Consider the following 283621-nt stretch of genomic DNA (forward strand, 5'->3'; position numbering starts at 1 on the left):
TCGACTGTAGGGCATATAACAACAAGCCTATACGAGAAGCTGCAGGGCCCGAGAAGAGTCCGAGATCAGGCACCGTTCACGAGCTGAAGACCAGGAGGAGCGAGAGGAGGAGCAGCAGGAGCGGTGGGAAGGTAGGGTTTCTAGAAGGGACCTGTTGGAAAAGAATTGACCACTGCGTTTAAAACATGTCACCGGCGCACCGCTCCCCGCTGCTCCTTAGACCGGCGGCAACACCCGGGGGGTCCTGAGGCTTGCTAACCCCGACTGCTGGAGTTTCGATTCCATAGGTCTGGACGGGGCTCGAGAACTTGCACTTCCAACAAGTTCCCGGAGGCGCCCGTTTCCCGGAGGAGCCTGGCGCCGAGAGGGCTCTCAGGCCCCTCCAGCCCGGCCCCCAGTCTCACGTTGCCGGGCAGAGCCGGGCCACGCGTGCTCCCATTGGCCGCAGGTGGGGCCGCGCCCCGCCCGACAGGTAGTTCGTCCTGCGCCGCGGCGATTGGGCCGCGGCCGCGGAATCCCCCGAGGATTGGCTCAGGTGGCCGCCCGCCGGCGCCCTCATTGGCCGCAGGTGCCACCGCCCCCGCCCCGGGACGACCGCGCCCCGCCGATTGGCCGCCGGCTCGGCCTCGGGTCGGCCATGTTCGGACCCCCGCCCCCGTGGGCCCCTGACGCCCGCACTTCGTGCGCGCCGCCGCTCGGCCGCGCGCCTCCGCCCGGCCGCGCCCCCATCCCCGCCCCGCGCCCAAGTTCCAGCAGAGTTGGCTGGGCCAGCGTCCGTCGGCGGCGCGTCCCTTCGCCCCGCGCCGCGCACTCCCTTCCGCGTTCCGCCGCTGGCCACACCTGGCACTGCTGCGCCCCCGGCCAGGTGCGCCCCCAGCCATGGCCCGAGCGCCCGCACCACCCGAGGCGCGGCCCTGACGGCCGTCGGGAGCGCCATGCCGAGCCGGACCGGCGCCAACATGGACGGGAGCGGCTGCCGTGTCCGCCTGAAGGCGCACTATAGCGGGTGAGTTCGCGCCCCGACGGCTGGAGGAGTCGGAGCGCGAGCGGGCGGCGGTCGGGGCGCGGAGACCGCCGGAGAAGCCCCTGCGGACCCCGGGCCGGGAGCTGCGGCCGCGATGCGGGAGGACAGCGAGGCCCTTCGGTCCCAGGTGCATCCCGGGAGGTCCCGACGGGCAGCGCCGAGAGGCGGCCCCGGGAGCTCTGGAATGTCACCCGCGGGAGCCTAGCGGACAGGGCGGGGTTGGCCTGGCTCCGGATGGCGGAGCCCGGCTAGAGAGCGCTGCTGGGCGAAGGCGGGTCCCTGGCCGCTCCGGGTCCGCGCCGTGCCGGCGCCGCGCTCCAGCACTTGGGCTTTACCGACTCGTACTGGCCGGAGGACCCCGCGGGGCGAGTGCAGGGGCGGGGGAAGCTGGCGTTGCTGGGAGTCTGGCAACCTGGCCACATTGCTGTTGACATTTCCAGTGGAAATTTGGCTATGGACATTAGCCTACAAACCTTTAAGGGCTAAAATTTGCATAGAATTGTGAACACTTCTGGAAGTTTAAAAAAGATCGCGATTTTCTAAACTTCTCCATAGTTTACGGGACAGCTCAGTTAAAAAAAAAAAAGTGTAATACGGCCGGTGAAGACAGGTGCAGCGAGCGCGCAGATGAGTGCGAGAACCGAGGGACCCTGCCGGGCCGAGGCGCGGTCTGTTGGGGGCCTTTCCAGCAGACAAGACTTTCGCGTCTTCGTCCGCCTGGGACGGCCTGGACTCGACCTGGGTCTCTGAAATGGGACTAGTGGGCGCCTCACAGAGGTCGGTGACCGAGCGCGGGTCAAAGGGCTGCCCCTGGCGCTGGGCAACCCCTGGCGGAGTGAAGAGGCATTGTGCCCAGATTGCCGGGCTCCGTGGCATGGCAAATGGATCCCACCGCCGCCTTCCGCGCGGCGGGGACACCGGGTGAGGGAGGAGTGGGCGCGTTGGATCTGTCTCCAGGAGCCCGGAGCTCGAACCTGGGAGCTCCCGGAGGTGCTTCTCCATGTCGGGAGGGAAGTGGAGCCAAGCCGAGGGCCGGCCTTGCCCAAGTCGGTGAACCTGGTAGTCCGGCTTTAGCAGCTTCCCTTTGCTTCAGGGCGGTGGCAGCAGGTTCAGGCCATGGAGGCCTGGGAGCGAGGGGTGGCTTTTTCCCGAGGCCGGGCCCCGTCCTGGGCAGCCCTTTGGGGGTCCGTGATTCCCGCACCTGGAGAAGGGCCTGCCGACTCCTGACCTTGAGCGCAGCCTCTTCTGGTCTCTAGTCAGGTCCCGAGGGCGAGTTGGCCCCAGGTTTGCTGTCCAGACTCCGTGGTCTTCATCTCTTCTCTGAGGCCACTTGCTAACCCCCGTCTCTTCTGCTGGCCTCAGCCTGGGCACCTGAAAGTTTGTGGGAGGGGCGTTGGTGGCTACAGAGCAAGAAGGAAGTTTTCTTGGGGAGGGCCTGGCCCAGTAGCTCCCTGAGAGGTCAGAAGGTGCCGTCATCTGACCCCAGAGAGTGGGGGCTGATTAAAATGTCGAAGTTCTGGCCCTGGGACTTGTCCAGCGTCCTGGCTCTCCTGGTTCTTAAGCTCTCTGTTGAATGTCTCATCAGAGGTCCGAGAGGCTGCCCCTTCCCAGCGAGAAAACCAAACCCAGCATGGAGTAGATTCTGACTCATAATGACCCTATAGAAGGACACAGACAGAAGGATCCTGCAGATCTAGCAACAAGTAACATTTTTAAAAATTAGCGGGAGCAGAGGGTTGACCCAGCGCACCATGATGAGAACACATCCACTCCGGAGCTGCCCCTCCACCATGGGGCATGCAAGACCTTGAGTCTTTCGTCAGGACCAGTTCAGCTGGCACAGAGATGAGACACAGGCACCCAAGTAGTCCTGGGCAGAGTTGGAGGGCAGTGCCCCAGGGATTTCTCAGCTGAGTGCTGCAGCAGCTCCTGCCCACCCCATCCCAGCGCTTCAGGCCCCTGGGGAGCGCTTTGGTTTCTAAGCACCCTGTAATGAGACCTGCTGACTCCAGTTTCAAGGCTGAGAAGGCCACGCCCCCTTCCTCTTCCTTCACCCCGTCCCCTCCCCCTCCCCTCCCCAGCCCCTTCTAGTTCCTCTCTCTCTCCACTCTCAAGCCCCCTTCCTTCTCTCCTCTTCCCTCTCCTCTTCCTCATCCCCCCTTCATCTCCCTAAGTCCTCTCCTCCCTTCTCCCCTCTCTCCCTTTTCCCATTCTTCCTCTCGACTATCCTCCAGGTTCCCCCTCTCCCTTCCCTGTCCCTTTCTACCCACTTTCTTCTCCCTTCTCCTTTCTGCCTGAGGCCTTCCCCAATCCCAGCCACTTCAGCCCTCCCAGCACCTGCTTCTCCTAAAGCTTCTGCCTTGGTGTCTCTTTCTGGGGACTGGAAACTCTGAGACCTGGGGCACTGGGGATGGGGAGACCCGGTACCAGAGCTCAGCTACTGCAGTGTTCTGGAAAGTGCCCACCAAGATGAGGTGGCCACCAGGTGAGAGGCTGCCACTGGGATGGAGGTGTCCTGGGGACACTGCTGTGGGGCTCCACAGTCAGGAGCTGAGGATGGTACACCTCAGAGACGCTGGTCTTAAAAAAGGGAGTGTTTTTCAGCCATCCGCATGGTGATGGCCCCCCTGGGTACCCTCCAGAAGCTTGACCCCCCCTCCCCAGTTCCTTCAGCAGGGGGGTCCAGCAGTACCTGAAAGCTCAGAGAGTTTCCAGGTGATTATAGGCGCTTGCTGAGTTTAGGCCCTGCTCTGTTGGTTGGAGTTCCAGATCAAACTTGTTGGCTGTCGAGCAGATTCTGACTCATGGTGACCACCTGTGTTACAGAGTTGAACGTAGGGTTTTCTTGGCTGTAATCTTAATGGAAGCAGATTGTCAGCCCTTTCTTCCGTGGTATTTGTGTGTTCCAGAGGCCTATTTTTTTCTTGTTGTTTGCCATTTAGTCAATTTCAGCTCGTGGTGACCCCATGTGACAGAGTTGAACTGCCCTAAAGGGTTTCCTAGGTTGTAATCTTTACGGAAGTGGATCTTCAGGCCTTTCTCCTGCTAAAACCCAACCCAATCCCATTGCCGTCAAGTCTGACCCATAGCGACCCCATAGGACAGAGTAGAACCACCCCACAGGGTTTCCAAGGAGTGCTGATGGATTCAAACTGCTGACTTTTGGTTAGCAGCCGTAGTCTAAGTAGTATAGGGTCATAGAGATGCTTGGTTGCTGGCTCTCTCCGGCTCAGGCTTTTATTCTAGAGCTTTTACTGAGACCCTCCTATGTATACAGCTCAGAGCTTGGTGCCCAGGCTGTTTGGGGCCTCGTCCTTCTCAGGGCCTGGGGGAGCCATGTGACCACGGACCCTTGGAGGGGCATGAGTGGGGGTTGTTGGCCATTGGACAGAAGCATTGGGCTTGGGGGGCAGTGGAAGTTGGAATTACCCCCAACTTGCCCTTGGTTGGTGTGGGGTAATGCCCCTTGGGGCTGGAAGGCAGAGCTGCTGCGCTGGGTGAGCAGGTTTGGGGGTGGAGGGAGTTAGCAGCCATGATGAACTTGAGAGGACCTTCTGACATCCCTGGAGAGATGTCCCAAGGTTACCAGAGAAGAAGGGGTCAGAGCAGGGGCCCCTTCAATTCTGGGGATCTGGGGCTGGGAGGTCTGGGGGGCAATCAACGGCTGCAGACATTCTAACGAGAAATGGGAGTGGTAGCTGCAGAGTGATGGGCTGGGGTTGGAATTTCCTTCCTGGAGAGGGTATGTGAGCAGGTGTGGGACTGCTGAGGGAGATGCTGATGGTCTGGGGAGGAGCTGCTGAGAGAGAAGCAGATGGTCTGGGGAGGGGGCTGCTGAGGAGAAGCTGATGGCTTGGGGAGGGGATTGCTGAGGAGAAGCTGATGGTCTGGGAAGGGGACTGCAGAGGAGAAGCTCATGCTAGAAGCCAGGCCCTAGGGGGTCCTCAGTGACCAGACCATGCCAAGAGGCCCTGTTGCATGCTTTTTGGGTATCAGTACTCTCCTAAGCAGTCTCGGAATTCCAGAACAGCTCCCCAGAGGTAAGTGACCTGCCCTGGCCTCCCGGCCAGGGGGTGTGGAGAAGCTGGCCAGGGGGTGTGGAGAAGCTGGCCAGGGGGTGTGGAGAAGCTGGCCAGGGGGTGTGGAGAAGCCAGTGGAGGGTGTGTCAATGTGGACTTGGACTGTGAGGAAGTTCCCACAATGCTTTGGAGGACGAAAGTGACAGCTGGGAGGTGGTCAGGGTTTGGCCGAGGGAAGTTCTGTTATTGTCTATCTGGGCATGGGAAGTGGACTCACGTGGGCATGAGTCATACTGTGTACTCCTTTGCACTCTGTGGCCATGGTTTTAGGGTGAAATCGGGTGTGGTTGTTTTCTGGGAACAGTTGGGCATCTTGGTCACAGCACCATAGGTGGACAGTCAGGCTCAGTCAGGGTGGTGTGTTGTTGGGTAAGTGCAGTGGACAAATGGTGCCGGGGGAGCTGAGGGCATGTTGACAGATATAGAAAGGACAGCCCTAGGTGTAGGCTGGAGGAAGGGGGTGTGAGGATGGGAGGGGGTGAGGAAGTGGGAGGGTCAGTGGACTGGACATGGTAATGTGGCCGGAGCGTGCTTCCAGAAGGAAGGGCCAGAGGGTTGGTCATGTGCCCCGCTGATTGGATTCAGAGTTTGGATGTGATTGAGAGTGGTGATGGAGGTGTGGGGGGTGGGCAGGATGGATCCCAAATCATCAGGATTGGGTGACAGAGGAGTGGGCGGTGGTACAGGTTGGTGTCACGGACCCCCAAAGTGCCAGGGTTTTTACCAGAGCCATCCACCTGAGGAATTAGGGGAAGACAACACCTTTCACTGGGGCTGAGGGCTGTGAGGGAGGGGAGGTGGGGGGACCATTGCTGAGGATGACTGGCCTTAACTCCCAGAGGTTACAGAGGTAGGAGGCCTGGCTGACCTCAGGGTGACCCTCTCTGTGCCTTGGTTTCTTCATCTGTCCCTATTGTGAGGATTAGCTGAGTTAATCTCTGTAATGAGCTTAGAGCAGATGCTGGGGTCCCTGAGCAGAGGGTTGCTGGTTCTGGTGGGCAGAATTGGGCAGTGGGAGGACCCCCTCTCCTGGTGACGATGAGTGAGATCTCTGCCCTGGGCTGCTGTGCTGGGGCCTGTGGTAGGCGCTAGGCTGGCCACAATCGTGGCTGTCCTAGTCTGTGGTCTCCTGAATGAAGACTTTCTTTATAAGCACTTGTTGGGAGCCATAAAGTTGGTTCTGACTCGTAGTGACCCTGTGTACAGCAGAACGAAACACTGCCGGGTCCTGAGCCAACCTCACAGTCATTGTTGTTTACAGGCACTGGTGGGATGGAATACAGATAACCTCGATCAGAAAATCAGCCATGTTACCCTCAAGCAGAATTTGTGCTTGTGGAGTTTGGGGTGACTGGGAATCACTGTGCCGTCCCCAGCGTGTTAATTTCCTAGGACTGCCAGAACAAAGGACCACAACTGGGTGGGTTATGAGAATAGAAATATATTGTCTCACAGCTCTGGAGACTGGGAGTCTGAGATGTGGTGTCTGCCTTGTCCATTCCTTCTGAGGCTCTGAAGGGAAATCTGTTCCTAGCTCTGTCCGAGCTCCTGGTGGCTCCAGGCATTGTAGCTGCATCTCCACATGGGGTCCTTCCTCTGTGTCTCGCCTCTCTTATAAGAACACCACTCAGATAGGATTGGGACCCACCCTGCTCCAGTACCCACCTCATGTTAACTGAAAACATCTACGAAGACCTTATTTCCAAGCAGGGCCACATTCACAGGTCAGGACTTCAACATATTTCTTTGGGGGATACAGTTCAGTCCCTAACACCCAGCTGTTGAGGTTCGGTATCCCATGTTTGGGTGAAAAGCTATGTGATTACATCCTGTGACTGAGTTTCCAAAAAAGTGCCTGAAATTGTGTGGTTGCCACTTGGAGGGAGTGTGAGCAATCCCTCCAGAGTTTTAAAAAACCCAGCCTTCCATGATTGAATTCCTCAACTCCTCCCCCCAGTTTCCACTTCCTGTTCCTCCTCGAATTTCTCGCTCGCACAGATGACGCCTCATGTCACTGTTTGCAGTAGTGAGGTATGGGGCGGCTTTCATCATGTTTTTTTAAATCGATAATGCAGATGGTCTTGAACACTACCTGGCCCTTCTCCCCGGCTCCCTTTGGTGTAGAACTTGAATCTGATGCCTGGGCAGACGCCACTGCCCAGCTCTCCACTGGAGGGAGGGGCTTTCTGACCCAAGGATTTCCCTCTAGGAAACCCTGGTGGCATAGTGGTTAAGTGCTGCTGGCTGCTAACCAAGAGGTTGGCAGTTCAAATCTGCCAGGTGCTCCCTGGAAACTGTATCTGGCAGTTCTACTCTGTCCTATAGGGTCGCTGTGAGTCAGAATCGACTCGACGGCAGTGGGTTGGCAACACAGAATTTTCTGTGCAATCTACACGTATTAATGCGGTGGATAGATATTTCATGTCTGTACAAGGAAATACAGAGTGGTAATTTTAAAAAACCATGGTCAGTGGTTTTATTTTGTAACATGCTCTTTGGGGGAAAAATTTCATTTCATTTATTTAATCCATAAAAAAAATTACCGGTTGCTGTTGAGTTGATTCCAACTCATGACAACCCCATGTGTGTCAGAGCAGAATTGTGCTCCACAGGGTTTTCAATAGCTGATTTTTCAGAAGTAGGTTGTCAGGCCTTTCTTCCAAAGCACCTCTGTGTGGATGCGAACCTCCAACCTTTCGGTTAGCAGCTGACCTCATTCACCATTTGCACCACCCAGTTCTTTGATCAATAACCTGATCAATCCATAATGAGTATTGCACTTGGTTTAGTTCTCCCTGTGGTGAAACGTATGGCGTCCTTTCTGCCCAGGGACATTCTGATCACCAGCCTGGATGCAGCTACCACCTTCGAAGAGCTCTGTGAGGACGTACGGGAGATGTGCCGCCTGCACCAGGGCCAGCCGCTCACCCTCAAGTGGGTCGACGATGAAGGTAGCCCTGCAGCTGCCCCCTCCCTTCCCATCCCCCACCATCGTCAGCCTTCATCAGAGTGGCTGTCCGTGCGGAGTTTGAAAACCATGGAGTTTGACTTGTGCGGACAGCTTCTCCCCAGCAGGGACCATTGGAAATGATTTCCTGGAGGGAGATGGGTTGCTGGTGATTACATTGAAGCTGGGTGTTGGGGCAGGGTTGTGCTGATGGGGTGTCCATCGGCCTGGGGGACCTTGGTCCTGAGCACCAGGAAGAGGGCTACAGGGGTCTCCCAGCCCCACCTGGGTGGATCCTTTCCCTCCTCACCTGACCTTCCTTCCTCATATTCTGTTTTTTTCCAGTGGGTGATTGGGAAGCGGGGGCTCTTCATTTTCTCAGGAAACATGGGGAGGGAGGGCGAGCACAGCCAGGGCCCAGTGAGGTCTCCCTCCCTTGCCCTCTGTCTCTCTCTCTGCCCTCCTCTGTCTTTCTCTTTTTCTCTCCCTTTCTCCTGGCTCGGTGTTTCTTTTTTTTTTTCTCTCTCTCTCTCCCCTTTTCTCTCTTATCCTCACTATCCCTCTGTCTTGATCTCTTTCCTTCCCTCTCTCTCCCTCCCTCTCTTGCTCATTCACACACACAGACACACACACACACACTCTCTCTCTCTCACACACACACACACGGACACACTACTATAGTTGGAAAGGTGGTGGCTCCAGGGCCTGGGAGAGACATCTGTGGTGCTGGCTTATTTATTGGGACTGGTTCAGCAAGATGCTGGTGCTCTGTGGCCCAGAGGCCCACAGAATACCTCACTGCTGTCATGTCATTTTAACCCATGTACCCTCTGGCAGGCTGCAGAGACTTGGTTTTGAAATCAGAGCCTTTCATTTCTTTCCCTTCCAAAAGCTACATTGATATGTATTTTTAATAGGATAAGAACTGGCCCCATCCATCTTCAAAGAAAAAAAGTATTTCCTTCTTTCTCACATAGAGCACTGCTGTCCTCTTATGGTGAATGTCTGCCCTGGCAGGAACGCCCATCCCCCAGGGCAGGGGGTGGGTGTCTGCATTTCACAGGCTGACAGGGGACTGGGGGTGGGGGTGGGGGTGTGGCCTCTTGGGAATGTCGTCCTGGGCAGTCAGAGCTCCTGTCACCCTAGAACATGAACTTTGCTGATCTAAATGGGATTCCTGAGGCTGAGATGTTGACATAGGGCTGGAGGGGCTCAGGGTCAGGGATGGAGGTTCGTGTTCTCCGAGCAGGGCTGGCAAACAAACGTCCTAGGCAGCCAGGTGCTGGAGCAAGTCCAGCAGGGACCCCCTCTCCCACACAGCTGTGGCTGGTAGTCAAAGACATGCTGGAGCCTCAGTGCTTCTCGGGGAGGATGGACAGACTGGCCTGGCATTTTCCTCATGGTGAGCAGGTGGGGTGGGCATCATAGCCATCACACAGAGCCACTCTCCACACAGGGGTGCTTCTTCTCCAGCTGTATGTTGCATGGCTCCATATCTGTAAATAGGCACAGGAGCGTACATTTACATAAATTGATATAAAGTAATGGTCTTCTCGATATCCATCTTTCAACAAAGTGTCAGGCACCTCAGCCCCTCCTGCCTCCTCTTTCTGTTGCAAGTAGACACCTGTGGTGTTGTTTCTAGACACTTTGACCTTCCTGTCTAGTGAGAGAGCCCTTTTTCTCCTGTCTAAGACTGATTGGAGGAGAATGTTCTAGTATTGTTGGCTATGTGGGCCAGCAACACAGCATTTCTGGGCCCCCCATGGCAGTATTCCCAGGGTCCTGGGTGGACTCACCTCCCTCTTGGGGCCGACTGCCTGTGATAGGGACCTCAGGCTGGGTGACATGCGGGGCTGGACGGGCTGCTCTAGGACCTGCCTGTAAACTCTGGGTGGCTGGCCTGAGCCGGGAGACTTTGCCCGCCTGAGCTCACTGTGATGCAACAGCATGGCGGCGCTTCTTGGCAGCCTCAGCGATGTCTCCTGCCCCGCCCAGGTGACCCCTGCACTGTGTCCTCCCAGATGGAGCTGGAGGAGGCCTTCCGCCTGTCCTGTCAGCGCAGGGACGAAGGGCTCATCATTCATGGTGAGTGACCGCCTGGCAGGGAAGGGTCACCCATGTCTGCCCCCTGTGGCCTGTGGAGGTGGGAGCCTGGGTGGGCAGGGGGCAGAGGGACCCTCCATGGCCATAGATGGGCAGCTTTGTCGGGGCACCTGGGGCCTGGAGGCCACACAGAGGAGATCGTGGTTTAAAATGTTGTGAAGCCAGAGAATTTGAACATGTTCACTCCAGTGCCATTTGGTTTTGTTTTTTCTCTAAGATTTTATTGACCTAAATAAAAATTACTCTTACTGGGAAAGAGTCCATATGATTGGGTACAGCAGAGGTGGCTTCTCACAGGACGCAGAAGCATACCCTTCGTTCTGATCCTGGCTCCTCATGGCTATCCTCTTTGGGAGCTGGGACCTGCTTGGGTTGGCAGGATCAGCCTCTCTGTACCTTTCACTGGCTCACAGCTCATCTGTTTGGCACATGTGCTGGTGGGTGGGGGAGCGATGGGCAGCCCAAAGGAGTTTGTGTCCCATCCTGATTCCCCTCCGGGCTTTCTTCAGGTCTACGGTGTTCGTTGGTTTTTTAAGCTCTGAGTTGGTTTATAAAATGGATGATGGGAAAGGTAAGCCGTGATCCCAGGTGGAATCTTCAAACTGTGGTTTTCAAACTGGGTCCCCAAATGCTTTTCGGTTCTACAGGGTGTCTTGGGGCCTGACAGAGTCTGGTTCTGGTGGCGTCGGCTCTTTGCCAGGGCTGGACTCAGACCACCACCCAGCAGCAAACCATCCCATTTCCTGTCAAATCAGTCACTGTCCCTGACACTGGGCCAGTGGTTAAAATACAAAATTTTTGGCATGCTTAATGAAAATGAGGTTTTTTTCCCTTATTTTCTTTTTTATCGTAGTAAGTATATATGTAACAGATCATTTACCGTATCAACATTTTTCATGTGTACAATTCAGCGACACGATCTGTTTCTCATATTCGTCAACCATTGCCATTATCCATTACCAAATCTTCCCATCACCCTTACCAGAAGCTCAGTGGTAAAATGAAGTTTTTAAAGTAAAGCCGGCCACAGTGTGCTGTATTTACTGTGACGATCAGCACACTGGTTTTGCCTCTCCATTTTGAAGGCTCTGATGCTTTAAAAATCCCCTTTATTTTCTAGACTAAGAAAAAATTTGTTGTAGCTAAAAGTTTTAATATTTTTGTAGCTTCTATTTTACTAATTTATTGTGGAAGCTCAGGGTATATTTTATAACATTTAATTTTGAACTTGGTCTTGAGTCTAAAGAAATTGAATCTAATGTGGCTTTTAAAAATTCTTTTTTCAACGTAATTGCAGTTCTTTCCTGATTTTTGTATTCATTTATTCTTAGTACAAGTCAGTTTGATAACTTTGTTATCGTGACTCCTCCAGTTGCTTTTCCCCTGAAGTTTTTAGTGTATTTTGGAGTCTTATAAAATGCAATTTGGCATGCACAGATGATCTGCTTGGGTTTCTGACACACTACCTTAGTGAGTATCTCCCAAGAGTGGTTCTCACTGGCACCATAGAGCTTCATATGAACGTGTTTCTGGTCGACCTCACGGAAAGTGGGCTTGTGATGAGAGACTGGGCGCCCACCGGCCACTGCACTGGTACTAACTCCCTTCCTTTGTGCGCAGTGTTCCCGAGCATCCCTGAGGAGCCCGGCATGCCCTGCCCAGGAGAAGACAGTGAGTACCTCGGCGTTCCTACCCTCGTATGTTGTGTGCTGTGGGATTGGGCTAGCCGCTGCTTGTGTTGAGGAGATGAGATGGTGCTTCCTGCAGAACGTGACTTGGGGGCCTGGGCCCTGTGGGAAGTCAGAGTCTTTGAGTGGATAGGCCCTCAGTGGGGTTCCCTGGGCCAGGGCCCTGGTCCTTTTCCTGTGCATGTCTGTTCTGGTTGCTGAGCCCCTGCATCGGGGGAGGGGACTGGCTTGGTTAGTTGGTGGCTGTCTTAGTCATCTAGTGCGCTGTAACAGAAATACCACAGGTAGATGGGTTTAACAAAGAGAAGTTTATTTCCTCACAGTAAAAAAAAAGTAGGCTAAAAGTCCAAATTCAGGGCCTAAGCTCCAGGGGTGGGCTCTCTTTCTGTCGGCCTTCTCATCAGCCTTCCCCTGGTCTAGGAGCCTCTCTGCGCAGGGACCCTGGGGCCAAAGGAGGTGCTCTGGTCCCAGCACTGCATCCTTGGTGGCGTGAGGTCTCCCTGTCTCTCTACTGGCTTCTGTCTTTTATATCTCAAAAGGGCTTGCCTCAAGACACAATCCAATCCTGCCTAACACAGCCGCTGCCCATCCCCCCTTATTAACATCCAAGAGGCAGGATTTACAACATATAGGAAAATCACGCAATACCCAGAATTGCGGCCCAGTCAAATTGATACATACATTTTTAGGGGGACATAATTCAATCCATGACAGTGGCATAACGAAAACCCAGGAAATGCCCTGATCCCTCTCCTCCAGAACAAAAGGCCCAGGCTGGAGGTGCTGGATGCCCCTCGAGTCATCCTGCCCCAGCTTCTGGTCCCCCCCAGACCTGGTCGTCTGTAGTCAGTGACCACAGCCCTTTCCTCAGTCCATACAGGTGCCCCCAGGGTGGGGTGGGATGATAGTGTCTTTTCTGTTTCTATGGTGGTCCCTTGGCGAGAGATGGAGCGAAATGAGTCCAGCCAGGTGCAGTGGGGTCAGAAGCTTTGAAGTCAGAGAATTTCTGACCTGGCTTCTGACTGTATCCCAGAGGCCCCTGGATCATGGGCTTTTGGTGGGGAGAGCAGTTGTGCCCCGTGCCATCCTCCAGGGCAGAGCACCGAGCCTCACATCAACCAGCCAGACACTGCTTGGCCTCTGACCTCGGTGCTGTAAGGCTCCATCTGGTGGGCAGGGAGTCCTGGGACTGTGATGGCCACTTGCTTGGTACGGGGACTTGGCTCGGTCCCTCTTCTCAGCAGGAGCTCCCTAACTTGGCTCTCGGGTGGGCTTTTGGCTCCTAGTCTGCCCCTCTGCCCGGCTGAGGTGCTGCCACTGGAAGCCAGGTTTGGGGCAGAAGGAGCCTGAACCGCTCACTGGACGCCTGGTGAAGATGCTGCGTGGGCAGATGGGTGTGGGTCTTGGATTTGGGGGAGAAGTTGGGGCTGAAGATGTTGCTTCGGTAGCCCTTGGCATAGAGGTGGCCGTCGAAGCCCCGAGATTTTACATACTCTTGCAGAAAGAGTACCTGATGATCAGTGGCCCGGCCTAGGGTCCCCATAGTGAATGGGCAACCAGGACGGAGTGTTCAGTGAGGCCACAGAACTATCTGGAGAACGTGGAATCCTGGGTGGGAGCAGTGGGGGTGCCCTGGGGCTGCGGGGAGGAGATGTAGAGGTGGCTGTGATGAGGGTGGGAGAGGGATTAGGTGCAGGGGAGAACTAACCCTTTGGCCCTGGTGTGCCTTCTCAGTGCCAGGGGCTGCCGGGGAGGGGGGAGGGGGCGCAGCAGGAGCCCCAGTCCTGGTGGGAAGACTGATCGCATGCAGGATAGATAAGTAAAACACGCACCATCAGTGATGACAGATACGGCCTTGGGGGAAGGGTTGGATTTGGTGCCAGGAAGGTGCGTTGGGAAGGCTCAAAGGGGGGGGGGGGTAAGAACTTTCTGGATCAGGCATGTCCAAGCTGCCCCAGGCGCTTGGGTGTGAGTTGTGCTTTGAATGCAGGTGGCTTGGGAATGTCAGGATTTGGGGCTGGGGGGGTGTTTATAAGGTGGGTCCTACAGGGGGTGCCATGGAGAGGTGGGTGGGGCCAGGCAGGTGCTGGGCTGGAGGGGAAGCTGATCCCTGTCCCAGGGAGCATGCAGGTGCCCCCAGGCAGCAGAGAGGAGCTGGATGGGGACGGCCTCAAAGTCAGTTGGGTTTCAGGGTCCTCATCCCTCCAGGGCTGCCCCTTCCAGTGACATTCCTGTGTGAGGAGCTGCCTGGGTTTGCAGAGCCGAGGTAGGGGACATGCCTGCTGTTCTAGGAGCCGCCCTCGAGATCCCCGAGTCCCAAGGAGAGGGACGGGCCCCTAGAAGGGCATTGCTGTGCTCTGACAGCTCACATGTCCTTGTGGACACGGAAGGAGATGAGACAATCTCCCCGGTAAGTGTGGTGCCCCTCTACTGCACTCTGTGTCCCTGACATGCTGAGGTCATGGAGGGACACCTGGACAGCTCTTTGGCTGCAGTGACCCCATGTCTGTGTCTCTTTGCCTCACCTTGCACCTGGAACTGCATACCCCAGAAATGTTGCCTGCCAGCCACGCAACCAGTGGCTTCTGAGCCTCAATCTCTGGTGCCGGCATCCAGGGCTGGGCGCTCACTGCCATCTGCTTGGCCGGGCCTGGCTGTGTCACCTAGTGTCCCAGTTTGCACTCACTGTCTGCAATCTCCCTCCTCCTGCTCTGTGCCTGTGGGTTGGTGGCCACGCCTACCTGTGGCTCAGACCCACACCCAACCTCACATGCAGCTGGCCACCTATGAGGTTCAGACTCTGCAGAGAAGGAGGTGGGCCATGAGAGATCACAGGATGCCCCATGAGGGGTCTCTGCCAGAGGGCAAGCACCAAACGTGTGGGTGAGGCATCTGGGTGAGGTGAAAGCACCGGGCAGGAATTCGAAGAATGTGGGTGGGCCTGGAGAAGGATTGTCTGTCCTGGAGTGACCACTCAATGTTGTGGAGAACATTCCACCAGACGGTAAGAGACGGGGGTTGGGGGTGCTTGGCAGGTGTTTCTCTACCTGCTCCTCATGGGGGTCCCCGCCATGAACTAACGTGCTAGGCAGGATGGTGCTCGAGGGTGAGGGAGGGTGCATGAGTGTCCCTGGGCTGCGGCAGCAAAGTGCCACAAAGCAAGCTGCTTAAAATGACAGAAATTTATCGTCAATACATTTGCAGGTTGTGAGTTCGAATTCAGGGTGTTGGCAGGGCTGTGCTCTCTCCAAGGCTCTGGGGAAAGTCCTTTCTCTTCTCTGCAGGCTCTGGTAGTCCCAGGCCTTCCTTGGCTTGCAGCTGCAGCGTAACCCCATCATCACATGGCTGTCTTCCCTCTGTCTGTCTCTTCTCCCCTTTCATAGGACACCACTCAGATGGGATTAGGACCCACCCTCTTCCAGTGTGACCTCATCTTAAGTAATAACGTCTGCCAAGATCTAATTTTCAAACAAGGTCACAGAGATTAGGAATTCAACATTGAATTTTTGGGAGACATGATTTCCCCGATACCAGTTGGTCTCACTGAGCTGGAATCTCTTGTGCAACTCTTGCAGGGCTGGCCAAGCTCCTGGGGCTGCTTCTCTGATAGTTTATGTTTTTGTTTTATTGTAATGCTAATTGTAGACACGTTAATTAGAATGACGGTCTTCTGGCCTCTTCTGGGACTGGGTGGGCCTCTGTGTTTATGACTCCTATGGCCTCATCAGTACTGCCCATTGTGCAGGGCTGGGGCAGGGGTAGAAACTGGCAGCGCGTACTTGGCACAGGGTGGTTGAGATGGGACTCAGTGGTGAGTTGTTAATGAGACATCGTTTTTGAGGGCGCTTACCTGCTGGCCCTGTATTGGTGCCTGAGGGGCTGGGCCTGGCCTGGCAGCGTGTGCTGGGAGCGGGCAAGGAGGAGCACAGAGGGCCTTTGTGGCCGGTGAGCTCATGGGTGCCCAGCCCTCGGGCCTTACTGGCTGCTGTGTCTCTCCTCTGTGCATTGTCCATTCATGGCCTGGCTGTCCGAGCTGGCCGCTCTTCACCCCGCTCCGATAGTGCTGCGAGATTGTCTCTCAGGCTGCTCCTCTTTCACGAGGCTACTTGTGCCTCTTGTTACATAGAGATGCTAACGTTTAATTTTTGCATGTTCAAATCCATAGGTATTTTCTTTCCTGCTCCCCAAATGGTGACATTGCTTTGTCCACCTGGAGCCTCCAGCTGTGCTGGGGTGATTTTGACCCTGGCTGGCTGCACCCCATCACGGGGTCTGTGCTGGCCATGGCTCCTTCCTCGGTCTCAGGTGGACACAGTGAGGCCCCAATATCTAGCAAATCCGTCTCCTGGCTCTGTTTCCTTGGCCGTGAGCCCTCTCAGTCAGAGCAGTTTCACCTGTGAAATGTGTGAATGTCATACCTGGGCAGGGGGAGGTAGAGGCAGGGTCCATGCTGCATGCGGGTCTCCACACCTCAGACAGCAGCCCTTCCAGCAGATGTTCCTGGTGACCAACGCAGATGAGTGAGAAAGGGCACAGATCTTACTGCCCAGCATGACTACTGCTGACCATGACAATGGGGCCCCACCTTGGGCCATCTCTGGGGCCATGTAGGCTGATTGCCCTCAAGGACTGATTCTGTCTTTGACCTCCCCTCACCAGGTGGCCCCACTGCTGCCATCCCCACCCCACAGACAGGAGCTAGGGTGGGCTTCTGTGAGCACTGAGCCCAGGGCGAGGGCAGAAGTCCCTGAGCCTTCCCCCTCCTTGGGCTCAATTGTCCCCTGGTACTCAGGGGTCTCAAGAGGCACCCAGCTGAGGAGAGGAGGCCTGGGGAGGCTGGTGACTAGGCAGGGACTAGGTAGGTCATCGGGGAGTGGAGTCTGTACCCCGACCTGGGCTGGTGGCCCTTCTCAGCAAGTCTCTTATGCATAATCTCCTGAGAGGAGTGGTTTGGCTCCTCTGGTACTTTTTGTGGAATCTGTCCCAGGAAATGCTCTCTGGGTGGGGTCCCTGTGGCTCTCTTGTGGGGAAGCCTCATGTGGGGGGCTGTGGAGCTGTGTGCAGGGCTGGGGTGGTGAGGGACTCTGGTGGGAGGGGGGTTCCTTGGGTCCCACTTGGGTGCTACACAGCCCTGGGGGGCTGCCCTCTCCTGATGAGGGTTGCTGGGGGAGTATGGGGAAGGAGCAAGGAGGCCCTGCCCTGTTGGAGGCTGACAGTGGGCCCTGGTTGGCTGGGCTGTGGTCGCTCTTACCTGCCTGTCTGGAGCTCCCCCTCCTTTGGGTCTCCAAGCTCTCTTACTCTCCAGGAATGTTAGGTGTGGGGAAAAGCTCTTTTCTCTGTTGTCACCCCTGCATCTATACTCTGGGACAATCTTCTCTTAGACTCTAGCAGAGAGAGACTTTCCATGGCCTAGGATGGCTCTCTGGGCCTGGCTGTGACAAACAAGCACTGGCCTTTGAGGGAGGGGGGAGGGGAAGACTGGTGCTCTGTCGCCTGGGGCAGACACTCCGAGGGCCTGTACCCATGTTGGGAGGGAGACTGCAGTGACACAGGGGAGCCGGAGTTGGAGGAGCCCCAGTAAGTTCCCCGAAAAGCAGGGACTGAGTTGGGGCTGGTGGGAGAGAATCATTGGCTATAGGGGCCAACATGGTTGGAGGAGAAGGGGTATCCTGGGCCTGGGGCCATGGGGAGGAGAGAGGGGCCTTGGAGCCGCGGGGCCATCTGGCCACAGAGTCTCACGTTGAACAATAGCAAGATGCCCAGGCTCATCCCCCGGCAAACCCATTTCTTGGCCCCCCAGACTGCTTGTCACCCTGCCCACCTGTCCCCACCTCCCCAAGCTTCACACTCACACCCACACCTGTCTGCCTGCTGGCTTGAGGTCTGTCCCCTCTGTTTCTAAGCTGAAGCTTTGTGCACACCCCTGCCATTGACTGGAGCATGGTTCAGAGCAGAGCCTGGTGGAAGCGGCCCTGCCCGGGACGGCTCTCAGGCACCTCCACATGGCTGCACTGTGGGTCCGGTGTTCCATGGGGCCCTGGCCTCCTAGATGGCCTTGTGTAGACACGTGTGTGTTAGTGAGACGGCAGGAGTGGGGAGAGTGAGATGGCAGAGGGCCCTGGGTGCACCAGGCTGCTCATCCAGATCTCAGCTGCATGACTTTGGGCAGGTGGGGAAGCACCTCGTACACTAGTTTCCCCCTTGTAAAAAGGAGCTCTGGTAGTACCCACCTCATGGAACTGCTGAGGAGTGGTGGAGATTAGTGGGCTTCTGGGTTGCGCTGAGGGCCAGGTAAGCCCAGCTTGCCAGCTCCCCTGCCAGCCAGCCAGCTGTCCGCTGTGGGACAGGGAAGCCAGCTTCGCTCAGGCTGCGTGGTGAACTCTGGGCCCATGAGTCCAGCTGGGCCCTTGGCGGTTGAGGAGTGTTGGGGAATGGCCCCTAGGCATGTGAGGGGTCCCTTCAACCACCAATCCCATCATAGGCTTCTTCTTTGGTATTCGTAGGTATGTCTATTGTTTTATTAAACATGGGTTTTATTCAGCTTTGTTTCAAATTATTTGTAACAAACTGGAAGATCTAGTTTCCTGGCTAAAGTAGACTTCCAGTCAGTTAGCATCTGCCTGTTCAGCTTGCATTTTCTGCTTCTGCAGAACGGGATGTTTTGGAGTGGACTGGAAGACAGGAGCTGGCCGAAGGACAATGTCCTGATGTAAGCAAAATGTGTCTGGATTTTTGCTTGAATCCAGGGCAAATTCGCGTTTCTCATTGAAGCCCAGCATAGATATGGTGGTCCAGTTATTTTCTGAATTTACAGTCTTTTTCAGGAGCTGGCAAATACTTTTTGAAAAGGGCCTGGTAGTAAAAGTTTTTAACTTTGCAGGCTATGTGGTCTCTGTTGAAATTGCCCAGCTCTGCCACTGTAACACGAGGGCAGCCGTGGACAGTATGTAAAGGAACTTGTGTGGCTGTGTGCCAATAAAACTTTATTCATGGGCACTGAAATTTGATTTTCGTGTCCTTTCCACGTGTCATGAGATATTGTTCTTTAATTTTACTCTGCCATCTTAAAAATGTAACTTCCATCCTTAGCTGGCTGCCCAGTGGCATGGAAGCAAGTGGTGGGCTGACTTGGTCAAATGCTGTGGTGCGTCCGCCCCCGTGTCCAGGAGATTTTGGAGGACCTTCTATAGGAATGATGAGTTTGGGTGTTACGTTGAAATGTTTTCTGCTTGTGAACTGCCTTCGGGTGGTCTATGGGCAGCCTTGGGGGAGACCCACTGCCCTGGGAGAATGGAACTTTGGCCACATGGCCAGTGAGAGAAGGACCCAGAATCTGAACCTACGCCCTCGCACCCATGCCCTGAATGTGAATAAATAGAGGTTAGAGAACCTGGTGCTGTTTATAACTGACGAAGGAGGGAGGCCTTTCTCCTGCGTCTGCCCCCCAGTGTGGTGATTATTGATCAGAGCATGTTTGTTGGAGGAGTCGGGGATAGATGTTTCCTGTAACTTCTGATTCCAGATCCGACCCCTTGCGCTTGCCCGTGCTGGGTAGGGTCAGGCCCAGCCCCCAGGGACCCCCAGAGAATTCTGCAGAAGGAACAGGCTCAGGCCGGGCAGCTGTGTTCTCCCATGTTTTTCAGAATTTGAGGAAAGTGTCCAACTCTTCTTTCAGCTGACAATTCTTGGGTGCCTGGGTCTGGTGGAGGCTCCAGGTGAGGTTGGGGGATCAACCTGGGCCTACTTGGAAGACCAGCCTCACTGCACCGCATGGGACAGTGGACAGTAGCGAGGCCTGCGCATTGGGGTTGGTGGACGCTTCTTCTCTCATTGGAGATACCATGCATGGGGTGGGTCCTGAGTTAATTGAGCTCCCCATGAGTTGAAACCCTTCCAGCAAGCTTAGTTTTCTCTATTCCTGCCCTTCCTTGTGCCGTTTGTGTGACTGATGGGGCAAGGCCCTGAAGGGGCCACCTGGTCAAGGGGTGGCTGATTCTGTGACCTGGCCCTCCATTCCCACAGTCTCCTTCTTTTCTCTTCCCTTCTCTACCCACTCTCAGCCCCCGGTAGACACAGGCAGGGCCCCTTGCCCATGTGGTGGTCCTGTGCCCCTGCCTCCAGCCCTGGGGGTGGGCTGGGTTTCCCTGACTTAGCTTGGCTGTGTGTGGAATTTGCATGTCAAAGCCTGGCTGAGGCTGGGGCTCTTGGCTGCTGTTCCTGGTCCTCCTTTAATGCGGAGATGCTTGTTTTTGTGTGACGTCAGCTCCTCACATCCATGCCGTGTTTTCGTTTGTGCCTCAGCTGCCGGCTGCACTTCCCTGGGGAGCCGGGTACCACCCGAGCCTGGAGACATGCGGAGGCAGGGGTGTGAGAGGCGGGGGACCGGCCGGCCAGCCTGCCAGTAGACCCGCTCCCATTGTGGGGCCCGGCGCGGACGGCATCAGCGCGGTCGCGGGAGGAAGATGCCGCCCCGCGCGCCCCCTGCTCCGTGAGCATAAAGGGCTCTGAGCTGAGCAGGAGGCAGGAAGGGAAAACCCGGTGAGTAGCTGCCTAGATGGATCTCCTGCGCCTGGAGGGCCGCCCGTGTCCACCGGGTCGTGTGCAGGCGGCAGCGCGAGTCGCATCTGGCTCTGCCCGTGGATGCTGCAGCGCAGACGCCGCCGCCAGCGGCCAGGGACACGGCCTGGCGCCCAGCAGTGCCGAGAGGCACGGAGCAGGCGTTGTGTCCACTGGGGGCAGGTTTTTGGGAAGAGACACCGGGAGCATGCTGAGGGAGTGAGGTGGCCGGTGCAGTGGATTCAGGGGGGCCATGTACCCCCCCAAAACGGACGGTATGTGTGGGGCCTGCAGGGGTGCGGCATAATGTGGCCCAGAGAGGGCCTCCTGCCCTCCTTGATACCAGGCCTCCGAGAGCCTGTGGTGGTCGGCTGCTATGGCTGATGTCCTCACGGGGGCCGCTGAGAGTGCGCGTGCATATTGCATCTTGCTTTTCAGCCTGCATTGCTGCAGGTGGGCGCCGTGGTCTTGGACACGGCTGGCTCTTGGGCACCTGCCGTGACAGCTGGTACCTGTTCCCATAGACTGAGCCCGTCTGGAGGTGTTGCTCCGCCTTTGTAGCCTGGGGATCGAAGGGGCTTTTCATCCTACCCCATTGGCCCTGTTTTTGCATGGGCGACTGTGTCACGTTGGAGCTTGGCCGGCAGGGTGATGTGCAAGGCTCCTGCCATTGCAGCCTCTCCCAGCCGTCAGAACCAAGCACGGCCCTGGAGCTCCATGTTCTGCTCTGAAATGGGACAGCATTTGACGGGGACACTGGAATGTGGGTGCTCTCCTGACGTCCATTTTGCACGGCCTTTTTATAAATACAAAAACAAAAACAAGCAGGTCCCATGACGGCGGGCCGGCGGGGGCTGTGCGGCCTGGCGGCAGGATTCTCCTCGTTGGTATGGGATTGGTGGTGATGGTGGGGCCCTTCTGAGCAAGAGCAGCCCCTCCCCCAGGAGTGGAAGGAGCCATCACAGCTACAGGGACCGCTCTGTGAACTCAGCACTGGTCGTAGGGGTAGCTTACTTGTATGGGATCCTTGAATTAGCAAAATGATGTACGAGTGGACAAGGAGGAATGGAGCCCAAGGTGCCTGTCCACATATGTGTGCTCACAAGGAGAAATTAGCTGTGTCATAGTTTCTTTGGAAGGTCTGGGCACCAGGGCCTCTGTCTTTTCCTGGGGCCATGTGCTGGGGGGGCATGGCTGATGCCAAGCTCCCAAATGCAAAGAGGCTGCCTGGGAGCCTGCATTGTGATCAGGACCAGGACTTGGGCATCTGCTGGTAGATTCCAGCCCTGTCCTCAGTAGGGCTTGAGCAGAGTCATGAATAGAGAGCAGATTGGAGGAGCGAACCCCTCCTCCCCCCTGCAAAAAAATCCAGTAGTGATTCCAGATGGGGCTGAGGCTGTGCTTCACTCGTGTTTGTCTTTTGGTCTAGCCTACATTGATTCGCCATACCTGGGTCTCAGCTGCATCAGCTGCCACTGAGGTGCCCTTCCCTGGCGCCTTCACAAAGTTCAGATCTGCTCACAGTTATGTAAGGGGTCGTGCGTGCTGTTTGCCAAAAATCGCTTCATCAGTTCCGACCTCCCAGACCCCTGGACCCTAAGGCCCCCGGGCTGGCCCCCTCCGTCAGAGTCCGCAGGCGTCCTAGGGCTTGGTGGGTCCAACTGAGCATGCCCCATGGGAGCTCCCTTGGGCTCTGAACTGCCTGCCGCCGTGGGCACTTATGGTTAAGAACCCACCAGCCAATGCCTGTGATTGGGTGGGGGTCGTCAAGGCTGCCTGGCTCAGTGGAGGGAGACACCCTGTTTCTGAAGCATCCCTCGTTTTCACTTCTTGTCCCCTTGAGCGCTTCTTGTCCAGGCGAGCGCTGTGTCTGGTCGGCTGAGTGTTTCTGATCCCCAAGAATAGCTGAGCATGTCAGCAAGGACCATTCTTCCCAAAGCTCGTCCGGTCGGTGCTGTGAGTCAGACTGTAGACTCCACTGTATGTTAGTAGAAGTGGGGTAGTGGTTGTTTCCTTTACTGATTTGAGCTGTCCTGAGGAGGCAGTGAGTGGGGAGGGTGGCCCTAGTCCCAGTAGGGAGAAACCTTCTTTACAAAGATTTGACGTCTCCTTGGTGTTCACATCTGAGGAACAGAGGAAGTCCCTTTCTGTGCCTCCCTCTCATCTCTTGAGTTTAGAGTCTTGGGCCCTCATTGTGCCCTCACTGACTCCCTGCGTTCTGCTCCATCTTGCTCCACCTCCTGCCACAGGTGTTAGCCCATGTCTTAGTCACTTAGTGCTGCTGTAACAGAAGTACCACACATGGGGGCCTTTAAAGAACAGACATTTATTTTCTCGCAGTTCTTAGAGGCTAAAAGTCTAAATTCAGGGCACCAGCTTTAGGGGAAGGCTCTCCCTGGCTCTGGGGGGAAGGTCCTTGTGTCTTTCAGCTTCTGTGCTTCTATAGCCCGGGTGTTCCTTGGTTCCCTGGTGATCTTCATGTGACGTGTATCTTTCCTCATTTGTGCTTGGTTCTGTGTCTAATCTGCTCTTTTTGCAACTCAAAAGGGATTAGATTTAGGACCCACACCCCACTAATATGGCCTTATTAACATAAAGAAAGCCCTACTTCCAAGTTGATGTTTTTAGGTGCCCTAGAGTCATTTCCCGTTCATAGTGACCCTATGTACAACAGAAGAAACACTGCCTGGTCCTGCACTATCCACAGCAATCATTGCTGTACTTGAGCTCATCGTTGCAACCATTGTGTCAGTCCTTCTCATTGAGGATCTTCCTCTCTTCTGCTGACCCTCTACTTTACCAAGCATGATGTCCTTTTCCAGGGACTGGTCCCTCCTGGTAACATGCCCAAAGTATATAGGATTATATAAACAGGTATTAGGTTTTAACCATTTAGGGGTTAGGGAACCTTGTGGTGCAAGCAGTTTTTGATCAGCTGTTAACTGAAAGGTTGGTGGTTGGAACCCATCCAGTAGCCCTGTGGAAGAAAAGCTTGGTGATCTGCTTCTGTGAAGATAACAGCCAAGAAAATCCTATGGTAAAGTTTACTCTGAGTCGGGATGACTCGACAGCAGCTAACAACGGGTTAGGATTTTAACACCTATTCTTGGAGGACACAGTCTGTGCTGTTCTTGTTGCTCCTGGTAGGGTAGGCTGGTGGCAGTCAAGGCCACCCTGTCCCTCAGGCTCTGAGGTGGCCTCACACTCCCACTGCACCTCCCTGAGCTGCTCACCAGCTGCCCCTCACACCACTGTGACCCAGCTCCCAGCCCAGGGGCCTGGCACGAAGCACGCCCTTTACAACGTTTGTTGCTTCTTATTGAAGGGGCAGAAAAGGCTCTGTCTAGATAAGCCATTGAGCCAATTATCCGTCCAGTGTTTCATTTGTTTTTGGTAATAAAGTTATGGCTGTTATTCATGCGGAAACAGCACAGTGGAACCCCCACGGCAAACTTGAACATGGTGTTTATTTTTAGGACTATCCTACATACGTAGAGTAGGGCACCTCGTTTGTGGTCGGCTGCTTCTTCTGCTCACATCTCGGAGAACTCCAGGCTGCCCTGGCCCAGTTCTGGCCCTCTGCCCCCAAGGCAGCCCAGCTTTTGAGCCGGTGGCTGTGTCAGCCCCAAGAAAGCTTCCAAATCAGAAGAGGTGGGAAGGTCAAGTTGATGACGAACAAAATTCTTTCTTAGTAGTTATTCTAAAGGTGTCACAACCGTGGGCTGGTGTGGTGATACAGGGGAGGGGGGATGTCTTGTCTTCATTTTAACCAGTTGTCGAGCTGACCTGACTCATGGTGATCCCATGCGTGTCAGAATAGAACTGTGCTCCATAGGGTTTTCAATGGCAGATCTTTTGGAAATGGATCACCAGAATTTTCTTTTGATGGGCCTCTGAGTGGGTTCCAACCTCCAGCCTTTCAGTTAGCAGCCAAACGTGTTCAGCATATGCACACCCAGCATATGCACACCCACTCCGGCTTCATTTAAGCCCAGGCTAATTTATTAGGTGCACAAGAGAGTTTACACGCAATGCCAGAGGGCAGAGGGGTTCCTGGCTGTACATTTTATTGTTTAATTTGGTGGTCTGAATGAGTCTGATCTTTTGAAAGTTTGTTGTTTCAATGTCTTTTTTTGTGCGAAGTTAGAAAAAAGTTGATTTTGAAGCAGGAGGAATAGCCCTGCATCTGGGGAGGTGGTAGAGGGTCCTCCAGGCTGTAGAGCTAGGCTGGCCGGCACCCTCCGCGGTCCTGGACGCGAGGTTCTGGACTATTCCCTTAATGCTGTACTTCCGTTTACTCCCCTGCCTAATGGGACAGTTATAAGAATCAAGTGAGACAGTATTGAGCATAGACAGGCTGGGCCTGGTGCCTTGTCTGTGGTCACAAAGTCACGTTGCTATTACTGCTAAGGGCTTGTTTATAACATTTGCATTTTATATTATTTTTATGTCTTAGATTTAATTTCGAGTTTTATTTCTAATTTAAAGCACTGAATAAATAGCTGCATGCCCTCATCCCTACTCACGTTCCCTGGAGAGCCTCATTTTCAACTTTTAGCGATTTCTTCTTGTACTTATTTCCAAAGTTCCAAATAATACATTTATACTGTTTAGGAGATTACCTGTTCACCTCTTTCTCTGGAGCTTTACCAGTTCATCTCATTTCCCTCTTTCATTCTCCATAGGGTTATATCACCGTTTATTGTTGGATCATTGAGTCTTTACATCATCATGGATTAGATAAGTTGTCATGTATTTCTTTTCTTGTGGAACTTTTGGTTTTCCTTGGAGTTAATACTTGTCTTGATTTTCTTTCTCAGAGTTTTCTAGCAGCTCTGTCTCAAATTCACCCTGCTTTTTCTACCAGAGGGGCAGCCCTCTCTTTGGTGCCTGCAGCCATAGCCCTCCTAGTGTACCCTAGGCCAGTTGCACAACATGTTTTGGGACCTTACTTTGCCTGTATTCTCTGCCCGGTTTCCCTGTCTTCCTCTTCCTTGGCTTATCCCCTGGTTAAGATCTCCTCCAGAGGCTTTCTGAGAAAGAGGACTTACGAGGTAAATGTCTTGAGATCTTGTTTGAAAATGTTTTTACTCTAGCATCACATTCAGTGATAGTTTAGCTAGGTATAGAATTCTGTATTAGAAATAATTTTCCCATCGTATTTTGAAGGAAATGCTCCATTGTCTTCCGGCTCCCAGTGTGATTGAGAAGTTGGATGTTATTTTGATTTAGTTTGTGGGTTTTGGTGTATGTGTTTCTCTTAAAATTTTTCGGGATCTCTTTTTAAGTGTTCTTCAGCGTTCTCAAAGTTTCATGATGATGTGAGACCTTTTTTGTCTGTCGTGTGGGGCACATTCAATGTGAAAACGGAAGGCATTCTGGTGTCAGAATCAGTTATTAAGTTATTTCTTTGAGAATTTACTCTTTTATCTTTCTCTAGAGCTACCGTTGATAATTTGTTGGATCTCTTGATTGATCCATTAGATTTTTGTTTTTCTATTTTCCATTTCTTTTAATTTTATTTTAATTTCCAAGAGATTTTTTTCTTTTAAAATATTTTAAGTTTGAAGTAATGTCATGCTTACAGAACAGTTGCAAAAGTAGTACAAAGAACATTTTTCCTGAACTTGAATACTTTAGTGTGTAATTCCTACAAACAAGGACATTCACCTACATAATCGTAATACGATCATTAAAATAAGGGAACTAACATTGATACATTACTACCATCTAACTCTCAGATGCCATTCAACTTTTGACAATCAAATGTTTGTTATTGCAAAAAGAATTGGATCACCTTTTGGATTTAGTTGTCACATCTCTCTAGTTTCCTTCACTCAAAACAGCTCCTCAGTGTTTTCTTTGATTTTCATAACTTTGACACTTTTGAATATTACAGGCTGATTATTTTGTAGAATGTTCCTCAATTTGGGTTTTTTTGATGTCTCCTTTTGATTAGATTCAGGTTATGCATTTTTGGCAGGAATACCACAGGAGCGATTCCCTCTTCTTCTCCTTGTATCCAGTCACATAGTATAAGATTTCAATTTGACCCATTATTGGTGATGTTCACTTTGAACACTGAATGAGGTAGCATCTATCAGGATTTTCCATTGTAAAATGACTTTTTTTCCTTTTGTAATAAATAAGCATTTTGTGTGGAGATACTCTGAAACTATATACACTTCTCATTCCTTTTCAAACCTTCTCCCACTAGCTTTAACATCTATTGATTTTTTTTCCTTTACTAAAAGGCAAGAACTTTGTCTTTTAAAAAAAATTTTTTTTTTTGTACTTTAGATGAAGGTTTACAGAGCAAGCTAGTTTCTCGTTAGACAATACACCTATTGTTTTGTGACATTGGTTGCCTACCCCACAACATGCCAAAAACTCTTTTTTGTTACCTGAAGCTTTCTTTTTAAAATATAGCATCTTTCTCTCATTTCATAGGTATACTGTTACACCATTTCTGTGCTGTTATTTATTAATCGTGGTTGAGAAGCACTTTCGGGTAATAAGTTATTGATCACTTTTATGGTTTTAAGGCTTTGTGTATGTTAACTCATTTTAATCCTGATAGCACCCTGTGAGGAACATACTATTATTTTCTCCATTTTGTGGATGAGGTACCTGAGGTACAGAGAGGTCAAGTAGTTTTCCCAGATCACACAGCTTGTACGTGGTAGAGCCAGGACTCAGACCCAGCAGGCTGACCCCAGAGTCTATGCTTTTTGCCGCAATGCAAGGCAGCAGACCACAGGATGAGCTAGGGCTAGAAGCCACAATTCCTTGATTGGACCCCAGCTCTGCCACTTACCTGCTTAGCAACCTTGGACTCTCATCTACCCTGTACCTCCATCCCTGATAAATTGGGAGTGATGACGATAGACTTGACTGCTTGGGTTGTTGTGAGGGCTAAATAAGTAAACAAAGCACTTAGACCCAGCACCCAGAGTTAGCTAGTGGTGATAGCAGGCATATTGTAAGATAATTGATACAACGATATTGTTGATAGGTGATTGTTTCTTCTCCTTCCTTCCTTCTTCCTTCTTCCTTTTCTCGTCCATCTTCTTTCTTCTGTTTTCTTCTTTCCTCCTCCTCCTCCCCCTTGTGCCTCCCCTCCTCTTTTTCTTTTCCTCCCTCCTTTCTCCTCATCTTCCTGTTGCTCTTTCCGCCGAGTTTCTTTTTTCCAGTTTGTTTTGACCTCGGAGGCTTTTCTAGCCACCCAGTGACCCTTGGTTGTCCGCCCACATTGATGTGTGAGGTACCACGGAGTTGGTGGTAGACATCACAGTGTGGTGGTCTTTTCCCTGGGATCCCCCAGTGGGGTGGGGGTGTCTCATCATTGGGTAACTAGATGACTGCCTTCTCTCCCATCCCAGCCCGTTCTTCTGCCAGTTGCTTTGGGCGAGGGGGGGGTCCTGGAGGTTGACCCGTCCTTCAGAGATTTGGAGATAACGCCAAGCGTACCCACTTCCCTGGCATGTGGAGCCTCCATCTCCTGGGCCTTTTCAGGGTTCCGCCTTGCTTGGTTGACTGGAGGCCTCTGGGCCTCCTGCTTTCCAGCTTCCAGCATGTGTTGCTTCCCCCTGCTCCCTTTTCTCTCCTGCTGTGGGCTTATCCATGGTTTTTCTTCCTCTTACTGTGACCTTGGGAGAGACTGTAGGTGAATAGTAGTGTCAATGGTGCTGTGTTTACCTGGGAGCCATCTAGGTTATATTCTCCTGAGGCTACATCATGCAGGCAAACTGGTATCTGGAAAGGTCTTTGGGGATGGACATGGGCATTCATGGATGCCATGTGAATCAGCCCATTCACAGACCCTGATCATGAGGGGACAGCGGGGGGCAGCCTGAGGGGACAGGGCTGAGGGAGATGGAACCACAGGAGATGGAGCAGTGGTTTAAAGGTGATGGGCCTGGCTTTTTTTTTCTTTTGTTCTTGCTCTTCTCATCTCTCTGCGTGACTCACCCACAGCTGGTAGTCAATTTTGAAGGCATATGGTCACACATAGCTGTTGGTTCCCTTACTTTCCTGATTTCAGTGGTGTTTTAAGAAGAAACGTCACCAGTAAAGCCAGGTTGGGCCAGCTCTGCTGCTTCTTAGGTTTACTAGGCGGAGATTTTTTTTTTTAATAGACTTTATTTTTTAAGGATAGTTTTAGATTTATAGAAGAGTTGAGAAGATAGTACAGAGAGTTCCTATTAACGCAGTGCTCAACTTCTCCTGTTATTAGCATCTTACCTTACTATGGTACATTTGTTAAAATTAATGGACCAATGCTAATATGTTATTATTATTATTATTTATTTTTTGCTGCTGTTGAGAATATATACAGCGGAATATACACCAATTCAGTAGTTTCTATGTGTATGATTCAGTGACATTGATTACATTCTTCAAGCTGTGCAGCCATTCTCACCCTCCTTTTCTGAGTTGTTCCTTCCCCCATTAACATAAATTCACTGCCCCCTAAGTTTCCTGTTAATCCTTCAAGTTGCTGTTCTCAATTTGATCCCGTACAGATAGCTCTTAAAAGAGCACACTGCTCAAGGCAGACATTCTGTATTGGCTAAACTATACTATTGTTTGGTTTTAAGAAGACTTCAAGGGATATTTTTGGTTTAAGGTTTAAAGATTATCTCAGGGCAGTAGTTTCAGGGATTTATCCAGCCTCTATGGCTCCAGAAAGTCTGGATTTCATGAGAATTTGAAATCTGTTCTGCATTTTCCCTCTTTTGATCAGGATTCTTCTATAGACTCTTTGATCAAAATGTTAAGTATTGGTAGTGGGGCACCATCAAGTTCTTCCGATCTCATGGCAAAAGAGGTAGTTGTTCATGAAGGCAATTAGACACACATTATATTTTCACCTCCTATTCCTAACGTGCTTCCTCTGTTGCTCAGGTGAATAGAAACCAATTATTGTGGTTTGGTGGCTGCTTGCAAACTTTTAAGACCCCAGGCACTTCTCAGTGAAATAGGAGTTAAAACAGAAGCACTAAACACATTATCAGGCCAATTAACTGGGATGTCCCATGAAACCATGGCCCTAAACCTCCAAACCAAGGAACCAAATCCCGTGAAGTGTTTGTGCATAAGCAGCCTCAGCAGCTACTTTTGTTGTTGTAAATATATCTATCACACAATTTTTGCCAATTCAGCTTTTTACAGGTATATAATTTATTGACAACAATTACATTAATTGGCTGTGCAACCCCGCCCTTAATGCGATTTTTCCATCACTTATTAAAAAAAAAAAAATTTTTTTTTTTTTTTTATAAACCAAAACTCAGTACTCCATAAGCAACAACCTTCCCCTTCTCCCCTCCCACCCACTCCTGGTAGCCAGAAGAAATTTTGGTCTTTATACAGTTGCCTATTCTTGTCTTTTTATATAGGTGAGATCATGCAATATTTGTCCTTTTTTGATTGACTTATTTCACTCATCATAATTTCTCCAAGCTCCATCCACATGGTAGCATGTATCAAGACTTCGTTTCTCTTTTTGGCTGAGTAGTAATCCATTGTATGTTTGTACCACATTTTGTTTATCTGATTATCCGTTGATGGGGATTTAAGTTGTTTCTACCTTTTGGCTATTGTGAATAGTGCTGCACTTAACATTGGTGTACATATGTCTGTTCGTGTCGCTGCTTTCAAGCCTTTTGGGTGGATACCAAGGAGTAGAATTGCTGGGTCACTGATACGTTATTATTAACTAAAGTCTGTACTTTATTCACATTTCTTTCATTTTCTCCCAATATTTTTTTTCTGCCCCAGAATCCCATCTAGGGTGGTACATGACATTTAGTCATCATGTGTCCTTGTTGTTAGCTACTGTCCGAGTAGGCCCGTATGCACAATGGAATGAAACACTGCCTGCACCATCCCCATGACTGGTTGTCGATTGGACCATTGTGATCCATAGGGTTTTTGTAGGTGATTTTTGGAAGCAGATGACCAGACCTTTCTTCCTTGCATGTGTGCCTAGGTTTCTATTCCTCAGACTTGCCTTGTTTTGTTGATCTTGACAGTTTTGAAGAGGACTGGTCAGGCATTTTGTAGAATGTCCCTCAATTGGGTTGTGTCTGATATTTTTCTCATGGTTAGACTGGGATTGTGGGTTTTTAGGAGGAATTCCACAGAGGTGAAGTGCCCTTTTCGTCATATCATATCATGGGTACATACTGTCAACATGACTTATCACTGCTGATGTTGACCTTGGTCACCTGGCTATTTGTCAGGTTTCTCAATTGTAAAGTTGCTCTTTTCTCTCCCCTTTCCACAGTATGCTTTTTGGAAGGAAGTCATTGTACGCCACCCACACACACCATTGTGCAGAATGATGTTTCACATCCTCGAGGGCGGAATATCTACATAAATTATTTGGAATTTTTCTGCTTGGGAGGTTTGTCTCCCATTTGTTTATTCAATCTTTTTTTTTTTTTTTAATGTCAATATAGACTCATTGATATTTATTCTATAGTTTGGGTTATAATCCAGTATTGTTCATTTTGTTGGTCAAGTTGTTTGACCATTGGAAGCCCTTTCAGTTGGCTCCTGTGTCCCTTTGCTGTACCCCTATTGTTGTGTTTATATATTTATACTTTTTTTTTTTGAGCACTTTCTCATTCTCTGACACTACAAGCTGTGCCAGGCTCATCTCGTACTTCCCAGCCCAGCCCCAGCACCATATTTCTCCAGTAAACCTGGTTTCTGTGACTGGAGAAGGTGTTAGAAGCCAATATCTGGGTTCCAGGTGTACTCGTTGCTACTGGGGTATTGGGTCAGAGTTTTGCTGTTTACTTTGAAAAACCGTAAGGGCTTTGGGTTAGTATTGGATTTTTTTTTTTAAATCTTAGAAAGAACATCATTTTGCCTTATAGAATCAGAGTCACAAAGCCTGGTCAGAGGTCTCCAGTACCAGAAGCCCCTGAGTCTTTTTCCTTCCAGGCATTGTCGTCGTCATCGTCATTGTAGACTACACTAGGCCAGGCATCTGCTCACGCCTCTCCCTGAGATGCTGCCGTCTCTGGGACCTCCAGTCCCCTCTACCTCCTGTCAGTTCCTCTCTCCCTAGCCCACCTCTAAACACGCCAGGACCCCAGCTCCATCCTCAGCCAGCATCCCAGGAGACCCCGTCCTATCCCAAGTGCTGGCTCTAAGTTTATACTTCAGCTCAGACGTCTCCTCCAACTTCACTTCATTCACACAGGGCTCTTGACCCCCACTCCACCCACACCTGCCCATTCTCATGATGCCCCATGTCAGTAAAGGCTCCCTGGCCCACCAGCTGCTCAGTGGGGAACTGGGGAGCCATCCCTGAACCCCGTCTTCTTTCTACTCACGTCCGTCTTGTTGAGGCTGACCCTTTATCACTCCTGCTGAAACTTGAGAGCCCTCACCGTGCCTCAGCTGGTGTCTGACTGAACACCTGCCCCCTTCTGCCACCCAGCCCTCATGGCCAGCACTCCAGAAAGCAGTCAGTGGTGTAAATCAGTCACGTGAGGCCCCTGCCTAAGCCCCCTACTACACTCAGGCCAGATCAGAGCTCCATGCTCAGCCCTGTCTCCTGGGCTACAGCACTGGCTGCCTCTCCTTCCCCCCACACCAGGCTTGTCCCAGCTCAGGGTTGGTCTCATTTGCTGCCTCATGCCTGCAAAAGAGATGCCTGAAAAACATGTGTCACTTGCATCAGACAAGCATGGACTGGTGCACAGAGGCCAAGAGGGGTGGTGTGCGACCAAGGCCCAAGGATGCTGCTGTGTTGGTGGAGGCGAGGAGGGACTTGAAGGTGTGACTGGGGTCAGGGAGCGGGTCCCTGACTTTGGGAGGCTCAGAAGCACAGAGGCCACAGTGACGATGGCTTCTCCCCTGCGTGCTGAATTGCTGGAAACAGAGCCTCAAGTGGGAGGGGCTGGGGGTGGCAGGTGCTAATGCGTCAGTCGGAGGCATCCTGGGAGTGGGTGGTGGCAGAAGTCAGCCCCATTCAGGGCATGGGTAGGCCCCACTGTCTGAGTATGGCAGCTCTTCCTATAAGGCCGGGAGGGTGTTTAGCCGCTCAGTCGCTCATCTGGAAGCATTTACTGGCATCTTTGGCATGCCAGGCCCTGAGTGTGGCAGGGGGGCTCTAGAGTCAGGGGGCACCCTTGTTCATAGGGAGCTGGGTGGTAAGAAGAGTTACAGGGGAGCTGGGGGGATGTAGTACAGGTGGGACTAGGGAAAAATGAGCAGGATGGAGGCTGGGCCTGGAATGGTATCCAGGCAGGGAACAGCGTATCTTAGTGCAGAGGTCAGGAAGCATCGAGGTGCAGGCTCTGCAGGGGATTTTCCTTCAGCTGGAGTGGAGGGCTTGGGGATAGTCAGCAGGGTAGAAGAGGCAGCAGGCCTCCTGGTCCAACTGGGTTGGTCCAATGGGGACAGTGGCCTGAGGTACCAGGCAGAGTGGGTGCCCTGGTCACTTACCCCAGGAGTAGAGGAAGATTTGCTCAGGAGTGGTATGGTCAGATGTGTGTGTATAGGGGGTAGTGCTGTGGGATGGCAGAAGCGAAGTGGATGTGGTCAGGTAGCGTGAGGTGGACGGGCTTTTGCTGTATCCTGGAGCAGGAATGAGGGCCAGACCCCAGCAGGCAGGGGTGGTGCTGAGGATCACAGGTGGGAGGGCGGGGCAGGAGGTATTAGAAACTTGGAGGGAAGAGGAAGGGTGGAAGGAAGTAGGAGAAGGGGCATGTCCCACCTGTGCTGTGTGTCCCTTCCCTGCCCTAGAGACATGTGTCTGAGGAGACAGAGGAGAGCCCCTGCTCCACCATGGAACCCTGCTTGGAACTTCATGAGGTGTGGAGGGGCTAGAGGCCACCTGAGAGGCCATTCCAGGTGTACTTGGTCAATTGCGTTTTTCAGACTGCTCTTCAATGTCTGGCTGAGCAAAAAGGAATAAATCTAGTAATAATTCACTTACCTTGGCCAATAAAGAAAATAGATTCATCTGAAAACTATAATTAATCACTTTGTGAACGTAAGATTAATTAAGACTCCTTAGAGACTGGGTCTGTGGTATACACAGTGGTGTGCTGATAAATCGTCAACACCTGGCTCTCTGAGGCAGGAAAGCTCTTAACTTGTAGCTTTTGCCTATTCCCCTGGTGTAAATACTCCCACCATGGCCAATTCCAGCTACTTGCATAACAGCACTGAAGGCAGAGTTAGATGGAGTCACACACAGCTGGCTCTTGCAACGGGTACTAACCACCTCCATGCCCCTGGAGATGAAGTTCTTCCATTGGAGAAGGAAGCCAGGGAGGGTCGTGAGGCTGGGCTCTGTTTGATTGATGCCTGAGTGTCTGTGCTCGTGTCTGTCACACCTGCACAGAAATTATCTTTCCCTTATCAGCTGTGCTATGCATCCATGAAGTGTGATAGCAGTAAGCAGGTGAGCAGCAGTCAGCAGTGATGAGTCAAGTGATGGGCAGCCGTTAGGACAAAGCCTGTGGAAGGGCCAGCGATGGCATGTCCACCTTCTTGTGGGTGGTTCCCTTTTCTGCCTGCTCCCTTTGCTTCTGCAGTAGCCCTCCTTCCCTTCTCAGTCTTTGCTTTCCTCTCTTCTCCTCATATCTTAATATGAAGTTACATTTGAAGGTTGTCATACTATTGAGATAAGTTGTGAACTCCTTATTCCTGATTCTCAAAGACATGCATCTAACCTTTTACATCTTTTGTTATTGTTCCAACACATAGCGACCTTATGATTAACAGAGTGAAACACTGCCTGATCCACGCCATCCTCACAATCGTGATTTGAGCCCATAGTTGCAGCCACTGTGTCAGTCCATCTCATGGAGGGTCTCCCTCTTTTTCACTGATCTTTCCTGGTGACATGTCGAAAGTAACTGAGCTGAAGTCTCACCTTCCTTGTGTCTAAAGAGCATTCTGGCTGTACTTCCTCCAGGACTGGTTTGTTTTTCTGGCAGTCTGTGGTGTATTCAGTATTCTTGGACAACACCACAATTCAAATGCATTAATTCTTCTTCAGTCTTCCTTTTTCATTGCCCAGCTTTTGCATACATATGAAGCAACTGAAAAGACCATACTTTGGGTCTAGCTTGCCTAAAAGCCTTTGGGTCTTGGTGTGGACTGTGTGTGTGCTGCTCCTTTGAAAGTGGAGTGATGTTAAGGAGGAAAGTGGGGTGGTGGTGGGGAAAGGTGTTGCCTGGATGGTGCAGACCAGTAACTCTCTCAGTCCATCTCCCAAGTCCACTGGAGGCCCTAGACTGGCTGGCTGAATCAGTCTCAGGACCCCCTTACACTAGTAAAAATTATTGAGGGCCTCAAAGAGCTTTTGTGTATGTGGGCTAGCTCAACCAATATTTACTGTGTTTGATATTAAAAATGAGAATAACTAATAGTTAAATACAGTAATAAGCCCATTACATGTTGACATAAATAACACATTTTAAAATAAAATATTTAAAAAAACTAAGACAATAAAGAGGTTTTTGCAAATCTCTTTATTGTCTGGCTTAATATAAGACAACTGGATCCTCACATCTGCTTTTGTGTCCCATCTGCTGAGTATGTTGTGTTTTGGTTGAAGTATATGAAATGCATTTGACATCACTTGAATATGTATTTGGAGAAGAGAGGAGTATTTTAATAGCCTTTCCAGATAAACATTACTATTCTTCTTTGATACTACACCAAAACTCAACAAGTGAAGGTTTCCTAAAGGGCAGGGGCAATGTGGCATTGGAAAACATCAGTGAAATTTTCATGCTTTTACATTAAAATCTGTTGGTCTGTTTGGCTTTTTTTCTTTTTTAATTTTTGTTGTGCTTTAAGTAAGTGAAAGTTTACAAATCAAGTCAGTCTCTCATACAAAAATTTATGTACACCTTGATATATACTCCTAGTTGCTCTCTCCCTAATGAGACAGCACACTCCTTCCCTCCACTCTCTATTTTCATGTCCATTTGGCCAGCTTCTGACCCCCTCTGCCCTCTCATCTCCCATCCAGACAGGAGCTGCCCACATAGTCTCATCTGTCTACTTGATCCAAGAAGCTCACTTTTTCTGTCCCAAAGTTCAGCCCAATCCCTGTCTGAAGAGTTGGCTTTGGGAACGGTTCCTGTCTTGGGCTAACAGAAGGCCTGGGGACCATGACCTACCGGGTCCTTCTAGTCTCAGTCAGACCATTAAGTCTGGTCTTTTTACAAGAATTTGAGGTCTGCATCCCACTGCTCTCCTGCTCCCTCAAGGGTTCTCTGTTGTGTTCCCTGTCAGGGCAGTCATCAGTTGTACTCCGGTGCCAACTAGTTCTTCTGGTCTCAGGCTGATGTAGTCTCTGCTTTATGTGGTCCTTTCTGTCTCTTCGGCCCATAATTACCTTGTGTCTTTGGTGTTCTTCATTCTGTCTGGCTTTTGAATAGACCTGTTTTGTGATGTGATTTTGTAACATCACACGTTGGTCATTTGGAAAATATCTATTCACTGAGTTATGCCGACCTTTCAAAAGTACAGTGGAAATTCCCCAGCACCGTTATGGAGAGTGAGAGTGAGGAAAGCAAACACCGTCTCATTATGATTAGGAAAAATAGTTTATACTGTACTTGGCTTTCCTGCAGAGGACCTCCATGGTCTTAGCCAGTTACCTCCACCCCATCCTAGGACAGACACATTCATGGCAACACACTCAGGGTCCTGTCCGTGGTCACCCCTGCCCTGCTGGATGGGGCGCTTAGGGCAGCCCACCTCATGACTGCCTTAGGCGTTGTCTCTTCTCCCAGTTCGTCAAACGATGCCCCCTAATGTGGTCTTTAAACCACCTATAACAGCAAGCACTCCTGTGCTCCCCCATAGGGACACAGCCTGAAGTCACCCAAGCTCCTGCATCCTAGATCTGTCAGGAGGATGCTTAAAATTACTTATCATTCTGAACCCACAGTCTCCAGGTGCCATGCCAGTCAAGCTACTGAGAGTTGGGCATGCCATACTCCGTTGCCACGTAGAGGTCAGATGTAGGATCAGGTAGGTGCTAAAGGCTGGACAAGTTTCATAGGTAAGCTCTTTGCACCCCAAAAGAACTGGCATGAGTCTGCTGCCAGCTCTCTCCCCACCCTCCCCTGTGGTTCCATGGGGTAGGGGTGGTGTGGGGTTCCTCTCTCAGGTGGGCAGGGGGGTTGAGTGTTCAGAAGGTTCTTGGTGTGTTGGAGCGAGTTTTGAGGGTAGGCATCTGTGGCATGGTAAGGAACAGCGTGGCAGGAGGGTAGGAACAGACTCACAGAGAGTCATCAGAGAGGTGTGAAGGACAGGAGGGCTTTGGAAGAGGCACCCTGAGGCCCACCACATTATTTCCTGTTCCTTATTTTTGGCTGCCCATTGCTCACAGATCTGCCACGATTCCATGCCATTAAATTATCCTTCACCGGATGATGTTTTGTTCTAACAAATTTATCAGTAGCATTTCCAAAAATTCTCTATGTTTATTTCAAGGCAAGACAGGGACATGGAATGGTATTCAATATCACAGCTTCAGTGACTTTTATGAGCTGTATCACACAGTCACTGCATGGAGTGTGGAATGAAGCAGGTGATACATAGAAAGCCCAATAATAGGCAGCAAGGCACCTCTTGCAGCAGGGACTTGGCACGATGTATTTTCAAATCTTCGTAACAGCCTTCCTGATACACCCTCTGAAGAGCTGGCCATCTTACTTGTGGCCTAGCTGACCAGAGATGAACTGGACAGTAAACTCAGGCCGTTCTGGTGCCAAAGCCCAAACGCTTTGTGACTGAACCCTATGACCTCTTCTTTGCCAAACTGTAGTTTTATTTACGTATTTTCAAAATCCTTTGTTACCTGGAGATGCCTGCTCTAAGCCAACGCTGCACGATAAAATCGGAGGGATTTGCAGATCCACAGAACGCAAGTGAGCACTGCTGGAGGAGGTTCCCAGTCCAGCTCCCTCCCTTTAAGGTGATCTGAATATTCAGTGATGCTGTTTGCCAGACTTGAGTATTACTATCGTGGTGATAAAGCAGTGTATTCCTTTCCTAGTGCTGCCCTAACAAATTACCACACGTTGGGTGGCTTAAAAACAACAGAATTTTATTTCTCTCACAGTTCTGTAGTCTGGAAGTCTGAAATCAAGGTGTCGGCAGGGCCATGCTCCCCCTGAAGGCTGTAGGGGAGGATCGTTCCTTGCCTCTTCTGGCTTCTGATGGTTGCTCGGGATCCTTGACCTGTGGCTGCATCACTTTAATCTCTCCCTTTGTCATCTGTCTTCTTTTGTATCTAAGGACACTTGTCATAGGATTTTAGGCTAATATGCTCAGCTGCTAACCAAAGGGCTTGGAGATTCGGCCCCCACCCCCACCCCCGCCCAGTGTCATCGTGGAAGAAAGCCTTGACGATCTACTTCTTAAAGATCAGTTATGGAAAACCCTAAGGAGCACAGTTCTGTTCTCACACGTGTGGGATTGCCATGTGGTGGAGGTAATTCCATGGCAACTGGTTTTTCATTGGGTAATTCATGATGATCTCATCTCAGGATCCTTAACTTACGTTTGCAAAGACCTTTTTTTTCTTTTTTTTTAACAGATAAGGTCACATTCACAGGCTCTAGGGATTGGAATGTGGACACCTTTTTTTTGTGGAGGGAAAGGGCACCATCCAGCCCACTATAAGTGGTAAATCCTGTTTCTTTCATTCCCTTTACATCTGTCATCCTGCGTAGTCCTTCTCCCTACCCCCTTAAAAAAAATTTTTTAATACCAATGTAGACTCGAGGATTTCCTAAAAATTGAGTTTGTTATAATCTATTTCTGTCATGATTCATTTTATGGGTCAAATTCTTTCAAATTTGTCCAGTAGGAGCCTCTTTACTCTGATTCCTGTGTAGTTTTGATATTTTCCTGCTAGAATTGGAACATTTCCTTATTTTTTGGCACATTAGATTCCATGATCATCCCCGTTCAGCCTGAAATGGGCATTTCTCCAAGGAACCTTGCTTCCTTTTGGTGGTGAAGGGTCTTTAGAAACCAAGATCTGGGTGCTGGATGTGCCCACTGCTCCTAGGATGTCATTGCTGTAGGCCCTTTGGTGAACAGAGCTGGAAAATGTGTGGGGTTTTGAATCTTCGTTTGTGCTGATGACTCTGATTTCTAACCCAAGACGTCAAGGCTGTCTGCTTCTTCCCCTGCTTCTTATTTGCACCTCCTTTCTCACATTGAGCATCTGGGCTCCCCCAGCATCAGTCTATCTACGAATTTGTACTGACCTAGAAGGCAGGCAAGACAGTTTCAGGACTGCTGCATCAGTAACCAAATCAATTAAATACAGATGGAGATTTCTTTGTGTTTCCTTTGTCCTTAGAATATACCCAACAGTGGTTGTGTGGTCGGAGTGTGGTTTTCAAAAGTTCCTTGGATTTACTTGTTGTCTTCTGCCTGGTTATGTTATCAATGCCCTATTTAGTTAGGTTTTTTTATCTCTGTTTGCATTCCTTGTTTTATTTTTGGATTGTGTAAAACCGTAACATGATTCAAAAATAAAAACTGCCTGAAAAGACTCCTGTCTGTATCCTTTCGATGGGGTTGCCATGAGTCAGAATTGATTCCATGACAATTAGCAACAACAACACTTTCAATCCCATATATTCAATTAAGTTAATATTTTGGTTTATATTTCCTGTGTTTCATTTTGTAAAAATAGTGATGTGTGTATGTGTGCATTCTTGATCTTTTTTGTTGTGCATAGGGTTAGCCTGTCATATGTACTCTCCCATGCCTTACTTCCTTACTCTCATCTACTTTTAAACATAAAGGTTTCTGTAAGGAACAGGAAATGAAAGATGGATTTGGAACATCTCCCTGATGCCTTATAGAGTCTAAGCATGTTGACAGCTGAGAAAGTAGCCTTAACCATAGAGAGGACCACTGCATCATTCGTTGCCTTCGGTGTCTTGAGATACCAGTTGGTTCTTGGGGCTTATGTACCATGAACTGAACCTTGCTTGGAAGGATTTTTAATGATATCCTTAAGTTTGCATTAATTATTTTGATCATACCCCACGATGCAGAAAATGTTGGTGCCTTATTACCAAACAGAATGTAACAAGATAGTGGAGCAAGGTGTGTTATGGCATCTGTGATGGTTTGAATTGTGTCTTACAAAAAAGTGAGTTGAAGTTCTAACCCCTGTGCCTCTGAATGTGATCTTGTCTATGAATAGGGCTTCTCTTTTGTTGTCAGTTAATAGGTCGTATTGAAGTAGGGTAGTCCTAGCTGTAGTCTGTTCTGAGTGGTGTCTTATAAAAGGGAGAACAGACAGGGACACAGAGACACACACGGGGACGACACCATGTGAAGATGCATGTGTAAGCAGCAAAGCAACGCCAAGGATCACCGGCAGCCACCAGAAGCTGGGAGAGAGGCAGGGAAGAGTTCCTCTCTCAGAGCCCTCAGAAGGAATCAACCCGGCTTAGACCCTGATTTGGACTCCCAGCCTCCAGAACTGTGAGAAGATAAATTTCTGTTCCTGAAAGCCACCCCTTTGTGGTATTTTGTTGTGGCAGCCCCAGGAGACTAAGACAGCATCAACAAGATTTATTGTGAAAAGAATCCATGAGTAACTCAAAGGCAATGTTGTTTCCTTCTAAAACCAGTGTTTTGTTTCGTTTTTATGCAATTTTTTGCTCCTGTCTTTAGAGAGGAGTAGTTGTTTGGAATGACCTACTAATGAAAATCACCTGACTCCTAAAAACAGTGCCGGGAGCCCCTTTTCCATCAAGGCTACTCACAAGAGCTGACATTTGGTGCTGGTACTGGCCTTAGATGGCTGGCCAGTTCTCTCCCCTGCCAGGTGTCTGTGTCCCAGGGAGGCCTGGGCCACCCTGAGCAGGGTAGCTCGACCCCAGCCAGACAGGCATGAGGGCCACTGCTTGGTGACTGGCACGTGCTGGGGGCCCAGAGACCCTTAAAATCATCCTTTGTTCTAACAATTGCGGGGCCAGTTCTGAATAGCAGCTTTCTCCTTCTGCCGCAGTGGATGGCGGGATGGCCCTGGGTGAGGCGGCATCCTGAGCCCAGCACTGGTTCTGTGCTTCACACTGTCTCAGCTTAGACAGGTCCCTTCGCAGGTCCTGGCCTGGGCTCCACCTCTCACCTAGATGACACTCTCCCCCACTGCAGCCAGAAAGAACCTGCAGACATGAGCCACATCAAGACTCTGCAGTGGCCCCCGACCTCTTCCCTGTCCCTCACCCACTCTGCTCCCGCACATTCACCTTCTCTGTGGTCATCGGTCAAGGTAAACAGGCCCCTCACTGCCCTCAGCCTCCCTCTCCTGGACATCTCAGGCCAGAGGCTATGTAGTGTCGTCCCTATCCTCCCTCATCCTCTGCCCCCCTCCTGTTCATTCCACTCCCCCCATCCTCCCCTGGAGTCTGTACTCAAAGGCCCCCCATTATGGCTATTGGGAATTGAATTGGGCTCCCCCAAAGTGGGTGTCAACTTAACTAGGCCATGATTACCAGTATTGTGTGGTTGTCTTCCATTTTGTGGTCTGATGTAATTATCCTATGTGTTGTAAATCCTAACCTCTATGATGTTAATGTGGCAGGATTAGAGGCAGTTATGTTAATGAGGCAGGATTCAACCTACAGGATTAGGTTATATCTTGAGTCAATCTCTTTTGAGATATAAAAGAGAAAAGAGAGCAGAGAGGAGAGGGACCTCATACCACCAAGAAAGAAGAGCCAGGAGTGGAGCATGTCTTTTGGACCTATGGTTCCTGCACTGAGAAACTCCTAGACCAGGGGACAATTGATGACAAGGACCTTCCCTTAGAGCCAGCAGAGAGAGGAAGCCTCCCGCTGGAGGTGACACCCTGAATTTGGACTTCCAGCCTCCTAGACTGTGAGAGAGTAAATTTCTGTTTGTTAAAGCTATCCACTTGTGGTATTTCTGTTATAGCAGCACTAGATAACTAAGACAATGGCTCACCTCCGTTTATTCTCTTCTTCTGGCACTCATGCCTTTGTCCCCTACCCTGAGTGTGGCCCCACAAGGGTGGGATATCTGCTTGGCTTTAGGTGTGTCCCTTGGCCTTAGGTGTATGGATTCAGTTCCAGGAACACAGTGGGTGCCCCCCTGCCCATCTGCTTTGGTCTTGGGCGATCCTCAGGGATAAAATTGTGCCAGGGACTCAGTGGGTGCTTCCTGCCCATCTCTTTTGTTCTTATTGCTTCTCTGGGCTGGAATTGGTGCCAGGACCTGGTGAGCATTCCCTGTCCATCTGCTGGCCTTGCTGGAGTGAAGGAGCGTGATACATGGACGCCACATGGGGAGGCGAGTACCCCCTCCTCGTGTCACGGGATGACCCATCGTTCCAAGGTCCTGAATTCTCTGGACTCCCATCAGGGGTGGATGGAGGAACACCTCCCAGTGTCCTGTGGGCCCTTCCACCCTGTGTGGGATGTCGCATCCCCTGTCAGGTTGGGCTTTGAGCCTCAGGCCAGCCAGAGGCCAAGGTCACATGTGTGTGCTCGGTGCCTGGGGGAAGAGGGTCAAGGTCTTGAGAAGAGACTTGGGGGCTTGGGAAGGAGTTTAGGTGTCAGGAGACTCAAGGTGTTGGAGAGGGCCTTGGGGGCTCAGGAAGGGGCTTGGGAGCTCAGGAAGAATGTTGGGTCACTATGACTAGACTTGATGACAACATCACAGTGAAAACACTGACATTTGGTATTTAGAGTCGTTCTTCTGATTGTAAAAGCAATGCATGTTGAATACAGAAAACTGGAAACACACCAAAAAAGCTAGAAGGGAAAAATCGCTATTCATTGTTCTCCCTGTAGAGCATAGCAGTTTTAGTGTTGTGCTGATCTCAAGTGCTTATTAATTTCTTAGCGCACGTTAGGACAGTAGTAGTGACCTAGATGAGTTACAGTACAGTCCCTCCTGGTCACCGCCCAGTGGGTGGTGGCTCCATCATGTGGAGGTTCTGCCATCGGGTCACATTCACTACGGACTGGTCACCTGGGCCTCGGTTTCACTGTTGCTCACCATGCTGGAGGAAGGTCCTGTGTGCCAGTCACGGTCTGCATTTTGTTTCCTAGTACACATTCCCAGAGCGGCAGTTACTCTGTCAGAGACTAAAAATGCCTTTTAATCATTTAAAAAATGTACAGTGAAATGAATCTCCAGAGGGAGCTTGCCCTCTGGAAAGCAAAATATCACAGGAGCCCCGAACCCACCACTCAGTTTAGGTGAACATGATGGGGGGACAGTGGCCCCTAGGTGCCCCACCCTGATCCTTCCTCTTGTCTTTATCTCCCCCGCCCCCGTTGCCCTAGAGAAAATGTTAGTCAGCTTCGACTCAAGGCGACCTTTTTATATAACAGAATGAAATGTTGCCTGGTCCTGTACCATCTTTGTGATCGTTGGTGAGTTTGAGTCCATTGTTGTGGCTGTTGTGTTAATTCATCTCATGGAGGGTCTCCCTGGTTTTTGCTGACCCCCTACTTTATAAACCATGATGTCCTTCTCCAGTGATTGGTCTTTCCTGATGACGTGTCCATAGTGAGAAGCCAAAGTCTCGCTGTCCTTGTTTCTAAGGAGCATTCTGGTTGTATTTCTTTTAAGATGCAAGAAATTTCCATTGTGAAGTTTGTGCTCTTGTGTGAATTTTTTAACAGTGGCGTCGTAAGGCATTTGTTTCTCAGCCCTTGCGTTTTCCTTAAGGATCGTGGTTTCAGACTCTCCATGTCAGCGGTGGGACTGTGGCTGGGTTCCTGCAGTCTTCATCACCCCATGGCCTCCCCAGGTCCCGCCTGGCTCTCTGCTAAAGGACTTCTGAGTTACAGACCAGTGCAAGTGAGGCCGGTACAGTGCTCAACTTCTGCACCTGGCTCTGCCACCAGCCAGGGGACGGATTTAGCAAATTTGTCCGGACCTTTCTGAGACTGTTTCTTGATGCGTGTGTTTTGGGTTGGGAGGAGGGCTTAGGAGGAGGTGGTAGACAGAAGGGTTAGATATTAAAGGGTTAATTACTTACAGAATTTATTGTTGTTGTTGTTAGTTGCCATGGAGTGAATTTTGACTCATGGCAGTCCCGTGTGTGCAGAGAACTGCTCCATAGGGTTTTCAAGGCCATGACCTATTGGAAGCAGGTTGTCAGGCCTGTCTTCTGAGGCACTAAGTGAGTTTGAACCACCAACCTTTCAGCTAGTAGTAAAGGATGTAACTGTGCCACCCAGGGACTCCAATTACAGAATACACTTGGCGTTAATAGTGGGGAGGGCGGCGGGGGGAGGTCGGAAGGCTGGTATGTGGGGAGGGGAGGCTAGGTCCAGGTTTAGAGCTCTGATCCCAAAGGCCCATGGGCGCTGTGTTCCACCGGGTGGACAGACTGGGAGGAGGGGCTATGGAGAGCACTGAGGGAGTGAACAGGGACGCCCAGCAGGTGGAGGGGGCAGGGACAGGTTTGAGGTGGTGATGGTGTCGGGGAAGTTGTTTAGGATAGATTTCGGAGATGGCAGCAGGAAGTTGAGAGACCTATGTGGAAGTGTCGTGGGAGGATAGTGCATGGCTGAGAAACGGAGGAGTCGTGGAGCTTCTCTTTGCAAAACTGGAGTCTGGGCCTGGGCTGTGAGTGGGTGGGCAGGCAGGGACCTGGCCTTTGAGCTGGCAGGTGGGCAGGGGTGGGACCTCTGGGTGGCGGCTGTGTGGTTGAAGGTGATGTGGGGGAGAATGGAGGCAGCCCAGAAAGGTGTCACTTGGGCCTTGTGGCTCTGAGGTGTGTGGTGAAGCTGGGGGACTTGGACACTGTCCTTCTGAGGGAGGACTTGCGTTCCCTGGGCTTCAAGGTTGGTTGAAGAATATGCTTGTCTGTGGGAAATCGCCTGGAGGCCCTGCCAGCCTGCTGTCCTCCCTCACGTGGTCAGCAGAGGATCCATGTTAAGAACGCAGTTCTCCTGGCTGCATCACGGGGTGACCGTGGACACCTCCAGCCACAGACCCCAGCCTGGCACGTCTGTGGCCTGGGCCTTGATGATTCTTTTGATCCACGTAGGGTGTGGAGTCGGTTGTGGGCAGGGCTGTGCTGCTGAGAGCAGGGCTGCCCACTCTGTGTCTCGGGGTTGAGAGTCACCGACTGCAAAGCAACACCAGTTCTACCACTGCTGCTGCCAGAGGGGCCACAGGGGGACTGGGCAGGGCAGGCAGAGGGGGTCCCAGCAGCTGAGATTTGAGTACCACTGGCCTCGCGTGGCTTCTGTCTCAAGTGGATGTTCAGTATTCATGCCTGATTGTGGCGATGCCGGAGGTTGGCCCACCAAGCAGTGGCCACTCTGATGAGACACCTGGGGCTCTTGGCTCAAGTTGGGCAGAATGTATAGAAGACCCTTGCATCTGTGTAGCCTGCGCTATCCAGACAGAGGCCCTGCTACCTGTGATGTCCAGTTTACTGCGGGCTAGAGTAGTAACATGAATGAGATTTAGTTTTGTTCTGAATTTATAGTTCTTTAAAATACTGGAGCTCACAAGGTAGAATGTTCTTGAAAAACAAAAACGAAAAGCCTGTACACCAATGTTTGTTGCAGCGCTTTCCACGATAGCTAAAAGGTGTAAGCAACTGAAATGTCCATCCGTAGATGAATGGATAAACATAATGTGGTATATACACACAATGGAATATTACTCAGCTGTGAAGAGAGCCACAGTGGTCTCAAACAGAACAACAATTGTGAGGATGGTGCGGGACCAGGCAGTGTTTCGCTCTGTTTTACGTAGATAGGGTCACTGTGAATTGGAACCGACTCAACGGCACGTATCAACAACAAAGAGAAATGAAGCCCTGTTGGCGTGCCACAACGTGGGTGAACCTTGAAAATCTGCGGAGCTAAATAAGTCAGACACAAAAGGACAAATATTATATGGTCTTATTTATACGAAAGCAGCAGATATATAGAAACCAAAGATTATTAGTGGTTACCAGCGATGGGAAAGAAGCGGGAAGGGGAAGCTTTCGCTTAGGGGCTGTGACTTTGTGTTCATGGTGGCAGCATGATTTGGAAAAGGATAGCAAGAGTGGTTGTACAACTTGAAGACTGTAATCAGTGTTACTGAGTTGTACATGTAGAAATTATTCAGATGGTGTCTGATCTGTTATATATATTTTCACCACAATAAATAAATAAATTAAGTTGCTATGGAGCTGGTTCTGACTCACAGCAACCCCACGTGTGTCAGGGTAGAACTGTGCTCCACAGGATTTTCCATGGCTGCTTTTTGGATGTAGATCTCCAGGCCTGTCTTCCGAGATGCCCCTGGGTCGACTTGAACTGCTAACCTTTTAGTTAGTGGCTGGGCTTGTTAACTATTTGCACTACCCAGGGACTCCAGATTGTTCTTAACCAGCATCAGTCCTGTTCCCCATGGTCCCTGGGACAGTCTTGCCCGTGGTAATGACAGAAGCAGTGAGAGACAACCCGGCCATTGCTTTCCAAGAGTGCATTTGGTACAAGCACTGGAACGGAGACTTGCGGGGAGGATGCTCAGAACTGTGAAAACCATGCCAACCTTGGACAGTTGAAACCAAGACTTCACTCTCTTCTCTCCTGGGCCCCTCCTGCTCAAAGAGGGGGACTGAATTGGTGAAGGGCCCTGCGGGGTCATGTTCTGGCAGGTCTGTGGTCTTCATGGGCACCTGCCCCTTGATCTCCTCTCTTAGAGACTCAAACACCAGAAAACCACTGCGGCCACCCCAGTACTCACTGGTTTGTAGTGGACACTATATGATTCACCGTGGGAATACGCTGAATAGGAAGGCTCGGGCAGGGCACTGTGTGGCAAGCCACGTGGGGGCCCGTCGATGCAGCTAGTGTCCCCCACAGGTGTTGCCAACCAGGAGGCGGCTCATCTGTGACGGGGCTGTCCCCACCACTGCTGGCTCCTCCCAGGACCCTGAGGGCCTGGGAATTGACTCCGGTCACTGGGGCAGAGCCCCATCCTGGGTGGTCTTGAAGAAAGAGAGCGTGCTTCCCGAGGAGGTCTTTGTGCCCTTGGGAACAAAGCCTGTGTCTCCATCGTCTCTTCTTCCGCGCCCGAGCTCCAGGTGTGTTTGGGTTCATCAAAGCGCCCGAGCTCCAGGTGTGTTTGGGTTCATCGGAGCCAGTGCCGCCTGGCTTTTGAGGATTGCTTTAATCATCCCTGAAACAGAAACCAGCCCAGAGCAGACCTCGCGACTCAGGATTCTGGGGTCCCTGGCTGGTTTGGTTAATGCCAGGCTGCATGCCACGCTAACTGATTTTCAGCTTTCCCATTCGAGCCCGTTGATTACTGTGAGATAAGCAGGAGGCATCAGAAGGTGGCCGGTGGAGGGGCTTCATACAGACGCGCACAGGGATGGAGGCGATGGGGTTGTGGACGGTCATTTCCTCCTTTGTTACTTTTTTTCATGTCCTTAACCAGATTATTTTTATTCCATAAAAATTTCATTGAGAAAGAAAGATACTTGTGTAGAGTCCAGGCCGTTGTACCATACGGTACTTGATAGCTTGCAAGAATGACCCCATGAGGCAGTTGTGGTTCAGTGGTAGACTTCTCACCTTTCATGCAGGAGACCCAGGTTCAGTTCCCAGCCAGTGCCCCTCATGCACAGCCACCACCTGTCTGTCAGTGAAGGTTTACGTGTTGCTATGGTGCTGAGCAGGTTTCAGTGGAGCCTCCAGACTAAGACAGACTAGGAAGAAAGGCCTGGTGAATCTACTCCTGAAAATCAGCCACTAAAAACCGTATGAATCACAGTGGTCCAGTTCTCAACCAATCATGGTGCTGGCACAGGACCGGACAGCATTTTGTTCCCTTGTGCGTGGGTCACTATGAGTTGTGGGGGGACCAGCAATAACAACAACAGAAGGTAATGGATTAACTTCTTCCTTACTGACAGCGACGTAAATGCAGCATAAGCAAGACAGAAGGGAGTGGCAGAAATTTTATTTTTACCCCAAAATGTTTTTTTCTTCTGTAGGACCTGGTTGGTGACACACTGCCCTGGGGACCCTGCTCCCTCTGGTGTCCAGCCTTTTTTGCATGTGCTTGGTCATTTCAAACATATCCTACTTCCCCCCACCCCCATGTTTCCTTTCGCGAGATGGGTCTCTTATGGGGATCAAGTGAGGCTGGGGGACCCTGGCTCTCTAGCTCTCTGTGTGCAGGGAGACAGCATGGCCCTGCAGATTTGTAGGAAAGTCTGTGCAAGAGAAGACCAAGTTCAGCACTAGGGAGGGAGGCAGTCAGGACCCACCCAGGCTCTCCCCTGTGCCCAGGGAAGGGACTGGAACCCTGCACAACCGGGAACACAGCTCAGCAAGGCCGTTCTGAAGGGGCTCCTTCTCCACTTGGCTCTGACCCCTCTTGGGACGTCACTGGGGATACAGCAAGCATAGGTCACAGGTATATTCAAAGGGTGTTCGTTTTCTTAGCTTTTTGATTCAGAAGAAAGTGTGGGGCCCAGTGGACGTGAGCTGTGTGGCACGTTTGGGAGGGAAACTTCACAGAGCTTGTGGTGTTCTTGGAAATGAGCAAAACAAGTATGATTTATTCATGAAGTTTAGCTCGTCAGTGTCTGTGCACAGGGAGCTTTTAAATTTAATTATTTTTAAGCATTAAAGGACAGTTTATCCCAGGCAGCTGGAGGCCCCAGTTTTTAAAACCAGCAGACTGAGTCTGAGGGAGGACTCAGGGCAGGGTCCAGCCACCCGCGTGCCTGAGGGAGGGCCCCAAGGGGCTGAGTAGGGACCCCGTGGGGTGTGTGAGGCTGAGGAGACTGTGAGGAGGCACCACCATGGGTGGGGTGGGAGGCAGGAGTCTGAATTTCAGCCCTTGCTAAAGGACTGAAAAAACACATTCCATATATTCCAGCGGTGAGCTCGGGGTTCTGCACCTGACCTGCCTGCCTCACACGGGCTTGTGGAGAAAGACCACGTCCGATTGCCGGGGGTGAGAACCGGGGTCGGTGCTACCTCCATGACTCTGATTGTAGGAGCCGCACCTGGAGACCGAGGAGTGGAAACTGCATGCGCGGGAGTGATAGCAGTCTTTTGTTTGATGGGTTATTTTTATCAGATGTGCAAGAGAAAATGCAGTGCCTATTGGGGTGGGGGGGCGCATCAGGAGAGGCTGCAGTTCCAGCCAAGGGACCATGCACTGCGGACAGGCTGTGGACAGGGTGTGCTTCCTGGCGCTCCATGTCCTCTAGCCGCCCCTTGGGTGCTTGCTTGGCCTGGCCTTGTTCACTGTATAGAGGAGCCGGCCCCTCCTGGAGCCTCCTGTGGGCCCAGGCGGATCAGACTACAATGGTGTAGGGATGAGACCCAGCTTTAGGGGATCCATGCCTTTTGTCTGGGGCTGGACCTTTCAGGGCTGACTGGCACCTACTCCACCCCTGCCCTGGCCGTGGGGACTGTCCCTAGAGTTCAGTGTCCCCATCATAGGCCAAAAGGGCTGATGCCTGGGAGCCCAAGTGGTCCAGTGGCATCAGAGGCGGATTCATTATCCGATGCAGCTGCTGTGGGCTGAGGGTTTGGGTGTCAGTGTCATCAAATAGACACCCTTCTTGCTCCATGACCCCAGAATGAGTCGCCTTTCTTCTCCTGGCCTCAGTTTCCTCCGATAGAAGATGTGGGTGCTTGGAGAACTTAATGAGCCCTGGGTGTTCAGGAGTATTAAATGCGACAACGCGTCAAAGCGCTGACACTATGCCTTACATGGCTGAGCGGGTAGACGGCGTCCCTGCAGAGAGAATGTGAACCTGTAGCTACTATGAACACAAGGGTCCTGTGTGGCTCCCTCAAGGTGATTCCTGAAGCCAGAAACGGCTCCTGGACCGCATTAGGACTCAGTGAACGAAGCACGACTCAGCAAGTGTGTCATGACTCAGTGAATGTTGATCCAGGCGTCTTCACGCTTCCAGATGTGATTCACTTGCTTGTCTCAAAAACTGTCCTCAGATCCTGGCTTCTCTGACAGAGACCACAGGGCCAGTCGGGGGTCTGCTTTGGGATGTTGGCCCAAGTCCCCTTGGACCTGCCCTCATCTCGGCATCCCATGTGGTGCTTGGGGAGGGGGCTGGGGGTGTGGCCCCCGTGAAGCTGAGTTCTCTCCCATGGCCCGTGAGATCAGGCTGCTTGCAGGGACAGGTGTGGCTGTGGTCAGCACAGGCATGGCATGCCAGGGGCCCTCCACACGAGGAATCCTCCATGCCATTACTTGCACTTGTGTTGTATTTCGCAGTGTGGGAAGGAATAATTGAACATTAATTAGTGGGTGTGTACGCAGCACTGGCCTGTGTAAGTTGTCACAACAGGCATGCCCAACAGGGCTGTACTGGGCATGACCTTTGGTGTCACCCAGTGGCATCTCAATTGTGATGGGCACCAGTGCTGCCTTGAAGAGTTCGGGGCAGTTGATGGTTCTGGATAGAGTTGCCTCTGATGCTCAGGCTGCCAGTTCTGAGTTCACGTTTCAGACCATTCCCTGTAGGGGCTGGGCCTTTGCCATGTGGGAACAGTCATCAGGACGCTGTGGACCACCAGGGCAGACCCTGGTTCTAGCTGAGTGACATTGGGAGGACTGACCTAGGACACGGGCGCCTGCACTGCTCAAGTTTGTGGCTCTGCTTGTCCGTCGCCGGTCGCTTTGCTCACGTCCAGGAGAGAGCAGCTTCTCTTCCTGCATATTCACTAAGGTCAGGACTCTGCCTGGTGCCTCCTTGCTCCTCCTCATGGCCCCTGAGCCCACTGACTCTTTGCTGTAGAAGGGGGTGTGATTCCCTGACTAGCCTTGACCCCTGGTGCTGGGGTGGCCTCATACCTCCTCCCCCACTGCTGCTGGGCTGGGGCGGAGCATCAGGTAGATATTGGTGCAGAGGCGCAGAGCCCACCCAGTCAGGCAGAACCCCCATCTCACCCCCATTCAGGAGCCTGGTGGTCTTGGGAAAGAACCTGAACCCCAACCCATACATGAGAGAGGGGTTGGGGTTTCTGCCTCACGGGATCATGGAGACGACTCCCCGAGATTCTAGGTATAAAATCTCCATGTACCAAGCATGTAGTTGCCCAGGAAGGGCTGTGTTATTGTTACATTCTAGGGGTGACCCCAGGGAGCTGGGGACCAAAGCATCTTCCTGATTGTCTCTAGGGGACTTTGAGGTGCCCAGAATAGACAGAACTGATGGAAAACGTGTGTGGGGGGGGGTCCTCCTTTCTGCTCCCAGAAGCAGGGTCCCAGGTGAGCCAGCGGGCTCAGCTCTGTGTGATGCAGGCCTCAGACCATCTCTCCAAACGTAGGGGATGCTTCTGTTGAAGACATACCTTTTTTTTTTTTAATTTTTATTGTCCTTTAAGTGAAAGTTTACAAATCAAGTCAGTCTCTCATACAAAAACTTATATACACCTTGCTATATACCCCTAATTGCTCTCCCCCTGATGAAACAGCACACTCCTTCCCTCTACTCTCTCTTTTCGTGTCCATTCGGGCAGCTTCTGACTGCCTCTGCCCTCTCATCTTCCCTCCAGACAGGAGATGCCAACATAGTCTCATGTGTCTACTTGATCCAAGAAGCTCACTCTTTACTAGTATCATTGTATCATTTTCTATCCCATCATCCAGTCCAGTCCCTGTCTGAAGAGTTGGCTTTGGTAATGGTTCCTGTCTTGGGCTAACAGAAGTCTGGGAACCATGACCTCCAGGGTCCTTCTAGTGTCAGTCAGACCATTAAGACTGGTCTTTTTACGAGAATTTCAGGTCTGCATTCCACTGCTCTCCTGCTCCCTCAGGGATTCTCTGTTGTGTTCCTTGTCAGGGCAGCCACCAGTTGTAGCCTGGCACCATGTAGTTCTTCTGGTCTCAGGCTGATATAGTCTCTGGTTTATGTGGTCCTTTCTGTCTCTTGGGCTCATAATTACCTTGTGAAGATACATTTTTCAACTTAAAGAAACAACAAACTCCTGGAAAATGTGAACGCCTGACATGCCGATTTTAACTTGGGCTACAACCCAGATGCAGCTTTGAGCTGGCCTCAGAACAGAGCAGCCCCAGAATCTTCTCCGAATGCATCTTTGAGCCCCAGGGCCCTGGCGGGATGGGTGTCGCAGGCCCTGATCTGTGTTTGCCAGGTAGACACGGTGTAACTACGTGGGACCTGGGCTTCTGGAGGCTGTGAGGTCTCCCATGTGGGTACGATTGTGCTGGGTGGTGCTGCCTATCCCGGCCTCCATCAGGAGAGGCAGTGATGCAGCTTTGAAACCAACTCCCCAGCCCTGTGCTTTCCAGTTTCGTGTCACTTTAATTGAGGAATGTCTCAGAATTGCAGCAGGACCTATGGCAGACACAAAGATCTGGACTCCTGGCTGCAGCCTCTTCTCCATGGGAACCAGGGTTTTCACCTCTGCATCATCCAAGCAAAACGGGGAGGAGTGGTGCTGGGCCAGGATAGAAGCTGTAGCCACAGCTGCTGCTCCCTGTCTGGTTTTACCTTCCTTATGCACATGGCTTCCTCGCCTCACACATGGGCCAAATTGTCAAGCTTTTACTGCATTAAACCTGACAGCATAGTGCACTGACCTGTGTTGTGATTTTGGGACTCGTGTGCAGTTCTGTTGGAGAAGTTTACTTCTGGGCTCTGCAGCCACACAGATCTAAGTTTCTTCATACCTGTCATAGGCTGGGCAATGACACCCCCTCCTGAGTTGCTGGAGTATTAAATTTAGTGATAAATGTAACATGTGTAGTGTGATGCAGCTAGTGAGGGGTTTGTATTTTAGTGTTAAGATGACATTCTGAAAAGTGTCCCTCCCAGAACCGTGTCATTCATTCATTCACTCATCCATTGCACCCGCTCACCCACCTGCCCACCCACTCACCTACCCACCGACCCACCTACCCACCCACCCACCCCCCCATGCATCCACCCACCCCCCCTATCCATCCACCTGTATACATCAGTGGTGCCCCCTGGCTGTGGGACCTGGGCTGGATGTTGGGAGAACAGCAATGCCTGAACCACACACCCTTCATCTCCCTTGTGAACCAGCAAACAGACAAAAACTCACGTGTACACAGATGGATCATTAGAGAAGTTCACATTGTGATTAATGTAAGCGCCACCCCTGGGGAGCCCAGACAGGAACACTGGCTGGTTAGGAGGCCACCCAGAGGGGTAACCTGTGAGGCAAGGCTCAGAGAACACGGTGGATGGCACCACGTGGTGGGTGGGCTTTGGAGGGAGTCACATCCCCTGCATAGGTGTGGAGGGGGAGGGGATGGTGGCCTTTTGGAGGGACAGGAAAACCTGTGGGGGTGGGGGACGAATGTGGGGATAGAGGGTGCTTGGGAGGCTCTGGTCAGGACTAGTTGTGTATTTTGTGAGCGTTTACGGGGTTAATCCAATGAAACCTGGGTATGCCCTGTCTCCTGTTCCAGTTAAGTTGAACGTTTGGCTAAATCAGATCACTTCCAAGGAACAGAAAAACCTTGAAACATATTGTCAAATTAATGTGAGTCAGATGAGAGCACCTCTTTGGGGGAAAAGACAGATCAGGACACTGAGTGCTGTAGTCAGGAGCTGTATCCATTAGTCTGTAGCCTGAGGACCCCCTTGGAACCAGTGTCTTAAAACACTGAGTTATTTCTTGTTTTCTGAACCTTCACTTCCCATTGACTATTCACTGTCGTCAGCGTCTTCCACACATGTGCACTCCTGCCTGAAGGCAAATGGGGGATGTGGCTGACCCTTTACCCACAAATCCCTGCTGCCACCTTTCCCTTGGTTCAGTGCTGTTTTGCACTGGTGAGGTTGTTTTGCTAAAATTATTTCCAAAGCTACCATGTGGAAGAAACTCTACCACGTGGAAGAAACTCCACACAGGTGGCCATCTCCTGTAGCCAAGGATTCCGCGGACATGGCAAATTTTATGCTGGGTGGCATGCTTTGTCACCTGCTTGGTAGACAGTCACCAGCTGCAGATCAGACCCCTCATCTGTCCCCACCCCCTGACCTGGCCGTCCTGTCCTCCTGGTCACATCCCTAGTCTCCCAAGGCTGTGGGTCTGGTTTTGCTCCATGGCTCTGGCATTTAAGTGCCTTGTTGTCCCTGGGGACAACCTCATCAGGAGGCAGCTCCTTGTGGACAATGATGTCGGAGATGTGGGAGTCAGGTCCAACTCTGTCTCAGTCTCCTGGGGCTGCCTTAACAAAGTACCACAGAGGAGTGGCTTTAAAGACTGAAATGTATTGTCTCACAGTTCTGGACGCTAAAAGTCCAAGTCAGGGTGTCAGTCATGTTGCCTACACAGTGGCCACACTGGATAGTGGGCCAGAGAACTGGATTCTGCAGAGGCCTCCTGGGGGGTAGGGGTTTATGTGGAGGGAGTTTTGGTCTTGCTAGAAATCCTGTTGAAGAAAGGTCCACGCTGTTGTTCGACAGTTATGCGTACAGGACTTTATAGCTTTCCTTTCTGGGGCGTGAGGGACCCGGCGCCATTTACCTCCTGAAGTCTGACCTCCTGTTGTTTTAGAAATGAGCAGTGCAGGCAGGGAGTAGTTACTTCATTTTGTGCAAAGAGGTTAAAGTGGTTCCACTTGGTTGGAAAATTAGAGGGAGCATACAGAGACGTCCCTTGGCTGGGACCCCTCTGCTGCCCTCTCTGCTCCCTGGGCTTTCTCCCTGACCTTGGGAAGGTCCCTCGATTGATACACAACACCCCCCCATCTGATTTAGTTGTAAGAACTCGGGGCTTTTACCCCAGTAAATCCTTAAACCCATTTAAAAGGCTTAATTTCAAGAAACAAGACCCTTTTGTGTGTTTAATTACTAAAGCTGTTAGAATCTCAAACATGATTTAAGAAATCTAAAAAATGAACCTGGGGGAGACCAGGTGGGTATCTTCCCTCCTCTGTCCTTCTAGTGGGACTGTGAATTCGGTGGTCCCCCTTCCTCCGCCTTCTCCCCTTTCTTGTTCTCAAATTCTGGGGATGACTTCCAGTGGGGAAAGTCCTGCTGCTAATGTTTGTTCTGTTGTTAGTCTGTATGTTTGTTTGATTCGTTCATTCATTCTAATTCTAGCTGAGCTACTGAGACCACGAGCCAGGCTAACTTCAGCCAAGTTTGGGCTGGGCCATTCACCGACCGTGGTGCCACTGCAAAGGATGGCATGCTCCCCATGCCTCAGTTTCCTTTTCCTGTAAAATGCAGGTGGTGTGAGCACCTGCCCTGTGGGGCTGGTATGAGGGTCTGGCGCCTGGCACTCATACTTTGGACCCCTCCCCTGCTGTGTACTCTTCCTTCCCTCTACTCTTCCTTCCCTCAGTACAGGTCACTGCTGCCTACCTGCTTATTGACTGTGTGTATTCCTGGTCTCTTGGCTCCACTGAAATGGAAGCTCCAGGAAGGGAGACTTGTGCCTAGGGATGCAAGTCCAAACCTCAGCCCGGCCTGGGGATGCCTGCTGGAGAGATGGCTGGCTAATGTGAATGTGCGTGGTGCCTGTTTCCTATCAGCATTATCCTCGTGCCTGTTACGTTGTTACTCAGAGTTCAAGGATCCCATGGGGCTTAGAAACACAGGGCTGGCCTAGATTCCAGACTCGGCTGCTCTTTTGCCAGCCTGGGGCCCTGTGTGTAAAATGGGGATGTAAACTCCTGCCTTCTAGGGGGCTTGTGAGTGAATGATTCAGTGTGTCCTCCAGCCTGGAGCAGCCTCCCTTACATTGTAGATACATAGTAGATATGTAGTAGAGATACATGGTTGACATCATAGATACATAGTAGAGTTATGTAGTTGACACATGGTATAGGCTCAGCATAGATACGTAGCAAATACACAGAGGTACGTAGTATCAATATGGCATAGATACATAGCAGATACACAGTAGAGATACGTAAAGCCTTTGCCATTGAATAGATTCCAACTTAGAGAGACCCTGTAGGACAGAGTAGAACTGCCCCATAGCGTTTCCAAGGAGCAGCTAGTAGATTTGAACTGCTGATCTTTGGGCTAGCAGCCAAGCTCTTAACTATTGCTCCACCAGGGTTCCATGTGTGGGATACTGGGGCCCTTTTTAAAAGGGAGGATTTTGAATGAGGCTTTGAGAAAATAGTCCAGTTTCCTTTCCCTTCTCCCCTTTTTCCGTCTTACCACTCATGGAACAGTCACTTTTTATATTTGGTAGGTTGAGTATTATAACTTCTTGGGGGGTGAACCGTAATGTCAGGAGGGGCAGCCCAAGTGGGGAGAAGGGGAGGAGCCCAGCATTGGGAGAGATTTGACAGGGCTGGGTGAGGGGAGGGGTTCGGGAAGGATGAGGCTGGCTGGAGGATGGCTCCCACATGAACAGGTGATGGTGGTGTCACCGTCCCAGAGGGAGAAGCCTCCTCTTGGATTAGAAATGTCTACTGTTCACATAAGGCCCCTGGGTGGCACATACAGGTAAACACTCAGATACTAACCAAAAGGTTGGAGGTTCAAGCCCACTCAGTGGTGCCTCGAAAGAAAGGCCTGGCTGTCTACTTCCAAAAAAACAGACATTGAAAACCCCATGGAGCATAGTTCTCTGACACACATGGAGTCACCATGAATCAGAGTTGACTCGGTGGCAAGTGGTTCGGGTTTTGTTTTTCTGGTACCCTTTGCACGCAATCCCTGTGTGTCGTTCAGTAGCACCCAGTAATTTTTATTCGGTAGAGAGATGACTAGTCTTGCTAACAACAGCCCTGTGGTTCACCTCCGGCTTATTTGCACTAATCTGTGAAAGCCTCCAGTGTGAATTTCAGCTTCACAAGGCTGTTGCCACAGGGGTGCTCGGATGTACAACGTTCACAAGAAAAAGAACCTGTTCTCACCATGCCAGTTTATTATGAAATAAAACCATTTCTTATCAAAATGACATCGGATGTGTTTGCCATTGCATCCACACTGGCTGTCGTCATGGGCTTTGGCAAAGGTGCTCACAGGCAGAAGAGAGACCCCCCCCTTGCATCCTAGCTGGCCCCTGGCCAGGGACTTGGGGCCTGCAGAGCACCAACACAGACATGACTCCCTAAGAGGAGCTGAGGATGTGGGTGAGCAGTGATGAGGGGCCTGGGGCTCACCTTCAGTAAGTCACAGGTGTCTCATTCTGGGCAGTCTGGGAACAGAAATAACTAGTTGCCATTCGGTCAAATCCCAGTTAGATCATTGTTTACAGACCCCCAAAAATGGATGGGGTGAGGCTGTCAGGAGGCTCCTGTGAGGGGGAGCAGGGCTGGCTGGGTCCCTCCAGGTTGTGCCTGGGAGCTGCTCAGGTGGGCAGTGACAGGTGATTTGGGAAGTTTGTATCTGGAGGTTTTGTCAGTCACAGGTTGAGGAACACCCGTGGGTTCCTGCTGGGTGGTCAGGGCCACCCATTGGGACAAGGCGGAGTCCCGATTGCTGGGGCAAGCCCCTCCCCAGCCTTGAGCATCCTTGGTGACCCCCTGGAATATACGTGATTTACAGCAGTCTCAGGACCAGAGCAGGGTCTGGAATAAAGGCTCTTTGTGAATCACTCCGCACGTGGGCGGCTCCTGTTCTGCATTGGCTTTATTTGCATTTGGTTTGTTCTTGAGGCTTCATTACCTTTTCCTCCCACCTGTGCTTGAAGGGGAGCTCTGATGGCACAGTGGTTAAGAGCTATGGCTGCTAACTAAAAGGTTGGAGGTTCAAATCCACCAGCTGCTCCTTAGAAACTCTGTGAGACAGTTCTACTCTGTCCTATAGGGTTGCTTTGAGTCGGAATCGACTTGATGGCAATGGGTTTGGTTTTGGTGCTTGAAGGGTGGTGGGAGATGGAGTGTGGTTGGGGGGCAGGTACTTCAGACCGCAATGGGGCATGAGTCCTCCTGGCTGATGGGATGTAAATGCAAGGCCCCCTACCCCTAAAGCTGGCACTACAGAAAGCAGGCTCGGAAACAAGAGGAGAGTGTGGCCCCAGCTCAGGTTTGAGGTCAGAGGGTAGAGATGAGTTCCTTGTGTGTGTTTTTTTTTTTCCTTAACTTTTTATTATGGAAAATTCTAAGGATCTATAAAAGTAGAGAGAATGGGTGTGTTGAAGCCTCATGTCCCTCTCCAGCTCTAGCAAAGGTCAGCTCCTGGCTGATCTGTACCTCAGCCCCTCATCCCCAAATCTCAGACGTCTTACTATCCAGAAACACTCCACCAAGTATCTCCAAAACACAAGGTACCACTGTCCCATCACAATAATAGTAATAATAACAATAATTCAACACTAATTCCTTAATAGCACTAAATCGTTGTTAGTTTCTGTCACTTGGCTAAGACTCACGGCAATCCCATGTGTAGCAGAATGAAACAATGCCCAGTCCTGCTCCATCTTCACAATCATTGGTAGACTTAAGTTCATTGTTGCGGCCACTGTGTTTCTGAGTGCCTTCCAGCCTTGGGGGCTCACCTTCCAGCGCTATATCAGACAGTATCTCTTGTGCTCCATAGGGATTCCATTGACTAATTTTTGGAAGTAGATGGCCAGGTCTTTCTTCCTAGTCTGTCTTAGTCTGGAAGCTCCCCAGAAACCTGTCTACCATAGGTGACCCTGCTGGTATTTGAAATATTGGTGGCATAGCTTCCAGCATCATAGCAACACGCGAGCCACCAAAGTACGGCAAACTGACAGATGGGGATGGACTGAGCACCAGATAGGCAGCCAGTATTACAATTTCCCCAACTGTCTCAATTAAAAATATAGTTTATGCTTTTGAATCAGAATTAAAGTAACGCCCAAACCTTACAATCGCTCATCTTTTTTTTTTTTTTTCCCTGAAATAATGGTAGAGTCACAGGAAGCTGCAAGAATAGTGTGGAGTTCCCTGTCTCTTTCACCCAGGTTCCCCGATGGTTACATCTGTGTAACTAGCACAGTATCAAAACCAGAAGCTGGCATCGTGCATGCACAGTTCTGTCATTTTATCGTAGAAATAAGTTCCTGTGACCATCACCACAGTCAAGACACAGTATTCCACTGGCACCAAGCTCTCCCTTGTACCACCCCTTATAATCACACCTGGCCCTCCGCTCCCACCCTGCCCTGTCCACCCTTGATCTGCTCACCCATCTCCGTAATGTCGTTTTGAGAACTTTATATAAGTGGAATCGTGCAGTCGTGTGACCTTTGGGGTTGGCTTTTTTCCACACAGCATATTTCCCCGGAGATTCACAGGATGTTGTGCGTACCAGTAGTTCCTTCCTTTTCCTCGCTGAGTGCTATCCTGTGGTAGGGGGGCACAACTGGGGTAACACTTGCTGTGGAGGGACACTGGATTGTAGAGACGCCCCCCGCCCCATGCCCTGTCCATGAAGGCGTGCACCGGTGCTTCTCTCCATCGGGCTCTTTTAGCCTACCAACACCTTGCAGACCACCCGAGCAGTGCGCTCCTTCACGGGCTAGGGTCTGGGTGGTCCCCAGGCTTTCCTGATGCAAAGAGTGCATGCCTGGGTCCCGTCCTGGAGTTCGTCCTCATCTCTGGGTCCCCCGGTTTTGTCATAATGCACTTTGCGTTGTCCACGTTCATAACAGAGTCCCTGAGCGGTGCAAATGTTTAATGTGCTTGGCTGCTAACCAAAAGGTTGGCGGTTCGCGTCCACGCAGAGGCCCCTTGGAAGAAAATCCTGGCGAACTGCTTCCAAAAAACCAGCCATGGAAAGGCCTATGGAGCACAATTCTACTCGGACACATGTGGGGCTGCCATGAGTCAGAGTCGGCTCGATGGCAACTGGTCCTTGGTTTACATTCACAACGGTTTGAATGGACAGAGCCACATTGTTACTGGGGGAGCAGCGAGAGATGAGGCATGGGGTGAGGACACTCAGGGTAGGACGGGGTGTCCACAGATGTGAGGGCCCACCTGGGCAAGACCCTGTGCTGAACTCTCTGGGACCTCTGCAGCTGTTCTAACGAGGCACCAAGGGCTGCAGGTGAGTGAAGGACACACACACCACACATACTCTGCCCCCATCCACGTGGTGCAGTGTAGCATGTGCCGTGGAGGTCTTAGGATGTTCCCATGCCTCTCACGTGAGCAAGAATGGTCCTGGGTCCTGGTCTACCTGAATCTGCTGTCCTGATGAGGTGGGCTTGCTGCAGATCGCGGGAATGACTGCAGAGGAATCTCCCAGCCTTGTGTCCATGGATGGCTGTGAACTTCTCTGGAGCCATGTCACCAGGCCTCTAGATTAGTTTGTATGTTGGGCTAAGGAGGAAGCAGGCCTGGAGTCCCCAGGTAACAGTGAATGACAACTAGAGGTGTGCACCTGAGAGTCACAGCTACCATCACATTCGCTTGGAGGTGCACACCTGAGACATCACACCTGCCATGTGCTTCCCTTCGGAGGTGGGCACCTGCGACATCACACCTGCCACCCTCCTCCCTTCGTGGGCATGCACCTTAGATGTCACACCCGCCTGGCTGCCTCCCTTGGGGCTGTGTACCTGAGACATCACACCTGGCACCCACCTCCCCTTGAGGTTGCAGGGTCGTGTTTTCGGTGGCTGCGGTGACAAATTACTACAAGCTTGATGGCTTCAAACCACACAGATTTGTTATCTTACAGCCTGGAGGCTCAAACGTCCAAAATGGGTCAGCAGGGCTAGTTCTTGCTGGAGGTTCTAGCGGATAATGTTTCCTGCACTTCCCAGCTTCCAGAGGCTGCCTGCATTCCTGGGCTCGTGGCCTCATCACTCCGACCTCTGCCTCCATGACCACATCTCCTCTGACCCTTGCCCCATGTGTATCAGAGTAGAACTGTGTTCTGTAGGGCTTTCAATGGCTGATTTTTCAGAAGTAAATCACCAGGTCTTTCTTCTGAGGTACCTCTGGGTGGACTCAAACTGCCAACCTTTTGGTTAGCAGCCAAGCGTATTAACTGTTTGCACCTCCAGGGACTCCTCTGTCTTATAAGGACCTGGATCACCTACCGGCTTAAGGTTCTGACATTAATTGCATCTGCGAAGTCCCTTTGGCCTTGTAGGGTGATCCATTCACAGGTCCCAGGATTGGGACATTGACATCTGGGGGCCGTTGTCCAGCCTCCCACAGGGTACCTCCAGGCTCATTGGTGTTGAGGTTCATGGTCCTTGCCCATGGGATCCTGCTTTCAGGGCAAGCAAGGGGATGCAGATGGGTAGTACAACCAAGAGCCCCTTGACCTTGTGGCTTCAGTTTCTCCCTCTGTAAAGTGGAGCCATGATACCAGCCTCTTTCTCTTTATTAGATTGTTTTGATGGTCAAATGTGATGATGTGAGCATTAAAGCATGTTGATTATAACCCTGGCCTCTGTAGACAACAGGCTGACATGCAATCCCAGGATGAATCACTTGGGTAGCTGAATGATGCACCTCCCTCCCCACAGCCTGGGCTGCAGCCAGCACACTGAGGGCGTCCTGGAAGAAATAGGTCAGGAGCTGACCCCTGAAGCAGGGTTGTTTATCCAGGAAAGCAACAATTTTCCCCCTCACTGCTGTCACTTGGGCTGCCACTGCCCTGGATTCTGGGAACCCTCACTCTTCTCTTCCTATCACCTCCCAGAAGTCACCCTGCACCCCCATCCTGCATCTGGACCTTGTCCTGCCCCAGGCACTGTTGACTCACCCCCGTGGGTACCTCCTTCTGGACCACAGCCAGGGCACCTGAGCAGGTGGCCCCTGCCCTGCACGCACTTCAGCTCTGATACAAATGGGGTTGGAGCCCAAGGGGTCCCCAGAGCTTGGAGTCTGATGTGGTCTTCGTGCTAATGAGCAAACCGCTTGTCTTACTTACTTCATGCTGCTGTAACAGAAATGCCACAAGTGGGTGGTTTTAACGAACAAATTTATATTATCACAGTTTATGAGGCTAGAAGTCCGAATTCAGGGTGCTGGCTCTAGAAGAAGGCTTTCTTTTTTTCGATTCTGGGGGAAGGTCCTTGTCTCTTTTCAGCTTCTGTTCCTTGGCTCCTTGGTGATCTCCATGTGGCATCTACCTTCCCCCATCTCTGCCTGCTTGCTTCCTTGCTTAATCTGCTCTTTTTATATCTCAAAAGAGTCGACTTTGATTTGACACCCTACATGAATACTGTCTCATTAACATAACAAAGGTAGCCCATTTCAAATGGGATTATAACTGCAGGTATAGGGGTTACGGTTTATAACACGTATTTTGGGGGGACACAATTCAGTTCATAACATCCCTCCATCTGAGCATGTGCTTTGTAATGTGACCTGCAAGGATTTCCCTTCTTGTTCCCGTCTACCTCCCTGTCCCTAAATAACATGCTTCTCCTGTGGTTTCTGGATTTTCCAGTTGCCATCCCCACTGTTTTGGGGCTTTAGAGGGGAGGCTCACACACCATTCCCACGTACCCCACCTTGTCTTTCCATTTGAGGACCAGACAGAAAAACAGGAGGTGAGGATGAGGTGTGGTTTGATAGTGGGGACGTGCCCACCTGCAGCGTTGAGCAGGCCCAGTCGCACAGAGGGATCAGAGGGAGTGGAGCATGAAGGTGGCAGGGCCAGGTAGCCTGAGACCTGGGGATCCCAGGACAAGCTTCCTCTCAGTCCTAAGTCTCTGAAGTTGGGGTACACCTTGCAGTTCCGTGTGTCCCAGTTTAACTGCTAGCACTTTTTTTTCTTCCTTACCAGTTGCCGTCCAATTGGCTCTGACTCACAGCGTTCCTCTATGTGTCAGAATAGAACTGTGCTCCATAGCTTCTTCGGTGGCTGATTTTGGGGAAGTAGATTGTCAGGCCTTTCTTCCAGGGTGCTTCTGGGTGGACTTCAGCTTCCAACCTTTCAGTTAAATGATGGTATTTCTGACAGTTGATGGCATCTTAGACTCAATGAAGAATGTCAGGGAGGTGGGCTGGGGTCAGAGGGCAGAGGGGATGGCCAGGTGTGGGCGCAGGATTTAGACATGAAGATGGGGTGATTCTAAGGGTCCGTGATGTGGCCATAGAAGAAGGTCATCAATGTTGAGATAAAGAGAGAAGGGGACCCAGTGCCCCACGTCCTTGAGGAAGGGAAATGGTGGTGGAGTATGGCTGGAGGGGAGTGGGGAGGGTGGCCCACTGATCATCTGTGGCCTGGCAGTGGGGTGTCAGCAGGTGAGGGCTGCCCTGGGCTGGCTGTGGGGTGGAGGTGCGGCGCCATGTTGCATAATCGGGTTGTAAAAGGCCTGCAGGGAGGCTCCTGAACAGGGCTTTGCAGGGTGTGGTTCTGTTTGTCCGCGTGTGGGAGATGCTCAGAAGATAGCACTGTGCAGGGAACTATGTGTGAGCCGTCCTCAGCCTTCCACGAGGGGGACATTTAGTACTTGGAGCGGCGTGGGAGGGTACAGAAACATAACACTCCGGGGCCACCTTGCCAGGGCTTTCTGAGAAAGGTAAGTTTGAAAGACGAGGGTGCCAGGATTGAGTTATTTATATTTTGTTGAGTGTGTACTTCCTGGGAATCTCTGTTGGATAAAAAAACATGATTAAAGCATCTGGTGAGTGAAGTGCTTGAGACAATGAAGTGCCTTATTTTGTTGGACAAAAAAAGAACCTGATGGAAGCTACCCTGGTGTCCATCAGCAGGTGAATGGAGAAACACAACACGGTCTGTCTATACCGTGGAGGATTATTCTCCCATAGAAAGGAATGACGTTCTGACACGTGCTACGACATGGATGAACCTCGAAAACACACTGAGTGAAAGACGCCAGACACAAAAGGACAAATATTGCAGGATCCCACTTATATGAAATATCTAGATGAGGTAAATACAGAGACAGAAGGTCGATTAGTGGTTACTAGGGGCTGAGGGGAGGGGAGAAATAGGGAGTTACTGCTTACTGGGTACAGAGTTTCTGTTTGGGATGATGAAAATTATTTTGGAAATAGTGGTGATGGTTGTATATCATTGTGAATGTCGTTAGTGCCACTGAATTGTACATTTAAAAATGGTTAAACGGTAAATTCTGTCTGATGTGTATTTTGTCACAGTAAAAAAGAAAATATGAGGGGTATTCTTTTTAAAAGTAGATTTATTTGAAATGATTTACAAAATCAATATGTTTCAAAAGCAGGTTAACTGTTGAGTTTGGGCCACAAACGTTAAGCATGTAAAGCAAATAAAGAAAACAAAACAAAACAAAAAAATGTCGAGAATGTGATCCATGAAACCCTTGTTGGCCTGCCTTCTGGGAGGCTTTAGTTTCTGTTTACCGAGGGGATAGTAAGATCTGGTGTCTCCGTTTTCAGATGCCTTTTTCTTTCTTCACTTTTTTTTTTTTTTAATTGAGGTAAAATACATGTTGTAAAATGTAGTCTGGGACATTCAACACGATGACATTTTATAAAGCAGGCAAACACCCCGTGTCTCCTCCTAGTTGATCAAAGAATAGGATGTCACCTAACCCCAGAGTCACCTTCACACCCCAGCTTGCCCTTCAGAGGTCAGTGCTCTTCAGCTCCTGTCACCACAGATGAGTTCTACCTGCTTCTGAACTTCATGTCTGGAACTTCTCGGGCGCTATGGGGCTCCCGTGGTGCCGATGTGGTCCCGGCTCAGTGGTTCCCACTGCTGTGTCCTGTTCTACTGTGAATTCACGGCTCTCTTATCTGCTCTCCTGGTGAGGGGCGTTGGTTGGGGCTGTTTCCAGGTTTGGACTTTTGTAAATGGTGGCTGCTGTGAGCAACTACATGGGTGTTTTTTGGTGCAGACGTACTTCCTTTGGATCTACACCTGGGAGTGGGATGTGGGGCCATCGGGTACACGCAGCTTTGTATGTAAATCCGAAACCAAACCTGTTGGCATCGAGTTGACTCCAACTCTTAGTGACCTTATAGAACAGAGTAGAACTGCCCCGTAAGGTTTCCAAGGCTGTAACCTTCACGGAAGCAGAATGCCACATCTTTCTGCCATGGAGCAGCTGGTAGGTTTGAACTGCCCATCTTTCGAGTAGTAGCCAGTCACTTAACCACTGAGCAACCGGCCTCCTTGCTTTATGTGTACATGCAGCTTTATTGGGTTCTGCCAAGCACTTTTCCACAGGACTGGTACCAGTTTACACGGTGTCCAGCGTGTGAGAGGGGGCTTCTCGTTCACGTCTGGCCAGCACACAGCATTATCAGAAGTTCTTAATTTTTGCAGAGTAGCAGATACAACATGGTCTCAAATTATGGTCTTGATTTGTGTTTCCCTCATTACCTATAAGGTTGGGGCATCTTCTCATGCTTATTGACTATTTAGGTACTCTCTTATGAAGTGCCTGTTCAGGTCTTCTGCCCGTTTTAAGAATTGGGTGGTTGAAAAACAAAATACTTAATTGGGCTCTTCACCTTTCTTTTTATTGGTTTGTTGCAGTCTAGTGTGTATTTTGGATGCTAGTCCTTTGATTATATATTACAGATATCTTCTCTCAGTGGCTTGCCTTTTCAGTCTTTTATGGTACTTTTGACAAACAGAAAATGCTCATTTTAATAAAATCTTGTTTTATAATTAGTCCTTTTTGTACCTGTTGAAGAAATTTTCCCTAACTCAGATCCTAGACATACTCCGTTATGCCGCATTCTGCATGTGGGAGGCCATTTTATGTATGGTGTGGGGTAGAGGTCTAGGTCATTATTTCCATATGTGTAAAGATCCAATTGGTCCAAGACTTTTTATTGAAAAGTCCGTGCTTCCCAACTGCATTTCAGGGGCACCCTTGTCATAAATGAGCTGGGCCCGTTTCTGGGCTCTCTTCTATTCCGTTGGTCCATGGTACCAATGTCACACACTCTCAGTTACTTCAGTTTTACAATAACTGTTAATAGCTTTTCCTCTAACTTTGTTCTTCTTCAAGATTATTTTGGCTATTCTTTTAATTTTTAAAAGTGAAAGTTTACAAATCAAGTCAATCTCTTATACAAAAATTTGTGTACACATTGCCATATACTCCTAGTTGCTCTCTCCCTAATGAGGCAGCACACTCCTTCACTCCACCCTGTATTCCCCGTGTGAGATGAGAAGGCCAGCTTCTGTGCCTTCTCATCTCACCTCCAGATAGGAGCTGCCCACATAGTTTCATGTGTCTACTTGAGCCAAGAAGCTTACTCCTCACCAGTATCATTTTCTATCTTATAGTCCAGTCCAGTCCCTATCTGAAGAGTTGGCTTTGGGAATGGTTCCAGTTTTGGGCTAACAGAAGGTCTGGGGACCATGACCTCTGGGGTCCTTCTAGTCTCAATCAGACCGTTAAGTCTGGTCTTTTATAAGAATTTGAGGTCTGCATCCCACTGCTCTCCTGCTCCATCAGGTATTCTCTGTTGTGTTCCTTGTCAGGGCAGTCATTGGTTGTAGCTGGGCACCATCTAGTTCTTCTGGTCTCAGGCTGATGTAGTCTCTGCTTTATGTGGCCCTTTCTGCCTCTCGGGATCATAATTACCTTGTGTCTTTGGTGTTCTTCATTCTCCTTTGCTCCAGGTAGCTTGAGACCAATTGATGCATCTTAGATGGCCACTTGCTAGCATTTAAGATCCCAGACGTATCTTGGCTATTCTTGACCCTTTATAGGCCTGTAAAAATTTTACAATTGGCTTATTAATTTCCAAAAACACTTGTTACAGTTGATGAGCCCCTGTTGTTGTTGTTGGTTGTCATTGAGTCACTTCGACTCGCCGGTACCCCACGTAACAGACTAGAACTGCTCCATAGTGTTATCTTGGCTGTGATCTTTATGGAAGCAGATTGCCAGGTCTTTCTCCTATGGAGCTGCTGGGTGGATTCAAACTACCAGCCTTTCTGGTGCATTATTATTAACTTGAGTTCACAGTTTACATTAGGGTTTATTACTCTTTGTGTTATACAGTCCTGTGGGTTTTGATAAATATATATAATGTCATGTGTCCACCATTATAGTATCATACAGAATAGTTTCACTGCCCTAAAAATGCCCTGTGCTCCGCCTATTCATCACTTTCACTCCCCCAAGCCCCTGGCAGCCATTAATCTTTTCACTGTCCCTAGAGTTTTGCCTTTTCTAGAATGTCGTATAGTTGGAATCACCCCCAAAACCAAACCCATTGCTGCTGAGTCCATCCTGACTCAAAGCAACCTTATAAGACAGAATAAAACTGCCCGGTAGGGTTTCCAAGGAGCAGCTGGTGGATTCAAACTTCCAACATTTATTTTGGTTAGTAGCCATAGCTCTTGACCACTATGCCACCATGGCTCCTGGAATCACCCAATACGTAGCTTTTTTCAACTGGCTTCTTTTCCCTTGTTTCTGTCGTTGTGTACCGTCCAGTCGGTCTGACTCATAGTGACCCTATAGGACAGAATAGAACTACCCCATATGGTTTCCAAGGTGGTAATCTTTATGGAAGCAAACTGCCACATCTTTCTCCCGTGGAACGGCTGGTGGGTTCTAACCGCTGACCTTTTGGTCTAGCAGCCGAGTGTTTAACCACTGCGCTACCAGTACTCCTTTTTTTCATTTAGCAATTTGCATTTAAGGTTCCTCCAGGTCTTTGGGTGGTTGACAGCTCGTTACTTTTTATCACTGAATAATACTGCATTGTATGGATGTATCAGTTTGTTTATACATTCACCTACTGGAGAATATCTTAACTGCTTCCAGTTTTGGCAGTTATGAATAAAGCGGCTATAAACACTCATATGCAGGTTTTGGTGTAGATGTAAATTTTCGACTCAGTTGCATGAGTACCTAGGAATGCAGTTGCTGGATCGTATGGTAAGACTATGTTTAGCTTTGTAAGAAACTGCCAGACTGTCTTTCAAAGTGTCCGTCCAGTCTGCGTTTCCACCAACAGTGAATGAGAGTTCCTGTTGCTCCATATCCTTGCCAGCGTTTGGTGTTGTCATTGTTACAGATTTTAGTCATCTTAATATGTGTGTCGGAGAAAGACCCGGCAATCTGCTCCTGTAAAGATTTCAGCCTGGGAAACCCTATGGTGCAGTTCTGGTCTGTCACATGAGGTGTCTGTGAGTTGGAATTGACTCAATGGCACACAGTAACAATTGGTGTGTAGTGGTAGCTCTTTGTTGTTTTAATTGCAATTCTCTAATGACATATAATATTGAGCATCTTTTTATATGCTTATTTGTCATTTTCTCGGCTGCTAACTGAAAGGTCAGTGATTCAAACCCATCTGCCTCAAAGACCTGGCGATCTCTTCCTTTAAAGATTACAGCATAGGAAGCCCCATGGGGCAGTTCTACTCTGTCTTTAAAGGTCACTATGAGTCAGAATAGACTTGATGGCACACAACAGCAACATAAGTCAGAATCCACTCAGTGGCATACAATCACACTATTCCGTTGTATGTGTATACCACATTTTGTTTATCTATCTGACAATGGACATTATGGTTGTTTCTCCCTTTTGGCTCTTGTGAATAGTGCCACAGCGAACATTGGTATACAAGTTTCTGTTTGTGTCCCTGCTTTCACTTCTTCTGGGTATATAACTAGAAGTGGAATTGCTGGGTCATATGGTAGTCTGTCAGTTTGTTGTACTGTGGAGGCTTGCGTGTTGTTGTGATGCTGGAAGGTATGCCACCAATATTCAGGTACCAGCAGGGTCACCCATGGAGGATAGGTTTCAACTGAACTTCCAGAATAAGACAGACTAGGAAGAAGGACCCAGAAGTCTACTTCTGAAAAGCATTAACCAGTGAAAACCTTGTGAATAGCAGCAGAACATTGATATAGTGCTGGAAGATGAGCCCCCCACGTTGGAAGGCACTCAAAAGACGACTGGGGAAGAGCTGCTTTCTCAGAGTCAACCTTAATGACATGGATGGAGTAAAGCTTTCAGGACCTTCATTTGCTGGTGTGGCACTACTAAAAATGAGAAGAAACAGCTGCAAACATCTATTAATAGTTGGAACCTGGAATGTAGGAAGTATGAATCTAGGAAAATTGGAAATCATCAGAAATGAAATGGGACACATAAACATTGATATCCTAGGCATTAGTGAGCTGAAATGGACTGGTATTGGCCATTTTGAATCAGGCAATCACATAGTCTACTATGCTGGGAGTGACAACTCGAAGAGGAATGGTGTTGCGTTCATTGTCAAAAAAGAACATTTCAAGATCTATCCTGAAGTACAACGCTGTCAGTAATAGGATAATATCCATAGGCCTACAAGGAAGACCAGTTAATAGGACTGTTATTCAAATTTGTGTACCAACCACTAAGGCCACAGATGAAGAAATAGAAGATTTTTATCAGCTGCTGCAGTCTGAAATTGATCGAACATGCAATCAGGATGCATTGATAATTATTGGCGTTTGGAACGCGAAAGTTGGAAACAAGAAGGATCAGTAGTTGGAAAATATGGCCTTGGTGATAGTCTACTATGCTGGGAATGACAACTCGAAGAGAAATGGTGTTGCATTCATTGTGAAAAAGAATGTTTCAAGATCAATCCTGAAGTACAACGCTGTCAGTGATAGGATAATATCCATACGCCTACAACGAAGACCAGTTAATATGACTGTTATTCAAATTTACGCACCAACCACTAGGGCCAAAGATGAAGAAATAGAAGACTGATAATTACTGGCGATTGGAATGCGAAAGTTGGAAACAAAGAAGAAGGATCAGTAGCTGGAAAATACGGTCTTGGTGATAGAAATAATGCTGGAGATCAAATGATAGAATTTTGCAAGACCAACGACTTCTTCATTGCAAATACCTTCTTTCACCAGCATAAACGGTGACTGTACACATGGACCTCACCAGATGGAATGCACGGAATCAAATTGACTACATCTGTGGAAGGAGACGGTGGAAAAGCTCAATATCAACAGTCAGAACAAGGTCAGGGGCCAGCTGTGAAACAGACCATCAATTGCTCATATGCAAGTTCAAGCTGAAACTGAGGAAAATCAGAGCAAGTCCACAAAAGCCAAAATATGACCTTGAGTGTATCCCACCTGAATTTAGAGACCATCTCAAGAATAGATTTGATGCTTTGAACACTAGAGACCAAAGACTAGACGAGTTGTGGAATGACATCAAGGACATCATACACGAGGAAAGCAAGAGGTCATTGAAAAGACAGGAAAGAAAGAAAAGACCAAGATGGGTGTCAGAGGAGACTCTGAAACTTGCTCATGAATGTTGAGCAGCTAAAGCAAAAGGAAGAAATAATGAAGTAAAAGAACTGAAGATTTCAAAGGGCGACTTGAGAAGACAACGTAAAGTATTATAATGACATGTGAAAAGAGCTGGAGATAGAAAACCAAAGGGGAAGAACACCCGTGGCATTTCTCAAGCTGGAAGAACTGAAGAAAAAATTCAAGCCTTGAGTTGCAATAGTGAAGGATTCTATGGGGAAAATATTAAGCGATACAGGAAGTATCAAAAGAAGATGGAAGGAGTACATGGAGTCATTATACTGAAAAGAATTAGTCAATGGTCAACCATTTCAAGAGGTGGCGTATGATCAGGAACCGATGGTACGGGAAGAAGAAGGCCAAGCTGCTCTGAATGCATTGGTGAAAAACAAGGCCCCAGGAATTGATGGAGTATCAACAGACGTTTCGACAACTGGATGCAGCGCTGGAGGCGCTCACTCCTCTATGCCAAGAAATATGGAAAACACATCTTGGCCAACTGATTGGAAGAGATCCATATTTATGCCTATTCCCAAGGAAGGCGATTCAACCAAATGTGAAAATTATAGAACAATATCATTAATATCACACACAAGTACAATTTTGCTGAAGATAATTCAAAAATGGCTGCAGGAGTATATCGACAGGGAACTGCCAGAAATTCAGGCCAGTTTCAGAAGAGGACCTGGAACAAGGGATATCATTGCTGATGTCAGATGGATCCTGGTTGAAAGCAGAGAATACCAGAAGGATGTTTACCTGTTTTTCGTTGACTATGCAAAGGCATTCAACTGTGTGAATTGTAACAAATTATGGATAACATTGCAAAGAATGGGAATTCCAGAACACTTAATTGTGCTCATGAGGAACCTTTACGTAGATCAAGAGGCAGTTGTTCAGACAACAAGGGGATAGTGATTGGTTTAAAGTCAGGAAAGGTGTGCGTCAGGGTTGTATTCTTTCACTATACCTATTCAATCTGTATGCTGAGCAAATAGTCCGAGAAGCTGGACTATATGAAGAAGAACAGGGCATCAGGATTGGAGGAAGACTCATTAACAACCTGCGTTATGCAGATGACACAACCTTGCTTGCTGAAAGTGAAGAGGACTTGAAGCACTTACTAATGAAGATCAGAGACCACAGCCTTCAGTATGGATTACACCTCAACATAAAGAAAACAAAAATCCTCACAACTGGACCAATGAGCAACATCATGATAAACGGAGAAAAGACTGAAGTTGTCAAGGATTTCGTTTTACTTGGATCCACAGTCAACAGCCATGGAAGCGGCAGTCCAGAAATCAAATTACACATTGCTTTGGGTAAATCTGCTGCAAAGGACCTCTTTCAAGTGTTGAGGGGCAAAGATGTCACTTTGAAGGCTAAGGTTCCCCTGACCCAAACCATGGTATTTTCAATCACGTCATATGCGTGTGAAAGCTGGACAACGAATAAGGAAGACTGAAGAGGAATTGATGCCTTTGAATTGTGTCGGCGAAGAATACTGAATATACCATGGACTGACTGCCAAAAGAACAAACAGAATCTGTCTTGGAAGAAGTGCAGCCAGAATGCTCCTTAGACGCAAGGACGGCGAGACTGCGTCTTATTTACTTTGGGTATGTTGTCAGGAAGGATCAGTCCCTGGAGAAGGACATCATGCTTGGCAAAGTACAGGTTCAGCAGAAAAGAGGAAGACCCTCAGGGGGGTGAATTGACTCAGTGGCTGCAACAATGAGCTCAAGCATAACGTTTGTGAGGATGGAGCAGGATCGGGCAGTGTTTTGTTCTGTTGTGCGCAGGGTTGCTGTGGGCTGGAACCGACTCGACGGCACCTAACAACAAAAACATGGTAGTTCTATGTGCAACCTTTTGAGGAACCACCGAACTATTTTCCACAGTAACTGTACCGTTTTACATTTCTACCGGCAGTGAAGAGGGTTCCAGTTTCTCCATAACCTCGCTAATACCTGTTTTTCTCCATGTCTTTGATCATTGCCATTCTGATGGGTTGAGGTAGTCTCTCACTGTGGTTTTGATTTACCTCTCTGTTTTTTTTTTAACGGCTGGGTGGCGTGAGTGGTTTATGATCGGCTGCTTAGTTATCTAGTGTTGCTGTAACAGAAATACCACAAGTGGTGACTTGAATAAACAAATTTATTTTTGCACCGTTTAGGAGGCTAGAAGTCTGAATTCAGAGTGTCGACTCTAGGGGAAGGTTTTCTTCTCTCTGTCAGGTCTGGAGGAAGGTCCTTGTCTCTTTGAGCTTCTGTTCCTGAATGATCTTCACAGGGCTTGGCATCTCTCTTTCCCTGTCTCTGCTTCTCATGCTTGTTTAATCTCTCTTCTGTCTCAAAAGAGATTAACTCAAGACACACCGTACACTAATAATCCTGCCTCATTAACATAACAAAGTCAGCCCATGGGATTATAACCCTAGAGGACAGAGTAGAACTGCCTCATAGAGTTTCTATGAGATTATAATTACAGGTATAAAAACCAAAAAACCAAACCCGCTGCTCTCAAGTCAATTCCAACTCACAGTGACCCTGTAGGACAGTAGAACTGCCCCATAGAGTTTCTAAGGAGCACCTGTGTGGATTTCAGCTGCCAGCCTTTTGGTTAGCAGCCGTAGCACTTAAACCACTATGCCACCAGGGTTTCCAACCCCAAGTTTAGAGGTTAGGATTTACAACACTTATTTTGGGGGCACATAATTCAGTCCATAACAGCTGTTAACCTAAAGGTTGGATGTTTGAAGCCACCCAGCAGCTCTGCAGAAGAAACACCTGGCAAACTGCTTCCAGAAAGATAACAGCCAAGTAAACACCCTGGAGCAGTTCTGCTTTGTAACACATAGGGTCAGAATTGACTCGATTGCAAGGGGTTTGGGTTTTTTTTTTTTTGAAGATCTAGTGACACTGAGCATCTTGTGCTTATTGGCCATTTGAATATCCTCTTTGGTAAAATGTCTCTAAGTCGTTTGTCTATTTTTTAAAAATTGTCTTTGTGTCGTTAAGTTTTTTTTAATATACACTGAAACTTGTAAGAGCCGGAACTCAATGAGACTGCCTTGTTTTTCCAGGTATTGCAAGTTTTCTATCTTTGACAGGGTGCAGTCTCACCACTTTTCTATCACCCGTTTTAGTGGAAAATATTTGAGTTTTCCTTCTCTGACAGGTTTCCGCCTTACACAGGTTTCAGCTTTCGCAGGTTTACTGAATTTTGGATATTAGATCCTTATCAGATGTATGGTTCCCAAAATTGTCTCCCAACCTGTAGGTTGTTTTTTCACTTTTTTGATCAAGTACTTTGATGAACAAAAATATTTAATTTTTTTGAGGTCCTATTTATCTATTTGGAAGCCCTGGCCGCATAGTGGTTAAGTGCTATGGCTGCTAACCAGCATGTCTGCAGTTCAGATCCACCAGGCACGCCTTGCAAACTCTATGGGGCAGTTCTACTCTGTTCTATAGCATCACTATGAGTTGGGATTGACTCGACAGCAACAAGTTTGGTTTTGGTTTTTATTTGTCTTTTTTGCCTTTTGCTGCTTGTGCTTTTGTTGTCATATCTGATAATCAGTGAAAACTAGGCTCCAAAGTCATGCTCCTAAATTTTTTTCTAAGAATTTTATGGTTTTAGTTTTCACATTTTGGTCCTGGATCCATTTGGAATTGGTTTTTGTGTATGGTGTGAGTCATGGATCCTGATTCATTCTTCTGAATGTGGAGATCCAGTTTTCCCAAGACCCATTTTTGAAGAGACTGTTCCGTCCCCATTGAATGGTCTTAATATCTTTGTAGAAAATCAGTTGGTCGTAGATGTATGGATTTATTTCTGGACTCTCAATTATATTCCATTGGTCTATATGTCTATCATTATACCAGTACCAGGTTGTTTTGATTACTGTGACTTCATAGTATGTTTTGAAATCAGGAAGTGTGAGTCGTCCTGTTTTATTCTTCTTCTTCAAGATTGCTTTAGCTGTTTGGGATCCCTTGCCTTTCCACATAAATTTGAGGATTGGCTTTTCCATTTCTGCACAGAAGGCTGTTGGAATTTTGAACTTATAGATTGCTTTGGGCAGTATTGACATCTTAACTGTATTAAGCCTTCCATGAACACTGAAGGTTCTTCCATTTATTTAGACTTCTTTGACTTAGTAATGTTTTATAATTTTCTGTGTACAAGTCTTTCTCCTTCCTGGTTATATTTGTTCCTGGGTACTTTGTTCTTTTAGATGCTATTATAAATGGTAACGTTTCCTTAATTTCCATTTTAGCTTGCTCATTGCTCATGTATAAAAATCCAACTGATCCATGTGTGTTGTCATTATAAATTGCCACTTTGCCTGAGTTTATTTAATGGTTCTAATAGCTTTCTTGTGAATTTGTTGCAATTTTCTATGTATAGAATCATGTCATCTGCAAAAAGGGATTTTTACTTCTTCCTTCCCAATTTGGGTACCTTTTATTATTCTTTTTTCCTAGTCTTATTGCTTTGCTAGGACTTCCAGAACGATGCTGAATAGCAGTGGTGAGAGTGGGCATCCCTGTCTTGTTCCTGATCTTAATGGAAATGTTTTCTCCATTGAGTATGATCTTAGCTATGAATTTTTCATAAATGCCCTTTATTGAGGATTTTCGTCTATCTCGTTGAGTGTTAAAGCGTGTCAAGTTTTGTCAAATGCCTTTTCTGCATCGATTGAGATGATCATGTGGTTCTTTTCCTTTGGTCTATTAATGCGGTGTATTATCATGGTTGATTTTCTCATGTTGAACCACCTTTGCATTTATGGGATAAATCTCCTCTTGATCATGAGGTATAATCCTTTTAATATGCTTTTTTATCCCGATTACTAGTATTCTGTTGAGTATTTTTGTGTCTACACACATTAGACATAATGGCCTGTAGTTTTCTGGTAGTGCCTTTGTCTGGCTTTGGTATCAGGGTAATGCTTGCCTCATAGAATGAGTTAGGAAGTGTTTCCTCCTCTTCTATTTCTTGGAAAAGTTTAAGTACGATTGGAGTCACTTTTTCTATGAATGTTTGGTAGAATTCCTCAGTGATGCCATGTGGTCCAAGACTTTTCTTTGTTGAGAGGTTTTTAATACTGATTCAATCTCTTCGCTTGGTATGGGTCTGTTGAGATCCACTGCTTCTTCTTGAGTCATTGTAGGGAATTTATGTGTTTCAAAGAATTTGTCCATTTACTTTAAGTTATCTAATTTGTTGGCATACAGCTGTTCGTAGTATTCCCTTACAATCCTTTTTATTTCTGTAGGGTCAGTTGTAATGTCCCCACTTTTGTTACTAATTTTAGATACTTGCATCTTCTCTTTTATTTTGTAAGTTTAGCCAAAGGTTTGTCAATTTTATTGATCTTTTCAAGAAAAAACAACTTCTGGTTTCACTGAATCTCTCTGTTGCTCTATTCTATTCTCTATTTCATCTTGATCTTTATTATGTCCTTTCTCTGGTAGCTTTGTGCTTAGTTTGCTCTTCCTTTTCTAGGTCCTCAAGTTGTAGAGTTAGGCTGTTGATTTGGGATATTTCTTCCTTTTTAAATGTAGGTATTTATTGCTATAAATTTCCCTCTGAGTACTGCCTTTGGTCCATCCCATAGGTTTTGGTGTGTTGTGTTTTCGTTCTCGTTTGACTCTTTAAGTATTTTTTTAAATTTCTCCCTTGATAGCTTCTTTGACCCATTGGTTGCTTAAACTCGTTGCTGTTGAGTTGATTCCGATTCATAGTGACCCTGTAGGACAGAGTAGAGCTGCCCCGTAGGATTTCCAAGGAGCAGCTGGTGGATTTGAACTGCCAACCTTTTGGTTAGCAGCTGAGATCTTAACCGTGCCACCAGGGCTCACATTATTTGCTTAGTGGTGTGTCGTTTAGTTTCCACATACTTGTGTATTTACCAGTTTTCTTCCTGCAGTTAATTTCTAATTTCACTGCATTGTGATTGGAAAAGATACTTTGTGTGATTTCAGTCTTTTTAAATTTATTGAGACTTGCTTTGAGTCCTAAAATATGGTCTATCCTACGTAATGATTCATGTACACTGGAGGAGAATTCTATTGTGCTGTTGTTGGGTTGAGTGTTCTATATGTCTGTTAGATCTACTTGGCTGTTGTTGTTGTTAGGTGCCATCAAGTCAGTTCCGACTCATAGCCGCCCTTTGTACAACAGAACGAAACACTGCCCGGTCTAGTGCGATGCTCACAGTTGCTGTTATGCTTGAGTGCATTGTTGCAGCCACCGTGTCAATCCATCTTCTTGGGGATCTTCCTCTTTTTACCGACCGTCTACTTTACAAAGCATGATGTCCTTCTCCAGAGGCTCATCGTTCCTGATAACACGTCTAAAGTATGTGAGATGTAGTCTCACCATCCTTCCTTCTAAGGAGCATTCTGGTTGTACTTCTTCCAAGACAGATTTGTTTATTCTTTTGGCAGTCCCTGGTATATTCGATATTCTTCACCAACGCCATAATTCAAAGGCATCAGTTCTTCTTCAGTCTTCCTTATTTATTATCCAACTTTCGCATGCATATAAGGCAATTGAAAACACCGTGGCGTGGGTCAGACACACCTTAGTCTTCAAAGTGACATCTTTGCTTTTTAACAGTTTAAAGAGGTCTTTTGCAGGAGATTTGCCCAATGCAATGCATCTTTTGATTTCTTCACTGCTGCTTCCATGGTGTTGATTGTGGATCCAAGTAAAATGAAATTCTTGACAACATCAATCTTTTCTCCATTTATCATGATGTTGCTTTTTGGTCTAGTTGTGAGGATTTTTGTTTTCTTTATGTTGAGGCGTAATCCATACTTTCCGCAAGTAAGGTTGTGTCATCTGTATAATGCAGGTTGTTAATGAGTCTTCCTCCAATCCTGATGCCCCGTTCTTCTCCATATAGTGCAGCTTCTTGAATTATTTGCACAGCATACAGAATGAATAAGTATGGCAAAAGGATATGACCCTGATGCACACCTTTCCTGACTTGAAACCACGCAGTATCCCCTTGTTCTGTTTGAACAACTGCCTCTTGATCCATGTACAGGTTCCTCATGAGCACAACCAAGTGTTCTGGAATTCCCAATCTTTGCAATGTTATCAAGCATTTGTTATGGTACACACAGTCAAATGCCTTAGCATAGTCAATAAAACACAGGTAAACATCCTTCTGGTATTCTCTGCTTTCAGCCAGGACCCATCTGACATCAGAAACCAGGAATCCCTGGTTCCATGTCCTTTTCTGAATCTGGCTTGAATTTCTGGCAGTTCCCAGTTGATATACTGCTACAGCCACTGTTGAATGATCTTGAGTAAAATTTTACTTACATTTGATGTTAATGATATTGTTCGATAATTTATGCATTCGGCTGGATAGCCTTACTTTGAAATAGGCGTAAGTATGGATCTCTTCCAGTCTGTTAGCCAAGTAACTCTCTTCCAAATTTCTTGGCATAGATGAGTGAGCACTACCAGCTTTGCATCCATTTGTTGAAACATCTCAATTGGTATTCCATTAATTTCTGGAACCTTGTTTTTCACCAGTGCCTTTAGTGCAGCTTGGACTTCTTCCTTCAGTACCATTGGTTCCTAATCATATGCTACCTCCTGAAATGGTTGAACATCAACCAATTCTTTTTGGTATAGTGACTCTGTGTATTTCTTCCATCTTCTTTTGATGCTTCCTTCATAATTTAATATTTTCTTCATAGAATCCTTCAGTATTACAACTCAAGTCTTGATTTTTTTCTTCAGTTCTTCCAACTTGAGAAATGCCAAGCATATTCTTCCTTTTTTGGTTTTATATCTCCAAGTCTTTGCACATGTTATTATAATACTTTACTTTGTCTTCTTGAGCTGCTTTGAAATCTTCTGTTCAGCTCTTTTACTTCATTATTTATTCCATTTGCTATAGCTACTTGATGTTCAAGAGCAAGTTTCAGAGTCTCTTCTGACATCCGTTTTGGTCTTTCTTTCCTGTCTTTTTGCTTCCTTCATGTACGATGTCCTTGATGTCATTCCACAACTCGTCTAGTCTTCAGTCATTAGTGTTCAATATGTCAAATCTATGTTTGAGATGGTCTCTAAATTCAGGTGGGATATACCCAAGGTTGTACTTTGGCTCTCGTGGACTTGTAATTTTCTTCAGCTTCGACTCGAACCTGCATATGAGCAATTGATGGTCTGTTCTCAAATTGGCCCATAGCCTTGTTCTAACTGATGATATCGACTTGGTTGATAGTGTCTCATTCAAATGCCTGATTGTGTTTTTGATATCTATAGAATCTGTAGTGATTTTTATTTCTGCTTGTTTGTATTTTTCACTCCTTTTATCAGTCTTGCTAGGTATTTACCAATTTTATTTATTTTTTCAAATTGTTTTGTCTTTGTTGATTTTCTTTATTATATATTTGTTTCCTCTATCAGTGGTTTCTGCTCCTATCATTATTATTTTCTCCATCTGTACTCTCTGAGTTTAGTTTGCTCCTCTTTTTCTAGTCCCTGGAGATGTATTCTTAGATCATTCATTGTTCAGTCTTTCCTATCATGTATCTCTTTAAGCCTGTAATTCTCCCTATAAGCCCAAATTTAGCTGTATCCTACGCATTTAGATCTGTCGTATCATTTGGTTGAAAATATTTTAGTTTCCCTTACTTTCCTGCTCTGACCTATGGGTTCTTTAGAAGTATATTGTTTAATCTTCAAACGTTTGGAGATTATCTGGTTATCTTTTTTTTTTTTTACCTTAATTATACTGTAGTCAGAGAATATACTCTATAAGTTTCAATCTTCTTTTGAAATTGTGGAGACTTGTTTTATGGTCCAGTATATGACCTATTTTCATAAATGTTGCATGGGCACTCAAGAACAATGTATTTTACAGTTGTTGGTTGCAAGTATTCTGATTTAGGTAAGTCATGTTCAAATATTTTATATTCTTTTTTTTTTTTTTTTTCCTGCTGTTCTTCAGTTTTTGAGAGATGTGTTAAATATTTCCAAGTTTAATTGGAGATTTGTCTATTTCTGCTTTTAGTTTTGCTAGTTTTTCTTCATATATTTTGTGCTATATTAGGTGCATACAAATTCAGGATTATTATCTTTTTTTTATTGTGTTTTAAGTGAAAGTTTATAATTCAAGTCAGCCTCTCATACAAAAACTTATACACACCTTGCTATGTAACACTAGCTGCTCTCCCCCTAATGTGACAGCGCACTCCCCCTCTCCACCCTGTATTTCCCGTGTCCATTCAACCAGTTCCTATTCCCCCACTGCCTTCTCATCTCTCCTCCAGACAGGAACTGCCCACATAGTCTCATGTGTCTACTTGAGCCAAGAAGCTCACTCCTTACCAGTATCATTTTCTGTCTTGCAGTCCAGTCCAATTCCTGTCTGAAGAGTTGGCTTTGGGAATGGTTCCAATCTTTGGCTGAGGGCCCCAGGGGCCATTACCTCTGGGGTCCCTCCAGTCTCAGTCAGACCGTTAAGACTGGTCTTTTTACGAGAATTTGAGGTCTGCATCCCATTGTTCTCCTGCTTCCTCAGGGATTCTCTGTTGTGTTCCCTGTCAGGGCAGTCATCAGTGGTGTCTCTTCCTATTGAATTGACACTTTCATCTTTATTATCATGGAATGTTGCTCTTAAGGATGAAAAGTATTATTAGCAATAAAGGCTGCTTTGTTTGATGTTAGTATAAGTATACCAACTTTTTGAGGGTTGAGGGGCCTTAGTATTTACAAGGTATTTTTTCCCATTATTTTACTTCTAACTTTTCTGTATCATAATTTGGAAATGGCTCCTTATAAGCAGAAATTAGTTTTTGTTATTTTAATGTAGTCTGACAATCTGGGTCTTTTAATTGAAGCATTTAGTCCATTTACATTTAATGTTGTACTGATGTAATACAGTTTAAATCTGTCATCTTAACTGTTGTTTTATACTTGTCCTGTCTCTTCTTTACTTTTTTCACCTTCCTTTCTTGCTTTCTTTTGGTTTAATAAAGTGTTAATTATCCATTTTCCCCTCCTTTTATTAGCTTATTAAGTAGTGCTTCTTTAAAAATATCATCTTGATGCTACCTTAAAAATTATAAGACACATCCTTGGAATGCACCTTAAATTAATACTTTTGCCATTTCCCAGATAAGGCAAGATCCTTACAACACGTTAGTTCTATTTATCCATCTCAGCAATTTTATGCTATTGTTACCGTGTATTTCAATCCTACGTATATTTTAAACCCCACAAATCATTATTATGAGTATAGTCTTAAATTGTATTCATTCAGATTTACCCAAATATTTACCCTTTGATGTTTTTCATTTCATCCTGCATTTTCATGCTTGCATCTGAGGTCATTTTCCTTCTGCCTGAAATGTTCCCTTTAGTATTTCTTCTAGTGCAGATTTGCTGACAACTAATTATCTGGTTTTTGTGTGTGTGAAAATGTCTTTTACCTTCATTTTTGAAGGACATTTTAACTGGGTGTAGAATGCCAGGTATGTAGTAATTTTCTTTCAGCACTTTTAGTACATTGTCTTCTGATTTTGTCATTTTCTGTTGGAAAGTCACCTGTCAATCTCATTGTTATTCCCTTTAGGGTAATGTTTCTCCTTTTTTCTCCTGGCTGCTTTTAAAATGATCTGTCCTTCAATTCAGCAATTTTTGTGCAAGAAGAGGGGAAATATTAAGTTATTAGCAGGTTTTAGAGCTTTTTAAATCTGGGTCTTGATATCTTTTGGAAAATATCAGCCCATATCTTTTCAAGTATTACCCTATTCTCTCTCTTTCTTTTTCCCAGGACTCTAAATCTCATACCTTTTCACAGTATCTTTATGTCCTTTTATGCTTTTTCCTGTATTTTCTCATCCTTCTGTGCTTCAGTCCAGATCTTTTCTACTGATGTACCTTTTGTCCAATCTACTCTTGAATCTATCTTGTGAATTACTAATTTCAATTACTAGCATTAATTTCACTTCTGGAATTTCTATTTGATTCTTTTTACAGATCCAGTTTACTACTGAAGTTATTAATCCATCAATCTTTTTAAACATATTTTGAACATCTGAATTGCCTGTGAGTCTATTTCTATTGACTGTTCAACCGTATGGTCCTGTCTCTTGGCCTGTCTGGTAATTTCTGATTGAATGTCATATATTGCGTTTGAAAAAAGTATATGAGCTCTGAATGATATTATCTTCCTATGAAAGGATTTAATTTTATTCTGGCAGGTGGAGTGTGGCTGTGATGGTTAAGGCTGTGTGTCAGCTTAGCTGGGCCATGATTCTCAGTGGTTTAGCAGTTATATAATAACGTAGTTTGGCAATTACGTAGTTTGGCATTTATATAATGATACAGTTGTCTTCCGTTTGCAATCTGATGTAATCATCCTCCATTTTGTGATTTGATGTGAACAGCCAGTCAGTTGAAAAGGGAGTATCCTTGAGGGGTGGTGGTGGCATGCACCCAGTATATATGGTTGTTCTGGCAAAGCTCATTCACTTGCTCAGGTTCCCGCATGCAGCTCATTATCATCTGACCTCCAATTCTTGGGACTTGAGCTGGCGGCCTGCCATATTACCTGCCGATCTTGGGTTTGTTGGCCCCCGCAGCTACGTGAGTCAGGAAGAGCCTCTAGCCTGATGCCCGACCCATGAACTTGGGACTTGGCAGCTTCTACAACTGCATGAGCCATTTCCTTGAGGTAAATTTCTCTCTCTCGTCCTAATATATATGTATATGTGTATATGTGTATATGTGTATATGTGTATATGTGTATATGTGTATATGTGTATATGTGTATATGTGTATATGTGTATATGTGTATATGTGTATATGTGTATATGTATATATGTATACTTTACCCTGGTTTGCTTCTCTAGAGAACCCAGCCTAAGACAGTGACCAAATCATCTTGATTCAGTCAAGGCTGGTCTATTTCTCATTTTCCCTTAATTCTAGGGTATATTTCTTTCAGTGGTCTTAACTGGGAAAGCCTGGGGGGTCTACCAGGATCTCAGTCCCCAGTTTTTGTCACCCCAGCGCCATGAGATGGTGAAAATCTCTGCTTAGCTGTTTTCTGCTTTTAGCAGCTACTTTCTGCTTGGTTTCTTGGCCTCTTGCCTCTACTATGTGCAGTTTAGGATTCAGCAAATGCCTCAAACAGAAGTTACACACTGATTGTCAGGTTCGTTTCATCACAGTTTCTTTTCCTTCTTGATTTCTTAGGTCTTGATAGTCCTGAACTTCAATTTTTGTCTCTCCAGCTTAGCATGATATGTATAACCTCCATGCACCCAAGGAATGAACAGTTGCTCTGAGAATAGGAGGAGGCTCTGATAAGGCCCTTACTTGTACGTACTAGCTTCTCATCTCCTGACTTGCTTGGCTATTCTTTAGTGCCTCCAGAGCTGGTTTTGTTTTCCAGCTTTTATTGATCGTTCTTAGAAGGAAGGTGTCTTATTTTGCTAGAGCTTCCGTAAGAGAGATACCACATGTGAGTGGCTTTAAAGAACAGGAATTTATTTTCTAACAGTTGTAGAGGCTAAAAAGGAGCCTGGTGGCACAGTGGGTAAGTGCTCAGCTGCTAACTGAAAGATTGATCGTCGAACACACCAGTCTCTTCACTGAAGAAAGATGTGGCAGCCTGCTTCCATAAAGATTACAGTCTTGGAAACTCCATGGGGCAGTTCTACTCTGTCCTATAAGGTTGCTCTGAGTCAGCATCAACTCGACAGCAATGGATTTGGTTTGGTTTGAGGGTAGAGGCTAAAAGTCCAATCAGGGTCTCAGCTGTGCCAGTTCCTTCTGTGGGCCTCTCTGCCAGTTTCTGCTGTCCTTTGGCAATCCTTTGTGTTCCTTTGCTTAAAGATTGCTCCTCACATGGCACCTGTCTTCCCCTGTGTATGTGTCTATGTGTATTCAGCTCTTTTTATGTCTCAGAAATGATTAGGTTTAGGACCCACCTTACACTGGCATCACCTCATTAACACAACAAAAGAAAAGCCGTATTTCCAAACAGGGTCATATTTGCAGGTATAGGGATTAGGACCTCAACACATATTTTGGAGGATACAGTTCAGTCCATAACAGAGGGTTAGACTGATACTACCTCCTCCTTAATCCCCCCTGGTCATCTTTTCCTCCCATTTTGCATTGTGGGGCACCTTTCCCTGGTTCTGAGCTGCTGCTTACCTCAGCAGCACCCCACTTAGTGCTCTGGATGCCTCCCAGTCACTGGCCTCCATCTGTGGCTATGGAATTTGGGATTCCCGGATCCCAGCTGAGGCCTTTGGGTCTGTTGGAGAGATTATTTCAGCAGCTTGGGGATGGTTTCTGAGGGTGGTTCTGTCACAACACAGAGGCGGGCCGTGAGGAGCTCAGAGCACTTTTCCCCCCATTGAATCCATAAAGGAAACTTCCTACGTAGAAATGGCACCTGCTCAGTATTAATTTATTTGTAGCTGATTGTTTGGAAGTTGGCACATATTTTTCCATAGAAACAGTGTGAAAATACCAGTTATCTTCTCAACCATTTCATAAAAATGTCATTCATATCATGACAAATGGGTATCTTTGTAAGAAAAATTATTAGAAAGCAGAGCTTTTATAATGTAACCCTTCCCCCCTCAAAACATCTCAAGATTAATTTTCTTAATGGTTACTGGTAGTATTTGTGAAGGAGAAGGTTTGGGAATGAAGGGATGGCTTCTGACAGGCTTTGAGGTACCTGTGCTTCCTAGAAACCAGTGGCTGTGACCCTCATATCCCCGCTTTGGGCCCTGCCTGTGTGCTCAGCTGTGGTCATCACCATTCCCAATGGCTCCCAAGAAGCAGAAGACCTTCTTTTGTTTAAGCACTTTCTCATTGAAAGCATTCAGTAACCTGATTCTCAATATGTCCTTACTAGATGCTTGTTCATCTTCCATTGTATTCTTTGTGAAAGTAAATAAACTTCTGTGAACACAGGAGGAGGACAGATCATTTGAAAGAGGCTAAAACATGGGTAAAGCCACTGGCAGAGTTTTCGAGGCCTCCCATGGGGCCTGCCCTGTGAGCTGTGGGACCCTTTTCTCAGAGCCTCCTCCTGTAGGTCATGTCATACCACATCTGTCCACCAGAGGGCTGCAGGCCCTGGCACAGCCCCAGCTCCACACAGGATTTGTCCCTCCTAAATGAGACACTGAACTCACTCCACACACACAGGAAGTGCTTCCTCATTCCTTGGTTTCTTACCATTGTGTGGTTCCAACCCCACACCCTGCCCCAGGCTGCCATTTCCCACTCCACCCCTTGCTTTGCCCCCACCCCAGCTCACTCTACTCAGGTGGTTCCATGAGGTTCCCTGCAGCTCCAAGGTTCCACGTGAAGCGCCTTCCTCCCCAGTATGCACCCATCCACCCCGTATCGCCTCCCCAGGACAGTCTGTATGGTCTCTGGCCCTAAATCCATTGTTTCTCTCCCCGGCCTAATCACCTCCTCCCATTTTGTTCTGCGCTTTGACCACCTGATTGGGACGTCAGTGTGTGATACAGGGACACTGCCTGCTCTGTCCTTGCCAACTCCCTTTTTTCCAGAGTGCTCTCCAGTTTAAACACTCACCGTGCTGATTGTCGTGATTGGTCTGATCCCTGGACAGGATCCTTTCTGCTCTCCGTGGTACCCAGTGCCGGGAGCAGCACCATGGGAGAAGCCCTGCAGCATCCAGAACCAAGTAAATGACTGGGCAGCGCAGGTCTACGTGAGGACCCGCGGCCGTGACTGAAACCAGAGCCTCGTGTCCCATTCTGGCCAGTTCAGAGCATGCTCGTCTTATCTTTTCTTTTTACTTATCTAATATGTTTGTGGTGTGATTGTGGCAAGAGCACATTTCCTGTGCACTGAGTGGTTGTGGGGAGAAGCCTCGGGAAAGCTCGCTGCCCCATGTGACCCAGAGCTGTGGTGGACACTGTCCCCCAGAGTCCACTTCCTTCTCAGCCACCCACTCCACCAGGGCTCTGATCCCACTGCATGGGGTCCCTGTGTCTTTTTTAAGGCCCGCCCTTGGTGTTTTATGTTACTTTTCACTTATCTTTAAAAAAGCATAACGTATTTTAAATCACATTTTAAACCAGGAAATAGATCAGTGGTTAAAATCAGAAGTCTGAGTTGGAGCCTAGTGGCTGGGACAGAGACCCCAGATGAGGGGGGGCTGTACCTCCAGCAGCCTGCCTTGGAGGCCTCAGAAGAGCTGCCCGCCCCCCAACTCTCATATCCCAGCCAAGGTGCCTGTCCCATCCCATCCTGCTCTTCGCTGCCACAGCCCCTCAGATGTGCCTCATGTGGGGGTGACGCAGTGGACAGTCTCATCCTGACAGCTCTCCTGGGCGCCCAGGTCTTCCCAATGCTCAACAAAGTCACTCTGAGGTGTCTGTGAGGTCAGAGGATGCACCTGGATGACACAGACAGTCGGTGCACTTTGGGGTATGCTTGAGGTCCCTCCAGGATCTCAGAGGGTTTCTTGTGACCATATGGGGACATCCCGCCCATCGCTGTGGGGCACTGCTCATGGTTGAGGGACAGGCTGGTCCATGCCCTAGGGCTCACCCAGGCCCCCCAGCAACAGCAAGCATATAACCCGGGAGCAAACTCCGCTTTTAGGAAGGTCATGTATTGGCTTGTAGTAGCATGGGAGCCTTTGGATGGAAGGCGCAGTTGGTATGGACAGGGATTCCTAGAATAAGTGTGCCGTGGACTGAACCGGCCCAGCTCCCGGACCGGCTGGACACCCACAAGGCAACAAGACAGATGAGATGTGTTGTGCCTCTGGTCACTCACCCCCACCCACCACACCTGTAATGCGTGCACGCACGCATACGTGTATATACACATGCACACATGTGCAGACATAAAACACTGTGTGCACACGCACATATTATGTACATGTGTACACACGTAGGTGCATACTACATACATGCACAACTTTCACATATGCATACATGCTCACGTACACACAGATGCACATTTACACACACCCCTGTGTGCAGACCTGGACATCAGATGACAGGACATCCCAGCCCTGGAAGCACAGCGCTCTCCACTGTTGCTGTTCTTGGGTCAGATATCTGAGTGTCTGGAATGAGCGGCTGCCAAATGCATACAAGGGAGACCTGGGTGAGGGTGGCAGGTGGCCCTGCCTTCCAAGAGCTCAGTGGGGATCCCACCCTGGAGGCTGCACAGCCTGGAGATGACCACTGTCCACCCTCTTCTGCCTCGGGGGTGGCTGTACACCAGCTCTGCAACCAAGGGCCCCTCTCTGGCTGGCCTTTGAATAACTGCCCTGGAGACGGCATGGGGTGGGGGGTGGTCAGCTGCCACCCTCACCTGCTAGAAATTCTGCAACACCATAATTGTGTCCCAAGCCGGAGCTGAAAGCAGGGAGCCTAGTCCCTTTGTCTCATAGCCTTGTTGCTCTAAGCTTAGTTCTTTAACATGTGTTTCCTTGGCCTTGTCAGGGCTCTCAGGCACTCAATTGCCATGGAGACGGAGCTTGTTAGCATTCACATGGCTGTCTAATTATAGAATTTCAAAGCAGAACAGAGAACTTCTCTGAAGGTTGTCTGCACTCAGGTTGAAAGAGGGAAGAGAAGCGACCACACTTGGTGGGTGCTAATGGTTCCGTGTGTGTCCAACTGCTCCTGGGGGTCCCCCTGTGTCCCCCCTGGAGGGATGCACAGAACAGTGCCAGGGGTGATAAAAAGTGCTTGCATCTACCCCGTGGGTAAGTGGGCATCAAACCCATGCTGACCCTGGAGCCCACGCCATCTACTTGGTGGGAGCCCGTCCTCAAACAGCAGTGGCCACACTGCCCACAGGTACATGAGAGTAGCTTTGAGGCCAGGTCCCAGGGCAGACTTAGCCAGCACCAGTGCTCTTGGGGACTTTCCCCAGGACTCTGCTTCCACCAGGCCCTGGTGGTGATCATGAATGACATTACACACAGTATCAGGTGCAGGGGCTTCCCCTGACCAGCCAGCGGAGAGAGGGCTAGGCCTCTGCCTGCTCCTGCTCTCTGAGGACGGCCCTTTCCCCTCTCTCTAATCCAGACTTGGCACTTCAGGTCAGGGCAGAGTCTGTTACCTCTCAGGCTGAATCCCAAATCGAAGATGTCCAGAAGCTGGTGGCCAGTGGCCTGTTTGGGGAGGGGCTCCCTGGGTCCTGGCTGCAGACTCAGAAAGCCCCAGTGTGGCCCCAGAGCAGCCCCACACTCAGGGAACCTTCTCATGAAGTGTCCCAGGTATGGAAGTTTTCGGATTTGGGGTAGTTGCCATTGTGGGAATGTTTTTGATTTTCAAAGAGGGTGCCAGCAGATGATTCAAAAGTAAAGGAGGCCACAACCCAAGCCTAATCGTGAGGAAAACACCAGACAGTCCCATTGAGGGGATCCTACAAACGCTCAACCAGACTTTAAAACTGTCATGGCCATCTGTCTTAGTTATCTAGAATTGCTGTAACAGAAATACAAGTGGGAGGCTTTAAAGAACAGAAAGGTATTTTCTCACAGTCCAGGAGGCTAGAAGTCTAAATTCAGGGCACTGGCTCTAGGGAAAGGCTCTCTCTCTGTTGACTCTGGGAGATGATGTTTGTGTCAGCTTCTCTAGCCCCTGTGTTCCTCGGTTCCTTGGTGATCTCCACATGGCATCTGTCTTCCCATTGGCGCTTCTTGTCTGTGTCTATGGTGCTCTTTATGTCACTCACAAGTGATTAGGCTTAGGGCACATCTACACTGGTATGGCCTCGTAAACATAACAAAAAACCTTTGTTGCAGTCCAGTCAATTCTGACTCATAGCAGCCCTATAGGATAGAGTAGAACTGCACCATAGGGTTTCCAAGGAGCGGCTGGTGGATTCGAACTGCTGACCTTTTAGTTAGTAGCTATGTTCTTAACTGCTCTGCCACCAGGGCTCCAACATGACAAAGAAAACCGTATTTCTAAATTATAGGGTCTGGATTCCAGTACATACTTTGAGGGGGCACAGTTCAATCCGTAACACCATCCAAGACAAGAAAAGTCTGAGAAAACCTCACAGCCCAGAGGAGCCTAAGGAGACAGGACAACTAAAAGTCACCTGGGCTCCTGTGACAGAAAAGGACATTAGGGAAAAGTAAGGGATTTTACAGTATAGACTTTAGTTGATGATAACATTGCTTCTCTAAGTGTAACTAATGTAGCATACTAATGTAAGATGCTAATAATAGGGGAACCAGGGCATGCGGACGTGGGAACTCTCTGTAGTATATTCTCCATTTTTCTATAAATCTAAAACTGTCCTAAGAAGTAAAGTCTATTAAAGAAAACTCAAGGAGAGCTATGACTTGTCTGGAATTCAGTTAATAGTATTGTCATCGTTGTGTCACTCACAGTGACCCCATGTGACAGAGTAGAAGTGCCCCATCAAGTTTTCTTGACTGTAATCTTTATAGAAGTAGATCACCACATCTTTCTCCTGCACAGCCGCTGAGTGGGTTCGAACTACCAACCTTTCAGTTAGCAACCGAATGCTTAACCATTGGGCCACCAGGGTGCTCTCAGTTGTGACAGACACATGTAGTTATATAAGATGGTAACACTAGGGGAACTGGGGTATATGGGAACTCTCTTTGCAAATTCCCTGTGAATCTAAAATTCCTCCAAAATAAAAAGTTTATTTCAAAAAAAAAAAAAAGTTCAGGGTACCCTGCTGTGTCCCCTCACCCCATGGTTCCTGGGGTTCTCCTGGCCACTTTTCTCAGGCAGTGATGCGGGTGTGGGTCAGAAGTCCCAGGGCCCCCACCCTCCCATGCAGTCTCCCCTGGGACAAGGTCAGGGCTCACTGAAGGGCAGGCAGCTTGGGGTGCCAAGGTCCTATCCGGTGTTCCCACCTCCGGGGGGGTGGGGTTATCAGGTTATCAGTTGCCATCAAGTCAACTCCAACTCATGGCCACCCCATGAATGTCAGAGTAGAACTGTGCTCCATGGGAGTTTCGTTTTAATTATTATTTTATGTTTTGGTGAAAACATACTCAGCAAAACATAACACCAACAAGTTCTGCATGTACAATTCTGTGACATGGATTTCATTCCCCAAGTTATGCAACCATTCTCGATACCCTTTTCCAAATTATTCTACCACCTTTAAGATAGAACTCGCTGCCCCCTAAGCTTGTGATCTAACCTTTCCAGTTGCTGTTGTCAGTTTCATCCCATATAGATAGTTCTTTGAAAGGGCACCGTGCTCAAGGCAGACATTCTCTATACAGATCCACTGGCTGAGTTTTCAGAAGTAGATTGCCAGGCCTTTCCTTTGAGGCATCTCTGGATTGACTCAGAAACACCATGCCACCCAGAACTCCCTGTGTTGGGCCAGCTGGGTGAGACACGTCCTTCAGGCTCAGCTGCTTGTCCCTCAGGGCCCAGGGGCTGACGGGCCTTGCTGACATGGCCTCTCTCCTTGGACTTGCTACCACCTTAGTTCTTCTCTCTCCCTTCTTGCCCTTCCATGCCTGGGAGCAGTGCTGGCTCTATCCCCAAGACTCTGACTGGCCTCAGATGAGACACATGTTCTAGCTGCTGCAGTGAGACGGTGGGTGGGTGGCCAAAAGGGTGAGGGCGCTGCCTCTGAGCCACATAGGGAGCAGGGGGACTCCTTGGAGACTCAGAGCACTTGCGTTTCATTTTCTAAAGTTTGATATGTTTTATTTGAAACAAAAATTTACCACCTGCGCCTTACCCCCTCGTACAAGAAAAATAATTTCACATTGAATCCTTAAAGTCATCAAAAATGTTCTTGCTTAAAGCAAAGAGGACTTGAAACACTTACTGATGAAGATCAAAGACTACAACCTTCAGTATGGATTACCCCCCAACATAAAGAAAACAAAAATCCCCACACCTGGACCAGTAAGCAACGTCATGATAAACGGAGAAAAGACTGAAGTTGTCAAAGGTTTCATTTTACTTGGATCCACAGTCAACACCCGTGGAAGCAACGGTCAGGAAATCAATATGACAAACTGCATTGGGCAAACCTGCCCTTTAAAGACCTCTTTAAAGTGTTAAAAAAAAAAGTGACACTTTGAGGACCCAGGTGTGCCGAACCCAAGCTGTGGTATTTTCAGTCGCCTCATATGCATGAGAAAGCTGGACAGTGAATAAAGAAGACCAAAGAAGAATTGATGCCTTTGAATTATGGCATTGGCAAAAAATATTGAATATACCACGGACCGCCCAAAGAACAAACAAATCTGTCTTGGAAGAAGTACAACCAGAATGCTCCTTAAAGCAAGGATGGCGAGATTTCATCTCCCTTACTTTGGACATGATATCAGGAGGGACTAATCCCTGGAGAAGGACATCATGCTTGGTAAAGTAGAGGGTCAGCAAAAAAAAGGAAGAACCTTAATGAGATGGATTGGCACAGAGGCTACAACAGTGGGCTCAAACATAAAGATTGTGAGGATGGCGCAGGACCAGGCAGTGTTTCGTTGTGTTGTATGTGGGTCACTATGAGTCTGAACCACCTCCGTGGCACCTAACAACAACGCCAAAAATGCGACAGGATTATCTGGAGATGAGTCTAAGGAAACTATTTGAAATTAGTTTGTAACCATATCCAGCTTTGTGGAACTCTGCTTTCTTCCTCTATGGTTTTGAATTGTTTGTTTCTTGCAGCATTTGTTACATACCAAGAACAGGTAACTTTAATACATTATAGAACATCTTGATACAGTGGACCTGCGGTGCCTGCGTCAGTCTCCGAATTGTACATGTAAAAATGGTTGAAAATGGTAAATGTATAATAGATGTAGCACAACGACTAAAAAACAGTAAATTCACCCGTTGCTGCCCTCACCCACCCACCCTGAATCTGAGATTGAGCATTCACTTATTAAAAAATGTCATCACATAGAAGGCTCCTGTGTGGCACAGTTTGCACTCAGCTGCTAACCAAGAGGTTGATGGTTTGAATCCACCCAGAGGCACCACGGAAGAAACAGGCCTAGCGACCTGCTTCCGTAAAGATTGTTGTTAGGTGCTGTTGAGTTGGTGCCAACTCTTAGCAACCCTGTGTACAACAGAACAAAATGTTGCCCAGTCTTGCGCCATTCTCACAATCATTGCTGTGTTTGAAGCCATTGTGGCAGCCGTTGTGTCAATCCACCTTGTTGAGGGTCTTCCTCTCTTTCGTTGACCTTCTACTTTACCAAGCATGATGTCCTTCTCCAGGAACTGGTCCCTCCTGGTAACATGTCCAAAATAAGTGAGACAAAGTCTTGCCATCTTTGCTTCTAAGGAGCATTCTGGCTGTACTTCTTCCAGGACAGATTTGTTTGTTCTTCTGGCAATCTATGGCGTAGTCAATCCATAATACAAATGCATCAGTTCTTCTTACCCAATGTAGCGATTCTACTCTGTGACACCTGGGTCTCGTAAGTCACAAATCAACAACTGAAAACAAAAACGAATGTGATCACGTAAGTGTGTATTTTAAAATAATCTATATTGCTTATCTTTTAGCTTTGTAAAAATAACAATTTTATATCATCCTGGGATTTGTTTTCTGATGTTTCAAAGATGTGTTAGTGCTTCCGAGTGTAGCTGAAGCTGGTATTTACAGCTGATTAATGTTCCGTTGTGTGGTCACACACCATGGTTTATTTATCCATTCTCTTGTCAACGGGCCTTGGGGTCTTTTTGAACATCTCGAATGTTCCCCAAGCCCATGTGGGAGACCTTCTCTTGGGCCTTGACATAGGAGCAGTGGAATGGTTGGTGTACAGAGGAAGCAAATGCTTCTTCTTACGAATACTTCTTGTACCAATGCGGACCCTTCCAGGAGGATGAGTGATTTCCAGTTGCTCCGTATCCTTGACGATCTTTCTCAGAGATCCCTTTGTGCTGCTCCTGTGAGTGTAAAAGTATACCACAAGTGGTCTTGAAATTCTCTGGTAACTCACAAGGTTGAGCCTCATTTCAGATTTTCATTCACCGTCGTTATTTCTTCTGTGAAGGTCTGTTCTTACTTTTGTTCATATTTTCTTTGCTGTTTCCTTGTTGACTTACAGAAGTTATGTACATATCCTGAATTACACAGATGTCTTGACTAGCGTGCAGCTTGTTCTTCTCTCGTAATGGTCTCTGTTGATGGACATTAGGCCTGCCTTCAGTGAAGTCAGGTGAAATCATCTCCTCCTTTTTGGCTAGTGCTTTTTATGTCTTCAGATTTTTTTTTTAACCCTGAGATTATTAAGATCGTCTATATTTTCTTATCGTTTTGCTCCTCATATTTAAGTACTTCCTTTTTGAAGGAGCCAGGTTTTTGTATGGTATGAGGCAGGGGTTGGTTTTTCTCACTATGGATAACCTTCCTGGTCACCTGTGAGGCCCCTCTGTCACATCGGTGCTTCACACCTGTGGGGGCTATGGTGGACTCTCTGTTTATCCCATTGGGTAGTGTCTTAGTTACCTAGTGCTGCTGTAACAAAAACCAAGTGAGTGGCTTTCAAGAACAAGGATTTATTGTTTCACAGTTTTGGACACCAGAAGCACAAATTAGGGCAATGGCTCTAGGGGAGAGTCCTTCCTTATTGGTAGCCCAGGAGTTCCTTGGCATTCTTGGAATCGATCTTCCCCTGTGTGTGTCTGTGTCTATTCTGCTCTTTTTGTAAGACACTTCTCAAAAGTGATTAGGTTTAGGGCCCACCCTACTCCAGTATGACCTCATTCACATAACAAAAGAAAACCCCTATTCCCAAACAGGATCACATTCACAGGTACCAGGGTTAGAACTTCCACATAATTTTTTAGGAGAGAAAATTCACCCACAACTGTCCATTTGTCCATCCTGCTGCGGGCTCCCCATGAGTGAGGACCAGTTAGTGGAGGGTAGCCCTGTGCTTTGTGATATAGCCGATGGCTAGTAAGAGTGCATGGAGGATTGGACAGAGGGGGGGTTGCCATGTGTGTGCAGCACATCCACTTTAGCGGCCTGATGTGGCTACAGTCAAGCATTGATTCTGTCAACTGGTCTCAGTTTTGGCTCGTCCTGCTAGCTGTTGTCTCCGGTTGTAAATGCAGGAAGGTCAATTTAATGCCTCCTGAGGGAGGATCTTCCCTCCCATGCAGTAAAGATAAAGCAGCCCAGTGCATCCTCAGGTCACTGACAGCCCCAGCCAGAAGCCCGAGCTTCCTGGGGTGGTCGGGCAGGGGCGTCACACATGGGGTTGGCCAGGCAGGGACACGGGGGCCACATTAGCGCACAGTTAGGTAGGGGTGAGGGGACCACGTGAGGGGACGGTCAGTGTTGTGAATGTTGGGAGAAGGGGCCTAAAGTGGGCTGGATGTCGGGCAGGCAGGGGTGGCAAAAAGCTCCTGTGGTCACAGGCAGGTCTGCGTGGTGGGGGCTGCATGTGCTGCCCCTCCCAGGAGTGTTTGGATCCTACAGACCCCAGGCCCAAATTCGAAGCTGTGAACTTCTGAGGTTGGAGTGGGGGGAGATTGGGCTGCAGCCCACCTTGCATTTCTTGGGGCTCCTGCTTCTGGAAGGATCCGGTCAGCTTGGTCTCTTGTTTTGTAATAGCTGTGGCCTGCTCTCGGGCAGGTTCCAACCAGAGCTGGTAATTTGCTTGTTTTAAAAACATTTCGTTACAATTTCCACACTCGTGTACTCATGGCGCGTTCATTTCGCCCATGAAAGTGGCTTTTACAGCAGCGTTTTGTAAGAGCACAAAGCTTCCCTTTGTGTATTAGACCTCTACAGATTTTATTTTTACATGCCTCTGTCTCAGAGTGTTTGCAAGGAGCGAAGTGAGAAGCATGTTTAAGGGAGAAGAAAACCACAACTCTCGCCGTCAACGTCGTGCTGACATTTTTAATAAAAGGTATTCTTCCCTTCAAGTTGGAATTATTTAATGCATGTTGTGGAAATGACATCTTTGGTACCTTGCGACTTGAATGTTTGACTCGGCTCGTTTGCTTTACTTCTGCCCAAAGGTTTGTGAAATTAAAGGAAACTCGGCTGGGGTGTGCAGCCCGAAACCTGCCAGTGTCTTTGGTGCAGTGGCGTTGGTCAGCTCTGCGTTTTAACCTGACCATGGTCTCAGCACCGCACCCCTAATGGCCTCCTCGCACAGGCCTGTGTACATAGTCCCTAGCTTGCAGCTCAGTTGAAGTGTGTCCCTGTGTGGGAAAAGGGTCTGGTTTTCCTACAGCGGTCCAGAGGGAAGGCACATGGAAAGCAAAACAAACTGGAGGACAGGCAGGGCTGTGAGCGCGCTGGCCGAGCGCCGTCTTTCCCGGCAGACACTGAGCGGCCCGCAGAGAGAGGCGTCCCTGGCCAGTCAGGGCCGTGTGGCTCTCCACCTCCGTCCCCGCACCTGGGCTGTGTCTCCGTGTCACACCTCTGTGACAAGATAATCGTGTGAGGAGAGGGAGTGGGTGCAGCCAGCTTGGAACACCATCCTCCTGGCCCTAAACCCACTAGGCTCCCACAACCTGACCGTGGCCAGCTCTGGATGGAATAGCCTGTCCTCAGCGCACCTGGCCTGGTGGCCAAAATGCTATTTCTTTACACCTTTTTCATCTCCTTTCTAGAGTCCATCTACCGCCGCGGAGCCAGAAGATGGAGGAAGCTCTACCGCGCCAACGGCCATCTCTTCCAAGCCAAGCGCTTTAACAGGGTGAGTGTTGTGGGGACATCATCGTGGGGTTGCCACCATGGATGCAGTGCCACGATGGTGCTGCATGGCTGTTATTGTGGCTCTTATACTGCTTTTTACAAGCTGGGGAGATAGTGCCTGCCTGAGCCACAGGCTCCTTTCCCTACGTACACATGGGGGTGGGGGGCAGAGGGGTGCTAGGCCTGGGTGGGCAGGGTCCCTGGCAGGGGGGTGGGAATGCTTTCTCCAACAGTGTGTGAGAGCCTTGCCCAGAGAGTTTGACTCCATTAAGTTTCCAGCCCAGATTGTTTTCAGGATTGGGGCCATGTGATGAAAGCTGTTGCTGCATCTCGGGAGCCCCCCTTTCATGCTGCACCATCAGGGCTCCCCACCTGCCTGCACCCAGGGGGGCTGCCCACTCAGCAAGTGATAGCAGATGCATGTTCTCAGCTGCAGGGAGGGTCCCTACAGCTGAGGGTCTCTGTGGACCAGGAAGCTCCAGACAGCCCTCCCACCCATGCCGCGGCCTGCACCCCTAGCCATCCCTCGCACACACACCCACCACCCTATCGCCCACTTAGTCTGTAGACACGTTAACTCAGTCCTGTCACCTCCTTATGATGGTTTTACGTTTTCTAGAAATCAGGTGATTTAGTAGATTTCCGATGACTCCATTTCAAAACGCAGGGTCGGGGGAGGGGCGGAGTTTGATACCTGGAGGTACTATAACTGTTGGGCCTGTCCCACAGTGCAGGGATGACACAGTGGACATGTCTGAGTGGGCCAGCCTGTCCTTGCCGCAGGACCGCATGGAACCTTGGCACTCCACTCCCCACCCTGTCCCCACGCCAGGGCAGGTGCTCCCTGGCCCAGTGGCTGAGACATACCCAGGGAGCCGTGTGTTCAAATCCCAGCCCTGCCTGTACTGGCCCTGTGCCTTGGGTATGGCCCTGCTTTATGCCCCAGTGTCCTTACCAGCAGAGTGGGGGTGACGGTGACATAATGGTCATGAGGAGTACATATCATGGCACCTGGGCCGTGTCCCCCAGGGCCATCCTGTGCCAAGCACAGTGGCCACTCTTATGGTGTTTGCATCCACCACGCCCTCCCTGCCATAAGGTCCTCAAGTGGGTCCTCTGTCAGCCTGGAGTAGATGTTGTCCCTCCCTCATCCTGGCCTCAGGGCCATGCTGGACAGGTCTCAGGGCGCTGAGCACCCTCCAGGGCTGGCCAGTGTGTTCTGTCCTGGCCTGCAGTGCGGACATGCCAGTGAGGCCCAGGGCATGCTCCTGAGTGACCATGAGGGATGTGGACAGCACTGGGCTCCTGGGCTCAGCGGACAATGCTCAGAAGGGCAAGTGTGGCCTGTGCCAGGAAGCCTGGAGGACTTCCTGGAGGAGATGGTGTCTTCATGCCCCACCTGGGAAGTCAGCATGAAGGAGGAGTGGGAGCCCCCAGGATACGGCCGAGCAGATGGGGCACAGAGGCTGTCAGAGCTCAGCTCCTCACTTCCCACCGCAGGGCTCCCCCATCTTTTGAAGAGATACACCTGCCCCGGCCTGGGCCCAGCACACAGCCTCCTGCTCTCAGATATATTCTAGATATTTCGTATCAGTGGGATTGTATGACATTTGGCCTTTTGTGCCTGGCTTCTGTCACTTGGCATCACGTTTCCAAGGATCATCTGTGTCGTAGCATGTATTGGGACTTCATTTCCCTTTATGGTGGAATAATATCCCATTGTATGGAGAGACCACATTTTACTCATCTGTTTATCCTTCGATGGACATTTGGGTTGTTGCCACCCTTTGGCTGTTGTGAGTAGTGCTGCAGTGAACATTGGTGGACACCTGTCTGTTTGGGTCCCTGCTCTCAATTCTTTGGGGTATATACCCAAGAGTAGAATTGTTAGGTCATGTGATTATTCAATGTTGAATTTTTTGAGGAAGCACCAAACTGTTTTCCATGGTGGCTGTACCATTTTACCTTCCCACCAGCAATGGATGAGGGTTCCAGTTTCTCCCCAACCTTGCCAAAACTTGTTTTCTGTTTTTCTGGTAATAGCCGTATTAGTGGGGGTGAAGTGGTATCTCATTGTAGTTTTAATTTTCATTTTCCTAATGATTAAGAGGGTCACTATGTGTTGGAAACCCTGGTGGCATAGTGGTTAAGTGTTAGGACTGCTAACCAAAGGGTCGGCAGTTTGAATCCTCCAGGCGCTCCTTGGAAACTCTATGGGGCAGTTCTACTCTGTCCTATAGGGTCGCTATGAGTTGGAATTGACTCGACGGCACTGGGTTTGGTTTTTTTTTTTGGTATGTGTTGGAACCGATTCCACGGCGCTTAACAACAACACAACAATGGCTAATAGGGAGCCCTGGTGACGCAGTGGTTAAAAGTTTGCTAACCAAAAGGTCGGCAGTTTGAATCCACCTGCCGCTCCTTGGAAACCCTATGGGACAGTTCTGCTCATTTAGCCATTTGTGTATCTTTTTGGTGCAATGTCTCTTAAGTCCTTTGCCCATTTTTTGATTGGGCTGTTTGTCTTTTTGTGGTTGAGTTGTATTTCTTTATGTATCCAGATATTAAATACTTATCACATATCTCATTGTTGTTGTTAGGTGCCATCGAGTCAGTTCTGACTCATAGCAATCCTATATACAACAGAACTAAACGCTTCCCAGTTCTGCGCCTGTGCCATCCTCACAATCGTGGCTATGCTTGAGACCATTGTTCCAGCCACTGTGTAAATCCATCTTGTTGAGGGTTTTCCTCTTTTTCACTGACCCTCTACTTTACCAAGCATGATGTCGTTCTCCAAGGATTGATCCCTCCTGATAACACATCCAAAGTATGTAAGATGGTTCCCAAATATTTTCTTCCATTCTGTAGGTTGTCTTCTTCACCAGTTGTGTTCCTTGTTCTTCTTCAAGAGTAATTTAGGACTCTCTTAAAAGAAAGAAATGTTTTAAAGATGTTTTTTAAAAGGCAAAAGCGGGCTAAACATGTAAATAAATTATGCCAGGAAAAATCCTAAAAGGGAAAGCCAGGCCGCTGGTGCCTTGCCCAGATGCAGGACGTGGCTGTTGAGGTGGCGCTGGACACACAGGTCACGACCCACAGTGGCGTCTGAAGACGTTCACCTTCATGCATTGTAAAAAATTGAAAAATTCATGAAAATTTGAAGCAATGTGATCATTGCCACTGATTTCAAATTGATTAGAATAAAATTTTAAAAAGATCGATCGTTTTAAATCTTGAAAAATAATGGTTTAAAAAAAAAAAAAAACCATATACTTGAAACCTGCCCTCTAGCAATTCAGAATCATCACAAGTCAGAATGCCTGACAGAGACCATCGTTTTCTCCATGGTTGTCACTCAGATGAGATAGTCTGTATTGGCAGGGTTGGGTGAGGGTCTTTTCCCACGCTTTTCTCAACCAGACCTCACTCCACCCTGCACAAGACCCTGTGCTACTCAAAAGGCTGACAGGCAGAACCATGAGGGCAGGCTTCCCTGTCCCTGTATGCAAGGGGGCCTTGTCCACATGGGGCCTCAAGTGGCCCTGCCCCACAGGGCCTCCTCTGTGCCCTCAGAACAGGGTCCCAGCTCCCTGGTGCTGCCCCCTGAGTGGAGCCAAGAGGGGGCTCCTGAGCTGGTCTGGCCCTGGTGCTGGTATGACGAAGGGACAGTGCCAACTCTGACCCAGCTCTGTCATCTTTTGAGAAAATCGGTAGCTGGGTCCTTCAGGAAGTGTGGGCTCCCAGAGGGCAGGGCAGGGTGTGACGCTGCCCTTCTTGTATCTAGAGAGCATACTGCGGCCAGTGCAGCGAAAGGATATGGGGTCTCGGAAGGCAAGGCTACAAGTGTATCAACTGCAAACTCTTGGTCCATAAACGCTGCCACATCCTTGTCCCGCTGACCTGTGAAAAGCATATGGTGAGTCCTGCGGCCAGGGAGGGCAGTGCCTCACAAGGGGAATAGGAGGTCCTGACGGGAGAAATGGGATGTATCAGGGCACCTGGAGGGGGGTGGATGGGCGAGTGGAGAGTCCTGGCCAAGGGACGCGTTGGGGGTGCAGGTGCCTGAGGAAGTGGGTCAGGTGGGGAGTCCTGCCTCAAGCCCAGGGTCTGCAGGGCACCCCCGACCCCTCACCCTTTGTCCATGCTAACCCTGTGATCCTCAGTTCCTGCGTCTGTCAGAGAGGGGTCGTGGCATCCCCCTGCCACCAGGAACCTTGGGCAGGTCAGATAAGGGGAGGGGGAGCCTCTAAGCTGGAGAGTAAATAACCCAGGGTGGGGATCAGGGCAGTGGGCATCCCAGACTGGACCTTCTACTGAGCCCTGGTGCCCTGTGGGGGCCGTGAGTGTACCCCACTGTGCGGGAGTGTGGAGGACGCTTGCTGTGTCCCAGTCAGGAAGCAGCCCTGTGGCAGCCATCACAGAGGCAAAGCCGGGCTAGCTCTCCTGCTGTTGGGGTACCCCCCGACCCTGGTGCTTTCCCGCCTGAGCATCCCTGGGAAGCCAGTGTGTGCTCCTCATGGCAAGCCCATGGTAGTGGCAACAATACCTTCCACCCCCTGCCACCCCGGGTGTTTGGGGCACTGACAGACTTTCCTCACTGAGGGCTTAGGCTGCCCCCCACCTGCCTTTGCCCCCATCTGGCTATGTCACTGTAAACCCTGGCAGGAGGGCCCTGGGATGTAGTTTGAATTTTTACTGAGCTTCTAAGCCCTGCAGCCGCACCAGTGTGTGGTCAGCAGCTAAGGTTTGGGGTTCTGGGCTGCCGGGTGCAGTGGGGGTGTCAGGAGGGCTGATATGTCTGTGTCCTGCAGCAGTGAGGAGGAACAGCCCGTGGGGGTGTTGGGTGCCCTCTCTCCAATAGTGCAGGGCACAGGGACACAGTCCTGACACACATGGGGCTGGGGTGAATTGCTGGGCCCTTCTGGGAGGCTTTCCAGCCACGTGTACCAGACACCATGATGACGCATGCACCCTTTGACCCTGCATGGCCTTTAGCCCCAGAAAGTAAGAGCAGCCCCAAAGCTCAGGGAGTCCCAGGGCTGTGTAAGGGCTGCATCTAGAACCCGGTCCTATACCAGCAGAGTGTCTGCATTGTGATGTCAGCATGGGGGTGGCCCTGGGTGGTGCTCAGTGTGTGGTTATTGACAAGACACATGATGTGGGTGGTGGGGGGAGCGGGGGCTATGCAGTACTTGTGAAAGATTTCATTTTATAAAGCACCTTCCGGGAGGCCACCGCCCAAGGACTGAGTGGGCATCTGCCCAGAGCCACAGGTGACTTCCGTGACCTTTCTTTCGTACACAGTGCAGTGACAATGTGGTTATAGAAAAGGTGCGTGTACATGGGATGTGTACAGGGAAGACCATACAGTGTGGTTATAGAAAAGATGTGTGTATATGGGACATGTACAGGGAGACCATGCAGAGTAGTTATAGAAAAGATGTGTGTACATGGGACGTATACAGGGGAGACCATACAGTGTGGGTATAGAAAAGATGTGTGTACACGGGATGTGTATGGGGGAGACCGTGCAGTGTGGTCATAGAAATGATGTGTGTACATGGGATGTGTATAGGGGAGACCGTGCAGAATGGTTGTAGAAATGATGTGTGTACCCGGGATGTGTACAGGGGAGACCGTGCAGAGTGGTTGTAGAAATGATGTGATTACATGGGATGTGTACAGGGTGACTGTGCAGTGTGCTTATAGAAATGGTATGTGGGATGTGTACGGAGGTGACTATGACGTGTGGTTATAGAATGGTATGTTTTCACAGGATATGTATCGTGCGGGGTGGTGTTAGAAATGGTGTGTTTACATGGGATGTGTACAGGGGTGACCGTGCAGCGTGGTATTAGAAATGGTGTGTTTTCACAGGATGCGTATGAGATGACCACGCAGTGTGGTGTTAGAAATGGTATGTTTTCATGGGATGTGTATGGGATGACCATGCAGTGTGGTGTTAGAAACGGTATGTTTTCATGGGATGTGTACGGGATGACCATGCAGTGTGGTGTTAGAAATGGTATGTTTTCATGGGATGTGTATGGGATGACAATGCAGTGTGGTGTTAGAAATAGCATATTTTCACAGGATGTGTACAGGAGTGACCATGCTGTGTGGTTATAGAATGGTATGTTTTCACGGGTTGTGTACAGGGGTAACTGTGTGGTGCGGTGTTAGACATGGTAGGTTTACATGGGATATGTACGGGGTGACCGTGCCGTGTGGTTATAGAGTGGTATGTTTACATGGGGTGTGTACGGGGTGACCGTGCCATGTGGTTATAGAATGGTAGGTTTACATGGGGTGTGTACGGGGTGACCGTGCCGTGTGGTTATAGAATGGTATGTTTACTTGGGGTGTGTACGGGGTGACCGTGCCGTGTGGTTATAGAATGGTAGGTTTACACGGGGTGTGTACGGGGTGACCGTGCCGTGTGGTTATAGAATGGTATGTTTACATGGGGTGTGTACGGGGTGACCGTGCCATGTGGTTATAGAATGGTAGGTTTACATGGGGTGTGTACGGGGTGACCGTGCCATGTGGTTATAGAATGGTAGGTTTACACGGGGTGTGTACGGGGTGACCGTGCCATGTGGTTATAGAATGGTATGTTTACATGGGGTGTGTACGGGGTGACCATGCCGTGTGGTTATAGAATGGTAGGTTTACATGGGATGTGTACGGGGTGACCGTGCCATGTGGTTATAGAATGGTATGTTTACATGGGGTGTGTACGGGGTGACCGTGCCATGTGGTTATAGAATGGTATGTTTACATGGGGTGTGTACGGGGTGACCATGCCGTGTGGTTATAGAATGGTAGGTTTACATGGGATGTGTACGGGGTGACCGTGCCATGTGGTTATAGAATGGTATGTTTACATGGGGTGTGTACGGGGTGACCGTGCCGTGTGGTTATAGAATGGTAGGTTTACATGGGGTGTGTACGGGGTGACCGTGCCGTGTGGTTATAGAATGGTATGTTTACTTGGGGTGTGTACGGGGTGACCGTGCCGTGTGGTTATAGAATGGTAGGTTTACACGGGGTGTGTACGGGGTGACCGTGCCGTGTGGTTATAGAATGGTATGTTTACATGGGGTGTGTACGGGGTGACCGTGCCATGTGGTTATAGAATGGTAGGTTTACATGGGGTGTGTACGGGGTGACCGTGCCATGTGGTTATAGAATGGTAGGTTTACACGGGGTGTGTACGGGGTGACCGTGCCATGTGGTTATAGAATGGTATGTTTACATGGGGTGTGTACGGGGTGACCATGCCGTGTGGTTATAGAATGGTAGGTTTACATGGGATGTGTACGGGGTGACCGTGCCATGTGGTTATAGAATGGTATGTTTACATGGGGTGTGTACGGGGTGACCGTGCCATGTGGTTATAGAATGGTATGTTTACATGGGGTGTGTACGGGGTGACCATGCCGTGTGGTTATAGAATGGTAGGTTTACATGGGATGTGTACGGGGTGACCGTGCCATGTGGTTATAGAATGGTATGTTTACATGGGGTGTGTACGGGGTGACCGTGCCGTGTGGTTATAGAATGGTAGGTTTACATGGGGTGTGTACGGGGTGACCGTGCCGTGTGGTTATAGAATGGTATGTTTACTTGGGGTGTGTATGGGGTGACCGTGCCGTGCGGTTATAGAATGGTAGGTTTACACGGGGTGTGTACGGGGTGACCATGCCATGTGGTTATAGAATGGTATGTTTATATGGGGTGTGTACGGGGTGACCGTGCCGTGTGGTTATAGAATGGTAGGTTTACGTGGGATGTATACGGGGTGACTGAGCCATGTGGTCATGGAATTGTATGTTTACATGGGATGTGTATGGGGTGACCATGTGGTGTGGTGTTAGAAATGGTATGTTGACATGGGATGTGCACAGGGGTGACTATGCCATGTGGTTATAGAATGGTATGTTGACACAGGATGTGTACAGGGGTAACTGTGTCGTGTAGTGTTAGAAATGGTATGTTTACGTGTGATATGTACAGGGGTGACTGTGCAGTGTGCTGTTAGAAATGGTGTGATTACATGGGATGTGATTACACGGATGTGTCTAGCAGTCCCATGTTGGCATGCAGTGGGTGCTCTCACAGGCCTCTCTCCCCACAGGATTCTGTCATGCCTTCCCAGGAACCTCCAGTAGATGACAAGAACGACGACGTAGACCTGCCCTCCGAGGAGACTGATGGAAGTAGGGCTGCTACTGTCTTGCTTCTTTTCGTCTGGGGGCCACTTTTATTCCCTTCCTGACCATCATTTCTTCCAAATCCTGTCTGCTCCCCAAGGGTCCTTATGGACAGGCATGACGGCCTGGCCAGTGTGCTGGGGTCAGCGGTCCAGGACCACCCTCTTCTGAGTCTTCCCAGGCAGAGACGGCCAGTTGGGGCAGAATGGGCAGCAGGGGCAGCCTTCCCCGGAGTAGCCAGGCAGCGGCTTAGTGGGGCAGCACCGTGGGAGCCTGGGGGAGGTCCTCTCCCTCTGTGCAGACTTGGGGAGTTCTAGAAGCCCTCTTAGGAGGCCTACTACCTCGCCTGGGTGTCTCCCCACAAACCTGCCACTGCCCAGAGCAGATGTCTGTGCCCAGAACCCCTGGTCCCCACTCTGTGGCATAGCAGTTACACATTTTCTTGTGTTCTCCTGTGTTTTGGGGGCAGGGAGTTTTTTTTTTTTTTTTCAGCATTAGGAAGCATTCAGAGAGATTTCAAACACCAGTTGGATCGGTGACCCAACTGTTTCCACAACCCTGAAACATTCCGATGATGTGTGATAGCTCTAGCTCTGCTTTGGTAAACCTGAGCTCCTCGGCCCTTGGGAGCCTGTTACAGGTTAAATGAGATCACGGAACATAAAACACTTAGCACAGCATCTTACCCAAAGGAGACTCCAAATACACACCCACCCATCCATTTATCTGTCTATCCACTGGTCCATCTGTCCATCCATCCTTCTTTCTGACCATTCATCCATCCATCCACTCATCCATCCTTCTGTCCATCCATCCACTCATCCATCCATCTTTCTGTCCATCCATCTGTCTGTCCCACCCACCCACCCACCCACCCCTTAGGAAAAAGATTGGAAGGCTAGACACCAAAATCTTATGACTGGAAAATTCTGAATAAGTCAAGATAAAAATCCCAGGGGAAACATATTACAAACTTATTCAGGCCCCACCCCCGCCAGATGTGGTGCCCAGGAACCTGCATTTTCCATTGGACTCTAGTTGAGTTGGATGAATTGAGGTTGGTATGCAGCCTTGTCCTGAGCACCAGTGGCTGGGCCTGGGCCACTTCATCCCTGCAGAGGGCCAGGCGTGGCCATCCGAGGCCTATGGAGTCCCTGTGTTCTCTGGCCATGTTCTTGACAATGCCAGTAACATCTGTTTTTTCTCCCTTTCTTCACTAGTTGCTTATATTTCTTCAACCCGGAAACATGACAACATTAAAGATGATTCTGAGGTGAGTGTATCGTATTTCCAATGTCGTTCTCATTTCTGGGGCAATGATGGACATGTAAAGATTGAGTAGGTAGGGTAGGGAGTTGTTGCTGATATTCCTAAATGAGACTGTGGTGTTCTGGACATCTAGGAGAAAAGCCTCACTCTTGGGCATTTCGGAGTGAAGTCTTTGTGGTCTTCCACATATTTAGCACAGAGGTCATCTCTGACAGAGGGACAGAGAGTAAGTGACTATGACAAGACATAAGCCATTGCACATCTTGATGGTGAGGGTACGGTACTTATTGTATGATTCTTACAGAGATGCAGGCCTGGGGGCAGAGTGTCATTAGCTGGGTCTCTGTGGCCTTCTGCCCAATGGGAGGCCTGGTCTGAGTCAGGGGCAGTGGAATACTCTGAGCCTCAGGCTCCTCTTCTGTAAAACTGGGGAACTAATCACACCTTCCTCTGGGCTGCTGTGCCATCAATGGGGTGTTGCTTCGAGCACATTCTTTATGAATCCCCCAGAGGCTACTGTCCCCAAAGGCAACTTGAGGTCCAATTCATGGTGCTACCCTGATCCTGACTCGAAGGTCTTTGTGAATCTGGCTGTCTCCCTAGCACCCTCTACACCCAGACAGCAGAGTGGGCCCCGGGTCAGGCTCTTAAGCTGAGGTCTTGTGTCTCTACCAGCTTTGGCTGGTTGAGGACGCACGGTTCTATCGTCTTCCCAAGCAAGGAAAACAGAATAACACAAGCTACTGTTTTTAACCTCTTTCCCCCCAAAACCTGAAGAAACAGCTCCTCCTTGCAAAGGCCTTTCCGAAAGTGACTGACAGATGTCACCCTCCAGGTCTCTAGATGTTTCTGGTTGGTCATTCTGTGTCTGCAGCGAGGCAGAAGCACTTAGGAACACAGAATCCATTTTGTTCCACAGAACAGTGCCACACAGCTCCCTCCTTCCCCCAGCATGGATATCCTTGCCAGAAACCACTCACAGGAGGGAAGCTTCTGTTCCTAATTGGATAGCCTTGCTCTTTCATTATGTATTTCTAATAATACTTGCTCTGGGGTTTGGCAGATCTTTGCAGACATTAGCAAGTTATGCTTTGTAATCCCCCCAGGGGGAGCCCGATGATGGGAAGACTGGCTCAGGCGCTGTGGTGATCCAGCCTAGATCTGGGCCCTGTGGCCATCTCTTTAGCGGTCCTGGGGCCCCAGGCATCCTGCACCACTCACGAGGACCACCTGTGGCTTGTGACCAGAGCCACATCTGTAGCAATGGTTTTCTGACCTCCTCGTCATGGACCAGCTCCTTTTTCACCACCTTCGTGGCGTAGATCTGATCGTTCTTTTTCAACCACCCCAAGAGCCACGTCTGTAGCTTTTGGGTTTCTAGCTCTTTCCTTCAGAAGCTCCACACTCTGTTATTCTTGTTAGCTGCTGTTGAGTCGACGCCAGCTCATGGTGACCTTATGTACAGCAGGACAAAACGTTGCCTAGTCCTCTGTCATTGTTGAGTCCATTATTATGTGCCTATTGTGTCAATCCAACTTACTAAGGACCTTCCTCACCCGCACTGGCCTTCCTTTTCACCAAACATGATGTCCTCCTCTAGTAGTTGATCCCTCCTGGTGGCACAGTGGTTAAGCACTCGGTGGCTAACTGAAAGGTCTCCAGCCACTCCACGGTAGAAGGATGTGGCAGTCTGCTTCCATAAAAAGCATTTACAGCCTTGAAAACCCTATGGGGCAATTCTACGCTGTGTTATGGGTCACTGTGAGTCAGAATTGATTCCATGGCAACAGGTTTGGTTTTTCTTTTTTTTTGGTGACATGTCCAAAACAAGCAAGTCAGACAATGTTCTGTCATGATTCATAGGGTCTTCGTGGGCTAATTTTTGGAAGTAGATTGTCAGGCCTTTCTTCCTAGTCTGGAAGCTCTTCTGAAACGTGTCCACCATAGGTGACCCTGCTGGTATTTGAAATGCTAATGTCAGAAATTTCCAGCATCGTAGCAACATGTAAGCCACCACAGGACAACAAACTGACAGATGGGTGGTGGCCACACTATAGTTCTTCGTTTTTATTTCCTGAGTTGGATTGGAGGGTGGGGGCTTTAGTGCAGAGAGCCAACACTCTCTGAGTGAGAGCTGCGGGCTGTGAGCCCTGTGACACGGGTGTCCTGGTTGATTGGAATGAATGAGGCATCATTCTCGGAATCTCGCCAAAGTTTCCTTTTATCCATTTCTTTTTTTTTCCCCACCCTACCACAGGACCTTAAACCGGTTATTGATGGGATGGATGGAATCAAGATATCTCAGGGGCTTGGGCTGCAGGACTTCGACTTAATCAGAGTCATTGGGCGAGGGAGCTACGCCAAAGTCCTCTTGGTGCGATTGAAAAAGAACGATCAGATCTACGCCATGAAGGTGGTGAAAAAGGAGCTGGTCCATGATGATGAGGTCAGTCCCATCACTCAGGGGCCCAGGAAACAAGTACTTCCCCAGCAGTGGGTGTATGCTGGGGAATTCCCATGCTTGAAGAAGTCATTTGAAGACCTCAACAAACACATGAACCCTTTGGATTTTAGTGAAATGGATTGGTGCAAGAACAGTGAAACTCTTAAATTTACTGAGTGTTTGTATTGCAAAGTCAGAAGAGTTGAATTGGGAGAGCTTGACGCCACCATTGTTATCATGAAGTCCCTTTGGGCTAGGTGGGATCTGTGTCCTCAGGGTGGAGGGAAGAGTATGGCAGGAAGGACACCCAGAGGTGGTGGCCCTGTTTCTGTCCACGTGCAGCCCCTGCTGGGCTCAGCCACCTTTGCAAATCAACTTTGTAGAAGTGTTGGGACTGTGGTAGCTTCATGTGTTGAAACTTCTCAGGCCAGTATTTTTTGAAGTAGAAGTTAAGGTTATATGATCAATTGTTTATTTGTTGGAGCGTTAATTCTGGCTTCGTGTCCTTTTTTTTTTCTTTTAATTATGGTAAAATACACACAACATAGAACTTACCGTTTTAGCCACTTTAAAGTGTACAGTTCATACAGGAGAAGTCAGCACAACTGGACTAAACCAAAAGCAAAGAAGTTTCCTGAATACAACTGAATGCTTCGAAGCCCAGAGTAGCAGGGGCGGGGGTCTGGGGACCATAGTTTTAGGGGACATCTAGGTTAATTGGCATAATAAAATCTACTAAGAAAACATTCTGCATCCCACTTTAGTGAGTGGCATCTGGGGTCTTAAACACTATCAAGTGGCCATCTAAGATATTATCAGTTGGTCTCAGCCCACCTGGAGCAAAGGAGAATGAAGAGCACCAAAGACACAAGGTAATTATGGGTCCAAGAGACAGAAAGGGCCACGTAAATCAGAGACTACATCAGCCTGAGACCAGAAGAGCTAGATGGTGCCTGGCTGCCACCAATGACCGCACTTACAGACAACACAACAGAGAACCCCTGAAGGAGCAGGAGAGCAGTGGGATGTAGACCTCAAATTCTCATAAGAAGACCAGACTTAATGGCCTGAGACTAGAGGGACCCTGGAGGTCACAGTCCCCAGACCTTCTCTTGGCCCAAGACCGGAAACATTCCCAAAGCCAACCCTTCAGACAGGGATTGGACTGGACTATGGGATAGAAAATGACACTAATGAGGAGTGAGCTTCTTGGATCAAGTAGACACAGGAGACTATGTGGGCAGCTCCTGTCTGGAGGGGAGATGAGAAGGCAGAGGGGGACAGAAGGTGGCTGAATGGACATGGGGAATGCAGGGTGGAGAGGAGTGTGCTGTCTCATTAGGGGGAGAGCAACTAGGAGTACATAGCAAGGTGTATACAAATTTTTGTATGAGAGACTAACTTGATTTGTGAACTTTTCACTTAAAGCACAATAAAAATTATTTTAAAAAAAGTTTTCACACAAGAAGAGATGAGAAGGGCAATCCTCTTACAAATAAAAAAAAAAGTGTACAATCCAGTGGTATTAAGTACATTCACAAGGTTGTACAACCATCAACACTGTCTAATTCCAGAACTTGTTCAGCATCCCAAGTGTAGTCCACATACCCATTAAGTAGTCGCTCCCTCCTTCACCTGCTTTCGCCTGCCCAGCTCCTAGAAACCACCAATCTACTTTCTGTCTCTATGGATTTATCTCTTCTGGACACTTCATATAAATGAGATCATGCAATCTGTGACTTTTTGCATCTGGCTTCTTTGACTTAGCCTGGTGCTTTCCAGGTTCATCTGTGTCATAGCATGATTCAGTACTTTACTTCTTTTTATGGCTGTATATATATGGATGGACTGCATTGTGTTTATCCATTCATCTGTTGATGGAAACTTGGGTTGTTTCTACCTTTTGGCTATTGTGGATAGTTCTGCAGTAAACATGGGTGTACATGAATCTGCTTGAGTCCCTGCTTTCACATCTCTTATGTATAGACCTAGGAGTGGAATTGCTGGGTCACATGATAATTCTATGTTTAACTTCTTGAAGAACTGCCAGATTGTTTTTCACAGTGGCTGCACCATTTTACATTCCCACCAGCAATGCACAAGGATTCCAGTTTCTCCACATCTACATCAACACTTGGTATCGTCTTTTTTGTTCTAGCCACTCCAGTAGGGGTGGAGTGATATCTCATTGTGGTTTTAACGTGCATTTCCCTCATGACTAATGACATTAAGCATCTTTCCATGCTTGTTGGCATCATGTACTTTTAATCTTGTTCTTTCACACCTGAAAGGAAGTCATATCTCTTAGGAACAAAGAAAAGATTGGTCTGTAGATAATAGTAACAGCTGGAGGTAGGGAGAACAGGTGGCAGGGCATGGTCAAGAGCTCTGTGGCCTGTTGTGAAGTTCGAGATGCCTGGTGGGGATGTGGAGGAGACGTTGGATGAGCAAGTCTAGAGCTCAGAGGGGCTGGAGGTCTTCAGCCCAGAAACATGGTATGTGTAGCCATTCCAGTGGATGGGATTTCCTGGGGAGAGAGAGAAGAGAGAAGAGTGCTGGGGACCAAGTCTAAGGAGGAAGGGAGAACAGGAAGAAGATCCACAGACAGTCTTTGACCCACTAGAGATGCTCCCTAAGAGTTTGCTAATTTAGTTCCCAGAACCTTCACAGGAGTAAAAAAAAAATTTTTTTTTTTTTCCACAGGAAGGCAGCATTAATGTAGACACATCCATTTCCCTCTCGATTTCCTCACCTATAATACAAGGGGGTTAACCTTGAAAGTTTGGAGTTGGCATAGAGCCAAAGCTGTGGAATTATCATGATCTGAAATTGACTTTTACTTTGCAGCATCTTACCATGATTCAGCATGAATTGAGAGGGAGACAGCCCTGAGGCCTGGAACTCGGGTTCTGTAAGTGGGTGTGGGCTTCCATCTCAGGCCTATCACTCATTAGCTGTGGGACCTTGGGGAATCTGCTTACCCTCTCCACCATCAGTTTCCTCATTTCTTAAATGGAGATAGTGATACCAGTCTCCCAAAACTTTTGTGGGGATTACACGAAGCAGTGCGTGGACAGCTCCATAACCCAGAGTTCAGCACGCAGCCAGAGCTGCTGGATTTGATGATGGGGGTGGAGTTGATGGTGATGGTGGTAATGATGATGGATGATGGTGATGGTGATAGATTATAATGGTAGCGGTGATGGTGATTGTCATGGACTGCATTATGTTCCTCCAAAAATGTGTGTATCAGTTTGGCCAGGCCATGATTCTCAGTATTGTGTGGTTGTCCTCCATATTGTGATTGTAATTTTATGTTAAAGAGGATTAGGGTGGGATTGTAATACCCTAAGGGCCACATCCCTGATCCAGTGTAAAGGGAGTTTCTCTGGAGTGTAGACTGTACTACCTTTTATCTTACAAGAGATGAAAGGAAAGCAAGCAGAGATTTGGGGGACCTCATACCACCAAGAAAGCAGTGCCAGGAGCAGATCACATCCTTTGGACCCGGGGTCCCTGCGCAAAGAAGCTCCTAGTCCGGGGGAAGATTGATAAGAAGGCTGGCAGAAAGAAAAAGTCTTCCCCTGGAGCTGACTCCTTGAGTCTGGACTTTAGCCTACTTTACCGTGAAGAAATAAATTTCTCTTTGTTAAAGCCATCCACTCGTGGTGTTTCTGTTATAGCAGCGCTAGATGACTAAGACAGTGATGGATGGTGGTTGGTGGAGATGGTGATTGTGGTGGAGATAATTTTAATGGTGGTGGTGACAATGATTGAGATGGGCGATGGTGATGGATGATGGTGGAGATAGATAATGGTGGTGGTGATGATGGTGGCAGTAAAAATGGTAATGGATGTGGTGGTGATTGATTATGGTGACAGGGATGGTGATGGATGATGGCGGTGACTGATTATGATGGTGGTGGTGATGGTGTTGGTGTGGTAATGGTGGTGGTAGAGATTGGTAATGATGGTGATCGTGGTGATGGTGATGATAGGTTTTGGTGGTGGTAATAGGTTATGGTGGTGGAGATGGTGATGGATGATAGGTGTGAAAGATGATGGTGATGGTGGTGGTGGTAGAGATGAATTATGGTTGGTGGAGATGGTGGTTGTGGAGTTGGTGATGGATGGTGATAATGGCAGTGGTGCATTTTTTTTTTATTGTACTTCAGATGAAGATTTATAGAACAAACTAGTTTCTCATCAGTTAGTATGCACATTGTTGTATGACATTGGTTAACAACCCACGGCATGTCAACACTCTCCCTTCTCAACCCTGGGTTCCCTATTACCAGCTTTCCTGTTCCCTCCTGCCTTCAGTCTCTACCCCAGGGCTGGTGCGCCCCTTTAGTCTTGTTTTGTTCCATGGGCCTGTTCAATCTTTGGCTGAAGGGTGAACCTGAGGAGTGACCTCATTACTGAGCTGAAAGGGTGTCCAGGAGCCATACCCTCAGGGTTTCTCCAGTCTCTGTCAGGCCAGCAAGTCTGGTCTTTCTTTTTGAGTTAGAATTTTGTTCTACGTTTTTCTCCAGCTCTGTCCGAGACCATCTATTGTGATCCCTGTCAGAGCAGTTAGTGGTGGTAACTGAGCACCATCTAGTTGTACTGGATTCAGTCTGGTGGAGGCTGTGGTCCATTAGTCCTTTGGACTAATCTTTCCCTTGTACCTTAGGTTTTCTTCATTCTTCCTTGTTCCCAAAGGGCTGAGACCAGTGGAGTATCCTAGATGGCCGCTCACAGGCTTTTAAGACCCCAGATGCTGCTCAGTGGTGGATTTCTTAATGGGAGTTTTCTTTTCCCCTTTTCATTGTCTTCCCACAAGCAGAGATGTAGCCTGTCCTCCATTACCTCGCCATCCTCCAGGATGCCTGTGAGGGTGTTCAGGAGCCTCATTAGCACTCCTTTGTTTCTATTTCAGGACATCGACTGGGTACAAACAGAGAAGCACGTGTTTGAGCAGGCATCCAGCAACCCCTTCTTGGTTGGCTTACATTCCTGCTTCCAAACAACAAGTCGGTAAGAAAAAAGGGTGTTTCTGGAATTCTGCAGGTTTCTGATTTGAACTGCATGGTGTTGAGTCTGGTATAAGATTTCAGCTATCATCTGGAGTGTACTTCCCAAGTACGATCACAGGGCTTTTTGCTTCATCAAATTAGCTTCACTAGTGTCTTATTAAGTAAATTTCATACATCTGAACCTAAATTATTTAATTCCATTGATGAAATGTTTACTGAAAGCTTTCTACTGAGTGCAGGTGTTAAGTTAGATGCTAGGGTTACCACAGTGAATGAAAGAGGTGAGGTTTCTTTGCTTATGGATCTTTCTGATTCATGGAATAAGTTAATAAATTGTAGCAGTTTCATTTACAAGCTTTACATATATTGGAATTCTATTGCTTTAAAAAAGTCTGAAAGACACGGGCCTAAGATATTCAACATATACACTGTTTGGGTTTTTTTTGTTTTTGTTTTTGTTTTGATTATTTGGCTTGGACTCACCCAATTTGTTTATTTGGAAAATGAGTGAATATGTTCTGTGCTTGGTGTCCTGAAGACCACCCCCAGATTCAACAATTCTCTAGGAGGACTCCCCGGACTCAGCACATAGTCATACTCATGGTCAGGAGTTATTACAGTGAAAGGACGCAGGAAGGTCAGCAAAGGGAAAAAGGCACGTGGGGCAAAGTCCAGGGAAGCCACACGAGGCTTCCAGAGTCCTCTCCCATGGGGTCACCCAGGCCGTGCTAAATCCTCTGGTACCGAGTTGTGACAACACATGCGAAGTGTCTACCAGGCGCTCATAGAGACTTAGTGCCCAGATTTTCATTGGGGACGGTCATGTAGACACCTCTGCCTGGCATGTACCAAAACTCCAGACCCCAGGAAGAGAGCAGGCCCTAAGCATGAACCACATGGCTTGTACAAACACTCTGGCACAGTGAGTCACCCTTATCACTGAGGGGAATTTTACATCAGAGTAGGAACTGTTTACCAGTCTAGTGTCCAGACACTGGCCAAGGCCAATCTTGCCAGTGGGCCTTTCATAAGGACAGTGGTCTCCAGCTACGATGCTAACTCTTCTGCACATTTCTTAGCTGTAAGTCAGACCAGCAATGCACACACTCATACCTCTACCCTCAACTCTCTCCTGATCTTAAGTCCTCTGTTTCACCTACACTGAATGGCCACCTGTCTTCCCAGAGCACCTGGAATTAACTGGCCTTTTCTCACACTTGCGTACGCCATCTTGGTTAACGGCATTCCCTCCTTCCCAGCTGCCCACACTGAAGAACTGCAGTTATTCCCTCCCTGGCTCGCACTGATTCCTCCCTTTCCCTCCCACCTGAACCCCACCCATGGCCTCTTTGGAGTGTCTGGTCCCTGGGGCTTCCCACTCTGTCTGCTCCCCCACACTGGAACTAAGCCATCTTCCTAAAACACAGATCTGAAGGGTCTTTCTCCAGTTTCAAAAGCTCCTCTGATTAAGTCCCCAATTGTTTCTGGGATAAATCCAAGCTTCCTGTGCATGTGGATGGGGCCTTTTATGACCTGGTCCCAGCTTGCTTTTTCCAGCCTCACCCCATTTGCTCCTCTGCTCCACCCCAGGTAAAGCAAAGGGAAAAGGCAGGGAACTTGTGCAGCCTGTGTACAGCTATTCTGCTCAGCCCGCCTCGGCCCTTTCCACTGCCTCATGAAATCCTGCCCTTCCCTCACCTCCTCTCAGGACAGCTGGAAACTCCCAGCAGAGTCAATGGTTCCCTTTGTTGTGTCCCTTCACACTTCCTTCATGCTTCTGTTTCAGCATTAATCACAGGCTCTTATACTTATGGAATATGCCCGGGGAAAGGAACCATTTCCTTCCAACCCCCACATTTCCTAAAATAGTGAGATTCCAAAAAAGGCGGGGTTGTAAAATTTGATTTTAATATATAGACTTGAAGGGATGTAGAGGTGCAGTAGTTGAGCATTTCAAGTGGACCCCCATCTAAAGCTGCTTGAATGCAGAACTGCCTGCACCCAGGCCCCTAGGAATGTCCTCCCAGGTCACAAGTTCCCAGCTCCAGAAAACTAGGGCTTGTGGGGGGGAGGGGGAATCATCCTTTAGGTATTTGTGTGTGATCCCCACAGCATAACCACTTACTGTATTGCTTTTTTTTTATATATATAATTTTTATTGTGCTTTAAGTGAAAGTTTACAGATCCAGTCAGTCTCTCACACAAAAACCCATATAACCTTGCTACATGTTTTGCTTTTTTTAAGTGATGTTTGGAAGGTTTGTTTACAGTAACATTCAACGTTCGTACTTGGGCAGCCACATCCCCGGAAAAATTAATAAACATGTTTGTTTACCTTTTTTTTAATCATATCTGTCAGTGACCTCTAGATGCATGTGGCAGTTCATTGTTAGAATATCGTGTCTTTCCTAAGCTGTTCTTATGTGTACTTTATGTGTATATACTGGTGGTGCAGTGGTTAAGCGTTCAGCTGCTAACCAAAAGGCCCATAGTTCAAATCCACCAGCTGCTCCTTGGAAACCCTATGGGGAAGTTCTACTCTGTCCTATAGGGTTGCTATGAGTCCATGGCAATGGTTTTTTTTTTTTTTTTTTTAATTACGTATGTGCCTGTCTTCCCCACTAGATGCACACTCCTTAAAAGTAGACTGGACTAGGATTTTTTTACCCCTGGCATTTGGCTCATACCTAGCACTTAGTAGGCGGTAGTGGTGTTGAAGGATAATTAAAACAAAAAACAGTAAAATTGTGCCTCTCGTACAAATACGTAGTGAACATGTGTCACATTTTATGTAACTCATTAATTAACGAGGAAACTAGTAAGATGTTACAGCCAGTTCAAAGGAGAAGTCAGAATCCTGCACACGTGTAGGCAATCTAGAATGCAGAGGTGACTTCGCAAATAAATGCAAAACTGGCTGTGGGGGTGAGGATGGGAAATCCGTTGTCCTTCTGCCAGACAGACTTCACATGCTTTTCTGTGGACAAGAATCATTCGCATCGTTACCAAGTATCCACAACTGACAGAGTTGGAAAATGGCTCAAAGACAACAAAAGGCACGAAGCCCATAGAAGCAGAGACCCTAGGAGAGTGTAGGCCAGACAGCCTGGTTCCCACTGAAGGTGCCCTGACCTCCTTTCAATCCACTTCAAAGCCTCTGGAGGTTGTCCTGACAGCGACAGAGCAAAGGCTCGGGAGCCAACAGCTTGGACCCAAACCCCAGCCTTCCCACAGTGAACTATTTGAACTTGAAAAGGTTAACACCTATGTGCCTCAGTTTCCTCCTCCTGGAAGAAGGAGTAGCAGTAATGCCTACCTTATCAGGTCACGGGGGAATTAATGCGTTAAGGCATCTAAGTGCTTATGAAAGGCCTGGCTGGGGGTGAACCATTAACACACGTGAGCTGTAGCTGCTATGGCCTTTCCTTTTGTTAGTTCTGTTGTCTTTGAATAAATAAACCAGTTCCACTGAGTTTGGGTCCCTGGTGGGGATAACAACCAGCTGTTACTCAAAGCCATCACTGGGTGGCTGTTAAACTGTACCCAGAAATCATCACCAACTGCACTGGCGTTTGGCGAGCACCGGCCCCATGACGCAGGCTTGGAGGAAAGTCGTGAAATGCCACGAGGGGCCAGCGAGCCCTTGTAGTGGGAAACACTTAGCTGGCCAGCCCAAAGGGACTCAGGGAAGCCTGCCCCAGGACGCTGCCTTTTAGAAAAGGCAGCTGTCCTTGGAGTGGGTGTGCTGCCGTTTTTGCCTCCTTGCCACGACTGCAGAAGGTAATTGCAGGTTTAATGAGACGTTCTCTGTGTTCATTGGTCCCACACTGAAGCCGCAGCCCTGAGGTTTTGCCACAGCGCGTTGCTAGGGGCCAGATGAATGTCACCGTGTTCTGACTTCACAGCAGGACCCAACACAACAGGAAACCAATTAAACTCGTGAGCAGTCCTGGTGGTGTTCATTGGCAAGCTTGAATAGAAGTCCGATAAATAAAGAGCAAAGTTCCCACATGAACTTGGCTATTAGGAAAGCCTCTCTGAACAGGGGGAAAAAAGAAAGGATTTCTTTCTTTTTTTTAATCATGGTAAATTATATAGAAGATTTGCCGTTTTCACCATTTTAAAGTGTATAATTCAGTGAAGTCAATTACGTCCACCACGTAGTGCAACCACCACCGCCACCTAGTTCCAAAGCTTTTTCATTACGAAGTTTCTTTCTTCTTCCCCAATCCGGTAAAGTCCAATTGCACCCACTGTGGTCAACCCAACCGCACCCTCTGGGTGGCCATGTGGAATCAATAATGGGTGTCCTGCATATAGACGGTGATGTCTAAGGAGGGGCAAGCTGCGAATGAGTGGCCCAGGGGAATTGTAAGAGAGGAGAAAAGTGTGTGAGACTGAGACTGGGGTGGAGGTGGGGATTAGAGAGGACAGATCTCGACCTGAGGGCCTCGTAGAAGGGACGTCACCGTAGGTAGGAGAGCAGCGTGAAGGACAGAAGTGGGATGTCTCAGCCAGAAGGAACCTGTTAGGAGGACAGTCTGCCATGGCTCCTGTGCTTGTCACCCAGGCTACCTAATCAGAATCTTGAGCCTGGAACATTCCCTGTGGAACTGAGCTGGGAACTGAGCCTCCCTCTGTCCTGGTTTCTTCTTCTTCTTATCCAGGAGACTCCATCCCTGTTTTGGGCCTAATGAGTACCTCTTTGTTCTGTATCATATGGCACCTGGCCAAGCCCACTACTATATCTGTTCCTGGTGGAGAGGGAACGAGGTCCTTCAACTACATCACAAGAGGGGTGCGTGCAGACCACCTCCCTGCATCAGCTGTGGGGAGTGACTCACTGGCCATGGGGGGCCGATGCCCACTACTGAAACAGACCTTGCTCTGTCTCTTCTCTGTGGGAGCAATTGCTGTTCTATCTAGTGGCTGTGTGTAAGTTGTGCTTTTGTTGGTGACCCTGAACCTTGGCTCAACAGAGAGGTGCATGTTGAGAATGTATGAGTTTCCTATGCCTGCTGCAACAAACTGGGTGGCTTACAACAGAAATGTATTCTTTCACAGTTCTGGAGGACAAAAGTCCAAAATCAAGGTGTTGACAGGGCCACACTCCGTCTAAACGCTCTAGGAAAGTATCCTTCCTTGCCTCTTCCAGCTTCTGGTAGCTGCCAGATTTCCTTGGCTTGTGGCAGTATCACCTCAAGGCCAGCATCTTCAAATCTCTCTGTGCTGTCTTCACATGGCTTTCTCTTCCACGTCAAATCTCCCTCTGTCTCGCACCATCTTCATGGTTGTCGGTGTGTTTGAGTCCATTGTTGTGCCTGTTGTGTCGTCCATCTCATGGAGGGTTTCCCTTGTTTTCTCTGACCCTATACCCAAATATGTCTTTTTCTAGTGATTGGTCTTTCCTGATGACGTATCCAAAGTAAGTGAGCCAAAGTCTCACCATCCTTGATTCTAAGGAACACCCTGGCTGTATTTCTTCTAAGACTGATTTGTTTGTTCATCTGGCAGTTCATGGTATAGTCAGTGTTTTTTGCCAACACCACAGTTCAAACATATCAATTCTTCTGTCTTCCTTTTTCATTGTCCAGCTTTCATATGCATGTGAGGCGATTGAAAAGTCCATGACTTGGGTCAGGTGTACCTTAATCATCAAAGTGACATCTTTGCTTTTCAAAACTTCCAAGAAGTGTTTTGCTGCATATTGTCTGATGCAGCACATCCTTTGATTTCTTCACTGCTGCTACCATAGGCATTGATTGTCGATTCAAGTAGAATGAAATTGTTGACAACTTCAATTTTTTCTCCATCTATCCTGGATGGTGTTTATTGGTCCATTTGTGAGGATTTTCATTTTCTTCACATTCAAACCTAATCCATAGTAAAGGCTGTAATCTTTGATCTTCATCAGTAAGTGCTTCATGTCCTCTTCACTTTCAGCAAGCAAGGTTGTTCATTTGCATATTGCAGGTTGTTAGTGAGTCTTCCTCCAATCCTGATGCCTTGTTCTTCATATAGTCCAGCGTCTTGGATTATTTGCTCAGCGTACAGATTGAATAAGTATGATGAAAGGATACAACCTTTATGCACACCTTTCCTAATTTTAAACCACACAGTATCCCCTTGTTCTCTTTGAATGACTTCCTCTTGATCCATGCACAGGTTCCACATGAGCACAATTAAATGTTCTGGAACTCCCATTCTTTGTAATGTTATTCATAATTTGTTTGATTCACATAGTCAAATGCCTTTGTGTAGTCAGTAAGACACAGGTAAACATCTTTCTGGTGTGCTCTGCTTTCAGCCAAGATCCATCTGACATCAGCAATGATATATCCCCCATTCCGTGCCCTCTTCTGAATCCAGCTTGAACTTCTGACAGTTCCCTGTCGATGTATAAGGTGGAGTTGTTTTTTAATTATCTTCAGCAAAATTTTGCTAGCATCACAGCCATTTAAGCCCTGGGAAATTAGGGCCACCAGGGGTCTCTCAGTAAGGTGGGGATCTATTGGGTTAAGCCAGCTCAGAGGCTGTCAGCCAACATTCAGCTCCCAGGAGGGTGGGCAGTATAGGGTCACAATGTGAAGAATAGGTTGGGGTGTGAGGAATAGGAACACAGGGTTAGGAATAGGGTTGGGGTCTGAGGAATAGGGTCATGGAGTGAGGAACATGGTCAGACGTGAGGAATAGGGACACAATGTGAGGAATAGGGTCTCAGCATGAGGAGTAAGGTCAAGGGTATGAGGAACAGGGTTGGGGAGTGAGGAATAGGATCACAATGTGAGGAATAAGATCAGGGTATAAGGAATAGGGTCAGGGCAGCAGAAACCAGGCACTCATCTGCAGGTCTCCAGGGGTGTTCCAGTATGGGGGGGACAGGAGAGTGCATATTGCTGACACCAGGGAGCCCTCCCCTGCCCGACCAGCTAGTTCCCTGGGAGAGCAAGGCAGAACCAACAACCAGAGCAAGGGAACAAGGCAGTGTAGATTGGGGGCCCACGGGGAGGATACGGGGTGAGTAGAGTTGCAGGCCAGGGTCTCACCCTCAGAAGCCACCTGGGCACAGGTACAGTGGAGGAGGAGGGGGGGCGCAGTGAGGAGGTCAGAGGAAAACCAGGGTTCCATGGTGGCGACTTCTGGGGACTTGGAGTGATCAGCACATCAGTAACCGGGGTGCAGGCTGCAAGGTTGGAGGCCAAGGGCCATGACCGTAGTGCAACCCTATCGACCAGGAAAGAGCAGGCACCATCCCCTGAGCACAAGTCACCGCACCCCCAAGGTGCAATAATTGTGCTCAACTGTCACCGGAGTCCCAGAATAGAAGGAGCCAGAGGTGACTGACGTGTTTGAGTGGCACACGGCATGTGGCTGCAGCCTTTGTTCTCCTGGCGGATGTGATGGTTCTGAGTCCACGTGGCTCATTGGGAGTGCCTAAAATGGCCAAAACACAACTCCAGACCCTGGTGTTTGCCAGGCAGGGCCACCCAGACCAGTGGCCAGGCCCAGCAATGCAGGTGTAGGGCCAGGTAGCTCCACCGGATGTGAGTTATGGCTCAGCCAGGAAATTTGAAAGAAGTTTTAGGGGGCTCGTTTTAGGCTTACTGGACCACACTGGGAGTCATCCCCAAGCTCTGAAGAGTGAGGGGCCCTCAGGGAGGGGGCCTTATCCACAGAGCATGGGGTGTGCAGTGCTGTGTCCTCCCACCCCGGCTGGCTCCTGGACCAGGAGAAGTGTTGGGGGAAGTGAGTGTGTTACCCAGGGCCCTCCCATGTGACTTGCTGAGCTTGGGCACAGAGGTGCATGGTGGCAGTCATGCCTTCCATGGGTAGTGTCCCAGCTCACATCATCGCCATGCGGTAGCCTTTGTGACTCACACCTGCCTGTCTGAGGAGGGTCCTGCTGACAGCGAGGGGGATGACCTGTGGGCTAGCCTTCCTCCAGCCAGACCAGCACGCCCTGTCCGTCTCTCCGAGTTCCTATTCTCCCTGGAACGGGTGAGGAGCCACAGAACTGGCCAGAGGGCTCTCTTTGTTAAGTAACTTTCAGGAACAGTTCTGAAGGTAAGGCTTTTGTCAACTATTAAATGACATCACATCAAAAGGACAAATATTCTATGATCTTATATGAAATGACAAGAATAGGAGACTGTATAGAGACCAAAGTGTGTTAGTGGTTACCAGGGGCAAGATGGCGATCATGAGGATGGCACGTAGTTGGGCAGTGTTTTGTTCTGTTGTACATAGGGCTGATATGAGTCAGAACTGACTCCATGGCACCTAACAACAACAGGGACAAGAGAGAGAGCCATTGTTTGGGAAGCAGTGAGTTTCTGTTTATGGCGATGGGAAATTTGGCATCACTTAGGTATGGTTGTACAACGTGATTAATGTAATTGATATCAAGTTGCACACCTGAAAAAGGTTGAATTGGCAAATGTTGTATGATACATATTTTTGCAACAACAGAGAAGAGCAGCTGCTGAGGCTGCTTATGTGCAACCAAATACGGGATTTGTTTTCTTGGCTTGGAGGTTAAGTGTCATGGTTTCACGGGACACCCCAGTCAGTAGGCCTAATATTGTTTTTAGTGCATCTCTTCTCCTCCCTTAATGCACTTGGCTGCAAACTGAAAGGTTGGTGGTTTGAACTCACCAGCCGTTCCATGGGAGGAAGATGCGGTAGTCTGCTTCCATAAAGATTACGGCCACGGAAACCTTCTGGGACAATTCTACTCGGTTCTGTAGTGTCATCATGAGACAGAATCGACTCTACAGCAACAGGTTTAGGTTTTTTGGGTTTTTTTTTTTTTTTGCTTTTGCTCTACCTCCTAGTTTATTGCATAGTGCCTGGGGTCTTAAAAGCTTGCTAGTAGCCATCCAAGGTATAACAGTTGGTCTCTATTTGCCTGGAGCGGCAGAGGAAGGAGAGTTGGGAATCAGGGAAAGAAATGAAATGTGTGTCCAGTTGCTTCCATGATCAACTGCCTCCTTTGCCATGAGGGACAGGAGGAACTGGATAGTTCCCAGCTACCATTATTGAACATTTTGATCAAAGTGTCTATAGAAGAATCCTCACCAAGAGGGGAAAGATCTGAAACAGAATTTTAAATTCTTATGGAATCCAGATTTTCTGGAGCCATTGAGGCTGGATGACCACCTGAAACTATTGCCCTGAGATAATCTTTAAACCTTAAACCAAAGGTTTATGTCCTGAAGACATCCTTACACCAGTGTTGTTGTTGTTGTTAGGTGCTGTTGAAGTTGGTTTCGACTCATAGCAACCCTGTGTACAACAGAACAAAACACTGTACCATCCTCACAATCGTTGCTATGTTTCAACCCATTGTTTTAGCCACTGTGTCAATCCATCTCTTTGAGGGTCTTCCTCTTTTTCACTGACCCTCTACTTTACCAAGCATAATGTCCTTCTCCAGAGACTGATCCCACCTGATAACATTTCTAAAGTATGTGAGACAAAGTCTCATAATCCTTGCTTCTAAGGAGCATTCTGGCTTTACTTCTTCCAAGACGGATTTGTTCATTCTTCTGGCAGGCCATGGTACATTCAGCATTGTTTGAAACACCATAATTCAAAGGCATCAATTCTTTTCCGGTCTTCCTTATTCATTGTCCAGCTTTCACGTGTATATGAGGCGATTGAAAATATCATGGCTTGGGTCAGGCGCACCTTAGTCTTCGAAGTGACATCTTTGCTATTTAAGAGGTCTTTTGCAGACCATTCACCTAATGCAATACGTTGTTTGATTTTTTAACTGCCGCTTCCATGGGTGTTGATCGTGGTTCCAAGTAAAAACGAAATCCTTGACAACTTCAACGTCTGCCTTAAGCATGATGCTCTTTTACAGAATTACCTATATGTGATTAAATTAACAACAGCAACTTAAAAGGTTAGATGAGAAGTTTAAGGGGCAGTGAGTTTATGTTAATGGCGGTGGGATAATTTGGAGAAGCCTAGTGGGGATGGTTGCCCAACTCGAAGGATAGAATCAATGTCACTGAATTGCACGTGTAGAAGTTGCTGAGTTGGTATATGTTTTGCTGTGGATGTTTTCACCAAAAACAAAAAAAAATTTTTTTTTTACAATGACATCGTACCAGATAACAGCCTTTCTTTAACAACTTCATAAAATTTTAAAATGCAGAAAAGCACAAAGAAGGAAATAATTCTTGTCCATATTCCCATTGCCCCAAATCAACCAGTGAAACACCCATCCTTACATTTTTCCCTTTTACGGATTTGTCTTCCCACATGGACTTAGAATCTATTTGCCTAGGTCCAGAAAGAAAGAGAAACCAGTATTTTTATTGGGATTTGTTGCATTCACCAATTACCCCAGGGGAAACTGACATCTTATGATGTTGAAAAGGAACCCTGGTGGCGCAGTAGTTAAGCCCTTGGCTGCTGACCAAAGGTCAGCGATTTGAACCCACCAGCCGCTCCACAGGAGAAAGATGTGACAGTCTGCTTCCGTAAAGATTACAGCTTTGGAAACCCTATGGGGCAGCTCTGCTCTGACCTGTACCGTTGCTATGAGTCGGAATCGACTTGGCAGCAACGGGTTTTGGGTTATGATGTTGAATCTTCCTGCTCTAGGTCATGGTCCACCTTTTTGTTTGTTCACATCCTCTTTCAGGAGCCTTTTAACGTTTTCTTCATGCAGTTTTTCCACCTCCACATTTAGTTTAGTCCTAAGTATTTTCTCTCTCGTTTTAATTATGAACGAGGTCCTTTTTTCCATCATAGCTTCTAACAACAAGCAAATTGGGTTCTACATAGTGACCTTATACCCATTGCCTCGTGAATGCTCTTTTCTGTAGGAGTTTTGTGTGATTTTCTTGGCTTTCAGGTATACGGTGATAGCATCTGCCAAAAGGAATAACGTCACCACCTCCTGCATTGGAATGCCTCTGTGGATTTCTTTCTCTAGTTCGAGGGCATTGGTCCTGCACACAGGGGTGGTGAAAGCACTGGGGATGCTTGTAATGTTTTTGCACAGCATTGGGCCTGTAGGGGAAGCAGAACCAAACCCCTCTTGGTGTCTCAGACTGACGGCACTCAATTCCACAAAGGGCTGGAGAGGTGCTGGGAGAGCAGGAAACGGGGCTGGGCATAGCAGGAAGACGGAGTGAAGCATAGACCGGGGTCTCCACCAAGGACGTGGGGCAGCCACCACACTGGGTTCTGGATCTGTGAAGGGGATTCCAACCCTGCCTGAGCTACTGGGACCAAAATTGTCTCCTCCCTGCAGCTGCTGCAGCATTCCCTGGACAGCCCTGCCTCACTGGGGAGCTGGAGGAGAAGCTGTGTCTCTTCCCCCGTCATCCAGTCTCCTCCAGGCCAAGGAGCCTGAGGATGAAGTTCCCAGACTTCCGGCCTCTGCAGTTCAGAGAAGTCATAGGAAGCGGCGAGAGGCAGTGCAGTTCCGAGATAACGGGATAACCTGGTGGCACGTTTACATCTCTGGCTATTTTGCTAGAGTTTTTATCCTGGACATTGAATTCTTTCAAAGGTCCTTTCACCATTTATGGAGATGATTGTTGTGATTTTTACTCCTTAAAAACCCAGTTGCCATTGAGTCGGCTCCAACTCCTGGCAACCCATGTGTGTCAGAGTATAACTGCGCTTCACAGGGTTTTCAATGGCTGTGATCTTTCAGAAGTAGCCAAGCACTTAACCAGTTGTATCATCCACGGACTTTTTTTTTTTATTATTTCAGTGGACCTCTGAAAATAATGAATTGATCGCTGGTATCATATAATGTTATTATTTGATGTCGTTAGGTGCCGTCGAGTTAGTTCCGACTCATAGCAACCCTTTATACAATAGAACAAAACACTGCCCAGTCCTGTGCCATCCTCACAATTGTTATGCTTGAGCTGATTGTTGCAGCCACTGTGTCAGTCTATCTCATTGAAGGTCTTCTTCTCTTTCACTGACCCTCTAATTTACTAAGCATGATGTCCTTCTCCAGGGATTGGTCGCTCCTAATAACAGGTCCAAAGTACATGAGATGAAGTCTCGCCGTCTTTGCTTCTAAGGAACATTCTGGCTCTACTTCTTCCAAACAGATTTGTTTGTTCTTCTGGCAAAAAAATTGTGGTAAATTCAATATTCTACACCAACACTATAATTCAAAGGCATCAGTTCTTCTTTGTTCTTCCTTATTCATTATCCAGTTTTCACATGTATATGAGATGATTGAAAATACAGTTCCTTAATGTTGAACTATCCTTGAATTCCTAGGAAAGACCATACTCAGTCTTGCTTCATTATTTTTAAGGTGCTTTTGAATTCAGTTTGTAATAGTTTACTTAGAATTTTTGCATTGATATTTATATTGATAATTGACTGATCTGTGGTATCCCTTTTCTGTGCAGTCTCAACTGGATTTTGAAATTCCCCTTGTCTTTCCTCTGGGACATCTTAAATAGCATTGGGACTCTCTCAGTGAGATTTCCTGGGAGGCTGCCAGGTCTGGGCTGTGGTGGAGGGAAGCTGACTTTCCCTCCCCCCCATAGTTTTCGATGATGTTATATTTACATTTTTTAGGCTTCTCACTCTCTTCTGGAACTGTGACCCACTGTTGTTTAGTGTCAGTTCCACACTTGGTGCACTTTATGGTGACTCCAGTCCTTTTAAACTGCTTTACCATCTTGAAGTCCCTGGTGGTGCAAATGTTCATGTGTTTGGCCATTAATCAAAAGGTTGGCAGTACAGGTCCAGCCAGAGACTCCTCAGAAGAAAGCCCTGGCAATCTATTTCTGAAAAATCAGCCATTGAAACCCTGTGGGGTACGGTTCCGCTCAGATACGCATGGGGTCACCATCAGTCAGGGGCAACTCATGGCAGCTGGCTGGTACTCATTTTCCATCTTGGGCTCTTTTTTTTTAAATGTGCCGTAGTATTTCTTTTTAGTAGTATTTTTTTGTGTTTTAGGTGCAAGTTTACACAGTAAATTAGGTTCCCATTTAACAACTTTTATATCAATTGTTGTGTTACATTTTTCACAATTTGTCAGCATTCTCATTATTTCCGGAACAGAACATTTGTTCTATGTCTGTCAATCTAGCTTTCCTGCCCCTCCTTGCCTTCTCATCTTTGCTGTAGTGTTAGTGTTGACCATTTGGTCTTGTATGGTTGGCTATTTAAGGGAGCACTGGGCTCTTGATTTTGATCTCTTAATTTGCTGGGTTTCATTATCAGACAGTGTTTCCTGATGCTGGGCAGGGCGCAGGGCTTGCATTCATTGAGTTCTTTCACCTTTGAGAATGCCTGCCACTTTGCACTTGAACACCATCTTAGCCAGGTGTGGCATTCTTAGGGCACACTTGCCCTCAGGTGCTCACAGATATTTCGTGCCCGTGTTCCGGCCTCTATCCTCTGGGGAGAAATCGGAGGCCAGCTTGGTTCACTTTCCCTCTGGTGGGAGATTTCTTGGGACAGCATAAAACCCTTGTATAGGATCAGCTTTGTCAACAATCTTTCTTGGAGCTATAATCCTCGTCTAGCTCGTCCGCACTCACCGTGACTATCGCATGCTTTCCGTCAAGTCAGGGATTTGATTTTGGAATATTCCTGCTCTGGTGCTGGTTTCTGCTTTGGGTTTCTCTTCTGAAATGGTGACACTCCAGTCCTCCAGATCAGCCTCCTTTGCCTTGTCGTTCGTCATCTGTGTGTGAACTCCTACTTTACTATTTCGTTTTTCTTCTATCCTTGAGCTCTCTCTTCTTCCAGGCAGGGCTCCTTGTCTCCTGTCTGCTTCCCCTTCCTCCTTGAATGGGGGACATTCACCCATGTTGTCTGAAGTCAGATCTTATTTGACAGTAGCTGTGTGACCCTGGGGATGTTATTTAACTGTCCTTTGCCTCAATTCCCCCATCTGTAAAATAGGGAAAATGCTAGAACTTACCTCATGGCTGTTGGGTTGAATGAGTTACTACACGGATGTACTTAGAAGAGGGCCTGATGAGTGCTCTCAAGGCTATTATTTTTGTCACTGTTATTTTTTATACTGGGGTCAGCAAACTTTTTCTTAGAGGTGGTAAATACGTTTGGCTTTGCAAGCCAGCCATATGGTCTCTGTGGCAACCACTCAAATCCACCGTTGTGTGAAACCATCCGGGGACGATATGTAAAGAAATGTGCATGGCTCTGTTCCAATAAAACTTTATTTGCCGATATAGGCAGTGGGCTGAGCTAGGCCAACCCCTGGTTTATATTATTCTCGACCCCTATTATATCATACCAGCGAGTTTTTCCTCTGAGCTGAAGTATGGGGGCTGGGTCTTTTGTATTCTCCGAAGGGTGGCGTGGAGATGATGCACATGTAGCAGGCCGAAGCTAAGGAGGAAGCCAGAGGCCATTCTTTCCTTGAGGTTTTGGGGGTGTCTTCCTGCGCCAGGGTTTACCCCAGCCCATGGGGTGCAGCCCCTCCTTTGCCCCCCATCCCTGGAGCCCTCATGTCCGTCAGAGGGCTTGTTTCTCTCTGGGGTGACCGGGGCCACAGCAAGGTTAGGAGGGAAGCTGGACTAAACGGTTTTGCCTACTTCCTGGGTTTCCAGCTTTTGAAGTTGCTTCCGTTTGTTAATGGCCCTTCTGTGGTTAGTGCTGGTGAATTTATTTTATGTTGTTGTTGTTAGATGCTGTCGAGTCGATTCCAGCTCCTGGCGACCCTGTGACAGAGTCAGAGTGCCCTATAGGGTTTTTCTAGGCTGTGATCTTTATAGGACTAGATCGCCAGGTCTTTCTCCTGTGGAGTTATTGGGTGGATTCAAACTGCTGACCTTTCTGTCAGTAGCCAAATGTTTAACCATTGCACCACGAGGGCTCCTTTTTTTGTGTGTGCCTATTTTGTTAGGTGTTTATTAGGTAGTATGTGATTAGGCATTATGTCTCTACCGCAATCACTGCTTCTTTCCCCTCAATGTGGGATGGACGTGTGGATGGGAGGGATGTAGGTGAGCTTGGCTGTGGGAGATTTCTGCAAGACAGCATCCCCCCACCCTGTGTGGTCCGTGTGGCCGCGCAACCACACATGCCATAGGTAAAGCCGTGTGTACCATGCCCGGGCCTGGCCTGGGAGCTCCTGTGCACGAGCCTCTGATGGGTGTACACCATCCCTGGTAGAGGCCTGAGATGGAAGGATCCCAGGCATATGATCACCTGTGGAAGGTGCTCCCCTAAGCCCCCACCTCACACCCTGCGTAAACGCAAGCTGTGACTCTCGATCGTACTCCGCCTCTGATCGTGCTCTGTCTTGGATGCCAGTTGTTTTGTCACAGCTGCCACTGTGACTCCCGTAGACTCTTCTTTAGGGCGCATCAGCACTGGACTGTGAGTAAGTGTTCAAAAGTTGTATTAAGGTTTTATCTGTAGACAAAACCCACGTTCTATTCTGTGCCCACATCCTTAGGTGTCCAGCTGCTTTAAAAGAGAAAAGAAATTCCTCGATGGTCTTGGGTCTTGATAAATTTTGCATTAAATTCATTAAATGAATTCCTTAATGAGCAGTGACCTCGCACTATAGGCAACAACCACAAGCTGACTGAATCTGTCTCACAGCTGGGAGCAAAGAAATGGCTTTCACTGGAATTCTCGAAATGGGCTTTTCTTGACAGAAAGGGAAAATGACTTCTCTAGGTTTTTTTAATAGCCCCTTAATTTTTTTCAGCTTCCTAAGGTGCTGTGTCAGTATTGTTTTTCTCCAGAATTAGTGTATTTCTGTATTTTCTCTGGAAATGGCATTGGTTCTCTGTCTGTCATTGAAGTCCATTGTCACTTAAAATGGAAGTGAGTTGGCCTGGGCCATGGTGTTTCCCAGGGCACACCAGGTGTGAGCGGGACCTCAACTTTGGAACTGGCCCGTTTCCTCCCAGGGTGACAGTCCAAAGGGAACAGGGCTCTTCAGGGTACAGAATTTCTGGTAACTGTGAGAAGTAGCAGTCCTGTGGTTTAAAGGCACCCTAAGAGTTATAAATACATACTTTTTTTTTTTTATATAACTTTTTGACTAATGTTTAGGTCTTAGGTATCTTCCAGGGTCAGACTGCCTTTACAGAACTTACCCCATGTGGTTGTTAGACAAATTAAATGAGCTAATACATGGATGTACTTAGAATAGTACTTGACACATAAGAGTGATATAAAAGCTATTATTTTTGTTGTTGTGATTGTGCCAGGGGTTGGCAAAATTTTTTTTTAAAGGGCCAGACAGTAAATATTTTCAGCTTTTCAAGCCAGAGGTCTCTGTCCAACTACTCAGCTCTGCTGCTGTAGCACAGTAGCAGCCACAGACAATATGTACACCAACGAGTGTGGCTGCGTTCCAATAAAACTTTATTTACAAAAACAGACAGCAGGCCGGTGGACAAGGTCAGTGTTACTAGAGAATTTCCAAGCATGTCCTTTGGTGGCCGGGGAGCTGAGTAGAGGCAGAATGAACCACCCCCAGCCCTCCAAACAAATATGCTGAGTGTGGCCTCAGGATGGTGCACCTGGCCCAGCCTGCAGTGTGGACATGCCTACTTCTCCACTTGCTATTCAGGATTTTGTTTCAGTTTCTGCAAAAAAAAAAAAAAAATTTTTTTTTAGGAATTGTTTCTTACCTGAATCTGAAATCAAAAACTTCATGGATAATATGCAGCAAGCCAGCGTACTTTGTATAAATCCATCTCTCCCCTCCCGAGGTTAATGCTGGCAGCTCAGGACAAGCCCCAGGTTGTCAAGAGATCCTGTAAGAACTAGAAAAATCCATAGATTTTCTTGACCCTTCCCTACTTTGCTCCCGACCCTCAGAGGAAAATTTTCCAGAGACAAATAATTCAGGGCATAAAAGGAGCCATTGACCTAAAAATCCACAAAGTGCCCTCAACGGTGCATTTCTGAAAAATGGTGCATAAGCTTAATATTTGAAAATTGAATCTTAATACAGTGTGGGAAGATCTTAATAAAGGAAATCACGAGATAGGCTGTTTGCAGACATGAAGGGCCCTACGTGGCTGTCTAGGTGACGTCACATAGCCCCGTGTCTCTAAATCACATGAGCATGTCTATGACGTCCAAATGCCACCTTAAGCCCTGACCTCTCCCCAGCCCCCACTGCCTCCACAACTTCTCCATTTGGAGGGATGGCTGGCACCTCAAATCCATTGTGGCCAAACAGAGCTCCAGGCCGTCCCCCAAACCCTACGGCTCCACATCTGCCTGGCATGGGAAATGGCTCCAGGTCCTGGGGCGTGCCAGCCCCTCCTTCCTTCCTACCCCATGTCCAGTCCACCAGCATTCTTGCTGGCTCTGCCTTCAGCACGACACCTGCTCCAGCCCTTTCTTGTGGTTACCACACCCAGTCCAAGCTGTTGACCTGTGCTCGCCCCTGGATATGGGGCATCTCCTCACACCTTCACCTGCCCTGCTTCTCCCTCCCATCAATTCACAGTGGCGGCCAGCACAGCCACACACCAGATGGTGTCGTTCCCCACATGGTGTCCCACCTGCTTACCTGGCTTCTCCCCTGTCTTAGTTATCTGGTGCTGTTATAACAAATCCCGTAAGTGGTGGCTTTAACCAACAGAAATGTATTTTCTCACCGTTTAGGAGGCTAGAAGTCTGGATTCAGGGCACTAGCTCTAGGGAAAGGTTCTCTCTGTGTTGTCTCTGGGGGAAGGTCCTTGTCTCTTCTGCTTCTGTCTCTTTGCTCCTTGGTGATCTCATGAGGTGTGGCATCTATCTTCCCCCCTCTATGCTTGCTTGTTTCCTTAATCTGCTCTTTTCTATTTCCCAAGAGATTGATTTAAGACAACCTTACACCAATACTGCCACATTAACATAACAGAAAATCCATTCCCAAATTGAAAATGTGGTATAACCCATTGCCCTTGAGTTGATTTCGGCTCATAACGACCCTATAGGACTGAGTAGAACCGTCCCATAGAGGTTCCAAGGAGTGGCTGGTAGATTTGAACTGCAAACCTTTTGGTTAGCAGCTGGAGTTCTTAACCACTGTACCACCACGGCTCCGAGAATTTGGTATAGGGGTTAGGATTTACAATACATGTTTGTGGGGGCAGAATTCAATCCATAACATCCCCTGACGCATGGATCCGCCCCTCCACACACCTGCACTGGCCCCGCTCTGCCTCAGGGTGTCCCCAGCTCTGGGCTCCTCCCTCCTACACCCCAGTCACTCAGACCTTTGCTCTGTTGTCTGCTCGGAGGGTTCTTCCTGGTCACCCGTCCACTGTTGAGGCTCTGGCCCCTCACCTGGCTTTATTTCTTAACCTTTCTCTCCATGAGGCAGGGACTGTACATTGCTCATGCCTGCCCTCAGCCCCAAGACAGACCTGGTACTGTAGGAGCTCAAATAACTGTTTGACAGATGAAAGGAAGGAGTGAATGAAAGGTTTTCTCTTTCCCAAATCCAAGTTTGACTGTGTTGAGGTGTTAAGTTGGAATGGAGCTTTCTCTGCGGATGGGCAGTGTCTGGCCTCCAGATGATGAAGAACGGTCACTGGGCTTCCCCCCAAGAAGGCCCCTTGCAGACTCCGGAGTGGGGCACAGCCTGGCCTCGGCCTTACTTTTTGGTCTGGGTGCTTTTCCTTACTGACTCTGGGAGCCAGCAGGTGCCCCGGGGTCGCCTGTTGTTCTCGGCCACACAGGAGAAAAGCTCTCGGCCACTCAGGAGAAAAGCATACAAAGCAGATGGCCAGCAGTCAGGAGAGCCGCACACCGGAGGAGACACGTCAGCAGCAAACACAGCTTTGCTTTAACTTAAAAGTAAACTTCCTGGCAGCTTTTCAGCTTATAAACCAAAACCAAACCAGTTGCCTTTGAGTCAGCTCCAACTCAGGGCAACCCCATGTGGATCAGAGTCCAACTGTGTGCCATAGGGTTTTCAGTGGCCGATTTTTCAGAAGCAGGTTGCCGTGTCTTTTTTCTGAGGTGCCTCTGAGTGGGTTCAAACCTCCAACCTTTCAGTCAACAGCCGTTTGCACCACCCAGGGACGCCTTTCAGCTTACAGTGGGTTCTTTATGTTCAATTTCCGTATCGAGTGTATTCCGATGCCTGCCACCGCGTGAGTTCTGCCTTTAGCTGTGCCTTCTCTCCTGCTCAGGTTGTTCCTGGTCATCGAGTACGTCAACGGCGGGGACCTCATGTTCCACATGCAGAGGCAGCGGAAGCTTCCGGAGGAGCATGCCAGGTGGGGCACCATGTTGGGGAGGGGGCAGGTGGGCCAAGTCTGCTCTTGGGGGGTCAGTGGTGAGTTCAGTAGAAGGAGATGGAGTTTGGGGGGAAAGTGGCAGAGGGCACTGCCTTTTCCTGCAGGGTGGCACATTGTTGTAAGATTTGGGGGGGTCTTCTGACTTCAGGGCCCAGCAACAGCCCGCCACATCCTGCCCCACAAGGCAAGCTGCCTCCTACAGGAGAAATCGGTGTTTCATGGGAGTTTTTCATTTGTTTTATTTTGTTTTTGCAATTGTGCTATCTTGGTTCTTTCTTTTTCCCTGTTGCCAAAATGGGGGGATGTAGGCCTTCTCAGCTTGCATGAGTGGTGGTGGGTTGGGGCCAGCACAGGGGTGGCGGTGTGGGGGCATGAAGCCCTATGTGCTCAGCACCAAGAGACCACTGCTGTGTCTTGTGAGGAGATGCTAAATGATGTGTGCCCCTTCTTACTCAACTCTGGTGTCGGCTGGCCCCCCCCCCCCCTCGCAGCCTCGGGACCCACGGGATCAGACCCCAGGATGCATCGGGAGCCTCACTCAACTACATCATTCTTGTTTTCTCTCTTCCTAATTTCTTCACTTTAAAAAAAAAAAAAAGAAAGAAAGAAGAGAAAAACTGGTTTTGTGAGTCCCCTTAGAGCCCTTTGGGGAAAGGCAGGTGGTAATAAGGAACAGCCATTCCTCACCTTAAAGTCCATCTCGCTGGTGGAGGGACCCACTGGGTCACCTTGTAAGGAGATGGGGGTCCACAACGGCCCATCCCAGGTCACTGTGTGTGTGAGTCCCCATCCCGGCCAGCCACATAGCCTCCCTGCTGACGGGCCGCCCTCCCTGCTGACGGGACACCCCCGCCTGCCCCCAGGTTCTACGCCGCTGAGATCTGCATCGCCCTAAACTTCCTGCACGAGAGGGGGATCATCTACCGGGACCTGAAGCTGGACAACGTGCTGCTGGATGCTGACGGGCACATCAAGCTGACCGACTACGGCATGTGCAAGGTGAGCCCCTGACCCCCACCTCCCGTGGCCTGCCATTGTTATGTTGTGCTCAGGGTCCTCATCCTTCAGCCACCCAAGGCAGCTTGTCTCAGTTGTCCCGTGCTGGCACTCCCTGCGGGTCCACACGGCCCCTCTTGGTTACTAGCTCTGTCCCCACAGGAAGGCCTGGGCCCCGGCGACACCACAAGCACCTTCTGCGGGACCCCGAATTACATCGCCCCGGAAATCCTGCGGGGAGAGGAGTATGGTGAGTCTGGAATTGTGGGGGCAGTTCCTGCCAGACACATACCAGCTTGTCTGCCAGGCCTGCGTGGTCCTCAGAGGGCAAGAAGGGCTCCACCCCCTGGATGCTCTGCTCTCCTGTGTGACATGGCCATGGAGCAGACTGGGAGGCTGGAGGGGGCCCTGCCTGAGCCGACCCCGCCAAAGGCATAGGGTCAGATATAAGAGGTCTGCGGGCCAGAGGCAGAATGCAGAGCCCAGCCCCAGACAGGGACTCTGCATGTGACAGAGCAGCATCTCAACTTAGCGAGGGCAGGTGGGCTGCTGGATGGCGCTAGGACAGCTGTGTCTACAGGCAAAGCTGAAATCAGGGTCTCCTGGTCCCCTACACACTAGAATACATTCCAGACAGTCATCATTTGAGTATTAAAAAAAAAAAAAAATACACATAGAAGATACAGGAAAGTGTTTGTGTAATCTTAGTGATAGAGGTTTTTCAAGCTTAGTTAAAACTAGGAGCTAGAAAGGAAACCTGACAGATTTGATCCATTGTAAATGTCTGGTCAGAGATGCCACCAGCAAAGATACAAGGCCAGATAACAGCCTTGGCAAACTGTGTAACATCAGACAGAGGGTGAATGGCCTCAAGATGAAAACAGCTTTGCCACCAAGTATGAAAAAGGTAGGGGCAGTGGAGGTTCAGTGGTAGAATTCTCGCCTTTATATGAGAAACCCTGGTGGCGTAGTGGTTAAGAGCTAGACAGTTCAAATCCACCAGGTGCTCCTTGAAAACCCTGTAGGGCAGTCTTACTCTGTCCAATAGGGTCACTGTGAGTCCTAATTGACTCAACGGCAGTGGGTTTGGTTTTTGGTTTATACAAGAAACCTGGGTTTGATTCCTGGCCAATGCATCTTACGTGTAGCCACCACCCGTCTATCACTGGAGGCTTGTGTGTTGCTATGATGCTGAACTGTTTCAGTGGAGCTTCCTGACTAAGATGGACTAGGAAGAGAGGCCTGGGGGCCTACTTCCAAAAATGAGCCAGTGAAAACGCTATGGAGCACAGTGGTCCCGTCAGCAACCCGTCATGAGGATGGTACAGGACCTGGTGGTGTCTCATTCCATTGTGCATGGAGTCGCCATGAGTCAGGGCTGACTTCACAGCAGCTAACAATAGCAACATAACTATATATAAGGCGTTGGTGGTTCAGTGGTAGAATTCCAACTTTCCTAACAATAAGAAAAAGGCTGGCACCCACCAGAACAGGGGGCTGAGAATCAGCCAGGCCACGCTGGAGAAGAGGCACTCCTTCCATTTCTGAAAACACAGGAAACCTGAGCATTGGCCAAAGAAATGTAAAATTCCCACTCCCACGTGTTTTGCTACTACCTGTGCTTGGTTAAAAAACCCACGTTGACCTGGATGTATCTCAGCCAACAAGCCAGCAGCAGGGTGCTCTCGGCTGGCTCCTAGGTGTGACTGACCACTTGGCATGACCAGCACACTTCCCGCAGGGTTCAGCGTGGACTGGTGGGCCCTTGGTGTGCTGATGTTCGAGATGATGGCTGGGCGGTCCCCCTTTGACATCATCACCGATAACCCCGACATGAACACGGAGGACTACCTTTTCCAAGGTGCGTCGCCCCCCAGCATGGCTGACGGGCCCAGTGCAGCCCCGGTCATGCACATAGCCTCCTCCCTGCATCTTAGATGTTTCTTCACATTTCAAAGGTGTAGGTGGAAGGGTCCGGAACCTGCCTCCCAGACTGGGACCTACAGTGCTCGGAAAAGCGTACCTGTGCTCTTTAATTCATAAACACTCAGGCGCGGCCACACCCCTAGCTCCTCAGACATGCTCTTAGAAAGGCAGGGCCATCAACTGGGGCCAGCCACGGGCGGGGTGACAAGCACAGCATCTCAGCCCTCAGATCTGCTTTGATTGAGCCCCAGTCCCTCTGCCCTGGTCAGGCCTGCACTCTGAAGTGGCAGACCCCCCTCCGAGCCCACATCTGGGCTCTGTCCACCCAGAATGCCCCCCTTCCCAGCCCACATCCCAGCTGTGTCCACCTGGAAGCCTGAAAGGTCCCTGGGTGATGCTGTGGCCCAGAGCACGGCGGTCCCACAGGCACTGTCTGGTGGCCAAAGAGCAGAAGGCGAGTGGGGCGGACCTCACCTGCGCGTGTTTAAATCCAGCGCAGGTGGTTCGTTTTATACACAGTCATGAAAAAAGTACTCAGGGAGGCCACAGGTGTGGACTTGTAGGCCTTGGCACGTTAAAGAGCTCTCTAGGTGCAAGCAGGGCTCGGGGGTGACCCTGAGAGTTCAGGAAGCCATGAGACCACTGAGCGGACTGCTGGGCTTGTCTGTGGGCAGGGGAGAATCAGGGCACAGTGGGGGATCACTTTTTCACGCCCCCGAACCCCCGCAGTGATCCTGGAGAAGCCCATTCGGATCCCCCGCTTCCTCTCCGTCAAAGCTTCCCATGTCCTCAAAGGATTTTTAAACAAGGTATGATGCCCTGGAGCCATTGGGACAAAGCATGCATGCACATGTGTGTATCTGAGTGCGTCTGCGTGTCTGTGTGCATTGTGTGTGTGTTTGTGCCTGTGTGTATGTCTATGTGCATCTGTGTGTGTGTGTCTGCATCTGTGTGCCTGTGTGTCTCTGTGTATCTGCATGCCTGTGCGTGTATATGTGTGCGTCTGCGTGTGGCGTCACCATGCCCCTAGCCCTTCATCTTTACGGTGAACGGGTGTTGTGAGGCACAGGGGTTCTTCCCGCTATTGGGTGTTTAATGTTGCCCAGGTTATATGTCAAATGTGTGGGTTTGAAGCTCTGCTTCATTTCGTGAGCTGTGCATTCTATGAAGTGCCCATTTCCACTCATACCTCACAAAATAAAAGAGATGGTGCTGGAGGGAAATTTCATGAGAGCCCAGCATGCGGAGAGAACCGTTAGCGTGGGGAAGGGAACAGCTGATGTTCAGCGGGATGGTTGGAGCTGCTTGTCCAGGGCACTCTAGATCCCTTCATAGAGAGTGGGGTCCCTTGTTGAACGAGGGCTGCCAGTCAGATCGTGTCCACCCTTGCTGCTGATTTGCCCTTGTTTGAACTCTGACCCAGGACCCCAAAGAGAGGCTCGGCTGCCGGCCCCAGACGGGATTCTCGGACATCAAGTCTCACGCCTTCTTCCGCAGCATCGACTGGGACCTGGTAAAGGCAGCACCGGGCCATTAACTCCCAAGTGGTGAACAGGACATGGGTCTTCATGGTGGGGGCGGGGTGCATGAGATGGGAGGCTTGTGAGCCAGGGGACACGTGAGCCAGGGTTCCTCTGAACCAGGACACCCATATGAGTGTGGGGGGTACCAACAGGCTGGGTGCAGAGGAGCCCTGGGAGGGGCAGCAGCTCCCCCTATGGTGAGGATCCAGCCTCGTGCAGCAAGATGAACTGAAGGGCTTGTGGTGGGTCCACTCCAGGGTCCCAGAGGGCAGAGAAAGGAAGAAGAGAATGAGGGCGCCCTCCAGGGTCCCAGAGGACAGAGGAGAGGTAGGTGGAAGGGAGTGGGGGCACCTTCCAGGGCCCCAGACACCAGAGGAAAGAGGAAGAGAGTGGGGGCACCCTCCAGGGCCCCAGAGGGCAGAGGAGAGGCAGAAGGGGGTAGTTTGGAACACAGACTTGAGCCCAGAATAAGGAGACCAAGGATGGTGGAGTCAGCCCAGTGGTGGTGCTCTTGGTGATTTCTGCCCCTAGGGATCCAGGGGGACTCCTGGGCCCCGAGGAACGCTGTCTTTGATTTCATGGTCGGTTTCAAAAGTCTGCTATTGTCAGTCATAGCCTGTCACCTATCACATGATGTGGCCAAAAAGCAGCCTTGTGGCATCACCCATTTTGCCTTCAGTGTGACAGCTCCCAGCATTACAAGAAAATTTGAACCAATTTTTATCAGAATATATAAACGTTTACAGAGTTACTGGGATAGAATCCATCCATGTAGGCTTGTGTGAGGACAAAAAGATTGGCTAGAGAGCTAAGTAAATTTTTGAAATTTAGCTTCAGTGAGAACAGAAGGAAGTCCGGCTTTGAGGAAGGGGAGTGTTTGCCCAGATCCTGACAGGGTCACATTCTTGTTCAGATGGTGTTCCTCTGTGGGTCTGTGGGACTCAAAAGTAGGGTGGGATGGGGTCCCTAGCCTGTCCTGTCCAGCAGGAACTTTTCCATGGCCCAGCCAAATATTTTAGGATGACAGCCTGGCATCCCTCCTGCAGTTGTTATTGTTGGTAGTTGCCATCGAGTCAGCTCTTACTCCTGGTGACCCCATGCACAACAGGACAAAATGTCCATTGTTGCAGCCACTATGTATTATGAGTACCTTCCAACCTAGGAAGCTCTTCTTCCAGCACTATGCCAGACAGTGTTCTGTTGTGATCTCATCCACAGGGTTTTCACTGGCTGATTTCAAAAGTAGATCGCCAGGCCTTTCTTCCTAGTCTTGTCTTAGTCTGGAAGTTCCACTGAAACCTATCCACCATGGGTGACCCTGCTGGTATTTGAAATACCAGTGGCATAGCTTCCAGCATCACAGCATCATGCAAGCTGCTGACAGATGGGTGAGGGATATACACATGTACATTTATATATGAGCCCATGTGGGGCGCCCAGCCAAGGCAGCTCCTTGTGGTGGTGTCTGGCCTGTCCTTCTGGGGGTTCTTGAGGACCAGCGGTCTGCCAGTCAAACCAGTGGGCTGCACGAAGCTTGCATGCTGTGCTCATATGCTTTGGACTTCAACAAGGTGAGGACGTGTTCCACCTGAGTGTCTCTCTCTGGTTTAGCAGAGCTGCTGAGTCCTTTAATGCAGTACCAGCCCCTTGCTGGGATGGCTAGCCTCCCTCGGGGCCCAGTGAGCACAGGTAGGCCCTGTGGGGGCTTCCCCACAGGGCCCTGGTCACTGGGTATCTGCTCGGCGCCTGTGTGTCCTCATGATGTCCCAGCGACTTGTGGGCCTAGGCTCTTTCCATTGGCTACCGGATGTAGCACTTGAAAAATCACCCATGTACGTAATTTTGAGGGCAGGTCCTATTGTTTACCACAAAGGATTTTTTGCATCTACCAGGACCTGGGTCATGGTAACCCAGCATTGCCCCAGCCTCTCCCCCAGAACCCCATAAGGTGAGGCTGGTTTGTTTCTACCATTCTCCACCTCTGGTATCCTCAGCTGGATTGGGCCTCCGGGCTAGACAGCCAGGTCCTCCCAGCTCCATGCCTGGTGTGTATTTCCTCACCGCCCCACTAGGAGGGCGTCTTCACGTTCTTTCCAGATTTCTGTCCTCAGTGGCAGGCAAGTCTGAGTTACCACTGCCACCTCTGTGCCTGGGACTGAAGTCGGCAGCACCGTTAAAATCGCAGCACAGAGGTGAACCAACTAGAGAACAAATCCCTGCAGGGCCACCCCAGGCTTTGGGGAGTGTCATCATAGGGTGTGGTGGGTTCCAGCCAGACATTTGCCCCCTGGGCGACTTTACACGTGGACACAGTGAGGCTCCTAGGTGGACAGGGGGCGTGGTGGCTCTTCCCAGGGCTACCACGACCACCCATTGTCCACTCCCCCCACCCCAGTACAACCCTGGTCACCTCCACTTTCGTTTTAAATCATTCATGTTTTGGAGTTTTTTTTTTTTTTTAACTTTATTTAATAGTGTTATTGAGATCTAATTCACATACAATTCACTCATTTCAAGTGAAAATTCAGTAGCATTTTAGTATACTCACCTGTTGTGCAACCATCTCCACTATCTGTTTCCAGAACATTCTCATCATCCCAGAAAGAAACCCTGCACCCATTAGCAGTCACTCCCTATTCCCCCTGCCCCAGCCCCTGGCAGCCACTCATCTACTTTCTGTTGTCTGCATGCGTTCACGTGTTCTAGGAAGGAAATCATGCAACATGTGATCCTTTGTGACTGGCTTCTTTCACTCAGCATGATGTTTTCAGGCTTCGCCCATGTTGTAACACGCACCAGAACTTCATTCCTTTTTATGGATGGATAATATTCCATTGCATGGACTGGCCACATTTGTTTTTCGATTCGTCCGTTGATGGACACTTGGGTTGTTTCCACCTTTTGGCTATTGTGAATCATGCTGCCATGAACACGGGTGTACTCATATTTGCTTGAGTCCCTGCTTTCCAGTCTCATGGGTGCATATCTAGGAGTGGAATTGCTGGGTCACGGGAAAATGTTTTCCACAGCAGCTGCTCCCGCTGAGGGTCTGTGGGTACTGCTTCCCCGCTGCTTGTCACCCCAGCCCCCCACGCCCCCGCAGTGGACACAGCTCTGGGCTGCCCCTAGGTGAGCGTTCTGCTCACTGTGGGATGGGGCAAGAACATGTACGGCCTGTGCGTGTTTCTTCCAGATGTCTCCTTCAGGTAGCCTTTCCAGCTGGGACGGGGCTGGGAACACAAAGCCATCCTCCTTGAATCTCCGAGGGCAGAACTTGGGCAAAAGTTCTTCCCTCCTGCCCTGTTCTCCCTCTGCCCACCTACCGGCCCAGGACTGCTGTGCTCAGCGAGGGCCTAGCAGGTGTCTTGTGGGGATGGGTGGGGCCACGCTCCTGCCTGCAGCCCTTCAGGGTGTTGCAGCATAGCGAAGCCATCTGCTGTCAATTGGAGGGAGGGACATGGGGCAGAGCCTTCTGCATGTCCCCCAGCCATGGGCACGGTGGGGGTGTGCCTGTGGTATCAGGCAAAGGCCAGGAGAGCCCCGAGGTGCTAAACCACACTGTAACATGAGCCTCTGGACCCTCACTGACAGAGGCCACGGTTCATGGCAGAGGTGGTGTGTTTGGGGGACCTGGCAGCCTCTGGGGCCCTGGATCCAGGTGCAGGGCCTGGACCCACAGGTGGGTGGAAAGCACCTCCTACATGAGGACCCAGGTTGTCCTCTGCTATCTCTGCCACAGCGGCTGCCTGTCTTGGGAGGGTGGGGAGGAGGGGGGTGGTGCCTGGCAGGGCCGGGCAGAGCCAGGCTGGAGGGGGCCCATCTGAGTCCATGAAATTTTGCTTCATCCCTGAGGACTCGTAATCGAGAGTCTGAGTAACAGGGTGTTTGAGGCGGAGAAGGTGCTCCGAGGTACCTCAGAACTGCTCTTCCTGAGAACTTGGTGGCGGTGGGAGCAGGGGGCATCAGCCAGCACTTCCAGCTCGTCCTCCATGCTGGGGGTTTCTGGGCTCTGTCTGCACCTCTTGTTGGGCCTCTGAGGGCTCAGAGCCACCCCTGCCCTCTGCTTCTTGGCCTGGCACCCACCCCCTCCTGCAGCCACCAGTGCACTCTGGGAAGGGTAGTGTCCAGTGAAGGGCCACCCCTTGCTGACGTGGTGGGCCAGCCCAGGTGGGGTCTTCACAGGGTCTACCTCCCTGGGGTCTCCTTCATGGGGGGTCATTGTGCTTGGTGACCAAGGGGCTTGTCAGGGGCCTCCCCTTCAGCCCATCCTGAAGTAGTGCAGGGCTGGTGCTCGATCGTCCTCTACCACCCTTCTTGGTCCTGAATCTGTACCTGGAAGGCGCCTCTGTTTGGCCATTAATGAAAAGGCCCTCAGGACATTGCTGGGCATGGCCCCCATCCCCAGGGGAAGCCACAAATGAGCAACGAGTTACTGTGAAGGAAATGGTCCAGGAGGAGAAGCCCCTGGTTTTCCAAGGTGAGGCCAGCCAGGCTGTCCCGAAAGCCACCCGCTGCCAGGGTCTTTGTCCACCTGAGGCCTGGACGCCCAGGACATGCCAGGCTTCCACAAATCGTTGTAGAATTCATGAGTGAAAGACACGTGTCGTGAGTCTCAGGAGTCTGGGTTTTGAAGTGATGCATTTTTTTTAACGTGATTCCTATTTCCTGCCCGCCTCAGTCCCCTCGTCCTGCTGTACCACAAACACCACGAGTGCTTTTCAAACTTTCAAACAAATTGATTTTCTCACAGTTCTGGAGGCTAGAAGTCCAAATCAGGGTCTCGGCCATGTCACTTCCTTCCTTGTTGGTAGCCCTGGGGGTTCCTTGTTTCTTTGGTGATCCTCACATAGTGTTTGTCTTCCCCCGTGTGTCTGCTTCTCACCTTCTCTTTTATAACTCAGAAGTGATTAGGTTTAGGATCCACCCTACACTGGTATGACCTCAACTGATTGACTATATTACATTAGATTGCGTTATGGAAGGTGATTATGGATGTAATGCTGGAAACGTGTACTCACATAAGCCAGGAAATTTGGAAGACAGCTACCTGGCCAACTGACTTGAAGAGATCCATATTTGTGCCCATTCCAAAGAAAGGTGATCCAAGTGAACGCAGGAATTATCAAACAATATCATTAATATCACACACAAGTAAAACATGCGAGATAATTCAAAAACGGGTGCAGCAGTACATCAACAGGGAACAATCAGAAATTCAAGCCAGATTCAGAAGAGGATGTGGAACCAGGGATATCATTGCTTATGTTAGATGGATCTTAGCTGAAAGTATAGAATACCAGAAAGATGTTTACTTGTGTTTTATTGTCTACACAAAGGCATTCAACTGTGTGGCTCATAACAAATTATGGATAACATTTCGAAGAATGGGAATTCTGGAACACTTAATTGTGCTTATGTGGAACCCGTACATAAACCAAGAAGCAGTTGTTCGAACAGAACAAGGGGATATTGTGTGGTTTAAAATCAGGAAAGGGGTGCATCAGGGTTGTATCATTTCACTATACTTATTCAGTCTTTATGCTGAGCAAATAACCCAAGAAGCTAGACTATATGAAGAACGCAGCATCATGACTGGAGGAAGACTCATAAACAACCTTAGATATGCAGGTGACACAATGGTGCTTGCTAAAAGTGAAAACGTCTTGAAGCACTTACTGATGAAGATCAAAGACTACAGCCTTCAATATGGATTACCCCTCAACATAAAGCAAAAATCCTCACGACTGGACCAATAAGCAACATCGTGATAAATGGAAAAAACACTGAAATTGTCAAGGACTTCATTTTACTTAGATTCACAATCAGCACCCAGGAATCAGCAGTCAAGAAATCAAACAACGTATTGCATTGGGCAAATCCGTTGCAAAAGACTTCTTTAAAGTGTTAAAAAGCAAAGATGTCACTTTTAGGACTAAGGTGTGCCTGACCCAAGCCGTGGTATTTTCAGTGACCTCGTATGGATGCAAAAGCTGTATAGTGAATAAGGAAGACTGAGGAAGAGCTGATGCATTTGAATTATGGTGTTGGTGAAGAATACTGAATATACCATGGACTGCCAGAAGAACGAACAAATCTGTCTGGGAAGAAGTACAGCCAGAATGCTCCTTAGAAACAAGGATGGTGAGACTTCATCTCACATACTTTGGACATGTTGTCAGTATGGACCAGTCCTTGGAGAAGGACATCATGCTAGGTAGAGGTCAGCGACTGCAATAGTGGGCTCAAACATAGCAACAATTGTGAGGATGGCACAGGACTGGGCAGTGTTTCTGTTGTACATAGGGTCACTATGAGTCAGAAGTGACTTGATGGCACCTAACAACAGCAACAACACAGAAGGTGATTATATATTACATTGCATTGCATTATGGAAGGTAGTCTGCTCTACCTGAGGCCAGGTGATCTAATCCCATGTAACTACTTCATAGCAGCAACTAGACTAGGGTTAGGCCAAACCACAGGGAACCACAGTCTAGCCACATTGACATAGAATTAACCATCACACCACCACCGTATGAGCTGGGTGAGGTGGGTTGTCTAGTCACCACCTGTTATGTGTTGAAATGTGTCCCCCCAAAATGTGTGTCAACCAGTGTTGTGTGATTGTCCACCATTTTGTCATCTGATGGGATTTTCGTATGTTTTGTAAATCCTACCTCTATGATGTTAATGAGGCAAGATTCGAGATAGTTACATTAATGAGGCAGGACTCAATCTACAATATTAGGTTGAATCTCGAGTCAATCTCTTTTGAGATATAAAAGAAATAAGTGAGCAAAGAGACAGAGGGCCCTCCTACCACCAAGAATGAAGAACTAGGAGGGGAGCAGGTCCTTTGGACCTGGGGTCCCTGTGCTGAGAAGCTCCTAGATTGATGACAAGGACTTGCCCCAGAGCCAACACAAAGAAAAAGCCTTACCCTTGAGCCAGCACCCTGAACTCGGACTTATAGCCTCCTAAACTGTGAGAGAAAAAACTTCTCTTTGTTAAAGCCATCCACTTGTGGTATTTCCATTATAGCAGCACTATGTAACTAAGACACCACCTGTCATCAAACTAGCAAGTCCAAGTTGTTGGCAGGTTCTGCATTGACTGACCCCCTTACAGATTAAACATACGTGTAGTAGGAAACTGTTTTCCTCCAGGAGACCTCCTTGACGCAAGCTGCAGTGTGACCGTGCCTCAGACAAAACCAAGCCAGTTTGGGTAGATCCCAGTGTGCAGTTCAACAGGACAGCTCAGTGCTCTGAGCACAAAGGCTCCAGGGAGAAAATGCTTTGTGTCGTGGACCTCTGGAATGTTCTCAGTTAACCCAGTGGAGGAGGCATACACATTCTAAGAAGTTCAGTACAGGACTTTGTAAGGGTTGGGGACCCTCCCCCCTAGTAGGCACCCTCAGGCTGGGTCCTCACTCATCAGTCCTCCACATTCTGGAGTTAGCACTGCTGCTAGATGTCTGGAGAGCCAAACCAGTTCTTCTCCAGCCCAGGGAGATTTTAGAAGTGGCACTGTTACCTTCCCCAAGGCTGCCTGCATCCCTGCCTCTTCCTGGGTCCCTTATTGCTGCAAGTCCTGTTAGAATAGTCCAGATCAATAGGGAAGGATATCAGGGCAACCCCCAGGTGGACGGTGGGAAATTCCTTGGCCAAGTGAATCTGGAGGATGGATTGGGAGGGCCGGGGGTTGGGTGAGGAGGGAGGCAGGAGACCCCAGGTCAGAACTGAGCATGTATGGTTTTGTTTTCCTGAAGCACATTTGATCTTGACGTTCCCTTGAGACTTCCATGTAGACACAGTAGGCAGCAACCATGTGAACAGGAGTCAGTATAGGACAGCAGGCCAGGGCACAGATCCTGTAGCCAGACAGCCAGGCTAAGTCCCAGTTCTGCCACTGATGAACTGTGTGGCCATGGGCAAACTCCTTGACCTCTCTGCGCCTTGGGATTCCTTGTCTGTAAAATGGGGATGGTGATGATGGTAATGATGGGAGTGGTGGTGATAATGTCAGTGGTGGCGGTGACAATGTTATTGGTGGTGATGCCGATGGTGATGATGGCCGTGGTGACGAAGGTGATGGTGGTGATGATGGCAGTGATGTGATGGTATCGATGGTAATGGTGATGGTGGTGTACTGGTGATATTAACGGAGGTTACAGTAGTGGTGGTGGTAGTGATAGTGATATGATGGAAACCACCTCAAAGTTGTCGTGAGGAATGAATTAGATAGTATAGGTAAAACCCTGAGACCAGCCCTCAGTAAGTGTTCACTGCAGGCGTCATCATCATGGTGAGCACGTTTGGAGAAATGAGATGTAAATGTGGAGTCCTGGCTTCCCAGGCATGAGTGAGACCAACCAGAGATGGTTCAGAGTGAGAGAGATGCGGACTGGGGACCAGGGTGGCTCTGGAGGACCAGCTGGGCAGAGGAGGGGGAACTCAGGCGCATGGGGAGGTCCTAGAGCTAGGGGAGGGGGCAGTCCCAAGGTGGACAGCAGCAAGTGGATGAAAACCCTGCTCGGGCTCCAACAGACCTTCGTCACCCACACGGCACCAATCTGGACCTGGGCAGTCTTGAGGTGTCAATCAGCTGCTCCAGCCCAACTCTTTCCCCACCTTTGCTCAGCCATGCTTGGCAAGTTGCCCATCATCTGGGGGCTCCTCTGGCCCCAAGATGGAGCCACACTCCTGGCAGACAAGGGCTTGAAAGGACTGCTTCTTCCCCATTTATTAGTGAGAATGCCTTTTCCAGAAGCCCCCCGGACTTGGCCTCGTGGCTTTCAGCTTGAATTATCCCCCACAGGGGGACATGGCTGTGCTGGACCATCACTGGCAGGGGAATGAGGCTACCGCAGACTGTGTAGCATTATCCCTGGTCACCCTCTGGGGCAGGGTCAGGTGCCCCAGCCTTCCTGAAGGACATACTGCCCGGAAGCAGAAAACACCGTCAGGTTCTGTGGGCTTGGAGAGGTGGGGTGGATGTTGGGTCACTGCCAGCAGTGTCCACCCTGAGCCTGGAGCAAATCAGGAGGATGGTGGATATTACCGTTCCCTTCACCAAATCCATGAGCAGAATACTTCCCAGTTTTCCAGTCCTAATTGAGTTTGTGCTGTTAGGATTGGTATCTAGACTCCAAGTCCCAAAATAGGGAGAAGGGGATTGTCCGCTCAGGCAGGCTGGTGTCTCATTTTTGTTGTGGCTGGTGCTCTCCTGTCTGGCAGGTTGTCCCCTTGTGGCATCAGACCAGCTCTGCTGTCATGGGTGTGGCTGCAGCCCCAAGAGTCCCCCCAGGAGCAGGCAGTCTCACCTACACCCTACATACCTGGAGGGGACCCTACCCACTTGGGATACCAGGGTTATCTGTGGCATGAGTTAAGCAGCTCTGAGTGGGAAGGTGGGGCTGAGGTTTGCTCCTTGCCTGTATGCCTCCCTCCCAGCCTCACATGGTCTGATGTGGGAGGGATGTCCCTGCTGGCACCTGGATCGCAGCTCCCCACCGCAGGGACTGGTATTCCACGAACTGCTACATCGCAGTTCTTGGGAGAATCATGGGTCTTTGCTGTTCCCTAACGCGTCATCCATGGGTGGAGTGGGCACGTGATTCTCCCCCACGGCACCGTTTCAGCCCTGGAAGCATGTCCACAACCAGGGTCTCAAGCAGCCCCCTCTCCTGTGCAGCATGCATTAACTGCCAAGGAGCACCAGGGTCGGAAACTTGGTATCTAAAGAGTCAAGAACTGGTTCCCTGACAGCTTGGAAGGGGAGCGGGTCGTACAGATGGGGGGATCATCTGGCTGCCTGCAAGTGCCAGCACGTGGGTGGGTGAGGGCGAGGTTGTCCTACCCAGGAACTTAATGACAAAGGTTTCTAGGATGTAAGAAGGAAAGAGAAAAAATCCAACCAACCATGGCCAATTCTGGTGAGGTGGCCGCTGAGGGTGGCTGAGGCCCGAGGTCAGGGAGGTGCCGCAGGGGCAGTCAGGGTCCTCTTCTCCAGCCAGCCTTTTGGCTTATTTTCAGCTCAAGCAGAATTTTTTTGACTTTGGATAGTTTCACCTCGATTTTGTGATTTAAGATAAAATGCATGTTGTCATTCAAGTACTAAGCGTATTTAATCATTGAGTGTCTTCCTATTTCATTTTGAGGTTTGCATGCACACAAAGACTAAATCCAGATTACAGCCCTGATCAGACATTTTTCATGTTGTTTTTCCAAGCTGGAGAAGAAGCAGGCCCTCCCTCCGTTCCAGCCACAGATCACGGATGACTATGGCCTCGACAACTTCGACACGCAGTTCACCAGCGAGCCAGTGCAGCTCACCCCGGACGACGAGTAAGTCCTGCTGGAAGGGCCCAGGAGGGCCAGGGCTCCCCCTGCTGAGCTGACAGGCAGGGCGACAGTGACCCCAAGGTGGTGGCCCCCGGGCATCCGGTGTGTCACTCTTGGCCGAAGTCCGTATCTTTTAATTTCCTACTTTGGATGGCACAACTGTCAGTCGCTTGGCTGGTAACCAAAAGGTCAGCAGTTTGAACCCACCAGCAGCTCCGAGGGAGAAAAGACGTGGCAGTCTGCTCTCTCAACTATTATAGCCAAGGAAATCCTATGAGGCAGTTCTACTCTGTCCTATAAACCCGTTGCCCCCAAGTTGATTCCGACTCATAGCAACCCTACAGGACAGAATAGAACGCCCTGTAGGGTTTCCATGGAGCTGCTGGTAGATTCGAACTGCCGACCTTTTGGTTAGTAGGCGAGCTCTTAACCACCGTGCCACCAGGGCTTCACTCTGTCATAAAGGGTCACTCAAAGTCTAAACTGATTCTGTAGCACCCGACAGCAACTGTGGGTTGGGCATGAGGGATCTTGTACGAGGGGCAGAAGCTCAGGGAAGCGCTGATTTCTCTTTCTCTCCTTTGCCCAAAGGGACGTCATCAAGAGGATCGACCAGTCCGAGTTTGAAGGCTTCGAGTACATCAACCCCTTACTGCTCTCCACTGAGGAGTCCGTGTGAGGGGGCGGCGGCCCTGCCGGGGACATACTGTGTGAATGACCCTTGAACTTTATCCTTAACTACAGCATATGCATGCCGGGCTGGGCGCAAGGCTTGGAGTGCGGCCAGGGAGGGACACGCACCGCCAGGGCCGCGGAGAGAGGCGTCTGTGGGCGCCTGCCTCTGAGAGAACACTCTTGGCACCTGGGCCTGACAGGCTGGCTCTGTGCGGACAGAATCTGCTTCTTGTGCCTGTGTGACACAGTGGAGCTGCCGTTCCTGTGTGCAGGGGGAGGCTGCCCTGCGATTCTGAAGGTGCACACTTTCTAGAAACAGAACTCGGTGCGCCGACGGCTCTTCCAGGAGGGCGAGCGTGTAATGTCCCGGGGAATAAAGTGTACCTATGATGTCCAAGTTTCCTTCCGATGCCTTTTTTCCCCAGTGGCACGTGCAGGGCGCCCCGACGCTACCCCCCACACACAGAGGAGCTGTGCTCGGCGCACAATCAGATAAGAGGTGGGGGGACAGGAGTCTAAGTGCCTAAAGGGACACCCCGCGATGGAGAATTTGTACAAACTCGGAACATTTTCTAAGTCCCGGTAAGTTCCCGTTGTTAATATTTAACAAGTATTTTCGTACGGCGCATGTCACTCACCTGAAGTTACCCTTCACCAGATGGGCACCAATGGCCTCAGCTGGCACACTGGACTGTGACGGTAAAATTGGATCCTAGAGATTTTAAACACGTGGCTTACCAAAGCACCCGTAGACCAAAAAGAAAATCGAAAACTAAATCTGCACAAAATACATTTCTGAAAACACGGAACAGTGTCTACGTGATGTCTTGTGTTATGCGTGAGAACTGTGGGGGATATTTTTATCAGGGGTAATACAGTATTCAGAATTAGAAGGTTTGAAAGGATGTCTGTATGATGGGCCCTAGGAGTCCCTGGGTGGCACAAATGGTGAACCCACTCAGCTACTGAGAGGTTGAGGTTCACGTCCACCCAGGGGCACCTCAGAAGAAAGGCCTGGCGATCTACTTCCCAAAAATCAGCCATTGGCAACCCCACGGAGAGAAGTTCTACCCTTGACACACATGGGGTCACCGTGAGTCAAAGTCAGTTCAGTGGCACCTGGGTATTTGGGGCCCCAGCTTAAGGTCAGACAGTTAAGTCTAGACACTCACAGATACCCCATTTTCCTAGCAGAGCTCACCACCTGCTTCTATGACCTGCCGAGGTCATGGGTCACTCAGCCGCCTTCTTCCATGAGGGGCAGCTTGCAAAGGCAAACCATGGGGGTCTCTAAAAAAGGAGGTCTCTGTGTTTGGATTTATTAAAAGTTTCTAACACGTCTGCTGTGGCAACAGCTGCCTTTTAAACCCCTCGCTGTCCAGGTATATGGGAAGGGACCGAGTCTCCATCTGACCAAGCCCCAAGCCCCTCCCTGAGGCCTGTGTAGCACGCGGCCACACACCGGGCCACTCCACCCGACTCTGGGGCTGGTAGAGGGTGTGCTGGGGAAGGAGCAGAGAGACCCTGTGCCAACGCATCCCTGTGTGGCCTCTCCACAGCCAGACACTCACACGCAGGCTTCTCAGGATATGGTGCCATGGCTGGTGCTAAACATGGCGCCTCGGCCCTGCGGTGCTAGGACAGGAGTGCCAAAACACTGATGTACCAGCGGCCCCTGTCCCCACGCCACCCCAGCCACACCTGGGTGTGCAGGGGCCTGGATGCCCCATGTGAGCTGGAGCAGCTTCTATCCATCCGTGGGGGTGTGATGCAGCCAGTGCATCCCTCAACCCACAAGATGCCGTAGAAGGCTGAACTCAGGGGCTACAACACAGGTCAAAGAGGAGTGTCACAGGGTCACTGCCCAGCTAGTGTTCAGTGGACGGTCGCCCAGCCAGACAGCTGTGTGAACTGGCTCTGTCACGTTAACTCCGAACAGAGCAGCTGGGATGTGCTGATGTCAACTTGCGGAGACAGACAGACTGCCTCACACAAGCCCCAGCATGTGGGTCATTCTGCTGTGCTGGGTACAGTGACACTACTTTGTGCAAATATATAGTGCCCTTGACTTGTTAAGATATATGGCACTTACGCGCAGTGTCACCATGTTGCCAAACAGCTCACTGGTTACCCGTGTGGTTGTTTGTGTCCAAAATGTACAGGTAACGTTCTGTTCATGACGAAGGGGAAATCTTTGTATACATAAATTGTTTTATAAATTATAGAAGCAGAAAGATGTGACTGCAGTGGTTTGGGAGAAAAAGAAACCGTGCTGCAGCGTGGGTCTTTTGAAATATTCCCGAGGACTGTGGTGACAGCGACGGCAAGGCTGTAGACGCATTCATGCGGTTTGTACAATGACTGGGCAGAGCCCATCACCGGCTGGCTTCCTCCTGTGGATGATACACTTCCCTTCCACGGCCAAGGCCGTTCATGTTCTTGCACATCCATTAAAGTCTTTGATGAAAATGCTGATGTTGTTATTATTTTCATTAAAATAACAAAGTAGGTGTGTATGAATCTCCCAGGGCTGCTGTAACAAAATACCACAAAGTGTGTGGCTGATAAGAACATAAATTCATTCTTCCACAGTTCTGGAAGCAGGTAGTCCAAATTCACGGTGTTGGCAGGACCATGTTCTCTCAGAAGGCTCTAGGGGAGGACCTTTGTCTCTGCTGGCTTCTGGGGCCCCAGGTAGTCCTTGGCTGCATCACTCTGGTCTCACCTACCCTCTTCCCTGTATCTCTTATCTTCTACAAAGACCCCACTCAATGGGATTAGAACCCACCCTACTCCAGTTTGACCTTATGCTAACTGATGACATATTCCAAGACCCTATTTCATGTTCACAGGTACCAGGGATGAGGACTTCAATGTATATTTGGGAGGGACACAATTCAACCCATAACAATGTGTTTCCAGAAAGCAAAGTTTCTTGCAGCCATTTTTGAAAGGAAAACAGATTTTCCCACGTTAATCCAGGCTGTCCACATTATGTCTCTTCTGCTTCTGCCATTTTGCCCCCCACACAGCTCTCTGGCTGCTGTGGTGGAAAGGAGGGTGTCAGGATGCTGAACTGGGCACCAAAGCCCAGCTGAATAGCACTCGAAGGAAAAGTCTCCAGATGCCCCTTCCTGTGGGCACCGAGCCTGGGCAGCGCGCAGCAGCCGTGTGCTTTGGCCAACTAGCTGTCTAGCACAGTGGCCACCTGGCGGGTCCACCTGGGGCTCCCTCCTCTCCTCATGTCCTGAAAACTGCCCGTCAGTGACTAGGCCTCACAGCATCACAGCAGGGAAGGGTTTTGTACCTTTTCTAAATGTCTGGGATTACGTAACATCCAGCTGAGTCCACGTTAGAGAATTCAAACATCACTCGATCCCTCGATCAGGTTGATTGTCCATAAAAGGGGCTGACAGGGGGACAAACACCCACGTTTCCACTGCCAAAGGCTCTGCCGCTTACCCGCCTGGGAGCGCACACCTGTGCAGGCCAGTTCTACTGATTTTCCGACTGACTTACACGCATGTTAGAAGAGAAAAAGGAACCAAAAGTTTTTGTCTCAACACAAAGGTGCTACAGACTAGCTTCCAGTGCAACATCTTTAATGTGGATGTTCCGGTGTGAAGGTGACGCAGTCACGGTGGGGCAGGGGCCAAGGCCCCAGGCAGTATGCAGGCCATGCCGGCTTGGCAGGGCCAATGAAGGGCCGGAATGGGGTAAGTGGCCGACCCCTGGTGGGCCGTGCTGAGCACCGACTGGTGTCAATATCACCACGCCATGTCATCTGTGCTCTCCGCCAAGCACTGAGCCAGGTGGGCATCGATGTCCAGCTGGGACAGCCTACAAGGGGCGGGGACACAGGTCACTCACCTCCACAGAGCCCTTGGACTGCAGGGCTCACAGCACAAAAGTACTAACAACTGCTCATTCCCAGCCAGATGGAAAGGGCCACCTCTCTGGCCAGGATACAACTTGGCACTACAAAGTATAAAATCACTTTTGTTCTTGGTGCTTTAGAAAAAACCACCTAGGGGATTTCCTAAGTAACTGACAGCCCCTGAAGGTTTATTAGGCCCTGGTCTGGCTAGGGAGCCTCCCCGGTAACTGACAACACGAGGATTGGTTTGTAAAAGCCCTGGAATATAGAGGTTCAGGGGCTTCCTGGTTAACAAGAGCCGGGGGGATAGCACATCCCCTAGGACAGGGAAGCCCTGTGCTGAAAACCCCCCAGACCTGGCTGAGAGCTGTGGTAGTTGAGAAACAGACAGCAACACCAGCTGAGAAGCAGCAGGAGCACCAGCCAAAGAGCCTCGAAGCCCAGCGCATCTCCCACCACCCCACCCCCAACCAGAGCTCTCCCGCTGCCGTGGCCTCTACGAGAGAGTCAGGATGCTGAGCTGGGCACCAAAGCCCAGCTGAACTGCACCTGAAGGAAGCTTGTCTGCTCTGAGAGCTGTCCTGGTTGACGAAGGGTGGGATGTGCTCTCCACTTGGGGACCCTTCCAGACCTTGCCTGTGTACCTCTTCCTGATGCGGATTCTGGTTTTATCCTGTGACTCCAGAGTTGTATTCTTTTACCCTAATGAGTTGTATCCTTTCTACCTTACAACCGTAAACCATATGCATGACCGTAAGTATAGTCCGTGAGCTCCAAGACAGCGAATTATAGAACACAGCAGAGAAGGGGGGGGCAGCTGGCATTAGAAATCATGCAGAAGTTGGAAGACGTGGCTACACTCGACCTCCACCTCCTAGGAATCAGTTTTGTGCTGATTCTTATTCACGAAATTATCCACTTAGGCACCTTCATGCCCTTGTACTGACGTAAGTCGGCAATAGCACGAATGGCCTGCGGGAGACGTAACTTGGCAGGAGCAAGAACAGGGCCTGGGGAGAGAGGTGGCCGTCTGTGGACACTCCCAGGGCTTCAAGGTACTGCACGGACCTCACCAGCCCACGAATGGCCTTTTCCAAATTGTTGCTGCTTTTGAATCTTTCTCTGAGTCAAATATTTTCACAGAGTGGCCCCGGACACGTATCATAGGGTTATGAGACACGTTCTCAGACTCCCCCAGACTTCCTGCATGCAGGGCAGGGGCCGGGCTGGCACTGGCATCCTGAGTCTGAACAAAGTCTCCAGGACCCTGGTGCTGCTGCCACTTGAGAACCAGGTGGCTGGAAGCAGGGGCCATGCCTCTCCTGACTATCTCAGGTTCAGCACCTCCAGAGGACTCTGCACGCTCCATACTAAACTCCCAGGGACTTCCGACAGCCTCTGCTCTCACGTCCAGGCGGGTCCCAAAGTCTTCAGGGCACCACCTCCCCCCGCACCACCCTATTCCCGCTCCACTCGGCCAACCTGAACCACTTCCCTGCCTCAGCTTTTGGCTCCTGGGTGTGTGCAGCCCACAGCGGCACATCAGGCCTCTCCCAGACACTGTCGACTGTCTGCCCCCCAGCCCCAACAACAGGTCTCAGATGCTGCTCCCAGCCCACAGGCTCTGACCAGGCACCTGGGTTCCTCCAGCCACCAGACTCACCCCTCACCTTTGGGAACAGTGAGTCAGAGATGCCTTCTGGAGCCATCAAGGCATTTCATAAAAATGCCTCCAGACCTGAAGACCTCCTGCTGACTGCCCCATGGCCACGGCCTCAGTTCTGCCCACCATCCACCCCCGGTGTCCTCTTCCACCTTTCAGACCCACCAGGCCTTCACCTGCGCTTGGCGATATCCCTGGTCGACCAGTGAGGTCGCCTGCCTGAACGGAATGGCCTTTTCCTCTGACCAGTTTTGGACCCAGCATCGCCCCCTCCTCCCACCTCACTATAGGAGTCTCTGTCCCTAAAAACTTTCCCCAGGCGTAACTAAAAGCAAACTTTGTTTAAGATATGGGTTCTGGAACAACCACCACCAGCTGCCGTCAAGTTAATACCACCAGTTTCAGTTACTGCATCTGGCTGCTAGACTGGCCCCTCTCAAAGCCTCCTTGAGGCTCAAGGTCCCTGCTCAGGGGTCTGGGCTGCCTGGCTGCCTCGGCCCAGTGGTCACCAGCTGTCAGAGTCCCAGAGCACCCACAGTTGCCCCAGTAATGTAGGACTCGGTCGTTTCCCTGTCCTCACCAGAGACGATGTCATCTCGCTCAGGTGTCTGCCTCCTGGCTGAAGTACGCTCTCTTGCTTACAATCTAACGAAAGAACATGCTAGAAGCATTCCAGACACACTGAAACGTGGACCTAATTTCACCAACACCCACTGTGAAAAACTCAGGCACTCTGCCAAGCCATTTAAACAACTGTTGAAAATTCTCAAAAACAGGAGCGTTTTCTAACTTCCCTGTCTTGAGTCTTTTTTTAGATGATCTAGAAACGCAAGGGATACAAAGACAAAGAGGCCCCCCTAGAGTAGGGAGGAGGGGCTGGGGTGGCCTTGATGGTATCCGGAATCTCGGGCGCTTCTGCTAAGGAAATCAACCTCTTCAAGAGCCTTCACCCGTGTCTTCTGTGTCTGGCTTTCCTAATTAGTAAGGATCAAGAAGATCTCACTGTTTTAAAAGACATTCACTGCTGAGTCAGGATCAGTAAGTGAGTTAGTACTCCCAGCTTACAACAATCCCAAAACGCCAGTGTAAGAAGGAAGTGTGGACAATGACACACTGGATTTGAAAGCATTTTTGCAGTCTCTAGTACTGTTCCAGGCTCAGGAGTCCCTGAGTGGTGCAAATAGTTAAGCACTTGGTTGCTCATAAGTTGGAAGTTCGAGTCAACAAAGGCATGCCTCAGAAGAAAGGCCTGGTGACCTACTTCTGAAAAATCAAACACTGAGACCCCCACGGAGCACAGTTCTGCTCTGACACACACGGGGTTGCCACGAGTCAAGAGTCAACTTCATGGCAACTGGTTTTGGTTCCAGGCTCAGGAAGTTCCTAGAAGCACTTAGGGGAAGGCTCACCTGCAGCGAAAATGTTCCCTCGGGTGCTTACCAACCCTTCTGCCAAACCCACCTCGTAGGCTTCACCTACACAGGGCCCACCTGGGACAGCCACGCACCCAGATCAGGAACCAACCCTCTCGTCTCCCCAGCCCCCTGAGCTGCTTGGGCGCCATCACCTCCACACCACATCCAACTGTTGCAGGCTACATTGCCGAGTAGAGTTTAAAATAGAAAACTCACCAATTCATATTCAACAAAGACTAAATAACGACATTCCTCAAATAGCATAGTGTGAATCAAACCATACCTGCCAAGCACAGCGTACCTGCCGAAAGCTTACGCAAGCTTCACCTACATAGTTGGCTTGGGGCTCACTCCAACACCAGGCCTTTCCGGGCTTGGTTCTGAAAAAATTTTACCGATTGGGGGAGCCCAGACATTTGATTTTAGGGTATGTGTCTACCTCTCTGAATAAAAGCATCTAAAGAAGTTTTTGTACCGAGTTTGTGCTATATGTTTTCATAACTGGTTTGATCTGTGCTTTGTACTTGGTGGCTAACTCTGCAATCTATCCCCTTCATCCTGTTTTTGATACAGCTGTTTTCGATTCTCCAAGACCAAGACAGAGCAAGTCACTTCAGCACACTCTCCCAGCCCGTTAAACCTGGAGCAGTTGGTTGCCTGAAGCCTGCTCTTCTTTAGACCACTAGGAGTTGGAATCCACTCGAAGGCAAAGGGTTTCTTTTTTTTAAAGCTGCTTATTCCTGCTGTCCTGACCCCACAGCCTCGCACCAGGGGGCTGAGATTCCAGTGAGAAGGACCCCACAGGTAACTGACCTGGCCCAGCAAGACATGTAACCCCCAGGCTGGGCAGTTTGGGCTTAATTTCTAAGCAAAATTAGGTTCCATTCCCCTTGCTTAGAAGCAAGACATAAAGATATCTTGGGATTCTAAGAGAAGAAAAGGCTTCTCCAGACACCACAACCAGGTCCTTATTTTTGAAGTCTACAGCAGACCCACAGTGGGTTCTGCTCACCAGCTCGGGCCTGGCATGGCCCTGGAGACACCCTGGGCTGGGGTCCTGGGCTCAACCAAGTGGAGAAGATGCTGCCTGCCTACCAAGTAGAGTCGGTGTGGCCCTAAATCTGCCGCCGATCCTGCTGTGTCCCAGAAGGTGGACAAGCAGGTGGACTCCCAATCCAGTAACCTGGGAAAGGCCAGGCAGAGTGCACACCCAGTTTGTGCATAAAGTGTGAGTTTACAAGGGCTAACAGTGCTCTTGACCTTTTGAAAATGGCTGTGGTTTCCAAACAGGGTTGGGGTCCCTGAGACTGTGGTGGAAGGCAAACGGTGGGCCACTCACCTGGGGCTGAACTCTGCCTGGCACATGGGGCAGCACACCAGGGCTGGTGCCTCCTCCACCGACAGTGGCTTCTCCTCCACCAACGGCCGTTCCTTGGCAAGGGGGGTTACCTGGGGCTCAGGCTTGGGGCATCGGGATGGGGACCTGGTGGGGGACCCCGGGCCTCCCCCGGTCCCATGGAGCACACGGTAGGAGCAGGCGCCACGCCCAGGAACTGGCGGGAAGGGCGTCCAGGAAAAGTCCCTGCCTCCGACGGTGAAGACCTCAACAGCTGCCGCGTGCTCGGGATGGCGCCTGGGCTCCTGCAAGAAAGGCATGGTCAGGGTGGGCCAGACTGGTGACCCGCCCAGAGACCTGACGTGGGTCCCCAGCCCACCCTCAACCAGCGGAACCACGCGCCCCGACGGAGCCAGCGTTCCCGAAAGCCATCGTATTGCCACTCTGGGCCCTGGTTGGCAGCAGGGCACCGGGTATGGCTCTCCCCACCCGCATGGAGCCCTGGGGCGCACCTGGCGCGGAAAGGCGGGCAGCGGTGGGGGCGCTGTGGCCAGGTCCACGTCTGGGAATACGGTGCGCAGCAGCTCAGCCCAGGGCTCAGCGCTCTCGCTCCTGCTCCCGGTCTCCTGCAGAAACCAGGGGCGGCCGCCGGGGGGTCTGGGGACAGAGGCGGGGGCTCTGCGCGGGGAAGGGCGACAAGGCAGGGAGGCTCAGAACTGGGAGAAGGAGGCAGCAAGGGGGAGGGGACTCAGCGAGGGTAGGGTATGAAACGGGAAGGGGCTCAGTGCAGTGCGGGTAGGACCGCAACGGGTGTGACCACAGGGGAGGGTTGCGGGAGAACGCGGGGAGTGGCCCCGGAGACTCAGGGGCGAGGGGCGGCACGAGGCGAGGTGACTCCGCGCTGGCGGAAGGGGCGACACCCGGGGTGGGAAGCTCGCGGAGCCGGGTAGAAGGGGGACGTCAAGTTCGGCCCGGGACCTCGGCGCCCGAGAACCCGGCCCGCGGGCCGCCCCACACGGCCTCACCCGGCCTCCGAGGGCGGCCTCCGGCGTCTCAACTTCAGCCGCGGCCTGTTCCCGCCGCCCGTGTCCGCCGCCATCCACCCCGGGCGCACCGTGCGCCCTGGCCCCTTATGCCGCGTCCGGCGGAAGTGAGGCGGCCCGCGACCCCGCCCTGCGCCCGGGACCCAGACCCCGGCTCCGCGCCCTGCACGCTGGACGCAGACTTCCGCCACGCGTCCTGGACAACGACCCCTACCCCTGCCCGGGCCTGAGACCCTAATGCCCAGCGTTTAAGCCGGGGGTGATCCCAGCTTTGTGACACTGTCGGAATGGAAAGTGGCCTGACCACGTCTTGTGGGGAAACTTCAGCTAGGGTTACTTCCTTCTCCATTGCAGAGGAAGAAGACTACAGTGGATAGAGGCCTCGCACATTCTCTGCTACCCCCAGTCACCCCAAAATCAACTTTTAGAGAATGCTGGACGGGCTTCCACTAGCCTCCCACCCCTCTGCCCCTAGCGACAGGCAGGGACAATGGGCAGGAAGTCACGTGGTGGGAGCCCCCACCAGCTGTCTAGCTGGCCAGCCCCTGGTGCGGGGGCGGGGCGGGGAATTTGGCCCCTCCCTGGCTCTTACTCTTCCTAGGCGCTCTCAGCCGCTGAGTGCCTCAGTTTACACCTCTGTGGGCGGGGCTGTTGGTGGAGACCCGACTCTTTCAGTAACTGGAGTGTTTAGACCCCTAGATGCCTGCAAGCAGAGAGTGGGCTCTGGGAGAAGTTGTTTTCTCACCAACACTAGGGAAGTGGGGATGCCTAACCAACAACGAAGTGAGGCAACAAAGTCCAGAGCCAGAGGCCAGCTGAGCCGCAGGGTCCTGGGCCAGGGCTCCCGGCCTGTGGACAGGCTGGGAATGGACAACTGGAGAGTCCTCCTCACCGCCTCCCATCAGGGTTGCAGGCACACCAGGTTCTGCCACTTGGTGGCAGCAAATGCTCAGGCACCCTCTGGGCCGTTCCCCAAGTCAGCGGGTAGCTGCCCTTGTTCCTCCAGGCCTGCCTCCCCAACAGCCATGGCTGCCCCTGCAGGAGGGAAGGAGGCTAGGGTCTGCACAGAGCCTCCTGGACTGAACCCCACGCTGCGGACTGCAGGGAGTGGGTGGTGAGCTGCTCCTCTCAGGGGCCAGGTGCTGGGACCTCGGTCATTCCTGCTCTGCCTGCCCCAGCCCCCCTGGGGCTCTGTTCACCTGCCCCCTCTGCGGTGGCTATTTCTACCCCCTCATCTGTGCTCGCAGGTTTCTCGGGCCTTGAACGCCTCTTCCCGGTACACTCCTACTCTCCTGCAAGCCCAGGCCTTGTTCGGGCCCCCTCCAGGTAGTCTCCCGGCCTGTTCCACTACAGGTGTTCAGTCTTTCTCTCGCCAGCGGGATCATCTCTAGTCTCAGCTGGCCCAGGTGCAGAGTCACTTTATCAACAAACACTTCCTGAGCGCCCACCTCCACGGACTGTTCTCAATGCCAGAGACCCCTGGGAGGACAAGAGACAGGGCCACCACCGACAGCGGTAGAAGCAGACCCACAGCAGCAAATAGGTAGACAGACATCGTGGGCACTGTGAAGGGGTCATAGCGGAGCTGCATTTGGTAGGGTGGTCTTGGAGCCTCTGGAAGAGGTGGCCCTGGCCTTCAGAGATGGGCCACCCTGCTCCTGGAGAAGGAAGCCCAGGTGTGAGGGCTGCTGGTCCCCGTGGGCCCAGCCCGTGTCTGGCACATTGCAGGTGCCAGAACACAGCACATGCCCCCAGCCTGCCTGTGTCTGGGGTGTGCACATGGATCCAGAAGGCCTGGCTCCTGAGGGACAGGCCTTAGGGACTTCCAGGAGGGTGTCGCCAGGGCAGGAGATAGGCCAGAGAGTGTGCTCAGCTCCAGGACAGTGTCCCCGACCCCTCCTCCTTTTCTCCCCATGGCTCTCCCCAGCTTAAAGGTCCTCTGCTCGGCCCCTCACCCTCCACTGGGTTCCCTCGGGTGGCCATGTGCTTGTGCCACCCTACCCGGCATGGGACCCAGAGCCAGCCTCGGGAGATGCATCCCAAGGCCTGGGCCCTTCTGCCCCCTGCCCTGTTCTGGGTCTGTTGGGCAGAGCTTAGGCGGTCCAGGCCCCTGGCCCCCAGAGACTGAGGAGCGGTCCTGTTTCCAGGGAAAAGACTTGTGGTGCTGGGCAGGGACACATGTGTGGGCACATGTGTGCCAGGTCGTTGCTCCTGAGCAGGTGCCCCTCCAGGTAGGGAAACCCAAGACGCCCCAGGGAGCTTCCCTGGGGTCTTCAGCGTGCTGGCCACACAGCCTGGGAGGAGTTCCCGTATGGCCCAGCCCCTGGATGCCTGTGCCGCCCTGGGGCTGACCCAGAACCACTGAGTTCCCTAAAGAGCTCTGGCTCCTGTCAAGCGGCAAGGTTAGCTGACCCAGCTGGGGTCTTCATCCTGCAGGCCACCCAAGCCCCGTGGCCAGGCTCAGGCTTGGAGGCTGGGGGCACCTGCCCCACTTTGCTTTGGCCTTCCCACCCCGATTGGCCTCATTTCCCCCAGCCGCCCAGGGTGAGGGGCCCAAACCCTGGGAAGGCAGTGTGGTGGGGCAGGCAGCCTCGTGACCATGACAAACCGAGAGCCTGAAAGGCCCCACAGAGAATGGAGCTGGATGACCCCTGCCCTGGCGGCAAGCAGGTGCCAGCATTTGTCAGGAAGCCCTGCCCCCACCAATCCCCTTCCGCACCGCTGATTCCCCGACAGCTGCCGCCCGCCGGGGGGACAGGCCAGGCTCTGGCCCTTAGGAAGCAGAGCCGTGAGCGTCCAGTGCCACCAGCCCACCTTGCTGCAGCTGTCCCCGCATCATCCAAACAGCACGGATGGGGTGGGGCTGGAGCAAGTTTAAAAGTTGAACTTGACTATGAGGCTTATTTTTTCTGAGCCATCTGCTGTGGTGAGGGGGGTTTAGCTTTACTGAGAAATAATTTCTGATTGGGACTGACACGGGCTCCACGGAAACAGTCTTTTTTACGAGCCAAAATTCATGTCTGTTGTTGTTAGGTTCTCTCTAGTCGATTCCAACTCATAGTGACCCTGTGTACAACAGAACGAAAAACTGCCCAGTCCTGTGCCATCCTCACAATCTTTGTTATGCCTGAGCTCATTGTTGCAGCCACTGTGTCAGTCCATCCAGTTGATAGTCTTCCTCTTTTCGCTGACCCTCTACTTCACCAAGCATGATGTCCTTCTCCAGGGGCTGCTCTTTTCTGATAACATGTTCAAAGTAGGTGAGACAAAGTCTCGTCATCCTCGATTCTAAGGAGCATTCTAGCTGTACTTCTTCCAGGAGAGATTTGTTTGTTCTTCTGGCAGTACGTGGTATATTCAATATTCTTCGCCAACACTGTAATTCGAAGGCATCAATTCTTTTTCATTCTTATTCATTGTCCAGCTTTTGCAGGCATACGAGGCAATTGAAAACACCATGGCTTGGGTCAGGCACCGTGTTCTCCAAGTGACTGCCAGAGAGTATCTCAGCATTTGGAGGAGGCACCCCAGGTTCTCATTCCAGCGGGCATGGGGTCTCAGCTAAGGCACACCGAGGGTGTGGGTGGCTGAGCCCCTGCACTGGCCTCACTGCTGCGGGTAAGACCTCCCCTGAGGCCGAGGTACTCTGTTCTGTCCTCAGCTTCATCTGCTCTCAGATGACCCATTTGTGGATGACAAACTAGAGCCCCTCCTCACACTCCAGAAATGGGGTGACTCCTGCTGGGCAGTGGGTTAGGGCCCCTTCCCTCCTGGCACCTTCCACTGCCAAGGAACAGGTGTCCTCAGGATGGCTGTGAATGGTCCCCTCGAGTCCCACTGGGGGCAAGTTCTTGCTTCTGACCAGTGCTGACTCCCGCCCCTGCCGGGATCCCGGACAACCTCTACTCCAGGGTAGTGGCCGGAACCACCAGGCCCAGCATATCTGTTAGCCAGCCTCAGCCCAAGCCGGCTGGTGTTGTCCAAAACCCTCTGGCTTCCCCACACCCTTGCCTTAGTTTCTCCAGGGTCGGTCCGGCCCTGGGGACATCCTGCAGTTGGAGCACAAACCTGGCAGGCAGGCAGAGGGGCCCTGACGCCGATGGGTGCGCAGCAGCCCCAGGACGCAATAAGGCCTTACAGCTCCCAAATAAAACCTGCAGCCGTCAGGATGCTCTGGGTTCGTGGCTGCAGTGTCCCCAGCCATGTAGCACACTCACTGCCCCGACACAGAGGGTGCTGCCAGAGCCGGGGGGCAGGGCCAACCCCTCCAATGAGGCCACACCTGCCAGCCCACATGGGCCAGGCAGGCGGACCTGCCTGGCGCCTTGTGGTGGCATTTGTGGGTGTGCGGGGTGCCATGAGACAGGCTGAATGGAACAGTTTCCCCGGCAACATCCCAGGGCCCATCAGCAGCTGAGCAGGCATGCGGGGCCCACACACTGTGTGTCACGTGCCTCCAGGGGCTTCTCTGCCACAGAAGGTGGTCCGTGGCCAAGAGTGCCCTGGCAATCGGCAGGCTACTGCCAGGGGCAGGGCACAGCCCTTGCCCCAAGAGCTAAGGTGCAACGGAAGGGTCAAGTGGGAGAGAGGGAGAGACTGGGCCCCATTTCTGAGCCCCACACCAGGCCACCACCTGTCTTGGCCAGTGGGCAGTAATCTCCATGCTGAGGTCCCCGCTGTGCCACCAGTCCCTCGTATTCACTGCTGTCCTTCAAACACTCTCCATGTACCTCACTCCATAGCTCTGCCCACAGCCTCTCTTTTCCTGGCCTGACTTTCTGACCTTCACCTCCCCGTCCAGCTCACCCAGCCACAGCGGCCTTTCCTGTCCCAGCTGCTACTGGGTCTCTGTCCTAGCCAGCCCCTCTGCCTAGCTCATCCCCCCATGGCAGCTCCTCCTGACCCCAGGCTGTGCTTGGGTATCTCCTCCTGAGAGAAGCCTTCCCAGATGTCTGAAGCCCCCAGCCTCTCTCTGTACCCTGTGGGCTCTGCTGCAGTACCTACAGACATCAGCACTCAGGGCTGGTCTGTCTGCTGCAGGGCGCTGGTCGGTCCAAGGGGACCCAGAGAGTGCCAGCACAGGGTACCCATCAGTAAATCTTGGGGCGGGGGGGGACGTGCCTCCATCTCAGGTCCACTTGCTTTGGGAACATAAGTCAAGCGGAAACCTGTTTCCAGGGCCCCAGGCCTTTCGCAGCTGGCCCCACGCCAAGCTCCCCCAGGAAGCACCGAGCACAGTTTGGAGGAGGGAGTGGAGTATGGTCTCACCTTCCTCCGCCTTGGTCCTCTCCTGTCAACCACCTCCTAAGCTGAGTAAGCCGTGGTCCCATCATGGAAGCTCCAGCCTCCAAGATGAGAGCAGCCCCAAGGAAGACTGGTGGGCCACATCTGCGCATTTCCCGGGAATGGCTCAGAACATGTGGCACCTGGCCTGTAACATACCTCCCTATTCAGGCCCCTGCTGCGGCCATCTGCCCCTACCCAGGTGCAAATGCCATGGAAGCTGGGGTGTTCTTGGTGGCCACCACATGTGTGTGGGTGGCTGTGGACAGCTTGGCCCAGCACAGGCGCCCTAGTCAGCCTGGCACTCATCTTTCCACCCTTTGCAGCTCTGGGCTGGACGCTGCCCCTGGTGTACCTGGGATGGAGGTGGAACAGGTCCCTGGTTCTCTCACAACTGCACCAGGGTGGGGGCGGGGCCGGGCCTGAGGAGATGGGAGAAGCCAGCTGGAGCCGGTGGGCACCTCAGGCCTCAAGCCAGTGGCGTTCCCACAACCACGGTTGCTGACACCTGCCTCTTCACTCTGCACCCAACCCTGCAATGTGTGTTGCTGAGCCTGTTTGCAGATGGGTCAACTGAGGTCTAGGACCAGTCGTCCAATTGCTTCAGGCCTCATGATGGAGAGTGGCCAGGCAGGAGTGGAGTCAGGCCTTCTGCTACCATGCCTGAGCCAATGGAGGCCTTGCTGACCCAGCAGCACCTAGAGGCTGCATGCCCGGAACCAGGGCAGGGAAGGACATGCTGGCACTCTAAGTACTGGGAGCAGCTCTCCATGACTGACTGAGCCAGGGCTGGGCAGCCGGGTGGAAGGGGCCCTGCAACAAGGACTGTCCCACCCGCCTACGGCTCCCATGTCCAGCAGCCCCCTCCTCATTTCCTGCAGACAGTCTTCCCAAGCAGACCCCCAGTGAACCAGCCACCCACGACCGGGAGCACGGCCTGTGGGCCTGCCCACCAACTCTGGAGTTGGCGTGAGAGCCAGTGTCCCTCAGCCTGGGTGCCCGGCGCCGCGGGCCCTGCCAGCGTCCTCCACCGGTGTCAGGCCCTGGCTTGGTGCCGCAGCCTGGCACGCCCTGAATGGAATTGCAGGAATAAAGGCCGCCCTTGACTCTGGGCCGCCTCCTTTGAGGAATCTGTCCCCTGCTGGGACGTGCCCTGAGATAGTCAGTTCCCCCGAATAGCAGGTCCTCTTCTCCACGTGCAGAGAGAGTCTGACGTCAGGATGGGAGGGGGCCAGGAGAGTGCTACCCAGAGATGGGCCTTGTGGCCACAGGGCACCCTGGGGGACAGAGGGGAGCCCAAGACGCCTGCAGTGATGGGGGTGAAAGGACCCCTCCTGTCACCACCCCAGGAGTGGGTGGGCACATAGCAACTGGGGTGGGCTGCCCCCAGGTGGGCGCTCAGCCCCAGCTGCTGCATCCCACTGCCCAGCTCTCGGAAGTAGCTGGTGACAGACCAGTGCTAAGTTTGCCAGTGATGCCGTGGAGCGGGGGGGCGGTCCATGGAAGCAGCCCTCAGCAGCTTCACTGGCTGTTCGTTCTCCTTTTGCAGTGTTCACCCATCCCCCAACTGCAGGCACGGCCTTCTGTTTGCCATAAGTTTTCCCTGGGATGCACCCAACCCAGCCTCCTCTGCCCTGCCCTCACCCTCTCGATTCCAGCCTCCCCGGCCTCTACCAGCCACCCGCCTGACTGCACTCCCTCCCTGAGTCACACAACGCCCCTCTGTGTGGTCGGGGGGGCCCCCAGCCTGCCCAGGCCACCTCCCTCCCACCTCTGCCCCCCGCAAGCACAGGCAGGGGCGAGGTCTACCTTTCAGCTCAGGGCTGGGGCAGGGCACGACCTGGTGACCCGGTCTTACCTTGGCGGCTGTCATCTCCTCAGGTCCTGTGAGCTGGCCCATCCTGGCTGTCCATGTTGTGAATCCCAGTTGGAGCATGGCTAGCCCAGCACCATCCAATAGAAACAGACAGCGAGACACAGATATCCTTTTAACTTTATAGTAGCCACGTGCAAACAAGTAAAAAGATGCAGGCAAAATGAACTTTAATAAGATATTTTGTTTTCACCCAACACGTCCACAAGATTATTGCTTCAACATATAAGCAGCGAGTTGTGCGTTCTCTTTTACATCGAGAACTTTGGGGTCTAGGGTGCTCTGTGCTCGGAGCACAGCTCACGTTGGATGGTTATGTTGGGGCTCCGGGGCTATGCAACGGCGAGGGGCCACATGTGGATGGGGCCATGTGTGAACTGGGCTGAGCTTGGGGACAGGCAGGATGTGAGGGTGGGGCTCACTAGAGGGTGTCATTGCCTCTCCCACTTTGTGAGTTCCCAGGATCCAAGCACCAAATCGCCACAATGGTGATGCCAGGAGGGGCAGTAGGAACCCCCAGGCTTCCTCCCTCTGACCCTGCTCCAGCCTTCAGGGTTTCACCTGTCAGTGTACCTAGGCCCTAAGCCCAGGGAACGCTTCCCCCAGGAAAGGTGAGAGGGTCCTCCAGTCCTAGGTTTTCCCATTTCTCTCCAGCCGGGCCTGAGAGCTGAAGCTGGATGGAGCCGCCCAGGGCAGGAGCTGGGCCCCAAGTCTGTGTCCGAGGTGAAGCAGGGACCCCTGTATCTGAGGTGGGAGTGAGACCCTCTGCCTAAGGTGGATTGGGGCTCCATGTTTGTGTCCCAGGTGGAGCAGGGGCCCCGTGGCTGTATCCGAGGCAAGAGTGTGGTCCCCCCAATCCAGTTTTCATTAGTCGCGTGAGTGGAGCAAGCCTCTCCTTCCCCCCACACCCAGTGTCTCACTCTTCCCTATCCAGACCCCTTTCACTGATCTGTCTGGAATTTGAATAGAGGTTAATTTTTCTCTTGAGAAATAAATCATGAAGGAGGAAGAGAGGCTAAGGTAACACCCAGGCTAGGGGAAGTCAGGCCCAGGCCCCATCCCCAGACGAGGGAGAGGCCTAAAGGTGACTGTCCAAGGCTCTGGGGGACACCATGCGGGTTCCCTAGAGCAGCACCAGCCCCATGTCCCTAAGCCCCTACAGCTGCAGTTGGGTGCCAGGCTTTTAGGAGAAACACCCCACCTTGTCCAGGCCCCTGGCCAAGCCCACGAAGGCTTCACTGGACAGGTTGTGAATTCCAAGGCTAGAAGCCAGTTTGGGCTGTGATTCTAACTTCCAGGAGGACGTTCAGAATAAAACCGTTTAACTTTGGCGAAGAGTTGCTGAGCGCAGACCCAGGACTGGGAGAGGGTCCATGCTGAGCATCTCCATCAGGTGTGTGCGACTTGGTGGGGAGGGAACTCTGGGATTCCCCCTCCCCTGCATGAGGCCCCCACCCTTTCCAGCTCCTAGGCTGCGGACCAGTCCCCAGAGTGGCCGTCCACTGAGGCCCACTCAGCCTGCTGAGCACTACCCAGGCCAGTGCCCACTTCCGTCCTTCCTGGAGGGCGATGATACTGACCCTCCACCTCCCCGGAGAGGGGGCAGACTTTTCTGCCTGAGGGAGATTTAGAAAAAACCCAAAAGGTGAGGGCAGGGGTGCACTTTTCCTGGCAAAATAATCTTGGTGGAAAATACCTCTTTGAATGTGTCTGAATAGAAGTTTCAGGGCCCACTGTGAGGCTGCTGCCAGAACTGGGCAGGAGTGTGGGGGGGGGTGGTGAGTGTGGAACCAGGTGATATGTACCTGACACAGGGTATAGCTGGAGGCCTGTCTCCTGGGTCTTTTGAAGTGGGACCCTTCTTTGTGACCCCCAGGGACCTTCTTGGGTCTGGATCAAGGACACCTGGCGCTGGCCACAGCTGGTCTCCTCTTTTGATGGGTGAGAGGCCCAAGCCCAGTAGGAGTGTGGGCCCTCCCCAGCTGTCCAGGTGTTAAGATAGAAGCAAAGAGCTCAGAGATCCAACCTCAGCTGCTGTCTTTTTCTCTCTGAGCTCAGCATGACACCTGCCCACCCCAGCACCAGGCCTCCCTCTCTCATCACACATCCCAGGAACACATCCCTGTGCCTGGCCTGTGTCCACTGCCAGAGGTAGCTGGTGAAGCAGCCATGGCCCACCGACTGGCCACGGAGTGGCCATGAGGGAAAGGAGCCCCTGCCCAGTGAGAGGACGAGTGGCCAAGCCTGTGGGCACCAACCTTGACCAGGGGACTGGGTGCTGTGGCAGGGGTAAATGTTGCCGCCTCCTGCGTTTGGGAAGAGACCCCCATCTAGGCTCCAGCCATGCACCCAGGCTGGGCCCTCACACTCAGCTCCTGCCCTCTGGGTTTTTCCACCTCAGTTGAGACCTGTTCTTGAGCTCCAGTGAGGCCATTCTGCCCACAACCCTAAGTGTCAAGGTCTTTGTCCCAGAGCTGGGTCTCATGGCTCCTCCAGACCTGGCATGGTTCCCACAGGGGAAACCGAGGCTTGGGGGCTCAGTTACATGCCAGTGTGTATCTGTCAGCCTGTCAGTCTCAGAGCTTCCACTCCTGGGTACAGTGGTCTGTAGCTTGGGCCCAAGTGCTTGGGGGTCCAGGGCCTGGGGTGCACAGGGCCCAAGGCACTGAGGTCTGCTGACATCTGGCCCCAGCCCTGCCTCCTGGAGGACACTGGTCCCTCAGGCCTGACTCCTGCCCTCCTTTCTTCCTCTTAGCTTTTCCCTCTCTCCCTCTTTCCCTCCCTCCCTTCCCCCCCTTCTCTCCTCTCCTGGCAAGCCGACTGCAATCCAAACTTGTTGTTAACTCTCCCCTACAGTTGTCAGCCAGCCCATCCAAGTTAAATATTACTCATGGGGAGGGGAGCCGCTGGGCAGCGCAGTCCGGGTGACCCAGCTGCTGGAAGGGTGGCGCAGCAAATATCGGCCTTCATATGTGAATGGCCCTTCCTGCTCAGCCCCAGGGCAGCTGGTGGACTTGGGGCGAGGGGAAACCACCTGGGCACCCATGTCCTAGCCTCCTGGTGCACTTTGACATCATCAGTGCGCCTCTTTACTTGACCCCACAATGTGGAAGGGAGGGCAGGGTGGGCAGGGCCCTGGGCAGCGGGTCCCTGGGCAGGGGTGGGGCGGGGATGCCAGAGCTAGGGCTTGAGGGGCCTGGGCCAGGCCAGCCAAGGGGAAGGCCCTTGGCTGGTCACCTCATCCTCCTCGCCCCGCCATGCCAGGCTGGGGGCGGGACTGGGAACAAAATGTTCGGAAAAATAGCCTCATCCGTTTCAAATCGATTCATCGTATCTAGCCCTGAGTTTTCCTCAGAGGGAGGCAAAGGGGCGGGAGGGCTGTTTGTCCGCTTGGTGCACCTCCCCCTCCCAGAGAAGCCCCCACCTGCCCACCCCACAGCTGCTCCACTCCTCCTGAAAGTGAAGAGCTGTGGCTTTGGGGTCGTCCCAGCCTCAAAGCAGCGGCTACCCCAGCCTAGGCCCCTGGGAGAGCGAAGCTGGGGGTGAGCTTCTGGCCCGTGTAGCTGCCCAATTCTGGCTGCCCCCACCCACCTCTGCACAGTGCCCTGTCCTCCCTGCCTCCGTGTGGGCCTGCTGGGACCCAAGTATGTGCCTGCCTCAGGACCTTTGCACCTGCTGGTCCCCCCAGTCTGGAAAGCTCTTCGGTGTGCTCAATCCCTCACACATTTTAGGGCTTTGTTCAAATGGGCTTTATCAGGGATTCCCCCGACTCAGCATGCTGACCCTTTTCAAAGCGCTCACCCGCCCCATAGAAGAACCAAACCAAACCAAACCCATTGCCGTCGAGTTGATTCTGACTCACAACGATCCTATAGGACAGAGTAGAACTGTCCCATAGGGTTTCCAATGCTGTAACCTTTAGGAAAGCAGACTGCCACATCTTTCTCCCGAGGAATGACCGGTGGGTTCTAACCACTGACCTTTTGGTTAGCAGTGGAACACTTAACCTCTGTGCCACCAGGGCTCCTTACCATAGAACACAGTGAAATTATATTCCCTCGTGGTCTCCTGCAAAGTGGCCAGCCTGAAAATGAGGATTCTGTATTTGTCATCTCAGGGTCCTAGCACTTCAAGCAGTGCTGTCCACTGAAGGCCCTCAACAAACCAGGGTGAAATAAACTGATTCCATGTTCATGCCTGGTTCAGGGTCTCTCACCCATGGGCCACTAGGTCTGTCCAGGGCAGGAGTGAATGGAGGTGCACCAGGTCTGGGGGAGCTGCTTGTGGGCGCCAGTAGAAAGCAGGTGCCCACTTCTCCCAGGACTGCAGCCTCTTGTCTGTGCTGCCGTCCCCACGATCCTCACCGGGGCCTTGCTGCCTCCCTTCCACCTCCTCACTGGGACCCTCGTGGCCTTGCTTTCACCCCCTCACTGTCTGACAGCCCCCTGGAACCCCTGACCCCCCTCCTACTCCCTCCCTCCCCTTCAGTGCTCCCTGTAGCCTTCCTTCCGTCCCCTTACTAACAGTCCCCCAGGACCCCAAGGTCTCCCTTCTACCCCCTCACTGTCTGACAGCCCCCAGGACCTGAGGTCACCTGCCCACACTTCTTCTAGATACAGCAGATTCTCAGTGAAAAATCCACTTTCACTTTGGAGAGTCGAGCGGCCAGCCAGGCACCCAGACACGCAAGGGGCCTCTGTCTTGCTGGGCCCTGAGGCCTGGCCATAGGACACCACGCTTAACCCAGTTGCAGCCATAGCCCCAGCCCAGCATCCCCTTCAGACACTGCCTTAGGAGACAGAGAGGCTCCTGAGAGGCAGGTCCCAGGAGTCTCTGCCATGTGAGAACGCGTCTGTGTGAGGCGCTGCAGATGGCTGCCCCACTGCCTCCTCGTGCTCAGGCCTGTGGGCGTGCCTGCTGGTGTCGGATGGGCGAGTTGGAACTTCGTCCCTAAGGCCCAGCAGGAGGCAGGAATGTGGGCCTTGGGCCCCTTCCTCCAGTCCTGTTTCTGGAAGTGAAAGAGACAGTGGCCAGTCAGGGACTAACTCATGTCCGCTAAGTGTCTATTGTCCCATCTGGACACTGGCAAGACAGAGCTTGGCCCTTCCCCTTGGCCCTACTCCTCACAACCCCACCCCCCGCCACTGCCTACTCCCCTCTCCTTCAGCCCTAGGCTCTGCTCTCCTGCCTATCTGCACCCCGTAGTGCCTGCTTTTGGGGCTGAGGCTGAGTGGTGTAGGCCTGGGGTTTTTTAAGTCACTGGCCCTGTTGGGGAACCCCAGTACCCTCCAGGCAAAGTGGAGGGTCTTGAAAGCCCAGAGCTGTGGGGCTGGCTCCTCAGGGTTCCTTGGGGCTCTTGGGCAAGGAAGAGCACCTCCAGGCCCCCTCGAGCGGTGTGGGGCTTCTGAGTAGGATTTGCCCATCCTGCAGGGCACCCCAAGACTTCCTGGTAGTTTTGGCCAATGTCTACATATACTTCAAAGAAAAAGCCCTGGGTGGGGTGCTTTTCCAGGGTTGGAGAGCCCAGGGGGCAGGCAGGTGAGGCTGGTGGTTGTCCAGGCCCTGAGTGCCCTGTCCTCAGTGTGGGCTGAGGGCCGATGGAAGGCTAGGCAAGGCAGGGCCAGCCCAGGCCACTGTGACCCAGACAGGGACATGGCCCAGTAACAAATGCAAGAGACCAGGCCCCATGTTGGGGCCTCCCCCACCTCAGCCTCCCATCTAGGACAGAGAGCATGGACGTGGGCCCTGCAGAGACAGCCATGCCGGTCAGACCTGCACCAGTCGCCCCCTGCCTGAGGGCAGCAGCCCTATGCTTGGAGGTTGAGAACCCACTGAAGGGGCTCTTTGCAGACCAGGCCATCACCTTGAAGCCTCTGCTGCCCCCTGCCCTGCCACGGCCATTGCCTTTCTTGGGGGCAAGCACCTGGTATGGGGGCTTCTCAGACTGGGCAGGCTGTGGCCTGGCATCACCTGCCCCTTCTTCCCCAGCTGCCAGGGCTGGTTGCTGCAGGGGCGGCTGCCAAAGGGGAGCAGCATAGACCTGGGGAGGGGGGGCGCTGGCTAAACTCCCTGGACCTATCCCCCCTCCGCCGCCCAAGGCTTCAGCAGAGCCACCAGGAGGGCCAGGAAGGACAGATAACGCCCACTGAAAGCCCTGACAAATGGGCAAGATCAGAGCCAGCCTGAGGGTCCTGGGGTCTTAGCTGAAGGGGTGAGGGGCACTGGGGGATCAGTGGGGGCTGGGGGTGGGTGGGGGGAGCCCTGCAGCCTCTGGCCCCAGGCAGTAGCAGCAGCAGGCTTCCAGAGGCCTGGGCGGCAGGAAAGGGGAAGGTGACGTAATAGCCGCCTGGAATCTGCTGTTTGGAGGCGTCGCCATGGAGACCGGAAGGCTCAGGGTGGGTAAAAATAGCAAACCAAAGAGGGTGTAAGTTCCAAGAACCCAGTCTCTGAAAAGAAAGGAGCACATGTTCTCATTTCTCGGGAGGCAGGGCCCAGGATCGGGGTCCATGGGGGCCGCGCAGAGCTCCTGGCCCTTTACAGCCCTGGCCTATGGGTCCGTGGGTCCCCCGCCGCACCGGGAGCCTTGTTCTAGAGAGTGTGGGGCTTGTGACTGGCTCCCAGCAGGAGATGCTGGAAGTTGCCCAAACAAGCTCCTTCTTTCCCCTCTCTCTCCCTCTCTCCTTCTCTCTCTCTCTCCTCTCTCTCCCACTCTCTCTCCCCCTCTTTTCTTTTCTCTCCCTCTTTCCTTCTCTCTCTCCTCCTCTCCCCCTCCTTCTTCCTCCCTCTCTCTTTTAGACACTGCCACAGGCACTGGGTGTTTAGCACATCACAGGTAGCCCAGCCTTGAGCCCGCCCTCTCCTCCCTCAGAGAGAGGCGAGGCCTTGGCCTGGAAGTACACTAGCTGCCCAGGCCCCTTCTAGCCGGAAGCCCGGCCTCACTGCTCTTTTCTTGCCTGTTTTTGGAGCAGAGAAGGCCTCTCAGGAGAAAGGCTGACATGGACAGTCCTCTTAGCCCCACTGCCCTCCTCCTCCTCTGGAGGGGCTGGTTTGCCACGAAGACAGGGATTTTCCTTCCAGGGAAGAAGAGCCCCTTTCTGCTCCTGGGGCCTGGACCCCCAAGAGAGGGCTTGGCCCCAGAATTACCCCGCCCCGCGATCTAGTCCACTGCAGCCCCTGTGGTCCCAGCTGCTTCCCACCACACCCCCACCCCCCGCCTGGGGTGAGGGGATGCTGTCCCTCCCTGCACCCATGGGGATGGGGGGCAGGGAGCTCAGCTACCCCGGACAGGTGCCTAACGGGGGGCTCTGTTCTGGCCAAAGTAGAACCTAGTCACTTGTTCTTGCCCAGATTGGGACATTTCCGGAATGACCCTGCACAACTCTTCTGGGCCTTTCCAAACCTACTGAGGGGCGACTGTGGGACTCGGGGCCTGGGGGGTGCCCATTGAGGCGGCCCCATCCCGAGAGGAGAGAAAAATCCGCCCTAAAAGGTAACTGTCATCCACAGCAGCAAATGTGTCCCTGGTAAAACCCCCTCCTCCTCTGGGCCTGAGGTCAGGTGGCAGTCTCACCCATCTGGGGAGAGCTTCAGTCTCCCCTCTTTTGCAGCCACCCTTGTCCTCAGGGTGACAGGGTTCTGGTACCTGTTGGGGGGAGTAGCCTGGCAAAGGTGGGTGGGTGAGGGCCATATGGGGGCCAGAGGTCTGGCTGTTACATCCGGCACCCTTCGGCATGCAGAGGTTGGAGGCTCTTGCTAGTTATGGGGAAATGGTGCCCCATGTGCTGAGAGCTGAGTCCCCCAAGAACTAGCTCACACGCCTTATGTAACAAGTGAGCTCACCCGCAGGCCTGCCAGCAACGCGGGCGCGAGCGCAAGGGGCTTGCGCAAAGACAAGCGTGGCTGAGATTTACGAGGAGCCCGCACAGATCGGAGGATAAGGGCTGGCCAGCAGCTGGAGGGCAAGCAGGCGTAGGCATGGGCCATGGGCTTCCTCCCAGGGCTGGTGAGAGGAGGTCGAGCCTGGGGTGCAGGCGGGCTGGGCTGTGCTGGTTGCTCACTGAGCCGGCCGGCGGCCGCAGCCAGAGCCCACCCTGCTTCCCCACCATGCCTGGGCCAGCGGGACCGTGACACTAGGGCAAGGAGCTCCTCTAGGTCACCCAAAGACCCTCCTGGGAGCAGCTCTGGGAGCCTGGTGGGGGGTAGGCAATTGGAGCCCCTCTGTCCCCAACCCCCGGCTGCCCTCCCGCCCCTTCATGTCCTTGACTCACTCAGTCAGCCCTGTACCTGGCCCCGAGGATGCCTGTCCTCCCCCTCCTCTCTCTTTCCTATGGGTGCTCCAGCCCCACTCAAAGCTCCTCAGAGTTCCCACCCATCTTCCCAACCCCCACATCCTCTTCCCTTATGGGCATACCCAGTGTCCCTACTCGCCTCCCAGCCCCCGTGCACCCTGTCCCCTCATGGGCATACAGTGTCCCTACTCACCTCCCCTGTCCCCTCAGGGTTGCACGTGGCATCCCCAGGGTGGTGCTGAGGGCTGGGGACAAGGCAGGTCATCTTCCAGGGCCAGCTCAGCCCGCCCCCTCTTCCAGAGGAGGTTAACCCAGGTGCCAGAGGGACAGGGGCTGCAGGAGACTACAGGAGCTGCCAGGGAGTTCTTGGGCCTGGTGAGCAGGCGACGGCCTTACGGCCATGCCCTTCAACAACTGAAGGGCATCTCCTCCTGCTGTGCAATCGCCACCAGGGGCTTGGCCTGGGCACCGCACGTGCCTCAGGAAGCCTCGGCCTGTCCTCGGGAAGGGCGGGGAAGGGCCTCGATGACACCATATGAGAAAGACACAGCCACCACTAGGGGCTGAAAGGCAGAAAGAGGGAGGCCAGGATGGTGGGGTGCAGGGTGGGGTGCAGGGCGGCGAACATGGCCAGGGGTAGCTGAGTGCAGGGTAGGGTACAGGGTGGTGAGCATGGTCAGGGGCTGGCTGCAGGGCCAGGAGGCTTCTCGGGGAGGTGGACTCTGTTCCAAAGGCTCAGGAGGCCCGAGTGTCAGGAGGCAAGTGGACAGGGGTGAGGACTGAACACTGCCCAGGGTGGCGGGTGGGGTGAGGACAAGCTGGGAGCCAGGACATGTGGTTGGGAGAGCAGAGAACAGAGAGGTGGCTGAAGGGGCCGTGGGCTCCCTGGAGGGGAGATGGGCTAACGCTGGTGGGAGAGCAGATGTGGGGAGGTGGGTAGGGACACTCTCAAGGCAGGGAGGGAGGAGAGGTTGGAGCCCATGACCAGGAGCCTCGTTCCCTCCATTTAATGGAAGGGTGGCATTGGGCCTCACCTGGCTGCTGGAGGTCAAAGCTGGTGGGTCTGGAGGCAGGGTCACATGGAAGAGCCCCTTCCTGGCCCTCTCAGCCATCTGGGGTCACTGGCATGGCCCTCCGAGCAGCCCCTCACCCATGGCCTGCAGTGGGGCTCGGGCTCACCTGAGCTCCACCCTGTGGCAGTCTACAGCCTGGGCAGATTTAGGATGACAGTGCCACTTCCCTCAGTACCAGAGGGCAAAATTGGTGCCCATGAGACCTGCACAGCCCCCACGTTGCCTGCAGCCCTGGGCTCCTCTTATGATGTACCACATTACACTCCTGTTACCGCGGGACCCCAGCTTCGGTCCAGGAGGACCAGGGAGGGGATACCTCTAGAAGCACACTGCCTCTCAGAAGGTGCCAGGCAAGGCCCATTGTGCTGCCCCCATGGTGGCCCCAGCCCTGGGTAGGGGCACTCAGCAAAAAGTCAGCTGGGCACAGGAATGGCAGAGGATCCTGGAAGACCCGTTACACCTAACTCTGGCCTGAGTCCCAGACCCTCTCTGCTGCCAGCACCCATGTGTCAACAGGGACCTGTTTGACTAAGTTGAGGGCTGGCCTGAGGAGGACTGGGCTGTGGCAGTGGTTCCAGGCCTGGCAAGGTGCTTCAGGGACCAAGGCGCCCTGTGATCAGTGGGGCGTGGCTGGAGCCACAGATGGGACATGGCTGGCACATTGTGCATTCTGGAGCAGCACGGGATGCTCCAGGGAGCAGGACCTGGCGGGCAGGTGGGCCGCAGGGCAGGGACGCCCACGCACAGGTCCTCACTGTGGCTTAGCCTCTCCAGGCTGGCCCTTTGCTGAGCATCTGGCGGTGTGCAGAGGCTGAGGACATGCCCCCAGAGCTAGGCCACGTGGCTGGTCAGGATGGCCCAGCAAGGCTGCCAGCAGAGGAAATCCTCCTGCCATGGCACCCTCAGCCTTGACGGCCGTATGTCTCTAACCAGTGTCTGGGTGGGGGTGTCTGGCTCCTGCAGGGGAAGGGGTCCGAGAACCGGCCTTGTCCCCTAGCCTGAACCAGGCCCCCGCCCACCCTAGGAGTGGGCCCAGAGGTGGGGTCAGGCAACTATCCGTCTCCTGGGACTGTTCAATGCCTGCCCAGGCCCCAGTGGTGCCCTATCTGGCAGCTGAGGCCACCCAGGTTGGCAGTAGGGTGGGCAGGCGGGCACTCCTACTTGACATGAAAAAAAGGGTCCCACTTTTCTCTTCTGCTGCCTCCAGGAAGACCAAGGTGGCTCCTAGAAAGGGGCAGGCCTTGTGGGGGTGCTGACAGCCATGGGAGATGGGCAGAGTTGGGGCATGGCATCAGGGAGAAGGAGAGGTGGTAGCCCCCCCTGCAGCGTGTTGGCTCACCCCTCGCTCCCAGGGCGGGGTACCAAAAGCAGAGCACGTACTCTTCAGGCCAGGTATCACAGATGCCACCTCAGTTTAACCCACCAGACAGGTCTTGCCCTGTGTGCCGGGTGCTGGGACCCACAGAAGACCCAAAGCAGGCTCTGGTCCCAGGACCCCACAGAAGGTTCCATCAGAGTCAGTCCCTCCTGGCCAAAATGGTCCAGAAAGAAACAACAGGGGAGGCCAGCAAAAGCAAGAGCAGCATCTTTGGAAGACTAGAATATGCCAATGATCAGTGTGAAGAAAATTAAAAAGGCCTTTCATTTCCTCATTTGGCTGAAACCACTTTCTTGTTTTCTAATAGCTGAACCAAGGGCTATAAGAGCCTAAGTACCATTTAGTTGCATCCCGAAGCTTTGATTGACAGCATTTTCACTATCATTCAATTTTAAACATTTTGTGATTTCCATTTTGATTCTTTCTTTAATTGATGATTTGTTCAAAATGTGTTTTAGTGTCCCAAACTATGGTGTGTTTTGGTGGGAATATGAGCTTGTTTTCTTTGTTATTTTTTTTAGTTTAGAGTTCTGGTGTATTTATTTTAACTCTTACCAAAGAAATACAGATGCATAGACAAAAGGAATAAAAAGAACCCAAAAGGCTAAGACAGTTCCATAAATCTGTGAGACTCACTGGCCCCCTCTTACATCCCCTTTTGTCCAGTGTCCTGGTTATCAGCCACTCTCAGTTCTTGTTTATCTCCATATTTCTAAGCAATATGCTCATGCTGCTCTTCTTGGTTTACTGATGTTAGACACTGTGAGCTGTTTCTGGCACCCCCCCCATCCTACTTTCTTTCTTACCTTTTCCCTAATGAGTGATTTTATAATTTTTGCTTAAGTCATTGGCTTGCGCTATTATGACTGTGTAAATATTGTTCACTGCTGAGCCAAGTGGTGAACTCTGCTTAGTTTCCTCTTTGTTTTTCCTGGAGTTAATATTTGCCTAGCTTTATTTTCCCATTCGAGTTTTCTCTGTGTTTGTATTTAATTCCTCCTACGTCTTCTCAATGCAGTTTTTTATCCAGTCAAATTCACTCCTGCGGTGTGCTGGATCACTTTTTTGTGGCCTTTCTAGCTGTGGTCTTGTACCTCCCACCCAAGTGACTGGGCAGGACTATGCAATAGAGTAATTGTGGCCCACCAAAAGGATTGGTCAGTTTTGCCAACCTGCTGGGCTTAAAATGAGCCACCCCAGAGGTGAGAAAGAGAGGATCCTACCGCCACCAAGAAAGAACAGCCAGGAGCAGAGATCACATCCTTTGGACCCGGGATCCTTGTGCTGAGCACTCCTGGAACCAGGAAAGAGAGAGAGCAAGCTATAACCCTGAAGACAGAAGTGGTGGCAGGAGAGACCAGCAGGAGACCAGGCAATGGGCTTCCCAGCCCATGCAGCAAGAAAGCTGACTGCCTGGGGTGCCTATGGGGACTTGGACTTATTGGCAGGGGCTAAAAGAAATTTGTAACACTTGCCAAAGCAGGGGATAGGCCTAGGGCCAGAGAGGTGTGTGCCTGCGAGCATAGCTGAAAAGACGCTGTCCTGATGGAAGAATTGTATGCTCAGTGTTCTTGAACCCGATTTGTAACCTGTTACATCCCTAATACACCATAACCATTAGTATTGTCTGTGAGCTCTGTGTGGCCATTGCAATGAATTATCAAACCAGCAGAGAAGCAGAGAGCGCAGTGGGAGAGACAGTTGATGTCAGAATTGGTAAAGATGGTAGAGAGAGGAAGCATATCTGACCTCTGCCTCATAGGAATCAGCCTTGGGCTGTTGATCTTGATTCTCCTTTCCACTTGTAAAGCGAGAGGTCAGACTCTGCCCCCATGCCGTTTTTACAACCCTGTATTTCATGGTTTCCGTGTTTTCGTAGAGCCTACCGACCTCCTGCCTGATCTAGGCTGGTTGCTCTATGGGTTCTACACTCAGGCTGGTGGGCAAAATTTTCTGCCTCCCATCCATTGACTAGTCAGTCTGTCATCACGACGGAAGCCCAGTTTCAGATCCCATGTCGCAAAGGGCCTGTTGCTTTCTGCTCCATCTGACACTGGCTCAAACCTCAATCCTCAGTGGATGTGAGGTCAGCCTAAGACTTATGTCATCTGCTTGGTCTCCACTCTAGCTCACCACTGCAGCTTGCACTCCAGCTTTGTTTCAGTCCTGCAGAGCACCCTTCTTTGTGCGTGTGTTAGTGTGCATTGGTGTGCATGTGACTGTGTGTGTGTGCGTGAGTATGTAGCTATATATGCATGTGGATGTGTGTGTAAGCGTATGTGAGTGTGTTTAATGTGCTAGATTTTTTTTTAAGTTATGATAAATTACTTACAGCAAAATTTGCCATTTGAGCCATTTTCAAGTGTACAATTCAGTGGCATTAATTACATACTCATTTAGTTGTACACAGGGTCGCTAGGAGTCGAAACCGCCTCGATGGCACCTAACAACAATTATGCTCACAATGTTGTACAAACATCACCACCATCTATTTCCAAAACTTTTTCATCAACCCAAACAGAAACTCAGTAATGACTCCCCCCATTCCCCGCTTCCTCTCCAAGCCCCTGGTAACCTCTAACCTACTTTGGTCTCTATGCATTTGCCTATTCTAGATATTTCATGTAAGTGGGATCATATTTGTCCTTTCGTGCCTGGCTTATTTCACTCAGTGTAAGATTTTCAAGGTTCATCTCTGCCTTTCACTGACCATTTTAAAGCATAATTATCTTGTCCAGCATGGATTTTGCTTGGACTAGGAAGGGGATCTTCTGGCATCAGTCTCTGCCATCTTGGCTGAAGTTGTAGCAGATGCTGTTGGTGTCCTGCCTGTGTCCCCTCAAGTCTCGCCCTCACAGTTCCCAATGGCAGGACTTTCAACAGCCTCGCCTGGAGCCCATCTGCCAGCCAGCTCAAGCTCAGCAGGGCAGAACAGGGAAGCCATGCCTCCTGCCCATCAGGTTTTTTAAAAATGCATTTTGTATTTTGAAACAGATTCAAAATTTCAGGAAAGTTGCCATAGTACCGGAACTTCTTTTTCTCCTGGAGAATTTGAAAGCAAATTGCTGACATGATGCTCTACCACACCCTCCAAACAGGGGCATTCTTGTATACACCCCACCACCACGATCAAAGTCAGGAGATAGCATGGATACAGATAGATAACTCCCGTCTAGTCCTCAGACTCCAGCCATGTCTTTTCAGGTATCCCAATACTCTCCTTCATGGCAAAGAGATCCAGTCCAGGGCCACACGTTGCACTGAGTTGTTGTATCTATTTAGTCTCCTTCATTTGGAACATTCCTCAGTTTTTCCTTGGCTTTCATGATCCTGACATGAAGATTACAGGCTGATTGTTTTGTAGAATGCCCCTTAATGTGGGTTTATCTGAGGTTTCCTCATGGTGAGATGTAGCTTCTACATCTTTGCCAGGAAAGCTACAGAAGTGACATGTCCTTCTCATTCCATCCTGTCCAATGGTGTAGGATTTTGATTTTTCCAATCAGCAATGATGTTCACTCTGATTACTCAATTAAGGTGGTGACTAACAGGCTCCTTCACAGGGAACTTGCTTTTTCTCATTGTGATGAATAAACATTTTGTGTGGAGATACCTGAAAACTATGCAAACAGTCCAATTTCTCATTAAACTTTCAATTCATGCTCTTAGCTATATTTGAATGAACTCATGGTTTCCTATTTTATACTGTGGCTATAACTGGTTGCTATCATCATCTCTGATTTGGCCACAGAAAGCCTTTCAAACTGGCTTCTGTGTCCTTTTGACACAACCCTGTCATCCTTGGTGGCCTTCCTCCCTTCCTTCTCTCATGCTAAGATGCCCCAGGCTCATCTCATGTGTGCTCTGCCCCAACCCTGGGGTCAGCCACTTCTCCAAGGAGCCTGACTCCTTTAGTGGGGAATGGAATTAGAAGCCAAGGTCTGAGTTCTCAATGTGCTCGTCGCTGTTGGGGTGTCACGCTCAGTGGACAGGGCTAGGGATTACACTTGTGTTTATACAAATGCATGTTTACATGTATTTTTTCTGTATTTGTTCATAAATATTGAAATATATGAGTTCATACAGATGTTGCTCATTCCAATCCAACACCACAGGGTTTTTCCCTTTCTACATTTTAAATTTTCCAACAGTAGAAACCTGGCTCTGGTTACCCTTAATGCATTTAATTTATGTATTTGGTCTATCCTCCATATGTAATCAACCTTCCATTGTTACTACTCTATGTGGATGCCCTACTCCCCGCTTGGGCTCTGACATCTTAATGCGAGGCTGCCTCCTGGGGAATGACTCTGAGGCACACATTCCACACTGACTCCCAGAATTCCCCAGCAGGATTAAGGTCCAGGTGCCCTCAGGGTAACTAGCTTTGTAAGGAACCCCTTACTTGTTGCCTTGCATTCCATCCCTCTGGGCCCCCTACTGGTGTTTCCTGGAAATAAATCCAAAATAAACTTAGTTGTCAGGTGCTGTGGAGTCGATTTAGACTCAGAGCAACCTTATGTATCACAGAACAAAACTGCCCGGTCCTGAGCCATCCTCACCATTGTCACTATGTTTGAGCCCATTGTTGCAGCCACTGTGTCAATCCATCTCAACGAGAGTCTCCTTCTTTTTAACTGACCCTCCGCTTTACCAAGTAGGATGTCCTTTCACTGACCCTCTACTTTACCAGTGTTGCGATCATGTGATTGGTTCCTCCTGATAATATGTCCAAAGTAAGTGAAACAAAGTCTTGCCATCCTCGCTTCTAAAAAGCAATCTGGCTGTGCTTCTTCCCAGACAGATTTGTTTGCTCTTCTGGCAGTCCATGGTATATTCAACATTCTTAGCCAGCACCGTAATTCAAATATGTCAATTCTTCTTCTTTTTCATTGTCCAGCTTTTGCATGCATATGTTGTTGTTGTTCGGTGCTGTGGAGTTGGTTCTGACTCATAGCAACCCCATGTACAACAGAATGAAACACTGCCCAGTCCTGTGCCATCCTCACAATCATTTCTGTGTCTGAGCCCATTGTTGGCAGCCACTGTGTCAACCCATCTTATTGAAGGTCTTCCACTTTTTCACTGACCCACTATTCTACCAAGCACAATGCCCTTCTCCAGGGACTGGTTCCTCCTGAGAACATGTCCAAAGTAGGTGAGATGAAATCTTCTGGCAGTCTGTGGTATATTCAATATTTTTAGCGAACACCATAATCCAAAGGCAACAACTCTTCTTCAGTCTTCCTATTCGTTGCGCATCTTTCCAGTGCATATGAGGCAATTGAAAATACCATGGCTTAGGTCAGGTGCACCTTAGTCCTCAAAGTGACACTTTTGTTTTTTAGCACTTTTAGGAAGTCTTTTGCAGCAGATTTGCCCAATGCAACACATTGTTTCATTTCTTGACTGCTGATTCCACAGGCAATGATTATGGATCCAAGTAAAATGAAATCCTTGACAACCTCAATCTTTTCTCCATTTATTATGATGTGGCTTATTGGTCCAGTTGTGAAGATTTTTGTTTTCTTTATGTTGAGGCGTAATCCCTACTGAAGGCTATCTATCGTCTTTGATCTTCATCAGTAAGTGCTTCAAGTCCTCTTCCCTTTCAGCAAGCAAGGTTGTGTCATCTCTTTAATGCAGGTTGTTAATGAGTCTTCGCCCAATCCTGATGCCCCATTCTTCCTCATATGGTCCAGCTTCTAGGATTATTTGTTCTGCATAAAGATCGAATAAGTATGGTGAAAGAATACAGCTCTGACACATACTTTTCCTTACTTTAAACCACACAGTATCCCCTTGTTCTGCTTGAATGACCACTTCTTGGTCTAGGTACAGTTTCCTCATGAGCACAATTAAGTGTCCTGGAATTCCCATTCTTCACAATTTTGTCTATAATTTGTTATGATCCACACAGTCAAATGCCTTTGCATAGTCAATAAAAGACTAGTAAACATCTTTCTGGTATTCTCTGCTTTCAGCCAAGATCCATCTGACATCCGCAATGACATACCTTGTTCCACATCCTCTTCTGAATCTGGCTTGAACTTCTGGCAGTTCTTTGCTGATGTACCATTGCAACTGCTTTTGAATGATCTTCAGCAAAATTTTACTTGTGTCTGATATTAAATGATATTGTTCGATAATTTCTGCATTCTGCTGGGTCATCTTTTTTTTGGAATGGGCACAAATATGGATCTGTTCCAGTCAGTTAGCCAGGAAACTGTCTTCCAAATTTCTTGACATAGACCAGTGAGCACCGCCAGCGCTGCATCCATTTGTTGAAACATCTCAATTGGTACTCCGTCAATTCCTGGAGCCTTGTTTTTTTGCCATTCCCTTCAGTGCAGCTTGGACTTTTTCCTTCAGTATCATAGGTTTTTAATCATTTGCTACCTCCTGAAATGGTTGAATGTCAACCAGTTCTTTTTGGTACAGTGACTCTGTGTGTTCCTTCCATCAGCTTTTGATGCTTCCTGGGTCATTCAATATTTCCCCATAGAATTCTTAAATGTTGCAACTCCAGGTTTGAATTTTTTCTTCAGTTCTTTCAGCCTGAGAAATGCTGAGCGTGTTCTTCTCTTTGGTTTTCTAACTCCAGGTCTTTGGACATTTCATTATAATACTTTACTTTGTCTTCCCTAGCCGCCCTTTGAAATCTTCTGTTCAGCTCTTTTGCTTCACCATTTCTTCCTTTTACTTTAGCTACTCGAAGTTCAAGAGCAAGTTTCAGAGTCTCTTCGGACATCCATTTTGGTCTTTTCTTTCTTTCCTATCTTTTTAATGACCTCTTGCTTCCTTCATGTATAATGTCTTTAATGTCGTTCCACAACTTGCCTGGTCTTTGGTTATTAGTGTTCAATGCATCAAATCTATCGAAATGGTCTCTAAATTCAGATGGGATATACTCAAGGTCTTATTTTGGCTCTTGTGTACTTGTTCTAATTTTCTTCAACGTGAACTTGAACTTGCATATGAGCAATTGATGGCCTGTTCTGAAGTCGGTCCCTGGCCTTGTTCTGACTGATGATATTGAGCTTCTCCATCGTCTTTTTCCACAGTTGTAGTTGATTTGATTCCTGTATATTCCATCTGGTGAGGTCCTTGTGTATCGTTGCTATTACGTTGTTGAAAAAAGGTATTTGCAATGAAGAAGTTGTTGATCTTACAAAATTCTATTATTGCCATCTCTGGAGTCATTTCTACTACCAAGGCCATATTTTCCAACCACCAATCCTTCTTTCTTTCCATCTTTTGCCTTCCTATCACCGGTAATTATCAACGCATCTTGATTGCATGTTTGATCAATTTCAGACTGCAGAAGTAGGTAAAATCTTCAATTTCTTCATCTTTGGTGTTAGTGGTTGGTGTGTAAGTTTGAAAAATAGTTGTATTAACAAGTCTTCCTTGTAGGCGTATGGATATTGTCCTATCACTGATCGTGTTGTACTTCAGGACAGATCTTCAAATATTCTTTTTGACAATGAATGTGATGCCATTCCTCTTCAATTTGTCATTCCTGGCATAGTAGACCATATGCGTATGAGGTAATTTAATATACCGTGGCTTGGGTCAGGCACATCTTAGTCATCAAAGTGAAATCTTTGCTTTTTAACACTTAGAAGAGGTTTTTGGCTGCAGATTTTCCCAACGCAACACATCATTTAATTTCTTGACCTGTGCTTCCATGAACGCTGATTGATAATCCAGGTACTAAAATTAAATGAAATCCTTGACAACTTCAATGGTTTATCATGATGCTGCTTATTGGTCCAGTTGTGAAGATTTTTGTTTTCTTTATGTTGAGGTGTAATCCATACTGAAGCCTGTAGTCTTTGGTCTTCATCAGTAAGTGCTTCAAGTCCTCTTCACCTTCAGCAAACATAATTCCGGCATTACACTGACAGGGAACAGGAAAAAATTCAAGGTGGATTCCAAAAAGGACGTAGAATGAAGAATATCATTGCTGATGTCCGATGGCTGAAAGCAGAGAATACCAGAAAAATGTTTACTAGTGTGTTATGGACTATGCAAAGTCATTTGACTGTGTGAATCATAACAAATTATAGATAACATTGTGCAGAATGGGAATTCCAGAACACTTAATTGTGTCCATGTGTAACTAGTATATACATCAAGAGGCAGTTGTTCGAACAGAACAAGGGGATACTCCATGGTTTAAAGTCAGGAAAGGTGTGTGTCAGAGTTGTATCCTTTCACCATACTATTCAATCTGTATGCTGAGCAAATCGAGACACTGGACTGGATGAAGAAGAATATGGCAGCAGAATTGGAGGAAGACTCATAAACAACCTGTGATATGCAGACAACACAAATTTGCTTGCTGAAAGTGAAGAGGGCTTGAAGCACTTATCGATTAATTGAATAATTTCTGTTATAATGATCAGCACAAAGCTGGTTTCTATGAGGTGGTGGTCCCAAATGTCCCAAATGTCCCACTTTTCCAAATTACTGTACCACTCCATCATCTCTAACATCAACTACTCTTCATTCCCTCAGTACTCTCCCTCCTGACTTTGGGTCCTGTAACTCACTGCAATGTCTCGCAGAACTCAGGAAGCGTATAATGAAAAGGCTGACGCATTTGTGGAGGCTGCCAAGTCCCAAATTCTTGGGTCAGGCATAGGCTTCCCCCGACTCACTTGGCCCCTGGGCCAAGAAACCCAAACCGGCAGGCCAGGTGACAGACTGCTGGCTCACAAGGCTGTGGAAGCTGGCGAATCAGGTCAGATGATAGGCCGCTGGCCCATGGGGCTATGGAAACTGGCGAATCCCAGAATCAGCAGGTCAGACGGCAGCCACGGGTTTAAGTCCTAAGAACTGGAGGTCAGATAGTGACAAGCTGAACAGGTTCCAGATGCAGAGAGAGAGAGAGCCCCACCAGAGCACCTACATATATACACTGGATACAGGTCACATCCCAGGGTAGGGCGTGACCTAAGTAAGGGCCAGACTTGTGTCACGTCCTCCTGCAAGGCTGACTCAAGATACATCCCACACTAAACCTGCCTCATTAACATATAGAGGTTCGGATTTATAACACATAACATGGAGGATAATTAGTATAATTACATCAGATCACAAGACAGAGGATAGCCACACAAAACTGGGAGTCATGGCCTAGCCAAGCCGACACATAAGCCCAAGCATCACAGGTTCCATATACCTTACTTGCATAGTCCCACTCAATCATTGTGTGTGAGTCACAAAGACTATGGGTAGAAGGGCCATATTAAGTAATTCATCACACCACACTGATGAAGATCAAAGACTACAGTCAAATAAACTACTCGCACTCAAATCTTTGTCTCAGGGGCTGCTTTTGATAGAACCCAAACTAAGGCAAAAGTGTTCTTTAAATTTCTATCAAGCTCATGTTGAGTAATTTTTTTTTTTTTTAATTTAAGGTTTTAAAACAGTCACATAGTACTTCTCTGACAATGACAATTTATATCTGGCTGATGTAGAGTTTTTCCTTCTGCTTGCCAAGGAATAGGGAGTAGGGTAGGAGCGGGAGGAGGGCCCACCAGGGGCACGTTCTCTTCCTTGGAGTTTCTCAGTGGGGCCTGGCGATCTTCCCCTCACAGTGTATTTTACCAGCTGGGCCCCTGAGTCCCTCCAAGCTAAGGGGCGACCCTTTCACTGACTGCATCCAGTCAAGCCACTGTCATCTATTACTGGGATGATGGCAACAGTTTATCTCCCTGCTCCCTCTCTGCCTCTTTCTCCCCGCCCCACCCTGAAGCCTGAGGAATCTTACAAAAGTGAGTAATGCCACTCACCTCCCTAAAACCTACAGAAGGCTTCCTGCAATGGTGGGATCAAATCCCTGTCCCTTGGGTCCTGTTATGGATTGAATTGTGTCCCCCCAAATATGTGTTAAAATTCTTACCCCTGTATCTGCAAATATGACCCTGTTTGGGAACAGAGGTGCTCTGGTGGCGCAGTGGTTAAGCATTTGGTTGCTAACCAAAGGTTGGCAGTTTGAATTCACCAGCTACTCCTTGGAAATCCTCTGGGGCAGTATGACTCTGTCCTATAGGGTCTGTGATTCGGAATCCACTCTAAGGCAATGGGTTTGGTTTTGGGAACAGAGATCTTTCTTTTATGTTAATGAGATCATACCAGAGTAGGGTGGGTCCCAAATCCAACCCCTTCTGAGCTCTAAAAGGAGCAGAACGGACACAGAGAGACATACAAGGGGAAGACAGATGCCAAGGAACAGCAAGGAATGCCAAGGATTGCCAAGGATCACCAACATAAACTACGAGAGGCCCACAGAAGTTGACAGGGCAGAGACCCTGATTTGGACTTTTAGTCTTCAGAACTGTGAGACGATAAAGTCCTGTTCTATAAAGCTGTCCATGTGTGGCATTTCTGTTACGGCAGCGCTAGGGATTAAGGCAGGTCCATTTTCTCCTTGCCTGCCTAGAACTTCAGACACGCAGGCTGCTGCTCTTTGAATGTGCTAAGCTCCTTCCCATGTTAGGGCCTCTGAGCCTGCTAGTCCCTCAGTCAGGGTGCTGTTCAGCCTGATATCCACATTGCTGGGTCCTTATCACAGGCTGAGATTCAAGGCCAGTTCCCCAGGAGGCGCAGCAGGTCCCAGCCTCTGCCTGCACCTGGGGCATCTGGGCAGGTGCATGTCCACCTGCTGCCTCTGAGACCAGCTAGACCCGTGGTCTAACCCCTGTGAGAATGTCAACAGGGGTACCTAGTTCAGGGCCGGGTCAGCTGGGGAGCCTTCTAGAGCCAGGAGGTGCAGGAATGGAAGCACAGACTCTGTGGGTGTCATGATGTGGGTCCACGGGGACAGGGAAACGGGCTCTAGGCTCTCCACAGGGCACAGCCTTGCTTTGTGAAGATGCTCAGCAGGCAGGGAGCATGGGCAGCTTGGTGGCCCTTGGGTGGCCAGGCTGACCTGCTGCCATCTCCTACTCCCCCCTAGCCAGAGGTCTGGTGCTCACGGAAGGCCAGGGGGCCTGGCTTGTGGTACAGGGGTGGTGGGCAGAAGTGGGTGACTGCCTAGAGTAGTGGCTGGGAGGTCGGAGGGAGTAAGGCCAGCAGGTGGGGGTGCCCACTGGACTTACGGAAGAGGTAGGGTCAGGCTGGCACTGTCTAAGCTACTTTCACGCTGGGTGGGATAGGGTGGGCTAGGGGCTCTGGAAACTCCAGGATCCTGGGTGGAGGAGGCCTCCAACCCTCACTGAGGGAGAAGGCAGCTTCAGGGGCCCTTCACCCTTCACTGTACCCCCACTGCATCCCACCACCCCTCCCATAACTAGCATCTTCATCCGTACCTGTACCTCCAATACACCCACAACCCCATTACCAGTACCTTCACCCCTCACCTGTACACCCGCCCATACCATCACCCCTGCCATTACTAGACCTTCAACCTCATTTGTACCCCCACCGCACCCCCATCACCAGCACCTTCACCCCTCATCTGTACCCCCATACCCCCATCACCAGCGCCTTCACCCCTCACCTGTACCCCCACTGCACCCATCACCAGTGCCTTCACCCCTCACCTATACCCCCACTGCGCCCCCATCATCAGTGCCTTCACCCCTCACCTGTACCCCCACTGTGCCCCCCATCACCAGCGACTTCATCCCTCACCTGTACCCCCACTGCACCCCCCATCACCAGTGCCTTCATCCCTCCTGCACACCCATGTGGCTTAACTATGGGGTCCATAGCTTTGGCAAAGGGGCAGCTCCTCACACCTGTGCTTCCTTCCTGGGGTGCTGCAAAGCCGCCAGAGGGATAGAGGGAAGCGGGAAGGGGAAGTTAGGGCTGTGGGCCCCTATCCCAGGTTCGCTGTCTACAGGGCCCCTCTGGGAAGAGCTTTGACTTGATGGGAAGCCCCTCCCGAACTGATCTGTGGGGTCTCTAACCACTTCCTTTGATCGTCACTGAGTTGTATGGACTTCAAATCCAGATGGAAGCACATGACTCTTGAAATTTCACAAAATCATCTCCACGAAAAGTCCCTTTTCTTTGCCTCTGAACGCCCCTTGTAAGGGAACCATCCTCTTACCTATTTTTCTCGTGTGTGGGCATATAAAGAAACCAAGTGGCACAGGGCTGCTGAGGGCTGGAGCAGGGGAAGTGGACAAGAAGAGTGGAGGGATGGCGGGATGGCGATGACAAGGAGAGACAGTCCATTAAGACACAGGCAAGGGCAGGAAGATAGTCTGGTTTCCAAACGCGAGCTCTGCACGTGAATCTTAAGCCACTGCCTTGGGCGTCTACTTGTGTCTACACGTGCACTGGTGTGGGTCACCTGCCTGTCCTACCTACTCCCCAGACCCTGGCCTCAGGTGCACAGAGGTATCTTCAGGAGCACTGGTTCGGGGCCAGTTCTGGCCTCTGTGGGAAGTGAGAGCAGTTGGTCACAAACTGAAAGGCACCCAGGCTGAAGTGGATGTTGCCCTCTCACCTCTGCCCAGCACCGTGGGTGTCCCTCATGCATGTGCCATAGCCCAGGCTAGAGTGGGCACCCCCATCCTCTGGAGAAAGACACAGCACCGCCCAGCTGGGCTGGACTGTCCTGCTCTTCAACTGAGCATGGCCAGAGCCATCATCCCCTGACTTCAAGTCCCCACCACCCAGGCCTCTGCTGCACGCTGCCTTCTCAGTGGCTACTCCAGCAGCCTGTCTGACTTTGGGGCCCCTAGGCTTCTCCCCCATGACACGACCAGTGTGGGGAGGGACGGACAGCGGATCTCACTCTGGCCTGGTGGCTGCATAAACAAAAGCTTGGCCCCAGAGGCTAAGTTCCTGAGAAGCCCCTGGAGGCCTGGCTGGTGGGCACTTCCATCTTGGGGATGAAGCCGCTGCCCCATGGAGCAGGGAGAGGCCTGTGCTGGGATACCTGGCAGGTGTTGTGTGGTATCTGTGTTGTGTCAGGGGACTCCCAGGTCTTGTAGTGTGGTGTCCCAACCACACGAGGGGAACCAGGTCATGCGGTGTGGTATCCCCACCATGTGTGGGGACCTCGGCTCATGTTGTGTGGTGTCTGTGCTGTGTGTGGAGACTTCCAGGTTCTACTGCATAGTCCCCATCATGTGTATGGGGACCCAGGGTGTGTTGTGTGGTGTATCTGGCATTGTGTGGAGACCCCGGGTCATACTGAGTGAATTCCCTGTCATGTGTGGGGACCATGGGTTATATTGTGTGGAGTCGTTGTTGTGTGTTGAGACCCCTGGGTCGTGTTAAGTGGCACCCCTTTCATGTGAGAGGACTCCGAGTCATGTTGTGTGGCGCCCCGTTTTGTGCGGAACCCTGGGTGGGGTGCACGGAGTCCCTGTCCTGTATAAGGACACAGGGTGTTACGTAGGATCTGTGTTGTGTGAGGGGACCGCAGGGTCGTGTTGCGTGGCGTCCTCGTTACGTGAGGGGGCCCCAGGTCGTGTTGTACAGCGTCTCCGTCGCGTGCAGGGAGCCGGGTGAGGTACTTGGCATCCCCTTCACGTGTGGAGCCTGCGGGCTTGCGGTGGAGGCCGCGCGGATCCGTCCCGCCCGCCCCTCAGCGAGTCTGCGGTTGTGCCAGGCGCCGCGCGTGGCGACCCAGGAGGCGGCGGCGGCGGCAGTACGGACGCCTTCCCACAGGAGCAGGAAGCGGCTTCGGCCGGAAGGGGTGCCCCCAAGGCGCGGCCGCCGCCTCCGCCAGGCGGCCTCCGGGCGGGCGGGCCAAACGCGGCCGAGGGGAACCGAGCGGGGCCGAGCGGGGCCGGGCGGTGCCGAGGGCAGCCGAGAGGGGCCGAGTGAGACCGGGAGGGACCGAACGGGGCCGAGCGGGGCCGAGGAGAGCCGAGAGGCGGCGAGCGGAGCAGGGCGGGGCCGAGTCCCGGGCGGCGGGCGGGGCGGGGGTAGCGCGTGTTCCTGGAAGAGCCGGCCTGGGGAATTGGTCACATTCTTGGCGGCGATTCGGGGCCGCGGCCGACGCACAGCAACAAACAGCGGCGGGGCGGGGCGGGGCGGGGCGGGGGCCGGGCCTGCGCGGGGCGGGCCTGCGCGGGGCGGGGCCTGCGCGGCGGCATTAGCTCAGCGCCGGGCGCGCAGTCCCTGCCTGAGCGCGGAGCCGGGAGGATGTTCGCTGTGTGCCTGCAGCTCCGCGCCGCCGCCTCAGCCGCCTCCGCCGCCTCTGCCGCCACCTCTGCCGCCGCCGCGCTCTGAGGGCCCGGCCGAGAGGCGCCTCCGCCGCCCGGAAGCAGCGCGCGGCGGGCGGGCGGGCGGGCCGCGGGCCTCGGGTGGGCGGCGGCGGGGTGGGGGCGGGCCGGGCCGGGCCGGGGAGGCCGGCGGCGGGCGCGACGCGGCCGGCCAGCGCCGCCGGGACGAACCGGGCGGGCGCCGCGCGGGGGGAGGAGCGGGGCGGCGGCGCGCCGCGCGAGGACGGGCCGGCGGGCCCCGCGCCCCCGCTCCTCCCGGGCCCCTCGGCCTCTGCCGCCGCGGCGATTCGCGCCTCGCGGCGGCGGCACCTGCCCGCGCGCCCCCTGCGAGCCCCGGGCCCGCGAGCGTTGGCGTTGGCGTTGGCGGCGCGCGCCGGGGCATGCCCCGCGCCTAGAGCCCGGGGGGCGCGCGGGGGGCGCGCGGGGGGCCCGGGCGGCGGCGGCGGGCGCGGCGCGGGGCGCGTGGATGTGGCTCCGGGCCCGGGCGGCGGCGGGCTGCAGCGGCGGGACCCCTTCGCCCCGCCCGCGTTCCCCTTCGCGCCCCCGGGCGAGGCCGAGGCCGCCGCAGCCGTGATCGGCCGGGAGCCGGCGGCGGGGGGCGGCCGGGGCCGGGGCCGCGGGCGCCGCCGGGGGGCGCGGGGCGGCGGCGGCGGCCGCGGGGGCCCGGGCGCGCGGGAGCGGGAGCGGCCCGGTGAGCCGGAGCGCACCATGGAGGCGGCGGCAGGCAGCCGTGGGGGCTTCCAGCCGCACCCTGGGCTGCAGAAGACGTTGGAGCAGTTCCACTTGAGCTCCATGAGCTCGCTGGGCGGTCCGGCCGCCTTCTCGGCGCGCTGGGCGCAGGAGGTGTACAAGAAGGAGAGCGCAAAGGAGGCTGGCGCGGCCGCGGTGCAGGCAGCGGTGCAGGCGGCCGCCGAACCGCCCCCCGTGCTGCACCTGCCAGCCATCCAGCCACCGCCTCCGGTGCTGCCCGGGCCCTTCTTTATGCCGTCGGACCGCTCCACCGAGCGTTGCGAGACCGTGCTGGAGGGCGAGACCATCTCGTGCTTCGTGGTGGGCGGTGAGAAGCGCCTGTGCCTGCCGCAGATCCTCAATTCGGTGCTGCGGGACTTCTCGTTGCAGCAGATCAATTCGGTGTGCGACGAGCTGCACATCTACTGCTCGCGCTGCACGGCGGACCAGCTGGAGATCCTCAAAGTCATGGGCATCCTGCCCTTCTCGGCGCCCTCGTGCGGGCTCATCACCAAGACGGACGCCGAGCGCCTGTGCAACGCGCTGCTCTATGGTGGCGCCTTTCCGCCACCCTGCAAGAAGGAGCTGCCCGGCCCCGGCGCGCTGGCGCTGGGTTTGGAGCTCAGCGAGCGCAGCTTTAGGGTGTACCACGAGTGCTTCGGCAAGTGCAAGGGGCTGCTGGTGCCCGAGCTCTACAGCAGCCCGAGTGCCGCCTGCATCCAGTGCCTCGACTGCCGCCTCATGTACCCGCCGCACAAGTTCGTGGTGCACTCGCACAAGGCGCTTGAGAACCGGACTTGCCACTGGGGCTTCGACTCGGCCAACTGGCGGGCCTACATCCTGCTGAGCCAGGACTACACGGGCAAGGAGGAGCAGGCGCGCCTGGGCCGCTGCCTGGACGACGTCAAGGAGAAGTTCGACTACGGCAACAAGTACAAGCGGCGGGTGCCCCGGGTGAGTGCTTGGTCTTTGTCTTTGGGCTGCGGGCGGGGACCTCCGGGCGGCCAGGCTCCGGCCAAGCCCACTACTCCCTGCGGCTCAGGGTCGGTTTGGTTTTAATTAAACGAGGGAGAGCATCAGACTCCAGTCGACAGAGTGGGCAGGCCCAGAGTGGGCCTGGGAGCAAGGCCTTGGCCTGGTGTGGGGGCCATGCGGTAGCAGGACTGGGCAGGCAGGAGAGCCCAGCCAGGGACCGCCCGGATAGGAAGAGTGGCTGAAACGAGAGGCTGCTATGGGACAGGGAGGCCCTACAACTCCAGGAGGAAGGCTGGCGGGCCGGGAGTTAGGTTGGGGCAGCTGGGGAGATGGGGTGCTGGCGGAGGTGAGGACGAAGGCTTTCCCAGACCACCCGCAGGGGCGCTCTCCCCCTGGCCTTAGCAATCAGTGTCGAAGTTGGGAGAATAGTTGGTGCCCAGCGTCCCTTAGTTTGGAATCTTGGGAAACACACATAAAAATAAAGCCAGGTGTCCGGCAGGGTGGCAGGCGGCCGAGACTCAGCGACTCCAGACTTGTGCCCTGGTCTCCACGGGCTGCCAGTGTGCACCCCTAGACCCTGGCTTGGGGCCTAGTCGCCGGCACCAGTGGTGGCCTGGGACACCCAGCTGTGTGTCCAGCATCGCATAAACCAGGGCTTGATTTGTTTTGGACTCGCCCCACTCAGTTCTCGCCCTTCTTTCTGAAATGCTAAAGGCGCGGCGCCACCAGCCCAGCCTGCTGTGTGCCAGCCTGGGTCCGTGAGATCTGGCTGCCACTCCAGGGCACCGGACTCGACCGTTGGGGTCTGTGCGACTTCTCAGTCACCCCTTTCCCAGCGCGTGCAACTTTCCTCTTCAATATCCAGGCTTGTTAAATTGCACACACAGAATGCCGTTCCAGCCAGCTATTCTTGGGAGGCCTAATTAATTCAGCTATTGCATCAAACTTTTTTTTCTGAATCTGTGAATAGATGCCCCAGACCGGTTTTCTCTGGGCGCCCCTCCAGTGGAGTGTCAGAGCCGCAAGAAGGAGGGGCCGTGGGGGTGAGGCTGTCGCCTCTGCTCAGAGGGGCTGCAGTTCTCGTGCGTGTGTGTGTGTGTGTGCCCTCACACAAGTGCATTGCATACGTATGTGTGAGTGTGAGTGTGTGCCTGTGTGTGCCCTTACTGGAATTTCTGCTGTTGGTTTGGCCAGCATGGATGTGGCAGGGGTCTGGAGCCCTCTGGGGTCAGGGCAGTTTGGGAGGAAGGGTCAGATGGCAACTTAGGGAAGGGTTGCCGTGAGGAGTGCAGAACGAGCTGAGTGGGCCATCGGCTCCCTTCATTTGGGTCGGTGAATGGTCACCCTGGTGACCTGGAGGCCTTTGTGCTGTGGCCAGCGTGGCCTCTGAGGCAGCCAGGTGTGCCACTGATTGTGTGTTCTGGTCGGCGCGGTGTGAGTGCATGCAGCCGGGTAATTTTTAGGCCACTTATCTTTAGAGCTGGCGAGGAGGATCCTGCCTGGTAGGGTGTGTCTGTGTTTGCATTTTTGTGAGACTCCAGGCTGTGTGTGTTTGTGGTCTTTCTGTTTCCTGGGCATTGCCGGGCGGCGTTTGTGAGCAGGGCCTCTGTCATAGCTGCAGTCCTGGGCCCAGGTGCCCTGTAGCCTGGCACCACTGCAGTGTGCCCTAGATCGTGGACACCCGTGTCCTCAGGCTCAGGGAGGGCCTGGCTCCCCATCCACACGCCCAACCCTACTCACAGTCACAGGGACAAGGGCTGGGACATGCTGTCACGCTCCGGCCCTTTCAGCAGAGTACTTCAGAGCTGTCCTTTCTCCTTTTCCGCTCTCTTCCCGGTGTACCTCTGGAATCGCGTTTCCCGAAGAAAAACAAAAATCCCCAAGTGGTAATGCAGATGTTGTCGAAGGGGTTGGGGCCTCTAGTCATGGGTGGCAGAATTGACCTCAGCCAGGGGTCTGGTGTGCCTCTTTCCAGACTGTGACTTTGTCAAGCCCCAGTGCCCACACTCAGGACGCTTGGCTTGGGCTCGGTGGGGCCTTCAGCTCTGGCTTCCTCCTTGTCTGTCCCCTTTATCCCTTGGCCCTGCCACCCTGGAGCTCGTGGGCGCTGCACGTCTTCATGACCTCGCCCCTGCCCGCTCCCTTTTCCCGTGACTTTGTATTTAGAGCTGTGGAGTGTGTGGTCCCCTGCCCAGAGTGGCCATGCTCTTGTCTGTTGACACTCCTGGGACCACCTAGGAAGTGGGCCTGGTCTGCAGGGTGGAGTGAGGACCCAGCTGCCCAGAGCCCACTTACTCTGGAAGGTGCTGGAGGACTCCTGCCTGAGTCTGCCCTGGGGTGCAGTGGGGGACCCCTGCCTGGGTCTGCTCTACCTCCAGCTCCAGCTGCTCCTCCCACTTGCCTCTTTGCAGCCTATTTATGGAGTGTGTTTGGATATTCTCACTTCCTCTGTCCCTTATTTTAATATTTTTGATTTCCCGAGGAGGAGGACAACCAGAAGGAACAAAGAACGCATTGTAGCTATTCCTTGCTGGGGTACCACTCCTGGCAGCGCCTCCGGATTCTAGGAGAATCCGAGTGGGCTGGTAGTGCTTCCGGGTGCTGTTGCTTTTGGTGTGGGCCCGGCCTGAGTCTTCCCCAGCTCCTCTCTGCACAGGCACAGAGCTGGCCAACCCTTCCCAGCCTTGAGCCAGCGGGGAGGAAGGTGGGTGATTTTCCTAGTCTCCCTGAGCAGGCGACAGTGTCTGTGCATCCGGCTTTGCCGTCAGCCCAGGCGGTGGCAGAGTCGTGGTTCCTGTGGTTGCCCCAGCGGGGAGCTTGGCACAGGGCGGGGCGCCAGGCAGTGCTCCGGAAACCGTGGTGGTGGAAGATGTCCAGGTCCCCAGCCTGTCAGCAGTGCTGTGATGAGGTGACCAAGTTTGTTTTTTCCATGGGATGCCACCAATGTCAAGAGCAGTCTCGGGGAGAGAAGGAAGCACCCACCACCCTTGGTGCTGGGCTGCTCTTGTGTCACTTTATGGTGGGGATGGGTGTGCAGCTGCCTGGGGCCCTGGTGAGGCCCAGGGCCTCAGGGGAGACTGCACCGCCCCCTGACTGCTGGCCGTCTGGTGGGTTTCCTATCATGAGCAGGCTGGCTTCGGAACCACCCAGGCTGGTCTCTCATCCTGACCATCCTCGCAGCCTTGAGCGAGTTGCTCAACCTCTTTTTGCCTCAGTTTCCTCCCATGTAGAACGCAGCAAGTGGAAAAATCGGTGATATTCTGTTTATCTTGGGTGTTTGTGTGTTGGATGTCACAGGTGGAGGGTGGACATGTCATTTTGCTGCTAGAAGCATGAGGCAGAAAGCTGGAAGCGACTGTGCCCTACGCACCCCGTCCCATTTCTCCTGCCCCCTTGGCTCTCTTCCTTTCTCTCGGGTCTGTCACCGAGCTAAATTGAACTAAATTTTGAGCAGCGTAGATTGCTGTCAGTCAGTCAGAAGGGAGACAGCTTTACCCCAACAGCGGAGTCCCTGCTGCCAGCTTGGCCCGCCGCCTGGGACTCGGCTCCCTGTCCCGCAGGGCTTCTTGCTGGGCAGCCAGCTGCTTCCCCTTCAGCCAGTGACAAGGTGGCATGGGCCCTCACGAGGGCCCAAAATGGAGTCTGCTTGTTGCTGCTGCTTGTTCTTAGGAATGTTTTCTTGACAGTCTAAATTCCCAGAGAGGAATTCTCGTGGTTTTAGTTTACCGTAAATAAGCCCTTCAGATACCCGGGTTCTTGGGAATAATGATTGAGGGGAGCCCTTTATGTAAAATTGCTGTTGCTTGTGTGGGTTGGAAGGTGTTTGGGGATTCCTTGTCCCTCGGTCAGTGAGAGTGGCTACAGCTGGGTCTGTCAGAATAGCGAATGTTGAGGTGATGTACCGTGTCATCGGGTGACATCTTCCTTGGTCAGAGGGCAGCGTTTTCTCGGAGTCAGACACCTGTGATGAGAACTGAGTCTCAAGGTCCACCCTGGGAAATGGCGAAGGCTTTGAGGTGTAGAGGCATAGGGGCCAAGCGGAGAGGCCTAGGTTCACGAGCCCCTCTCTGACTATGCTGCGTCTTGCTCTTTTAAACTGAGGTTGCCACCGAAAAGCTTGATGGGAATTGCTGGGGTTGACTTTGACGCATTGCTCCGAGAACATTCTTGAAGATTTTGTATTTGTTAATACTTCTAATGTTTTTCTTCTTTATTTTGATTAGTAGGTTTGTTAACTTTTTTTGTGGTTACCTTAAAATTTACTCCTATCTTTCTCAGTTTGAACCAGTCTATTATTACTTGGTATTGCCTTGCCTTCGTCTCCACTAGAAAGTATTCTATCAGGTGTGGGGGACATCAGGTGTGGGGGAACTAGAGGCACGTCTGTAACGTCGTCCACTTGGCCTCCTTTTGTTTTTAGCTGTCATAGAGTTGATGGTGACCCTTTGTACAACAGAGCAATATACTGTCCAGTCCTGAGCCATTTTCATAGAGCGGTGTGTTTGCTCCACGTGTGTCTCGCTGTAGGTTTCCGTGGGGTTGAACAGTGATTCCCCCAGTTCTAGAGACGTGGAGAGAGGTGGTTTGAGTGCCCTGTTGGGTGTTGATCTGAGGTCTGGCTCCTGGGTGAGCCCTCTGCCCCCAGTGCAGAAGGATGGGGTCTCTGGGTCTGACCGAAGGTCATGAGGGTAAGGGACAACAAAATGTAGGGCAGCAGGATCTCCTTTGACTGGGAAAGTGGCAGCTTGCATGTGCCTTGAGATAGCCAGTTGGTACACGAATGATGACAGAGTGTGCCCCATAGTGCCACTTGGTGCCCATCCCACAGTTCCTGCCTTGGTACCCCCCTCAGCCTGGCCAGCTCACTCCTATAGGCTCCTTTGGTTTGTCCCTGTGGTAACATAGCTATGTCTGAATTTCTCTCTGGCACAGCCCATCTTCATGTCCCTCTATCTGCTGGTTGTTCTCCAAGCTTCTAAGACCCCTCCTGGGGAGCTGGACCAGGCCTCTTGCCCTCCTTGCATTTCCTCCTGGTATAGGCACCTTGCCGAGGGGCAGCAGGGCCATTGAGTGACCTGCACCTCTGTCCCCTGCCACCCCTGGGAGCCCCTGGTCAGTCTAGAGTGCTGAAGAATCAGGTCATTGACTCGTGGCGTCTTGGTTTCCCCACCTCCCCCGCCAGTCTGTGTCATGTCTGTCTGCAGCGTTGAGCAAGGGCAGACAGGATATCGGCGTGAGGAAGTGTGGGCCAGACGAGCCCTGCCTGGAGCTGGCGTGGGGGCAGCCCCGCCAGGTTCGTGCCGCACTGCCCTGCAGCCCTGCTCCCGCGGGAGTTTCCCGTCCAGTGTCTGGGCAGCAGGCAGGCAAGATGAGGAGGACGAGGTGGAGGTGCTTCTGGGGCCCTGCGCCCTGTTGCCTGGCAGGAGGTGTCCACTGCCCGGCCATGCCGCGGCCTCTCTGTGGCCTGGAGGCTGTTACACAAGCAGTAATAATGTGTCTCTTTCTAAGGATTGCGAAAGTTTGGGGAGGGTTTCTCCACTGGAAGAATTATGCAAGTTTCAACTGAAATGTTTTTTAAAAGTTTCTTTGTTTTGAGTCAAAATACAGAGACTGCATTTTTTTCCTGAGGTATGTGAAAGCCGAAAAAGAAGGAGAAGAAAACCCTGGCTTTTCGCTTGAGGGCTCTTCCCCTCCTGACTCCGACTGGCTGCCAGGGAGCGGGAACGAGGATCTCTTCAGATGAATTGCTTAGTTCAGATGAGATCATGGGATTGGAAAATGGCTTGAAGACAGCACTGTTTTTTATGTCGTGGCTCCTGACTACACGTATCTTATTGGTTGACTCAGGATGTTTTTGGGTGTATCAGAGAAACGGGAAGAGGAGACGAACGAGGTCATTTCCGGGAGGTGTGACTGGGGGCAGGCGGGGTCTCTGTCAGTGTCCATGGCAGTGGAGGCTGATGTGGTGCCTTGGGTCCTGTCCAGGGTCGGCCACCCTGCCCACCTGGGTAGGATGTGCCATCTGATCTGGTGGGGTGCCTCTGTTGGCTAGGTGCAGCACCGGCCACCTTGGTGGCTGTTCAGGTTGAATAAGGTTGTGCTCAGGAAGCATCTAGCATGTTCCAGGTATGGGTGCATGATAGCACTTGGTGCTGCATTTCTGTGAGTGAAAGAGATGTTTCTAGAACAAATTTGCCAGAAGAGTATGGTAGCCTGTGCAGTTGTTGGGGTGTGTAGCATGTGGTACTTCCTTGTGAGGCAGCCCTTAACTAGTGGGGTGGGTGGGGCACTGGTTCTAGACCCCAAGAACTGGGGGGGTGGGGTGACCAGGGGTGCCCCAGCTCCAGGACTGCAGCTAACACAAATGACCAGGACTTTTGGGTGGGATTTAAATGTGGCTGGGGGGATGATAGTAAAATCTGAGGGTGCCCCTGAAATCACACCCCCTGAGGGGACGTGGGGGCACCCTGGCACCCGATCCCCACAGGAGCGTGTCACTCGTGCTGCTCTGGCCTCAGCCTGAGGTTCTGGTTCCTGTGAGCCATCCTCCCGCCTGTGCTGGGTGGGAATAAGGAGGGTTACAGACAAGCTTCAGACTGGAAAGCCACTTGTCGAGCCTGGGAACAGCCTGGGCCTGTCTTGGTATTTGGCCTTTTTGTCTTCTCTGATCTATGTCTTTGACTCACAAAGATTTAAAGAATTCTGTTGACCCATAACTTCCAGGCACAGACCATCATTTAGAAAACCTGGTGTGGCCTGCTGGGTGCTGCTGCCCTGGCCGAGTCCCCCCGGGAGCCTCTCTCGGACAGCCCTGAGTCCTATGAGCAGCCCGGCCTGCCTTGGCCTCACGGGGGCTTGGCCCCACTCAGGACCCTCAGTTCCTGGGCCCTGAGCATACACTCTTGAGTGACCCATTGGACATGCAATGCCCTCCTTTGTCCAGGCTTATCTATAGCTGTATCTTTTTTTTTTAAATTCAGCTTGCAAAAAATTATTGTGAAAACATACACAACAAAACATACGCTGTTTCAGCAGTTTCTACATGTACAATTTGGTCACATTAATTACATTCTTCAGGTTGTGTAATCGTTATCACTGTTCTTTTCTAAATCATTCCATTGCCACGAACATAAACGCAATACCTCCTAAGAAAAACTTCCCCTTTCCCCGTCCCTCCCACGCCTAAAAAAAATCTATTGCTCATAGCAACCCTGTAGGATAAGATAGAACTGCCTCATAGCCTTTCCAAGGCTGTAAATCTTTACGGAAGCAGACTGCCACATTATTCTCCCATGGAGTGGCTGGTGGGTTTGAACTGCTGACCTTTCGGTTAGCAGCCAAGCGCTTAACCACTGTGCCACCAGTGCTCCTCCTCCTACCCAGGTAACTACTGATAATTGCTGTCTGTTTTCTTATTTCACGTGAGTGAGAGCATACGGTATTTGTCCTTTTGCAACTGAAGTGTTTTGCTCAGCACAATGTTCTCAAGGCCTACCCATGTTGTGGCGTGCATCAAGACTTGGTTTCTCTTTGTGGCTGAGTAGTATTCCATTGTGTGTACGTACGACATTGTACGGTAGCTGCTCTTAGTGGGTGGGAAAGGGAGAATTGAAAGAGCTTTTCAGAGGCGGGGTTGAGGTACTGTTTAGGTCAGGATGGGGCTCCCTTGGGCCCCCCACTTTACCCAGGGCTCCGGAAGGCTGATTCAAGGGGATGATATTTCCGTGTCTTTGGAAAATGGCTCCTTCTCAACCATCGCCAGTGGTCCCTGTGTCCTGTGGGCTCAGGTCCAGCAGCGTGGCTGTGGACAGACTTGTGGTGGGCTACCCGGCCAGCCTGCAGCTCTAGCTGCCCAGCCTGGGCCCCCAGCACATCAGTTGTTGCGGTTCCCTGGGTGGCCGACTTTTGCAGGCCTGTGTTCTGTGCCCTGTGTGTGCCGGTGCAGGGCCCCAATGCCGTGAAACATACCAGCATTGCACCCTTGCAGACCCCTGTGTTAATGGTGCTGGTGCCTTTTCCACCTCCTCCCTTGCTGTGCCCACCCACGTGGCTGTGGCGGTGCCCGCAGACCCTCTGTGCCTCCCCAGGCCGAGGTGGAGCCAGGGTGTGAGGGAGTGGCTTGCGTGCTTGGTGGTTTGCTCTGAGACTGAGTCGAGGTCATTGGTGAGAAGGGTTGGTTTGCCGCACTGCTCTGGTATGTCCCCATCGGCCTCTCTCTTGGGCGGGACCGGCACTCAGTAATCGTGGAGGAGGCGGGTGTCCTTCTCACCTGGCAGGTGAGGGGGAAGCTGTAGATTCCCTGGGTGGCAGGGTCCACGCTGTGGTCATGTGCCCGCATGGACCAGCAGGAGCCAAACAAGTGGTTGTATAAGGGCGGATACAGAGCCTGTCAGGGAGGTTGAGGCAGAGGAGCTGGAGGGGGGTGTTGACGAGGTGGTTGTACAGCAGGATCTCCTTGCTTGTGCAGCCATGGTTGACCCCTGGCACCTCACCCCCCCGCCCCCGCTACGGGAGCTCAGATGCCCAGTGGCTGTGCTGTGCTGGGGGTGCAGTACCTGGCTGCAGTGGGGCGGGGGCTGTGGGGAAAGCTGGCTCCTCTGGGGAGAGGGCCCTGGGTGGGGGCCTACCTGGGACCTCCTCCTCAAGTCTCAACCTCGCACTGCAGACCTGCCCCCTCCCTGAGACACCCCCCTCCACCGTCCCCTTGAGTGGATGGAGTCTTGAGCTGCAGGGGAACGTGCCCAGGGTCCTGTGGCGGGGGGGAGCTGCCCCAACTGGCCTTCCTTGAGCTTTCTCACCCAGTCTGTTCCTCCAGCACACCTGCTGCCTTCCCCACTTCCCGGCTTCAGAACTGTGTTGCCCAAACCATTAAAAAAAATTATACTCCCAAGTTGAATGATATGCAAATGTAGTCAATTAAGCGAGGGGATTTTAATTAGCAGTTTAAGTTCATGTGTGAAGTGCCTTGCCTTAATTACTTGACAGTTTTGTTGTAAATTTGCTAAGTTTTTTTTTGCAGAACTATCAAAACTGTGATTTTTTTTTTTTTAACATCCTTGTCTGCAGTGAGTGTCGCCCGCTCGCCTGACCCTCATGTGCCTTGTCTCCACTGAGGAGGCTCTTTACACTGTGACAACGTGGGAGACCTCGCGACTGCCTCTCACTGCCACGCCATACACGGTGTCCCCAGAGCGCAAGCCGCACGGCATCCCCAGAGCGTGCGCTGGGCAGGGACCCGCGCTGCTGTGCTCACGGAGAACCTTCCCAGTTGGGTTCTGGCGGCTGAAGTGGGATGGAGGTCAGGAAGTCCTGACTGGGTTCGGCCTCCGAGGACCAGCGATCACAGTGTTCGACCCTGGGACATTGTGCCTGCTGGTGGAGACTGGCGCCCAGCAAGGGCCCAGGACGCACAGGGAAGGGGGGGACCTAGGAGGATTGAGTGGACCGTGAAGGGAAGGTGTAATAAGACAGCCGGCACTTTTAGGTCCAGCGGAGGCCGGGTGATGTGATGTTGGGAGGAGACCTCCATGGTGAGGGGCCGGCGGTGCTAGCTGGCGGCTGGACTGGATGCCTGTGCCCCTGTGGCCTGCTGCTGACTTTGGGGTCACAGGCAACGCTGTGTGCGGGCGGCAACATCCTAATCTCAGATCCCTTCCTGACCATGAAAAGCCTTACCACCTGCTTCCTGGGAACCAGCAGGCACGTCCCATGGTGCTGGGGCTGGCGACTGGCTTTGGTTCTAGTCATTGCCCACCAATGCCCTTTCTGACTGCCAAGCGTGGCTTGCTCAGATGGCCCCATCCACCTGCTTCCCATGAAGCTCAGGCCTGGGGAGGCTGGGGGTTGCTCTTACAGTCAGGCCTGTGCTGGAATCCCCTCCTGTTTGGGGGATAATTGGCTTTAATTTGCTTGCAGCTGCTGTGCCTTGGGTACGGGGGTTGGTTTCTCTGTGGTTTTTAGTGCCCCTGCCCCGTTTAATAACTACACTTGAGGTTGATGTCTCTAGGGAGATAAGTTTTTTATTTTCTCATTTAAAGATTTCTTTGGTGACTTAAACTGTTTCTCAGTAAAGAGCTGGACCACGTTCTCTGGGGAGTCTTGGTGACAGATTCTTGTGTCCTGGTCCCCTTTTCGAGGCTGGGTTCAGGACCTGGCAGGTGACATGGTACAAGAATATTGTGCTATCCCGAGGCTCCACAAGCCTGGGCTTCTGGGATTTTGGTGGGCTCAGAGACACAGGAGCGCCTAAGGAGCTTGAGCGAGGGAGATAGGAGGGGCCTGGAAGAGGCTACAGGGTGGGTGGTGGCTAGTTGGCGGTGGTCTGGGACCTGGGCCTGGGTCAGGGGTGGCTGCGGAGCTTTCCTGGGTCCTTGGGCCTGCGTTGGTGATGATGGGCGTGAGGCCTCGGTCATAGTGGGTTTGAGGCCCGGTCAGTGGCAGGCTGCAGAGCTTCCCCAGGTCTGCACGGGGGATGGTGGGTTTGAGGCACAGGTCAGTGGGGTCTGTAGCTGCTTCCATGGTGGGAGGGGGCAGTCCAAATTGAGCCCGTGGGTGGCCCTGAGAACTGCGAGAAAGGGCTGGTGATAACCAGCTTGGTCAGAATATGTTGTGGGTACCAGGCTTCCAGAGATGAATGGTGGCAGGTAGAGGCCTATTTCCCACAGGAAGACTCCACCTTGGAGGCACATCCAGTGGGGATGGCACCTGGTGGAGATGCTTGGGGAGCAGGCCTGGGAGGTCCGCAGTGGAGGAGAATGAGTAAGCTGTGAAGGGCAGGCGTTATTCAGCCCAGGTAACGGCATGGTGTACGGGACAACTCAGGGCTAGGTGAGAAGGCAGCGTAACGACAGCAGATGACTTTAAGTTGAGTGACGACGGGCGATGCAGCGTTAGGAGGAGACCCTGACTGTGCAGGCCATGCCTCTTCACCACCCCGCAGCCGGGTCCTGTGCTGCTCTGGTCACTGAAGACTGCTTTGCGGTAGGAGTTGGGGGTGCACAGCGTCCTTTTTTTGTGTGTGTGTCAGGTAAAAAGTCAGGAAGATAACACAACTATTTTACTGAAAATGCCTTCCACACTCTTCTACCTGCCATTGGGGGCTCCTTCCTGCTCCTCCAGGGCTCGTGGTCCCCTCCTCAGGCTTCCGAACCTCTTGCTTTTACCCAGAACTTGTGGAGCACCCAAGGGGTCAGGGCAGATGTCCCCACTGTTCCCAGACCGTAAGAGGTCCCAGGCACTGGGCTGAGGCTGGTGCAGGTGACAGGAGAGCCATCTTGGCTGGTGGTTAGACACGGGGTCCCGGGCGGGGGGGGGTCTGTAAAATCTCCACAGCCGCCCGGCTTGGTTGCGGGAGCATATGGGAGCTGAAAACCAGGACAGGGAAGGCTGTGATGGGGAAGACAGATGGACCCGTTTTCTTTTCAGTTAAGCAGGCAGCACTACTGGTTTTTATGGAAATCTTGTGGCACCCGGGCCCGCTTCCTCGTGACCACCTGTGTTGGCATTTCCTTCTAGCATTTTCCCCAGTGTGCTTTGTGGAAAAGGCCTGTTCTTACGGCAGAGGTAGATGTTGCAGGAGTGGGCAGCTGCACCAGTCTCATCCCTGCTCCAGCTGTGCCCACCAACCTGGCTTCAATTCTACCTGCATCCTCCGTCTGGGCCTCGTCCCCACCATCCCGGCCTTGTCCCTTCCACCCTGGCCTGGTCCCCCTGTGGCCCTTGGAAGCCTGTCATTTCAGTGGTGGTATTTCAGTGTGTATTTCTGGAAGATAAAGAGCTTTCTGAAAAGCTATAAAGTCCTATTAGATCGTCTCAAAAATGAACAGTAGTTAATACCACTAAATATCCCATCAGCGTTCCCATCTCCAACTGTCTCAAATGTCTTCACTTTTTAAAAAGTTAAAACCATTTTTTTTAACAGTTTGTTTCAGGAGCTAAGTGGTCACAGGCTGTGTCTTTTACGGGGAGGTTTTGCCTCCCTGCCTTTCTGCTGGCAGCTCATCCGCTGGAGCGCTCAGGTGGCAAGTCCTGTGATGGTCCCTGCAGTCTGGCCCTGTGCCCCCGGCCCCATGGTGTCATGTCAGAGTGCTTCTCTGTCCCCTGTAAATTGCTCGTGGGATCCAGAGGCCCCATCAGAGTGATGCTAGATTTTTTTGTTTTGGCCAAATGGCTCCTAGGGATGCTCTCCCCAAGAGGCACCCCACCGCCTGTCTGTCTGTCTCTCCTTTTTTCTCTATGCCCCTGTCTCTCTCTTTGTCTCTCTCTGTGTCTCCGTTTCTCTCCATGCGTCTCTGTCTATCCCTATCTTTCTATCTCCATCTGTCTCTTTCTGATGTTGGTAGCTGCGGGTGGGCCATGCCCAGACTCCCCAGGTCATTAGAGTTGGCAAAGTGATGGTATTGATGTCTCAGTCCCTCTTCACTTGGGAATTCTGGAATTCCGCTCTCTGACCCTTCTTCCACTTGGCTCCGTGTCGTCACACAGGTGCAGGCGCATAGATGGAGCAGGCTTCCCCTTGCATCCACCGTGGGGAGCAGAAAGATGGGTATTCTTGTTAGTATCATTATGAGCTCATGGATTTAAGCATGCCTGTGGACTTCTAAAAGTACTCTTTTATATGGAAATTGCCAGGCTTACCCCCCAGATAGACTGGTTTAATGCACCCCTGTGAGCCCATCACCCAGCTTCCACAATTACCCACATTTCAGTAATTTAGTTTCCTCTAATCGCCCCCCTCTTTTGTGAGGGGCTGTAATGTTTGAAAGTAAATCCCAGGCATCATCTTATCTTATCTTTAAGTGTTTCAGTGTTTCTGTCTAACGGATTAGGACTTTAGAAAAGTCATAACCACAGTGCCATTAAAGTACCCAACAAAATCAACAAGAATTCCTTGATGTCGATGAGCACCCAGGCAGCATTCAGATTCCAGGTCGTCTCAGAAGTTGTGCACTGTGGTTGCTTTGTTCCAGTCAGGATCCAGGGTCAGCTGGATGGGGACCACCGTCATGTGTGCCTTCTATGTGCATTTGTCTGGGTGTACATGTGGTATTGTGTGACTTTGGGGTCGGTATGCATCCTGGTGCAATGTTGCCTGTGGTTGACTGGTCCTCTGTGTGTGTGTTTGGGTGTGTGTGTGTTATCCTGTAGCCTCAAGGTCATTTTGTGTGCTTGCCCAGTGTTGCAGCTGGTTGTGGTGTCTTCTCTGCGTGTTTGAGTGTGTGTGTGGTGTTTGGTGTTGTGTGACCTTGGGGCCAGTCTTTGTGCTGGCGCAGTCTTGCTTGTGGTTGATACATTCTCTGTGCATGTTTGTCTTGGTGTGCGTGTGTTTGTTTCAGTGTGCGTGTGTTTGTCTCGGTGTGCGTGTGTTGTATGGTCTCAGGTAGGTCTGCATGCCAGCTCAGCGTTGCAGCAGTGCCACCTTCTCTTGCTGAGACAGGCTGCGTGGTGGTGTGAAGAGTAGAGCTGCTGGTGCTTCACCTTGCCAAGGGGAAGGCCAGCCTCGTCTCCTGGAACGGGTCCCATGACCACCTCATAGAGCCACAAGGACCACGCTGCACCCGCTGTGAGTGAATTTATGGATCATTGTAAACTCTGTGACTATTTCCCCCATGCATACGTAATCAGAAAAGCAATTAGCGTGAGCTCATCTAGGAAGTCTAGAAAAGCAGAGAGAAGTACACAGCGTGAGCAGTCCCCTGGGGTCCCGCTATAGCCGAACTCCGGCAACATTGAGGGAGGAGGTGCATGGTCTTATGATCTGGTTCTTGCTGAACACGGTATCACAATATTTTTCTCTGTAATTGGGTTTTCTATAGAAATGTCATTTTAATTTTTATTTTTTTAAGGAATAAACTGAAGGCACATGATAAAAAAAAGTTCTAATAGTACAGCAGGGTATAAAAGGAAAATACGAAGCCTGTAGGTGTAGCACCTGACGTCGTTCAGGATATACATGCCCCCGGGCCTGGGCGCTTTTGGGCAGCCGCGTGGCATTTCTGACTGTTCCGTGGTGTTGGGGTTCTGAGTTTATTTAACGTCTGGGGCATATGCCATCGCTTATTATCACAAAGGATGCTCAGGGAGTAACTTCATCCAGGTGTCCTGCTCGCAGCTTCAGTGCAGCACACCTAATGGTACCAGGTCCCCACCCGTTTCCCACTGCCAGCACGGAAGGTGGTGTGCTCTGGGGCCCCTTCCCCATCTCAACTCCCTTACCCCCATCTCTGTGTCTGAGCAGCAAAACAGAAGCTTATAGTGGGCTGGCCCGTTGTGTCTGGCTTCCGTCGTGGGGGTCCTCCAGCACTCCGGTACGCTCACTGTCAGTGCTGTGGGACTCCCTTCTCGTGACACACTTGCCTGTGCACCTGGTCTCGTCCTGGTGGGCATGCAGGTTTCTGAGGATGGGCGTTCTTGGTGCGTGCACAGGCCTGGAGCACGGGCTTCAGAGTGAACTGACTGGATCAGAGGTTGCATTGATCATGCCAGGCTTTTTTTGAAATAGTCGTGCCAGTTTGCAGTCCCCACATGAGGACAGCAGCGCCTGTGTCCCCTTCTCCCTGACTCTTGCTGTAAGCACATCATCATGTGTGCACGTGATCTGGTGTGGGCTGAGTTTCTTGTATAAAATGTGGCGGTCCCAAGGGGATGCGCACTGGCCTTTGGCTGCTGGTAACCCTTTCATTTATTCATGTATGTGCACACATGTACAGGCACACACATACATACACAAATGTACGAACATACGTACACACCAACACGTGCACATAGGCATACATACGTGGAAAGACATATACATATATGTACCAATACAGATGTGTGCATGTATATGCACAGAAAGACATGTATATACATAGATACACGGGCCTATATGTGCACACGTACACGTATACATACATATACACAAGGGAAGACGTACATACGTGTATGTATGCGTACGTATATACAGGTATATACGTTTATATACGTGTACATATAGGCACATATGCATACATACATTGATGATGTGCATGCATGCACACACACAATGTATGTATTTTTGCATTTTAAATCACGTGCGCTAAACATGTTGGTGCTTAAACTTCTGCATGCTATGAACCCTTTCCTTAGGAGACCCTGGGATTCCCAAAAGACAGGCCATTTTTAGGGGCTCTTCTCTTGATTTTCATCATTAAACCCACTGCCGTTGAGTCCATTCCGACTCATAGTGACCCTATAGGACAGAGTAGAACTGCCCCATAGAGTTTCCAAGGAGCGCCTGGTGGATTTGAACCGCCGACCTTTTGGTTAGTAGCCGTAGCGCTTTACCGCTATGCCACCCCTGTTTCGGAATTGACTCGATGGCAGTGGGTTTGGTTTTTTTCTATGGATTTTATACGTTACCACGTTCCTTCTATGAATGGTGAGCTGGTTCCCACTCCCACAGACAGCTAAGAAGCTGTCCCTCCATCCTCACAACCTGAAGACATCACATTGTCGTGCTTTCTATTCGGTCACTTGCCTCATGCCTGAGTTTAATCAACTGTCCTGTATTTTGTCTCACGCACACACATGGTTTATTGCCCTGCGTTATTAGGATGGAGGCTGCCATTGGGGGGCCTGAGCGCTGGAGCACTGTCTTCTGAGGGAAGGCGGCCATCTGCCTTGGTGCCGGGCATGGGCATGTGCAATCTGTGTGTTCTCAGCCTCCCACTGGGCAGGGGCGCTCCTGCCTGCTCCCCTCAGTGCTGCTCGGTTCTTGCAGCCACCAGCATCACTTGGGGCAGGAGGGACCCCAGGGCCAAGGACTGAGTCTTGTCCTCAGGAGAGAGCCCTGAGGTGGAAGGGAACAGCCTGGGCATATGGCAGCAGGCGGACCTGGATGGGGTGTAGTTCTATTACAGAGCACCTACCGGGTGCCTAGCCCATAGTGGGCAGGAGGTGGGACATGCGTAGGCCACAGGGTCCACGGTTGGGGTGTGTGCATGTGTGCGTGCACGTGAGTGGACATCCAGGGCCTGGGCAGATGGCCAGGCCTCAGCCTGGGGTGGAGGAAGGGCACAGAGGGCGTCAGGCCCGAGGGTAGGCGGGCTTCTCGGCCTCGGGCTCCAGCCCGGCACACAGAACCCTCTTTCTTCTCAAGTACACCCGTCTGTGGCCTGCCAGTTTGTGGAGAAAGTTCTTTAAAAACACAGGGTATAGTCACTGAGAGTGACACTTCTCACCACATAGAGGCCTAAATTCCTTCCTCTGTAATCTCTACTCTGCATGGGTGGCATGTCGGACCCACAGCAGGGTGGCCGTTCTCTTGGCGTCGACACTGGGCAAGAGGACCCTGGCTGTTTGGGGCCACAGCACAGTCTGGCCTGAGCCCTGGTTGGCAGGACCTCGGGCTCAGGGCAGAGAGAAGCTGATGGCTCCCCCAAGATGTCCCCCAGGAAGGAAGTGGTGTGGCCTGCGTTGCAGGGTACGTGCGAGGGTCAGGGCGGCCCAGGGAGCAAGCTCAGCACATGGTGTCGGGGTCCTGTGTCTGCCCCATGGCCAGGCCGCGTCAACGTCACCGTCACCGCCACCGCCACCAGTGCTGCGTCTGCCTCCTCCCTTCTAGCCCTTGATGATGTTTCTGGCTCAGCGAGGATTGTTTCAGACACAGTTCACTCAGTTGTTGCAGGTGTCGTGGTTAAGACACACGTGTGCCCACTCTCGGGTGAGATTTGGGTCAGTTGCGTCGCTTGTCAGCTCCCACAGTTCTCGGGTGGTCTTCCGTGACAGGTTGCCCCAGAGAATGCCTGTCCTTTCTGGCGCGGGTCTGTGGTGAACGCCCTGACCTGGGCCATGTGCGAGTGACCACGGGTGGTGGGTTTGGTTTTCAGTTTGCTTTTTGAGACTTAAGAAGGCACATTTTTAGTGGCCTCGAGTTGGGTGTCCGGCCCTTCCCCAGAGCCCTAACGAGCCTGGCTGGGCTGCCTCTTTGGCATCACCCAGGGGTGGCTTCCCTCCCTGGGGCCTGGGTGGTCACCTCTGCAGGGCCAAGGGGCCTGACCCTGGGGCTGCACTGACTGAGCCGATGTTGTCTACCCCCTGTGGGTGCTTCCCTTCATAGTTCTAGCCCATCCTGGCCGCCCCTCCAAGGAGAAGGCCTGGACCCCAGGGGCGGACGCCAGGCGGGGTGACTGCTTTTGTCTGGCTTTGTCTTAAGCTGTTGAATATTAATGCAGGGTCTGGGGGCAGGGCGGCCCACCGGGTGGCTCTTGAATGGAGGGTCCTCTCTCTTTGTCTTGCAAATACCCCATCCCACTGCCTGCCTGTGGGGGTGACGCCACCGCAGGGGGGATTCAAAAGGCTAATGTTGGGGATGATGGGTAGGCCTTTGTGCGGGCTGGCTGCAGTCTGGCTCTGGCTCTTTGTGCTCAGGGGTTGAGAGAGAAGTCACTGGAAAATCTCACAGAGGCAGCTCATGCGCTTCACCTGCTGCGGTTCTGCCTGTGCACGAGTCGAGGTCACTGTGACCGGATTTGCTTTTTCACCCACCTCCGTCCCCGTCTTCTCTGTGCAGTTAGGAGTCGGTCAAGTAGGAGTTTGGGAGATGTGAGAGACAGTGATGTTCAGTGGTTAGAGGCAGGGACTCTTCAAACTAGACTGCTGGTGTCCTCGTTCAGCTGCCCCCTGGTCTGTGACCTCACCTCTGTGGGTCCTGATGCTCTTCTGAAATTGGGGGGAGGGGGCGAGAGCACCTTCCCTGCATTAGTGAGCATGGACCCAGCACTATGCCACACTGCGGGGCAACTTTATGACTTTGGCCATTCTGTCCCCCGTCTCTTTCGAAAAGCTGAGGCTGTCCTTTGAGTGGGCAGGCTAGGCCTTTGTGCAGGCGGTGAGCGATGGCTTCCACATAGCCCACTGGCTGGCTGGTTAGCTGACAGACACCAGCAGGGGCATCCAGGCAGCTGGCTGTGGCCCACAGGTCCTGCTGAACTGGGTCAACAGGGCCCCACCTCAACCACGACTTGCTGGAGCCGTCACCTTCCTGGAAGCTTCGTGGGTGCGGCTGAGGGTGCCTCTGGGCCCCAGGGTCCTCGTCCACACAGATGCCTGGCGGACGGGAGGTGTATGGGAAAGGGCTGTGGTGGGATCAGATCTTTGCTGACAGGTGGGCCCCAAAAAGCAAGTCAGTAGCGGGGACTACTCCGAGTGCTTCCATGGGTTTTACCGGAGGGCTGGGGCATTTCAGCAGTGAGGCTCGTGGGGTGCAGCGTCACAATTTCTAACTTCACAAACCCTGGTGCTTCTTCACCCTCAGCCCATGATCTAAATGGAATGAAACTGACCACAGGGACGATTCTTGTTAGAAGTGAGATTTTTCAGAAAATGAAAGGGTAAATGCCGTGTGTGGAGAGAGAGCCAGCTTAGCCACCTGCTTTCCTTCCCAGCACAGTGCGTGGAGGTGAACCGTCAGGTGAGTGCACCTGGAGTTGACCAAGGCAGTGTCCAGGCTGTCCATCCACAGCCACGTGTTGGTCCACATAACCCAGAATTGAGACTCAAGGCTTGGCGCCATTCAGACAGTGGGTGCCCATCTGTGAGGCAGTGGGTGTTGTCCAGCTGGTGCTTGTTTGGATGCGCTTGGCTGCATGTTTGAGAAAAGCCACCAAACGTGGCTGAACTGTTAAGGGTGTCATTATCCCTCATGACCCGGAGCTCAGACATGGGGACTGACCAGCCAGCCCCCTCATGCCACATTCTGCTGGCCACCTTGAGGCTTGCAGATGTCCCATTTCCATGGCCTCCTGTCGTGAGAAGGCTGCTGTGGCCCTGGACAGCACCATCCCCCATGCAGCTGATGGAGGAGCAGGAAACGGGCCTGTTTGCAGTCCTGAGGCCTTTCCTTTTGTCTCATTGTGGTTAATTGCCATCAAGTCGGTTGCAACCCCACGTACAACAGAATGAAACATTGCCTGGTCCTTCATCATCCTCAGGATTGCCGGCATGTTCGAGTCTGTTATTGCAGCTAATGTGCCAATCCATCTCACGGAGGGTCTCCCTCACTTTCTCTGGTCCTCTCCTTCACCAAACACAATGTCCTCCTCCAACAATTGATCCCTCCCAATAATGTGTCCAAAGCAAGGGAGTTGGACAGTGTTTTTATGATCTATAAGGTTTTACGTGGCTAATTTTTGAACACAGATTGCCAGGCCTTTCTTCCTAGTCTCTTAGTCTAGAAGTTCTGCCAAAGCCAAGGGTGAGTGACCTTGCTGGTATTTGAAATACTGGTGGCATAGCTTCCAGCATCACAGCAACATGCAAGCCACCACAGATGACAAACTGACAGGTGGAGGTCCTTCTGTTTTGAAACTTTCTATTTTGAAAACTCTTCAAACCAACAGTGAAGCTGCAAGAATAATGCATGAACCCCTTATTCACCGAGATTCACCCTTGTGAACATTTTGCCATATTGGCTTTCTCTCTCCATGTTGTTTTTTTTATTAATTTTGTTATTTCTTGTTGGTCATTCGAGAGAAAGTTTCAGTCAGCAGGTCCCCCCATATCCTTTGGGGTGGATTCCCTAAAACAAGGGTATCCTGGTGTTTGGTGATAGTGCAGGGACTACGCCTGGGAGGCTGACCACTGCAGAGCCCACAGACAGCTGACGACCAGGCCCTGTCTAGGGTCATGCTTGCTGTTGAGCTGACTTCCCTCTTGGCCTCATTTGACCTGGGTCAGGGATGGTTCCCCCACCCATCCTCTGTCCTCCTCAGCCTGGCGCTGTTGAAGAAAATGAGCCAGGCACCTGGTAGGAGAGGCCTGGACTTGGGTTTGCCTACCATGTCTGATGTTGTGTTGGGAGGCACTGGGCAGATGCTGGCTGGGACTGGTGTTGAGTCAGAGGGCAGTAGACAGATGTCACCCAGGTCTGGTGTTAGGTCAGGGGCTGCTGGGTAGTTGTCAGCTGGGTATGGTGTTCGGTCGGGGGTGCTAGGCTGATGTCAGCTGAGTCAGGTTTGGTTCAGAGGGTGCTGGGCAGATGCCAGCTGGGTCTGATGTTGGTTCAGAGGGTGCTGGGCAAACATCAGCCAGGCACCGTGTCCTCCTTGGTCTGCCCACCTGCCCCATCTCTGAGGACATGCCCTTGGGTCACCTGGGGAGGTACTGCTCACTCTCCCTCTGTAATTAGTGAGTAGTAAGCTGTGGGAGGCCTTCAGATGTGTGAATGTTTGCCAGAACTTTCCCTGTGGGCCCAGCGTCCATGGACCGTTCTCCCTGGCCCAGTTCCTGCCACAGTGACACTACCACTCCATCCAGCACACTGGAATGCACACTGTCCTTTGTCTGGAATGTTCTTCCATGCTTTGCACACCTCCTTACCCCTCCCTCCAGGCCCGTGTGGCCCCGGTGAGTGGGGCTGCAGAAGGCCAGGCCGTCCGTGGCGTCCTTTAGAAGCCTGTCTCTCTGGTTTGGTTTGGGGGAAGATGGGAAACTTCTCTTTTCTATCTAGTTTTAAAACAAGCCCTATCACGCCTTACATTGCTGAAAGTCCTATGAAGGCCAGGATGGGCCGGTGCATTTTTACCTGCTACAAGGAAGGCGGGAGAGTTTGGGTGGTGTGGGTATTGTCCCGAGACAGGGCTTGGCCTGGCCTGACTGCCGGCCGGCCATCTGGGCCATGCAGGGATGGCCAGGTGCTCGAGCAGGTGCCCTTGGCAGAGGGAAGGCTGCAGGTGTCCTGAGCTCTTGGTGCCTCTGCGCTCCACATCCTGGGGAGCCGGGGCCCTCAGTCCCATCGGGCATGCGTGCGGGTCCCAAGTGTAGGTGGTTTTTGAAACCTGCGAGGGCCGTCCGTAGCTGAGCTTTGGGATTGAACCGAAACATCACACGCAGAGTAGCACATTTGAGAAGCAGTGACGCTGTGTTGAGTGCCTGAGAGAGGGCAGAGTGTGAAGAAATGAACAGCCATATGACATGGCCACGCACTGCCAGCTAGCAGGCCTTTCCAGCATGTTTCTCAGATCTCCAGAGGGCCAGGCCGTATCCCCACTGTGGCTGGCATTTAGCTCTTCCAGAAGCGTGTTCTGATGGTTTCAACTCATTAGAAAGTTGGGAGCACTTGGCATTCCAAGGGACTTGCTCGATGGCAATAGGTGTTTCATGGCATGGTGGGTTAAATTCGTGCTAGCTGCCACATGGGAGACAGCAACCCATGTGCTTCACCTGCTCCATACCCAGAGCCCCTGTGGGCTGAGACTTCTCTGACCCTGACTCCATACTAACAGCAGTGGGTGGTTTGGGAACATGGGCCCCATAGGTCATTGTTCGGCTTCATCCTCAAGGCAGCTCCTGAAGCTGCTGTCTTCCTGTCATGTTTGTTTGACGGCTCCCTTTACTGCTGCCTGAGGCTACCACGCCAGGGAGGTGTAGCGAGGCATGGGCTGGCAGGGTGAGCTGTCACCGGGGAGAAGACCTGGGCACACACATTACTGTTCTCAGACAGGGAAGTATATAAAACACTGTCCTCCTACACACACCCTGTTGTCCTGTCCCTTCAGACGCACCCCAGCAGGAGGTTGCCCGCCTCACCAGCACCTCACTTTTGTTCCCGAGGACACATTTTCAGCATGTACGCGTGGCCGTGTGCCTCACAGGACTAACAGCTAGAAATGGTGCAGTTGGGCAAGATGCGACATTTGGGAAGGACGAGAAGATGAGAAGCTGGCTAGCGCTTCCCTGTGGGCACTGTGTGCCTACCTGTTTGGTGGGCAGCATGCCTGAGGTCCCACAGGGTTAGTGGTGGGCTGGATTAGGAGCCAGGCAGGTATGAAACCACCCAGTGCAGATGCTTCCTCCCAACCCGCTGGGGCACCTCTGGGCTGTTGAGTAGGTGCCTACCCTCCCCCGCCCCGGTGAGGGTGTTAGGTGCTGTGCTAGGGGTACAGTGGGGGTGATACCAACACCCACCCCAAGAAAGAAAACCCACAGGCTGTGAGAAGGTAGCGAGGAAGGAGGAGGAGGAGAAAGAGAAAGGAGGGAGGAGGAAGAGGAGGGTGGGACGGGCAGGACAGGCGTTGGTAAGGGTTTAACACTGATGGTCACCGCAGTGTTGGACTACACCTGTTTCCACAGAACACTCGCTGCCTGCAAAGGAGGCTTTGTTCTTCTAGACACTTTTCTCACGTGAGGAAAAACTCAGACGCAGCAGGGTTAGCACCTCTGTGTAGTGTCATTCCATGACCTGGAGTGTCAGTCCATCATGGGCGTTCAGAATTGCTCTGTGGGTGACTTAGGCAGCAATTTAAGTCTTTTCTTCAGCAGCCTTTGTCACACGGCCACAGCCTCGGGAGCGTGAGGATGGATGGCGGGAGGAGACGGTGCCACCCTGCTCCTCAGGTGGAAGGAGGGGCCTTTCCTGAGGTGCTGAGGGCGCAGACACTTGGAGGGGATGCTGGCGATGGGGATCCCGTGAGCTGCCTTGCGGACTGTAGGACAGTGGTTCAAACCCGGATGCAAGTCATGAGCACGTTGGAGTCTTGCTGCAGGCTTTCAGCAGTTGTGAGTCACAGTGTGGCTCTTCATTCCCTCACATCCTGTATTTTGGCTGCCGCTGGCAGGTTCATTGTGACAATGGGGTGGATCCAGTGGGCAGTCTTGCTTCCCTGAGGCTGCTTAATAAGCATGTGAGTTGTGTGTTCATCTCCTGACGTTGATTTTAAGAAGTCTAGAAGGTCTGATGTATAGATTGGGTCCATAACGCAATTGGATATGTCCCTCGTGCTCTGACGTGCTCTGGGCGGGTCTTCTACTGTTAGAAATGGCGTTTCTGCTCATCTGGGCTGTGAGCCTGATGACGAGGTGGTCACCTAGTATTGGGTTCTGGTGGGAAGGAGCCGACTAGAGTGTTCCTTTTAACTTTCATTTCTATTCAAGCAATCCATGGACATGGTCTAAAGTCAAAAAATGCTGAAAGGCTAACGACAAAAACCGGGAGCTTCCGTTCTGTCTGCCCTCCCCTCTTTGCCATGGGCAGCTACTTCCCATTCTTAGCTGTGTATTCTTCTGCTGACCTCCACATGCCCAAGTCACATCTACCCTGCTGCTGCTGCTGCCCCCCAGTTGTGTTGATGTATTTTTATCTGTTTTTAAGTCCACTGTTGTGATGATCATTATGGTTCCGTGACTGTGTACACACTGAGCCAGTGTCGTGTACTCTTCTGCTTCCTCTTTGAATCCTTTGTTTTCCCGGAGTTAGTCATTGCCTTACTTTTTGTTCACTTGCTTGGGTTTCTTTGACTCTCTGGCTGCTCCACCTCCACTTGAATGACTCTACCATGCCTCTCGGCACCATTTGCCATGTGGCCTAGCTTCCAGACCATCTGCTGGTTCCCTTTTCTCCGAAGCTACCTGGCCTTCTGCTCCCAGCCACTGCTCCAAGTCTTGTGGTGTATATCACCTGGGTATTCCTTGGCTGTCACTCTGGGTATCTTTGTGCTTCTTTTTGGTGGCGGGGCTCAAACCTTTCTTGGTTTGCTCCCTCACCTAGGTGAACTACATCATGTGTCCTGAGAAAGGGTGAATGAAAGGTCAATGCCTTTAATGTTGTATGGCTGAAAGTTTAATGTTTCTACTCTCATGTTTGTTTGGCCGGGAGTGTAAGTCTCAGTTGAAAATATCCTCTCAGAATTGTGATGGTGTTGCCCTGTGCTGTTTGGCTCCCAGTGTTTCTGTGAAGGCGTCTGATGCCATGCTGACTCAGGCCTTTGCACGTGACCTGCTTCCTTCCAAGGGAGGCGTTAAGGACTTTAACTTGGTATTCTGAAACATCACCGTCATATGCCTTGGTGGGTGAGTCTTCTCTGGGTCCTGTGCTGGGCCCTCTTTGCCATGGGATCCCTGCCCTTCAGTTTTGGGGACTAGGCCAATTTCTTTGATGTTTATCTCATTTCTCCTGGTTGAGTGTCGGTCCTCTTGGGTGACTGATCCTCTAATTTCTTATCCCCACCCCCCCATCTTCTGTCTCTCTCTTAGTTAACTGAGTACTTGCAATGTCTGTGATTTCATTTTGAATTTCCAAGACGGACTTTTTTGTTCTTTGTTTCTTTCGTAAAAGCTTTCACCTGTTCTTGTTTTGTGGCTACCATGTCTTGACTCTTGTCTCGGGGGGATATTAATGAGGTTTCCTTTGAATTCCCTTTTTGTGGTTCGTTTTGGACTTTGACTCTTGTGGAGCAGTTTCCCCCATGTTGGTGATTCTTGGCTGGCTGATCATGCCAAACCAGTGGATAGCAGCAGGCGTGGAGGGGATGTCGCCCAGTGGCCTTCACTGAGGGGCTGTTCTCGGAGTGCTCTGGCCTTTGTCCCCAGGATCCTCCCATCCCTGCATGGAGCGGTGTGTGTGTGCGTGTGGAGGGGTACCTGGAAGTCCAGCTAACTGTTCTTTATACAGACCTTCAGATGTGTCCCTGTTTATGCTCCCAAGAAACCCTCTCTCCGCCTCCCATGGTAGCTGGCGCCATCACACCCCTCTTTGTTAGGCGTGGTTTCCCCTGTGTCTTCCTCTGCAGCTGCCTGGCCCCAGCCGCCTCCTTGCAGCTGCAGTCCACCCTCCTAACGCTCAAGGTTGAGACTGTCCCTCCTTCTCTGAAGAGCAGGATCTGAGTGTGTTTCTTGTTCTGCCTGTTGTTGGGGGTTGATTTTTGAAGGGAGAGCAGGGGTGGATGAAGTCTTACTCTTCCATCTTGAAACTGGCGTTCTCTCCTCATGATGCTTTTTGATTGCTATACCTTCTGGAGATGTGTCTCTGGATTTGCAGAGGTTTTTAGGTAAGTGTTGGCAAGCATTGAGGAAGGGTGTAGTTAAAGAGCTGCTTTAAAAAGCAAAACACAATACCAATTATTGGTGTCTTTAACCAGAAGGGATCCTCAGACAACGAGGATTTATTTTCTCTGAATGTCATATTTATTTCAAGCTAATGTGTGTGTACTTGCACATATGTGTACATACAAGATTCACGGTCCTTGAAGGTTTTATGTTCTGTGTCTATGGCATAGCACAGTCTTGATTGATGTTCGGAGGAATGACTTGGCTACCACAATCCTAAGATTCTGGCCTCTCAAAGCATGATTATATTCTAAATTCTGTGTGGTATAATGCAGAGTCAAGGAGGAACGTAAGCTAAGACATTTTAGAATCGTGTAAAACAGGCTGAAACGCTTTGGTGGTCAGGAGACGAAAAGAACCAGCCAGAGCAATCTAGTGATAGCCTTTTACTTTCTGTTTTCCAGTTTTGCTCTTTAAAAAATTTTCTGTGAGTGTCCTTGCTCAATGAACTTAATATGTTTTCAAAGCCACCCAAAGGTTCTAATGCCTTTTATGGAGGTTGCGGTTTTGGCCTATTAAATGTTTACCTCACGTTTGCTCATTCTTGGCTTTGGATCAGCCCATCACTCTGGTGGTTTTCTAGATCAGCAGTTCTTAAACCTGAGCTTTGGAATTATGGGGTGGGTGTCTTACAAGACGTTTCTGGGCCCCAGCCCCAGAGTTTCTGACTCCTCGATTTGAGGTGGGACTTGAGAATTTGCCTTTCTAACAAGCTCCCTGTGATGCTGCTGCTGCTGCCGCCGCCGTTCTGGGGACTCTACTCAGAGAACCCCTGACCTAGTGAACTATGAACCCAGGCCAAACCCAGTTCCCTGCCTGCTTTTGTAAATAAAGTTTTATTGGAACACATAGCCCACGAGGCCCATTGCATACACTTCTCTACGCTGCTTTTGTGCTACATTAGCAGAGGAGAGCTGTTGTGAGTGAGACCATCTGGCCTACAAAGTTGAAAATATTTACAGTTTGACCCTCACAGAAAATGTTTGCCAGTCTCTGATCTAGAGGAAGAAATGAGTGTAATGCAGTGATGCGTGACTCCTGCAGATTTTTTGGGGACTGAAAAGTGTGTACTGTAGGCTCAACCATAGAAGAAATGGTGGCCTGAGGCCACTAGTTTACATTGGTTACTGACCTGTGGAGATTGCTTAAAGCTATAGAATAAGGCGCAGTTTGGGTAATTTCTATATTGTTATGGTTTAAACAGCTTTACTGAGGAATAATTAACATGTAATAAACTGCACATATTTAAGATGTACAGTATGATTACTTTTGAAATATGCATACACGTGTGAGCCCACCATCACAATCAAGATAATGAACACATCCATCACCCAAGAGTATCCTGGGGTCCTTTGTGGCCCCTCCCTCCTTCCCTCCCACTACCTCTCATCCTCAGCAGCCACTGATCACTTCCTGTCACTGTCGATAAGTTGGCACTTTTGGATGTTTATATGAATGGAATTGCACGGCGTGCTATCTTCTTGGCTTGGTTCTTTCGCTTAGCATTATCGCTTTGAGATTTATCTCTGCTGTTGTATGTGTGCATTATTCGTTCTGTTGTACTGCTCAGCAGCATTCCGTTCTGTGGATATACCACAATTTGTTTATCCATTGATTTGTTGGTGAACATTTGGATTGTTTCCAGGTTTATTATAAGTAAAGCTGCTCTATTCGTGTGCACGGTTTTGTAAGGGCATGTAAGTTTTATGGCCTTGGATAGATACCTAAAAGTGGCATGGCTGGGTCATGTGTTGTTGTGTATGTTTAACTTCTTAAGAAACTTCCTACTGCTTCCTCCTCTCAGCCCTGGTTGTTGGTTGTGTGCCGTTGAGTCGATTTTGACTCATCCAAAAAAAAAAAAAAACCAAACCCACTGCCACTGAGTCAATTCCGACTCATAGCGACCCTATAGGACAGAGTAGAACTCTGCCCCATAGACTTTCCAAGGAGCGCCCTGGTGGTTCGAACTGCTGACCTTTTGGTTAGCAGCCATAGTACTTAACCACCACACCACCAAGGGTTTCCCTTCTGACTCATAGTGACCCTATATGACAGAGTGGAACACCCCATAGGGTTTCCTAGGCTGTAATCTCTGCAGGAGCAGATCTCCGGGTCTTTTCTCCTGTGGAGCTACGGATGAGTTTGAATCGCCAGCCTTTTGGTTAGCAGCTGAACACTTAACCATTGTGCCACCAGGGCCCCTCAGCCCCTGGAAGCTATTAACCTGCTTTCTGTGTCTAGATTTGCTCATTCTGGACGTTTCATATAAATAGGATCATGCAGTATGTGGCCTTTGGTGTCTGGCTTCTTTCACTTAGCATAATATATTCAGGTTCATTTATGTTGTAGCATATGACAGTATTTCATTCTTTCTATAGATTAATAATATTCCATTGTATGGATATACCACATTTTGTTGATTCATTCATCTGAAGATGGATGTGTGGGGTTGTTTCATCTTCTGACTATTGTGAATAGAGTTGCGATGAATATTTGTGTACAAGTTTTTGTTTGAGTACATGTTTTCACTTCTTTTGAATACCTAGGAGTGGAATTGCTGGATCATATGGCAGTTTTCCCCCATGTGCCTGTCAGTTCGTCCTACTGTGCTGTGTGTTGCTGTGATGCTGGGAGCTATGCCACCGGTATTCAAATACGGCAGGGTCACTCAACCATGGCAGACAGGTTTCAGCTGAGCTTCCAGACTAAGGTAGACTGGGAAGAAGGAACCAGCGCTCTACTTCTGAAAAGCATTAGCCAGTGAAAACCTGATGAATAGCAGCAGAACACTGTCTGATATAGTGCTGGGAGATGAGTCCCCCAGGTGGGAAGGCACTCAAAGTATGACTGGGGAAGAGCTGCCTCCTCAAAGTCGACCTTAATGACATGGATGGCATCAAGCCTTTGGGACCATCATTTACTGATGTGGCACTACTCGAAATGAGAAGAAACAGCTGCAAATGTTCATTAATAATTGGAACCCGGAATGTACGAAGTATGAATCTAAGAAAATTATCAAAAATGAAATGGAATACGTAAGCATCAGTATCCTAGGTATTAGTGAGCTGAAATGGACTGGTATTGGTCAGTTTGAATCAGACAATCATATGGTCTACTATGCTGTGAATGACAGCTTGGAGAAGCATGGCGTTGCATTCATCCTCAAAAAAGAACATTTCAAGATCTATCCCAAAATATAGCACTGTCAATGATAGGATAATATCCATATACCTACAAGGAAGACCAGTTAGTACGACTGTTATTCAAATTTACACACCAACCACTAAAGCCAAAGATGAAGAATTTGAAGATTTTTACCAACTTCTGCAGTCTAAAAATTGATCGAACATGCAATCAGGATGCACTGATAATTACTGGTGATTGGAATGCGAAAGTTGGAAACGAAGAAGGATCAGTAGTTGGAAAATCTGACCTTGGTGATAGAAATGGTGCTGGAAATCACATGATTGAATTTTGCAAGACCAACTACTTCTTCATTGCAAATACCTTTTTTCACCAACATAAACAGTGACTATACACATGGAACTCACCAGGTGGAATACACAGGAATCAAATCGACTACATCTGTGGAAAAAGACGATGGAAAAGCTCGATATCATCAGTCAGAACAAGGCCAGGGGGTGACTGTGAATCAGGCCATCAATTACTCATATGCAAGTTCAAGTTGAAACTGAAGAAAATTAGAACGTTTCAAGGAGAGCCAAAGTATGACCTTGAGTATATCCCACCTGAATTTAGAGACCATCTCAAGAATACATATGACATGTTGAACACTAATAACTGAAGACCAGATGAGTTGTGGAAGGACATCATACATGTAGAAAGCAAGAGGTCATTAAAAAGACAGGAGAAAAAAGACCTAAATGCATGTCAGAAGAGACTCTGAAACTTGCTCTTGGACGTCGAGTAGCCAAAGCAAAAGGAAAAAATGATGACATAAAAGAGCTCAACAGAAGATTTCAGAAGGTGGCTCGAGAAGACAAAGCATTATGATGACATGTGCGAAGACCTGGAGATAGAAAACCAAAAGGGAAGAACACACTCAGCATTTCTCAAAGTGAAAGAACTGAAGAAAAAATTCAAGCCTCAAGTTCCAATACTAGGGGGAAAATATTAAAAGACACAGGAAGCATCGGAAGAAGATGGTAGGAATACACAGAGTCACTATACCAGAAAGAATTAGTTGACATTCAACCATTTCAGGAGGTAACATATGATAAGGAACAGGAACCAATGGTAATGAAGGAAGAAGTCCAAGCTGCAGTGAAGGCATTGGCAAAAAACAAGGCTCCAGAATTGACGAAATACAAATTGAGATGTTTCAACAAATGGATGCAGCACTGGGAGTGCTCACTCGTCTATGCCAAGACATTTGGAAGACAGCTACCTGGCCAACCAGCTGGAAGAGATCCATATTTGTGCCTATTCCCAAGAAAGGTGATCCAACCGAATGTGGAAATTATTGAAAAGTATCATTAATATCACATGCCAGCAAAATTTTGCTGAAGATCATTCAAAAGTGGCTGCAGCAGTATATCGACAGGGAGCTGCCAGAAACTCAAACCAGATTTAGAAGAAGACGTGGAATCAGGTATTTCTCACTTCTGATGTCAGGTAGATCCTGCCTGAAAGCAGAGAATACCAGAAAGATATTTACCTGTTTTATTTACTATGCTAAGGCGTTCAACTTTGCGGGTCATAAATTATGGATAACATTGAGGAGAATGGGAATTCTGGAACACTTAATTGTGCTCATGAGGAATCTGTACATGGACCAAGAGGAAGTCATTCAAACAGAACAAGGGGATACTGCGTGGTTTAAAGTCAGAAAAGGTGTGTGTCAGGGTTGTATCCTGTCACCATACCTGTTCAATCTGTATGCTGAGCAAATAGTCTGAGAAGCTGGAGTATACGAAGAAGAACCGGGGCATCAGGATTGGAGGAAGACTCATTAATGACCTGCATTAAACAGATGACACAACCTTGCTTGCTGAAAGTGAAAAGGACCTGAAACACTTACTGATGAAGATCGAAGACCACAGCTTTCAGGATGGATGACATTTTGACATAAAGAAAACAAAAATCCTCACAACTGGAGCAGTTAGCAACATCATAATAATTGGAGAAAAGATCGAGATTGTCAAGGATTTCATTTTACTTGGATCCATAATCAACACCCATGGAAACAGCAGTCAAGAAATCAAAAGACATTGCATTGGGCAAGTCGGCTGCAAGAGATCTCTGTAAAATGTTAAAAAGCAAAGATGTCACCTTGAAGACTAAGGTGCGCCTTGTCCGGAGCCGTGGTATTTTCAGTTGCCTCCTATGCATGTGAAAGCTGGACAATGGATAAGGAAGACTGGAGAAGAATTGACGCTTCCGAATTGTGGTGCTGGCGAAGAATATTGGATATACCACGGACTGTCAGAAGAATGAACAAATCTGTCTTGAAAGAAGTACAACCAGAACGCTCCTTGGAAGCAAGGATGTAGAGATTGTACCTCACATACTTTGGACATGTTGTCAGGAGGGATCAGTCCCTGGAGAAAGACATCATGCTTGGTAAAATAGAGGGTCAGCAAAAAGGAAGAAGATTCAGTGAGATGGATTCAGTGGCTGCAACGGTGGGCTCAAGCATAGCAACAGTTGTGAGGATGGTGCAAGATGGGGCAGTGTTTCGTTCTGTCGTGCATAGGGTTGCTATGAGTCGGAACCGACCTGACGGCACCTAACAATATGGTAGCTCTGTGTTTAACTTTTTGAAGAACGGCAAAACTGTATTTCCACAGCAGCTGTACCATTTTACATTCCTGTCAGCACTGTATAAGAGTTCCAATTTCTCTGCATCCTCTGCAGCACTTGTTACTTTCCTTATTATTATTATTATTTTTGCTATAATCATCCTAGTGGGTGTAAGGGGTATTTTGTTGTGGTTTGGTTTCTATTTCCCTAATCACAAATGACACTGAGCATCTTTCCATGTGCTTTGGTCATTTGTATATCTTGTTTGAAGGAATGTCTGTTAAAGTCTTTTGCTCATTTTCTAATTGGCTGTTGTAGAATTTTAAGAGTTCTTTATATATTTTTGATATGAGGCCCTTAGCTTAATTTTATTTGTGAATGTTTCTCTAAGTCTGTGGGTTGTCTTTTCATTCTCTTGAGGGTATTCTTTGACGCATAGAAGTTTTTAATTTTCATGAAGTCCAATTTATCTTTTTTTTCCTTGTGTGCTTTTGGGGAAGCCCTGGTATCATAGCGGTTAAGTGCTATGGCTACTAACCAAAAAGGTCAGCAGTTCACATCCAGCAGGTGCTCCTTGGAAACTCTGTGGGGCAGTTCTACTCTGTCCTATAGGGTTGCTATGAGTCGGAATCGACTCGACGGCAATGGGTTTTGTGCTTTTGGTGTCATATTTAAGAAACCACTGTCAAATCCAAGGTCATAAAGATTTGCTCCTATTTTTTTTCTAAGAGTTTTATTTAGTTTAGGTCTTTGATCCATTTTGAGTTAATTTTTATATATGATGTGAGAGGTCAGGGTCCAACTTCATCCTTTTGTGCAAATCCAGTTGTCCTAGCACCATTTGTTGAAGAGACTGTTTTTTCCCCCATCGAATGGTCTTGGCACTCTTGTCAAAAATCATTTGACCATAGATGTATGGATTTATTTCTGGGCTCTCAATTTTGTTTTATTGATTTTTATGTCGGTTCTTGGGTTCCTTTCGTTTTTGAAAGAAATTTCACTGGGTGTGGAGTTCTAGGTTGGTTGACAGTTTTTCCTTTGAGTGCTTTAAAGACGTTACTTCACTGTCTTCTTGCTTGCATTGTTTCCAAGGAGAGCTCTGCTGTCGCCCTTCATTCCTTTGTTCATATCTTATCTTTCCTCCCCTCCCTCTCTGACCACTTTTAATATTTTCTCTTTATCTCTAGTTTTGAGCAATTTGATTATGATATGCCTTATTTTAGATTTTTTGTTGTTTTTTGTTTTTGATGTTGCTTGTCTTTGAGGTTTGTTGAGTTTCTTGGGATTATAGTTTTCAGTGAATTTGGAAAATTTTGGCCACTATTTCTTCAGAGGTTTTTTCTGCCCTCCTACCTCCTTTGGGGACTCCAGTTACCTGTATATTAGGCTGTTTGAAGTAGTCCCCCAGTTCATGGACATTGTTTTCAGTCTCTGGGATTCTTTTCTTTGTCTCATTTTAGATAGTTATATTGCTCTGCATTCAAGTCCATTAGCCTTCTCTTCTGTAATGTCCAATCTGCCATTAATCCCATCCCGTGTATTTTTAATCCCAGATATAGTTTTTATCTCTAGAAGTTTGATTTTAGACTTTGTTTTATCATCTGTGTCTCTCTTTTTGGAGCCCTGGTGGCGCAGTGGTTAAGAGCTATGGCTGCTAACCAAAAGGTTGGCAGTTTGAATCCACCAGTCACTTCTTGGAAACCATATGGGCAGTTCTGCTCTGTCTTTCGGGGTCGGTATGAGTTAGAATCGACTTGATGACAACAGGTTTGGTTTGGTGTCTTTGTCTTTTTGTTAAACTCTAACACGTAGAATGCAGTTATAATAACTTTTCACATCCTCTGAGAATTTTTGTATCTGTGTCAGTTGTGGTCAGCTTCAATTGATTGATTGTCCTCCTTGTTATGGTTCATATTTTCCTGCTTCTTTGCATACATGGTCATCTTTGTAAATTTTACCTCTTTGGGGATGTTTGTCTAGTCCTGTAAATCTTGAGCTTTGTTCTGGGATACACGTTACTTGGCCACAGTTTGATACTTTCAGGTCTTGCTTTAATGGTTTGTTAGGTGGGTATTGAGGAGTGCACTGTTTAGAACTAATTAATCCCTGTTACTAAGGCCAGACCCTTCTAAGTGTTCTAAGTGCTCTAGCGAAGAGAAAAAAAAAAAAGATTGCTGCTGACCTTTTGGTTAGTAGCCGCAGCTCTTAACCACTATGCCTGAATTCTGAGTTTTCCCGGCCTGGCTTGGTGGGAGGGAGTACCGTTCCCGGCCCTGTGTGTGCCCCAGGCTCTGCCCTCTCTAACCCTATCAGAGGGTCTGTCTCTGAACCTCTTGTGGCTCCCTTACTCACCTGCACTGATCTGTGCTCTGGTTGAATATGTGAGGGGAACCCCCCTGCACATCTGGGGTCCTCTCTGTCTGCACTCTCCTGTCTTCCCCTCTGCCCTTTGAACTCTAGCTGCATTGGTCTCGTTGGTCTCTCAGTTGCACCTCCCGAGCTCAGAGACTCTAGGGCACCTTTTGGGTCCCCTCTCTACACCCCTACTCACCTTAATAGTTTCCCGTGTGTTGGGAATTCCTGCCTTTGCTGCCTGATGATGACCTCTGTCTTGTAAATCATCATCTGGCAATTTTTTTCTAGGTGTTTTGGTTGTTTCAGTTGGGAGGGTAATCTGGTCCCCCTGACTCCAGGGTCTCTGAGTCCTCATCTCAAAGCGGTTGGACACACCCAAGATCCCTTTAACCTCTTTGGCCTCAATCCTGAAATCTGCCTGTGGAGCCTTCCCTCTCCCAAGGCAGAATCCTTTGGGTTTTGTTTGCTTTTGATATGAAAAAAAGTCACTCCTCCATAGAAACCCTGGTAGCGCAGTGGTTAAGTGCTCGCCTGCTAACTGAAAGGTTGGTGGTTCAAACCCACCAGCTGTTCCATGGGAGAAAGATGTGGGAATCCACTTCCATAAAGATTTACAGCCTTGAAAACCCTATGGGGTTGTTCTGCCCTGTCCTGTAGGGTCGCTATGAGTTGGAATCGACTGAGTCGGAGGTGGGTGGATGCCCCACATGCAGCTGTTCTAGAACTGAATCCTACAGAGCAGAATTAGCGAGAGACTTTTAAATGGAAAGCCTGTGGGGGTGGTCTTACCTTAGGAAGGAAGGTGAGTGAATCCAGCTTGGTGACAGAAGGTTTTAAAAAACCTCCGAGTTGTGCTGACTGGCACGTCCATTGTGAGTGGATGTGTTTTCCTTCTGCAGTGATTTTGGCTGCATTAAATTCGTTTTGTTAACGTCTTCATTACTGCCTTTTCAGTTTTAGTTGGAATTGATGATGAACAAAGTGTTGTGATTTTGACTATTCAGACTGCAGCGGCGCAGAGCCCTGTGCTGCTGGTGTTCTTAACGAGCCTGGTGTCCCTGCAGCTCTTGTAACATCTGCAAACAGGGTGAGCGCACGGTCGAGGAGCAGGCCGTTGGGGAGGGGGTTTCTCAGTGCCACTCAAAATGTTCTTGAACAGAGATAAAATGGGACTTTTTGGTTTGTTTGCAAAATTTTCTGGGTGGTCTGATGCCTCTGAGAAGTTGGGAGCGAGCACGTCTGTAGCCCTGTTGAGAATTCATCCATGGCCGTCCAGGATTCCAGCGTGAGAACAGACTGTATGCTCTCCTGTGGAGGGTTGTTGGGGGACAGACCTCTTTATACTTAACTATCCCAGTCAGGCTGGTGCGGAAAGCATGGCTGATAGCTTTGGGGTTTGGCCAGGCCTGAGGTTCCTGTGGAAACCCTGGTGGCATAGTGGCTAAGTGCTACAACTGCTAACGAAACGGTCGGCAATTCGAATCCGCCAGGCGCCCCTTGGAAACTATGGGGCAGTTCTACTCTGTCCTGTAGGGACGCTATGAGTCGGAATCAACTCAACGGCAGCGGGTGGTGGTGGTGGTGGTGAGGGTCCTACCGTGTTCTCTTGAGACATCACGGGTGGGGGGCAGGAGCTCTAGGGACCGCTCAGGCCAGGAGGTCGTGCTCTGTTCTCACCTGAAGTAGCAGGAGCACAGGAGACATTTGTTCTGCAGAGGAGAGCACCTGTGCAGCTTCTGATGCACGCAGCCCTGGCTTCTGATCTGTGGGCCTAGGGCTTCAGAAGAATGAAACCAAACATGGCATCAGGGTTGGAGGAAGACTCATTAACCTACGATATGAAGATGAACAACCTTGCTTGCTGAAAGTGAAGAGGGCTTGAAGCACTTACTGGTGAAGATCAGAGACTACAGGCTGCAGTATGGATTACACCGCAACATAAAGAAAACAAAAATCCTTACAACTGTGTCAGTAAGCAACATCATAATAAACAGAGAAAAGATAGAAGTTGTCAGGGATTTCATATTACGTAGATCAACAATCAACGCCCATGGAAGCAGCAGTCAAGAAATGAGATGACATTGCATTGGGCAACTTGTTGCAAAAGACCTGTCTAAAGTAGCTGGAAAGTGAAGATGTCACTTTGAGGACTAAGGTGCACCTGACCCGTAAGCCATGGTGTTTTTGGTTGCCTCATATACATACGAAAGCTGGACGATGAATAAGGAAGACCAAAGAAGAATCAATGCTTTTGAATTATGGTGTTGGCGAAGAGTATTGAATATACCACAGACTGCCAAAAGAATGAACAAATCCGTTTTGGAAGAAGCACAGCCAAAATGCTCCTTAGATGCAAGGATGGAAAGACTTCGTCTCACATACTTTGGACATGTTATCAGGAGGGGTCAGTCCCTGGAGAAGGGCATCATGCTTGGTAAAGTAGAGGGTCAGCGAAGAAGAGGAAGACCCTCAACTAGATGGATTGACACAGTGGCTGCAACAGTGGGCTCAAGCATAACAACGATCATGAGGATGGTGCAGGGCTGGGCAGCGTTTCGTTCTGTTGTACACAGGGTCGCTATGAGCCAGAAGCGACTCAGTGGCACCTAAGAACAACAACAACAGCAGTCTTTCTCCCAGATTTCCCCCAGAGGAAGACGGTCAATGAGATGGATTGACACAGTGGCTGTAACAGTGGACTCAAGCGTAACAAGGATTGTGATTTGTTCTGTGTACAGCAGTTGCTGTGAGTTGGAACTGACTCAGCAGTACCTAACAACAACAACAGGGCTTCAGGTAATGCGGCTGCAATGGTGGGCAGCACCTGTCTGGGCGTCCTGGGACAGCTCTGGAGGGCAGAGTTCCCCTGGGTGTCCTGAGGCGACTATGGTCGCAGCATTTGCCTGAGCATCCTGAGATATGCCCGGTTGTTTCAGGGACTTTCTGCTTCCAGACCAGTGACGACAGATCTATGTTGTGTTGACGCAGGCCTGGCTCATAAGTAGGCTCTCCAAATGACCAGGAGCATACCATGTGTCCTGCCAGACTTGGTGGAAGGCTCACGTTTTGATAAAGATTCAAAGCTGGAATTAGAGTCCACTTCCAGTGGAAGGCTGGAGATCTTACTGTCTTTTTTCTTTTAGCCATCCTAGTGGACGTGAGGTGGTCTCTCATTGTGGTTTTGATTTGCATTTCCTTAGTGACTAATGAGGAGCCCTGGTGGCATAGTGGTTAAGAGCTTGGCTGCTAACCAAAAGGTCAGCAGTTCAAACCTACCAGCTACTGCTCGGAAACCCTACGGGGCAGGTCTGCTTTGTCCTATAGGGTCACTATGAGTCAGAACCGACTCGACGGCACGTAACGACAGTGACTTATGACGTGTGGAGCATCTTTTTATGTGCTTGTTGGCCATGCGTGTATCTTCTTTGGAGAAATGTCTATTCAAGTCCTTCCTCATTTTTTTCATTGGTTCGTTTGAGTTTCTGTAGTTGAGTTGTAGAAGTTCTTTATTATATAGTCTGGATATTAAACTCTTACCAGATCTGTGGTTCCCAAAATTAATTTTTCCGTTTTATGGGTTTTGTCTTTACTTTCTTGATCAAGTCCTTCGATGCATGAAATTTAAAATTTTAACAGTCAGGTTTATCTGTTATATCTTTTGTTGCTCATGCTTTTAGTATCGTGTCTAAGAATCCACTACCAAAAACAAGGTCTTGTTTCTTCTAAGAGTTTTATGGTTTTCGTTCTTAACATCTATGTCATTGATGGATTTTGAGTTAATTTTTGTATGTGGTGTGAGGTAGGGGTCCAATTTTGTTCTTCTGCGTGTGGAGATTTAGTTGTCCCAGCACTATTTATTGAAGAGACTGTTGTTTTCCCATTGCATAGAATTGGCATCCTTGTTGAAAATCGATTTCATATTGATGTGTAGGTTTATTCCGGACCCTTGAATTTACCCAAAGGTGCCTTGGAAGAAAGGCCTGGCAGTCTACTTCTGAAGGATCACAACCATGGAAAATCCTATGGAGCACAGAGTTACTTTGTAACACACGGGGTTGCCATCAGTCAGATTGAACTTGACAGCAACTGGTTTGGTTTTTGGTTTTGATCTATATGTCTTGCCTTATACCAGTACCACACTGATTTGGTTATTGTAGCTTTGTAGTATGTTTTCTTATCAGGAAGTGTGAAATCTCCTACTTTGTTCTTGTTTCTTAAGATTGTTTTGGCCCTTTGGGGGCCCCTTGCAGTTTTGTAAGAATTTGAGGATTGATTTTTCCATTTATGCAAAAGAGGTTGTTGGAAGTTTGGATAGGGATCGTGTTGACTATATAGATCACTTTAGGGAGTATTGCCATCTTAACAAAAGGAAGTCTTCTGATCCATGAACACAGGATGCCTTTCTGTTTATTTAGATCTGTAATTTCTTTCAGCAGTGTTTTGTAGTTTTCAGTGTACAAGTCTTTTGCCTTCCTGGTTAAATTTATTCTTAGATATTTAGATGTTAATTGTTTTGGATGTTATTGAAAATGGATTTTTTTTTTTTTTAATTTCCTCTTCGGATTGCTCATTGTTGATATACAGAAACACAGCTGATTTCTGTGTGTTGAACTTGCACCCTGAGACTTTGCTGAATTCATTTTATTAACTCTACTAGCTTTTTTGTGGATTCTTTGGGTTTTCTGTATATAGGATCATGTTGTGTGTGAATAGAGATAGTTTTACTGCTTTCTCTCTGATTTGGATGCCTTTTTTTTGGCCTAATTGTTCTGGCCAGGACTGCCGGTACACTGTTAAATAGCAGTGCTGAAAGCGGACATCCTTGCCTTGTTCCCCATCTTAGTGTTTCAGTCTTTCACCATCGAGTGTGATATCAGCTGTAGGTCCTTCATAAAGGGACTTCATCAAAGTGTTGAGGAATTTCCCTTCTATTGCTAGTTTGCTGAGTGTTTTTATCATGAAAACAGTGTTGGATTTTGTCAGATACCTTCTCTGTGTCGATCGAGGTGATCATGTGGTTCTTTCTCCTCGTTCTATTAATGTGACATATTACATTGATTGATTTTCTTATGTTGACCCACCCTTACATACTTGGGATAAATCCCACTTGATCGGGGTGTATAATTTTTGTAGTATACTGTTGGATTTGTTTTCTGGTATTTTGTTGAGGATTTTTGCATCTGTATTCATAAGGGATATGTGTAGTTTTTTTTTTTTTTCCCCTTGCAATGTCTTTATCTGCTTCTGGTATCAGGGTAACAGTGGCCATAGAATGAGTTAGGAAATGTATGCTTTTCTATTTTGGGGGAGAGTTTGAGCAGGATTGGTGTCAGTTCTTCTTTAAATGTTTGGTAGAATCCTCCAGTGAAGACATCTTGTCCTGGGCTTTTCTTGTTGGGAGGTTTTTGATTACTGATTCAATCTCTTCCCTTGTTGCAGGTCTGTTGAGATTTTCTATTTCTTCTTGAGTCAATTTAGGTAGTTATGTGTTTCTAGGAAATTGTCCATTTCATCTAGGTTATCTAGTTTGTTGTTGGCCTGAACTGCATTTTGATTTGATTTTTTATAACAAGATTTGTTCTCTGAGGGTGTTCTATCTCATTTGCCATCGTGACAAGATAGGTGTGGTTTCCTGTCTTACTCTGGCTGTAAAGGGCGGCAGAGCCGAGGTGACAGGGTCTTTGTGTGCAGATGTCGAGGAGGAGGCACATGGATAGAGGGAGGTCACGGCCTGCCATTTGGGCAGAGGATTTACAGCCCTGCCTCTGCCTGGGCTGGTGGGGGAGGCGGGCTGTGTTGAGGAGCGGGAGGGCGGTGTGTGGGGGATGGCTCAGAGGACATGGGAAGCAGCACAGCAGTCTCCCCCTCCCCGTGCATGTGGGGAAGTGGGGCCGGAGCCCGTGGCGCTGACCTTTCAGGACCCTGAGGCCGCAGTCCCTGGTTTTACTTGGGGACCCACCTACCCATCATGACAGTAGCACACTCAGTTGTGGTGTAGAGGTTAGAAGTTCCTGCCATGGTGGGTGTGGGCACAGATGTGGTGTGGTGACTTGAAGCAGACACGTGTGACACGTGGGTCTGTCTGGGGAGCCTGTGTGACTGTCATTCAGGTGCCTTTGGATAGGCATGTCCCTTCACAGTGCTCTTCAGTGGGATTAAGGAGGCCTCTTGAACCATGAAGGGTGACAGGGCTGCTGGGTGGGGGATCACTGGGCACCAAGGAGGGGCCCGTGTGGGACTAGAGCCTGAACAGGCTCTGAGGAGGGGGGCCTGATGTGGTTCAAGTGTGGGGAGGGTCCCTGTGAGTGGCATGTGGAAATGGATGGTGGAGGCAGGGGAGCATGAGGTTCTGAAGGTGGGGCAACAGGAGCCCAGGTAGGGAGTGGGCCTGAGGAGTTAGGAGGGGACTTGAACTTATGGCTCCAGATCCCTGTCACTGGAAAGTGGAGATATGGGCGTGGGCAAGTGAGCAGAGGTGCTGCCTGGACAGGTGAGGAGGCCGGGTGCCTTCATCCCCACAGTGGTTCTCTGCTGGTTGTGGCTGATGAAAGAAGGGCCCCGGACCCTGGCTTTTTCCAACACCCTGAGCCGTGCCTGCTGTGCGCAGGTGCCAAGACATGGCCGTGCAGCAGCTGAGCTGTGCACGATGACCAAAGGCTTCACATGACTTTAGTGCTGACTTGAGAGAGGAAGGAGGCACCAGGCGTGTGGTTGGAATGCAAGGTGGCTGGGATGCTGAGGGGGGACACATTTGTGCCATCCAAGGTATCCTTCCTTAGCTGCCTGCAAAATGAGTGAATGCGTTACCTGAATCCATGTTATAGTCTAAGTTTTCCTTGTTTATAGAACGAGGTGCTAACGGCATCTACTCTGAGGCTGTGACTGGACACTTCACCATCCCAGATATGGGGCAGCTGGGGGCGGGTGGAACACGTCCTGGGTGAGCTGAGCACTCCTGAGCATGTTGGCCACCTCCTCCCTTGTACCGCCAGGCACAGAAGAGGGCCTGATGGGCTCTTTAGTGAAAATGAGCAGCAAGGAGCAGCTACCTGGTGGCTTAGTGCAGTTCCTTTCTCCAGCTTCTTCCCCTGCCTTTGAGCTGGATGCAGACGCCGGGGAGGGACAGCTGTGGCAGGACAGGTGGGCCAAGGGGTGGGCGGGTGGCTCCGTGATGCACTGTACACTGCAGATGGGTCTGTGTCCTCTCTGATCATGGTGTCCAGACGCGCTACCCAAGCTGTCCTCCCTCAGGTCGCGGCTCTGCGCAAGGGCATACTTGTTGCCAGGGTGCTGGCTTTCCCAGCACGTCTCTGCTCCCCGGAGGGGCCACTGTGGCCACAGGGAGGCGTGGGCACCGCTGTGTGCCAGAGAGACCATGCCAGTGGCCGTCCGGTAAAGATTTAGTCTGGTTCCTGTGAATTTGCGGGTGTCACCAGGGCACCCTTTGGTCCTTGCTCCTGCAGTTGTGGTCTCTTGGGACTCTCAGAGTGGGCCCTGCTGGGAAGGGCTGCTTGAATGCAGCCCTGTGCCAGGGGCCTGGGTGTTGACCCCATGACCCCTTGGGTCTGTGCTGGTCCTGATGGCGCGGCGGGGGTGTGGCTGCAGGTCCTGGGCTTTGTCCCCATTTACGAGAGGTCGGGCTGCCCCAGTGGGTGATGGGCGCCTGCGGTCACTGGCTGCCATCTGGCGATTGTAAAACGGGCAATACACATTTTTGGGGGGGAGGGGCAGAAACAGGCGCAGACAGTGTCGAGGCTGCCCCTCCCCCGCGTCTGTGCCGAAGGTGAAAAGTTCAGAGGCTGCTTTCTCAGAGAGCCAGGAGGCCGGGTGCAGGCCATAAACGAATGTCTGAGGACCCCACCACCCCTTTCTTTTGGTTCCATAGATTCTGGGGGGATGCAGGGCAGATGCGATTGTCTTCCAGCTGGACCGAGATAGGGATGGGCCTGTGAGGGTAGACAGACAGACAAGTTCATCTGAGCCCCCCCGCCTTGCTCCCAGCCCCCAAATGAGCCGTTGCCCATGAGGCTGTCCCACGCCCGGGGCTCCCAGGACACGAGAGAAAGGGATGTGCAGTGGGCCCAGACCTGATGAGGCTGTGGTGACCACTGAGGCGGGAGAGACCTCAGGGCTGTGGGGATGGTGCAGCACCCTCTCAGTTCTCAGCCTGGGTGTCACCCATGGGCATGTGGGCGTGTGCCAGCCTGGGTGTTGGGGTCTGGTGGGCCCCTGGGCTCCAGAATGGGTAATGGGGGTACTCATTCAATGCTTTCCCAGGGCAGGTGGAGGACAGCCTCCGAGGGGGTATGGGAGGAGATGGTCCTGCCCGGCCTGGCCCCTCCGCCTCCTCTCCCGCCCAGGCCCTGCAAAGATGCTGGGTCAGGAGGTCACTCCGACTCTTTATTGCTGTCCCTTGCATTCTCACGCCCCCACGCCCCTGCGCTCGGACGGGTCAGCCTGGGCTCTGCATGGTCAGGCCTTTCAGGAAGCAGTACACGGAGGGTCTGAGCTGAGGGCCATCAAGGTTCAAGGCTTTCACAGCTAAAAAAAGGGTTCTAAGACCAAACAGTAGCACAGGTACTCTCCAGGTTTGGGGCTGATGGAGCCTGAGCCCCTCCAGACTGTGCTGCCACCTCACACAACAGTGAGGAGCAGGGTGCAGTGGTCCGCAGGGATTCAGTGCTCTGCTCCCAGTGGGACAAGGGGTGTGCCTGTGGTCTGAGGGCTCAGTGCCATAACTCAGGCAGGATATGGGGCAGCCCTGTGGTCTGGGGTTCAGCACTGTACTTTAGGCAGGACACAGGGTGCCCCTGTGTTCTGGGGGCCCAGTGTTGCCCTCAGGTAGACATGGGGCGTCCCTGTGGTCTGGGGGCTCAGTGTCATACCTTAGGCAGGATATGGGGCATCCCGTGGTCTAGGGGCTCAGTGCTGCATCTCCTGCAGGACATGGGGTGGCCCTGTTGATGGCGGGGGCCTCATGGCTGACATAGGGTGATTGCAGTGACCTGGGCCACGCAGGCAGCCAATTGGCAGGGGTGTAAGGGGGCGTGTGGTGGGATGGGGCCCCTTCCCTGGCTGTGCCCTAACAAGCCACACAGAGGCGGTTGTACTTGAGGCCTGGGGAAACTTCTGTGACGTTCTTTTCTTAATAACAGAGGGCGAATTGATGAATATTTCAGGCAGCCTGTTTGTTTTGTACTTGGTGCAAACAACCCTTAAATTAAATATAACCATATCGTTTAAATACTGTCCTGGATGCGATGATATGTTTTATCCAAACCAAAACTCTCCTGTTGCTGTTTTAGCTTTTTGCCTCTTGTATGTTCCAATCTAATTTCTCTCTCCCTCCCTTTTTTTTTTTTTTTTTTGCATGTGCCGACATTGTTTCTCTGGATGCTGGAGCAGGTAAGACCCATTTCTGCTCTTATGACACTTGTTGGTGGTGGCCGTGGAGTCAACCCTGACTCCTGGTGACCCCATGTGTACAGAGTAGAGCTGCTCCGTGGGGTCTTCAGGGTGGTGAGCGAATGCGCTGCACTCTGGCCAGAGCTCCCCGTGACCCCTGCGACCCCCAGTTCTCCAGGCGCCCAGATGTTGGCAGTGTGCTTCTTCTTGGGGAGGGTCATGGGCTGAGGCCTTAAATCAGGAGCATCATCCGGCAGGAGTAAAAACAATCAGCGACTGACGAGCACCTGAAAACACAGGCGCCTCGCCCGCCACAGAGACATCTGTTGTGCCAGCGCCCGGCTGCGAGAGCCCACATGTCCTGGGCTCGCTCTCCCAGGCGGGTTCTGAGGCCATTTGGTGGTTTGTCTTGGTCACAGGTTGAGGAGGTCTGGTGGCTGGTTGCGTCCCAGGCTCTGGGTGGAAGCAGCGCTTGCTGCATTAACCCCGGGAGACCTCAGCACTCCTCCAGACCTGCCTCTCACCACCGTGCCTCTGCCTTCACCACTTTTAAGTAGCTTCTTGGAAACATCAGCAGAGAGTAGTTGGTGTGTCCTAGGATGTCCTGGATGGCCTATAGTGAAGGGGGCCTGCTGAGCACACGGGAGTGGGGAGAGGGACCTTGTTTCTTTGGTGAAGGCGCAGGCATGCAGTTTCTCATCTCCAGATCCTTCTCAGGGCTGTGATGTGGGGGCCAGGCGTAGTGCTGGGGGCCAGGTACAGGGGAAGCAGGAGGGCCGAGGGCTATTCCCATCCTCCGCCTGTGGGGTCATCAAGGTCTCAGCCGCCCCTTGGGACATGTGACCTGGTGGCCTCGCATGGCACCCTCTCACTCTCCTTGTGCACTTGCTCCTGGGTGTACTGGCCACTTCCTGGAATGTCGCTGGATCTAGGGCATACTGGGATGTTCCCTGGGTGCCTTCCCCACAGTCCCCAACTCCTCACTGTAGGTATTGAGGGGCAGGCTTGATGGCCCTTAGAGGCATGGACGTTGGTTTGTGGTCTGGCACCAGGTGGAGTGGTCCATATGGTGGTCTGTCGGTCCATGTGTCCTGACCCAGGGGCCACTGGACAGGCTGGCTGAGTGGCGCAAAACCAGGTTTAGTCAGTCAGGCCTGCTCCTGACTTGGGCTCCAGTTCTGGGTAGTGATCTCGTTAGGCCACCACAGTTAGTAGGTAGGTTATATCTGGTAGTGCCCATGTTAGGGTGCTTGGCGGGCTGTGCAAGATGGTAGCAGTGTACAGACCTCCCCTCGAGTCCTTGGCTCTCCCACATCTTGATGGCCCACCCAAGCCTGGCCTGCAGGCGGCACTATCCCCTGAGTACCTGTGGTCTGAGTCTCACAACTGCCCCTCCATGAGTGGGGCTGGCTCTCTTTGGGGAGTGGGCTTGAACAGGTGTTCTTCTCCTGCTGAGGCGGCAGGAGGCTCTCTTGCCTCCAGGGACCTGCCATGGCCTCTGGGCTGCCTTCCTTGGCCCCATGGACAGGGAGTGGGGGAACACCAGTCCCTAAGGCAGGCCAATCTGTGGAAGGCGGGTGGTGAAAGACCCAAGTAGGAGCGAACACAGAAAGTTAAAGTGTGTGTGCTGGTGACAGGGAATCCCTCCTGGTCCTCGGTCCGGTGGCCTGGCCCAGCACTGGCAAACCTAGCTGGATCGGGGCCTCTGGGGGTTTCTCTATGCAGAGTCTGCCGCACGCGCCAGTCCTGCCCTCTTGTCTGTGTGCCGACCATGGCCGCATCTTGGGCATTTTCCCATGTCATTGAAACTCTGAAATTAGGTTTCTAACTGCCAGGAAGCCAGCATGTGAGACACCATCCCATCACTGGTTTTCGCAGTACGCTGCCTCAGAGCCTGCTTCTATGCACGGTGCCTATGACTCCTCGCTTCATCCCAGCCCTGAGTCTGGGCTGTAGTGCTTGGTCTCTGGTGAGGATGTGGGGACATGGGGCAACATGGCATTCCCACTGACATGTTCCCATGCTCTGGCCGCAGCCTGGCAGCCCCACTCTCCTCAAGGGCCATCCTCCCTGAGAAATGCCGTAATGAGCATGTCAGTGCACATGTGTTTAAGTTTCTGTGGTTTCTCTGATCTGATGTGTCCCCAACCTGGCCTCGGGCTTCATGGTGTCTGTGGCTTTTGCCAGGGTGACCACTGTCCCCGAGTGCGAGGGTAGGGAGGCATCTGTCTGTCACACCTTTACCTGCTCAGGGCAGCATAGCTTCTAAAAAGTGCCTCCAGGCAGATGGGTGGAGAAACTAACACCCTTTGATTAACTTTTTTTAGTGACAAGGCTGAGCTGCTTTTTCTTTTGGGGCTTCTGTTCACACTCTTTGCCCATTTTCCCATTTTTATTAAGTAGATACCAATCTTTTTTTTTTTTTTAGCCTTTTGTCAGTCTTCTTCGTCAATACTTCTTTCCAGCATGCTCCTGACCTTTTCCTGGTCTTGGGTGCCTTTGGTGGGACAGCAGGGAGGCACCTTCTGGGGGCTGATGAGAGGGGCTGCGTAGTGTCGCTGCCTCAGATGATGAGGCTGTGCCCCACCTGACCCCACCCCCCACCCTCATGACGGCAGTAACATACCCTGCAAGTGCCCCAATTCCCCTTTCCCCCATTCTGCTTGATCTGGGGGGAGGGGCCGCCTTGGTTTCAGTCGTGGGAAGTTTGAGCAAGAAGCAGGGGTCAGACTTGTCCCTAGTTCGGGAAGCAGGCCGACTATACTAATGCACTTTCTGGCCACCAAGCAGGCCCCGGACCTGCCCGTCAAACACTGCCACTTCCTTCCTGTCCTTTGTCCGTTCTTACCTGGTGTGGGGGCCCAGAGGCGTGCTGGTCCGTTGGCTGTGCATGCATCCTGTAGACGTGTGCTCACCGCCATTGGAGCGCATGGATGCAGAGAAGGGTGGTCGGGCTCATCGTGAAGGGCACAAGGAGCGTGTCCATGGGGGTTGTCTGTGCACCCTCACTTCAGCATGGCCGTGGCGTGGTGGCCCAAGGAGCAGGGGCCAGAGTGAGAGTGAAGGCAAGAAAGGGTTGGACTGAGTCATGCCCGAGAGGAATGCCGGCTTGTGTGCTGTAGAGCCAGGACTGGATAGCACCTCACTTTGTTGTATGTGGGGTCGTTGTACATTGGAGCCGACTCCACGGCAACAGACAGGGTCCTGGCTGTTCTCACTCTGGGCCTCTGCAGTGACGTTTAAGGGAAATGACAGCAGTGTTTGAAGGGCAGGTGAAGACTCTTGCCCTCACCTCTCCTCTTTCCCTGGCTGGCGGAGCTCTGGGAGATGGGCTCTCTGACCTGGCCCAGCACCCCCTTCCTGCAGGCTGCCTGGCCCTCTGCCACCCCTCTGTCTCACTGTCAGGCCCTGCACCTGCATCTGTGGCTTTGGGGGCCCTCTGGGGAAGCATGGGGGATGGGCCGTTTTTTTCCTTTCTGTCCTTCCCTCTTCCTGAAGTCCCATCATCCCAGCCGTTTGTCCTTCTGTTGTATGTGTTTGTTTTGAATAGATAAATCCTTCACATTGCCGGAACTTCTAATGTATTCAGGGGTTCCTTCCGGTTCTTCCCAGGGAGTTTTTGCAGCTGCAGCAGCGCTGTGTGACGCCCTTTATGTGACACAGACAGGCACGCGCCTCACTCTGCGCCTGCTTTGCGCATGGGTGCTCCATATGGATTTGGTCCCAGTGTGGTTCTGGGTTCCACATTCCGTGTGGTGGCCACACGTTCTGCTTGTGGACAGCAGCGCCAGGCTGTTAGATACTGTTGCTGGCAATCCTGGTGACCACTGGCTATGTGTGCCTGTCGGCTCACGCATGGGCCGTTGTCCACAGACTCCTAGAAGTAGGGCTCAAAGTTGGAGGATGCGCTCGCTGCTGGGTGTGGTCCATCAGTGGGACTGCAAGGGGCCTCTGGGATGTGGCCATGGTGCTGGGTTGGGGGCCAGGGGCGGCCAGTAACATGCGGTGGGGGCCCTTCTCAGGAACGGCTGGAGAACTGCTGACATGCCGCCGAGAAGCTGAGCAGTGGTGGCGCCCTCGCGGCTACGCGCTCAGCCCACATCCATTTTTAATCACTTCCTGTGGCTGGCATGTGATGCCGCCGGCCAGGCTCCTCTGAGCCGTGAGTCCCTGGACAGTGGTGCCTAGCCTCCTGGCTGCTGGCGGAGCATGCTCTTGGGTTCCGGGGGCGAGAAGACATCTCGGTGGTTTGGGCGTCACCTCCCCTTTAGGCTCTGGGACTGCCTCTCCAGGTGCCTGCCTGGCCACGTGTGGGATCTCCCTGCCAACAACCTGTGCCCTGCCATGGCTGCTTGGGGTCGGGGCTGGCACCAAAGGCTCCACGGCTGGAAGAGCTCGCCGGGGGCCTGTCTGTGAGGACTAGATTCAGAGCTTGATTGGAACCCAGTTGTTGGGGTGCCCTAGCGGGAATTCCAGGCACCCTTGGGAAGGTAAACCTCATGGCCTGAGCAGACGCACCCAGTCCCAGGGCTGGCTCTTTCTTCCATGTGTGTCTTTTATCGCAGAGCCTTGGCGAATCTGTTGGACTATACCCTTTGTTTTCATTCAGTCGTGAGACTCCACTTTGGTTTTCCCTGAGTGAGGAAGCTTTTGGCACTTTGGGTTGCAGCAGGGAGGTGGGCCATACAGCGGCCTGTCTTGGGGGGCATGGCCTGGGAGGAGGCAGGGACAGGGTGGGGTGGGCATGGAGGACTGTCCCCATGTCCAGGGCCCTGCCACGCTGGGCTTGTAGTTTTACATGACTCAGGGTCTGTATTCTTTGCCAGATCGGGCGTGTCTGCCAGCATCGGCAGAGGTCCTGTCAGGATTCACACACAGCTCTGCCCTTTGTCTGAGGCCCCTGAGCCAGGCAGGAGGGGAGAGGTTGAGGGGGATTTTCCGTGAACACACTTCTGTGCCTTTAAGTGCCCACCGGCAGCCTGCAGCAGAGCCCCCACCACAGGCTCTCAGCCCCTGCCTCTGTCGGGGGGCTCTTGGCCAGGCCTTGCCACCCTCCCCCGCCCCGAACACCCTGGCCCCCGGCCAGGCCCTCCCCACCCGGCCCCCCGTTCTCCTGCGCAGGAATTTTTACAGGCCCCACGTGCCTGGGAGGAAACTGGGGCTGGGTTCTGCGGGGAGAAACCTCTCGGGGTGTCTGTAATTTTTTCAGGGCTATTGAGACACGCAGACCAGTGAGTTTGTTGTACTCTGTCAAGCTTTCTTTTCATCTGGCCTTTGCTCTGGACCTCATGTTTCAAGCTCTACTCTTCCTCTGATTTAAATAAAACACCCACGGACTTCTTCCCTGCCGACCCCACCAGCACAGCTGGGCTGTGGTTCTATTTTCTGACCTGGCATGTTGTGGGCATCTCCCCATGGGGACTCGCCTGGCCACATGTCTCCTGGCCTGCACCTCCCATCTGCCTGTGCAGGTCACCTGGAACCCCAGGACTCCTTGCAGATGCTAATGGTGGCCTCTCCAAGGAGGCATCTGGCAGACTTTTGGGCAACATGGAAATCCAGGTTTGCTCTGGAGTTTTTCTGAAGTTTAGCCGTTGTGATCATCGGTCATTTTGGTGCAAGGTGCTCATCTCCAAAGGAAGGGCTTGGACTAGAGATGGAAGAAGGAGGGTGGCCCTGGGTGGGCAGGCTGACCCCAGAGGGGGTCGGGGGCAGCAGCACACATGGCTCCTGTACTCTCCCAGCCCATGGCCGCCTGGCAGCCACCTGCTCCTGCAGCCCCTCGGGGGAGGGCTGAGCTAAGGGTGCCCTGAAGGCACTGCCCCCAGGGACCCCCCTGCCCAGCCTGTCTGAGTGTTTATAGAGCTCGGGAAACCCTCACTGAGAGCATGGAAATAGCTTTGTGCAGATAGAGTGTGAAGCCTCGCATGTGGAAACAGCTGGCGGTGCTGACGGAACCATCATGCTCTGGGCGGCTGGGCATGTGTGCTGCGTCGACCTCACGGGGTGCCCTGTGTGCTGGACGCCCCTGTCTGCATCACGGTGCTTTCCAGGGACATGGAGGCTATTGGTCTCCTTGGTCAGACTCAGCCTGGCCAGGAATGTGTCTGGGATTGTAGACATCTCTGAAGGTTGGCTACTGTACTTTGTGATTGTTAAATTCCTTGTTGTTCTATTTTAATAACTCAAAAACACTGCTGATTTTACTTGGAAAAGGTGGAATGTCTCTTCTCTATAGAGCTCACGTCCTGGCGTCGTATTCAGGAGCCCCAGCTTCCGAAGTTTTTCTCTTTGGCCTGGAATTCAGGGGTTCTTGGGCATCTAGAGCCCTGAGTGCAGTTGCGATGACCGTGAAGAGTATTCAGTAGAGCCTTTGGTGGGGACGGGATGTTGAGGTGCTAGAAAAACAGGGGGGCCTTCTGTGAGACACTGGGCTGGGGACCTGCAGGAGACACCAGCGAGACCAAGGGCTTAGTGGCCAGGGACCCTCCAGATGGCCCTCGGCCCGTATGGAGTGACTTCTGATGGGGGCTGGACAGGAAATTGAGGCGCAACCCCTCCCCTAGCAGTGTGCTGGAGCGCCTGCGCCTGTGAGAGGTGGGAGGGCTTGGAGGAAGCTGCCCTGGCGAACTGGTGGAAAGTACTTTGTGTGCAAAGAGGCCATTTTAAACTTCCTGAACCTTACAGCTTCTCAGAACTCATGACTTCTTTTGCTGTCTTAGCACATGTATGTCACTGAGCTCCTTTGGGTTCTTAACCGTAGATTGTTTCTATTCAGGACTGTGTTTGGCTGCATAAGACAGTGACACACGAGTACAGACACATGCACACACACACAGTGGTGGCTTCTGTGTGACTGGCATTTGTTCCCCTGTGTGAGGACATCTGGAGGCTGGCACTCCAGGTCAGGGTGACAGCAGACCATCATTAGGAACCCATGCCTCTCCCAGCTTTCTGTCTCTTGCTTAGCTTCCTGCCTCATGGCCTAAGGTAGCAGCATGAGCCCAAGCCTTCGCTTCCACATTCCAGTTGGTGGGGAGGGGCACCCTGGTTTTGTGCCACCTGACAGAATGTAGTCATGGGACTGAACCTCATGCACAGGGGGCTGGAAATAAGACCTGGGTGACGTGGCGGCGTGCCTGGCCAGACCTTTGCTGACTTTACTACGAGGCATACTGCCAAGCGGCTCAAGCGGGGAGTGACTGTTGAGGCCAGTGGCAGTCTCTTCACCGATCCTTAAAATTGATTGAGGACAGTGCACACCATGTAGACGTCACTCCACATTCACATGTCTGCCAGGGCCTCTGTGCACCAGCATCGGTAGGTAACCTGCCTGACAGCGGGTGCACTACACTTTCAGGGCGTTGAACGTTGAGATCTTAGAGGCCGAGCTGGTCTCCTCACCCATGGGTGCAGGCCTCTCTGGGCACTTCGGGTGTCCTGTGAGGAAACGGGGTACTAGGGCTGAGTGGAAACTCAGGGCGCCGAGCTGAGGGCTTGTAAGCCCAGTGAGCCAGAGCAAACTAGGGTTTCCATGTTGCTCAAAAGTCTGCCAACTGCCTCCTTGGAGAGGCCACCATTAGCATTTGGACTGCCACAGCACCAAGGCTCAGAGCAGTGGTTTCAGCAACAGACACACGGCTGGACCGCAGGTTGGCCTGGCTGGGTGTGTGGCAGGGTTATTAGGAAAGGTCTCCAGTCATTCTGGGTCCTTCCATCCATGCCCCTCCTCCCTGCTGACAGCATCCTAGTGTCCAGAGAACAGAGGGAAGGGAGGCCCTGGAGGCCCCAGAATGCAAGTGAGGCCAGCCCCGACTCTGGTGTGGAGACACGCCGTGTTCCAGCCAGTCCCAGTGGGTTTCCTGTCACATGTAGTGGAATGTTCCTGGTGGTTTCAGGTGTGCATTGGCCAGCCTCAGCGTAGGGAGAAGCCATCGCAGGCCTTTCCTGGGAACCTGGCACTGCTGGAGGGGCAGCTCTTAGCTGGAGTGCAGGGTCCTGGACCTGGAAATGGCCGCCTGACCCCAATGAGAAGGTTGGGCCTGGAGTCCCACATGGCCTCCCTCTGACTGTGCCCTGCACCGTGGCTGGGTGCCAGAACCAACAGAAAACCTCAGTGTTTCCACAACAGCCCCACCAGAGGGGACAGTGATGCCATGTTTCAACCCCACCAGGGCCTTGGAGCCCCACTCACTGGCACAGCCGCAGGAGAATCAGTTAGGAGAGGCTGTCCCCACGGTGGACATGAGACAGTGGTGAAGTGAGCCTCCGACCCACAGTAGTCAAGGAAGGCAGGTCCCATATGACTCCAGATGGCGTGGTCCTGCTTCCTCGAGGAGCCTGTGTGGGAATGGCACATGCGATACAGCTGGGAGGGGTGTGGGCTCTGCTGTGGGCAGGTGGAGGCAGGCCACCAGGTTAGCACAGCAATGCTGATCACGTCTCGTTCTATGGTTGGTAGTGGGCTCACAGGTGCTTCCTATGTTGTGCTTCATTACATTTATATGTTGCATTGTTTTGTGTGGTTCAAATATTATAATAAAAAGTGAGACAATGAAAATCAACTTTTTAAAAAATTTGTAAAAATCGGTACAATGTCTGGCAAATTCCCAACTTGTGTGTGTGTGTGTAACTTACAAGTTTACACTGCCTGGAACGTAAAGGCCTAGAGTGACCAGAACGACATGGGACGCCTCTGAATGGCAGACTCTCTGAGGGCAGGACTTGTGGTGACCCAGCATGGTCTGGGAGGGGCGGACACACAGACCCTTTGGCCAAGGAGAGAGCCCAATGTAGATCTCACAGGTACTCCGTACCATCAACAACACTGTTGGATGGACGGCTCGGTAGGTGGAAACGACACAGCATGTAGACAAGCAGGACTCAGGGTGGAAGACCCAGATGGCAGTGAACATGTGACCAATTGCCTGGCCATGTGGGCTTCTCCCCTTCCCCAGTCAACAAAGCTAGTCAGATCTCCAGGCCAGGTAGTAAAGGCGAGGCTGCAGAGCAGCAGGGGCGGGGTGTAGGTGACCGCGCCACACTGAAGAGCAGTTTGGTAGCTCCAGGAAGCTGGATGGGCTTGTGGCCGAGAGCCTGCTACCTGGTGTGAGGCCCACACTGCAGTGTTTCAGTGGTGTGGAGAGTGGGCGGGAGACTTCCATGCTTGTCCCTGGGGCTAGAAAGGCTCTCATGTTCAGCTCAAAAGGACCTGAGTGCCCGGCACCTAGGTGACCCTCATGAAAATCCTGAACATACGGGAAAAAGAGAATCATCTTCCTACTTCCAGAGATAAGCACAGTATAAACGGGCCTTCTCAGCAAACAGTACCAGGTGCCATTGAGCAGCAGCACAGTGTGTCTGTGAGGTTCCTGAGGAGAAATTACCTTGAGCCGAGAGCTCTTCTCCCAGCCAAACCTGCTAGCATTCAAGTGAGGGAGCGAAGTAAAGGAATTCCCAAACGTTCTTTTTCCAGGCAGATGCTAATAGCAATAAAACAAGTATGACATTGTTAAAACCAGACAAGGAGCACTAACTTCAAGAAGTGTTAGGTAGACAGCAAGGAACATTTCATCTGGATGTAAGTCACTGTCCGCCATAAAGGTACACAAAGTTGGGAATTTGCCAGAAATTGTCATATACCTTTATGTACTTAATAGCATAGCTTTGAAATGTAAAAAGCAAAAATGGTGAGAGACACCAGGGAAGTGGACAAATTTGCCTTCACAGCAGGAGTCTCTTGCTTCTTTCACCCATTGTTGATGGACTTGGGAGGGTGGAGATAAAGTATTTCCATAACAGTGTTAATGAGGTTAATTTTACAATTACTGTCAGTAGTCATGGAAGGCTTTGCCAAAGGTGAGGCCACAAAGGAAATCGCAATTGAAAAAGCAGAAGTTGTACAGGCCAATTCACTGTTGATAATAAACACATTTAGAAATTAAAGCAAGAAGAACAGCACCATTGGAAAAAAAGTCTTCACTTGAAAAAGTTTTAAGCAAACTTTTAACTAACATGGCTAAAGAGAAAACCAGAGTTCACGTTTCAAATTGCTTAGATAGTACTGCTACAACTTGAGATATGGTCAAAGTGATACTAAGAGGTCAGTTTATAGCCTCTTATATGCCCCTCCTCTGCCCCACTCAGTTAAGTGCTTGCTTGACTGTTAACTGAAAGGTTGGAGGTTCGAGTCCACCCAGAGGTGCCTTAGAAGAAAGGCCTGGTGAACTACTTCCAAAAAATCAAGTCACTGAAAACCCTGTGGAGCCTGGTTCTACCCTGACACACATCAGCTCCCCAGGAGTCGGGGTTAACTTGAGGACGCCTGGTGGTGGACTTGATTGTTTTCCACAGTGCTCATGAGCAGCCAGCCCGCTGTGTTCCTGCTTTTGCAGTGTGTTGTCCCCCCTCCCCCACGCACACACACTAGACTGTAAGCTCCCTGAGGGCCAACATGTGGCGGTCACATTCGGCACCTGTGCAACGAGCAGGTCCCTTGCCTGGTACCTCTGTGCTGGAGTGACGTGTCCTGGATGGGCCTGAGCCTGGAATCCCCAGAGGTCTGGCCCTCTCTGCATGCTGCAGCCTTCAGGACCTGAGAACTTTGCTCATATGTTAACTGTTTGCAGTTCTTTGAAAACTGTGAAAACTGGTGATCTCACCATCCTCTCCCAGCCTGGGGCCTCCTCAGGGGCTCTCGGAATCTACTAAGATGGGTGGAGTGGGCCTTGCTCTCTTCCTAGTCCCTCTCGGAGTCGGGCAGCCTGGTGAGCCCAGCCTGTAGCCTCCATAGCAGGAGAGCGGCCAATTCTGGGGGCTGCAGGAGAAGGGTGCGAGCAGACCTCAGCTGGGTGGGATTCTGGAGATGGTCTCCTGACCACCGTTCGGCCTTTTGATCTCTGCTTGGCCCTCTGCCCTCAGCCCAGTGACTGGGCCACGGGCACCCCATTCTCCTGTCCCCACTCCCCGCCCTTCCCCCGCAGCTCGGGAACCAGGCCGCCCTCTCTGGCTCCTCTCCTCCCTGCTTGCCAAGAATGTGGGGAAACTGGGGGGAGGGGACGCAGGAAATGCCTCCTTCTCTCCAACGACAGCTCCAGCTGCGTGCGGGGGAGGGGCGGCAGTGGAAAGTTGTCCCGCTGCCAAGGCAGCGTCCGCAGCAGACAGAGGGCCTTTCTGCCCGTCGTGGGCTGCTGGGGACGTCCTGCAAGGGGCCAGGGGCGTGACCTCGACCTCTGACCTGCAGGCAGGTCCCCTCCCTGTGAGATGAGACGTCCCTCAGCCTTGTGGAAAGGGAACCCGTTAAAGGCTGATTAAGTAGGGATCGCCCCCCCCCCCCCCCCCGCAGGCCATGCATGTTCTCCAGCCGTTTCTGAGAAACGTTTAGTCAGAGGGTGTTTAGCCATGGATGTGAGTTTAACTTTCTCAATAAACCTTTCACCCAGCCGCACTCTGCAAAGGCCCCTTGGCGGCACCCTGAGGCCCCAGGAGCTAGCGGGGAGGGACTTCCTTCCAAAAGAGAAGGAGAGAGCCACCCCTCTCCACGCCAAGGGCAGGGTCTGCCCCTAGGAGAATCCGGAGCCTGCAGGAAGCCCAGCCTGTTTACATGCACCCTCAGGAGTGTGAACCCCTTCAGGATGATCTCAGAGACCCTCCAGGTCCCCTTGCCTCCCTCAGTGGTTTGCCAGCATCTTCCTGTGTGCAGCTGCCTGCCGGGAGGCCCAAGGGGAAAGGGTGCTTCTGAAGTCAAGCTGGGGTGTTCCAGACTCACTCGCAACTCCACATGCATACTTTGTCCCATTGAAAGCACCTTTTAAAAGGCCACCTTAACCCAGACAACACTGAGAAGGCTGGCTGTGGTATAGAAATGAGACCCTGATCTTCCTCACTAGAATGTCTGAGGAAGAGAAAGAGGGCACAGAGTGGCTGTGGGGTGGGCAGAGGCCCAGGCCAGGGACCCAGGGGCCCAGCACTGAAGATGGTAGCTGTCTCTCCCGGCAGGTTGGGTACCTTGTAGCCGTGGAAGCCCTTGCTTTCTTGAACCCCAGGCCTGCCCCCTTAATTCCAGGACCTGTGTGGATAGGGTGCTGGTCACCTCTCACCTCCCAATAGGAGAGAGGCAAGGAAGAGACATGGCCAGTGTTGGTGGCAGGGCTCCAGCCCCTACCCCAGGAGGGGCCTTTGTAGCTCTTGGGAAATTCCTCTCCCTCCCAGGCTGCCCTTGGTTCACAAAGGGAGTCCCTCAAGAGGTGGCCACAGCTTCTGAGGCCCCAGGTGCTGGCCATCTGAGGGGACAGACAGACACTGGGCTGGGGTTGGGTACTAGCAAATGAGGTCTCCTCCTAGGTCCCATGTCCTGCCAGGCTATACTCACTAGTGCCCACCCAAGGCCAGTGAGTGGTGCAACCACCTTAAGCAGGGCCTTGGTGCCTGGCTCTGGTCAGATGACTTTGGTGAGGCCTGTTCATGCCCTGAGCTGCCTCTTGAATGCCAGAGAGGAGCCGTGGGGTTTTAGGTGAGACCCAAATCACCTCCATTCACCTCTCCTATGAGTCACAGGATGGGCCTACAGGGCACTGCCCTTTCTGGTGGTGGGAGATAGAGAGCCCATCGTTTGGTGTCAGCCACGTGAGAACAGTGTGTGGCTCAGGGACATCAGTGGTGTGTGTGAGCTGTGCAGGGTCATGGAGAATGGGGAATGTTCCCATCACTGCAATTGAAGGAGCACCTCCTGGGAGAATGTCCCCATTGCAGCAGTTGCTGCAGTCCCAGGGGTTCTTCCTTGTCCTGTGGGGAGTCATCCCAGGATGCCACAACCGGCTGGCCTGTCCTGTTCTCAGTTGTCTGCTGCTCAGAGGCCACTGTTGTTTCATCTCCATTTCACAGGTAGCAGAACAACTTGGTGTGGGGCCTTGGTGTACATCCCATAGCCAGCAGGGACAGGGCTGGACCTGACCCTGGTGTACAGGTCCTATTTGGCCTACCTTGCGATACTGACGCACATGCCGCCCTCTGCCCAGCTTAGTGCCCCTTGTTCCTGTGGTCCTATGTCAGCCTCTGAGGCTTGGTCCTGTGCAGTCGGGCAGGTCAGTGGAAATGCACGTGTGTCTTTTGGTCAATAGGGCCTCCATGGCCTGAGCCTTCTGTTACCCCATGCCTGGCGGCCTGTAGAGGCATCCACTGTGATTTTTGACACATTCCAGCTAAAGTGTAGTAGCTAGGCTGAGCACCTGCCTCCCCTGCCAATGTCAGCTGTCTCAGGGTCCCTCCATGCTGGCCCCTCGCCGTGATGCATAGCCAGGCCCCCAACATAGGCAAATCCTGCTGCGGCTGCCCCCTGGGCTCAACAGGGCTGCCCCCCACTGTGGGGTTAAGCATTGGTTGCCTTCTTGGGGCCACCTGCTTGCTGCCAGCCTGGGGTGGCATCAGACTCTTCCTCATGCCCCAGACAGGGTACAGAGGTGAACCTCGGCCTGAGACTCCTCAGAGCGCCTCATTTGTGTGGTTAGACAGCAGTGAGGAGATAGCACATGATACTTCTGAGGAGTGTCTCGGGAAGGGGTGGATTTATCAGTCTACTGAGGAGAGTTCCGTGTCGTCCCGGGTGGTTCTGGTGACCTGCCCTCTGTGTGTGCTGGCCGGTTTCTCAACCCAGGCTGTGTCCCCATCTGTAGGGTGCTGATTCTACTGTGCTCCTGGGTTTGGGGTGGTGAGTAAGCCCTGTTTTCAGCCAGGGAGCTGGCCGCACTGGTGGCAGCTTGGGCCCCCCACGTTCTCGTCTGTGGTGGGACCAACCCTATTCTGGGTATCGCTCAGTCTCGTCACACCCTATGCCTGTGTCTTGTCACCCCTGCATGGGGCCTCCAGGGCCCTCATCCCAGGAGAGGGGCCAGCACACCTGCAGGGCCTGGAGTCCTAGGACACAATGGCTGTGGTGGGGACGATGGCTGTGGTGGGGACCGCTGGGCTACCTTTCATTGGAGGTGGGGAGCCCAGCCTCCTCAGCCCGGAAGCTGCCTGCACGGGGGCAGGGCTGCCCAGGCAGAGTGCCCGTCTCCTCTCCACCCCCCTTCTCCTCCCCGCAGCCTGCTTGTCGGCCTCTGCCCGGCCCAGCATAGTGTTGTGTCGGTTTCTATGGTGAGGGAACAACAAGTGGCCCGCCAGGGCGGGGGCGGCGGGGGTGGCTGGGGAAGCAAAATAGAAACGCAGAGCTCAGTGTTCCCGGCCGGCGGTGCGGCCGCCCCACGTCTGCCAGGAGCCCTCGCGCAGAGCCCCCACCCTGCCTGGTGAGGGGGCAGTGACTGGGGCCACACACACTGCCAACTGTCCACATTTTGCCCACTTTGCATTGGGTACTGTGTGGCGACATCCTTCCACTGTGTGCTGCGTGGCCCTTCTGGGCACAGGCAGAGGTGCCACTTCAGAGGTGGAGGTGCAGGCTTCCAGGGCTGCGGCACATCTAAGTCTTGGGGTCCAGGCCTGCCAGCCCTACCCCTCTCTCTCCCTGCCCCACCCTGGCCAAGGGCACTGAGACTCCTCTCAGCCCCTCACATTGTGCCCCCGCTGACCAGGGGCTGGCAGGTGAGGCCCCCGCGTGTCAGGTTCGAGGCTGTAGAGACTATGGAGGATCCTTCAGCGTTTCATGGGGGGAGGGTCTCCTGCTGACCCCAGACCTGATGCCCCATGTTCCACCCCAAGATGGTTGCCCATCCCACCTTGTCCTAAGGCCTCTGTCCTTCTAGTGCCCGGGCGAGGCAGCCAGCAGACATCCTTGCTGGGGGTGGTTGTGGACGCTCACTGACTTCACAGGATCTAAACGTGGAGCCACACAGGAGGTGAAGGATAGTGTTCTCACACCTGGCACGGCCAGCCTGCCAGGACACCGTCTGCACACTGACATTTCTTTTTTGCCACTGTGTCGTGGAAAACTGAACTCTAAGGTGAATTGTGTTTGTGTTTTAAGAGAAAGGCTATAGTGCAATCCTTCCGTGTATGGTGGGCATAGAGGTAGCGGTGGCCTAGGAGCTGATCCCATGAGCTCCCCGTGCGTGCCTCTTCTTTGGTCATCTCGATGCCATGGCATCCGGCCTGGCCCCCTGAGGATGCACATCAGGCTGGTGCAGGTGTGCCTGTGAGCTTGTCAGATTGAAGCCCTGGTGTTAGGGTCACCTGCCTTTTCCTTGGACCTTGGGAACAGTTCACACGGAGGAGGGCCTGGTGGCTGTGTGGAATCAGAAGGCACTTGTGTCTGCCGTGAGCACCTGCTGTGTGTGCCACCCCTGTGTGACTCAGGCAGGAGCGATAGCAAGCCCACCCCAGCCTGCAACCCAGAGGTCCAGGTATGGACGTGGGCTCAGGGCAGGAGTGCGAGGCCCCAGTCTCTCTTGGCCAGGCCCAGCCTGGGGGACTTGCCCAAGGACAGTCTTGGATGTGGCACACTCTCGCAGCACTTCTCAGGAGGCCAGTGAGATCCCCAGGCTTCACCCAACCCTGATTTTACTGGTATCCCTACCCTGGAGCACCTTTCCAGGATGGCCCACAGGCAGGACCATGTGGAGGTCCGAGACCCAACCCCTTAGCACAGGGCCTGGATAGATAGACTTGAGTTATGGAAGATTCAGGAGCAGAGAGGCGGAGCAGAGCCAACGGGCGCCAGCCAGGCTGGCCTGAGGCCCTCTTGGGTAGGGGCTGGCACCCAGGGTGTTGCACCACACTCACGTGAGGGGCTCAAGACCCAGACCGGCCCTGTGGGCTCAGTGTCCACAGGCCGGCAGGGCCAGACACTGACATTGAAGCGTGTGCCACTGTGCCATCCCCATGAGAGCCTCTGTGTATCTGGAAGTTTCCGGGGCAAGCTAGCTCCTTCTCTGGGCTCTCCTCAAGTTCCCTCCCAGCCTCACATTACGACTGGACGGCTCTTGATGAAGTTACCACTGGAATCTTACACACACACGGTCACCGTACTTTCAAAGTTTTGCTTCCATGGCGGGTGGCATGGCATTTTTGCTGCTGGAATATTTATTGTGACTGTCGCTACACAGAGCTGTAGCCACATGTCTGATTCCTTGGGCCAGCAGCATAGAGGCCAGGGGGACACCTGGCTGTGTATCCCCTCAGGCGCCTTCTCACCCAGGGCCGACCTCCTCCAGTGTCCCCCGTCACAGGAGCAGTGTCCTGTGGCTGTGTTTTGGGCTTCTGAAGGCCAAGGCCTGTGGGTTGTCTGAGCAGGTTGTGGGGACAGCGGCCGCCTGTGGCATGTGAGGTGGTGGTGTTGAGAACTGTGGATGTCAACCCAGCGGGCAGGGTGGTTAGCAGAGAGACATCTCAGGGCATCTGGGGCTGTGATGTGTGCGTGACTCTTTGGTCCGGCTGAGGTCCCCGGCATTGCAGGGGTGTATGGCAAGGCCCACTTTGGGGGCTGTACTGAGGCTCCAGGGCCTAAGGGCAGGGCCCTAGCTCCAGGCCCTGTTCCACAGGACCTGTGTCGAAATGTGTTATCAGCAACACACACCCTCTTCTCTGTGAGCAGATTGTGCGTGTTATGAATATGCATCAAACAGACCTTTTTTGTAAAAAAGTTGTGGTAAAAATATAGACATAACAGCATTTGCCAATTCAACGTTTTTACATGTATAGTTCACGGTCACTGATGACATCAGTCATGTTGTGCAACCGCCACCAGAACCTGTTAACAAATTTTCCGTCTCCACTAACGGATACGCAGCGCTTCCTAAACAGTGTCCCGCTGGCAGCCACTAATAAACTTCTGTCTCTGCCCGTTTGCTTATTGCAGATTTTTCCTATAAGTGGGACCATATGATGTTGGTTTTTTTGCCATTGACTGACATCACTCAGTGTGATGTTTTCGAGGTTCATCCATGTTGTGACGTGTATCAGGACTTCATTTTTCTTTACGGTTGAGTAATATTCTGTTGCATGGTGATACCACGTATTGTTTATCTACTTACCAGTTGATGGACATTTAGGCTGTTTCTATCTGAATGTGAATAACACTGTAGTGAACACCGATGCACACGTATCTGAGTCCCTACTTTCAGGTCTCTTGGATGTATACCCAGGAATGGGATTGTTGGACCATAAGGAATGAAAGAAGGATGTAATGACTATTTATTTCATAATTTTAACCTTTTTTGCTCTTTCTGAAAGATGGTGCCTTAGTGATCCAGCGTGCTATGACAGAAATATCACAAATGGGTGGCTTTAACAAACAAATTTATTTTCTCACAGTTTAGGAGGCTAGAGGTCCGAATTCAGGGCTCTGGCTCCAGGGGAAGGCTTTCTCTCTGTCACCTCTAGGGGAAGGTCCTTGTCCTGTTTCCTCGGAGATCTCCATGTGGCTTGGAATCTGTCTTTCCCCATCTTTGCTCTCTTGTTTGTTTCATCTGTTTTCATCTTAAAAGAGACTGACTTAAGACACATCATACACTAATTAATACTGCCTTACTGATGTAACAGAACCCATTCCCAAATGGGCTTATGACCACAGGTACAGGGGTTAGGATTTGTAGTAATACATACTTTGGGGGGACACCATTCAATCCCTAACATTATTTTATGCTCTAGAGTTTTCTTGAGCATCGTGGCAGGGCCTGCAGTGCAGTAGGTTGATGTCTGGTCTCAAGTCTGGCGCGTTGCAGTGCACTGAGGTGGCACATGGAGCTGGCGAGCGGGGACACGTCTCCATGCCGGGTTCTGAGCATCCACTGCATTGAGCAGGCCTCTGTCGAAACCACTCCAGGAAGCTCCCATCCTCCCTGGCCACGCCAGCTGTTGGGACACACGTTTGAAAGGTGTTAACAGATAGGCTCAAAACTCACTGAAACTCTTCCTTTGGAACACTTTTATTTATTTATTTTCTTTTTTTAAAATTATGCTTTAAGTGAAAGTATACAATTCAAGTCAGTTTCTAATACAAAATCTTATATACATATTGTTATGTGACCCTAGTTGCTCTCCCTACAGTGTGACACCACACTCCTTCTCTCTACCCTGTGTTCCCTGTGACAGTTCAACCAGCTCCTGTCCCCCTCTGCCTTCTCACCTTGACTCCAGACAGGAGCTGTCTACATAGTCAATGTGTCTACTTGAGCTAAGAAGCACACTCCTCGTCAGTGTCATTTGAGGTCTTATAAAAACCAAAAAAACCAAACCCAGTGCCTTCGAGTCGATTCCGATTCATAGCGACCCTATAGGACAGAGTAGAACTGCCCCATAGAATTTCTAAGAAGCACCTGGTGGATTCGAACTGCCGACCCTTTAGTTAGCAGCCGTAGCACTTAACCAGTATGCCACCAGGGTTTCCTGATGTCTTATAGTCCAGTCTAATCTTTGCCTGAAGAGTTGGCTTTGGGAATGGTTTTAGTTTTGGGCAAACAGAGAGCCTGGGGGTCCCGACCTCTGTGGTCTCCTTTTAAGTCTGGTCTTTTTACTAGAATTTGAGGTCTGCATCCCGCTTTTCTCCTGCTCCATCAGGAATTCTCTGTTGTGTTCCCTATCAGGGCAGTCGTTAGTGGTAGCCAGGCATCATCTAGTTCTTCTGGTCTCAGGCTGATGGAGTCTCTTGTTTATATGGCTCTTTCTGTCTCTCGGGTTTATATTTTCCTTGTGTTTTTGGTGTTCTTCATTCTCCTTTGTTCCAGGGGGGTTGAGACCAATTGATGTATCTTAGATGGCTGCTTGCTAACTTTTAAGACCCCAGACGCCATTCACCAAAGTGGGATGCAGAACATTTTCTTTATACACTTTTGTTATGCCAGTTGACCTAGATGTCCCCTGAAACCATGGTTCCCAGACCCCCAGACCCCCGTCCCTTCTACTCTGTCCCTCAAAGTGTTTGGTTGTATTCAGGAAACCTCTTAGCTTTTGGTTTAGTCCAGTCGTGCTGACTTCCCCTGTATTGTGTGTTGTCCTTCCCTTCACCTAAAATATTCTTGTCTACTATCTAATTAGGGAACGCTTTTATTTTTTAACGTGGTAGAAGATTGTTTCCCAGCCCTGGGGCCATGTGAGTGATTGTGTGCCTCGTGCCCTGCCTGGGTGACTTGGGTGCCTTGCCTGACACAGTGTGGGGAAAGTAGGCGGCTGTTCCCTCCAGGGCACTGCAGGCTCACAGGTGCCCATCCACACAGCACAGGCCACTCGTTGAGAATACCTGTTGTTTCATTTAAAAATAATCTAAGCTCATCTTTAAGTTTGGCTGCTCTTGTGTTAAGCAGGTCTGCCCTGACTTTTAATCGGGGTTATGTGTGTGGTAGGGGGTCTCTATGGCCACTCCCTAAACTCAGTGATACGCTGGGTGGAGCCACCACTGGGGTTCAGTACTGGCTCACCTCCAGCTCATTGGGCCGGGCCACGGACCATGTGCCGGAAGTGAACTAGGCCCTGTGTGTGCCCTGACAGCCCCCAGCATCCCCACCACAGGGTCCATGCACTGGATGAGAGTCAGTGGGGTCCAGGGATGGTGTACAACTCACAGGCCCAGTGTGAAATGAAGACGTGGCCTTTGCTCAAAAAAGCAGGAAAAACGTCCTGGCAAAGGGCATTAAAGCTTAAACCCTTTTCTTCAGCCTCTCTCCACTTGCCATGCCATTTTTTATTTGTTGTGTAACGTTCGAAATGAAGGAAAATTAGAATCTTAAATCACTAGCATAAATTTGACCGTTCATCTTTACATTGTGCAATGCCATTTCTAAATGCAAATACAAGGACGTCTCTAACTCGTACGCGGAATCACCGCGATTGCACAACTTGTGTTTTGCAGCTCGTGTGTGCACATGTTCTTAAGAGAACAGTGGAAACAGCACAAAACAGACTCAGCTGTTTCCCTTCTTGGTACGCACGGTCTCTGACCCTGCCCTAGGCTCGCTGGTGAGTGAGGCAGGACAGATGGGACAGTGCGGCAGGGCTGTGCTATTCCTTTCCTTCTGCTTTTGTCCTCGGAGTCAGCAGCAACTGTCCAGGGAGTGACATGGTAGAGGGTGTGTAGCCCCTGCTCTGCTAGGTTCTGGGACACATTCGTGTGTTCTTCTGGCTTTTGAAGTATGCGGTGCTGTCAGCACCACCAGCCCAGCCACGACATGCACCTCACCGTGTGTTTGTTTAAGAGTCTTCTGTGTGCAAATGGGGGCCAGGGTGGTGGGCACCCACATTGTACGAGCATCCTCTGCCCTGAATGTATCATGGCAGGACCTGGGATCAGAGTAAAAGTGTGCAGGGTTTCTGATGGCGGCAGCCAAATATGTTACAGTCGCCGGTCATTCACCCGGGGAGGCCTTGTTTTTAGGTTAAAAAATAAACGGGCGGAGGGTCTAGTTTCTCCCCAGACTGGCAGCTGAGCTCCTGAGCACCTGGTGCAGGCCCCTCAAGCTGCCAGCTCTGGAGGGTTGTGTGGGCTGCACCCAGACCCATTTCCCACCTTCCCCCTCTTGCCCCCACCACCCCTTGGGGGAGTGCTGGTGTGAGGGCACCCACTGGGCTGGCTCTACAGGGTCCACGCTCCAAGGCTTGTCTTGGGCTCTCAGTCCTGCACCCCGGGAGCTCTGGTGGGCTCCTTGCTCTGAGGACATGGGCGGAAGTGTCTTTCCCTGCGGACAGCCACTCTGTGATATTTCTGTTGAGATCTGAGGATGGGAAAGTGCCATCTCTGGACAGGGAAAATGCCGATTTGGGGAGAGGTGGAAATTTCCAAATTTGGGCTGCTTAGATGCCCACGTGGCATTGTCATTGGGGTGCTCCTCACCTGGGGTGGCAGCGCCTGTCCTCTGCCATAAGGTAGGTGCAGCTCCCCAGGGTTTGCCCCCTGTGGTGGGTGGAGCTGTGGTGGACAGAGGGTGAGTCAGCCCTCATCCCTACCTGATCTCCTGTGGCTCCCATGCAGTGAATGCCTGTGCACGATGCTAACGAACAGCTGTCCTCTCCCTGGGCATGGGACACACTAGTCAGGGACCATCCGGCCCACCTGTCCTTCCTCCACCCCCAGACACATCTGTAAAAGTGGACCTTCTAAATTCTGCAACTCAGTTTTATTTTGCGGTTAGAAGCCACGGCATTCTTGATGGGAGTTCTTGGAGAATGATTCTTTTCAAAGGCTGATGACGACACTCTCAGCAGTCCGTTTCTTTCAGTGTGTGCGTATGTGTGGCTGTGAGAGCACGTGTGTGTTTGTGAGCATATGTGTCCATGTGAGTACGTGCTTGTGAGTGCATGTCTGCACATGTGTGTCTGTGTGAGTGCCTGTGTCTGTGCGTGTGTCTTCGTGAGCCTTTGTCTGTCTGTATATGTGTCTATGTGAGTGTTTTCCGTAGAGGCATGTTCTGCAGAGCGGAGGTTGGGATCAGTGCCGCAGCTTCTCTGGGGTTGCTGACCGAGGGCCTGCCCAGCTCGGGTATGGTGGTCCCTCAGCACTCCAAGGTGGCAGTGGGCGTTTCTAGCATCAGAGTTCTTCCTTCTTTGCTCCCCTCTCAACATAAACAAAACAACAACACAAGCCTGTATGTCAGCTGCATGGCCCTGCACATACCACCCATCACAGAGTTTCGGGGGTGCCCCCTTGGAAGGACCCCCATCGTGGGCCTCACTGGGTGTGCAGCTACATGCTTCCTTGGCCCGTCAGGAGCCCTTGGTCTGGGGAGCCTCCTGCTTGCCGGAAGCTACTCTTGTCACCTTCTCAGCTTCCAGAAAATCCCAAGTACCCCCCGCCCCCATACACACCAGCTCGCTGCTGCCCAGGCCCTCTCCTCAACTCCCGTAATTGAGCTGCTATGCATAATTCATCACATAGCACTGAACTGTGGGGCTTTGTACATGGGAAGAGGAACGTGAACAAACGGGAGGCCTTGCTTTGCATGGGGACTCAGCACGCACTAGCTTGTGGCCCTCCAGCCCAGTTGTGCACCTGTGAGCATGGTGGCAGGAAGATGGCACATGCCCGGGCACTGCATCCGCAGCTCGACCTCATGGAAGTGCTCACACTTGGGGCCGTGATCCCTGTTGTCAGGACAGTACCCTCAGGGAAACCAAGGCTTGGAGTGGTGGCTTGAGCCTCCACCAGGTGGGGTAGGGCCTAGGCATTCCCCAGTTGGGCTTGGGACTGCCACAGCCACCATGGGGACCCTATGAAGCTTGGCCACTAGCTTTGGCCTTGGGCACCGGCAGCAGTGGGTACCCCTCCAGCCGGGTCCCCAGGACCCTGTACCTGCAGCTTCTATCCTCTGGGACTAAACATGGGCGTCAGAGCCAGGAACTCTGCTCTCTGCTGAGGCCCGAGGGACAGCGCCTCTGAGGAGAGAGAACACCGGGTTACGGGAAGGCAATGTGTGTGCCGGAGGCCATGGACACCTGAGCCTGCTCTGTGTCTGCTGCACAAGGCCCTGGTTTGGGTGCATCTGAGACTTCAGAATGATCTGGTCCAGTCCCTTGGCCAGTGCCAGCCTGAGGTTCTCTGATGGCAGAGAAGCCTCCAGAGTACCTGATCCCTGCCCCCACAACTGCCCCTCCGCAGCCTTTCTCCAGGGCCTGGGGCGGAGGATGGTCCTTCTACTCCACCTGTGTAAGGCCTCTGCAGGCTGCTGGGGGTGGAGGAACTCTCCCTGGATCCCTGCCTGATGTGTCTCCCCCTCCCCCTGTGCACACATGTACATGCACATGTGCACACATCACGAGGACAGAGGCCTCTGTGCCCACAGATTTGTCCTGGCACGTGCACAGGGATCCAGTGGCCATTGTAAATCAGGGTGTTTCCTTTGACCCTGGGGGGGTGGGGGGCTGTGAGTAGGTGGGAGGGAGGCCTGTGATTCTGAGGAGGGGAGGGTGGAGCCATGCATCTAGGTGGGTGGGGAACCATTTAACCAGGGGCTAAAGGGCCAGACTCTAAGGGCCACTGCAGACCTTCCTGGGAAGGCCCTGCCTGGCACCTTCACCAAGGAGTGCTGGCCTGGCATGTCTCCAGAGGGTCCCCAGCCTCCTGCACTGAGCAGGGAGTTGGGGGAAAGCAGGGCCTGGTGGAGTAGGAAGGGGTGAGAAGCAGCCTTTCTAGGCTGGTCCTAGAGGTGGGGCCAATGGGATGTCCAGAGAGACGGGGCTGGGGATGGCTTCGAGGGTCTCGGCTAGAGTGGCCAGCAGCCTGGAGGTGAGCAGGCACAGGTGGCCTCCAGCCGCTCATCGGGTGTCTGCCCAATATGATGCATACGTGCTGCCCAAGAGCATGCCACCACTGTCCCAAGACAGTGCTGTTCTCACGACACAGCTGCTTCCAGTGCTTCATGTTCTCGATGTTTCCAGCTACCTATGATGAGCAAACAAAGGCTATTTCCTCTGGACAGTGGAGGAGAGAGCCTTAAGTCAGTCCAGCTAGGCTCAGGTGGTGGGTACAGGGAACACGGCAGGCTTGGTGGGCATGGGGGTTACTGGGGCTCTGGCCCACTGGAAGGTCCTCATGAGCACACCCCTGCCCTCCTACCCCCCACTCCCATGCATGTGGCTGCACTTCGGCCAGAGGTTGGGCTACCCAGTGCCAGGCCCAGGCACTCGGGTGCAGCACTGGGAGCCCGTCCTAGCTGATGGTCCGAATCTGTTTTAGCGTTCACATTGTATAGAGGGGTTTGGGTCTGTGAAGTGGGACTTATGGTGTTGAAGACCTGCCACCGGAAGGCTAGAGGGGTGCTCCCTGCCCCCGTTATCCTCCCCTCCCCATACCCTCTCCCCCACCACCAGCTCTTCTCTAAGGGGCTCCCTTGCTGCTCCCCTGATCTTCTCCCTGAGGAGGCATGCCATGGGGCAAGGGCTCCATGTTGTCTGTATCGGAGGGCAACATCACGGCACCATCCCCCTCGCCTGCTGTTCCTATAGAATGTTCTCTTTTGATGAAGCCTGTTCTCGGTGAGCTGGCCTTCCAGGAACAGTGACCACAGCATCCTGTGCTGCTGCCTGTGCCGTCCCCTCCTCCCCGCGCTTCCTCCTGTTCCGTTGTCATCAGCACACACCACAACCGCACATACAGTGGATGGGATGCTGTGAACATGGCGGGAGGCAGTGTCCGCTGGGCGTGGCTCTGAGGCTCTGGGAAGCCCCTCCCTAGCAGACACATCACTGAGGGTTAAATAAGCCTCAGAACAAACCCACAGGCTCTCAGCACAGCCCGTTGTTCTAAGTTCGGTCTCTGAGGTCTTGGAGGGTGACCAATGAGTGCTGCCCGCAGAGGGCAAGAATGGCTGCGTTTACCCCACATGCACATGGGGAACTCCCACTTTTTGTCTAAATCTGAAAGTGAGGTGTTGCCAGGGTATTTGGGTAGGATGGGACCAGTGTGGGCCTCTGGTGAGGAGACCAGGTGAAGAGGGGCATGGGGTCGCACCCAGCCCTGCTGCTCTGAGGATGAAATGTGCCGGCGGCATAGACTGGGTTGCTTGGGGAAGCAAGATGCCTATACCTAGGGGTGTGCCTGGTCCCCACAGTGAGATGCAGCCACGGGGCTGTGGTGTTTGGTGTGGTGGTGATATCTGAGCTGTATGATGGTGGCCGTGGCTGTGGCGTGTGGCTACGGCCATTGTACGTGTGTAGATGGCAGCAGTGCATGGTGGCGATGACAACCATGGCTGTGGTACATGGTGGTGATGGAGGTGGTATGTGGCTATGGCCGTGGTGCTTGGTGGTGGCCATGAAGGGCACATGGCTGGGTTCCTGGGGAAGGAACGAACCAAGCAGCTGGCACAGTGAGGGTCCTGGACGCAGAGGATGTGTCAGTGTTTGTCAGGCAAAGTGTCACCGTGTGTGGGGCTGGTTCATGTCGGGTGGAAGACATGAGGCTGGGGCTACTCAGCTCCATTTCCTTAGAAAAGATTCAAGTGATTCCTGTCCGCAGAGTGGAAGGAACAGAAATGGTGACCTATTTAAATTTTAAAAAAAGAAATCAAAGTGAATTGTTAACATCTGCTTTCTCTTCATTTCGGGTTTGGGGTTGTCTTGCACGTTTAATCTGCTTCTCATGCACCACAATCATCAGAAAATAGGTTAATTTAAGCATGATATGGAACTTGAATTATCATGTGTAAAATATTAATGGTGTGTATAAAAATAGCCTGGCAGTTTCTAGAACTGTAAAATCTGCAGAAATGGCCCACGGTGCAAACCTGAGCCAACTCTGACACAGTGGTTCCTGTGGGCAGGCGTCCAGGGACTTACCTGTGGGGACAGTGGGTGGTTTTTGTGGGGCTTTGTCACAGGACGCCCAGTGCCCCGGGGGCCTCTTGTCACAGCTGGAGGACAGCGTGGACTGGGCTGCTCGGGGAAACACGTCTCGGCCACATCTTGCTTGCAGCCTGGGGGTGTGCCTGGTCGCCGCTGTGAGACGCAGCCATGGGGCTTGGCTCCCGGATGCATGTCGAGGGCCGTAGCCTAGTCTGTGCTCGGGGCTGCACCTGGACATGGAGAGGACTGCCCAGGGCTGGTGTCAAGGGAGCGCCGGTGGTGGTGGGCAAAGGGCAGTGTTTGCAGGCCTTGACTCCTGTCCCTCAGAGTGATACGGGGGGAGGGGCAGCTGGGCCCTTGCCATCCGTGCAGTTGAGAGCCCAGAGGGCTGCTCTCCCCACTCGGACCTCCTGCAGAGGGGCTTGCCGCCCATGGAAGGGCCCCTTTTGGAGACATATGCCATTTTGGGCTACCCTGTGAGCAGCTGGCTTGGTCCAGATCTCTGTCCTCCAGTGCGGTCTATGACACCCTCACCCAAGGGCAGGAGGAAGGAAGAGCCTTTCCCAGCGCTGTTTGCCCCACACCAGAGGGCCCTCTGCCCGAGTACACAGGGCTCTGATGAGTGAAGGGGGTTGCTGGCATGTCCTGAGGGCCCTTGTCCATTCCAGAGACACACTGGCCACTGCCCAGGGCCTGGGATGGGGGGGACGCAGGGTGGTCTGCAGGAGGGCAGCTCCTTCACAGGAAGTAGAGATGCCATGTGTTCTCCCAGGCTCTTGCCTGCGGTGTGTTGGCACCCAGCTTGGGTGCATCACAGGGCAGTGGCAACAGGCGGCTTCCAGGCCCCCAGGGCGTCTGCCTGTTTACTTGTGGGCACACCTGCACTAGCAGCGGTGGGAATGTAGCACTCTCCCCGTGTTCTGTCTCGTGCTCTGTCAGATGTGAAGTTGGCTGGTCCTGATGGGGCAGGAGACTTGAGCCTGGCTTGAATCTGCACATTTAAGTTGTAGCCTTGGGCCTGGTGCCCTGAAGGGAGGATGGTTTTCCACTGGCCCGGCAGTGATGAGAAGGCAGGGGCCTCATGCCCACACGTGTGCTGCGTGGCGCGTGTGCTCCAAATCAGTCATGCTTTAACTTACTGGTCTCAGCACCCAGAGCACTTCTGTCTCTTGCCTGCCGCCTCTTCAGATGCCCACATTAGAAATAAATAAAAGTGGAGATTTGTAGCGCACAGGGTCATAAGCCCACACCCCTTTGGCCTTTGCATGCAGTGGTGTTGTCACACTTCACGTGGCCTCTTCATCCCCATTGTACGTGTCTGAGAGGACGAGGACAGAGCAGGCAGCCGTGAACTGTCAGACCTCCATCCAGAAGGTCACACCGCTGTCTGGGACCCACTGTTCTAGACCGAACTTGAATAAGAGACCTGTCACGGATGCGCCGTCACAGATGAGCCATCTGCTTCTCCTAGCTGCGGACTTGCTTCGTGGCCCCTTTCACCTCCTGCCCACTGTCTCTCCTTCTGGGGCGCTTGGACCTTCTCTTCTTCTGGTCACGTCCATACGTTCCTCTCACTGTCCTTTGTATGGACCGGGCAGTGTTTCAGTGTGTTGTGCGCAGGGTTGCCATGAGCCCGAGCTGACCCCACGACGACAACAATCCCCAGCACTGAGTTTGGATAACTTCTTTGAGAACTGTTCGTGTTCTGGAGGGTGTTTTTCAGAGCTGCCTGGTGGTTATGTTATTCTTGTCTCCCTTCTTTGTGTGTTCACTCATTTTGAACAGATGCATGTCGTGGTTTTCATTGGTTACTGTTGAACGAAGCTGGATGCTCCACTTTGCTCTCTTTTTCGTGGTGGCTCTCTCTTTGTGTGTGGTGGCCCCTGAACCCTGTGAGCAACCCCAGGTGGGGGCCTCAGTGGTCTCTGCTCCAGCTCCAGCCTGTCCTCCCCCTGCACAGCGGACCCCCGGGGCACCCGCATCGGCAGGCTACCCTGGTCTTTAGTCCCTTTGGTTCCCTTTCCGTGTTTGGCCCAAGGTGTTTCGTATTTTCTTGTGAGCTTCGCCTCTTGCTGAGAGGACGTTGCTTTGTCCCACACACGGTCCTGAAGCAGGGAAGCCTCCAGTGACATCCATGGACAGCGTGGTGCTGGGAAGCCCTCCCCAGCGGGAAGCTCTCAGCAGACAAGCTTCCTCCTTCCCGGACGTCAGGCGCCTGTCCTGCCCGGCCCGGCCCTGAACCATCGCAGCCAGGCTTAATCTGGAGCGGAAGAGTTTTGAGTTTGGATGTTTCTTGAATGATTGATGTTCCTATGAAAAGTTTTTATCTCTGTGATTTGGCGATTCCTCATTGACAAATCACAGCCCAGCACCCTGTGACCACTGTGGCCTGAGTCTGTGAGCTGTGGGGGAGCCTCCCGGTGTGGCTTCAGTGCACTCTCAGGCCCGGCCAGCAGGTGCCAGTGCGATTTGTTCCAGCGTGGGGATTGCTGCCAGTCAGCGAGCACGATCAAGTGATCAGGCTCACGATGGCAACATGCCATGAGGGCCCTGCCGTGTCTGCCAGGTTATCCCCATCAGAGCAGCCGCGGGGCTCCTGGAGGGGGCCTGTGCCCAGCCGTTCCCTGGACCCCACTTGGCACAAGACGAAGACCCCCTGCCCTGAGCTTGTTCGGAGGACTTGTCTGTTGAGTCCTTGTGTCTGGGTGCAGTCCTGCCCTTCATTCCTGTGACCTTGGCTAAGGCCACATGGTTGCGTCCTGATCAGCTGGCACTTGGCCTGCAGGTCCACTGAGGAGGAACCCCCCAACCCCCGCCGGCACAGAGCATTCCCCGCTGGCTCAGAGCAGTCTCTGGTGCAGTTTCTCGCCCCACACCAGCTGTTTCATGACAGCACTCATCCACTCTCCTAGAGCCTCTGAGCTCCAAGGTGGCATAGGCCGCTGGCCTGCCAGTCACCTGGTGCTAATGGTGGGCATAGTTGGAGCTGGCCCTCTGTGGGCTGGGCTGGGAGCTATCCCACCCAGTGTGCCTGACGCTCAGTGGAGGCCTCACTGCTTTTCCATTCACATCCTACTTCTGGGGAGGAGAGGCCACTGCTACCTGTGGAGCCCCTCTGAGACTGGGGGTTGTTCCTGGGCTGACCCGGAGCCTGCTACGCCCTGTGCTAGACAGCGTGTTTTGGTCAGATTTGACCGGAGCTCCGGAAACCCTGGTGGCGTAAATGCTAACCAAAAGGGCGGTAGTTTGAATCCACCAGGTGCTCCTTGGAAACCCTGTGGGGCAGTTCAGCTCTGTCCTGTAGGGTTGCTATGAGTCAGAATCGACTCAATGGTAATGGGTTTTGTTTTGTTTTGTTGCCGGGCCCTGCACTGGCTTCTGTGTCGGCTTCTCCCCAGGTGTCTACACTGCGCCTTGCCGTGAGTCTGGGCGACCATGAATCTAACCAAAGATTCATCCTTTTACTGTGGTAAAAATACACATGACAAAACACATGCCGTCTCAACAGTCTCTACACGTACAGTTCAGTGACGTTGGTTACATTCTTCGAGTTGTGCAGCCATTCTTTTTCCAAATCCTTCCACCACCATGAACGTAAAGTCACTGCCTCCTAAGCAAAAACTCCCTGTTTCCCCATCCTTCCCACCCCTGGTAACCACTAATTTTTCATTTTTATCTATTTGCTTATTTCATGTAAGGAAGGTCATACAGTCTTTGTCCTTTTGCAGCTGACTGACTGCACGATGCTCTCAGGGTTCATCCGTGTTGTGGCGTGCACCAGGACTGCGTTTCTCTGTACGGCTGAGTGTATGCCATTGTGTGGATGCGCCACGTTGTGTTTGTCCATCATCTGTTGATGGACGGTTTGGTTGTTTCCACCTTTGGGCTATTGTGAAAAGTGCTGCAGTGAACATTGGTGGACAGGTTTCTGTTTGTGCTCCTTGTGTTGCTAGGATTGGGATTGCTGAGTCATATGGTAGTTCTTTGTGAGGAACCCCCAAACTGTTTTCTACAGTGGCTGTACCATTTTACATTCCCACAAGTGGTGAATGAGGGTTCCAGTTTCTCCACAACCTCATCAACTTGTTGTTTTCCTTTTTTTTTTTCCCCAATCGTTGCTATTCTAATAGGGGTGAGGTGGTATCTCATTGTGGATTTTGATTTGCATCTCTCTGATGGTTAATGAGAAATCTTGGTAGTACAGTGGTTAAGTGCTACAGCTGCTAACCAAAAGGTTGGCAGTTCAGATCCACCAGGCGCTCTTTGGAAGCTCTGGGGGGCAGTTCTACTCTGTCCTATAGGGTCGCTATGAGTCGGAATCGACTCAGTGGCAACGGGTGTGTGTGTTTTAATGGCTAATGAGAGGAGCCTTGGTGACCCAATGGTTAAATGCTCAGCTGGTAACTGAGAGGTTACTGGTTTGAACCCACCAGCCGCTCCATGGAAGAAAGATGTGGCAGCCTGCTACCATAGATTCACAGCCTTGGAAGCCCTATGGGGGCAGTTCTGCTCTGTCCTGTACGGTCATTATGGGTCGGAATTGACACCACAGCAGTGGATTTGGGCTTTTGGTTAATGGCTAATAACGTTGAGCATCTCTTCATGTGCTTGTTAGCCATTTGAATATCTTCTTTGGTGAACTGTGTGTTCAAGTCCTTTGCTTATTTTTTTGATTGGATTGTTTGTCTTTTTGGTATTAAGTTATGGAAAGTTTTTTTTTATTATTTATTTTGGATATTAGACCCATATTGGGTATATGATCGCCCAAAATTTTCTCTGAATTAGTAGGTTGTCTTTCTACTTTTTTGATAAAGTTTTTTGATAAACAAAAGTATTTATTGTGAGGTCCCATCTATCTTTTTTGTCTTTTGCTGCTTATCTTTTATTATCATATCTGATAACCTGTCGTTAAAAACTAGGTCCCACAGCCTTGCCCCTACATTTTCTTCTAAGAATTTTATGGTTTTAGTTTTCACATTTAGGTTCTTGATAAATGTTTTTAATTTTTTTTGTATATGGTGTGAGGCATAGATCCTGGTTAATTCTTCTACATGTGGAAATTCAGTTCTCTTAGCACCTTTTATTGAAAAGACTCTTACTTTGCCCATTGAATGGACTTAGCACCCTTGTTGAAAATCAGTGTATGGATTTATTTCTGGACTCACAATTCTATTTCTTTGGTCCAAATATCTGTTACTATACTGTGCCAGGCTGTTTTAATTACTGTAGCTTTGTAATATGTTTTGAAATCAGGAGGCAGAGTCCTCCTCCTTTATTCTTCTTCTTTAAGATTGATTTAGCTATTCACTGTCCCTTGCCCTTCCACATGAATTTGAAGATTGGCTTTTCCGTTTCTGCAAAGATGGCTGTTGGAATTTTGATTGGGATTGCACTGAATTTATAAATTGCTTTGCAATCTTAACTATAGTAAGCTTTCCAGTCTTTGAACACAGAATGTCCTTCCGGTTATTTAGGTCTTCTCTTTTTATTTTAGTAATATAGTTTTCTGTGTACAAGTCTTTCACCTTCCTGGTTAAATTTATTTCTAGTTACTTTATTCTCTTAGATGCTGTTGTAAATGGTAATATTTCCATAATTTCCTTATCCACTTGCTCACTGCTGATGTAGTAATACATTTTTTAATAACAGCTTTATTGAGATGTAATACACATGCAATGAAATTCACTGTTTTAAAGTGAACAGCTCAGTGGTTTTAGTACTTCACCAGGTTGTACAACCATCTCCACTCCTTAGTTCCAGAATGTTTTCATTCCGCCAAGCAGAAACCCTGCACACACTAAGCAATAACTCCCATTCCCCCTCCCCCAGCACCTGGTAACCACTGATCTGCTTTCTGTCTCTAAGGATTCACCTGTTCTGGACATTTCGTGTCAATGGAGTCGTACAATATGTAGTCTTTTGTGTCTCAGCGTAATGTTTTCAAGGCTCACCCATGTTGTGACATGTGTCAGAGCTTCCTTTCTCTTTATGACTGAGTAACGTTCTATTGTGTGGATGGACTACATGTTAATGCATGGACATTTGGGCAGTTTTCACCTTTTGGCTGTTGTGAATCATGAACATACATGTACAAGTTTTTGTTTCAACACCTGTCTTGAGTTCTTCCAGGTTCATACCTAGGAATGGAATTGCTGGGTCATAGGGTAATTCTTTGTTTAACTTTTTGAGGAACCACTAAACTGTCGCCTACAGCTACCCTACCATTTTATATTCCTCTCAGCAATGCATAAAGGCTCCAGTTTCTCCACCTTCTCGCCAATGCTTGTTAACATTCATGTTTTTGATCATAACTGTTGTAGTGGGCATGAAGTGGTATCTTGTTGTGGTTTTGATTTGCATTTCCCTGATGACTAATGATGGTGAACATCTTTTCACGTGTTTGCTGGCCATTTGTGTATCTTCTTTGGGAAAACGTCTGTTCAAGTCCTTCACCCATTTTTTTTCTTTTTAATTTTTATTGTGCTTTAAATGAAAGTTTACAAATCAAGTCAGTCTCTCATAAAAAAAATTTATACACACCTTGCTATATACTCCTCATTGCTCTGCCCTTAATGAGACAACACACTCCTTCCCTCCACTCTCTCTTTTCTTGTCCATTCAGCCAGCTTCTGACCCCCTCTGCCCTCTCATCTCCCCTTCAGACAGGAGCTGCCCACACAGTCTCATGTGTCTACTTGATCCAAGAAGCTCACTCTTCACCGGTATCATTTTCTATCCCATAGTCTAGTCCAATCCCTGTCTGAAGGGTTGGCTTTGGTAATGGTTCCTGTCTTGGGCTAACAGAAGGCCTGGGGACCATAACCTCTGGGGTCCTTCTAGTCTCAGTCAGACCATTAAGTCTGGTCTCTTTATGAGAATTTAGGGTCTGCATCCCACTGCTCTTGTGCTCCCTCGGGCTTTCCATTGTGCTCCCTGTCAGGGCCCTCATCGGTTGTAGCTGGGCACCATCTAGCTCTTCTGGTCTCAGGCCGATGCAGTCTCTGGTTTATGTGGTCCTTTCTGTCTCTTGGGCTCATAATTACCTTGTGTCTTTGGTGTTCTTCATTCTCCTTTGTTCCAGGTGGGTTGAGACCCACTGATGCATCTTCGATGGGCGCTTGCTAACGCTTGAGACCCCCAGAAGCCACTCTCCAAAGTGGGATGCAGAATGTTTTTTTAATAGATTTTATTATGCCAATTGACTTAGATGTCCCCTAAAACCATAGTCCCCAAACCCCCACCCCAGCTACACTGGCCTTCGAAGCGTTCAGTTTATTCAGGAAACTTCTTTGCTTTTGGTTTAGTCCAGCTGTGCTGACCTCCCCTGTATTGTGTGTTCTCCTTCCCTTCACCCAAAATAATTCCTATCCACTATCTAACCAGTGAAAACCCTTCTCCCTCCCTCCTTCCCTCCCCCTCTCATAACCATCAGAGAATATTTTCTTCTCTGTTTAAACTATTTTTTCAGTTATTATAATAAATAGTGGTCTTATATAATATTTGTCCTTTTGGAACTGACTAATTTCACTTAGCATACTGCCTTCCAGATTCCTCCATGTTATGAAATGTTTCACAGATTCATCATTGCTCTTTATCGATGCATAGTATTTCATTGACCTTCACCCATTTTTTTTATAATTTTTATTGAGCTTTAAGTGAACGTTTACAAATCAAGTCAATCTGTCACATGTAAGCTTATATACATCTTACTCCATACTCCCACTTACTCTCCCCCAATGAGTCAGCCCGCTCCCTCCTTCCCTTCACCCATTTTTAAGTCAAGTTGTCCTCTTGTTGATTGTAAGAGATCTTTATATACTCTAGACACAGCCCCTTACCAGACATGTGATTGAAGATGTTTTTTCCAAGCCTGTGGGTGGTCTCACTCTCTCGATGGTATGCCCGTAAAGTTGGAATGGGGCGCTTCATGTTGACCTGGTGGGACTGGTGCCCCCTTGGCCTTTGTTTGTTTCCAAAAACGCAGCTGCCATGTAGGGGTGCTGATGATATTCCCAGTAACCTCTTTGGACAGGGACATCACAGCGTTTCCGAGAAGGTGCTGGCCAGGTGTGCTCTGAGCATCTTGCCCGGGCTGTGGCACTGGGTATGCTGGGTGACAGCAGTGGGGGGCTCTGGTTGCTTACCTCCACCTCACTGCACTGCCTCTGGTTGAGGACGTCGTATGGGGAGTCGCCCAGGGCTCTCCTCTCCAGCTCCTCCACCTTTCAACTAGCAACAGCCAGTGCCCATGTCTCCCAGAGTGGCTTTCACATCTTCGGCCTACTGTGGGTTCATGGGCGGTGGGCCATGTTCTGTGGGATGTGAGCTGTGGACTGTGGGCCGTGGGGTATGGGCTGTTTGTTGTGGGACATGGATTGTGGGCTGTGGGACGTGGCCACGTGCTGTGGGACACAGGCTGTGGGATGTGGGCCATGTGTTGTGGGATGTGGTCGTGGGCTGTGGGACATGGTCCATGGGCTGTGGGATCTGGGCTGTATACTGTGAGACATGGTCCGTGGGATGTGGGCCATGGGCTGTGGGACATGTTCTGGGGGTCAGCAGCCAGTGCTACCAAAGGGGATGTGACACCTGCTGGTATCATGGCCGGGGGGCAGAAGTGGCCTCGGCAGGCCCCATCCCATTTACTGTGATGGGGAGGGGTGCACTTGAAGCCAGGCAGGTGGCTCCATGCCATACATCTTTGATTTCTTGACTGTGGCTTCCATAGGCATTGATTGTTGATCCAGGCAGAATGAAATTGTTGACAACTTCAATGTTTTCTGCATGTATCATGATGATGTTCATCAGCCCAGTTATAAGGATTTTCGTTTTCTTCATGTTCATGTGTAATTCATACTGAAGGCTGTAGTCCTCAACCTTCATCAGTAAGTGCTTCTTGTCTTCATTTTCAGCAAGCAAGGTGTGTCATCTGCAGGTTGTTAATGAGTCTTCTTCCAATCTTGATGCTACATTCTTCATCATATTGTCTGGCTTTTCGGATTATTCAGCATACAGATTGAATGAGTAAGGTGGAAGACTACAACCCTGTTGCAGGCACACCTTTTCTAATTTTAAACCATACAGTATCCCCTTGTTCTGTTCACGTGACTGTCTCTTGGTCTGTGTCCAGATTCCACGTGAGCACAAAGTGTTCTGAAATTCCCGTTCTTTGTAATGTTATGAATAATGTAATAGAAAACACTAGGTATGTGTGCTCTGGGTATTGGGAGCCTCCGGGACCACCTTTCTCCAGAGTTGACAAGGGACAAGTCTGCAGTGCCCAGTGCCTTGCCTCCCGGGGGTGGGGGTATTCCCCGAACAAGAGATGCCTTGCCATGTGACTCAGAGCTCAGGCCTACCCCATCCCCAGACTTGCCTCGCCTGCCTAAGGGACCTGCGCCTGCCCTGCGCCCCAGCCACAGGTGTGCTGGGCCCTGTTAGTCTGACACTCCCCACCCAGGAAGCCGCGCTCTGAGGTTTCCTAGCCGTGTCAGACGGCGCCGGGCTGTGGCTTTTCCCTGGGCAGGAACTCAGCCTCGTCTTCATGCCCTAGTTCAGTGTTTGCTCAGACAGGAAGCCCCACCCTGCGCAATGTCACCGGCTCTGAACTCGCCGGGGCTGTCGCGCCCAAACAGTACAGGGAGGGGCTCCTGCCTGGGCCACTGTGAGAGCCCTTGGGAGACTGGTGCACAGAGGGTGTTTCAGTCGTCTTTCTTTCTGGGTGATTGATCACTCCAGGCCTTTGAGGAAGTCTCTGTGGCTGAGTCTTCAGGTGCCTCAGATACTTTTCCCAGGGCAGGAGGATGCTAGGCACGTGGACCTTGACTCCCAGCGCAGGGTTCCCGGTCATGCTTCCCTTGTTGGGAGCGGCCACTGCCTCTTCAGGACAAAGGCCTCACGGCCCCCACCCCCAACTCTGGCCAGAGACAAGCGGCTCCTGGAGTGGCGTTCTGAGGACATGACTTCTGCCCCTCATGCCAGCCCTGCCCTGTCTGGCTTCATGGGGTGCTGGGCCTTGCCCCTCGGCCCCTACCCGAGGCCTTGTTCAGAGATGACCCCCCAGGGGGCAGGATCCTGCCTGAGCCCCGACCAGGTCAAGTTCTGTGTCCCCGAGATGAGAAGAGCTGCCTCGAGTGGGTGTAGGCGAAAGGGTCCATCCACACTGCCCTCCCTCCTGTGCTGACCAGGGCTCAGGTGGCAGAGCCCCCAAGGTCAGCTTGGGGCAGTGACTGGGTCGTCCTGTAAAAGGCACCTTTTCATGGTCTCCAAATGGCTTGTTTTGTGTTGCGGTGGCCCAGACCCCAGCATGGCTGTGCCTGCTGCCCTGGGGCACCCCGGTATCCTCTATCACCCTCCACCCCGTGCCAGGGCGGCAAGGCACATCCTTGGGCTAACAGGACACATGCCCCACACTTCAGCCCGGGTGCCCTGTCTGGGAGCTCTGAGCTCCCCCGAGGCTGCCAGCTGCCAGAAGGGGATCCGCCCCCCTTCCAAAGACTGCCCCCTGTGAGTGTGTTTTACAGACTTCCTGCAGTTCTGAGCCTTTGGGGTTACAGGGAGCTATTCCCTGAGACCCCGCTGAGCATCTGCTCAGGCTGCAGGCACGCTGCCCTTCACAGCCAGGGTCCCTCTGGTGTGGGAGCCTGGCTCACGGGTTGGGCACAGCCGCTGGCAGAACCCACATGGGGTTGGCACTCTACCCAGAACCCACTGCAGCTGCGAGGGTGAGGTCATCAGCCCTGGTCGTGACAGCAGTGCCACAGAGCCTGCTCTGTTGGTGATTGGCGGCTCCTCCTGGGGAGATGGCAGTGTCGTGCTTACCTTCATGTGTGCTGTGCACAGCCTCCTGGCCCTTAGTCTCGGCTCACCCCCTTGGTGCCCCCCAGGCCAGGCTCTTGGGGTCACTCCTGGACCCTCAGTGGCCAGAGGTGGTGCAGCCCAACAGCAAGGCACAGCCATGGGGCTGGTGGGGACCCTGCCCCTTGGTCCCAGAGGTGTCAACGTGGTTTTCTCTGTTGCCCACAGGTGTCCTCTGAACCCCCGGCCTCCATAAGACCCAAGGCAGATGACACCTCCTCCCAGTCCCCCGCTGCCGCAGAGAAGGACAAACAATCCAGCTGGCTTCGGACCCTGGCTGGTTCCTCCAATAAGGTGCTATTGTGGGACCTCCCCACATACTCCCTGGGTCAGGGGGTCCTTGAGTGGGAGCTCCCACTCTGCCCGCGGCCCCGCTCCTCACACAACACTCCTTCTGCAGAGCCTGGGCTGTGTGCATCCACGCCAACGCCTCTCTGCCTTCCGACCCTGGTCCCCTGCCGTATCCACCAGCGACAAGGAGCTCCCCCCTCACCTCCCGGCACTGATTCGAGACAGGTGAGTGCCACCGACTCCGCATCCGGCTGTGACGCCCCACCCTCAACAGTGATGTGCCAAGTGAGATGTTTTCTTTACTGAGCAGAGAAACATGGCTGTCTTAGATTTGATGACTGAATCATGTTTTCTAAATAAGCGGGGTTGTAAGGGGGCTCATCTGCACCTACCTGGTGCCCTTTGCATACTTTCACTCCAAACCGGAGCACTCTTCAGAAAGTGCTCGTGCAAAATCACACATGCTTACAGAGGATTTCCGACCTGGAGTCCTTGCCCAGCCCCCGCCCCCCCCCGAGGTACACGGAGGTGTGTTCCCTGACATCAGCAGCCACTGTGACTGGGCTCCCCTCATCGTCTGTTGAGACGTCTTCTGCAGCCCTCTCTCTGCTGAGTCCCTGTAGTGACGGTGGCAATGCAGCTGCTCTGTGAGGAGGGCTTGTCCTGGCAGCCTGATTTCAGCCGGCTCTACTTTTTAGGCCTCACAGAGGCTGCTTTTGAGCACCCATGCACACACAGGTATCTGTGGGCTAGGTGCCCAGATGCCCCCAAAGTGTGGGTCCTTTGACACCTGGGGAACCCTTCCCTGGGCCTTCCTGCAGGGCTATGGGAGGGGCCGTGCCTCTACTTGGTGCAGGCCAGCCTTGGACCTGGCAGCCACCACTGGTATCCCCGCTGCACTGGGAGCCTGTGGGTCTTGGTCCTTGGAAGTCTGACATTCAGATGTCCAAGGCGAGCACGTCTGCAACGGGCTTGCAATGGGTGGGTGGCCCTGAGGCCCAGATGCTGCCCACTCTGGTGACCTGGGGCTGCAGAGCAGGTGCTGTAGGGCCCAGGGCTGGACGCATGTGTGCTGGGAGGGTCCGGCGGTGGGGAAACACAGTGCCCCAATACCTGCCGATCTCTTCAGCTTCTACTCCTACAAGAGCTTCGAGACAGCCGTGGCCCCCAATGTGGCCCTCGCTCCGCCAGCCCAGCAGAAGGTTGTGACTAGCCCGCCATGTGCCACTGTCGTCTCCCGGGCTGCCGAGCCCCTCTCCGTGTCCATCCAGCCACGGAAGCGGAAGCTGGCTGAGGAGAACCCCGTGGTCCCCGAGACCTTGGTGCCTCTTGCTGCCCCGGAGGAGGACAAGGACTCTGAGGCCGAGGTCGAAGTTGAAAGCAGAGAGGAATGTAAGTGTGAGTGGAGTTTTCTCTTTTACACCAAACTTGGGTGTGGGGCAGGCCTGGGGCCCCTCAGGTGGGAATGCGGTAGGGCGTGGGGCCCCTTGGCTGGGCGTGGGAGCATTTGGGGCCCCTCAGGTGGGTGTGGTGTTGCATGGGGCCCCTCACTGTGGGCATGGCTCTGGGGTTGTCAGCACGGGCTCTGCCCAGGCAGTTAGGGTGTGGGGCATGTGCCCCCCGCCATCGTGTGTACCCCCTTCGGCACAGAGCGCCACACGATTTCATGTGTGGCTGCGACACCGCCCCAGCCCTGACTCAGGAGCGTGTTGTGATTTCGGATGATGTACCGTGCTTTGGAGTACGCTCTAAGTGTTGGGTTTATTGTTTCTTTCTGCAGTCACCTCCTCCCTGTCTTCGCTCTCGTCCCCGTCCTTTACCTCGTCCAGCTCCGCCAAGGACCTGAGCTCCCCCAGCGTTCATGCCCCGCCCACTGCCAGCGCCGCTCTGGACGCTGTGGCCCACGCCGCCGAGGCCCCGGGTGGCGGGCTAGAGGCGGAGCTGGAGCACCTGCGGCAGGCGCTGGAGAGCGGCCTGGACACCAAGGAAGCCAAAGAGAAGTTCCTGCACGAGGTGGTGAGGATGCGTGTGCGGCAGGAGGAGAAGTTGAGTGCCGCCCTGCAGGCCAAGCGCAGCCTTCACCAGGTACGGCCTCCTCATCTGTCCAAACCCCCAGGGGCCACGGCCCTGGTATGGGGGCCCCTCTGATGTCCGATGGCCTCTCAGGGAGGCCCCAGTGCTGGCCCCTTGATGAGTCACGTGCCCTGCTCAGTGCTGCATGATGACGCGGCCTGCTGCTCTGCATAGTGAGCCGGGCTATTTTTAGTGGAGGGAGTTAGGAGCAGCTGCACCCAAGACAATTTCACACTCTGTGTGCCAGAAGTGGGTACACACATGCCCCACCAGCAGGGCCTGTTGTCTGCAAAAGGCGTTTTAGTTGACGTGGACCTGGAGCTCTGTGTTCTAGAGGGGGTCTGCCACAGCACCCTGAGTGGGGAGCATGTGGGCAGGTCCCGGCGGTCTCCGTGCAGCCCACTGAGGGCAGAGAGGGCTACGGGCACAGTTGTGCTCAGCTCCGCATGCACAACTCCACACTCACCTCCACACACACCCTGCACACAACTCCACATGCACCTCCACACATGTGCCCTGCACCCACCTTCACAAATAACAGCCCAAATACATCTCCACACATTTGGCCCACATCCACCTCCACGAACATGCCCTGCACATGCCCCGCGTGCACCTCTGCACATGGCCTGCGCCCACCTTCATGCAAGCACCTCCATGCGCACGCCCCACACACACATGAATTCAGCCCTCCGCATAGTTGCACACACGCACATGCCCTTACCCCACATCGGTGCTCCCCTCAGTCCATGCTCCCCACTCCTCCCATATACACCCCACGTTTCCAGTTTCTTGGCCACTCCGTTGCCTTGCTGTTTCCCACACGGTGGGTTCTGGATGGTTCCAGGCAGAGTGGCTGCTGTCTGTTGAAGAGGGTGTTGGAGCACACTGCTTCCCCCACTCCCCAGCACCGTCCTGAGCTGCAGTATCAGCTCCCGCTCTGGCCCTTTGCATCTGTCCTGTTTCTTTTCTGACACAAGCAAGGTAGTGGGGCCTGGTGGGTGGGCTCACAGCAAGCCCTGGGTGGTGTCTGCAGACCCCAGAGTGCAGGGGAGAGCACGGGCAGCCTCAGGGGGCTGAGGGAACACCTCAGCGGGCACTGTGGCATCAGGGCAGGACTGGCAGCTCAGGGACAGCTTCGCAAGCAGCAGCCTCTTGCCCTGCGCAGCCTCGCACGGCCCTGCTATCCCCTGGACTTTAGGGCATGAACATAGCTGTCTGGGTATGTTTCAGCCTCACGCTCAGAGTCTGCTTGGTGGGGTGGTTTCCAGGGGGATGTGGGGCAGGGCTCAGGGAGGCAGCATCCCCATCTGGCTGCACCGACAGCTGGCCCTCGGTGCCCCATGGCCGAGCCCTGTGTTGACAGAAGCCAGTGAGCGTGATTGGCTGCCCACTCTGGCCTCGGCGGGGGGCATTACTCTGCCTCTGCCCAGCAGGGTGCCGAGGGGGCTCGGTGGCACCACTGGACCTGAGAAAGAACTATTGGAGCAGACGACCCCATTGTGTGGGATGTCTTTGGAGGGCCAGGGAGATGAAAACCACCAGAGGGGCTGCTGGGCAGGGGGTGTGGCGGCTGCAGATGAGTAGCAGGGTCAGGGAGGTGGTGTGGTCCCCAGCACCCTGACCAGCCTGCATTCTGCCCCAGGAGCTGGAGTTCCTGCGTGTGGCCAAGAAGGAGAAGCTACGGGAGGCCACAGAAGCGAAGCGCAACCTACGGAAGGAGATCGAGCGGCTGCGGGCTGAGAACGAGAAGAAAATGAAGGAGGCCAATGAGTCGCGTGTGCGTCTCAAGCGTGAGCTGGAGCAGGCACGGCAGGTCCGGGTGTGTGACAAAGGCTGTGAGGCTGGCCGCCTACGTGCCAAGTACTCAGCGCAGGTACGAAAGGGAGGAGATGGAGTGAGCTGGGGTGCCTGGTCACACGGAGTCACAGTGAGCCACAGTGCACTTGAGGCCTTTCCTCCCAGGCATGGGAACGGTGCCCCCGGAGTGCTCAGAGGCTGCCCCATCCAGCAAACCAAATTGGTCTTGCAATGACAAAACAGGCCTGGGCCCTGCCACCATGGGGCTTCCCCTCGAGGGCTCCCAGACCCTGGTTGTTGACTCATCTCCTTGTCAGAGGTGTGCCTGACCCTGGGGTGCAGAGGGCAGGGTGGGGGTGGCTCCTGGAGTGGGGGGCAGCAGGGTGCTGCTCTGTGCTGACGCAGCATCTCCCCACAGATTGAAGACCTGCAGGTGAAGCTGCAGCACGCGGAGGCGGACCGGGAGCAGCTTCGCGCCGACCTGCTACGGGAACGCGAGGCCCGTGAGCACCTGGAAAAGGTGGTGAAGGAGCTGCAGGAGCAGCTGTGGCCCCGGCCACGTGGTGAGGCAGCGGGAAGTGAGAGCACGGCTGAGCTGGAGCCGTAGGGACCCCTCTGCCACGCTGCGCGTGCAGGATGGCACGTGTCGGGACAGGCGGGTGCTCAGCGCCGTGGCCGAGGAGGCACCACAGGCCTGCGTCCACACCCCCTCGGCTCACACAGCACAACGTCTTACTGTGCCTATAACCAAGCGAGTGTTTCTAACCACATACTTTTGGAATCCACTGCAGAATTTTCTACTGGCCAATTCAAGGGAGCAAGCTGGCCTCTGGCCCCGCTGGCGACACCGGGCACCGCGGCGGCGGCTCCAGGCAGCCCTCTGCTTGCTAGGACATTTTAACATTTACACTTTTGTTATAAGCTATTTAAAACCAATAGACTTGATATTCAGAGAAATCAACACGTTTTTTAATGACTGACTTTTGAAAGCCCCACCAACACTCGACGCCCCACCTGAAGACCCGCTAAGGAAGCCTGGGGCGGAGCCACACAGCCCGCCCGGCCCTGGGAAGCCATCGCAGCTCATCCCGCCCCCACAGCCAGCAAGGAGGACACCGCAGGGATTTTCTTCAGAGTCTATTTTTTAAGTGACAAGGACCCGGTTTTCCTGCAGCGTCAGGAAGCCTGAGGAGAGCGCCGTGCGAGAGAGATGAGCTGCAAAACACTGCCCGCCTTACTAACGTCTGCCCTGGTCCCGCACCGTCACCGTGGCCATCCGCACGCGTGTCCGGAACGCGCACCGAGGGGCAGAGCCCATGGAGGGCGTCGAGTCCCCCGCACACCCACGCCCCCCACAAAGCAGCATCGGCCTCGCATCCGGCATGCTGGGGTGACAGTGCCACCCGCCCATGCCCGCCACCGTGACCACAGTGCCCCCTCAGTTCAGCAGACATGGCTCCTCTGAGGTGGGATCGCGGCCACACATCGGAACAAATGCAGCGTCACTTCATTTCTTTTTGTCCGTCCGTCTGTTCATTTAAACATACTTAGAACTGCACTTTGTCAAGAATCTTCCCTTCTCTTTTTACTTCCCCGTCCACTGAGGTTTTTCCTTTGAAAACATTGCAAGCCAATTTATAGAGCAGTTCCAACCCTGAGTGCTGCAGTGCTTAGAAATCCCCTCTGGTGCTTGGTTGAACAAGGGAATCACAAGAAAACGAAAATGCAAAAACTGAACTTCGGGGGGTGGTCTGTGCCTTCCAGCATCTTGTACAGCGAACCCTGACTCGTGTCTTTTTACCCCCAAAATACCCACCCTCAGTATCGATCGAATCTGCCACACCCTCAAAATCAGTTACTTGCATTTATTCCAAATACTCTCGTTTACTCTCAACTGTTTATGCAAATTGTATGAGGTTTCTGACACCCAAGCTTGAAAAGTGAGTTCCCCGTAGACAAGAGGCGGCTTCCCATCCTGAAATCCTGGTATTTATTTACAGAAGAGATCTTACAGGAATTCTCTGCTCGAGTCCGTTCTCACAGGGCGGCAGGTGCGAGTGTGACAGCAGGTGGAGGCCGCGTGCGTGGCTACCAGACAGCCACGAGGAGTCGCCGCCACAGCTGGCAGCAAGAAGCCAGGAGCAGAGACTGCCAAACCCCCAGCGTTTAGGTGACAGGATCGTCTGCAGGGTCTTGGCCCTTGGTTTACTGCGGGGGCTCGGGCCTGGCCCGCCCCCTTCTAAAGTGCAATGCAAAAGGGACATCACATATATGCAGCGTTTGTTTGGAAACTTTTTCTTTTTTACTCTTGTTTTTCTTTTGCAGTTATTAAATCTGTATGCATGGAATTTTAAACCTCTGCCACACGTATATCCATCGATGGGCATTATTACTGTGTCATGTAAAGGGTCGGTTTTGTTACGCAACACGCAGACGCTGTTCTCCACCCTCTTTTTCCAGATTTGTGTTTTTTTCCGTCATTTCTTCAAGGGAAACTAAATGATTTAGTTGGAGCAAAGCTTTACGCGTGTCAGCGTGCTTCTGTGTGGCTGGGCCGTGTTGCCGAGTGAAAACCGTGGTGAGATCCGGGGACCCCACACAGGGTCCCCTCCATTGGGCCTGCCGCCGCCTTGCTCTGAGTCTGTCAGCCCAGGAGAGAGTAAACTTTCCAGAGTTGTATGTGTGTCTGCTACGCAGGGTGAAGCCTCTTCCTCCCCTTGCCTGTCCCCTCTGGCCACCTGCATGTCTTGGCCACTGAGCCCCTGTTCCACTAGCCCAGCAAGGTCCTGGACTTCAGAAAGCGTGAACCGGAACCACCAGCGTGTCCCAAAGGGCCTGGCGGGCATAGCCCCGGACAGGCCTAGCAGTCCACTGCGCTGCTGTCCGGGACCCCCCTTCCCTCCCCACAGCTCCTCCCTTATCTCTTCCCATGGGTCCCCATCCCAGGGACGTGCAGACGGGGAGCCTAGCCCGCCCAGTACTGGGGTGGCAGGCACAGGACATGGCACCAGGCCACAGGCCTACCTGTACCACCACTTTTTGTTTTCCTGCCGCCCTGGCCACCTCTAGGTGGGACCCTCCCCCAGGGGAGGCTGGGGGGACGCCGGGGCGTCCCGCCAACTCAGGGCCTAGCAGGGTGCTGGCTGTGGCTCGGCTACAGGGGCTGCGCTGGTTTAGGACACCCCCGGGTGCCCCAGGGCTCCCGTTAGCACAGCTGCCTTTAGTGTCTTTTCAGAAGAAGGGAGAAGAGGCATCTATCTTGTGGGCTGTTGACTCTCCCTCCCAGTATGTAAAACCCATTATCTAAATACTTGTGTATTCAGCCTCATTACCTGTTATTTCTATACTGAAAGAAGAGTTTTAACAAAGGGAAAAACCAACAGCAATAACATATCTACGGAGCAGCTAACTCGTCCACGTAATACCCTGCTTTTCCTACAGAACTAGCCAGTGTAAAGACAATTAACGTGTAAATACCTTTTTTCCTTTTACACCGTTGTATCATACGTGTATATGGTGGCTCCTTTTACAGAAACTTTTTCTTACCTGGTAGTCGTCTTGTTTTCTGAGTTGTTTTTAACTAAGGAAAGAAACAAAAAACAAACAAAAAAATGCTTGTCTGCTAGAGGGAAGAAGAAGCCCCTTGCCAGTCCTCCACTGACTGGTGCCCCGTCCCCCACCCGGCTCACGAGGAGCCGAGCTGAAGGGGGTGTGTGCAATACACCCTCCACTGCAGCCCCCTGCGCCTCAGCCGTGCGTGTTTTCTGAGTGAGGTTCGGTCCCCCTGCCCCCACCCTTACAGTCCACAGGGTTGAGGGAGGCAGTTTGTTCTTGCTTTAAGTCGATTACAGAAAAAGACCACCTCGACCTTCCTAACCGCCAGGAGTACCCTGCGTCCCACCCCGTGTCCCCCATGCTGCTGCTAATGACAATATTACGACTTACTCTACTATTCGAGAACTATTTTTATGTAATTAATGTATGCTTTCTTGTTTATAAATGCCTGATTTAAAAAGAAAAAAAGAAACCGCTTGGCATATTTAACTACTCCTGTGTACTTGTTAGTCCTTCGGTCCTGCCTCCCGCCGCCCTTTGGCACAGACTGCAGTAAAGGACTTGAGAGCGTCAGGCGGCCCGCTCATGCCCCCAAGCCCCCTCCTGTGGACAGCTGAGTGGCGGGCGCTTGTCCCCCTCCTCTTACGGTCGTGTCGGGGTCCCCGAGCACTGAGCACAGGGAGGGGAGCTAAAGGATTCTGTTGGCTGGCCACACTGTTGGTTTTTGGTCTCCGGATGGTCTCCTGCAGGCCACCTGACAGGCAGTCCCTGACTGGGGGGCCCTATCAGCCCCTGGTTCACAAGAAGCTGCAGGAGGTGTGTGCAGCACTTTTTGTGGTCTGCTCTCCTGCCCGAGGGTCAGTGGGAACCCCAGTGCTGGGAGGGGGCCCCCCTGGGGGCCTGGGGGCAGCTGTGATTACAGCTTCCCCAGGGTGGGGCTGGCCTCCAGACAGACCCTGCCCCAGTTGACGGGGAAAATCCCTCTCTCCCTAGGTGCAGATCCCCATCCAGGTCCCGGCTTGGGGGTTAGAGGGGCACACAGGAGGTCCCCCAGCATCTCCCTCAGTCATGGCCCATCCACTTCTCTGAGCTCTCTCCCTGCCCTCCAGGCCCAGACCCTAACCCCCACCGGCTGCCCTTCAGGGTACCACCCAGAGCCAGGGACACAGGCTGCGCTGGGAGGAGTGGGTTAAGTGAGGGGGCTGAACCACCTCCAGGCTCCCTAGGGCCCTAAGTCAGACTGTGCAGTCCCACTCCTGCCTGGGATCTAGGACTGTGAGGTAGCTGATGGTGCAAGTGACAGGCCCATCTCCACAGTGGGGACAGCTGAGGCCCCAATGTCCTTTGCTTGTGGGGAGTCTGTGGCCAGTTGGGGTGCTTGCCGACCAGAGGTCTTGGCGCTGGCGTCTTGGAGGTCCAGTGGTAGCCTTCTCTGGGCTCAGCAACATTTCCCAGGGCTCCAGGTTCAGCTTCCTGTTTCCCAGGCTGCCCCGAGACTCCCTGACCCTTGGGTACCGCTGAATCTGTGCCGCACTGGAGGGTTCTGAGCACCCTAGCAGGCGGAACCGGCCGGCAGGGACTTCTTCCTCCCCCAGCCTTTTCCTGGCAGCACCTGCCTTTGGGCCAAGGGAGGATGAGGGTGGGGAGGGCAAAGAGGCTCTCTTTCTATCCTTGGGTTCCCAGCTCAGGGCTGCCATGACCCAACCTCCCTGGCCCTGCCTCTGCGGCCTGCACCGCAGAGCCGCCCAGCCCAAGTGAGGCCTGTTTTCCAGGTGGAGCCTGCTTCCACACCACCCCTCTCCTCCGGCTTGGGAACCAAGAGCCCAGGGCAGAGGTGGCTGCTTGGGGAGTCCTGAGGCCAGCACTAACTCAGGACCCAACTCTAACGCCTAGTCGCCCTCCCTGCCCGCCTACAACTTTCACTTCCCCTGAGTCACCAGCAGCGGGGGGAGGGGACTTTGCCCAGGTCACAGGTCTCAGCTGTGCCTGGCTGTCTTCCACTGTCTTTTTCTCGTGGTGGCTTGCCTTCCTCCTGCCCGCTGTCAGCCCTGGTCCCTCACCTTCAGCCCCCGCTCCCGCCCACCCCGTGGTCAGGCCAGGCAGATTTGGGGAGGCGGACCTAGGCACGCCCTCGTGGAAAGAGGAAGCCGCCGCCCAGCTAAGCAGCAGCTGGCTGCCTGTCCTTCCCCTGTCCTCGGAACCCGGGGGATGGGCTAGGGGCTGCAGGGGTAGGGGGCTGTGGTGGGGACCACATGGACTCCCCGCTTCCACCTGCCTATATCTTAGGGACTCCTCCTCAACCAGAAGGCTCTGCCCAGGAAGGGCCCCTGAGCTGGAAGTCCTCTAGGGCCTAGAAGGCTCCCCCACACCAGTGCTCCCCTCCACTGGGCTGTTCTGTCTTGGCCAGCCGAGGGCCCTCACCTGTCTCCCGGCCCACCATGCCGAGACCCCACCCAGGCCTGGCTACCGCACACACCCTAGCCCCTCACCTCTGCCTGCGAAGTGTCGCCCACTTCCCTCCTGCCAGAAGCCACCTTCTCTCCACCCACCCCCATTTCTGGCCAAGGGTAAGGCCATGTACATAGAGAGGACCCCCCCCCCCAATTCTGCTCTCAAGGCTTCTGGGAAGGAAGCTGGTGGTCCTGTCCTGGGTAGCCTGGGGTCTGGGACCCCATGGGGAAAATGTGTGGCACCAGCTCCTGGGGGGCTGTCCCTCCTGGTCCCTCCCCCAGTATAGTCTATGCCCCAGAAGGTGGCTGCCCAGAGTCCCAGGGGGATGTCAAACCCGGCCACGGGGGACCCAGCAGCCCTAGATCTTCCTGTTCCGCCCTGTACCCACTGCCAGGCCACGGGGCAGGGGGCAGGGGGGAGGCAGAATATTTGGGGGCTGGATCCCTGCCCACCTCACCCCTCGCTGCCCTGGGCCTTCATGACGTTGGCCCTGAGGCCTCTCACACACATGGCCATCTGTGCCCAGGCCTGTGCCAGGCTGTTGGGGCCACAGCCATGAGGCACCCAGCCTGGAGCAGGTGGCCTACTTCAAGGGGCAGGCAGGTGGGGCTGGCCGTGCTGTGTCTTCTGGACCATTCTGTGCTGGGCAGGTGTCCGGCCAGCTGGAGGTAGACCCTCTTGCTCCCTGGCCTGGCAGCCCTGACTGACAAGACGCTCAGCCCAAGCTCTAAGCCCAGATCTCTCCTGCTGCAAGCAGGCCTGTTCCGGAAGCCTCCGGGGACAGCCCCGTGTGAAGGAGAGAGCTCAAGATCAGGCTCGGGGCCTCGTAAAGGGATCTCCAGTTGAGGCCCAGGCAGGGGGGTGGGTGAGAGGGGCTGGGCCCTGCCCTGGGGTCCAGCCCTGGGAGAAGGGGCCAGGTGCCCTCACCCTGCAATGTCCCATCTCCATCTCAAGCTGCAGGGTCCCTACAGACCCTGTGTGGCCCCAGGCAGGTCGGTGGGGCATGCCTGGGTGTCCACACATCTGAGTGTGCACCAAGGGCTGGCTTGCAAGCAGCATGGGTGTGTTGATGGGGGTTAGAGCCCCCCACAGCCCTATGCCGGTCCTCTCTCTGGTTCTCTCTTGGCCTTGGCTCTGCCCTTCTGTTCAGTTGCCCACCTGTCACCTGCAGCATGTCAAGCCCAGATAAAACTGTCAGGACCGATGCCCCAAACATGTCCCCTGAGCCTCCACAAACATGCCCCATGGGCAGAAGGTCTGGGCCGCCTCCTCCCTCCCTGCACCTGAGACCTTCTGCCAGAGACCATGGCTCAGCCCCAGCAGTGACTCGACGGTAGACCCACTTACAAGAACAAGCTCCTAGCCAGCCATCCCTCCCAAGGAAGAGACAGAGTATCCTTCTTACCTGCCTTATGTTAAGGTGTGCGCAGGGCAAGTCAGGACTGGCCCTGGACGTGCCTCCTAGCTGCGCCCACCAGCTCTTTGTCCTGCTGACCTGCTCCTGGCCCTAGACTCTAGAAAGGACCCAGCCCAACCCCTCTGCTTGGGCTGGCTGACCCTGTCTGCATCCCCTCCTCTCCCAAAGTCAGAACCTTCTGGTCCCTACGGCGAGTCGGGCCCCTACTGGGCTCCTACGGAGTAAAAAAAGTTCCTTAGAGGAGACCAGCACCAAGCTGAGCTTCCCCAAACAAGCAGGAACAGGGTCTCCCCAGCCCGGCCAGCATGCCCTCTAAGGCCCCATGGCTGAGAGACCCTAGAAAACCCCAAACCTGGGAGAGAGGCTCGCAGAGGTATAGGCAGCTCTGAAGGTTCCTCCAAAACCTACCAGGTCTGGCCAGGCCAGGTGGGCGGGCCTGGCCATATTACCGCCTGGCTGCCCTCACTGCGTCTTAGTCCACCGGCCTGCAAAATGGGGGCAAGGGATACTGGGAGGGCAGGCTGGGGTGCGTGTGGCGAGGCAGGCGGCAGGCACCTCCGTCAGGCTCATATGGGGAGAAGGCCGTAGCCGGGCAGGCTGCGGGCTGTGGTGCTGACACCACCGTGCCTCAGCTTGGTTCAGAGGGGCTGCAGTTGGGGTCTCCAGGGGCCAACAGGAGACTTGGGGCCTGGGAGGATAAGCCAGGGTCAGGGGTCTAGGGGGTTTGTGGAGAAGCAGTTCAGACCCCAACCTGCCCTTGTGAGTAGGGAAGGGGCTGAGTAGGCTTTGCTGAGGTCCTGGACCCTTGCCCTCGGCCTTGTACTACAGTTACGTTCCAGGTTTACGCTCTGGGTCCCTGCCCCAGGTCTGCACCGTTGGCCCATGCTCTCAGTCTGCACCCCAGGTCCCCACTCCGGGTCCTCTCTCCAGGGCTCCCTCATGGGTCCTCATTCAGCGTCACTCCAGGGTATCACTCCAGGGCCCTGTTTCAGGTCCTGTGTGCACTGACTCATTAAGATGCACCCCGAGAGGACCCTGTACTAGTGATGCCCACTCCAGGGTGAGCAGAACCTGGGCAGCCCTGCCGGGTCCTGCCACTGGTCCCGCTGAGGGCAGTTGGGTACAGCCCAGACCTGGTGGCCATGCGCCCCACACCCCAACTTCCTGTTTCTAAGAAAAAAGAGCTCCAGAACACCTCTCCGGGGTGGAGGCTCTCTGGCCAAGGCAAAGGGTGGTGGTGGGAGGGGTGTTGTTGGTCTTGAGGCCCCCAAGGGGATGGGGCAGCAGCTGTACGGCCCGGTGGGTGGGCCCTACCTGTCCCCTATCCACCTGCCTGTCTGGCAGGAAGGCCTGGGTCCCATGGAGGGCCTGTCCCTGCTGAGGCTTGGAGGACCTGGCCAGTCAGGGGCCCTCTTGCCTAGGATGGCCCTCTGGGGTCTAATTTTCCCTTCAAAACAGCCACATAGTGGCCCCTGTGCAAGACACAAGCTGGGCCTCTGACATGGCCACTACCCCCAGTCGGCACATGAGGCTCTGAGAGAAAAAGTGGTGCCTGTCCCCACCCATCTGTATGCCCCACGCCTGGAGCCACCAGAGGCCCTGCCCTGCAGCGCTGCCTGACAGAAGACCCTGCTTGCAGCCCCTGGCTAGGACTGGCCAGGGATCTGTCTCTGGCCCCACTCCAGGGCCAGTTTCCCCCCTCCCACCTCCATTGCCCAGTGGGGACGGGCAGGTCAGTCTCCTCCTCTTAGCCCTCAGCATCCCTGGGGGAAGTGCAGCACTGAATAACCACTGGGATTATAATGGAGGCTCCCAAACATCCCACATTCTGGCTCCTTCCGGCCCAGCCGGATGTTGGGTGGGAGGAGTGGGCTGGCAGTGGAGGCTCTGTCCACCCCTGCCCTAATTCTGCTGGCCCCAGGTTGCCAGGCCCCCCTCCCCAGGGCTGGGTGTGTCCCTGAGGTGAACCTCTCCTATACTCCCTCTTCTGCCCTCCACACCGACCTCCTGGCTTCTGCACCCTGCCCCCCCTACAGCGTTCTGCGGGAGGAGGAGCAGAGACTAGATCACCCCCTCAAGGCCTCGCAGCACCCCAGGAGGGACCCCTCCTAAATCACACGTGTCCAATAAGTGCTTAAGTGCACGAATGGGGGGGCTTTGACGCCCCCATCAGGCTGAGTGGGGGGCCCAACAAAGTGGGAAACTGAGCAACGCCCCCTCCTCGGCACCGGGGGAGCTTCTACACGTGGGGGCTAGAGCGCCCCAGTCTTGAGTCAGGCTGGGAGTGCTTGCCCCTCTGGGGCGGAGCCGGGGACCTGGGGGGCAGGCTGAGGGAGCCACCCAAGGGTCTCTAGGACTAGGAGAGGGGCCAGCCCGTCTCTCAGCTGGGGGGATGCAGCGCGGTTCGGAGAGCAGAGAACGGGGAGACCCCCACCCCGCAGGCCCTCGAAGGCCCGGAGGGAGGGCACCCGCGCAGCGGCTCGGGGGCTTCCCGTGAGGGGCCGGGCCGCAGGAAAGCGAAGCTCGGCCTGAACCGGAAGACCCCGCGCCGCGGCGCCGCCGACCGAGGCAGTGGCCGGGGCGCAGCTGTCGCGGGCGGAGCCCAGCCAGCCTGTCCCTGAGGCCGCGCTGGGCGGGCGGGGCGTCCCCGCGGCCTCAGTTTCCTATTACGACGCACTTTACAGAAAACCCGACTCAGCTTCTCGGGCTCCCTAGGCCGGGACTCCCTGGGGCGCCCACCGCTGCTTTCGCTTCCCTTCCCCGCGTGGTGGGCACCGGACGGGGCGGGACGGAGCCTGGGCAGAGGGCTTCGGCCGTGGGCGGTGGGTCCGGGGAAGGGGGGTGCCGGGGAACGCGCGCACGACCACGAGGCCCACCCCCACACATCGGGCCCGGCGCCGCCCCGTTTCGCGCACCCTGACTTTCTGAGGTGTTGGAGGTGAAAGAGCGACTACCCCCCACGGTCGGGTCCACTCCCAACCGCCGCGGGGCCGGGGAGGGCCCGTCAGACTGGAAGGAGGGCCCCGGTGGTGGGTGCCGCAGGGTCGCCGAACTGCCGCCCCCAGACCGGTCCTGCCTGTGGGGCCTCCCTCCTCCCGGCCTCCCCCGGACACGCCGAGCCGGAAGGCTGGGACCCCAACCCGGTGGGCCCGAGGCGCCCCCATCGCACCGCCTACGCGCGGGAAGGAGGCGGGGCCGCGCGGGCGGCAGGAAGTACCTGGCCCCGCCCCCGTCCCCAGGGTCCCGGCTCGGCCTTCCCGGGCTCCCGGCCCGGTTCTACCGCCTCGGTCAGCCCCCGCGGTGCTCAGTGCGCGGGATTAACCCTTCCCGTCCCTCGGAGCAGGCGTCCCTTGGCGGGGACGTGGGGGCGGGGAGGGGTGGGACGGGGGCGTAAAAGACGCGCCCAGAGAGCGAGGTGGCCTTTCCGGAGCTCCGGGCCGCAGTGCCGGGAACGGGCGGGGGTGGGGGGCCCCTGAGGGGCAAGGGTTGGGGGCCCGCTGGCTGAGCTGCTCCCGCTAGGTTCTGGAACGGGGCGGAAGGGCCGCGTTTCCGAGCGTCATCCTGCGGGGGCTCAGGGAGCTAGGTGTTGGACGAGCCCACCCGGGAGCCCCAGGCCGCGCCGACGCTGACGTGTCGGGACCTGAGCGCAGCGGCCCCCGGACGAGGCCTGGCGCGCCCCCCGCGGCGGAAGCGGGCATTGCAGCCCCTCCTGGTCTACATCCGAGTCCCGCCCTCCGGAAAGTTTGGCTCAGGCTGCTTGGAGGCGCCTCTCTGGGGTGCAACCTCTCTCTTAGGACAGAATCGGGGGAGACAGACTCGCCCTAAAAAGTCCCCATAGACCCCTGCCAACCCTTCACCAGTCTAGAAGAGGGGCCCACGCCTCCTGGAGCTCCAGGCCCCAAGCTCGGGCTTGAGTCGCGACACCAAGGGAAGGGGTAGGAGGCTGGGGGGACGGGGGTGGTGCGGAGCTCACACCTCCCGTCTTCTAGAGAAGGGGGCACCCTAGCTGCGCCTCTAGTTGCTTTCCTTCCCCTGAGCCCCATTTCTCCCAGACCTTCCCAGCCGGCCTGGCCTCTCCCCTGGGGATAGCTGGCAGCAGGGACCTGGCGCCTCGGTGGTGCACTGCAGCAAACCCTCAACCCCCATTCTTTCCAGCCACAGAAGACTTTGAGGTCACTGGAAGGCCACACACTGATCTGCCTGGCCTCTGCCACCCTCACCCACTCCAGACGCCATCAGGACAATGACCCCCCCCCCCTCCAGCCACCCCAGGTCCTCTCCCATGAACTCTGCTCAGAGTCCAAAGCCCAGGCTGGTCCTCCCTGGGACCCTGCCAGCACCCCTAACCTGCCCCCCCCCACCTGCTGCTCTTAGAAGGGCTCAGCCTGGGCCCCTGCAGGGCCTGACCCCACCCACCCCTCTCCAGTCCCACATCCAGCCCCCTACAGCTGCTTGGCTGTCCCTTCCAGGCCTGCAGCCCTTCTCCATACAGCCCTGCAGTGAGCCTCACATGCCTGGCCCCTCAGCCTCCTCTCCCCT

The 283621-nt window shown here is 51.6% G+C and overlaps 3 protein-coding genes across 10 annotated transcripts; 2 read left to right on the forward strand and 1 right to left on the reverse strand.

Annotated features, from left to right (window-relative positions):
• Positions 1-885: 885 nt before the first annotated feature.
• PRKCZ (protein kinase C zeta) lies at positions 886-146402 on the forward strand. Of its 7 annotated transcripts, none has more exons than XM_064281111.1 (18): positions 887-1006; positions 7933-8054; positions 10049-10138; positions 11777-11827; positions 94201-94286; positions 98073-98204; positions 102429-102510; positions 103725-103777; positions 106031-106219; positions 111138-111235; positions 130368-130454; positions 131339-131474; positions 131634-131721; positions 133213-133332; positions 134127-134206; positions 134821-134910; positions 145154-145269; positions 145858-146357. In XM_064281111.1, the coding sequence occupies exons 1-18, from the start codon at positions 936-938 to the stop codon at positions 145943-145945; spliced, it is 1779 nt and encodes a 592-aa protein (XP_064137181.1). In that variant the 5' UTR covers positions 887-935; the 3' UTR covers positions 145946-146357. The 7 variants fall into 7 exon arrangements, with proteins under 7 accessions (XP_064137182.1, XP_064137185.1, XP_064137181.1 ...); XM_064281116.1 differs by lacking the exon at positions 887-1006 and adding an exon at positions 3111-3509 and having other exon boundaries at positions 145858-146350; XM_064281117.1 differs by lacking the exon at positions 887-1006 and adding an exon at positions 3562-5472 and having other exon boundaries at positions 145858-146350.
• Positions 146403-149526: 3124 nt separating this feature from the next.
• On the reverse strand, positions 149527-156830 carry FAAP20 (FA core complex associated protein 20). Its single transcript, XM_064279919.1, has 5 exons — positions 156724-156830; positions 155258-155509; positions 154745-154910; positions 154236-154537; positions 149527-149781 (listed from the first exon to the last, which is right to left on the reverse strand). The coding sequence occupies exons 1-5, from the start codon at positions 156828-156830 to the stop codon at positions 149709-149711; spliced, it is 900 nt and encodes a 299-aa protein (XP_064135989.1). The 3' UTR covers positions 149527-149708.
• A 31213-nt stretch (positions 156831-188043) lies between these two features.
• SKI (SKI proto-oncogene) lies at positions 188044-277948 on the forward strand. Of its 2 annotated transcripts, none has more exons than XM_064281119.1 (7): positions 188044-189057; positions 267667-267792; positions 267899-268014; positions 268919-269187; positions 269570-269874; positions 271505-271735; positions 272078-277948. In XM_064281119.1, the coding sequence occupies exons 1-7, from the start codon at positions 188083-188085 to the stop codon at positions 272264-272266; spliced, it is 2211 nt and encodes a 736-aa protein (XP_064137189.1). In that variant the 5' UTR covers positions 188044-188082; the 3' UTR covers positions 272267-277948. The 2 variants fall into 2 exon arrangements, with proteins under 2 accessions (XP_064137189.1, XP_023407911.2); XM_023552143.2 differs by having other exon boundaries at positions 268919-269181.
• Positions 277949-283621: the final 5673 nt, after the last annotated feature.

Source organism: Loxodonta africana, chromosome 3, assembly GCF_030014295.1.
Source record: "Loxodonta africana isolate mLoxAfr1 chromosome 3, mLoxAfr1.hap2, whole genome shotgun sequence".
In the NCBI taxonomy this organism is placed as follows: Eukaryota; Metazoa; Chordata; class Mammalia; order Proboscidea; family Elephantidae; genus Loxodonta; species Loxodonta africana.

Coding starts and splice junctions, on each gene's coding strand:
- FAAP20 (XM_064279919.1), bottom strand. CDS start 156,830: ATGTCTGTCTACCTATTTGCTGCTGTGGGTCTGCTTCTACCGCTGTCG. Junction 155,510..156,723: donor ATTGAGAACAGTCCGTGGAG/GTGGGCGCTCAG, acceptor GCTGGGCATTAG/GGTCTCAGGCCCGGGCAGGG. Junction 154,538..154,744: donor TGCCCGCCTTTCCGCGCCAG/GTGCGCCCCAGG, acceptor CCTTTCTTGCAG/GAGCCCAGGCGCCATCCCGA.
- PRKCZ (XM_064281111.1), top strand. CDS start 936: ATGCCGAGCCGGACCGGCGCCAACATGGACGGGAGCGGCTGCCGTGTC. Junction 11,828..94,200: donor GCCCTGCCCAGGAGAAGACA/GTGAGTACCTCG, acceptor TCTCCTTTCTAG/AGTCCATCTACCGCCGCGGA. Junction 131,722..133,212: donor CCTGCGGGGAGAGGAGTATG/GTGAGTCTGGAA, acceptor CACTTCCCGCAG/GGTTCAGCGTGGACTGGTGG.
- SKI (XM_064281119.1), top strand. CDS start 188,083: ATGGAGGCGGCGGCAGGCAGCCGTGGGGGCTTCCAGCCGCACCCTGGG. Junction 189,058..267,666: donor ACAAGCGGCGGGTGCCCCGG/GTGAGTGCTTGG, acceptor TGTTGCCCACAG/GTGTCCTCTGAACCCCCGGC. Junction 271,736..272,077: donor GTGCCAAGTACTCAGCGCAG/GTACGAAAGGGA, acceptor ATCTCCCCACAG/ATTGAAGACCTGCAGGTGAA.